At 46.3% G+C, this 288,358-nt stretch overlaps 4 protein-coding genes, 2 long non-coding RNA genes and 1 gene segment (V, D, J or C); 3 read left to right on the top strand and 4 right to left on the bottom strand.

Annotated features, from left to right (window-relative positions):
• Positions 1-1,598: 1,598 nt before the first annotated feature.
• On the top strand, positions 1,599-8,909 carry LOC138924614 (ral guanine nucleotide dissociation stimulator-like). 2 transcript variants are annotated; one of them, XM_070269696.1, is made up of 11 exons: positions 1,599-1,764; positions 2,165-2,275; positions 3,148-3,341; positions 3,937-4,095; positions 4,707-4,893; positions 5,040-5,344; positions 6,119-6,334; positions 6,698-6,801; positions 7,311-7,380; positions 8,137-8,214; positions 8,658-8,732. In XM_070269696.1, exons 1-4 carry the CDS (start codon positions 1,708-1,710, stop codon positions 4,046-4,048), a joined length of 474 nt encoding a protein of 157 aa, XP_070125797.1. In that variant the 5' UTR covers positions 1,599-1,707; the 3' UTR covers positions 4,049-4,095; positions 4,707-4,893; positions 5,040-5,344; positions 6,119-6,334; positions 6,698-6,801; positions 7,311-7,380; positions 8,137-8,214; positions 8,658-8,732. The 2 variants fall into 2 exon arrangements, with proteins under 2 accessions (XP_070125797.1, XP_070125796.1); XM_070269695.1 differs by having other exon boundaries at positions 5,040-8,909.
• LOC138924613 (ral guanine nucleotide dissociation stimulator-like) lies at positions 8,825-47,752 on the top strand. 9 transcript variants are annotated; one of them, XM_070269689.1, is made up of 18 exons: positions 8,825-8,909; positions 9,428-9,589; positions 33,900-34,542; positions 36,187-36,239; positions 38,209-38,399; positions 39,139-39,249; positions 40,108-40,301; positions 40,910-41,017; positions 41,682-41,872; positions 43,081-43,296; positions 43,642-43,745; positions 44,270-44,339; positions 45,119-45,187; positions 45,631-45,705; positions 46,291-46,323; positions 46,696-46,817; positions 47,023-47,114; positions 47,449-47,752. In XM_070269689.1, exons 9-18 carry the CDS (start codon positions 41,813-41,815, stop codon positions 47,532-47,534), a joined length of 927 nt encoding a protein of 308 aa, XP_070125790.1. In that variant the 5' UTR covers positions 8,825-8,909; positions 9,428-9,589; positions 33,900-34,542; positions 36,187-36,239; positions 38,209-38,399; positions 39,139-39,249; positions 40,108-40,301; positions 40,910-41,017; positions 41,682-41,812; the 3' UTR covers positions 47,535-47,752. The 9 variants fall into 9 exon arrangements, 6 of the variants coding, with proteins under 6 accessions (XP_070125790.1, XP_070125794.1, XP_070125791.1 ...); XM_070269693.1 differs by lacking the exon at positions 8,825-8,909 and having other exon boundaries at positions 9,481-9,589; positions 34,352-34,542; XM_070269690.1 differs by lacking the exons at positions 8,825-8,909; positions 9,428-9,589 and adding an exon at positions 31,441-31,655 and having other exon boundaries at positions 38,160-38,399.
• A 45,374-nt stretch (positions 47,753-93,126) lies between these two features.
• On the bottom strand, positions 93,127-101,306 carry LOC138924616 (myosin phosphatase Rho-interacting protein-like). The gene is made up of 5 exons (XM_070269699.1): positions 101,174-101,306; positions 100,644-100,749; positions 99,654-99,738; positions 96,057-96,145; positions 93,127-93,258 (listed from the first exon to the last, which is right to left on the bottom strand). The coding sequence occupies exons 1-5, from the start codon at positions 101,175-101,177 to the stop codon at positions 93,249-93,251; spliced, it is 294 nt and encodes a 97-aa protein (XP_070125800.1). The 5' UTR covers positions 101,178-101,306; the 3' UTR covers positions 93,127-93,248.
• Positions 101,264-186,621, bottom strand: LOC138924615 (rho GTPase-activating protein 20-like). Of its 2 annotated transcripts, XM_070269697.1 has the most exons (19): positions 186,378-186,621; positions 163,756-164,031; positions 138,188-138,806; positions 137,081-137,248; positions 130,322-130,471; positions 129,300-129,341; positions 128,579-128,663; positions 124,516-124,593; positions 122,202-122,268; positions 119,616-119,771; positions 116,719-116,888; positions 115,183-115,344; positions 112,305-112,414; positions 110,739-110,928; positions 109,064-109,529; positions 106,723-108,164; positions 104,893-105,097; positions 102,653-102,768; positions 101,264-101,788 (listed from the first exon to the last, which is right to left on the bottom strand). In XM_070269697.1, exons 3-16 carry the CDS (start codon positions 138,250-138,252, stop codon positions 108,016-108,018), a joined length of 2,058 nt encoding a protein of 685 aa, XP_070125798.1. In that variant the 5' UTR covers positions 138,253-138,806; positions 163,756-164,031; positions 186,378-186,621; the 3' UTR covers positions 101,264-101,788; positions 102,653-102,768; positions 104,893-105,097; positions 106,723-108,015. The 2 variants fall into 2 exon arrangements, with proteins under 2 accessions (XP_070125798.1, XP_070125799.1); XM_070269698.1 differs by lacking the exons at positions 128,579-128,663; positions 163,756-164,031; positions 186,378-186,621 and having other exon boundaries at positions 138,188-138,353.
• LOC138924540 (immunoglobulin lambda variable 1-40-like) lies at positions 159,077-164,194 on the bottom strand. The segment is given in 3 exon segments: positions 159,077-159,100; positions 163,700-164,031; positions 164,140-164,194. Coding segments are annotated over 3 exon segments (411 nt in total).
• A 5,165-nt stretch (positions 186,622-191,786) lies between the features above and the next one.
• Positions 191,787-196,721, top strand: LOC138924618 (uncharacterized). 4 transcript variants are annotated; one of them, XR_011439611.1, is made up of 4 exons: positions 191,787-191,963; positions 193,026-193,134; positions 194,124-194,344; positions 195,367-196,721. It is a non-coding gene; the product is annotated as an uncharacterized lncRNA (long non-coding RNA). The 4 variants fall into 4 exon arrangements; XR_011439610.1 differs by having other exon boundaries at positions 194,128-194,339; XR_011439612.1 differs by having other exon boundaries at positions 191,805-191,963; positions 194,128-194,344.
• Positions 196,722-216,504: 19,783 nt separating this feature from the next.
• On the bottom strand, positions 216,505-261,113 carry LOC138924617 (uncharacterized). 6 transcript variants are annotated; one of them, XR_011439603.1, is made up of 12 exons: positions 260,574-261,113; positions 240,581-241,167; positions 229,561-229,650; positions 225,484-226,576; positions 224,282-224,481; positions 223,849-223,929; positions 223,564-223,705; positions 223,087-223,172; positions 222,158-222,366; positions 220,203-221,442; positions 218,704-218,843; positions 216,505-216,722 (listed from the first exon to the last, which is right to left on the bottom strand). It is a non-coding gene; the product is annotated as an uncharacterized lncRNA (long non-coding RNA). The 6 variants fall into 6 exon arrangements; XR_011439605.1 differs by lacking the exons at positions 223,849-223,929; positions 260,574-261,113 and adding an exon at positions 260,025-260,297 and having other exon boundaries at positions 220,194-221,442; XR_011439604.1 differs by lacking the exons at positions 216,505-216,722; positions 260,574-261,113 and adding an exon at positions 259,172-259,305.
• Between the last annotated feature and the right edge of the window lie 27,245 nt (positions 261,114-288,358).

Raw genomic sequence — 288,358 nt, forward strand, 5'->3', positions numbered from 1 at the left:
TGTCTCTGTGAAGCAGGGGCTGCGGCTCTATTGCTGCTCGACTCATGGAAGGTTTGCTCCCAAGTTCACTCACATGCATGTTGACGGGGTTTGTTTGGACTGAAAGTCTGAGTTCCTGCCTGTCTGTTGGCCGATCATTCCCTCCATTCTCTCCTATGGAACATCTTCATAGGACAACTGAAAACATGCACACTTGCTCCCCCAGTTCCAGAGATATAAGAACTGGAGAGAGAGAAAGATGGAAACAGAAGGAGAGAAAGAGGGAGGGGACTAAAGCCAATGAGTAAGAAGGAAGGGCCAGGCTTTTTGTTCTTAACCCTGGGTTGCAGGCCATCCCATCACCTTGGCTGCATTCTATTCAGAAGGCAGTTCCTGACCACTTGTGGTTCCACAAGGATGTGCACAGCAGAAGGCAGTGAGCACCAGGAGCCATGGTGGAGGCTGCCCACCACATAGGCTGACACGAGGCACTTGGGTCTGATTCTAGGTCAAACAGGAGACCATGCAAGGTTTCATGCCAGTGAATGGAAATATCTGAATTTCCCCTAATTTCCACCTCTTAAAGGTGCAGAGCTGGAAATGAGGTGACATTTGCTGTGAGCAGAGTGAAAGATGAGAGGCATGCCTGCCTGTGTCTGGGAATAGTTTGAGTGTCAGGGAGAAGGCACCACTGGTGCAGAGACTCGCAGGAAGAAGTGAGTGTGACCAGAGAAGGGCAGAAAGGTGGGGGTGTGGCGAGAAGGAGCCTGAGAAGGGAGCAGAGGGCAGATGGGGGCATGGCAGGGACGGGTGGTGGGAACTGGTAGGCTGTGCTTTTTGCCATCGCTCTCTGATGACATTGCTCCAAGAGCTTGCGCCCCAAAAGTACAAATCCTTAACATCTCACAAATTCTGTGTGCCAGGAAGGGGGCACAGCTTGGCTGGGTGCTTCTGCCTCAACGTCTCTCTGAAGCAGGGGCTGAAAATCTGAGATCCTGCCTGTCTGTTGGCCAATCATTCCCTCTATGCAGACCTGGAAAAGAGGCCCAGAGGGGCAGTGACTTTCTCAAGGTCACACAGCTGGAACCCAGGCCTGTTTTGAGGGGTACTCCACACTACATCCCATCCCTTCTTGTCATTCTTTCATCTCTAAGTGTGTGCATCAGACACAGGCAAACCAGACCACAGGTGTTGTCGCTATTGTCTCTTCTACACCTGAGGACGTCCTGAGGGAGCTATTTCCGGCATCGTCCCCATCGTGCAGGTTGGGTGATTGAGGAGGCCCTGGGAGGCACAATGGCGTTTCCAGGACACAGAGCTTGTAGGAAAAAAGAGGTTGGAACTCAGCTGCATGTCCTCAAGCTGGAACCCTGGTTCCATCTCAAGGTCCTGTGTGGGGCACTGTGATGGGTATTTGTGTGCAGTCATGGAGATGACATTGGCAAGGAGGGTGAGCAGCCAAGATCCCAGAGGGGTTTTGGGTGGGTGTGATTGAAGAAGGGGCCAAGGTATGGGAACTCAGAGGAAGTGACCTCACTTCCTTGGAGACAGACCCCAACAGAACTTAGCACACTGGTCTCCAGGCGCCCACATTCTAGACATAGCATCCTATCGAGCTCACTTAAGTGGAGACGTTCAAGAGAACAGCATGTTTTCCTGTTGTCTCCCGAGTTGTGGAGGCTCTGGCTTCAGGAAAGCCAAGACAAAGAGCCCTTTCAGTCACTATAGATGCTGGCTTGCCCTCACCTGCACCGCGTCTGGTCATTTGTCAGGATGAGCTTTCAGGTAACACAGGGCCGGCCATCGGGGTTAGGTCAAAACTGGATGCCACCCCCACACCCCTTTGAGCCTACTTGTGTGTTGGAGGGGAGTGAGTGAGGGACGGCGGGGCTGAGTGGGGAGCACCCTGGGTAGGAGCTGTTTGCTCGGTGTTGGAAGCCTGGCAGTGTGTCATGTTCCCAGCCTAGGTGGTGGCTAGTAGGATGGGAGAGTGGGTGCTGGGAACCAAGCTCCTCTACCCATAGGTTAGTCCCGAGCCATCTGGGTGTCATCTCATTCCCTCCCTGGCTGGAGGTCTATGCAAATGCTGCTCGGTACCTGATCTGTGCTGGGGTTTACTCCTGTGGCCAAGTCGAGGCAGGCCCCTGAGACCTGCCGGCCCGCCTCTTGGGCACTGTATTTGCAGAGCTGCACGCAGGAGGTGGTCGAAGAGCTGGCAGATGGGTTCGGGTACTCCATTTCCCTGGACAGGGACCAGCTGCACCGCACCATCATCAATAACCAGGGCTGCTCCGAGGTGAGAGTGGGCACGGAGGGGTCTTCCCATCCAGGCCCCTAAGATGACCAGGGCAGGCCCAGAATCCAACCTCAAACTGCCGTTCTCCTGGGACCCTAACAGGGCTGTTCCCCATGAGTGTCCCACAGTCCCATTCCCAAAGGAATCTGGACTTCCGCTTCTCCCTACCAGCTGCATAGGAGGATAGGAAGGCACTCTTTGCATTTTCCTAGGAAGATTAGAGAAAACGTTGATGTCATTGTCGCTTCCCAATAGGCCCTGAGTATCTTTGAATTTTGCCTCTTTTGGAAAATGGAACCTCGATAATGAAGGTCTCCAAACTTCCTTTAATGTAAGAGAGATAACCATCAGCGTGTTTTGGAAGTCAAAGGGATTCTCAGAACTTGTCACTGCCCTGTACACTGTTTCCAGACCTGGGATGGGTGAGGTGGCCACCTAACATTTCCCTCCGGGTCAGGGTCCGATGAAGCCTCAGGCAGTTAGAGGGGATGTCCCTCAGCCCCCAGTTTGGGCGGTTCTCAGTTCTGACCCACAGGACCTAGAGAAGCCACTTGGCATGCCAAAGCCTCTGTTCTCCTCTCTAGAGAGGGCGTGTCTGTTGAGGATTCACTGGGCTGGCGCTCTTCACAGAAGGAGGTCTGTTGTCCCTCAGTGAGCAAATGGCCTTGAGGGAGCTCAATGTGGAATCCTTCGCCCGCCCAAAGTCCGATTGTACTTTGAAAGCCCAGAACCTTGCTGAGTGTGGGAGCCCCTGTCTCTCCTGTCGCACACGTCTGGGAGGGGCAAGGAGTTCCTGGGTCAGCTGCAGACCTTGATAATTCTGGTGGTTTGCAGTGGTGGCCCTGACCCTCTGTCCTCCTCATCCCACCCAGAGTGAAGATGAGTCCACTCTGTCTGTCACTGAGGCCTGCAGGATGCGGGCCCTCCAGGCAGGCATGATGCAGAGGCTCTCAGAGACTGTGCTGCCAGCCTTCCCCAGCAGAGTCCTCTGCAGTGTCATCACCTCCCTCTGCAGCTACTCAGGCTCCAGCACAGCCCACCAGGTGCTGGACCAGCTGTTTCCCAGGTGACTGTCCACCTCCTCCTCAGCACAGTGGTGACTCTGCCCACTGCCAGCTGTGTGTCTTGCCTTGGGAATGTCACCGCATCTCTCTGAGCCTGAGTTGGCTCCTCTGAAACGTGGGGTGGGAGAGGATGAACTTGCTAGGCTTCTCCCAGGGACGAATGGGCTCAGCCATCCAGGTGCTGCCCTGGTGCCCGGCTCTGCAGAAAGGGCCCTGGGTCATGCTGTGGTTGCTGGTGTTGATTATTTCTCTGCTCCCTATGAAAAGTAGTCTTCCTCTCCCTTCACTGGCTTGTGGCTTTTTGAGTTTGGAAAAACACCTGGAGAGCACCCTGTCAAGGAGTTTGAGATGCCATCCAGCTGGTCCTGGTGCTTGTCCTTGGTGTAGCCATTTAGGGATCTCTGGGGCCCCAGAGGGGCCCCAGGCCTACTCAGACACCTGGGGTGGATCTGGTTGGAGTTCATTTAACAATGTCTATGAAGGACATACTGTGTGCAGGGCATCTGGATACACTAAGTGTCACTCAATAAATGAAGCAGACAGCCTCCCTGGGCCTCCCCTCTAATCTGAGTCAGTCACACTTGACATCATTTCTAGGTCCCATCTACCCTCCATCCTGGGCGACGCCCTCATCTCCTTTGGGACACGTGGAGGCAGCTTGGCCCATTGTGTGCGGGATGCTGGAGGACAGCACCACCTCCCAAAGTGAGCGGTCTTTGAGTGCAGACGGAGGGCCTCCTGTCTCTAGCAAACAGGGTGAGGAAAGGATGGAGGCTGTGGCTGGCGCAGGCCTGGGAGAACTCTGCATCTCACCCATCTTGTGATTCCCATGGGAAGGCTGAGTTCTGGTGGCTTCCACTCCAGCAGGACTGGACTCAAAGACAGCTATCTATGTGTCCCAGGCCCCCTGAGAACCGGTTGGGAGGCTGGGCTGAGTTGCCTCCTAGAGACCCAATCCCAGCAGAGTCCCAGCTCCTTGTGTCTCCCTTTCTCCACATCCACCCCTTGTGAGCGCCACCAGCAGGTCCATAGTAGGAGGTGCGTGAGCAAGCTGCTCACAGATCTGCTGGAGTCTTCATTCCAGTGGCCCACATACATGGAGGGCTTGAGTGGGCTGTGTCCAGACCCTTGGGGAGGAGAGTGTCGGTGGGAACAAGAGACTCTCACAGACTCTGTGTTCAGCCTGCTGGGTGAGCAGGCCTGCCACTGCCAGGACAGCCAGCCAGGGCTCAGGGCTGGGATGGGCCCCTCCTCTGGAGGGGGAGGGTCTGGCACAGGGGCGGAGATGCTAACAAGAGTGCCTTGGGTGGGCAGTGTTTAAGGAAAGGCCGGACCACTGACTCTCTGGCCCATCTGCCTCCCCGCAGTGCTATTTCCTGCTGGGAACCTGGCTGGGCCAAGGGCAGGATTGCAGGGAGCCCCTGCGGTTTCCATGCTGGACCCTGCAGCTGGCCACTCTGCACGTCAGCTTTGATGGCTCACATGTGGAGGGCCATGCCTACCTTGTGCCAGGCCACCTGGAGCACCTCAAGGCCATTGAGGCTAAACAGAAAGGTGAGGGGACTGGAGTCTGGGAAGACTGTCTGTGTTGAGGTTCATGGGCTAGAGTTCCCTTAAAGGCAGTGGAGTCCTTCCTGTCTTTGGAAAGGCACAGAAACTGTCAGGTGTGTGGGTCAAACTTTCTCCTTATCCTGCTGCAGAGCCAGCTCCAAAGCTCCTGCCACATCCAGAGCCAGAGCCAGAGCCAGAACCAGCCCCTGGGCTAGAGCCATCTCCAGCTCCAGCCCCACCACCCGTGGCAGAGCTGGAGCCAGCATCACCTGCATCGGACCCTACAGGGCTGGAGGAAGGGGCACCATTAACTTCAGCCTCAGTGCCAGCTCCTGAACTAGAGTCCACTGGACCCTGGGCTGTAACCACTGAAAACCAGCTGAGGGAGGAGAAGTCAAACATCTTGGACTTCCCTCCCCGGCTGGTGGCAGAGCAGCTGACAAGCATGGAGGCCGTGAGCAGCGGGGCTTGCAGGGAAGGGGGGCCCTGCCTTTCTGTGCCATGAGCTGCCCCACACCTGCCATTCCCTGATCCAAAATATGATGATCTGGGTCCACATTCTTGCCCCTGCCCCTTACCAACACTGCGACTTGGGCACTTTCTTAACCCCAAGCGTTCGCTGTCCCCACGTGCACAGCAGAGCTGGACACTAAGGGCACCTGCTGCACGGGGTGGCTGTGCCGATGAACGAGGTGGAACAGAGAGGAAGTTGGGATGGGTCTGGCCCTTTGGTGCAGGAGGGAGCTCACTGAAGTGCTGCCAGGTCCTTGGGCCGATCACGCGTGTGCCCAGGGGGCCTTCAAATCCTCAGCACACATCAGGCATGTGATGTGTACTGACTCCAGCGGAGACAATCACATAAAGCCAATGCTTCTCCCTGCCTCGGGGGAATGTGCATGGGAATGGGGAGTGGGACCCGAGGGGGACTGCGATGGGTGGAAGATGTCCCTTGGGGTGGGCCGGTGAGGGCTGTGTTCCGGAGCTTGGAGGAAGTGAGATGGGGCTGGGAGCAAATGCCCTCCCTTCTGCACAGCACTGTGTCCCAGGTCATCGTGTGCTGACACCTTCAGTGGACACGGACAAAACCCAGGGAATCCCACACACCTCAGAGATCACATCCTCTGCTTCCTGAGCTCCCGCTCTGTCCTCAACCCGCCTGGGACTGTGGGGGACCATGGATGCCAAGCTGGGGTGAGGCAGTGCTGGCAACACTCTGAATCTTCCTCAGGAGCTCTTCAAGAATTTGATGCCTGCCCACTGCCTGGGCTCCATCTGGTCCCAGTGAGACAGCAGGGACCACAAGTACCTGGCACCCACCATCCGTGACACTGTGGCACACACGAACACCTTGGCCAACAGTGTCATCGCTACGTGCCTCGGGGCCCTGGGCATGACAGCGCAGGACAGGGCCAGGGTGGTGGAGCTGTGGATTCATGTGGCCGAGGTAAGTCATGGGAGGCCCATGGAGGCCCTGTCTGGAATCATGGGAATTGCCTCTTGTTTCTCAGCTGTCGATATTGAAGTCTGTGGTCTGAATCCCTGCACTGGTCCTAGACACTCCTGCCAGGGCCACACTGACCTTGACTTGAGGTCCTGGTGGTGGCAAGCTCACTTCCTTCCTGTGCTCCTTCCTTGTGTTCAGCTAAAAATCCTTGTGCCAGGCAGTGTTACTCCTCAGGTCCCAGGTGTGCCCTCCCTGGGTTTCCTGGGCATCTGTCTCCAGGAGAGGAGAAGTCCATGAGGGGACAGAATCCAGAGCTGGAGAGCTCCAGCCCCCACTCACAGCTCAATCTCTTCCCTTCCCAAGGGGTGCCTAGGCCTCAAAAATTTCTCATCGTTCCACATGATCCTTTCTGCTCTGCAGAGCCCTGCCATTAAGCGTCTCAAAGACACCTGGGGACAAGTATCCAGGTGGGTAGGCTGCTCTCCATCCAAGCACCACGAGGGGGAGGTGGACCTGGCAGCCGGCATTGGGTCGCCATGGCCCCCGCAGTCAGCTGAGATCACCTGGGAGACAGTGAATGCCTGGGACACCGACTGATCCAGTTCCTGGGTCTCTGAGCCTCTCAGGGCCCTTAGGCCAGCGGTTCTGCCCAGGAACTCATTTCCTTCAATATCAGATCCTGACTTGAGCCCAGTGGAGATTCTCAAGTGTTTCCTTTGCAGCAACAGAAATCTCCATCCAACTGAAACCAAGAGTGTTCAAAACAGATCTGTGTGGTAGATATGGGAATGGAGGCCCCAGGTGACAACAGGAGAGGCCCCTCCCCAGTCCCATGGAGACCTCTGGGCTCAGAGCAACCCAGTGAAATCCCTCATCCAGGCCCCAGGCTGTTTGGGTCTTCTGGGATCTAAAACAAATGGGATTTGCCCTTCAACCATCCCATAGTCTTTCTTTCTTTCTTTCCCCACTCCCCCAGGGAGAGATCCTACACCTTTAAGAAGTGGTGCAGGGGACAGCAGCATGTGAGCAAGAGACTGTTCCTGAAGGTAACCTGGGGCTGGAGATCTGGGAGGAGGGGTGCGCGAGGGCCCAGGAACATCCTGAGGGCATCCTAGGAAGTGAGGCTATGGTAAGGCCATCCTGGGGTTCAGAGACCTCTGTCGGTGGGGCAGGAAGGAGATGCCGCACGGCCACCACCAACACCCTCTGCCCTCTCCCTCCATGTCTCAGTTTGGCTATTGTTGGGACACACTCTGGGAGTGCAGAGGTCAGGACCGTGGTCAGTAGTGGGGCAGGGCGAGGGGTGAAGGCAGCGGGGACAGGGACTCTGGCTGGGGCGGAGAGTGGCCTCTCCTCAGTGGGTCCTTGAGCAAGTCTCTGCCCCTCTGTGGGCCTCGGTCTCCTCCTCTGGGAAATGGAGGGAGATGACGTGGTGCAGGCCTCACGTTGGGGTGATACCGTCCAAGGGATGACAGGAATGGGAGGAGATTTGTGCTGGCTCCTCCTCGAGAGCTGAGGGGAGAGCAGTGATGACAGTCAGATGACAGGAAGTCCTAGGAGAGCGCTGGAGGCAGGTGGAGTTCTCACTCTTTCCTGATGAGGAAAGAGGCTCAGGGAGGCCTGGGCAGGCCCAAGGTCACACAAGAGTGAGTCCTGGAGCCAGGACTGGTCTAGAATCAGAGCACTCTGGAGGTGGAAACAGCATAGGAAGCAGGGGACTGGAACCTAATGGCCAGGGTCTGAGGTCAGGGGCCTTGGGGGACATGTGGAAGGGAGAAGGACCTCTCTGACCCTGTCCTCAGCACTGACAGGAGGCGACCTCCGTGTTGGCCACTGCACAGAGGGCCCGCCATGGAGCCCAGGAGAGGCGGCGGCAGCAGGTGAGGGTGCCTGTGGTGGAGGTGCCCAGGAGTCAGAGGAGAGGTGGCTCCCCCTCCCAGCTGGAGGCCTCCCTCAGGAGAGGGGCCTTCCTCCTCCAGGGCATCTCCTATAGCCACAGATCCTGAAGTGCCTGCATTGACAGTGAGCAGGGGGAGTCCTGGAAGGGCTGGCAGCAGGACAGATTTGGGGTGGGGAGGGGCAGGGGCCACACCCCCTGGCGTTGACCAACAGCCAGCCCTGGGACATGACTGGTGGGGTTTGGTGCTCCTGGAGGGGAGGGCAGGAGGGGATTGTGGATGTTGGGGTGTCCCGAGGATCCTAGGCTGCTGTGTATGGGAGTGTGGGGTGGGCAGGTGGCTCAGGTGAGGGGTTTCAGAGGAGGGTTCATGGGGGTACCTGAGATTGGAAGCTCATCACCATGCCCATCCCAATGGCGGCACAGGGTGTCGTCCCCTCCCTGGTGACATTCTTCAGTTCCCTTGAGCTGCTGGATGCTACGATGGAGGATTATGTGGCGGTGAGTGAGCCCGGAGGTGGGTCTAGGGGCTCAGGCTCCTGAGGGTGGGGAGGAGAGAGTCCTGCCCTGAGCCCTGAGCTGTCTGCATTTGGCAAAGCTCCTCTCAGCAGTGCCTCCAGCATCCTGTGGCAGCCGAGGCATCAGGCCCAACACAGTGATGAGTGATGCAGGCTCCGTGTAAGTCACCGTCCATGTTCCCTGGGCTGTTGAGGCCCTGAGCTGCAGGAGGTTGTGTCTGAGCTGGACTCAGTCCCCCCTCTAGCCCTGCTGATGTGGAGAGAGAAGTTGGGCCCCTCTGAGTCAGGAAGCACATCAATTTCTGAGCTTTTCCTTCCTGCCTGAGGTCTCCATCTCCCTGTCTGTCATCAGAGAGGGTTGGGTCACGAGGTCGCTGGCGTTAGCTCCTCTGTGCCCCCCATCACAAAGCCCTGTTTCGTGCACACTTCCTGACTCCCTGGGATGTACCTGTCACCCCACTGCAGAGGTCCCCACCTCTCCAACAGTACCCCCCACAGTTCACCTGTTCCTCACACAGTCCCTGCCCCATAGAGGTGGACACACTCTCCTACCTGCAGAGGATCAAAGCACCCAGTCTATGCAGGCTGACAAGTAGCCTGAGGGCTTGCTCTTGTGTAGGGCAGTTCCCTAGGGCAGGCTGCCTGCCCTGGCTGATCTGGATTATTTCTGTGCTCTAGTTGGTTTGGCCGACCCCCTGGGCTGTCGGGCAGAGGAAGAACTTCAATGCTGTCTGCCAGCACCTGTCAGCATGCCTGTACTAGGTCACAAGAATGGCCACCACCAATGTCTGTCTCTGGAGACGTCTCACCTCTCACAGAGACACACCCAGAGCCTACCAGGTGAGTCTCTTTTCACCAAAGGACTGTGCAGCTTTCTTTTTGGTGACTTTAGGTTTCTCTCTGATATGGCTGAATTTGTGCCGGGCCCTTTAAGACCCGGTGTTTTCCTGCTTTCATCTGATAGCTTTTCTGGGGGTATTGCCCCATTGCAGTTAATAGGCAGCCGAGCCAAATAGTAGGGCACTCATCTCAGTTGTGCTGAGTCTGAAGCATGCTTATGGCAGTAACAGGCCCCTGCTCAGGTCCCCACTTCTCCAGGGAGGGCTGTGTACCTTAGGGTGGCTCCTGCCCTACTGGTTGTGAAGGTCTGTGGTTTGTGAAGGTGGCTTTTTCTCTCCAGAAGGAATTTCTGCCTCTTCCACCTCAGTCAGGACTGTCCCTTATTGTGGGGGTTCTTTTCATCCAGTTTCCAGTTTTCTCTCCAGGGTAATTTTTCCAAGAACAGTTGTAACCTAATTCTGTTTGTGGGAGGAGGTGAGTTCAGAGTCTGCCTATGCTGCCATCTTGATGAGATCCCTACTGCCTCATCTTGATTTACAAGCAAAACCTGGAAAACCTCCCCAAACAAGTGTTTTTTGGTTTCTGTAGGAATAGTACAGAAAATATTGGGGCCAGCCCAGTGGGGCTGGCAGTGAAGCTCACATGTTCTGCTTCTGCTGTCCAGGGTTTGCCAGTTTCAATCCCGGGTGCAGACCTACGCACTGCTTGTCAAGCCATTCTGTGGCAGGCGTCCCACACATAAAGTAGAGGAAGCTGGGCACAGATGTTAGCTCAGGGCCACTCTTCCTCAGCAAAAAGAGGAAGTTTGGTGGCAGAGGTTAGCTCAGGGCTAATCTTCCTCAAAAAAAAATATGAAGAAGAAAATATTAATGTTACCTTTGGTGCTGAAACTCAATTTTGTGGAGTAACATTCAACCTCAATGTGAATTTCGCCATGTTTTTTTGGCTTTTATGGCACTGAGAGCTGAAGCATCAGATCAGAAGGTAGGACTTAGAGGCTGTGGACTACGTTTCCCAAAGGGCAGGAGGCAGGGAGACTGGCCTCTTACTTTTCATGTAAAGAGACTCCATTTCCCATCAGGCAGCGGGTGGGAGGAGCATGGCTCCTGATTTTCCTTGGCTGGCAGTTGACCAGTACAGTCTCCACCTCCTGCTGGTTGATCCCGTTTGCCACGCCTCCCAGCTCGCCCTGCCTGCCCACGTGCAGTGCAGTGGCACGTGGCTGCCCCAGGTCCTCTGGCGCCCCAACTCCCTGCTGCCAACGCCTCCACTCTCGCCAGCCTCCCCACTCGCCCCGCCCTTCCAACCGCCCCTCCCCTCCAGCTCGCCCCACCCCCCGCTCGCCCCGCCCTTCCACTCGCCCCTCCCCTCCAGCTCGCCCCGCCCTCCCCTGGCTCCGCCTCCTCACTCACTCGCCCACCCGCTTGCCCCCCAACTCCTGCTCTTCCTGAGCCAATGGGGAGGCCGCAGACTTCCGGGTCAGGCGGGGCAATGCCGCCTCAGCGTGGAGTAGGCGAATGTGGCGGGAAGTTCCTGCTTGTGGCACAGCGATGCGCCTGAGGCCAGCGGTAGAGAGGGCGCGGCCATCCCCTCCAAAGCGGTCCCCCTGAGCCCAGTGTCCCGCGGGGCTGTCCCGGCCAGGCCTCGTCCCTCCTGGGCGGGGGCGGCCGGTCCAACGCGCTCCGCGTCGGGCGCTCGGCCGGCGGAGGACGGTTTGTGCCGCCCCGGCCCGCGAGGCCCCGGCCTCCGGGCGTCGCTTCCGCGGGGAGCCCGGGCGGGAGCGCTTTGACGGGGCTCCGCGGAGACGAGGAGGCCCTCGGAGGACGGCGGGCAGGGCCGCAGCGGGGCGGGAGGGCCGCTCCGAGGGGAGACGCGCCCTGAACCCGGGCACGTGGCACGGGACCCGGACAGCCTTCCGGGCGGCGGTGCGGCCCTGGCCCGCCGTGTCTGCTGAGGCCTGCGGGGCTCTGTCCTCGAGGGCCCGGGCGCGGGGCTCGCGGGCTGCACAGGGCTCCTCGGTCCCTCCGTCCCCTCCGTCCCCATTCCCCAGCGATGGAAGACAGTCCAGGCAGCTGTCTCAGGCTCAGAGAGGCTGCCTGCTGTGCACACCGCGTGTGTCTCCACTCCCCGCTCTCAGGGATGCGGGAGAGGGACAACCGGAGGGAGGGGGAGGAACAGCAGGCCTCGTCCTCGTCCGGAGGGAGGGGGGAGGCCACCCTTGGCTCCTGGGAGTCCGCCTGGTTCTCCACCTGCCTCCTCTGGACTCACCTGGTTTTGTCTCGCCTGGTGTGGACACCTCCTGTCTCTCCCCATCTCCCTTTCCTGGAACAACATGGACCTACCGGTTTGCTGTGGGAGTGCACTGGGTTTGGGGACTGTGGAAAAGCCTCCTGAGTTCTTGTTCTTCTTCCCTTTCTTACTGGGATTGCCTGTCTGTTGAGTCTGAAATTTGCAAGCATCAAAGAAAATGCAGGACAGTATGTATTTTTAAGAGTTCAAAGCAGGACATAGGCACCTTACTTTTTATGACATGCAGAGCAGGATTCTTTGGGAAAGAATTTGATCTACAATCGTAAAGCAATTTCAGAGGGAAGCAAGAGTGTTTCATAGAATCATTTTGTTCTGCGCCTGTTTATGCTGTCCCAACTGGCGTGTAGTGATTGGCATTAAACTTCTGAGTAGATAAGGTGATGTTCATTTGCTCCCTGTAGAAGGGAAGGTGGCTTAATGGCTTTCTCTGCTGAACGGGCCACAGATGGTGTTCTCTGTGCCTTGGGACAGTGCTGCTCAGATTCTGAGTTAACACAGCAACACAACCTCAATAACAGTAAACTGTGTTAAGCGTTGCTGTCATTTTAGCGCTAATATCTATATTAATAATCTACACGAATTTTTATAGTGTAACGACCTCCTGTTGTGTTCAGTGCTGCAAAAGTTGTTAAACCAATGAGATGATGCAGGGATGTGTCAAGCGTAGAACCTAGCAGATAGCAAGTGAGAAAGTGCCCAGGAGATGATCATACAGAAAGCTTGTGCTAAGTTGTCTAGCAAGATGCAGTGTGTATTTTAAAAGTCGCAGTAATGCTTTCAAAATGTTGGGAGTCCCTAAAATTAAATTCTTAAATAGGGCAGCTGTTTTTGTGTTTGAGAACTACTGTGAAATAATTACAATTATTATTATTATATGAATGTCCCCGATATCTGAAAAAGAAAAAATAAGATTTTTATGTTGACAACTATATATTTTTCCTTAAAGTCGTCTTTAACAAAGTATAATGTACTTTGAATAGAATTTTGACTTGAAAAATAAAGCTTCCTGGAAATGAAACAAAGCTTTTAAGTGGACCTTCTGTACAATGAAGAATGAGTCCTGGATTCCTGCCAAAGTGCCGGCGCTTCTGTCTCGATACCTGAGGCAGCAAACCTAACAAGAATAAATGCTGCCTCTGTGTGTGTGGAGGAGGCTCTCATGACATTGGTGTTGATGGGTTTTGAGAATGGGTTGGTACCTGTATAGGTCTGGAGAGTAGGTTTCAGACATGCCGGGTGAGGTTATTATTCCGCGTGAGCAGAAGTGGTCTGATTTGTGCCCCAGATGTCGGGGGCCTGCTCAATGTCGGGGACTGTGCTGGGAGCAGAGTCTGTTCTTGCTACTGTAGTGTTTTTTGGAAGCAAGTTGTCATGGTTTTAAACTAATAGACATCATTCTTTTTGACTGCAGTTATCTAGCATCCAGCACACAAGAGGTCAATAAATGTGTAGGGCATGTTTGAAGACAATATGGAATTTTTGGTAAGGATGCAAGATTAATTAGAAAGCTGATAGAATCCTGGCAAAGCATGTGGCTAGGTGGTGTAACATGATGTGTTTGTGCCCTAGGGTGTCTCTGGCCCTTTTGACCACAGTTCCTGGCAGGATGTTCCCACTTGCCATTATAAAGATGCAAAAAGGGCCATGTCCTTGGATTGTTCCCCTTGGCTCCTGAATGATAGTTAAGGACCTGACATTTGAAGGTTGCTGTTTTGCCCTCATTTGAGGCACTTTTCCAGTGATTCCTGCTCCATCTCTCCCAACGTTGAGTTAAATCTTTGCACTCCAACTCAACCACGTTCTCCTTACTGTTGTTGTTCTGGATGACATAAGGACAGCCCTTTGAAAAAGAAAAGCTCTCTAGAGAGCCTAGAGAGGTAGGAGGTGTGTGCTTTCCCCCAATAGGAATTAGATGTTTAATGTTCAATAAATACTAACGACAGGAAACTATTCTACTTTACATTAATCTTCTTCAGTAAATTTGTTAAGAATATTCTTAGCCACAGCATCTTTGTCATCTTGGAAACATCTATTGTGAATCATATTCTTGATTTCGTCTTCATGTAGGTACGTGGGCTTTGATGATTCTTTGCCAGAACTCCTGTCCTTCCCTGGCTCCCTGGCCCATAGCATGGGAATGAGTACGGCAGGGTCTGAAAATTAAGTTAGACATCGTTCGTGCTGGTAGATATTTAGGGTGAATATTAAACATGTACACACAGGAAAATGTTTATCAAAAAAGCCATATACATAAAGTGGGAGGATGTACTAGGTGGAATCATATAATTAAATGACAAGGTTCTTAGTTTGAGACTTCAGAATGTTCTGTTGTATACTTTTTAAGCAAATAGTAGACTTTGTTGGAAAGACACATTTGTCTTATGGAGCTCAGTATCTGGAACAAGATAGTTGGTCCTGCAAGGAGTTAAATGACAACTGGAAAGTCATTAGGATCCAGGGCAGCACCATCCCACACTTTTGGGGGCTTTCTCATACTTTCCTATGCATTTATGTCATTTTCTCTTTGCAAACTGTCTGTCTAGCTGCCATTGGCTTGTAGGGCGGATATTCTGCTCCGGACCTAGCTCCTTGTTTCAGAACCAAAAGAGACTCCATTCTCTATCTAACTGTGAACTGTATCTGAAATTTTCCACGAAGTCATAAAGTTAGAAGTCTTGTAGCTAAGGTCACTACAGCTTTGTTTCTGGTTAATTGCTGTTTCTCAAGGAACAGCTGAACAATTGCCACCGTTGGGTGATTCTGTATATGAATGTGTTGTGAGCACATTTCACAATACCAAGTGTTAGAAAGTGCCCTTAAACCTTTAGTATTCATAGGCTACGTCTGGGAGACCCAGAAACAGAAACTTTTATGGTTTCAACAGGCAGTGTTGCTGTTTTTGACTTCTCCTGGCAGTGTACTATGTAATGTGGCCACAGAGCTATCAACGTACAGATTATATCTAGTTATAAAATGTCATAAGAAAAAGGAACAAACTGTTGACATAGGCAATGATTTGGATGGAGCTTAAGGCATTGTACTGAGTGAAAAAAGCCAATCTGCAAAGGCTGTGTGATTGATTCGATGTACACAGCATTCTCAAAATGGCAACATTATAGAAATTGAGAAGAGATCCATTTTTCCACGGTCACAACTGGGGGTGGAGGGGGTGTGGCTCTAAAGGGGTTGCCTGAGGGAATTTCTCTGGGGTAATATAACAGTTCTGTGTCCTGATTGTTCTCATGGTTACAAGGATTTTTATGCATGAGAAAACATCATAGAACTCTACACACATCTAGGGAATTTCAGTCCAAACTGAAATTCTACTAAGTAGTTGAATGACTAATGCTGTATCCGTGTCTATTTCCTGGTTTAGATCACTGTGTTGTGCTTGTCCTTTGTATGGCTCTACCACATTTTATTGAACCATTCACCCATTGAAGGGCATGTGGGTTGTTTCTAGTTTTTGACTATTACAAATAAAGCTGCTCTGAATACTCATGTACAGCTTTTGCGTGAATCTATGTTTTCATTGTTTTAGTGTAAATGCCCAGGAGTGCAACTGTTGTTTTCTACATGGTTTTGGAAGAGTTGGACATCTGTAGGCAAAAGGAAAAGAAAAAAAGAAAACCAAGGTGTAAACCTCATGTCTTCTGCAAAAATTAATGTTAAATGGATTCATTGGATCATCTTTTTTGTCTTCATTCAAAACCAGTTGGCTTACACTGCAAACAGCAATCCAAAATGAAGATGGGAGGAAACGAGTGAGCATTTAGGTATGAAAATGAATGCAGACTTGGGAAGGTAGGACATGGCTCGAGTCTTGAAGAGAGCATGTGTGCATTTGAGAAGAAGGGGAAAACGTTCCAGAGAATAACATGAGACAAGACAGGTGGTAGAGAAGATAGGTCCGAACTGGCTGTTTCAGGGAGTCATGTGTGTGATGAGGAGGGGGGAAGGAAAGGAAGGATAAGTGGTTCATGAGGATAGAAAACTGCTGGCTAGGTTGTGGAATTGCTAATGAGTTTCAGTGGAAGTTCTTGAGCAGGAAAAAGCTATTGGAGAAATGGTCTTGAAGGAACGTTGTCTTAGGATCACGTATGGCAGCGATGGGTTGGTAGAAAGAACAAGGTATAACCTTGACCCTTATGTTGATTTAGCGCTTTGTGTTACAGCTGTCTTCCCAAAAGCTAAAAGAGTGGTGTCCCTTCAGGATCTGAAGTACCTGGGCTTTCCTAGAGGGATAATGGTAGATTTCAGATCTTTGTCATGACTTTGGTGATGGACACTGAGGACTCCGCTGGACTTTGAAGCTAGGAACACTGCTTTTAGTAAGTTGTACGTGTCAGAAGAAGAGTCCTTTGTTGGCTTATTGCTGATGTGGATGATGTTTCTTCTCTAAACTGTCTAAGAGGTAAGCAACTGAAATGAGAAGAACACACAGAGTTCATGAATTGGCCCAACGAGGAAAAGTTAACAGATCGCTTTTCTTTATTTTTATTTAATCATCATGTGCTGATACTTGTATGTGAAGAACTATACAGAGAATGGTGAGGAACAGGGTCCTTCCAAATCACTGAGGAGCCGACAGGGACACATGGCTCTAATTGCAGCATTCGGGGTTTTATTCTGAGGGAAGCATTTCCAGTCAGTGAGGACATCGTGTACTTCCTGCCAGTGATCCAGAAGATCTTCAAGGATAGAATAGGAACCTACAATAGTATACGAACACTTCGCTTATAGTCAGCGGGATGTGACAAGTGACAGCCCTCGAGCCCTAACTTCTTAATTTGTGACTAAATGTACTCAGTTCCTCTTTTCTTAGAGCCCACTTCATTTCTTGATTTCTTACTTGGAGAAAATTATGCTTTTTTCCAGTTCATCTGTGGGAATCCGATTTGGCTTCTGCTTTTTTTTGTGCATTTAGAAGTTGATCTTAGATATATTTTAGGCTTCTGTCCTTTTTTTAAGACCACTACGAAATATAATTTATTTAATGTCAGACAAACTACTACATATCAAAGCATTTCTGCTTCTTTATTTAGAACATGGAAAAGCATAACGTCTTGTTTTTCCAAAAAAAAAAAAACAATGATGACTTGCTGAGCAAAGGATTTTACTGCCTAAGAGATTCCCATGACGCGTGTTAATGAAAGACTGGTGGGGTGGAAACCTTTAGTGCAACCACTTCTTTGTCTTCAAAGTGCCTTTTCTGTTTGATTTGACTTCTTTGGGCTAATTCTTCCCTTTCAGTCTAGAAGTATTTTCCACTGAATGTGGAGATTGATCAAGAATACTTCACTTGTATTTGCTGCCATTCAGTATCATCACAGAATTTGTGGGGTTTTTATGTGCAGAAGAGCAAGCTCTTACAGTGCTATGCAACCTGCTCTGTTCATTTCAAACTATCATCGTTTGGCTACTGTGCCCTAGTGACTGCTTGACCAACGTGTAAGCAGGACCACGGCATCCTGACCAATGGGCGTCAGTGTAAGCAGCCTAGAAAGCATGGGTCAGCACTTACTGTCTTTGTGAAGGGCAGGATTCCCAGTCAGGGATGTCCAAAAGTCTGCCATACTGAACTTTCATGCTAAATGGATGCCATTATCTGGCTTAGCTTCTGACTGAGATTCCGTGAATATATGAATAGATGAATATTTTGTGTGGCTCTTATAGAAGAAGGCACTTGGGGACAATCCAGATACTGTTCTCTCCTTCATCACAGGATGGCTTCAAAGAATCCTTTCCCCTTTCTCCTGGCCAGCTAGGTTTGCAGTGAGCAAAAACCTGTTCAGACTTTGTGCCAACACTTCTGGAATATGTGACACTTCATTTGTTTTCTAGAGCACAGAAGTTTGAAAGTAATTTCCTGTTTGTGCTTTCGACAGTGACATATGTCAGTGGAGTCAGGTAGATCTGAGTTGCAGTATTGACTGCTCTGTGACATTAGGGCAATCTGATTTTACCACCCAATCGAGGTTCAATCCTACCTGTTTTATGGTAGGGTTGTCAGAATTGACTCTGAGATGTGTACATGAATCACTTGCTATAATGTGTGGCCCACAGTCCGTGTTCAACAAATGTTTGTCATCCTCACCACTTGAGCATCCCTTAAAGTGTTTTTCTCTGGAGAGTGATCTGAAACAAAAAACATTTTTCAACTCATTTCCCACTGATCTCAAAAGCCAGGTATTAGATGTCATCACACTGTCTGGTCTGGTCTACCATGCATGCCTCCAGTGACAGGAAACTCAGCAACTCTAGAACAGTGTTTTTCAACCATGGGAGTAATGACATTTGAGATAGGTCGTTCATTGTGGTGGAGGGTTGTTCTCTGAATTGAATGATGTTTAGCACCAAACTTGGCTAGGGGGACAAAATCATCCACAATTGAGAACCACTGCTCTAGAGACAGCATATCCTCTTTGTTTCTTTTTTTTAAAAATGAGGTCATCATGGGTTATAACATCGTGTAATTTCAAGTGTACATGATTGCTTCTCAGTTTCCCTGGAGACTTCATCGTGCTCGCCTGCAACAGTCTAATTTTTATCCATCACCATATATATGTGCCCCTTTACACCTTTTGCTCATCCCCTAACCCCATTCCCTTCTGGTACCCACTAATCTGTTCACTTTACCCATCTGTTTATCTTCCACATATGGATGAAACCTTGGGATATTTGTCTTTCTCTGTCTGTCTTATTTTCACTTAACGTCACACCCTCACACTCCATCCATATTGTTTAAAATGGGACAATTTTGTCTTTTTTAATGGCCGAGTAGTATTCTGTTTTATATATGTACCATATCTTCTTTAGCCATTCCTCAGTTGAAGCACAGTGGGTTGCTTCCACATATTGACTATTATGAAGAATGCTGCAATGAACACAGGGGTGTGTAAATCTCTTTGAGTTGTTGTTTTCCATTTCTTTGAATATGTACCCAGTAGTGGGATAGCTGGATCATATAGTATTTCAGATTTTAATTTTTCAAGAAATCTCCACCTGTTTTCTATTGTGGCTGCACCAGTTTACATTGCCACTGGCAGTCTAGTAGGGTTCCCTTTTCTCCACATCCTCTCCAACATTTGTTATTTTTTGTCTTCATCATTATAGCCACTCTGACAGGTGTCAGGAGATAGCTCATTGTATTTTTGACTTGCATTTCCCTCATAATTAGCAATGTCGTGCATCTTTTCATGTGCCTGCTGGCCTTCTGTATATCTTCCTTGGAAAAACGTCCTTTCATATCCTCTGCCCATTTTCCAATCTGGTTGTTTCTGTTTTGTCGTTGAGTTATTTTTATATTTTGGAAATTAACGCCTTGTCAGATATATGATTTTCAGATATTTTCTCCCAGTTGTTGGGCTGTTTTTTTGCGTTGTTCATGGTTTCCTTTGCCTTGCAGAAGATTTTTAGTTTGATGTAGTCCCACGTGTTTATTTGTTCGTTCTTTTCCCATGCCTGTGCTGGCATGGTATTCAAAAAGATGTTTCCCAGACCAATGTCAAACAGTGTACTGGCAATGTTTTCTTCTAGGAGTTTTATGATTTCAGGTCTTACCTTCAAGTGTTTAATCCATTTTGAGTTAATTTTTGTGTACAGTGTAAGGTAAGGGTCTATTTTCATTCTTTTGCTTGTGGGTGTCCAGTTTTGCCAACACTGTTTTTTGAAAAGACTTTCCTTTCTCCATTGTATGCTCTTGCCTCCTTTGTCAAAGATTAGCTGTCCACAGATGTGTGGTTTTATGCCTGGGCTTTCAGTTCTGTTCCATGGATTTGGGTGTCGGTTTTTGTGCCAGTACCATGCTGTTCTGATTCCTAGAGCTTTGTAGTATATTTTGAAGTCAGGGATTGTGAAGTCTCCAGCTTCGTTCTTTTTTCTCAGGATTGTTTCGTCTATTCTGGGTCTTTTGCTGCTCCATATATACTTAGGATTCTTTGTTCTATTTCTGTGAAGAATGTCACTGGGATTCTGATTGAGATTCCATTGAATCTGTAGATTGCTGTAGGTAATATGAATATTTTAACTTTTTATTGTTCCAATCCATGCACATGGAATATCTTTCCATTTCTTTATATCTTCTTCAGTCTCTTTGTGTAATATCTTATAGTTCTCAGTGTATAGGTCTTTCACCTCTTTGGTAAGATTTAGTCCTAGGTATTTAATTCTTTTGTTGCAATTGTAAATGAGATTCTATTCTTGACTTGTCTTTCTGCCAGTTTGTTTTTAGTGTATAGAAATGCAACTGATTTTTGTAAGTTGATCTTTTTACTGTGAAACTTTTCTGTAGTTGTGGATTCTTTCTAATAGTTTTCAGATGAATTCCTTAGGGTTTTCTATATGTAGAATCATGTCATCTGCAAACAGTGAGAGTTTCACTTCTTCCTTTCCAATTTGGATACATTTTACTTCTTTTTCTTGGAAAATTGCTGTAGTCAAAACCTCCACACCTATGTTGAATAGGAGTGGCAAAAGTGGGCATCCATATCTATGTAGAATACGAGTGGCAAGAGTGGGCACCCTTATCTTGTTCCTGTTCTTGGAGGGATGGCTTTCAGTTTTTCACCATTAAATATAATGTTGTCTGTGGGTGTTTTGGGACTTCGTACGATTCCAAGAATTTGCTATTTCTATTAGGTTATCCAATTTGGTGGCTGGCATATAGTTTTTCATAGAATTGTCATATAGTCCTTTGTATGTCTATGATATCCATTGAAATTTCTCCTCTTTCATTTCTAACTTTATTTAAGCCTTCTCTTTCTCTTAGTGTGTCTGGCTAAGGGTTTGTTCAATTTTGTTTCTCTTCTTCAAGAACTTGCGCTTAGTTTCATTGATCCTTTCTACTGAGTTTTTAGCCTGTTTTTCATTTATTTCTGCACAAATTTTCATTACTTCTCTCTTTCTGCTGACCTTGGGCTTTGTTTATTCTTCTTTTTCAAGTTCTGGTGGGTGTCATCTTGAGATTTTTCTTGTTTTTCTTGAGTTGGGCCTGTATTGCTATGAATTTCCCTGTTAGAACTACTTTTGCTGCTTTCCGTAAGAGTTGGGATGACGTGTTTTCCTGTGCATATTTATCCAGGTTTTAAAAATCCTTTCCTTTGGTTTATTTAGATCCAATTGTTCTTCACTAGCAAGTTGTTTAGTCTCCACATATTTGTGATTTTCCCAGCTTTTTGTCTTGCAGTTGATTTTTAGTTTCATAGCATTGTGGTCAGAAAAGTGGCTTTTTATTATTTCAGTCTTCTTAAATTTACGGAGGCTTGCCATTTCTCCCAGCATATACTCTATCTTTGAGAACATTCCATGTGCACTTGAGAAGAATGCGTATTCTGCTGTTTGGGGATGGGATGTTCTAGATATATCTATTAAGTCCATCTGCTCAAGTGGTTCACTTAAATTCACTATTTGCTTGTTGAGTTTCTGTGTGGATGATCTATCTCTTGATGTAAGTGGGGTATTGATGTCCCCTACTATGATTGTGTTGCTGTGAATTTCTCCCTTAAGGTCTGTTCATAGTAGCTTTATGTACATTGGAGCTCTTGCATTAGGTGTGTATGTATTCAGTAATAGTATCTCCTCTTGGCAGAAAATCCCTTTTATCATTGTCTCCTGCCCCTCTTTGTCTCTCCTTGTCTTTTTTATCTTGAAGTCTGCTTTGTCTGATATAAATATGGCAACAATTGCTTACTTTATTTGCCGTCATCTTGGAGTATCGTCTTCCATCCCTTCACACTAAGCATGTGTTTGTCTTTCAGCTGAGAAGTGTTTCCTGGAGGCAGCATATTGTTGGGTCTTCTTTTTGAATCCACCCAGCTACTCTGTGTCTTTTGATTGGAGAATTCCATCCATTTACATTTAGAGTTATTATTGATATTTTAGGGCATAATACTTCAATTTTATCTGTTGTTTTCCAGTTGTTCTATGTGTTCACTGTTTCCCTTCCCTTGTATGTCTGACTGCTACTTCACTTGGGAAGTTTTCTGTGGTGACTTTGTCAGTTTTCTTTTTATTTATGAATTATGGCTCTGCTCTGATTTTTTGTTTAGTGGTTACTGTTACATTTGTATAAAACATCTTGTAGGTGAGATAGTCCATTTTCTGACAGCCTCTTTTCTCCATTAGCCTAAGCTGTTTCCATCCCTTTCCTGCACCCTGTCCTGTTTTTCATACACTTTTGTTTATTAGTAAGTTCTTTCTTGCATTGAGTGGAAGTGTACTTTCTTATTTCTCCTACCCATCCTGTGTTTTGGAGACACATAGTACAGGCTGAATCCCAGTTCCAAGGGATATCCTTAGAAATATGCAAAGATGGTCATCAAGTCTTCTCAGTCTTTTTGAGTTGAAACACTTCCAGTTCGTCAGCCATCCCTTACAAAACATGACTTCATGTCAGGTCACCACATTGGTGGTTTCTTTGTTTTTAATTCATTTTTAAGCTGTAGAATTTGGAAGGAAATGCACTACTCTAGGCATGGCTTGATTAGCAAAAGACTCATGTCTCATATTAGAGCAATTTTCTTCTATTAGTTTAGGTAAGAGTATTCCCTTTCTTCTTGTGCATGCTGTATATGATTACAACTCTATCCTTTTGATGGGCACATCATACAGTGATGACCACATCATACACTGAGTTAAAGAAAAAAGAAAAGCACTAGATCTAACTATACATTCATCCAGTTTTTATGCATTAGTTTTGGGGCTAAGCCTGGGAATTTATGTTTATCCTGTTATATTTCTTTTGATTGGGTTTAAGTACAATCCTGATTTTGGTTGACTCTAAGGTTTCTAGCTTAAAAGAACAAGTAGGTGATTATGCCATCAGCTGAGATTGAAAATACAGGAGAAAGGAGTTTGTGTACATGCATGCGTGCGTGCATGAAAGGAGGACTGAGGATGGAAGCCTGAGGAATCCCAATATTAAGAGGCAGCTGGGAGAAGGAGTGATGTCAGCATCATGGTGGAGTGAGCTTGCTCAGGACTCTCTCCCCTCCAACATACAACAAAAAAGAGCAACCACAGTCCAATGAAAAACATCCTGATGGCACAGGAATCCTCAGAGACCGAGGGCAGTCAAATGAGGGAGGTCAGTGGTGTTGTACCCTTCCTCAGAGGAGCTGGAACAGGGTAAGAGAGAACTTCGCTCCCTCCCCTAATGTCTGGGATCGCTGCCATGGAAGGCTCCATGAGGGAAGGACTGGGGGAGGGGCTGTGCATCAGCAGGATCACTCAGGACTCCCTAGTGCCCTTGCAGCCCAGACAGAAGTCCTCTAACTGGGTGAAAGATTTCTCGTTCGGTGACCTCATTATGCCAAGACCCCAGGAGAACAGATAGATCTGATTGGGAAACCTGGGTCTGCATGCAAGAGTAGGTGCCCCCCGACCCCCAACTTGTGCTATGACATGCCATCTTGGCTGAAGGTTGAGGGCTCAGAATACATGGCTCTCAACCCCCATCTAGCGGTGACAGGCTGTAACTGCAACTAAATTATATCACAATGGGGAAGACCTGTCCATCTTCCAGCATCTGTCCATCTTCCAGCATCTGTCAAGTCATCAAATCTCCAGACCAGAGGGAAAACAAGCACCCAGAATTATGTCCTGATGACTCAGAAATAAGTAAACTAAATGACAATGAATTCAGAATAGCTATCATGTAAAAACCCAATGAGGTAAAGGAAAATATAGAGAAGCCAAAGAGTTCTGGAGTTACTTCACAAAAGAGATTGAAACTATAAAGAAGAATCACTCAGAAGTACTAAAGATGAGAAATACAACGGAAGAAATAAAACATAATATGGATTCCCTGAATGCCTGTGTGGACGCCATAGAGGAGAAAATCAGCGTAACTGAAGATAGGTTGAAGGGCTCCAGATAGAGGAAGACAGAGACCTAAGTCTAAAAAGGAATGAAGAAAACCTCCGAGAAATAACTGACTCAATGAGGAAATGCAATATAAGAATTATTGGCATCCCCAAGGGCGAAGAAAAGGAGAATGTAGCAGAAAGCATGCTCAAAGAAATAATAGCAGAGAACTTCCCAAATCTAGGAAATGAGAGAGAAATGTGTGTGGAGGAAGTTTCAGATCTCCTAGATTTGTCAATGTAAAAAGACCTAGTGCAAGGCATATAGTAGTAAAACTGGCAAAAGTGAGTGAGAAAGAAAGAATACTCAGTGCAGCAAGGCAGAATAAACTAACCTACAAAGGAACTCCTATCAGACTTTCAGCAGATTTCTCTCTCCACTCCAAACTACAACCAAAGAATTGGAAAAACTGAATTTCAACCAATAATCCTAATGACAAACAGAAAACTATAGCAACAATATGATGGAGGATGGAGAGGCTGGCACCATGCTCAGAGGACCTGGAACAGGGTAGGAGAGAACTTTGCTCCCTCCTCTAGAGACTAGGATCTCTGCTGCGGGTGAAGGAAGGAGTGGGAGAGGGGCTGCATGACCAGGGGATGAACCAGGACTACCGCCGCCGGTTCAGTGGAAACCCGCTGATGGGGGAAAGCTTCCGTGCATGGGGACCCCATGAAGGCAGGGCCCCGGGAGACCAGAGAATGAGAGCAGATGGGAAGCCAGATCGGCACATGAAAGAAAGTGCCCCTCCTCCCCGAACCCGTGCTGGGTGCTGCCATCTTGCCTGAAGGTGGAGAGCTCAGAACGCAGGACTTTCGACCACCGTCTAGTGGTGACAGGCTGTAAGTGCAACCGAATACTACCATCATGAGAAAAAACCAGTCCTCTATCATCCAGCAATTTATAAAAGCTCCAGACCAAAAGGAAAACAACAAAAACACAGAATTAAGTCCTGAGGACTTGGGAATACATTAACTAAGTGAAAATGAGTTCAGAGTAGCTATCATCAAAAAACTCAATGAGGTTGAGGGAAAAATAGAGAAACAAGTCAACAAGTTCTGGAGTTACTTCACAAAAGATATTGAAACTATAAAGAAGAATCAATCAGAAATACTAGACATGAAAAATACAATGGACCAGATAAAACAGTATACGGATTCTCTGAATGCCTGTGGAGACACCATAGAGGAGCAAATTAGCATGCTCAAAGATAGACAGGCTGAATGGCTCCAGACAGAGAAAGAACTAAGGATTTAAAAGAAGCAGGAAAATATCAGAGAAATAGCAGATTCAATGAGGATAACGAATTTAAGAATCATTGGAATTCCTGAGAACGTGGAAAAGGAAAATAGAGCAGAAAGTGTGCTTAATGAAATTATAGAATAGAACTTCCCAAATCTAGGGATTGAGGGAGAAATGTGTGTGGAGGAAGCTTTCAGATCTCCTAGATTTGCCAATGTAAAGAGACCTAGTGCACAGCATATAGTAGTAAAAATGGCAAACATGAAAGACAAAGAAAGAATACTCAGGGCAACAAGACAGAAGAAAATAACCTACAAAGGAACTCCTATCAGACTTTCAGCAGATTTCTCTACAGAAACCTTACAAGCTAGGAGAGAATGGAGCAATGTATTCAAAGCTTTAAGAGATCAAAATCTTCAGCAAAGAATACTCTATGCAGCAAGAATATCCTTCAGATATGAGGGAGAAATTAAATCTTTTCCAGACAAACCAAAGTTTAGGGAATTTGTAACCAAAAGTCCTCCACTACAAGAAATCCTCAAGAAGGCTCTCATACCTGAAAAAAGAAAAAGGGAGAAAGGGGTCACAAACCACAGAGTAGGGAGACAGATAGATAGAACCAAAATAGGATAGCAAATATTCAACTATAGCATTAGGATAAAGGTAAGGAAACAACCAAAGCAAAGACGATCTTATCACTCTAACTACAAATTCATAACACGAGTTGGAATAAGAGGTGAAAATAATAATTTAGGAGGGGAAGAGCAAAGGGACTAAATCAGTCTAGGCCAAGTAAGTAAGAGACCACCAGAGAATAGACTGTATTATACATGAGCTTCTAAATACAAATTTCAGGATAGCCACTAAAACAAACAGAACAGAGCCATAAAACGTAAATAAGGAAAAATCTAAGAAACCCAGCATAAGAAATTGCAGAAGTCAATTGGTAGGCTAAAACACACAGGACGAGAAACAAAGGTAATGCAGGGAAGCCAGATAATGAGTGAGAGAATGAGAGCATTAAGCCCGCATGCATCAATAATCACCCTCAATGTAACCGGATTGAACTCTCCAATAAAAAGATACAGAGTGGCAAGATGGATTAAAGAATAACCTCCAACAATTTGTTGCCTCCAGGAAACACACCTCATCCCCAAAGACAAACACAGGCTCAGAGTGAAGGGGTGGAAGACAATACTTCAAGCTAATAGCAAGCAAAAGAAAGCAGGTGTTGCAATACTTATATCAGGCAAAACGGATTTCAAAATAATGCAGGAAAAGAGAGACGCAGAGGGACAATATATAATGATCAAAGGGACACTTCATCAAGAAGAAATAACGCTTATAAATATCTATGCACCCAACACAGGAGCACCAAAGTTCATAAAGCAACTATTAACAAACCTAATAGGATATCAAAAATAACACAATAATAGTAGGGGACCTCAACACCCCACTCACAACCCTGGACAGATCATCCAGACAGAAAATCAACAAGGAAATGGTGGAATTAAACAAAAAGCTAAAACAGTTGGACTTAATAGACCTATATAGAACACTCCATCCAAAAACAGCAGAATATACATTCTTCTCAACTGCACACAGAACATTTTGAAGGATAGACTATATGCTGTGAAACAAGGCAAGCCTGTATAAATTTTAAAAAATTGAAACACTAAGAAGCAACTTCCCCAATAATAATGCTATAAGGCTAGAAATTAATTACAAGAAAAAAGCTGAGAAAGGCACAAGAATGTGGAGACTAAACAATACGCTACTGAACAAGCAATGGATCATTGAAGAAATTAAAGAAGAAATTAAAAAAATACCTGGAAACAAATGAAAATGATAACATGCCATACCAGCTCACATGGGATATACCAAAAGCTGTATTAACAGGAAAATTCATCACCATACAGGCACATCTTAACAAACAAGAAAAATCCCAAATAAGCAATCTTAAACTACACCTAACCGAATTAGAGAAAGAAGAACCAACAAAGCCCAAAGTCAGCAGGACAGAAATAATAAAAATCAGAGCAGAAATAAATGCTATTGAAATGAAAAAGGCAGTAGAAAGGATCAATGAAACAAAGAGCTTGTTCTTTGAGAAGATAAATAAAATTGGCAAACCCATAGCCAGACTTACAAAGAAAAAAAGGGAGAAAGCTCCAATAAACAAAATTAGAAATGAAAGAGGAGAAATAACAACAGACTCCGCAGAAGTACAATGGATTATAAGAGAATACTACAAAAAAGTATATGCCAACAAAATGGATAACCTAGAGAAAATGGATAAATTCTTGGACTCCTACAATATCCCAAAGCTCAGTCAAGAAGAAGCAGACAATTTGAACACAACAATCACTAGGAAAGAGATTGAAACAGCAATCAAAATCATCCCAAAGAATAAAACCCCAGGACCAGATGGCTTTCCTGGGGAATTCTACCAAACTTTCAGAGAGGATTTAATACTTATCCTTTTCAAGCTATTTCAAAGAGTTAGGGAGGATGGAACACTTCCTTACGCATTCCACAAGGCCAACCTCACACTGAAACCAAAGCCAGACAAGGACATCACGAAAAAAGAGAACTACAGGCCAATATCGCTGATGAACAAAGATGCAAAAATTCTCAACAAAATTTTGGCAAGCAGAATTTAGCAATTCATCAAAAGGATCATACATCATGAGCAAGTGGGATTCATACCAGGGACACAGGGATGGTTCAACATCTGCAAATCAATCAACGTCATACATCACATCAACAAACTGAGGAATAAAAACCACATGATCATCTCAATAGATGCAGAGAAAGCATTTGACAAGATCCAACAGCCACTTATGATAAAAACTCTGAACAAAATGGGCATAGAAGGGAATGACCTCGACATAATGAAGGCCATCTATGATAAACCTACAGCCAACATCATACTCAATGGGCAAAAACTGAACGCCATCCCCCTAAAATCAGGAATGTGACAAGGATGCCCTCTATCACCACTCTTATTTATCATAGTACTGGAGGTCCTGGCCAGAGCAATCAGGCAAGAAAATGGAATAAAAGGAATCCAAATAGGGAGGGAAGAAGTGAAAGTCTCGCTGTTTGCAGACGACATGATCTTATATATAGAAAACCCCAAAGAACCCATTGGAAAACTCTTAGAAGTAATGAACAACTACAGCAAAGTTGCTGCGTATAAAATCAATTTGCATAAATCAATAGCATTTCTATATTCTAATAATCAATTAATAGAAAAGGAACTCAAGAACACAATACCATCCACAATTGCTGCAAAAAGAATAAAATAGCTCAGAGTGAATTTAACCAAGGAAGTGAAAGACCTATACAATGAAAATTACAAGACCTTTCTGAGAGAATTGGATGATGACATAAGGAGGTGGAAAGACATTCCATGTACATGGATTGGAAGAATAAACATAGTTAAAATGTCTATTCTACCTAAAGCAATCTACAGATTCAACGCCATCCCAATCAGAATCTCAATGACATTCTTTACAGAAATAGGATGAAGAATCCTAAAATACACATGAGGCAACAAAAGACCCCAAGTTGCTAAAGCAATCCTGAGAAAAAAGTACAAAACGGGAGGCATCACAATCCCTGACTTCAAAACATGCTACAAAGCTACAGGAATCAAACCGGCATGGTACTGGTAGAAAAACAGGTGCACAGATTAATGGAACAGCATTGAAAGCCCAGAAATAAAACCACACATTTATGGACAGCTAATCTTTGACAAAGGAGCTGAGGGCATACAATGGAGAAAAGAAAGTCTTTTCAACAAATGGTGTTGGGTAAAATGGCAAGTCACATGTAAAAGAATAAAAATTGACCATTCTTTTTCATCATTCACAAAAATAAACTGTAAATGGATCAAAGACCCAAAGGTAAGACCTGAAGCCGTAAGACTTCTAGAACAAAATGTAGGCAGTACACTCTTTGATGTCAGTATTAAAAGGATCTTTTCGGACACCATGTCTTCTCGACAAGGGAAACTATAGAAAGAATAAAGAAATGGGACTTCATCAGACTAAAGAGCTTCTTCAAGGCAAGAGAAAACAGGATTGAAACAAAAAAACAAGCCACTAATTGGGAAAAAAATATTTGCAAGTCATATATCCAACAAATGATTAATCTCCATAATATATAAAGAACTCACACAACTCAACAACAACAAAAAAACCCAATCAAAAAATGGACTGGAGACATGAACAGACATTTCTCCAAGGAGATATACCGATGGCCAATAGGCACCATGAAAAGATGTTCATCATCACTGATCATCAGGGAAATGCAAATCAAAACTGCACTAAGATATCACGTTACACCCATTAGAATGGCAAAAATAACCAAAACAAAAAGTACCAAATGTTGGAGAGGTTGTGGAGAAAAAGGACCCCTCCTACACTGCTGGAGGGAATGCAAACTGGTGCAGCCACTATGGAAAACAGTATGGAGATTCCTCAAAAAATTAAAAATAGAAATACAATATGACCCAGCCATCCCACTACTGGGTATCTATTCAAAGAGCTTGAAGTCAGCAATTCCAAAAGTCCCATGCACCCCTATGTTCATTGCAGCATTATTTACAATAGCCAAGACGTGGAAGTAACCTAAGTGCCCATCAACTGATGATTGGATAAAGAAGATATGGTGTATATATATGTATGTATACACTCTATGTGTGTGTATATATATATGTGTGTGTGTGTGTGTTTGTATGTATGTATGTGTATATATATAGTGGAGTACTACTCAGCCTTAAGAAAGGATAAAGTTGTTCCATTCAAAACAGCGTGGATTGACCTTGAGGGAATTATGTTAAGTGAAATAAGCCAGATAGAGAAGGACAATCTCTGTATGACTCCACTCATATGAGGAATTTAAACGTGGACAAAGAGAACAGATTAGTGGCTACCAGGGGAAAGGGGGCTTGGGGGTACAAAGGGTAAAGGGGTGCACCTACAACATGACTGACAAACAATAATGTCTTGTGAAATTTCACAAGATTGTAAACTATCATAAACTCAATAAAAACTTAAAAAAAAAGCAGCTGGGAAAAAGGAGGCAATAGAAGACACCAAGAAGGGGTGAGCCATAGTTTATGGTGAAAAGGAGAGGAGTATCCTGGAAGCTGGACTGACTGTGTATTCAGGATTATGGTAGACACCTGAATACATAATGAGCAGGACATGGTCCCTGCCTCTGCTCCTGTTTTAATTTGCTCCATGGTTCAACTCTTCAGTTAATGGCACTACCTAGTCTATCATACCTGAAAACTTGGAGTCATCTTTTATTTGTCCTTCACACTCTCACATCTATTGGGTGAGCCACGTTTTACTGACAAAATATCGTTTTAAATTGTAGCATACTTAGTGGGAAAAGTACACGAGTCTTGAGTATCTACCTCAATGATTTTTTTTTTTTAGCAATCTAAACACACTATCATAACAACCCCCCAAATCAAGACATTCACTATTCTGGCTCTCCAGAAGCCTCTATCGTGACCCTTTGCAGAATTTGCTCCCACCCAAGGTAACCACTACTCTGACTTCTATCGCTTGTAGCTTAGTTTTGCCAGTTTTTGAGCTCAGGTAGATGGAATTATACTCTATGTACTCCTTTCTACCAGGCTCCTTTTATTAAACATCCTGTCTGAGATTCATTCATGTTGTTACAGGTAATTGGTTGGTTTTTATAAAGTTCTTTAGATCTGATTATTATTGCATAATGCATTAGTTTTGGTTATTGATAGCTGCGTAACATGCCGATCCAAACTTAGTGGAGTGAAACAACAACCATTGTATTAGTCGGATTCTGTGGGTTAGGAATTTGGTAGGGAGAAATTGCCCTGCTCTCTGATGGTTGGGGTCTAGAATCATTTAGAGGCTCTTTCACTCACATGGATGGTACCTTGGCTGGGATGTCTTGAAGACCAAAATCCTCTGGGATCGTTCACAAGGGCACCTACATTTCCTGTTTTGAAAAGTGGCAGTTTTATTTTTCCAATGGTATATCTAAAATACAATTTCAATGGAGATGGAAACTTCTACTTGAAAGTTGCTCTACTTCTTTTCCACTTTTGGGACCCAGGTGACCTGTTCAGATAGTGTTCACCTATTGCTGATACAAAGGCTGTACTGGGGCTGGTGATCATATATGACCAGAGGAAACTTAATGTCGGTATCCAGATGCAGAGATTCCTTTGAGGAAGGGAGGAGGTTTAGGAAATGCTTGGTGAGCACAGTCTGTCTGGTATTGGATAAAATCTCAAGAATTTGGGGATGAACTCCTGCCTCCTCATCTTGGCCCCTGGTCTTGAGATACCAAGTATAAATGGACATGGTGTGCGTCAGGGCTTGTGTTGGTGGTCTATTTTCTTCAGTGCATATGGTTCATCTTCTGTTTAGGAACGAAGTCTTATCACCTGATCGCCAGCATAGCAGTTGCAATGAAGGTGGCTGTGCCCTGGTTGCAGATTCTCCATGAGGAGATTCTCCATGAGGCCTTAGCTCTTCACAGCTTGTTGGCTGGCTTCACTGAGCAAGCTTCCTGAGAGTGGCATGTCCTTGGAAGTCACATCACACCACTTCCACAGAGCAACGCTTCTACTCTGTTGATTGAAGTAGGTTCACGCCTGCCTAGATTCAAGGGGAGGGAACCTGAACCTCACATATTCATGGGATGTGTCTCAAAGAATTTGTGGCCAATTTTTAAAACCACCATGAACTAGATAGCGGAATTGATTTATCCATTCTACTGTAGATGGATATTTGAGTACTTTCTACTTTGGAGGAATAAGGAGATTGATGCTCTAATCATTCTTGCTCCTTCCTCTTGGTTGAAATGTTTAGATTTCAGTTGAGGACACATCTAAGAGTAGAATTGCTGGTCATGTTGTATGTGTGTCTCCAGCTTTAACAGATAGATCCTGCCAAAAAGCTTTCCCAAGTGGCTGCATGAATTCCTACTCCTACCTGCAGTGTGTGAGCCTTCCAGTTGCTCTGCAGCCTCCCCTCCACTTGCTGCCCTCAGCTCAGCATTTCAAAACTGTTTTTAACCATTCTCTGGTTGTATAGAAGATCTCAGTGTGGTTGAATTGTCATTTCCCTTGTCCCTGCTGATTTTAGCACATTTGCATGTGCTTGTTGGCCGCTGGGACACTCTGTGTTGTGGAGTGCCTGTTGAAGTCTTTTGACCAGTTTTAAGCAATTGGTTTGTTTGGCTCCTTTCTTACTGTGATGCTGAAGATTTTCTGTATTCTGCATGAGAATCCTTTGTTGAATATTCGAATTGGAACAATCTCTTCGCATCCTGTGACTTGCCAATTCCCTCTTGTAATATGTCTCATGATGAACTGAAAGTCTAAATTTTAATGAATCCAAGTTTACCAATCTTTTCTTTTATGGAGAGTGTGTGTATGTGTGCATTTGTGTGTCTTCTTTAAGAAGTTTTTGCTACCCTGTCATCCTGAAGATGTTTTCTTATGTTGTCTTCTAGAAGTTTCATTATTTTACCTTTCTCCTTTAGGTCAAAGTGTCCAGGAATTGAGTTTTGTGTATTGTGAGGGTAGGGCTCAAGGTTTCTTTTACGTCCACATGCTCATCTCTACGAGTAATAACAGGCAGCATTGGGACAGGTGGACACAAGCCTGGGAGTTAGGGGTCCTGTATTCTCAGCCTTAACCTCCCTTTAAAACACCCTGTGAACTTGAGCAGGTGATTTTCCCAGTTCTCCCTCCTCTCAGGCTCCCTCCTTCCTACCTTTTTTCCTTCTATCCTTCCTTCCACACTCCCTCCCTCTATTCCTTCCTTCCTTCCATCTATCCATCCAAGCATCTGTCCAGATATCAATCTGTCCAACTGTCCTCCTGCCTGTTCACCTGTTTTTCCTTCTTCTCTCCTTCCATCCTCTTTCCTCCCATCTCTCCAACTTCTCTTCCTTGTGTGTATTCTTCCTGCTTTCCTTTTGACCCTCCATTTGTCCACTCATCCTCTGTCCATCCAGGTATCCCCTCTGTCTGTGCCTCTACCTCTCTCTTTGTTCCATCTCTCTCTTCAACCACACTCACTCTTTTGGGTTCATCTCCTTCATAAGCTTGCTCTTACCTCTACTCACACAATCCCTCCTTCTGTCACTCACATTTATGGCTCACCTGTGAATGGTTGTCCTGGGACAGCCACTACTGAGTGCAGATGAGCCTGTGGGGCTTCACCCACTGTATGGGGGCTCTATCCCACCCTAACAAGAGCCCTTTCCACAGCTCCTGAGCCAGGAAGCAAGTTCCTGCCTACTTCCTCATCACTTGAGCAACCAGAAGCCACCACAGACCTAGGGGACCCCTCTTCCTTCCCCAGAGTAGCTCTGCAGCCCCACACCTACACTGCCAAATTATCACTTGGGAGCTGGAAAGCCGAGGTGTGCAATTCTGGTTTTCGGGCAATCATGCCTATCACAAAGATTATACCAATAATCGAATCTGATGCAGCTCTCAGAGAGCCCCTGGTCTTATGAAATTCACATAACATTCTAATCGAAGGTGGGATGTTTTGAGGAGAAGCACTGGCATTATTTGGGTGGGAAGAGCTTTGTGGAGGAAGTTTTGCCCAGGTGGGGTCTTTAATAATGAGTAGGCATTATATAGGGAAATAGGGTGTGTTTTGAGGAGCAATCCTCAAGTGCAGTGGGTGTTACTGGCAGTGGAGGAAGGAAGACATGAGTGATATACTGGCTTCAACTTGGATGAGCACAGCGGTGGGTGGTGGTTCCACTGGGAGCAAAGGCAACAGATGATAATGAATTCAGGACTCTGATCTGGTCTCAGGCCAGCTGTCAGTGATGGCCATCTCTCCCCATCTCTTCTTGCAAGCTATGGTGCACGAGCTGAAGGCCCTCACACTGAAGTTCAGCATCTCCAACCTCCAATATTCAACAGACGTGAGCAAGGGCTCAGCGACATTTAACTCCACTGAGAGAGTCCTGCAACACTGGATGAGACCCTGGTGCCCGCAGCTCCTGGTGGGATGAGTCCCAGCCAGCCGCTCCCCACCTGCTGTCTCTCCAGCTCCTCCTCCTCCTGCCTCCTCCCCTGCTTGGATCCTTGTTCAAGAAGAGCAGCCTAGGCCCCTTGTCCTTGGGTTGCAGAGTGATCTCCCTCAGGGAAGTCCCTTTTCTGAGCATTGAGAGTCACAAACGCTTTCAGAGACCACCCCAGTTTTCACTCTTCCATCTGACTCCCAATTTGCTCCTCCCTCCCTCTGGCCCCCATTATCAGAGGATTCAGGACATCTCTCTAGAGTCCCCACATTCCTCTCTCCCCAGGCCTGCGGACGATGGGGCAGCCACCAGCATGGAAACTGTCTGCACCTACCACCCTGACCCCATGGCTCGTGATGGAGAGTATGACAGAGACACCAGGTGACAGCAGCATTCCTGGGAGCTTAACCAGCTGACTCACCGTGTCACCCCGAGGGGCCTCTACTCCCTGCTCAGGGACAGCCTTTTTGTCAGTGGTGAGTGTTCATGCTGAGCTGGATTGACAGTGATCGTTACTTATGCCTGTTCTGCTTTATTTCCTCTCTAACAAGTCAGCCCAGGTTCTGATTTGGGGGACACAGAAACTGAATATGTAGAAAATTTCAATTTGCAAATGAAGACTGTGCTGTAAATGGATTTTTAGATCCCAATCATAAAAAAAATTCAACTATCTCTATCATAATTTTTATATAGATTGCCTGGCCAGATGATAATATCTTGGTTGTAATGGGTTTAAATATACTATTAAAATTAGTTTCACATGTTTATTTTTACTTTCTGAAATGTGGCTACTAAAAGAAGTTTAAATTCCATAAGATAGAGTGTCAATTCTACTGTTGCACAACACTGTTCAAGCCATGAAAATAAAGCCCAGAGAAAGTGGTAAGGGACAATTTTTCCAAGGAAAGGAGTCAATCCAACCCACGCGGCAAGATGCAGAAAACAGTCTCATCACACACACACACACACACACACACACACACAGTCACAAAACAAAAGCAACATCATCATAGAGTTGCCCCACTACTTCTGAAGTAGCAAGAGATTGCACTCCTACATTGTCCTGAGTGGACGAACCTCAGGAAAGAAGCCAGAAGTCAAGAGAATTTACCAAACAAGAAGATATGAAACCAGAGAGTAAATGTCAGCATCTTATATGAGGTTCCCAGCGGTGGATTCTGTTAGTGATTCAATATGTTAGGGAGAATTTTGCTAGAAGGGTTGTAACAAAACTAATCTTTCCTTTCCTTTGTAGACATATACAAGTTATGTAAAGAATAATAGCTGTAGCCAACCAATGAAAAGATGATAGAACACGAATATCACTCTTCTAAATCACTCCTGGATTAGTCAGCCAGTCAGGGAACAGATGACAGTGGATTAAGTTGGAGCTTATTAGGCTGATTCTGACTTCATGACCATCCTATGAATTGTCTCCTGCCAGGACCTCTAAAACATGCTGCCCCTGCCACTCATTTGCCACCAAGGTCCACCAACCAGACCAGACCTTGCTGACCAATGCCCTGGCTGGGCCCCTTCTGAGCACAACTGGAAGACTCTCCCTAAGTCCCATTCTGTCACGGTGCTCTTCCACCTACAACCGGCCAGGGAGACATTCACTCCAAGGCTCACACTGTGTGTGCCCAGTTCTGGGGATGGCACTTCTCCCTCAAGTGAAGAAAAGGATCAGAGTGCAGAGCCTGTGGGCTGCAGCCATCAGGACAAGGCCTAAGGTTTGCTGCTAGAGAGAAGAGAACCTGTAGTGGGTGTGGGTGCCGGGGTGCAAGAAGCCCCATGATTTCTGGATAGAATCCCAGAATATGATGCAGGAGAGAGGAGGGATGCTTGGGTGTGATTCTGCTAGAGAATGTCCCTAAGGAGGCGGATGTGCCATTGGAAATGCCTTCAACAGTGTTGTTCATTCTTCGATTCATCCTGTCTCAGGGAGTTCTGTCTACATCCATCCAGGCACTAGTCTCCCTTCTGGAGTAAAAAGAGCATCAGAAGAATGTTTCCATTTCATTTATAATGGATAGGTACGGTGCTTGTAAGGTGCTAGGTGTTGCAAGCAGTTTTCAAACATTAACTCCTTTAATACTCTCCATGTCCTTACAAATTAGGTACACTTATCATTCTTGCCGACACCAGATGAGGAAACTGAGGCACTGATGAGGTGAGTAACTTGCCCGCTACCATATCTAGGAAGTGATTGAGCTGGAATTTGAACATAAGATATTGTCTTCATATTCTCTGCTCTTAAGCATGTTCTTTGCTCTCTAAGACTTCACACCATGAAGACGATGGCTCAGCATATCCATTTTCTTGTTACACCCCGTAGCCCCATTCTTTGATCTCTGTCTGAAAAAGATACTTTTTGCATCAAAACTGCTGCACATACACACCAAAATGACTTCTCCTCATGTCCCATGTCCTGGAAAATACATAGAGAACATTTCAAAGCCTTTCTTGCCCAGGCTGGGAGTGCTTCTGTGAAATCCCACTGTTCCTCGAAGAAGCCAATGGAAGGCTGGGAGCTGAGGCTCAGGGGAAAGGTGACCTCAGCCATTACCATGGAATTACAGAATGGATGGGAGGCCTCAGCAGGAACTGACTTCAGGATTGGTGGTGTTTGAAGCTGGGCGCTAATTTTCTGGCTGTGGGTGTAGGGGCTGGTGCCACATTCCAGGGAGAAGGGATGGCTCCCTGTGTTCTTAGAAGAAACCAGACCCAGGAAAGAGGTGAAATGACAGTTTCCATTCAGAATGGACTTGTGAGGGGAAACATTCAACCCAGAAGAGACAGTCATGTTCCTGAGGGCACCGGAAGAAGCTGCCTCTGCGTCTGCCAAGCAGAATGCCCTGCTTCATGGACTCACTTTATCCAAAAGAGACCAAGAAGAAGAAAATCATGAGATGACCGTGCAGATGTGAGATCTGTGACGTTGGAGACTGTGCCTGGGAGGCCCTGAAAGGCCTCAGAGGAGTAACATTTGCTGTGGGCAGAGTGACAGATGTGAGGCATGCCTGCCTGTGTCTGGGAACAGTTTGAGTGTCAGGGAGAAGCCACTGCTGGTGCAGAGACTCACAGGAAGAAAGGAGTCTGAGCAGAGAAGGTCAGAAAGGTGGCGGTGTGGCTGGAAGGATCCTGAGAAGAGAGAGGAGGGGAGATGGGGGTATGGCAGGGACGGGTGGCAGGACTGGCAGACTGCTTTTTCCTGTCACTCTCTGACGACGTTGCTCTAAGACCGTGCCCCTAGAAAGTACAAATCCTTAAGCTCTCACAAAGTGTGTGTGCCAGGAATGGGGCACGGCTTAGCTGGGTGCTTCTGCCTCAAGGTCTCTGTGAAGCTTGGGCTGCATCTCTATTGCGGCTCGACTCGGGGAGCATGTGCTCCCAAGTTCACTCACATGCATGTTGACAGGGTTTGTTTGGACGGAAAGCCTGAGTTCCTGCCTGTCTATTGGCCGATCATTTCCTCCATTCTCTCCTATGGAGCCTCTACATAGGGAAATTGAACACATGTGCACTTGCTCCCCCAGTTCCAGAGATATAAGAGGCAGAGAGAGAGAGAGAGATGGAAACAGGAGGAGGGAAAGAAGGAGGGGGCTAAAGACAATGAGTAAGAAGGAAGGGCCAGGCTTTTTGTTCTTAACCCTGGGTTGTGTACCATCCCAACACCTTGGCTGCATTCTATTCAGAAGTCACTTCCTAATGACTGTGCGGTTCCACAAGGATGTGCACAGCAGGAGACAGTGAGCACCGGGAGCCGTGGTGGAGGCTGCCCTCCACATAGGCCAACATGAGGCACTTGGTTCTGACTCTAAGGGAAACAGGAGACCGTGGAATCATTCATGCCAGTGACTGGCAATCTCTGAATTTCCTCTAATTTCAACCCATTAAAGCTGCAGATGTGTAAATGAGGCCCAGAGGGGCAGGGACTTGCTCAAGGTCCAAGTGCTGTGACACAGGCCTGTTTTAAGAGGTACTCCACACGATAGCCCACCCCTTCTTGTCATTCTTTCATCTCTAAGTGTGTGCATCAGACACAAGTGAAACCAGACACCAGGTGTTGTCACTACTGTCTCTTCTGCAGCTGAGGACATCCTGAGGGAGCTATTTCTGGCCTCGTCCCTATCGTGCAGGTTGAAGGATTGAGGAGGCCTTGCGAGGCACAATGGTGTTTCCAGGACACAGAGCTTCTAGGGAAAGAGAGGAGTGAACTCAGCTGAACTCAGCATCCTCAAGCTGGAAACCTGGTTCCATCTCAAGGTCCTGTGTGAGGCTCTGTGCTGGCTATTTGTGTACAGTTCTGGTGATGACATGGGCAAGGAGGGTGAGTAGCCAAGATCCCAGAGGGGTTTTGGGTTGGTGTGAGTGAAAGAAGAGGCCCGGGTAATGGAAGCTTGAGGAAGTGACCTCACTTCCTTGGTGACAGACCCTAACAGAACTTAGCACACTGGTCTCCAGGCACCCACATTCTAGACATAGCCTCCTATTGAGCTCACTTGAGTAGAGACACTCAAGAGAGCGGGATGCTCTGCTGTTGTCTCCCGACTTGTCGAGGCTGTGGCTTCAGGAAAGCCAAGAAACAGAGCCTTTTCAGTTGCTACACACATTGGCTTGGCCCTCACCTGCACCACCTCTGGCCATTTGGCAGGAGGATCCCTCAGGTAACACAGGGCAGGCCAACCGCCTTAGGCCACAATGGGATCCCAACCCCACACCCCTCTGAGCCTCCTTGTGTGTCCGGGGGGAGTGGAATGAGGGACGGCGGGGCTGAGGGGGCACTCATCCTAGGCAGGAGCCCTTTGCTGGGTGTTGGAAGCCTGGCAGTGCGTCGTGTTCCCAGCCTAGGTGTTGGCTAGCAGGATGGGAGAGTGGGTGCTGGGGACCAAGCTCCTCTACCCATAGGTTAGTCCCGAGCCATCCGGGTGTCATCTCATTCCCTCCCTGGCTGGAGTTCTACACAGACACTGCCGGGTACCTGATCCCTGCTGGGGTTTCCTCCTGTGGCCAAGTCGAGGCAGGTGCCTGAGACATCCCGGCCCGGCTCTCGGGCACTGTCTTTGCAGAGCTGCACGCAGGAGGTGGTCAAAGATCTGGCAAATGGCTTCGGGTACTCCATCTCCCTGGACAGGGGCCAACTGCACCACACCATCATCAATAACCAGGGCTGCTCTGAGGTGAGAGTGGGCACGGAGGGGTCTTCCCACCCAGGCCCCTGAGGTGACCAGGGTAGGCCCAGAATCCAGCCTCAAACTGCTCATCTCCTGGGAGCCTAACAGGGCTGTCCACCCTGAGTGTCCCACAGTCCCAAAGGAATCTGGACTTCTGCTCCTCCCCACCAGCTGCATAGGAGGATAGGAGGGCACTCTTTGCATTTTCCTAGGAAGATTAGAGAAAACGTTGTCACTTCCCACTAGGCCCTGAGTATCTTTGAATTTTGCCTTTTTTGGAACATGCAACCTCGATAACGAGGGTCTCCAAACTCCCTTTAATGTAAGAGAAATAACCATCAGCGTGTTTTGGAAGTCAAAGGGATTCTCCGAGTGTGTCACTGCCTTGTACACTGTTTCCAGACTGGGGCGGGGTGGGGTGGCCACATAACATTTCCCTCCAGGTTGGGGCCCAATGAAGCCTCAGGCAGTTAGAGGGGCTGGCCCTCAGCCCTCACTTTGGGGGGCTCTCAGTTCTGACCCACAGGATCTAGAGAAGCTACCTGGCATACCTAAGCCTCTGTTCTCCTCTCTAGAGTGGGGGTGTCTGTTGAGGATTCACTGGGCTGGTGCTCTTCACAGAGGGAGGTCTGTTGTCCCTCAGCAAGCAAATGGCCTCGAGGGAGATCAATGTGGAATCCTTCACATGCCCAAAGTCACATTGTACTGTGAGAACCCAGAACCTTGCTGAGTGTGGGAGCTCCTGTGTCTCCTGTCGCACATGTCTGGGAGGGGCTAGGAGTTCCTGGGTCAGCTTCAGACCTCGATAACGCTGGTGGTTCGCAGTGGTGACCCTGACTCTGTGTCCCTCCTCGTCCCACCCAGAGTGAAGATGAGTCCACTCTGTCTGTCACTGAGGCCTGCAGGATGCGTGCCCTCCAGGCAGGCATGATGCAGAGGCTCTCAGAGTCTGTGCTGCCAGCCTTCCCCAGCAGAGTCCTCTGCAGTGTCATCACCTCCCTCTGCAGCTACTCAGGCTCCAGCACTTCCCACCAGGTGCTGGACCAGCTGTTTCCCAGGTGACTGCCTGCCTCCTCCTCAGCACAGTGGTGACTCTGCCCACTGCCAGCTGTGTGTCTTGCCTTGGGAATGTCACCACATCTCTCTGAGCCTGAGTTGGCTCCTCTGAAATGTGGGGTGAGAGAGGATGAACTTGCTAGGCTTCTCCCAGGGATGAATGGGCTCAGCCATCCAGGTGCTTCCCTGGTGCCCGGCTCTGCAGAGAGGGTGGTGGGCCATGCTGTGGTTGCTGGTGGTGATTATTTCTCTGTCCCCCATGAAAAGTAGTCTTCACTTCACCTCTCCCTTCACTGGCTTGTGGCTTTTTGAGTTTGGAAAAGCACCTGGAGAGCACCCTGTCAAAGAGTTTGAGATGCCATCCAGCTGGTCCTGGTGCTTGTCCTTGGTGTAGCCACTTAGGGATCTCTAGGGTCACAGAGGGGCCACAGGCCCACTCAGACACCTGGGATGGTTCTGGTTGGAGGTCATTCAACAATGTCTATGAAAGACCTACTCTGAGCAGGACTTCTGGACACACTAAGTGTCACTCAGTGAATGAAGCAGACAGCCTCCCTGGTCCTCCCCTCTATTCTGAGAGTCAGACAGTCACACTTGACATCATTCACAGGTCCCATCTACCCTCCATCCCGGGCGATGTCCTCATCCCCTTTGGGACACATGGAGGCAGCTTGGCCCATTGCGTGCGGGATGCTGGAGGACAGGACCACCTCCCAAAGTGAGTGGTCTTTGGGTTGAGAAGAAGGGCCTCCTGTCTCTAGCAAACAGGTTGCGGGGCGAGGATGGAGGCTGTGGCCGTGTCAGGCCTGGGAGAACCCTGCATCTCACCCATCTTGTGATTCCCATGGGAGGGCTGAGTTCTGGTGGCTTCCACTCCAGCAGGACTGGACTCAAAGAGAGCTGTGCATGGGTCCCAGGCCACTTGAGAATTGGAAGGGAGGCTGGGCTGCGTTGTCCCCTAGAGACCCACTCCCACCAGAGTCCCAGCTCCTCCTGCCTCCCTTTCTCCACATCCACACCTTGTAAGCACCACCGCCAGGTCCATAGTAGGAGGTGTGTGAGCAAGCTGCTCCCAAATCTGCTGGAGTCTTCATTCCAGTGGCCCACATACATGGAGGGCTTGAGTGGGCTGTGTCCAGACCCTTGGGGAGGAGAGTGTCGGTGGGAACAAGAGACTCTCACAGACTCTGTGTTCAGCCTGCTGGATGAGCAGGACTGCCACAGCCAGGTCATGCAGCCAGGGCTCAGGGCTGGGTTGGGCCCCTCCTCTGGAGGGGGAGGGTCTGGCACAGGGGCGCAGATGCTAACAAGAGTGCCTTGGGAGGTCGGTGTTTAAGGAAAGGCCAGGCCACTGACTCTCTGGCCCATCTGCCTCCCCGCAGTGCTATCTGTTTCCTGCTGGGAACCTGGCTGGGCCAAGGGCAGGATTGCAGGGAGCCCCTGAGGTTTCCCTGTTGGACCCTGCAGCTGGCCACTCTGCACATCAGCTTTGGTGGCTCCCACGTGGAGGGCCATGCCTACCTTCTGCCAGGCCACCTGGAGCATCTCAAGGCCATTGAAGCCAAATGGAAAGGTGAGGGGACTGGAGTCTGGGAAGACTGTCTGTGTTGAGGTTCACGGGCTAGCGTTCCCTAAGAGGCAGTGGAGTCCTTTCTATCTTTGGAAAGGCACAGAAACTGTAAGGTGTGTGCGTGAAACTTTCTCTTTATCCTGCTCCAGAGCCAGCTCCAAAGCTCCTGCCACCTCCAGAGCCAGAGCCAGTGCCAGCCCCCGGGCTGGAGCCAGCTGCACCTCCAGTCTCACCACGTGTGGTAGAGCTGGAGCCAGCAGCCCCTGAGTCGGCCACTCCAGGACCAGAGCAAGGGCCACCAGTAAAGGCATCCCCAGAGCCCAGCTGCCCCTGGGCCGTGACCACCGAGGACCAGCTGTGGGAGGAGAAGCCGAACATCTTGGACTTCCCTCCCCAGCTGGTGGCAGAGCAGCTGACGAGGATGGCTGCAGTGAGCAGAGGAGCTCGCGGGGCAGGTGGCCCCTGCCTTCCCGGTGCCATGAGCCACCCCACACTTGCCATTCCCTGCTCGGGATTCCGATGATCTGGGTCCAAATCCCTGCTCCCTCCCTTATCAACACTGTGACCTGGGCAGATTTCTTTCTCCCCAAGCCTTCGCTGTCCCCTAGTGAACAGGGGACAGTAGAGACAGACACTCAGCACCTGCTGTATAGGGTGGCTGTGCCGATGAATGAGGTGGGAGAGAGTGGAAGGTGGGCAGAGTCTGGCCCTTTGGTGGGGGATGGGCACTCACTGAAGTGCTGCCAGGTCCTTGGGGGGATCCCCCATCTGCGCAGGTGTCCCAGACAGCCTCAGCACTTATCAGGAAGGTGATGTGTATTGACTCCAGTGGAGACAAACAAAGCTGGGGGTTGTCCCTGCCTCGTGGGGAATGTGCATGGGAATGGGGAGTGGGACCCGAGGGGCACTGAGATGGGTGGATGATGGCCCTTCTGGTGGGCATGTGTGGGTTGCCTTCTGGAGCTTGGAGGAAGTGAGACAGGGCTGGGAGCAAATGTCCCCTCCCTTCCCCACAGTCCTGAGTCCGGGGTCATCCTGGACTGGGTGCATTCAGTGGACACAGACAAAACCCAGAGACTCCCACAAACCTCAGGCCACATGCTCTGCTTCCTGAGCTCCAGTTCTGATCTCACCCTGCCTGGGCCTATGGGGGACTGTGGACGCTGAGCTGGGGTGCGGCAGGACCGGGTGACACTCCGCATCTTCTGCAGGAGCTGTTCAAGACGTTGGTGCCCGCCCACTGCCTCGGCTCCATCTGGTCTGACCGCGACAACAGGGAACGCGAGTCCCTGGCACCCACCGTCCGTGACACTGTGATGCACGAGAACACCGTGGCCAATTGCATCCTCGTCACCTGCCTTGGGGATGCGAGCATGACAGCGCAGGACAGGGCCAGGGTGGTTGAGCTGTGGATCAGGGTGGCTGAGGTAAGCCTTGGCACGCCCTGTCTGGATGCATGGGAATTGCCTCTTGTTTCTCAGCTCTCAGGATTGAAGTCTGGGGTCTTAGTCCCTGGACTGTCCCTTGACCCTCATGCCAGGGCCACGTTGACCTTGACTTGAGGTCCCAGTGGGGACAAGCTCACTTCCTCCCTTGTGCTGAGCTACAAATCCTTGTGCCTGGCAGTGTTACTCGTCGGGTGGCAGGTGTGCCCTCCCTGGCTTCCCTGGACATGTGTCTCCTCCAGGACAGGAGAAGTCCGTGAGGGGACAGAAACCAGAGGCAGCAGAGCTTCAGCTCCCCCTCACGGCTCCATCTCTTCGCTTCCCCAGGAGTGCCGATGCCTCGGGAACTTCTGTTCCCTCCACACAATCCTTTCTGCCCTGCAGAGCCCTGCCATTACCCGTCTCCAAGACACCTGGGGACAAGTTTCCAGGTGGGTAGTGGGTAGTCTGCTCTCCAGCCAAGCACCATGATGCTGAGGTGGCCCAGGCAACCTGATTTGGGCCGGCATGTCCCCCAAAGTCAGCTGAGACCACCTGGGAGACAGCGAACGCCGAGCACAGGGACTGACCTGGGTGCTGGGTCTCTGAGTCTCTCAGTGCCCTTAGGCCAGCAGTTCCATCCCAGGGATTCATTTCCTTCCAGACCAGATCCTGGCTTGAGCCCAGGTGGAGATTGTCAGGTGTTTCCTTTGCAGCAACAGAAGCCTCTATGCAGCTGAAACCAACACTGTTCCAAGGAGATCTGTTTGGGACATCTGAGAATGGAGGCCCCAAGGGACAAGAGGAGAGGTCCCTCCACAGTCCCATGGGGACCTTAGAGCTCAGAGCACCCCAGTGAAATCCCTCATCCAGGCCCCAGGCAGTTTGGATCTGCTGGGTTCTCAAACAAATGGGACTTGCCTTCAAGCATCCCACAGTTTTTCTTTCTTTCTTTCTTTCTTTCCCCACCCCGCAGGGAGAGTTCTCGAACCTGGAAGAAGTGGGTCAGGAGAGAGAAAGGCGTGAGCAGGGAGCTGCTAGTGCAGGTAACCTGGAGGCTGGAGATCTGGAAGGAGGCCAGAAGGAGAGGGGAGGGGAACATCCTGAGGGGATCCTAGGAGGTGAGGCTATGGCAAGGCTCGGCCCAGGCTGGGGGTCAGAGAGCCCTGTGAGGGTGGGGCAGACCGGGGCCACTAGGCCAGGTCCCCCAAGACACCCTGCCCTCCCCCTCCCTGTCTGTTCAGCTGGGGTCTGGACGCACCCCTGGAGTCCAGAGGTCGGGGCCTTGGTCAGATTTGGAGCCAGGGGTGGGGTGAAGGTAACGGGGACAGGGCCTGTAGCTGGCATGGGGAGCAGCCTCTCCCAGTGGGTCCTTGAGCCAGTCACTGCCCCTCTGGGGGCCTCCGTCTCCTCCTCTGGGAAGTGGAGGGAGATGATCAGCGGCGCAGGCCTCCCAGCGGGGTGCTACCATCCAAGGGAGGACAGGAACGGGAGGAGATTTGTGCCGGCTCCTCCTCGAGAGGTGAGGGGAGAGCAGTGATGACACGCAGATGACTCTGAGTCCTCAGGAGACTCCTGGAAGCAGGTGACATTCTCCTCACACTTTTCAGCTGAGGAAAGAGGGCCAGGGAGGCCTGGGCAGGCCCAAGGTCACACAGGACTGAGTCCTGGAGCTGGGACTGGTCTAGAATCAGAGCACCCTGCAGTTTGCAGCAGCAGAGGCAGCAGGCGACTGGAGCCGATGGCCAGGGTCTGAGATCAGGGGCCTTGGGGGGACATGTGGAGGGGAGTATGGGCACACTGACCCTGTCTTTGGCCCCAACAGGAGGCGACCTCCGTGTTAAAGACTGCAGAGAGGGACCGCCAGGGAGCCCAGGAGAGGCAGCGGCAGCAGGTGAGGGTGACTGTGGGGGAGGGTCGTAGGAGTCAGAGGAGAGGGGGCGCCTCCTCCCAGCTGGAGGCCTCCCTCGGAAGAGGGGCCTTCCTCCTCAGGCGAATCTGCTGTGGCTGCCAAGCATGACGGGCCTGCAGTGGCAGTGAGCAGGAGGAGGCCTGGAAGGGCTGGCAGCAGGGCAGATTTGGGGTGGGGAAGGGCAGGGGCCACTGCCCCTGGGAGGCGCCAACAGCCATCCCTGGGACTTGACTGATGGAGTTTGGTGTTCCTGGAGGGGAGCGGGGGAGGGAATTGTGTGTGTTGGGGTGTCCCGAGGATCCTAGGCTGCTCTGTGTGGGGGCGTGGGGTGGGCAGGAGGCTGGGCTGAAGGGTTTCAGGGGAAGGTTCATGGGGGCACCTGAGAGCGGGAGCTCATCACCATGCCCATCCTGATGGCGGCACAGGGTGTCGTCCCCTCCCTGGTGACGTTCTTCCGTTCCCTGGAGCTGCTGGACGGTACGATGGAGGATTATGTGGAGGTGAGTGAGCCCGGAGGTGGGTCCAGGGGCTCAGGCTCCTGAGGGTGGGGAGGAGAGAGTCCTGTCCTGAGCCCTGAGCTCTCTGCATTTGGCAAAGGTCCTCTCAGCAGGGCCTCCAGCCTCATATGGGAGTTGGGGTGCCAGGCCCATCTCCCCAGTGGGTGATGCAGGCTCTGCATAAGCCACCGTCCAGGTTCCCTGGGCTGCTGAGGCTCAGAGCTGCCTGACTGTGTGGCCGCAGGAGGTGGTGTCTGAGCTGGACTCAGCCTCTCCCTCTGGCCCTGCCAGTGAGGGAAGAGAAGTCGGGCCCCTCCCAGTCAGGAAGCACATCAGTGGCTGAGCTGTCCCTTCCTGCCTGAGGCCTGAGTCTCCCCACGTGTCATCAGAGAGGTTTGGGTTACAAGGTCTCTTGCCTCAGTTGCTCTGTGCCCCCTGCTCTGGAGCCCAGAGACTGGCCCAGGTCCAAGTCTGGGCTCTGGATGGGCCTGCCCACTGGCAGTAGTGCAGCATTTCAAGAGGTGTGGACGGGGGCTAGTGCTGGCCAAGGGGGCTGTTTCTGATGGACTGCGGCTGTCTGCTTTCCAGGGCAGTGTGCTCAACTGTCGGAAATGGAATGAAGTAAGCGGCTGTGGCCTCCCGGTGGGGAGGGTGGGGGTTGGAAATCAGAGACCCCCCCGCAGTGGGCAGGACCCCCTCTGGCCCAATCCCCAGGGTGGAACATTTATTTGCACAGTTCGATATACAGAGCTAGGGATCCTATGGCATTGGTGGGTGGGGGAAGGGCTGGCATCAAAGACTCCTTCCTGGAGGAGGAGCTATTTTGAGCCAAGTGTGAGAGCAGGCAAGTCCTGACTGGAATCACAGGGAGGGAGGGTTCCCAAGTGGGCAAAGGCCCCAGACTGGCCCCTTGCCCCCTTCCTCACCCCTCCACGAGCCCTGCAGGGTCCCCCACTCAGGCCCTGTAGGCATCCTGTGCTTGCTCTGTCCTAGCAATTCAAACTGATGGAGGAGATCGAGCTGCTCCAGGAGGCTGCAAATCTGTACACCGTGCAGCCCGACGAGCACTTTGGGGCCTGGTTCCAGGCCGTGGAGCCCCTGAGCAAGGAGGAGAGGTGAGTCGGGTCAGGAGTTGGGGGAGGGCAAGGCAGACTCTCTCTGCTGACCAGCTCCAGAACCCATGGCCATGGCTCCATGGTCAGCCTCAGATCTGGTTGCATGGCGACCCCTGGGGCCCTTCGACTCCAGCTGCTGGCAGGCTCCAGGATGCACATGTGATGTGTGGCTCCTGAGAGCTCCCAGCTCTGCTCTGTCCCGTAGCTACAGCCTGTCCTGCCAGCTGGAGTCCCGATACCACTGGGTCAGAAAGATTCGACTCTTCTTCAAACACAAGAAGAACCGCTCAGGGCAGAGTGAGTGTCTAGACCGGCAGTGGCTGAATCCACGGGCTCAGGAAACATTCAGGCTGAGTGTGGGCCTGGGGAGGCAGACAGCTGGCCCTGGGTTCCAGCTCCACTGCTGAGCAGTCCTGTCCTGGGCGGTTGCACTCACGTTCCTGGGATTGGTTTCCTCCTCTGTGAAATGGGTGACGCTAAATATCAGCCCCTGTGTCAGGGACAGATGGGGTGCTGTTGGCTGACTGAGCACTGAGCACAGGGCTGGAGCACAGAGAGCAGTGGGGGCCGGGATGGGGTGTGCACTGTGGTTCCAGGGCAGGCAACTCAGGAAATGCCTCTCTTTCTCCAGACACCAGACCCCCAACCAAGGGCCCAGTGGTGGTGGTCGATGACCCTCCTGAGACCAGCAGAGCTACAGCGGGGACACAGCATTGACACTCAGGGTGCACAGGGCCACCTCCCCTGATTCTGATGAGGAGAACTTTGTGATCCGTTTCTTGGGGTCCCCTGTTGGCCACGAGGGAAGGCACCAACCCCTCTTCTCCCTCCCCCCTTTTGCCCAGCACCTATTTCCCTATTTGGCAGGGCCATATTTTGTTGTCAATGGTAAATGCTCCGTTTGAGTATCATATTAAATTGTTGCTTCTTTCTAATCCTGGGAGTGGAGGTGTGAGTCTTTCGCTCGCAGCACTCATGGAAACCAGATCCAGAAACTCACATTCCTCCTCGAATTTAGAAATCTCCCAGAGTGAGCAGCTCAGTTTATGTGGAGAAGGGAGAAGTGCCAGTCCCCTCCCTGGCTACTGAAGGACATGCCCAAGTCCCCCTCCCGCCGAGGACAGGATCATTGCAGTGTGGTTCACCCTGTCCAGGAGCAGAGATGGCCCCTCCGACCTCTTGGGACTAAGCGGTTGGAGGCATTTTCTCAGCCAGAGCCACAAGCACTAAGCTGGGCGTGTCTGTCAAACTAGCACGTGCCTGTCCCTAGCACACTTCCTGCCCAGGACAGTGGCTGCCTTTCGACACTCTGCCGGAAGAGGGAACATTTTCCCGGTTTCTCTTGCACACAGATTAGGACCTTGTTTTCTGATTCAGTCTCCAGAATGGCTTCAGCTCTAAGTGGGGAAAATACCGTCAAAAGCTCAAAACGTGCACATAGAGAGGACGAGGCCAGAGGAAGGTCCTGTGGACATGGACCATGGGCAGGCAGGACTCTGCCTTCTCGGGCCCACTAGTGGCTCCCTGTTCACCTCTGACCTAGACTGGATCCCCCTGGGTTTCTGGTCCCTGACGCCGAATACCATTTCCTGCTTGTTGTCTATCCAAGGGGAAAGCTGTGGGATGCAGCTTTTAGGGCCTCAGCCAGGTCTCCCTCCAGAAACCTAGTGCTCCCAACAATCTGTTCCAGAAAATATCACCAGAGACAACACTTTCCAACTCATCTTATGAGGCCAGCAGTACCCTAAAAGCAAAACTAGAGTTTAAAAGTAGGGAAAACTTGAGAACAACAAGTCTCAGAAATGAGCAGTTACCGTTTTCTACGAAATATTAGAAAACTGAAGCCAACAATGTAAAACAATCATACACCAGGACAAAGAGGAAATTTTTTCAGGTATGCAAGGTTGTATCAGCATTCCAAAATTAAATCAATGTGATCCACCCTGTCATAGGCTAAAGGAGAAATTTATACATATATGTCAGTTGGTATGTGGGGGAAGTCATCAGATAGTACATATTAGATATGTCAGGTTCTTTCTCTATCAATTGCACCTCATTAAAGCTCTTACAAAAATGAACCTAGATATAGAATTTACACTTTCACAAACTTTTAGTAAATGGAACAGAGACCTAAATGTAATGCAAAACAATGCAACTTCTAAAAAGATTATGCAACAAACTCTAAGTGGACTCGAATCTGGAATTATGTTATTAAGATACAAACTGAAAATATAATCTATGAAAAAAAACTGATGTTAGACTTTATTTATTATTTTGGTAAGGAAGGTTGACCCTGAGCTAACATCTGTGCCGATTTTCCTCTATTTGGCCTGTGGGATGCTGTCACAGCATGGCTTGACAAGCTGTGTGTAGGTCTACACCCAGGATCCGAACCTGTGAACCCCAGGCTGCCGAAGTGGAGTGCGTGAACTTCACCACTGTGCCAGTGGGCCGGCCCCAAGTTAGACTTTATTAAATTAAAAACTCCTGCTTTGTGGAAGGCAAAATCGATGAGTCAAAAGACAAATTACAGACTGGCAGACGATATTCGCAAAACAGATATATGATAAAGAAACTATGTCCAAGATATATGTAAAGAATTCTTAAAAGTCAACCATAACAAAAAAATAAACAACCTTATTGAAAAATGGGCAAAAGACCTGAATATATCCCTCACCAAAGAAGACATACAGATGGCAAACGTGCCTGATGACAGATGACCACCCCCACAGGTCATTCGGGAATTTCATATAAAACCTTAATGAGATACTTCTACACACCTATTAGAACTGATAAATGCAGGAAACTGGAGCCCGGTTCCGGTGTATCTGACAGTTGGTTCCATGGTGTCTGGCAGGTGGTTCCTGTGTGTCTGGCATATGGTTCTGGTACATTCGAAAGGTGGTTCTGGCATGTCCAGCAGGTTGCAACAGTGTGTCTGGGACCTGATTCCATCCTGTCCGGTTGATGCTTTCAGAGTGTCCTGGCTTTGTTTCCGGCATGTCTTGCAATTAGTTCCCGCATGTCCGGTGGGTGATTCTGGCGTGTCTGGCAGATTTTCCAGCCTTTTCCAGAAATTGGTACTGGCGTATCCAGGACCTGGTTCTGGTGTATCCGGCAGGTGATTTTGGTGTGTCCGGCAGGTTGTTCTGGCGTGTTAGGATGGTGGTTCCAGCTTGTGTGGCAGGTGTTTGTGGCATGTCCAGCACCTGGTTCTGGCATATTTGTGAGGTGGTTTCAGTGTATCTGGTACTTGGTTCTGGGATATCCAACAGGTGGTTCCAAAGTGTGTGGCAGGTGGTTCCTGTGTGTCTGGCATGTGGTTCTGGTAGGTTCGGAAGATGGTTCCAGCCTGTCCGTTAGGTGCTTCCAGCATGTCTGGAAGTTGGTTCTGGCGTGTCAGACTCATGTTTCCAGTGTGTCCGGTGGGTGCTTACGGTGAGTCTGGTGGGTCATTATGGGATGTCTGTGTGGTGGTTCCAGAGTGTTCGGCGGGTGCTTTTGGCATGCCTGTCGGGTTTTTCCAGCATCTAAGGTGCCTGGTTCGAGCATATCCAGCAGGTGAGTTCTTTCTCAGCTTCCTAAAGAGCTGGAAGCAAGACAGTTTGTGGCTTGTCTCCCCTTGAGGGATGGAGGCAGTGCTTTGTGCCGTCCACCTCTCGAGCAATATAGGGCATGGTTGAGAGCAAATGGGCCTTTCTGACATAGGGTCTTTCTGACACTCTCTCCAAGAGTGCACAAGGGCGGTTGGTTAAAAGCCTCTTGTCTCTATCCTCCTAAGCTTGTGGAATCACAATCATATGGGCCTTGGCCCCATTGCTTAAGGGGAAGATGTAGCCATTACCCCTGAGCCGGGTTGGCAAGAGGGAAATGTGGCAGAAGCAGAAGTTCTAAAGTAGCGAGTTAAGGGCTGGGAGGAAATGGCATTCAACTGCCTGTGTATGAGAGGTTCCCAGTATGCTGTAAGAGCACTGTGGAAAGCGACTTCTTTCTCAGCTTCCTAAAGAGCTGGAAGCAAGATGGTTCGTGTCTTGTCTCCCCTTGAGGGATGGAGGCAGTGCTTTGTGCATTCCACCTCTAGAGCAATGTAGGGCACGGCTGAGAGCAAAGGGATTTTTCTTCCATAGGTGCTTTCTGACACTCTCTCCTCCAGTGCACAAGGGCGGTTGGTTAAAAGCCTATTGTCTCTCTCCTCCTAAGCATGTGGAAGCACAATCATTCGGGACTCAGCCTCTTTGCTTAAGGAGAAGATGTAGGCATTTTGTCTGAGCCGGGTTGGCAAGATGGAAATGCCCCAAAAGCAGAAGTTCTAAAGCAATGAGTTAAGGGCTCCAAATAAACAGCATTTCAGGTGCCTTTGTATGAGATGTTCAAGGTACACTATAAGAACAGTGTGGAAAGTGAGTTCTTTCTCAGCTTCCTAAAGAGCTGGAAGCAAGATGGATTATTGCTCATCTCCCCTTGAGGGTTGGAGGCAGTGTTTTGTGCCTTGCAGTTTTAGGGCAATGTAGGACTCTGCTGAGCAAACTTGGCCTTTCTTCCATAGCTGATTTCTGAACACTCTCTCCACCCATGCACAAGGGCGGCATGAGATGTTGCCAGTATGCTGTAAGAGCACTGTGGAAAGCGAGTTTTTTCTTAACTTCCAAAGAGTGGTTGGTTAAAATCCTATTGTCTCTCTCCTCCTAAGCATGTGGAAGGACAATCATTCATGCCTCAGCCGAATGATTTGGGCAGGTCTCGTGTGACCCACCTGCCTTAAATGCTGGAACCAACTGCTGGACACTTCAGAAGCATCATCTGGAAACAGTGGAACCACCCACCGCAGATGTGAGAATCAGGTCCAAAATGTGCCAGAGCACCTGCAGGACACACCAGAACCACCTGACTCAAACGCCAAAATCACCTGCCAGATACAAAAGAACCACTTGATGGACACTCCAGAATCACATGACGGGCATGAAAGAACCATCTCTCAGAGTGCCAGAACCATGTGCTGGAAACGCCGGAACCACATCACTGACAGACATGAACCATCTGCTGGACACGCCTGAACCATCTGCTTCACTCACCAGAACCACCTTCTGGACAAGCCAAAATCACCTGCTGGATACACTGGAACCAGGCCCCTTAGAAGCAGGAAAAAGCCAACAGACATGCCAGAAGCACCTGCCGCACACTCTGAAACCACGATACAGACATGCCTGAATGACCCACCATACACACCAGAAGCACCCACCAGACACGCCAGAACCACCTGGAACCACCCACCGGACACACTGGAACCATGACACTGACACGCCAGAACAACCTTGCAGACATGCCAGAAGCACCCAAAGGACATGCTGGAACCATCTTCCTAACATACCAGAACCACATGCCAGACACACAGGAACCACCTGCCAGACACTTTGCAACCACCTGTTGGATATGCCGAGACCACATGCCAGATACACTGAAACCACCTCCCGAATACACCAGAACCAGGTGCTGGCCATGCCACAAACACCTGCCAGACAAGCCAGAACCACCAGCCTAACACGCCAGCACAACCTGCCGGACATGCCAAAATCACCTGCCAGATAAACTGGAACCAGGTCCTGGATATGCCAGAACTAATTTCCAGAAAAGGCCAGAACAACCTGCCAGGCAGCCTGGAATCCCCTGCCAGGCATGCGGGAACCAACTGTCAAACACGCCGGAACCAACACCTGGACACACTGAACGCACCAACCGCACACGAAGGAATCAGGGTCCGGACACACGGTAGCCACCAGCCGGACATGCCAGAACCACCTTCAGAACATACTGGAACCATATGCCAGACACACAGGAACTACCTGCCAGACACCACGGAACCAATGGTCAGATACGATGGAACCAGGCACCCAGTACGCTGAAGCCACCTGCTGAACACACCCAAAAGCTGTGCTGGACATACCAGATCCATATGATGGATACACCAGAAACAGGTCCAGCACAGGCCAGAACCAGGTTCCAGAAACACCTGAAACAGCTGCCGGACACACCTGAACCAGCTGTTAGACCAGCCTGAACCACTAGATGGAGAATCCTGAACCACATGCCAGGCACACCGGAACCAGGTGCCCCACACGCCAGAACCACCTTCTGGACACGTCTGAACCACCTACAAGTCTTGTGAGAACCACCTGCCAGATACAGCAGATACAGGTGTCGCACACACCGAAACCTGGTGATGGACATGACTGACCACCTGCAAGACATGCCAGAACCAGGTGCCAGACACACTGGAACCACCTGCCAGACACCTCAAAATCCCCTGCTGGATATGACAGAACCTTGTGACACAAACGTCGGAATCATCTACCAGACATGCCAGGACCACCTCTTGGATATGCTGGAACCAGGTGCCTGATTCACTGAAAGTACCTGCCAGACACACCAGAACCAGGTGTCAGACACGCCTGGACAACCCACAGGACACGTCAAAATCACCTGCATGATACCCTGGAACCATGTGCTAGACATAACGGAACCACCTGCCAGATACACCAGAAACAGGTGCAGTACATGCCGGAACCAGGTGCCCCACACGACTGATTCACCTCCCGGACAAGACTCAACCATCTGCCGGACATGCCGAAACCACCTTCTGGGTGGGCTGGAACAATCTGTGTGCAAGCCTGAACCACCCGCCGCACAAGTGTGACCCATGTGCCTGACATGCTGTAACCAACTGTTGGACATGTTGGAACCATCATCTGGACACTCTGTGACCACTCACCACAGTCATGAGAATCAGGTCCAGAACGCGCCGGAAGCACCTGCAGGAGAGGCCAGAACCACCTGATCACACGCCGAAATCACCTGCTGAATATGCCAGAACCACTTGACGGACACTTGGGAATCACATGCAGGGCTTGCCAGAACCACCTCTCAGATATGCCAGAAACACGTGCCAGACATGATGGAACCACTTTCTGGACAGACCTGAACCACCTGCCGAACACACCAGAACCACCTGCTTGACTCACCAGAACCACCTGCGAGACATGCCAAAATCACCTGCCAGATACACTAGAACCAGGCCCCTTAGACGCTGGAAAAACCCGACAGCCATGCTGGAACCAGCCTCTGCACACTCTTTAACCACCACACAGACATGCCAGAACGACCTGCCAGACACACCAGAAGCACCCACCAGACACACCTGGAAACACCTGCCGGACACACCGGAAACATGACTCTGACACACCAGAACCAACTCCCACACATGCCAGAAGCACCTAACGGACACATCAGAACCATCTTCCAAACGTACCAGAACCACATGCCAGACACACAGGAACCACCTGCCAGACACTTCGCAAACACCTGTTGGATATGCTGAGACCACGTGCCAGATACACTGAAACCAATGGCGAATACGCCAGAACCAGGTGCCGGACATGCCACAAAAACCTGTCAGACAAGCCAGAACCACCATCCTAACATGCTGGAAAAACCTGCCAGACATAACAAAATCACCTGCCAGATACACCAGAACAAGCTCCTGGATACACCAGAACCAATTTCTGGAAAAGGCTGGAACAACCTACCAGACAGACTGGAATCCCCCACTGCACATGCAGGAACCGAATGCCAGACATGCCGGAATCAACACCTGGACACTGTGAGCGCACCAACCACACACAACTGAATCAGGTCCTGGACACACAGTAGCCACCTGCCAGACACGCTGGAACCACCTTCAGAACATACCGGAACCACATGCCAGAGACACAGGAAACACCTGTCAGACACCATGGAACCAACTGTCAGATACGGAACCAGGCGCCCGGTACGCTGAAGCCACCTGCTGAATACGCCAGAACCATGTGCCACACACGCAGGAACCATGTTATGGATACGCCAGGAACAGGTCCAGCACAGGCCAGATCCAGGTGCCGGACACGCCTGAAACAGCTGCCAGACACCCTTGAATCACCTTCTAGACCAGCCTGAACCACTTGACAGAAAATCCATAACCTGGTTCCGGTGTGCCCAGAATGTGGTTACGGTATCCGGTACCTGATTCTGCCATATGTGAGAGGTGATTCCGGCATGTCTGACAGTTGGTTCCGGGATGTCAGGCTCGTGCTTCCGCCGTGTTTCACGGGTGGATCAGTGCTGTCCAGCACGTGGATCAGTTGTGTCTGGTGGTGGGTTGCAGCATATCTAGGGGTCGTTGCAGTGTGTCCAGAAGGTCATTCTGTCGTGTCCAGCATGTGGTTCTGGCGAGTCAAGCAGGTGGTTCCAGCGTGTACTGCAGGTGGGTCAGGCATGTCTGTCAGCTGGTCGAGGTGCCTCTGCCAGATGGTCCAGGCATGGCTGTCCCCTGACCCAGGCATTTCTGAAATGTGGTTCTGACGTGTCCGAATGATGTTTGGGCATGTCCTGCATGTGATTCAGTCCTCTCAGGGAGGTGCTTTGGGGTTGTCTGGCAGGTGGTCCGGGTGTATCCAGGAAGTGGTTCGGCATAGCCGGCGTGTCCTTTGAGAATGTCTAGCCTGGGGTTCTGGCATATCCCACAGGTGGTTCCAGCGTGTCTTGCACCTGGATGTAGCGTGCTCGGCTTCCAGCATGTCCACCAGATGGTTCCAGCTCATCCTAAAGGTGGTTACGACGAGTTCATCAGGTGGTTCAGGCTTGTCCATCACTTGGCTCAGTCGTGTCCAGGACCTGGTTCCAGGATGTGCGACACCTCTTTCTGGTGTATCCAGTAGGTGGCTCCAGGGTGTCCTGCAGGTGGTTCAGTTTTGTCTGGCACCTCATTTCGGTGTGTGCGACACCTTTTTCTAGCACATCTGGCAGGTGATTCTGGCATGTCTGGCAGGTGGTACTTGCATGTCTGGCAAGTGTTTTGGGCATGTCCAGCAGGTTTTTCTGGCCTTAGGGCACCAGATTCCGCCGTGTCCGGCAACTGGTTCTGGCATATCCAACAGGTGTTTCCGGCATGTCTGGTAGGTGTTTGCGGTGTGTCTGGCAAGTGGTTCTGTTACATTGGTAAGGTGTTTCCGGCATGTCTGGTAGGTGTTTGCGGTGTGTCTGGCAAGTGGTTCTGTTACATTGGTAAGGTGTTTCCAGCATTTCCAGTGGGTGCCTCCAGGGTGTCCAGCAGTTGGTTCAGACGTGTGTGGCTGGTGCTTCTGGCGTGCCTGTGTGGTGGTTCTGAAGTGCCTGGCTGGTGCGTCTGGGGTGTCTGGCAGTTGATTCCCACGTGTCTGGCAGGTGATTCCAGCGTATCTGGCAGGTGGCTATGGTGTGTCCGGGACCTGATTTCGTCAAGTCAGGTGGTGGTTTAGCATGTCTGGGTGGGGGTTCTGGCATGTCCATCAGTTGATTTTGACATTGAAGTTGGTTCTGGTGTATTCAGGACCTGGTTATGGCATATCCAGCAGGTGATTTCAGCTTGTCCTGCCTGTTGTCTGGCGTGTCTGGTGGGTGGTTCTGGCATGCCCGGCAGGTGGTTGTGATGTGTTTGGCATCTGCTTCTGGCATATCCTGCATGTGGTTTTACAGTGTCCGGCACCTGGTTCTGCCATGTCCGACAGGTGGCTCCAGTGTGTCAGGCAGGTGTTTCTGGGATGTCAGGCAGGTGGTTCTGGTGTGTCCGGCTCGTGGTTCAGCTATGTTTGGCAGGTGGATCAGTGCTGTCCAGCAGGTGGATCAGTCATGTCCGGTGGTTGGTGGCAGCATATCCAGGGGTGGTTCCAGCATGTCAAGAAGGTGGTTCCGTTGTGTCCAGCAGGTGGTTCTGGCATTTCCAGAAAGTGGGTCCACTGTGTGCAATGGGTGATTCTGCCGGTTCCTGCACGTGATTCCAGCATCTCCAGGACCTGATTCTGGCATCTCCAGTGCATGGTTCCAGACTGTCTGGGTGGTGGTTTCGAGGTGCCCAGCTGTTGGTTCCAGCATGTCAGGCAGGTCGTTCAGGTTTTTCCAGTGGATTGTTTCAGTATTTCCAGCGGGTAGTTTAGGTGTGTCTGGCAGGTTGTTCAAGCATGTCTGTCAGCTGGTCCAGTTGCATCTGGCACTTGGTCCTGGCATGGCCGTCCCATGTTCCAGGCATTTCTGAAACGTGGTTTTGATGTGTCCGAAATGTGGTTTTGCCTGTCTGGCATCTGATACATTCCTCTTCAGGAGATGTTTTGGGGGTGTCCGGCAGGTGGTCTGGGTGTTTCCAGGAAGTGGTTTGGCATGTCTGGCATGTCCTTCAATTATGTCTTGCCTGTGTTTCTGGCGTGTCCAGCAGGTGGTTACAGTGTCTCTGGTACCTGGCTCCTACGAGCGCAGCAGGGGCTTCCGGCATGTCTAGCAGGTGGAGCCACCTGCTGGAAATGCCAGAAACAGGCACAGCCGGACACACCAGAACCACCTTAAGAATGTACCAGAACCACATGCGAGTCACACAGGAACTACCTGCCAGACACCATGGAAGCAACTGTCAAATATGCTGGAACCAGGGGCCCGGTACGCTGAAGCCACCTGCTGAATACACCAGAACCATGTGCCGGACACGCTGGATCCATGTGATGGGTACACCAGAAACAGGTCCAGCACAGTCCAGAACCAGGTGCCGGACACACCTGAACCACCTTCTAGACCAGCCTGAACCACGTGATGGACAATCTAGAACCACATGCCGGGCACACCAGAACAAGTTGTCCAACATGCCAGAACCACCTGCTCGACACTCCTGAACCACCACTCTGTCTTGTGAGAACCACCTGCTGGATACACCAGAAACAGGTGTTGCACATGCCAAAACGAGGTGCTGGACATGACTGAACCACCTGAAAGACATGCGAGAACCAGATGGCAGACATGCTGAAACCACCTGCAGGACACGTCAAAATCCCCTGCCAGATACAGGGAAACCATGTGCCGCACACGCCAGAATCACCTACCAGACATGCCAGGACCACCTGTTAGATATGCCAGAATCAGGTGCCTGATTCGTTGAAACTACCTGCCGGACATGCCAGAACCAGGTGTCAGACATGCCTGGACAACCCACATGACACGTTAAAATCACCTGCATGATACCCCGGAACCATGTGCCAGACATAATGGAACCACCAGCTGGACACACCAGAGCCACCTGCCGGATATGCCAGAAACAGGCACAGCACATGCAGGAACCAGGTGCCCCAGATGACTGATCCACCTGCCAGACAAGTCTGAACCATCTGCCGGACATGCTGAAACCACCTTCTGGATGTGCCTGAACCATCTGTGGCACACGCTGGAACCACCCACCGGACATGTGTGATGCACCTGCCTGACAAGCTGGAACCAGCTGTCAGACACATAAGGACCATCATCTGGGCACTCTAGAACCACCCACCACAGACATGAGAATCAAGTCCAGAATGCGCCAGAAGCAACTTCAAGACATGCCAGAACCTCCTGACTCATATGCCAAAATCACCTGCCAGATATGCCAGAACCACTTGACGGACACTCTGGAAGCACATGCCAGGCATGCCTGAACCACCTCTCAGATATGCCAGAGCCATGTGCTGGACATACCAAACCACCTCCCAGACACACCTGAACCACCTGCTGGACATGCCTGAACCACCTGCCAGATATGCTGGGACCAGACCCCTTAGACGCTGGAAAAGCTTGACAGACATGCTGGAACCACCCACCGGACACACCAGAACCACCTGGAACCACCCACCAGACACACTGGAACCATGACTCTGACATGCCAGAACCAGCTCCCGGACATGCCAGAAGCACCCAACAGACATGCCATAACCATCTTCCAAACCTACCAGAACCACATGCCAGACACACAGGAACCACCTGCCAGACACCAGGGAACCAACTGTCAGATATGCCAGAACCAGGCGCCTGGTACCCTAGAGCCACATGCCAAATATGCCAGAACCATGTGCCGGACACGCCGGAACCATGTCATGGATACACCAGAAACAGGTCCAGCACAGGTCAGAACCAGGTGCCGGACATGCCTGAAACAGCTGCTGGACACACAAGAACCACCTGCTAGACCAGCCTGAACCACTTGACGGACAATCCAGAACCACATGCCAGGAACAACAGAACCAGGTGCCCAACATGCCAGAACCACCTGCTGGACATGCCTGAACTACCTGCCTGTCTAGTGAGAATCACCTGCCAGATACACCAGAAACAGGTGTCGCACACACCAAAACCAGGTGCCGGACATGACTGAACCACCTGCAAGACACGCCAGAACCAGCTGCCGCACACACTGGAACCACCTGCCGGACAATTCGAAATCACCTGCCGGATATGCCGGAACCATGTGCTACACATGCCGGAATCACCTACCAGACACGCCGAGATCACCTTTTTACTATCCCGGAACCAGCTGCCTGATTCGCTGAAAGTACCTGCCAGACATACCAGAACCAGGTGTCCGATACGCCTGGAAAAACCACAGGACGGTGTAAGTCATCAGCATGATACCCTGTAACCATGTGCCAGACGTAAGGGAACCACCTGCCGTATATGCCAGAAACAGGCACAGCACACGCCGGAACCAGGTGCCCCACACGACTGATCCATCTGCCAGACGAGATTGAACCATCTGCCAGACACTCCGAAACCACCTTCTGGGTGTGCAGGAACCTGTGGCACACGCCGGAACCACCTGCTGAACTTGTGTGACCCCCCCCCCCACCTGAGATGCTGGAACCAACTGTCAGACACGTTGGAACCATCATCTGAATACTCAGGAACCACCCACCTCAGACGCGAGAATCAGGTCCAAAACTCACATGAAGCACCTGCAGGACACACCAGAACCACCTGCTTCACATGCCGAAATCACCTGCTGGATATGCCAGAACCACTTGACGGACACTCCGGAATCACATGCTGGGAATGACAGAACCACCTCTCAGATATGACAGCATCACGCGCCAGACATGCTGGAACCACCTCCCTGAAAGACATGAACCACCTGCTGGACACGCCTCAACCACCTGCTGAACATACTGGAACCACCTGCTTGACTGGCCAGAACCACCTGCCAGACACACCAAAATCACCTGCCAGATACCCTGGAACCAGGCCCATTATACACCAGAAAAAAGTGACAGACATACCAGAACCACTTGCTGGACACTCTGGAACCACCACACAGACACGCCAGAACAACCTGCCAGACACACTGGAAACACCCGCTGGACACGCCAGAATCACCTGGAACAACCAGCTGGAGACACTGGAACCATGACTCTGACACACCAGAACCAACTCCCGGAAATGCCAGAAGCACCAAAATCACACACCAGAACCATCTTCCAAACATACCAGAACCACATGCCAGACACTTCGGAACCACCTGTTGGATATGCCGCAACCACGTGCCAAATACCCTGAAACCATCTGCCGAATACACCATAACCAGGTGCCAGACAAGCCACAAACACCTGCCACACAAGCCGGAACCACTAGCCTAACACACTAGAACAACCTGCCGGACACTCCAAAATCAGCTGCCGGATACAGCAGAACCAGGTCCTGGATATGCCACAACCAATTTCCGGAAAAGGCTGGCATAACCTGCCAGACATATGTGGGAACCAACTACCAGACACGCCGGAACAAACACCTGGACACTCTGAAAGTACCAACAGCACACGACGGAATCAGGTCCCGGACACACGGTAGCCAGCTGCCGGACACGCGGGAACCACCTTCAGAACGTGCAGGAATCACCTTCAGGACATAGTGGAACCACATGCCAGACACACAGGAACCAACTGTCAGAAACACCAGAACCAGGTGCCCGGTACCCTTAAGCCACATGCTGAATATGCCAGATCCATGTGCCAGACACCCCAGAACCGTGTGATGGACACACCAGGAACAGGTCCAGCACAGGCCAGAACCAGGTGCCGGACACACCTGAAACACATGCCGGACACACTTGAACCACCTGCTAGAACAGCTTGAAACACTTGATGGACAATCTGGAACCACATGCCCTGCACACTGGAACCATGTGCCCGACACGCCAGAACCAACTGCTGGACATGCCTGAACCCCCTGCCATTCTAGTGAGAAGCACCTGATGGATACACCAGAAACAGTATTGCACACACCAAAACCAGGTGCCGGACACGACTGAATCACCTGCAAGACATGCCAGAACCAGGTGCTGGACACACTGGAACCACCTGCTGGACACTTTGAAATCCCCTGCTGGATACGCCAGAACCATGTGCTGCACACGCCAGAATCACCTACCAGACATACCGGGACCACCTAATGGATACGCCAGAACCAGGTGCCTGATTCCCTGAAACTACCTGCCTGACATGCCTGGACAACCCACAGGAAATGTCAAAATCACCTGGATGATACCCCGGAACCAGGTGCCAGACATAACTGAACCACATGCCTGACACGCCAGAGCCACCTGGCAGATACACCAGAAACAGGCGCAGCACACACCGGAACCAGGTGCCCCACACGACTGATCCACCTGCCATACAAGACTGAACCATCTGCCAGACATGCCGAAACCACCTTCCGGATGCGCCGGAACCGTCTGTGGCACACGCCGGAACCAGCCGCCGGACATGTGTGACCCACCTGCCTGACACGCTGGAACCAACTGGCGGACAAGTTGTAACCATCATCTGGACACTCTGGACCACCCAACGCAGATGCGAGAATCAGGTCTAGAAAGTGCCAGAAGCACCTGCAGGACACGCCAGAACCACCTGACTCACATGCCAAAATCACCTGCTGGATATGCCAGAGCCAATTGACGGACACTTTGGAATCACATGCTGGACACGCCAGAACCACCTCTCAGACATGCCAGAACCACCTGCCGGACAAGCCAGAAACACCTGCCTGACACGCTGGAGCAATCTGCTGGACGTGCCCAAATGACCTGCCACATATGCCAGAAGCAGGTCCTGTAAAAACCTGCCGGACACGCTGGACCCACCAGACGGACACGCTGAAACCACCAACCCAATATTGGCGGTCCCGCATCTGGTTCCACCATGTCTGGCAGGTGCTTGCGGCGTGCCAGGACCTTATTCTACTGTCTCCAGTGGGTGGTTCCAGAGTGTCCTTGTGGTGGTTCTGATGTGTCCGGCAATTGGTCCCAGCATGTCAGGCAGGTGGTTCAGGCGTTTCCAGGAGGTGCTTTGGGGTGTCTGGCAGGTGGTCCGGGTGTGCGTGGCACCTGGCTCCGGCGTGTTCAGCAGGTGGTTGGGTCATGTTCACCAGATGTTTCTGGTGCATCCTGAAGGTGGTTATGGAATATCCGGCAGGTGGTTCAATCATGTCCAGCAGCTGGTTCAGTCTTGCTCAGCAGGCGGTTCAGTCGTGTCCAGCACCTGCTTCTGGCATGTTCAACACCTGTTTCTGGCATATCCGGCAGGTGGTTCTGGCATGTCTGGTAGGTAGTTCAGTCATGTCCAGCAGGTGGTTCAGGCTTGTCTGTCACTTTGTTCGGTCATGTGCAGCACATGGTTCCAGTGTGTGCGACAACTGTTTCTGGCATATCAGTTAGATAGCTCCAGCATGTCCGGCAGGTGGTTCACTCATGTCCAGCACCTGGTTTCTGCATGTGAGACACATTTTCTAGCCTATCTGGCAGGTGATTCTGGTGTGTCCGGCAGGTGGTTCACACAAGTCTGGCAGGTGGTTCCGGCCTGTCCAGCAGGTGGTCTGGCCTTAGGGCACCAGGTTCCACTGTATCCAACACCTGGTTCTGGCATATTCGTCAGGTGGTTTCAGTGTATCCGGTACCTGGTTCAAGCTTATCCAACAGGTGGTTCTGGCGTGCCTGGCAGTTGGCTAATGTGTGTCTGGCATGTGATTCTGGTACGTTCGGAAGGTGGTTCCGTCATTTCCAGTGGGTGCTTCTTGCGTGCCCAGCAGTTGTTTCTGGCAAGTGTGATGGGTGGTTCTGGCATGTGTGTGTGGTGATTCTGACATTCCAGATCGACATTCCAGGCATGCTGGAACCAGATGCCTGACACACAACTACCACCTGCTGGACACACCTGAACCACCTCACATCCTAGTGTGACCACCTGCTGGACATGCTGGAGCCACATGCTGGATATGCCTGAAACAGTTTTTGCACATGCTGAACCCAGGTGCCGGACACGACTGAAGACCTGCCAGACACGATGGAGCCACCTGCCTTATACACCAGAAACATGTGTTGTGCATGCCAGAACCAGGTGCTGGACACTACTGAAACACATGCTGGAAAAGCGTGAACCCCCTGACAGCCTTGCATGAACCACCTGCCAGACACGCTGGGACCACCTGCCTGATATGCCAAATACAGGTGTCAGACATGCCAGAACCAGGTGTTGAGCACGACTGAGCCACCTGCCTGACCAGCCTGAACCACCTGGTGGGCACGACAGGACCAACTGCCTGATGTACCATAATCTAATTCAGCATGCACTGGAACCATCAGTTGGACATGCCGGAATCACCTGCACAGCACGCCAGAGCCAGGTACCGGACACTCCAGAACCACCTGCTGCACACACTGGAACCACAGGCCAGACATACTGGAACGACATGCCAGACATGCAGGAACCACATGCCAGACCAACCTGGACCACCTGCCTGACACCCGAATGCCCTGCCCAGAGAGGCCTGAATCACCTGCCAGACATGCCCAACGCACCTTTCGGACACATAAGAACCACGTTTCAGAAATATGTGGACCTCAGAAGGGCCATTCCTTGACCATGTGCTTGATGCACCTGGACCAGCTGACAGACATGCCTGAACAACCTGCCGGACATGCCAGAACTACCCACTGGACACACCGGAACCATCCAACAGAAACACGTGAACTGCCGGGGTCCAGCCCCAGCCGAACAGGGTCTCCTGAGGGATGGACGGCGTCGGCGAGGGAGCAGGCAGTGAGACAAGGAGTTTAGTGTCCAAGCCTAACTTTATTTTGTGTATGTATGATTTATATAGGGCTCAGGGTATGCAAGGATGATTTCATGAAACAGTCCCAGGACATATCTTTGGCTCATGTAAGCGGGTTTTTGCAAGGTAGACAATAGTCCTAAGAGTAATTGATTGTAAGGTAGACAATAGTCTTAAGAGCAATGGATTGTGTGCAGGCCCGAGGGGAGTCAAGCTTCTGTAATTCTGTACTTCAAGGAGGCTACCCCCAGCGGCCTCCTGACTCAATGGGCCGTGGCAACCACCGTCCTCCCAGAGAGATCTGTGGGGGCCACAGATTTCTTTGTTCCCTCTCCACTCCCATCGCTTCACCTGACCAAAGGACGGGTCAGAATGTTCTTTCCCTAGAAGATGTTTTTCCCCAGAACTTTCCCTAGAATATTGTATTGTATCATTCTCATTCCCAGGGCCAGGCTGAATTCCCCTGAAACACCACCAGGTGTAGAACAGAGTAAGCAGAAGCAGGAAAGTCAAAAGTACCAGGGAGACTTTTTGCAAGGGCAGCCTGGTAGATTCCCTTGAGGGTCGCCGTGAGTCCCCTCATCTCTCTCCTGGACCGTGTCACAAGGCAGAGGCTTAACTTGTAGGCTGATGGCTCCTGGCAGTGAACCATCTGCCTGACACGCTAGAACCAAATGCCAGACATGTCGGAACCACCACCCAGACACTCTGGAACCAGACATTGGAGACTCCAGAATCAGGTCTTGGACAGGCCGGAAGCACCTTCTGGACACTCTGGAATTACATACAGGAAGTGGAAAATCACCCACTGGACACAATGGAACCATCTTCTGGACACACCGGAACCAACGGACTGACAGGCTGGAACAACCCCCGGATATGCAGAAACCAACCGCCGGACACGACTGATCCACCTGCTGGATAGCACTGATCCACCCACCAAACACGGCTGAACCAGCAGCTGGACACACCGGAATCACCTGCCTGACACCCTGGATCCACCTGCCGGAATCTCTGGAACCACCTGTTGGATATGCCAGAACCAGGTGCCGGACACAGTAGATCCACCTGCCAGAAAAGCGAGAACCACCTGCCAGACATGCTGCAGCAGCCTGCTGGACACACTGAAATCACCGGCCAGATATGCCAGGACCAGGTCCCAGATATGCCATAACCAAATTCCGGACAGACTGGAAATACCTGCCAGAAATGCTGGAACCACCACCTGGACATGCCGAAACTACCAACCCATCCCGATGCAATCAGGTCTCGGACACGCTGTAGCCACTTGCCGGACATGCCAGAATCACCCACTGGAAATGTAGGAATCCACTGCCAGACACCCCAGAAGCAAACACCGGACACGTTGGAACCACACGTTGGATATGCCAGGCCCAGGTGCTGGAAACACCAGAACCACCTGCTGGACAAGCCTGAACAACCTGCCAGACTTGTGTGAATCACCTGCTGGTCATGCTGGTATCAAGTCTAGAATGCGCCAGAATCATCTTCCAGACAGGCCAGAAAAACCTGCCGGACATGCCAGAATCACCATCGGAAACATTGATACCACCAACCAGACATGACAGAATCAGCTCCTGGACACGCCAAATCACCCACCAGACATGCAGGAACTAACTGCCAGACACCCCGGAAGCACCCACCAGACACGTCAGAACCACCTTACAGACATACCGACAACTCATGCCAGACACACAGGAACCCCCTGCTGGACTCACTGGAACCACATGAATGACACATCAGTACCATTGGCCAGACATGCTGGAGCCACCTGCCAGACAAAACTGAACCACCTGCCAGACAAGACAGAACCACCTGCCAGATACGCCTGAAATATTTGACAGACACTCTGGAACTACATGCTGGGCACACCGGAACCACCAGTCAGATATGCCAGAACTGGGTGCTGGACACGCCAGAACCACCTTCTGGACAGGCCTGAACCACCTGTCAGAGAAGAATGAAGCACTTGCCCAATACGCCTGAATCACTTGGTGGACAGTCCAGAACCACCTGCCGGGCACGCCAGCACTATCTGCCAGATAAGCCAGAACCAGGTGCTGGACATGACTCAACCACCTGCCAGGCAACCTGAACCGCCTGCTGGAGAGACCTGAGCCATCTGCCGGACCCCCTACAACCACCATCCAAACGTGCTGGAACAATGTGGTGGACAAACTACAACCACCTGCCAGACACACAGGAACCAGTTCATGGGCATGCCAGAAACACCTGTTGAACAGGAAGTAAGAAGCCGACAGACAACCCTGATCCAGTCAACGGACACGCTGGAACCACAGGTCAGACAAAACAGAATCATGCTCCAGACATGACGGAACCATGTGACTGAAATGCCAGAACCACAAGCCGGACACGATGTAACCAAATTCTGGACACTCCAGAACAAATCATCATACATACCAGAACGAAATGCAGGACAACAGGGAATGACATTCCAGACACAGCAGAACCACCTGACTGACAGGCTGGAACCAACTTTTGGACACATCGGAACCATCATCTGGACACTCTGGAACCACCCACCACAGATGTGAGAATCAGGTCCAGAACGCGCCAGAAGCACCTGCAGGACATGCCAGAACCACCTGACTCACGCCGAAATCACCTGCCAGATATGCCAGAACCACTTGATGGACACTCTGGAATCACACGCAGGGCATGCTGGAACCACCTCTCACATATGCCAGAACCATGTGCCGGACACACCGGAACCACCTCCCGGACAGACCTGAACCACCTGCCGAACATGCCAAATCCACGTGCTTGACTCACTGGAACCACCTGCCGGACACGACAAAATCACCTGCCGGATACGCTGGAACCAGGCCCCTTAGACGCCAGAAAAACCTGACAGACACGTGGGAACCACCCGCTGGACACTCTCGAACCACCACACAGACATGCCTGAATGACACTCCAGACACACCTGAAGCACCCACTGGACACGCCAGATCCACCTGGAACCACCTGCTGGACACACTGGAGCCATGACTCTGACACTCCAGAACCAACTCCTGCACATGCCGGAAGCACCCAACGGACATGCTGGGACCATCTTCCTAACGTACCAGAACCACATGCCAGACACAAGGAACCACCTGCCAGACACTTCGGAACCACCTGTTGGATATGACGCAACAAGGTGCCAGATACACTGAAACCTCCTGCCGAAGATGCCAGAACCAGGTGCCGGACACCCCACAAACACCTGCCACACAAGCCGGAACCACCAGCCTAACATGTCGGAACAATCTGCCGCACACACCAAAATCACCTGCCAGATACACTGGAACCACGTCCTGGATATGCCAGAACTAATTTCCATAAAACGTGGGAAACACCTGCCGGACACGCCGGAATCACCCACCGGACATGTGGGAACCAACTGCCAGACACACCGGAACCAACACCCAGACACTCTGAAAGCACCAACCCGACACAATGGCATCGGGTCCCATACACACAGCAGCGACCTGCCGGACATGACGGTACCACCTTAAGAATGTACCAGAACCACCTGCCAGACACACAGGAACTACCTGCCAGATACCATGGAACCAACTGTCAGATACGCTGGAACCAGGCACCCGGTACGCTGAAGCCACCTGCCGAATATGCCAGAACCATGTGCCAGACATGATGGAACCATGTGAGGGATACACCAGTAACAGGTCCAGCACAGGCCAGAACCAAGTGGCGGACACGCATGAACCACCTGCTAAACCAGCCTGAACCACTTTACGGACAATCCAGAACCAGTTGCCCAACATGCCTGAACAACCTGCTGGACACTCTGGAACTACCCGCCGGACATACACCCAGCGTCCACCAGAAACGCCTGAACCACCTCCCAGACACTCTGGAACCAACCGCTGTAAAAGTTGGAACCACTACCTGGACAATCTGCAAACACCTGCCGGAGACACCAAAATCAGGTCCCGGCAGGTGGTCCAGGTGTGTCTGGCACCTGGTTCCGGCGTGTTCGGCAGATGGTTCCGGCATGTCCACCAGATGGTTCTGGCGCATTCTGAAGGTGGTTACGGAACATCAGGCAGTTGGTTCAATCATGTCCAGCAGCTGGTTCAGTCTTGTTTGGGAGGTGCTTCAGTCATGTCCAGCACCTGCTTCTGGTATGTGCAACACCTGTTTCTGGCATATCCAGCAGCTGGTTCAGTCGTGTCCGGCACCTTGTTTCTGTGTGTGCAACACCTGTTTCTGGCGTATCCAGCAGGTGGTTCTGGCATGTCTGGCAGGTGTTTCCCTCAAGCCTGGCTGGTGGTCCAGGCATGTCCATCAGGTGGTTCCGGTGTGTCAGGCACCTGGTTCCAGCACGTCTGGCATGTGGTTCTGGAATGTCCATAAAGTGGTCCTCGCTGGTCCAGCAGGTTGTCCAGGCTGGTATGGCAGCTGCTTCAGGCTTGTCCAGCACCTGGTTCTGGCCTTCCCTGGACTTGTTTCTGGCGTAACCAGCAGATGGTTCCAGCGCGTCCAAGAGGTGGCTTGGCTGTGTCCGGCAGATGGTTTCGGTGTATTCAGCAGGTGATTTGGACGTGGCCACCAGGTGTTTCCACCATGTCTGGCAACTGGTTCTGGCATATTCGGCAGGTGGTTTCAGGGTATCCGGTACCAGATTCTGCCATATGTGAGAGGTGATTCCGGCATGTCTGGCAGTTGGTTCTGGGGTGTCAGGCTGGTGATTCTGCCGTGTTTCACAGGTGGATCAGTGCTGTCCAGCAGGTGGATCAGTCATGTCGGGTGGTGGGTTGCAGCATATCCAGGGGTGGTTGCAGTGTGTCCAGAAGGTGGTTCTGTCGTATCGGGCAGGTGGTTCTGGTGAGTCAAGCAGGTGGTTCTGGCATGTACGGCCGGTGGGTCAGGCGTGTCTGTCAGCTGGTCAAGGTGCATCCAGCAGATGGTCCAGGCATGGCCATCCCGTGGTCCAGGCATTTCTGAAACGTGGTTCTGACGTGTCTGAATGATGGTTTGGGAGTGTCTGGCATGTGATTCAGTCCTCTCCGGGAGGTGCTTTGGGGTTGTCCAGCAGGTGGTCTGGGTGTATCCAGGAAGTGGTTTGGCATGGCCGGCATGTCCTTGGAGTATGTCTGGCCTGGGGTTCTGGCGTGTCCAGCAGGAGGTTCCAGTGTGTCTGGCACCTGCCTCCAGTGTGTTTGGCAGATGCTTCCAGCATGTCCACCAGATGGTTCTGGCGCATCCTAAAAGTGGTTACGATGAATTCATCAGGTGGTTCAGGCTTGTCTGTCACTTGGTTCAGTCGTGTCCAAGACCTGGTCCCAGCATGTGTGACACCTTTTTCTAGCGTATCTGGCAGGTGATTCCGGTATGTCCGGCTGGTGGTACACGCAAGTCTGGCAAGTGTTTCGGGCGTGTCCAGCAGGTGGTTCTGGCCTTAGGGCACCAGATTCCACCATGTCCGGCAACTGCTTCTGGCATATCCAATAGGTGGTTCCGGTGTGTCTGGCAGGTGTTTGTGGTATGTCTGGCAAGTGGTTCTTTTACATTAGTAAAGGGGTTCTAGCGTTTCCAGAGGGTGCTTCCAGGGTGTCCAGCAGTTGGTTCCAGCGTGTGTGGCTGGTGGTTCTGGCGTTTCTGTGTGGTGGTTCCAATGTGTCTGGTGGGTGCTTACGGGGTTTCCAGCAGTTGTTTCCCACATGTCCGTTGGGTGATTCCAGCGTGTCTGGCAGGTGGCTATGGCACGTCCGGGACCTGATTCCGTCATGTCGGGTGGTGGTTTAGGCATGTCTGTGTGGTGGTTCTGTCATGTCCGGCAGTTGATTTCGACATGTACGCCAGGTTTTTCCAGTCTGTGCAGAAGTTTCCTCTGGCGTATTCAGGACCTGGTTCTGGCGTATCCAGCAGGTGATTTCAGTGTGTCCAGCAGGTTGTTTCGGCATGTCTGGCAGGTGGTTCTGGCATGTGAAGCAGGTTGTTGTGGTGTGTTCGGCATCTGCTTCTGGCGTATCCCACAGGTGGTTTTACAGTGTCCGGCACCTGGTTCTGCCATATCCTACAGGGGGTTCCGGCATGTCAGGCAGGTGTTTCCTGGGTGTCAGGCAGGTGGTTCTGGTGTGTCCGGTTGGTGGTTGAGCCGTGTTTGCCAGGTGGATCAGTGCTGTCCGGCAAGTGGATCAGTCATGTCCAGTGGTTGGTTGCAGCATATCCAGGGGTGGTTCCAGCATGTCAAGAAAGTGGTTCCGTTGTGTCCAGCAGATGGTTCTGGCGTTTCCAGAAGGTGGTCCACCGTGTCCAGCAGCTGATTCTGCCAGTTCCTGCAGGTGGTACCAGCATGTCCAGGACCTGATTCTGGCATCTCCAGTGCATGGTTCCAGAGTGTCTGGGTGGTGGTTCCGACGTGCCCAGCAGTTGGTTCCAGCGTGTCAGGCAGGTAGTTCAGGTTTTTCTGGTGGATGGTACCAGTATGTCTGGTGGGTAGTTCCAGTGTGTCCGGCAGGTTGTTTAAGCATGTCTGTCAGGTGGTCCAGTTGCATCTGGCACTTGGTCCTGGCATGGCCATCCCGTGTTCCACACATTTCTGAAACATGGTTCTTATGTGTCCGAAATGTTGTTTGGGCATGTCCGGCATCTGATTCAGTCCTATTCAGGAGGTGCTTTGGGGGTGTCCGGCAGGTGGTCCAGGTGTTTCTGGCAAGTGGTTCGGCATGTCTGGTGTGTCCTTCAATTGTGTCTTGCCTGTGTTTCTGGCATGTCCAGTAGGCAGTTCCAGTGTGTCTAGCACCTGGTTCCAGCATGCTCAGCAGGTGCTTCCGGCATGTTTAGCAGATGGTTCCAGTGCATCCTGAAGTTGGTTACAGTGTGTCGAGCGGGTGGTTCAGGCTGTTCCGTCACTTGGTTCAGTCGTGTGCAGCACCTGCTTTCAGCATGTGTGACACCTGTTTCTGGCATATCCGTCAGATGGCTCCAGCGTGTCTGGCAGGTTGTTCACTCATGTCCGGTACCTGGTTTCGGCGTGTGTGACACCTTTTTCTAGCATATCTAGCAGGTGATTCCAGCATGTCCATCAGGTGGTTCGCACAAGTCGGGCAGGTGGTTCAGTTGTGTCCAGCAGGTGGCTCTGCACTTAGGGCACCAGGTTCCACCATGTCCAGCACCTGTTTCTGGCATATTCGGCAGGTGGTTTCAGTGTACCTGGCACCTGGTTCAGGCATATCCAACAGGTGGTTCTGGCATGTCTGGCATGTGGTGCAGGGGTATCTGGCATATGGTTCTGTTATGTTTGGAAGGTGGTTCTGGCGTGTCCGGTGGGTGCTTCTGGTGTGTCTGGCAGTTAGCTCTGGCATGTCTGGTGGGTGGTTCTGGCGTGTCTGAGTGGTGGTACCAGTGTGTCCGACGGGTGGTTCTGGCATGTCTGTTGGGTTGTTCTGGCATCTAGGGGCCTGGTTCCAGCATATCTGACAGATAATTTTGGCCTATCTGGCTGATGGTTCCAGCGAGTCAAGCAGGTGGTTGCGGTGTGCCCGGCAGGTCGTTCATGCGTGTCCAGCAGGTGGGTTCAGGCCTGTCCAGAAGGTGGTTTCAGCACTTCCAGCACCAGGTTCTGGCATATCTGACATGTGGTTCCTGCATTCCCGGCATGTGGTTCCACATTGTCCATCAAGTGGCTCATGCGTATCTGGCAGGTGGTTCAGCTTGTTTGGCAGGTGGTTCTGGCATGTCCTGCCAGTGGTACTGGCGTGTCACTCAGGTGGTTCCAGTGTGTCAGGCTTGGGGTTCCTGTGTGTCAGGCATGAGTTTCCGGTATTTTTGGAAGGTGGTTGTGATGCGTCAGGTGGGTGCTTCCAGGTTGTCCGGCTTTTGGTTCCTGCATGTCCGGAGGGTGATTCCAGTGTGTCCAGGACCTGATTCTGTATGTTGGGTAGTGGTTTTTGCATGTGTAGGTGGTGGTTCCGGAGTGTCCGGCAGGTGATTTCAGCATGTGCAGCAGGTTTTTCCAGACTCTGTGGAAGTTGCTTCTGGTGTATTCAGGACATGGTTCTGGCGTATCCGGCAGGTGATTTTGGTGTGTCTGGCAGGTTGTTCTGGCCTGTCTGGCAGGTGGTTCTGGCGTGTCTGGCACCTAGTTCTGCCATCTCTGGCAAGTGGTTTCAGGGTGTCTGGCCATGGTTCTGCCGTATCCGACAGGTTGTCCTGGTGTGTCTGGCAGGTGTTTGCGTGGTATCAGGCAGGTGACTATGGTGTGTTCAGGACCTGATTCCCTCATTTCAGGTGGTGGTTTTGGCATGTCTGGGAGGTGGTTCCTGTGTGTCTGGCTGGTGATTTAGGCATGTACCACAGGCTTTTCCGGCCTGTGTGGAAGTGTGTTCTGGTGTGTCAGGCAGCTTGTTCTGGCATGACCGGCATGTGGTTCTGGATGTCCGTAAAGTGGTTCAGGGTGGTCTAGCAGATGGTTCAGGCTAGTCCTGCAGCAGTTGCAGGCTTGCCCGGCACCGGGGTCCAGCCTGTGCTGGACCTGTTTCTGGCGTATCTGGCAGATGGTTTCGGCATGTCCGGCACAGGGTTTCAGCTTAACCGACAGCTGATTTGTACTTTTCAGGCAGGTGTATCTGCCATGTCCGGCACCTGGTTCTGGTGTATTTGGCAGGTGGTTTCAGTGTATTTGCCACCTGGTTCCCGCATATAGAACAGGTGGTTCTGGCATGTCTGGCAGGTGTCTGGCATGTGATTCCGGTATGTTCAGAAGGTGGCTCCGGCGTGTCCAGTGGGTGCTTCTGGAGTGTCCGACAGTTGATTCTGGGATGTCTGTTGGGTTGTTCCGGCATATAATGGCATGCTTCTGGTGTATCCAGGAAGGGATTTCGGTGTGTCTGGCAGGTTGTTCCGGCAAGTCAACAGACGGTTGCGCATGTCCAGCAGGTGGTTCAGGCCTGTCCAGAAGGTGGTTCAGGCCTGTCGTGAAGGTGGTTTTGGGGCGTCCGGCACCTGGTACTGGCATATCTGACATGTGGTTCTTGCATGCCCAGCATGTGGTTCCAGATTATCTGTCAAGTGATTCAGGAATATCTGGCAGGTGGTTCAGTCTTGTCTGGCAGGTAGTTCATCTTTGTCCGGCAGGTGGTTCTGGCATGCCCTGCCAGTAGTACTGGCGTGTCATTCAGGTGGTGCCAGCATGTCAGGCAGGGGGTTCCTGAGTGTCTGGCATGAGTTTCCGGTATGTCTGGAAGGTGGTTCCAACGTGTCAGGTGAGTGCTTCCAGGGTGTCCAGCAGTTGGTGCCCACATGTCTGGCATGTGATTCCGGTGTGCCCTGAATCTGGCTATGTCGTGTCCAGGACCTGATTCCATCATGTCAGATGGTGGTTTTGGCATGTTTGGGTGATGATTCCAGCATGTGTGGCAGGTGAATTCGGCATGTCTGGCAGGTTGTTTTGGCGTGTCTGGCAGGCGGTTCCAGATTGTTCGGCATGTGGTTCTGGTGTGTCCGGCACCTGGTTCTGGCATACCCAACAGGTGGTTTAGGCATGTCTGGCAGTTAGCTCTGGCATGTCTGGAGGGTGGTTCTTGTATGTCTGGCACCTGGTTCTGGCATATCTGGCAGGTGCATTCGCATTGTCTGGCACCTACTCCTGCTGTATCCGACCTGTGGTTCCAGCTTGTCAGGAAGGTGGTTCTGGGGTGTCAGGCAGGTGTTTCTGCTGTGTCCAGCTGCTGGTTCAGCCATGGTTGACAGGTGGATCAGTTCTGTCCAGCAGGTAGATCAGTCATCTCTGGCAGTTTGTTGCAGCATGTCCTAGGGTGGTTCCAGCATGTCCAAAATGTGATTCCATCGTGCCTGGCAGGTGGTTCCAGCGTGTCAGACAGGTTCTTCTGGCGTGTCAGGAAGGTGGTTCCATTGTGTTTGGTGGGTGATTCTGGCAGTTCATGCAGGTTGTCCCACCATGTCCGGCAGGTGCTTCCGGCGTGTTTGGGACCTGATTCTTGCTTCTCTGGGGTTGGTTCCAGAGTTTGCAGGTGGTGGCTTCCATGTTTCCAGCAGTTGGTTCCAGCGTGTCAGGCAGGTGGTTCAGGCGTTTCTGGTGGATGGTTGCGGTATGGCCAGAGGGTAGTTTGGCAAGTCTGGCAAGATGTTCAGGCCTGTTAGTCAGCTGGTCCAGGTGCACCTGGCACATGGCATGGCACATGGCATGGCCGACCTCTCCAGGCATTTCTGAAATACGGTTCTGATGTGCCCAAAAGATGGTTTGGGTGTGCCAGACATCTGATTTGCTCCTCTCTGGGAAGTGCTTTGGGGGTGTCCAGCAGGTGGTCTGGGTGTTTCCAGCAAGTGGTTTGGCATATCCAATGTATCATTTAATTATATCTGGCCTAGGGTTATGTGCCGTAACCACCCACAAGACATGTTGGAATCACCTGCTGGACATATTGGAACCACCTTGTGGAGATGCCAGACCCACCCCTGGATAAGCTGCAACCAACAGCCAGACTCGACTGACGGCTGGAACCAAGCTCCTTATACGCCAGGAAAACTGACCACATGTGCCGGAACCACCTGCAGGACACACTGGAGGCACTACAGAGACACACCAGAACCACGTAAAACACACGTCGCAATCAGGTAGGGGACATGGTACAACCTCCTGCTGAATGGTCCGGAACCACCTGCCAGAAATGCTGGAACCAGGTGTCCAACACGCCAGAACCACCTGCTGGACGTGCCTGAGCCACATGCCCGACTTGCAAGAACCACCTGCTGGGCACACTGGGACTACCTGAAGTATAATCCAGAAACAGGTATTGCACACGCCAAAAACAGGTGCAGGTAATGAATGAAAAACCTGCAAAACATGACAGAACCAGGTGCCAGATATGCTGGAAACACCTGCTGGACGCGTTGAAATCCCCTGCCAGATACACCGCAACCATGTGCCGCACACACCAGAATCACCTACCAGACATGCCAGGACCACCTGTTGGATACGCTGGAACCAGGTGCCTGATTCGCTAAAACTACCTCCTGGACATGCCAGAACCAGGTGTTGGACACGCTGGGACAACCCACAGGACGTGTCAAAATCACCTGCATGATACCCGGGAACCATGTGCCAGACATAATGGAACCACCTGCCAGACACGCCAGCGCCACCTGCCAGATACGCCAGAAACAGGCGCAGCACACGCCAGAACCAGGTGTCCCACATGACTGATCTAACTGCCAGACAAGACTGAAGCATCTGCCGGACATGCAGGAACCACCTTTAGAATGTACCAGAAACACATGCCAGACCCCATGGAACCAACTGTCAGATACGCCGGAACCAGGCACGTGGTACGCTGAAGCCACCTGCCAAATAAGCCAGAACCATGTGCCAGACATGCCAGAACCACTTCCTGGACAGACCTAAACCACCTGCTGTGCACGCCTGAACCACCTGCCGAACACGCCAGAACCACCTGCTTGACTCACCGGAACCACCTGCCAGACACGCCAAAATCACCTGCCGGATACACCAGAACCAGGTCCTGGATATGCCAGAACCAATTTCTGTCAAAGGCCAGAACAACCTGCCAGACACGCCAGAATCACCCACCGGACATGTGGGAACCAACTGCCAGACACGCCGGAACCAACACCAGGACACTCTGAAAGCACCAACTGGACACGCCGGAATCAGGTCCCGGATACACAGTAGCCACCAGCCAGACACGCAGGAACCACCTTAAGAATGTACTGGAAACACACACACAAGACACACGGGAACCAACTGCCAGACACCACGGAACCAACTGTCAGATACGCCAGAACCAGGCGCCCAGGATACTGAAGCCAACTGCTGAATATGCCAGAACCATGTGCTGGACACTCCTAAACCATGTGATGGATACACCAGAAACAGGTCTGGCACAGGCCAGAACCAGGTGCCGGACATGCCTGAAACAGCTGCCACACACACCTGAATCACCTGCTAGACCAGCCTGAACCACTTGATGGACAATCCGGAACCACATGCCAGGCACACTGGAACCAGGTGCCCGACATGCCAGGACCACCTGCTAGACCAGCCTGAACCACCTGCCAATCTTGTGAGAACCACCTCCTGGATACACCAGAAACAGGTGTCACACATGCCAAAACCAGGTCCTGGACACGACAGAGCACCGAAATCACCTGCCAGATACGCCAGAACCACTTCACAGATACTCTGAAATCACATGCCTGGCATGCCAGAACCACCTCTCAGATATGCCAGAACCACGTGCTGGACACGCCGGAACTACAGGTGATTTTGGCGTGTCCAGCAGGTTGTTCTGGCATGTTAGGCTGGTGGTTCTGGCTTGTCTGGCAGGTGTCTGTGGCGTGTCCGGCACCTGGTTCTGGTGTATTCAGCAGGTGGTTTCAGTGTATCTGGCACCTGATTCCGGCATATCCAACAGGTGGTTCTGACGTGTCTGGCAGGTGGTTCCTGTGTGTCTGGCATGTGGTTCTTCTACGTTTGGAAGATGGTTCCGGCGTGTCAGTTGGGTGCTTCCGGCATGTCCAGGAGTTGGTTCTGGAGTGCCATAGTCATGGTTCCACCGTGTCCAGAAGGTGGTTCCTGCATGTCAGTCAGGTGCTTCCAGTGTGTCCTGTGGGTACTTCTGGCATGTCCTGGCCCTGATTCTCGAGTCTCTGGTGGGTGGTTCCAGAGTGTCCCATTGGTGGTTCCAAGATTCCGGCAGTTCGTTCCATCGTGGCAGGCAGCTGGTTCACCCATGTCCAGTGGGCAGTTCTGGCATCTGCAACAGACAGTCTGGAAAGTGGTTTCGGCATGTCTGGCAGGTGGTGCAGGCCTCTCTGGCAGATGGTTCAGTCTTGTCCCTCAGGTGATTCAGTCGTGTGGGGCACCTGGTTCTGGCGTGTCTTGCAAGTGGTTTAATCATGTCTGGCACCTGGTTTTGGCATGTGCGACACCTGTTTCTGGCGTATCTGGCAGGTGGTTCTGGTGCATCTGTCAGGTGGTTCTTACAAGACTGGCTGGTGATTCAGGCGTGTCCAGCAGGTGGTTCTGGTGTGTTGGGCACCTGGTTCTGGTGTGCCCAGCATGTGGTTCCGGATTGTCCGTAAAGTGGTTTAGGCTGGTCTAGCAGGTGGTTCAGGTGTGTCCAGCAGGTGTTTCAGGCATGTCCTGCACCTGGTTCTGGCCTGTGCTGGACCTGTTTCTGGTGTATCCATCACATGCTTCTGGCATGTCCGGCACATGGTCCTGGTGTATTCAGCAGGTGGTTTCAGCGTATCAGGTGCCTGGTTCCAGCGTATCTGACAGTTGGTTCCATGGTGTCTGGCAGGTGGTTCCTGTGTGTCTGGCACGTGGTTCCAGTATTTTCTTAAGGTGGTTCCGGTGTGTCCTACAGGTGATTCCTACATGTCCTGCAGTTGGTTGTGCTGTGTCCCGGGCCTGACTCTGGTATGTCTGGTGGGTGGTTCCAGTGTGTCTGAGTTGTGGTTCAGGCTGCCCGTCGGGTCATTCCAGCTTGTCCTGCATGTGGTTCCTGCATATAAGTGGCCTGGTTCTGGAGTATCCGTCAGGTGATTTCAGCACATCCAGTAAGTTGTTCTGGCGAGTCAAGCACGTGGTTCTGGCATGTCTGGCAGGAGGTTCAGTCATGTCCGGTGGGTGATTCGGGCTGCTCCGGCAGGTTGTTCAGGCTTGTCCATCTGCCAGTTCTGGTGTTCCTGCCAGCTGGTTCTGCTGTAACTGGCAGGGGGTTGTGGTGTGTCCCGCAGGAGGTTCTGGCATGACTGGCGGGTGATTCTGGTGTCTCAGTCAGTTAGTTCCTGCATGTCAGTCAGGTGGTTCTGGCATGCCCAGAAGGTGATTCCATCATGTCCAGTGGGTAGTTCCGGTGTGTCCAATGAGTGGTTCCAGCATGTCCGGAAGGTGGTTCCATCATGTCTGGCAGGTGATTCTGGTGTGTCCCGTGGGTGATTCAGCTGCGTTTGGTGGGTGGATCAGTTGTGTCCAGCTGGTGGATCATTATGTCCTGCATGTGGTTACTGTGTGTCCAGGGCATGGTTCCTGCTTGTCAGAAAAGTGGTTCCATCATCTCAGGGAAGTGGTTCTCGCATGTCCATCAGGTGGTTCTGGCATGTCTGGCAGATTGTTCAGGCATGCCCATCAGGTGATGCAGGTGCTTCTGGCACCTGCTACAGGCGTGGCAGTCCCGTGGTCCAGGCATTTCTGAAACGTGTTTCTGACATGTCAGAATGGTGGTTTGGGTTTGTCTGGAGGCAGTTTGGAAGTGTTTAGTAGGTTCTTCAGGCATGTGTGGCAGGTGGTCCAGGTAGGTATGGCAGGTGGCTTGCTGGGTCTAGCATGACCTTCCTGCATATCTGGTCTGTGGTTCCAGCATGTCTGGCTGGTGGTTAAGGGTTGTCCAGCAGGTGGTTCCGGCATGTCCGGGTGGTGGTTCCCTCCAGTCCAGCGGTTGGTTCCGGCGAGTCCAGCACCTGGTTCTGGCATATCTGGCAGGTGGATCCTGCGTGCCAGGCAGGTGGTTCCAGATTGTCCCTCCAGCGGTTAAGGCATATCCGGCAGGAGGTTCCATCTTGTCTGGCTGGTGGTTCCAGAGTGTCCAGCATGTGGCTGGGGCAAGACGGGAAGGTGGTTCTGTCATGTCTGCTGGGCAGTTCTGGCATTTCCAGTGGATCATTTCACTATGTCCGGCAGATAGTTCAGGCGTGTCCAGCAGGTTGTTGAGGCATGTCCGTCAGGTAGGCCAGGTGCACCTGGCACGTGTTCCAGACATGGCCATCCCGTGGTCCAGGTGTTTCTGAAATGTGGTTCTGACATGTCCAAAAGGTGGTCTGGCTGTGTCCAGCAGGTGGTTTGGGAGTGTCCAGCACCTGGTTTTGGCATATTCAGAAGGTGGGTTTAGCATATTTGGTACCTGGTTTCAGCATGTCTGGCACCTGGTTCCGGTGTATCCAGCTTGTTGTTTCAGTGAACCAGGCACCTAGTTCCAGTGTATCCGACAGGTGGTTCCCATATGACTGGAATTTGGTTCCTGTGTGTCCGGCAGGTGGTTCCGGTGGGTCCTGCAGTTGGTTCTGGCATGTCTATCGGGTGGATGAAGTGTGTCTGCCTGGTGATTGAGGCATGTCCAGCAGGTGGTTCAGGCTGGTCTGACAGATTTTTCAGGCTTGAGTGGCAGCTGGTTCTGGCATTCCTGCCACCTCATTCTGGTGTAACCAGCAGGTGGTGCCAGCGTGTCCCTCAGGTGGTTCCAGCATGTCCGTTGGGTGATGCCTGCATGTCAGTAAGGTGGCTGCAATGTGTCAGGTGGTTCCGGCGTGTCTGGAAGGTGGTTCTGTCATGTCCGGTGGGTGGTTCTGGTGTGTCTGAGGAGTGGTTCTGGCATGTGCAGAATGTGGTTCTGTCATGTCCAGAAGGTGATGCTGTCATGTCTGGACTGTGGTTATGGCATGTCCGTTGGGTGGATCAGGGCTGTCTGTCAGCTTTTCCCTTCCTGTTCAGCAGGTGGTTCCGGCGTGCCCAGGACATGGTTCTGGCATGTCTGGCAGGTGGCTCAGACCTCTCCAGCAGGTGGTTCAAGTTGTCCGGCAGGTGGTTTAGTCGTGTCTGGCACCTGGTGCTGGCTTAGCTGGCAGGTGGTGCTGGCGTGCCTGGCAGGTGGTTCTGGACTGTCTCCCAAGGGATGCAGGTTATTGGGCCCCAGCCAGACACGATGGAGCCACCTTCTTGACATGCCAGAACCACCTTCTGAAAACGCTGGAACCACCCCCAGATATGCTGAAACCAACCACCAGACATGACTGATCCACCTGCTGGACAGCACTGATCCACCTGCCAAACACAGCTGAACCACCAGCCAGACACACCAGAACCACCTGCCTGAGACCCTGGAAACACCTGACAGTCACGCCGGAACCTCCTGTCAGATACAGCAGAACCAGGTGCTGGACACCATGAAACCACCCACCGGATACACAAGAACCAGGTGGTGGACATGCCAGAACCACCTGCCAGACAAGCCAGAACCACCTGCCAGACACACCAGAATAGCCTGCCAGACATGCCAAAATCAACTTCTGGATACCCCAAAACCAAGTCCTGAATACACCAGAACCAACTTCCACACAGGGTGGAAAAAACATGCTGAAATCACCTGCTGGACACGCCAGAACCACCACCCAAAGATGCCAAAGCCACCATCCGACATGACAGAATCAGGTCCTGGACACGCTGTACCCACCTGCTGCACACGCTGGAATCACTCACTGGACATGCGGGCACCAACTGCCAGCCACCCCAGAAGCACCCTCCTGACACATCAGAACCACCTTCCAGACACACTGGAAACTCATACCAGACACTCAGGAAACCCCTGCCAGACATGCTGGAACCACCTGAATGACACGCCAGTACCACTGGCAGGACATGCCGGAACCACAAGCCAGAGAAAGCTGAACAACCCGCCAGACAAGACTGAACCACCAGTCGGATATTACTGAACCACTTTACAGACATCTGGAACCACATGCCGGGCACGCTGGAACCACATGTCAGATATGCCAGAACCAGGTGCCAGACGTGCAGAAACCACCTTCAGGACAGACCTGAACCACCTTTTGCACATGCCTGAACAACCTACTGGGACACACCGCAATCATCTGCTTGACTCGCCGGAACAACCTGCTGGACACGCCAAAATCACCTGCCAGATACGCCGGAACCTGGCCTCTTTTACACCAGAACAACCCAACAGACATGCCAGATCTACCCACCGGACACACTGGAACCACCACTCAGACATCCAGAACCACCCTCCAGACATGCCGGAACCAACTGCCAGACACTCTGGATGCACCCACTGGACACCCCAGAACCACCTTACATACGTACCAGAATCACATGCCAGAAACACCTGAATCACCTGCCTGACACACCGGAACCACCTGTTGGATATGCCGGAACGAGGTGCCAAATACACTGAAACCACCTGCTGAAATCACCAGAATCAGGTGCCAGACATGGCAGAAACACGTGCCAGACACGTCCAAATCACCTGTCAGATACACCAAAACCATGTGCAGGACATGCCAGAACCACCTGCTGGATACACCAGAAACAGGTCCAGCACAGGCCAGAACCAGGTGCCAGACAAGCCTGCTGCTGCTGCATGACTAGCCTCAACCATCTGCTAGACCACCCTGAACCACTTTACGGACATTCTGGAACCACATGCTGGGCAAGGTGGAACCAGCTGCCTGACATGCCAGAGCCACCTGCTGGACACGCTTGAATCACCTGCCAGACTTGCATGAACCAACTGCTGGTCACACCAGAATCACCTGCCAGAAATGCCAGAAACAGGAGTCACACACGCTGGAACCAGGTGCTGGACACGACTGAACCAACTGCCGAACAAGCCTGAAGCACTTGCTGGACAGGACTGAAATACCTATTGGACATGCCGGAATGACCTTCAGGACACGCTGGGACCATGTGGTGGACATGCAGGAACCACCTACTGAAAAGCCAGGTGCTGGACACACTGGAATCGCCCACTGGACGTCCCAGAACCAAAGTCCAAACATTCTAGAAAGGCACACTGGACATGCCGGAATCAATGCTGGACACACCTGGACCGCCTGCCAGATACCACCAAAGCACCTCCTGGACAGTCCTGAATCAGATGCTGGACACACCCAAACCACCTTTTGGACACGTCAGAACCACGTTTCAGAAATGCCTGGACCACGGGATGGCCATGCCAGGACAATGTCCCAAATGCAACTGAACCTGCTGACAGACATGCCTGAACAACCTGCTGGACACACCTGAACTACCTGCTGGACATACCGGAACCATCCCCTGGAAACGCCTGAACCACCTGCCTGACATGCTGGAACCAACTGCTGGACACATCGGAACCACAACCCGGACACTCTGGAACCATGCACTGGAGACGCCAGAATCAGGTCTTGGACACGTTATAAGCCCCTGCCTGACATGCTGGAACTACCTGAATGACACGCCAGTACCCCTGGCAGGACATGCTGGAACCACCTGCCAGAAAAGACGGAAACACCTGCTGGATACGCCTGAAACACTTGATGGACAATCTGGAATCACATGCTGGGCACGCTGGAACGACATGTCAGATATGCCAGAACCAGGTGCTGGATGCGCTGAAACCACCTTCCGAACAGGCCTGAACCACCTATTGGACACACCTGAACCACCTGCCTGACACGCTGCAACCACCTACTTGACTCACTGGAACCACCTGCCAGACACGCCAAAATCACCTGCTGGACACGCAGGAACCACCACCCAAACATACCAAAACCACCACCCAACTTGATGGATTCAGATCCTGGACACGCCATAGCCACCTGCTGCATGTGGTGAAATCACCCTCTGGACATGTGGGAAGCAGCTGCCGGACACCCCAGAAGCACCCACCGGACACATCAGAACCAGCAAACAGACACAATGGAACCACCAGCCACACATGCTGGAACCAACTGCCAGACACACTGGAATCACCCACCAGACACGCCGGAAGCACCTTCCGAATGTAACAGAACCACTTCCCAGACACACCTGAACCACCTGCTAGACACACCGGAACCACCTGTTGGATATGCTGGAACCAGGGACCAGATACACTGAAACAACCTGCAGGATATGCCAGAACCAAGTGCTGGACACAGCGGAACCTGGTGCCCTAATGCCAGAACCGCCTGCTGGACACACCCAAAACACCTGCCAAACTAGCGTGAACCACCTGCTAGACATGCTGGAATCACCTGCCAGATACGCTAGAAAAAGTTGTTGCACACGCCATAACCAGGTGCAGGAGATGACTGAACCACCCACTGGACACGCTGGAGCCACCTGCCAGATATGCCAGAAACAGGTGACGCAAATGCTGGAACCAGGTGCTGGACACGACGGAACCAAGTGACGGACAAGCCTGAACCACCTGCTGGACACGCCATAACCACCTTCAGGATGCACCGGAACCATCTGGTGGACATGCCAGAACCACCTGCCAAGCATGCCGGAGCCAGGTGCCAGACACGCTGGATCTGCCTGCTATACAAACCAGAACCCCAGACCACACATACTCAAATGACGTGCCAGACATGCTGAACCACTGGCCGGAAACACCAGGACCACCTGTGGGACACCCCCAAAGAACCTCTTGGAGAGGACTGAATCAGATACCAGACACGCCCAAACCATCTTTCGGACATGTCAGAACCATGTTTCAGAAATGCCTGGACCACGGGACGGCCATGCCTGGACCATGTGCCAGATGCACCTGGACCAGCTGACAGACACGCCTGAACCACCTGCCAAACATGCCATAACCACCTGCTTGACTCACCAGAACCACCTGCCGAACACGACAGAACCACCTTCTGGACACGCCACAACCACCGCCAGATATGCTGCAACCCACTGCCAGAACGACTGATCCACCTGCTGGACAGCACTGATCCATCTGCAAAACATGGTGGAATCTCTGGTCTGACACCCCGGAACCACCTGCCAGACATGCTGGAACCAACTTTTGCATATGGGGGAACCAGGTGCCGGATACACTGAAACCACCTACCAAATGCGCCAGAACCAGTTGCCAGACATGGAGGAAACACCTGCCGGCCACTTCCAAATCACCTGCTGAGTACACCAAAACCATCTGCCAGACACACCGGAACCACCTCTTAGACACACCGGCACCATCTGCCAGATACACCAGAAACAGGTCCAGGACAGGCCAGAACCAGGTGCCAGACAAGCCTGAAGCAGCTGCCATACTAGTCTGAACCACTGCTGGACCAGCCAGGACCACATTACAGACATTCCCAAATCACATGCTGGGCATGCTGGAACCAGGTGCCCAACACGCCAGAACCACCTGCTGGACACGCCTGAACCAACTGCCAGACTTGAGTGAAAAACCTGCTGGACATGCCAGAAATACCTGCCTGATATGCCAGAAACAGGTGTCGCACGCACAGAAACAAGGTGCTGGACACAACTGAACCACCTGCCGGACTCACTGGAGCCACCTGCTGGATATGCTAGAAACAGCTTTCTCACATGCCAGAAGCAGGTGCTGGACACGACTGAACCACCTGCTGAACAAGACTGAACCACCTGCTGGACATGATTGAACCACCTGCCAGATATGCTATAACCACCTTCAGGATGAGCCAGAACCATCTGGTGGACTTGCCAGAACCACCTGCCAAACATGCCAGAACCAGGTGACGGACACGCCAGAACCACTGGCTGGACATGAGGAATTACAGGCCAGACATACTGGAAGGACACGCCGGACATGCTGGAACCACTTGCCAGACACACCCGGACCACTCACCAGACACCCCCAAAGCACCTCCCAGAAACGCCTGTACCACCTGCCTGAACCAACTGCTGGACACCACCACAAGGACACTCTGGAACCACCCACCGGAGATGGCAGAATCAGGTCCCAGCACACCAAAAGCACCTGCCAGACACGCTGGAACCACCTGCAGGAACTGCCAGAATCGGGTTGGTGGTTTCGGAGTGTGCAGGTGGTGGTTTCAGTGTGTCTGGCAGGTTTTTCCAGGACCTGGTTCTGGTGTATGAGGCAGGTGATTTCGGCGTGTCCGGCAGGTTGTTCCAGCATGTCAGGCAGGTGGTTCCGGCTTGTCCAGCAGGTGGGTCTCTCGTGTCTGGCACCTGGTTCTGGCATATCCGACAGGTGGTTTCATCATGTCCAGCACCTGGTTCCGCCGAATCTGACAAGTGGTTCTGGTGTGTCTGGAAGGTGGTTCCTTCGTATCCGGTGGGTGATTCCAGTGGTTCCAGAAGGTGGTTCCAGAGTGTCCGGCAGGTGCTTCCGGTGTGTCCAGGATCTGATTCTAGTGTCTCCAATGGGTGGTTGCAGATTGTCCGGGTGTTGTTTCCAACATTTCCGGCAGTTGGTTCCAACATATCAGGCAGGTGATTCAGGCGTTTCCAGTGGATGGTTCCGGTATGCCTGGCAGGTAGTTCCGGGGTGTCCAGCTGGTTGTTCAGGCATGTCTGTCAGCTGGTCCAGATGCATCCGGCACATGGTCCAGACATGGCCGTCCTGTGGTACAGGCATTTCTGAAACATGGTCCTGAAGTGTCCGAATGGTGGTTTGGGCATGTCCAGCAGCTGATTCAGGCCTCTCCAGGATGTGCTTTGGTGGTGTCCAGCAAGTGGTCCAGGTGTGTGCAGCAATTGGTTCCTGCATGTCCAGCATGTCCTTCCAGTATGTCTGGGCTGTGGTTCCGGGGTTTCCAGCAGGTGGTGCTGGCGTGTCTGGCACGTGGTTCTGGCATGTTAGTCAGGTGGTTCCGGCATGTTATTCAGGTGGTTCCAGCATGTCCACCAGATGGTTCTGGTGCATCCGGAAGGTGGTTGTGGTGTGTCCACCAGGTGGTTCAGGCGTGTCCAGTAGGTGGTTGAGGCCTGTACTGCAGGTGGTTCCAGCGTATCTGGCATGTGGTTCTGGAATGTCCGTCAAGTGGTTCAGGCATGTCCAGCAGGTGGCTCAGTCTTTTCTGGCAGGTGGTTCAGTTTTCTCTGGCAGGTGGTTATGGCATGTCTGGCCGATGGTACTGGCATGTCATTCAGGTGGTTCCGGCATGACAGGCAGGGGGTTCCTGTGTGTCTGGCATGAGTTTCTGGTATGTCAGGAAGGTGGTTCCGATGTGTCCGGTGGTTGATTCTAGCATGTCCAGCAGGTTGTTCTAGCATTTTATGGAAATTGGTTCTGGCATATCCAGGAACTCTTTCTGGCGTGTCCGGAAGGTGATTTCGGCATGTCCAGCAGTTTGTTCTGGCATGTTAGGCAGGTGGTTCCGGCTTGTCTGGCAGGTGTTTTTGTCGTGTCCGGCTCCTGGTTCTGACTTATTTGGCAGGTGGTTTCAGTGTATCCTGCACCTGGTTCTGGCATATCCAACAGGTGGTTCTGGTGTGTCCGGTATGTGGTTCTGGTACGTTTGGAAGATGGTTCTGGGGTGTCTGGTGGGTGCTTCTGCTGTGTCCGGAAGTTGGTTCGGTGTGTCTGGTTGGTGGTTCCAGCATGTCTGAGTAGTGGTTCCAGTGTGTCCAGTGGGTGGTTCCAGGTGGTTCCGGCGTGTCTGGGGTGTGTTTCTGGCGGGTCTGGTGGGTGGTTCTGATATATCTGTGTGGTGGTTCCACTGTTTCTGGTGGGTGATTCTGGCATGTCTGGCTGGTTGTTCCGGCATATAAGGGGCCTGGTTCTAGGGTATCTGGCAGGTGATTTCAGCATATCCGGCAGGTGGTTCAGGTATGTCTGGAAGGTGGTTCCGGCGTGTCCGGCACCTGGTTCTGGCATACCTGACAGGTGGTTCTGGCGTGCTCGGCATGTGTTTCTGGAGTGTCTGTCAAGTGGTTCAGGGGTATCTGTCAGGTGGTTCAGTCTTGTCTGGCAGGTGGTTCAGTTTGGTCTGGCACGTGGTTCCAGCATGTCCGGCCAGTGGTACCAGTGTGTCATTCAGGTGGTTCCAACATGTCAGGCAGGGGGTTCCTGTTGTCTGGCATGAGTTTCCAGTATGTCCAGAAGGTGGTTCTGACGTGTCCAGTGGGTGCTTCTGGGGTGTCCGGTAGTTGGTTCCCCCATGTCTGGCAGGTGATTCCAGTGTGTCCAGCAGCTGGCTACGACATGTCCAGGACCTGATCCAGTCAAATTGGGGTGGTGGTTTCGGCGTATCTGACTGGTAGTTCCGATGTGACCGGCAGGTTTTTCCGGCCTCTCTGGTTGTCGGTTCTGGTGTAACCGGGACCTGGTTCTGGCATATCCGGCAGGTGATTTTGGTGTGTCCAGCAGGCAGTTCTGGTGTGTCCAGCACCTGGCTCCGGCATGTTCGGCTGGTGCTTCTGGCGTGTCCACCAGATGGATCTGGTGTGTCCTGAAGTTGGTGATGGCGTGTCCTGCAAGTGGTTCAGTCACTTCCAGCAGGTGGTTGAGGCTTGTCCGGCAGGTGGTTCAGTCGTGTTCAGCACCTGGTTCCGGGGTGTGCAACACATGTTTTTAGCATATCCAGCAAGTGGCTCCAGCATGTCTGGCAGGTGGTTCAGTCATGTCCGGCACCTTGTTTCGGCATGTGTGACACCTGTTTCTGGTGTATCTGGCAGGTGGTTCCCACGTGTCGGGAAGGTGGTTCAGGCGTGTTCAGCAGGTGGTTCTTACGTGTTGGGCAGCTGGTTACAGCGTGCCTGGCATGTGGTTCCAGAATGTCCGTAAAGTGGTTCAGGATGGTCCAGCAGGTGGTTCAGGCTCATCCAGGAGGTGGTTCAGGCTAGTCCAGCAGCTGCTTTGGGCTTATCTGGCACCTGGTTCCACCCTAGCTGTACCTGTTTCTGGCTTATCTGGCAGATCGTTCTGGCGTGTCCGGGAGGTGCTTTTGGTGTGACCAGCACATGGTTTTGGCATATCTGACAGGTGATTTGGACATGTCTGGCAGTTGGTTCCGCCATGTCTGGCACCTGGTTCTGGGGCATTTGGCAGGTGGTTTCAGTGTATGCAGCACCTGGTTCCGGCATATCCAACAGGTGTCCAGCAGGTGGTTCCGGGGAGTCAAGCAGGTGGTTGAAGCATGTCAGTCAGGTGGTTCAGGCATGTCCAGCAGGTGGTTCAGGCCTGTCCTGAAGGTGGTTTCGGCACCTCCGGAACCTGCTTCTGGCATATCGGACATGTGGTTCCGGCATGCTTGGAATGCGGTTCTGGAGTGTCTGTCAAGTGGTTCAGGTGTATCCAGCAGGTGGTTCAGTCTTGTCTGGCAGGTGTTTCAGTTTTGTCTTGCAGCTGGTTTTGGCATGTCCGACCAGTGGTACTGACATGTCATTAAGGTGGTTCCAGCTTGTCAGGCAGGGGGTTCCAGTTGTCTGGCATGAGTTTCCAGTATGTCCAGAAGGTGGTTCTGACATGTGTGGTGGGTGCTTCCGGGGTGTCCAGCAGTTGGTTCCAGCATGTCCAGCAGTTGATTCCAGCGTGTCTGACATGTGGCTACAACATGTCCAGGACATGATCCCGTCATTTCACTTTCGTGGTTTTGGCCAGTCTGAGGGGTGGTTCCGGCGTGTCCGGCAGATTTTTCTGGCTTGCCTGGAAGTTGGTTCTGGCGTATCCGGGACCTGGTTCTGGCATATCTGGCAGGTGATTTCAGTGTGTCTGGCAGGCAGATATGGCGTGTCAAGCACCTGGCTCTGGCATGTTTGGCTGGTGCTTCCGGCATGTTCACTTGATGGTTCTGGCATTTCCTGAAGGTGATGACAGCGTGTCCGGCAAGTGGGTCCCTTGTGTCTAGCAGGTGGTTGAAGCTTGTCCAGCAGGTGGTTCAGGTGTGTCCAGCACCTGGTTCCAGCATGTGCAACAGCTGTTTTTGGCATATCCGGCAGGTGGCTCCAACGTGTCTGGCAGGTGGTTCAGTCATGTTGGGAACCTGGTTTCTGCATGTGCGACACCTGTGTCTGGTGTATCTGGCAGGTGGTTCTGGCATGTCCGGCACCTGGTTCTGGTGTATCCGGCAGGTGGTTTCACAGTGACCGGTTCAGGTGTGCTCAGCAGTTGGTTCTGGCGTGTCAGTCACTCGGTTTTAGCGTGCTGGGCATGTGGTTCTGGAATGTCCATAAAGTGATTCAGGCTGGTCCAGCAAGTGGTTCAGGCTAGTCTGGAAGGGGCTTCACGCTTGTCTGGCACCTGGTTCCGTCCTGTGGTTTTCCTGTTTCTGGAGTATCCAGCAGATGTGTCCACGAGGTGGTTCCGGCATGTGTGGCACATGGTTTTGGCGTATCTGACAGGTGATTTGGACGTGTCTGGCAGGTGTTTCCACCATGTCCGGGACCTGATTCTGGCATATTTGGCAGGTGGTTTCAGCGTATCCGGCAGATGTTTCTGGCATATCCAACAGGTGGTTCCGGTGTGTCTAGCAGCGGCCCAAGATGTGTACAGGATAGTGGCAAAGAGTGTGGGCTTTGACTTGGGTTTTAATCTCTACCCTGCCACTGTTTTAAATCCAAAGGTTGAAGGCCATATATGGCCTTGGGCAAGAGACGTAATCCTTCATAAACCTCAGTTTGATAACAGTCTCTTCTCCATGGAGTTTTAAGATAAATTATATTACAGTACCTGGCAAATAGTAGATTTTCAATAAATGGTACTTTAAAATACTAATAATGACAACAACAATAATAACAATATCCTTGGATCTACCATTAGAAATTATGAGCATTTTTAGTTAAAGTATTGAGACATCAAGAGCAAGAGGTATTGGTATAAAAAATTAGTAAGAATGACAAAATTTAACATTAGTTGGCCACAAGTATAAACTGTGGAGTCTTTCTAGAAAACAAATATAGAGATGTTTCCCAATCAGTCTTACATGTTTAGAGGATGAATAGGCTCTCACTTAATCAGGAACACTGTCAGCCATTGCTTTGGATCAGCATTTTCCCCCTTAAGTGTCCATTTGGAGACTTAAAGAAAGTAGAACTCACTCAAACTTTTCTTTTCTCATCCACTTATTGCTGCTTTCTTCCAGCAATAGTTAAAAGCTGTTGATGATTCTTCCCTCAGAAACTGTCTGAGAAAACATAGCAGAAATACAATAAATATGTTAATTGGCATTTTTATTATGTAGATGTTTTATATAAGGTGACAAATATTTTTCTTTTATGCTGCTTTAGAACTCATAAAATATGATTAAAAACACTGTTAAAAAATCTCTGTAAAATTTAAACACACATCTCCAAAATCATCTCTGAAAATGTATAAATACAGAGTTGACAGACTGCAATTATTTACAAGTCACACACACATATTGACAAAGCCTGGGAGGAGCTGGGTGATCTGACAAGATCGCGTGACCCTTTCTTGTGTTTTAATTTCCACCAGCATTGTAATAATGGTTTTTATACAAAAAAAATCGTTTAAAAATTCCTGCAAATAGCTCAATCTAATTATGTCCCTGATGATCTAATTAAATGTTAAATTTTCAGTTATTAAAAACCCACATCATTCTTTAAAAGAAAATGTTTTAATTAATTGCTGTATATGTTTTATGTTTTACATATGCTATATATTACAAATTAATCACTCTCTTCGTATTAGCTATTTAAGCTATTTCTAATTTTCCTATTATACATAATCCTTCAATTAACATCTTTTAAAAGGTCAACTTTTGTTCAAGCTTCTCTTTTATGTCTCAACATTAGATTTTTATTTCCTTGGTCTTTACAATGGAAGACAGGAATGGCACTCTTTTAAAAACTGAAAGAAGTAAAGATGCCTGTCAAACAATGCAAAATTTATACATTTCCACCCCTTTCTGTCCTTCCCCACCACTGCCATCTCCACATAAGTGTGATCCCTTTCAGTGTGTCCAAGTTTCTGATAATTTCTTAGGATACAATCTGAGACAGGGCAGTTACTGAGTAAATTAGAAATTATAGAAACATTAAAGGAAATTATTGGTGGCAAAATAGAAAAATTCAAATCCTATATATATGGAAATAAGAAACATTTACATCAAAGAAAACAAAGATAAAAAGAAAGTCAATGGAATGAGGTAATGCTTGCCATTAGTATGTCAGAGGGAAGTCTGGTATCTAAAATATAGAGAACTGCTGATAAATTTTTTTGGACAGTAACTAGGATCTAGTGGATGAATAAATATTGGCAGAGGAGAAAAACGAGAGCTGGAGGGAAAGGAACTTGCCCACCTTCTGAAGGAAAGTAGACTGTGAAGAGCGTGCTGAGTCTGTGTGCTTGATTGTGCCGTCTTGCACTCTCTCTTATTCAGGGTGATGAGTATTTTGTACACGAAGTTTAGATCTCATGAGTAAACATAAAGTGTGATGTGCACTGATAGAGAATAGATGCAGGAAATGGGATGGAATGGAGCAGGGTGCTGGAATATGTATATACAGTGTGATGTGCACTGATAGAGAATATATACGGGAAATGGGATGGAATGGAGCAGGGTGCTGGAATATGTATATACAGTGTGATGTGCACTGATAGAGAATATATACGGGAAATGGGATGGAATGGAGCAGGGTGCTGGAATATATCTTTAAAGTGGTTTTATTGTACCAGAGGACATGACTGTGTTTGCGACTCTGATAAAGAAATATTTTGAATGATTTCTTCTTTTGAAAGACAGCGTGCTCATTACCATTGCCTTGTCACTCTTGCTAATTTTTGTTAGTGTTTCCTTCTAGTCATTTCCCAAGTATTCCTGAGAAATGAAAAATCCACTTTGTGCCGGATTTTTTTTGCATCGCCTGCTGCATCTGACAGGCGAGCTCCGTGTGGAGATGGGGGCGAGGTGGGTGGGGTCGTGTGCAAACAGCAGGACGGGGGCCTCTCTGCAGGGTCGACAGCTGTCAATGCTGCCCAGGGACATGATGCCCCAGGGTCACATGGCCTGGGAATAAATACTGAGCCCCTGGAGAAAGGAAAATGGACAGGAAGTGGCTCAGGTTAATAGACCGACTTATAAAAATCAGATGCATCGAACGCCACAAGTGTCCACAGCTGCATAAATGGAGGAACAGCACACAGTCCGTTGTGGAGGGAATATTACGCAGCCATGAAAAGGAAGGAGATTTTTTTTGACATGGGCTCCTTTTCATGGCTGCATAATATTCCACTGCACAGATGGACCGTATTTTGCCCATTCGTTTTTGGTCTCATTTATTCCTCCTGCAAACAGCAGCTAGATCACTGTCCCAGGATGCAGGCATCTGTTTTTGTGCTTTCGGCACCGAGGATGGAGCGTCGGTTTTTGCACGGGGAACGAGACAAGCAAATGTGGGGACCGACTGGGCCCTTTTGATGGTGGTTTTGAGGTTGGGAGGCAATGCTGTCTGGGAGTCGGTTTGTGATGGGTGATTTGGGTCAGTCACGTCCTGCGCTTCTGAAGGACGGTGGTCGGACCTCAGAGGTGGAAGGAGGCAGTGCCCACCATGCCCTGTGACCTCCCCACCACCAGGCTCATCAAAGGGGGAAGCGGCCTCTGACTCAAGACCCGAGTCATCCTTTGAATCAGAGATCAGTTTTTTCTGAGGAAGAGTGGCCCTGAACTCACATCCATGCCCGTTTTCCTGCATTTTGCATGCAAGATGCTGCCTCACATGGTTTGATGAGCAGAAGAGGCTGGAGGGACCCGACCCCATGACCCTTCACCCCAACCAGCTCCGGGTCCCTCCCAGAGCACCCCCCGCCCCCGCCTGCCTGGGTCAGTGTGCAAATGAGCCTCACCTGCTGCGTGGCCCGTGAGGCCCTTTGATGTGTGGCGGACACCGCGGGACGCTGCCCGGGAAACGACTCAGGAAACGGCAGCCGGCTTAATTGAGGTGAACATGAAAGCCACTGCTGTGTTAATTGGGGCTGCTTGGCCCCCAACCGAGTCAGGACTCACATCTTTCACGCAGCAAGCTGGGCATTAATCACCCCCGGACACCGAGCGCTCGGCCGGGGAGCCCTGGGGGGGGCCGGGTGTCATCGGCCTGGATATAAAGGAATGGGGCGCGAGCCGAGGGCGTCTGCGTATCAGATGCCAGAGGGAAGATGGGGTTTAGGGGAATCATTAGTGGGGGGCAGTTGCCTCCGGTCCCCCCACCCAGGTCGTCGGCCTGCCCTGTCAGGGCTGCCTGGGCCGCTCAGGGGCTGGGAATCAGGCTGAGGGGTGGCCAAGTCTGCAAAGCGGGATTGGATGGGTGAGGCAGAGTGCAGGTCTGGAGAGTTCCAGGTGAAGGGCCGTTCAGGGGCTTGAACCCCAGGGATCCGTCCTACCCCATCCTGGAGCCCAGAGTCTGAGGTCAAGGGTTGCAGGGCTGTGCTCCCTCCGGAGGCTCCACGGGAGGGTCCCTCCGGCCTCTTCCAGTGTCTGGGGCTCCAGGGTCCCTGGGCTGGTGGCTGTCTCCCTCCCGTCTCTGCCTCCGTCCTCACGGGGCTGCTCCTCTGCATCTGTGTCTCCTCTTCTCATAAGGACCCCAGTCCCGTTGCATCAGGACCTCATTTCACCTCCTTAAAGAGCCATCTCCAAATCCTGACATGTGCCAAGGTCCTGTGGTCAGTGCTCCTGCCCTGTTCCAGCCTGCAGTGCCTGGTCCCCTGGGATTGGGAGGAGATGTCCTAGTTAGGTGTCTCAGGGGAGCTGATGAAAATTCATTTCAAGGGCATTGTGGTTTAGAGCGAGTCCCATGAGCAACAGACATTTTCAATATCTCATAGTAGCAATAACTTACTTTGGTTTACCACTTTCAAAGGGGAAATCTGCCTGTCTTTCTTCCTTTCCCCAGATATTATCCAGCTTTGTAATGCAAACAATGTCTCCCCTGTTGTTCTCACTGAAGCGCAGGTTACAGTGGAAGGCGACATCATGCCCTCTCTTGAAATCTCAAGCAAGCCTGTTTTAAACCAAAGACCAGAGTTAGTAAAATGATTCAAGCTGTGCATTTGTATCAAGTGAAGAACATGCAATTTTCTAAAGAGCAAATCATTGTATAAATACCTGACAATTTTCTAAACAGAAATCACACTGACGGTACACTGGGCCAAGGACTGGATGTAATACATGAGCATCTGACAGGAAGCAAGACAACGTGCTGAGTTTTTTGCCTCGTTGTCTTGGTCACGTCATTCTAGTCAGCTGTCATTCCCCCTTTACCACCTCTACCCATGAAAGGTCTTCAAGGTTTTCTCACAGAGGTTTTCGGGTCACTTTGAGGGCACTTTATGCTTACTTTGCAGAGAATAACGGTTACCTCCTTCCTGCCCTGCCAGCCTGCTTTTAATCCCATTAATTTTAATTAATGGCAAATAAGAGCTTTCAAATACTCGGCTTCCTCATAGTTAACCAAAAGCCAAGTCCTGACACAGCAAGAGCTAGACAACATCGTTAAAGTTCAGTATTCCGATGCTAAGTTGTAAAGTCGTGACAATAAATGTGGTAAACATTCCATGATGTCAAGTGGAACTAATGAAAGTGCTGCTTGGCTTTTTTTTTTTTATTCAAAGATTTTATTTTTTCCTTTTTCTCCCCAAAGCCCCCCGGTACATAGCTGTATACTCTTAGCCGTGGGTCCCTCCAGTTGTGGCATGTGGGACACTGCCCCAGCGTGGCTCGATGAGCAGTGCCATGTCCGCGCCCAGAACTCGCTCCAACGAAACACTGGGCCGCATGCAGCGGAGCGCCAGAACCTAACCCCTCGGCCACGGGGCCAACCCCACGAAAGTGCTGCTTGGCTTTTTGACCCCAGTTCCTGCACTTGGATGTCAAGGCAAACACAAGTCCTGGCTGTCGAATCACTAACTCTTTCCCTCAGTGTCTCAGCGAACCCCATAGAGCACTGACAGAATCAGCATGTGCTCTGGTTTTAAAGCAACGTCTGCACTCTAGACCTTTTAACAATGATTCTCTGTATGTTTTGATTCACCCAGTAATGAACACATACACCACACTGTGTCTTCCAATGATTAAATTCACAGGGAAAAGACCAAGATAGCCAATGGCAATAGAATTTGTATTTGACTGAAAATCCAATGCCTATATTTCCTCTGCAGTGAAAAGCAAGATACTGTCATCTCTACTGCCTTCAGTGTTCTTTTTTTCTTGTAATTCCTCACATAGAATTTGCAGGACCAAGCAATAATTTTTTCAGTTTAGACCACCTTAACCACTTCAACCAGAATTAGTTCTGAGTGGCCGCAGTGTCAGTCTGCACCTCTAGTGTTCCTGGAGCTAAAGTTTCCAGTGCAATAACCCTAAATAAAGCAAAGATATGTATATCAGTGTGGTCCTGCATGAGAGGGGTCGTACAGGGAGGAGAGCAGATATTAAAAAATCATGAGTGCTGTGTGCACAGGGTAAGGTGTGCTGGGTCCTACCTTATGTTGGGAGGAAAGATGGACGAGGACATAGGCAGAGGGTATATATGTTTTGTACTTTGCTGTGAGGCAAGCTTTATTGTGCAGGGAAGAACTGTGCCATCAGAAGCTGTACAGGCTGTGTGGAAGTAGCAGTTGGCTTAGGGTGGTGACCTTCATGCGGAACCAGAGGAAGCTGGCTGGAGGTTGGAGTGAGTGGGCCATTTGGATGTAAAGCGATCAGATCAGAGCTGAGTCTATCTCCTGCTAACAGAGGAGGTGGCTCCCTTTGACTCACCAGGAAAAAGGTGACAGACACTCATGGAGTCTGTTTGCAAATTATTGAATAAACCTGTGTGCACAGCTTGACTTTGTGCCTTTTGTGTCCTGGTCATAAGACCCAGAAACACAGATGAATTAATGGCTGCAGTAGCTTTAGTGGTACCACTGACCTCAGGGACGGGCGTACTGGACAGCTTCAGGATATCCTTAGCCTTCTTGTTTTACACGTAGGTATAACCAGTGGTGATCACCAGGCCCAGGCATCCCAGGGCAGCCATGGATCAGCACGGATTTACCAGTTAGCTCCAATCTTACCCCATCCTAGCTCACCTCAGTCAAACCAGTTCCAATGGCAAAGGTTGATTTATTTTGAGGAAGTCTTGTAACTTGAGGGATCTGTTCAAATCTTCTAAGTATATAGAGTCTGCTCAGAAAACTGGGGTTCTCCATCCTGCCACTTGTCAGCTGTAGACCAGGCTAACACCATAGGAATCTGTGACCCTGCTGTTGCCCCCACTATGAAGATAGAAATGGCAGCTGAGCTCGCAAGGTCCGAGACTGCACTGTGACCTGCACAACTGCGGGGAGGTTTGTACGCACATCAGGACAGAGTGGCATCACTTTCAAGCGCTCAGACCAACTCGGAACAATGTCCAGTGGGGTCTTTTTGTTTTCACACCTTGTTTTTGATGGGCATGTAGACATAATGTGCATGCTTGGTTTTTTACACAATGTATGGCTCAGAGGTGGAGAGACAGCCAGGCGTCACATTACAAAAGCTCCACGTTTCCTTGAGCTCTAAGGCTTTCACTGCCAGGAAACACCAACAGAATGGGTTTCCTGCTCTTCCTCTTTGTCCTCAGAAAGTAGGACTCTGTTTTATTCTTGATTCTTCTGGTTTAAGATTCAGTGAGGGAAACGTTGTCCCCGTATTGGGAATACATATTGATTTATAGGATAATCCCGTACTGTGGTATAGCCAAGATTCTAAATGTGTAGTTTTAAAAATTCTAAACCAATCAGCAAATACGACAGACTTGCTAATCTTGCTGTTCACCTGTTTGCATTGCACTTCACTGTGCCCAGAATTGTTATCAGCATGCAAGGTGTGACTCCTCCAGGCAAAGGCAGGTCACAAAGCACAGTCTGGGAATAAAAAAATATACATGTGGTAAATATTCCATTTGCACTTTTGGTATCCTCTTAATATGTTGCCTCTATGAATCATTACTGTGTTGTTTTGGTAGCAAATTTTCATTATTTAAAAAAAAATTTAATTTATGTTTTTATTTTTTATCATTTTAGTTGCAGTAACATTGGATTATAACATTATATAGCTTTCAGATGTACATCGTGATATATTTCAAATTCTGTGTAGACTGCATCATGTTCAACACACAAAAATGAATTATAGTCCACCCCCTCACATGTGAACCTAATCACCCCTTTTGCCCTGCTCCAGCCCCTATTCCCCTCTGGGAACCACCAATCCAATCTCTGTTGCTAGGTATTTGTTTGTCGTTATTTTTATCTTCTGAGTGAGATCATACGGTATTTGACTTTCTCCCTCCGACTAATTTCACTCAGCATAATACCCTCAAGGACCACCCATGTTGTCACAAATGGCCGGATTTCATCATTTCTTATGGCTGAGTAGTATTCCATTGTGTATACATACCACATCTTCTTTATCCATTTGTCCCTTGATGGGCACCTAGGTTGCTTCCATGTCTTGGCTATTGTGTATTATGCTGCAATGAACATAGCAGTGCATGTATCTTTATGCCGTTGTGCTTTCAAGTTCTTTGGATAAATACCCAGCAGTGGGATAGTTGGATCATATGGTAGATCTATGCTTAATTTTTGCAAGAGGCAGAGGAAATTCCAGGCCTCAAATGCAAGGGAAATGCATGCATTTCCCACACCAAGGGCCCCCCAACCTGTGCAGGGCTGGCTGCATCCCCAGATCCCTCCCCACGTTCCCTGCTTCTGGAGGACTCTTCCCAGAGAATGAGGGCCATGAACAGCAGCCAAAGCCTGATCAAGTCAGCGGGGACTGAAGGACAGTCTGGCAGCAGAAAAGCCATGCTGGCTTCCAGGAGAGGGGCTGGGTGGGTGATGGGAGGAAGCCTGGTCTCTAGGGAAAGTTGCTTCTCTTCTCCAAAGCAGGTATGTGGAAAGTAAGATGCCTCACAGGCCAGGCCAGGGCCACATGGCACTGCTACCGCTCCGCACACTGTCACCACTGTGGCGGGGAGGGATGCTGGAGCTCATGCCGACAGAGACCCTGAGTGCCTGTGCACAAGGAAGGAGTGGAGGCACCAGGTTTTCTATGTCCCTGTGTGGCCAGGACAGCGGCACTGCTCAGGGATGTCAACGCTATAATGAAGTCTGTGCTATTTATCTGGCTACTCAGAAAGGGTTTTCAAAGCAAGAGGAAAGAGGAAATAGGGTAGGAAGGCAGGCCCGGGCCAAGCAGCCTCCGTCACCTCCATGGAACCTCTCTGGAAGGGGTTTCATCGACAGCCTTTCTTTCTACTTCCTGGGCACAGAAACTGAGCAGGAACCCAATGAGAAGGAGGGTTCTGGCCTGGAATGGGGTGTATCAGCTCCCCATTGGTTTGATCTGAAACTCCCAGGCCATGGAGACAGAGGCCAGGTATGGGGTCTTGGGTTCTTGCCTTTACGGGGGCCCCAAAGGCTTTAGACTTCCCCCTCAGCTTCCTCTGGTGCACTAGAATGACTCTGGCATCAGGCTGAGGAAGGGAGGCTTTCTCAGAGATCAGCAGCTCTCCTCTGGAAAGGCCCCACCTCACCCCATGAGACTGACTCACAGCAGCGTGGCCCTGATGAAAGTTCACAGCTTCCAGAAACCAGCAGCCTCAAGGTGATGCTCTGAGGAGCAAGGGGCAAAGGAAAAGAGACTCTGCCTGGTTGGCTTCTGCTGGGGCTTGGGAGGGGTTGAGTGGAAGAGGCTGGGACCCCAGACCACCCGGGCTCTAACAGACCCTCAGGGAAGTGGGGGCTCTTCCCACCCTGTGATCACATGGCTCCTGCTACCAACAGAAAAGGTGAAGCTTGGCCAAGGCCAGCATTATTTGGGGGAGGGGACGTCACAGGGGAGGGAACGGCTAGGGAGCAGGAGCACCATCAAATTCCCTGGTCTGGGCCGAGCGTGTCTTCTGCACTTGCAGTTGCCTTATTTGGAGGCAGGAGGTCTGCTACGGCACTATTTCCAAGGTATTACTATGGAAACGCAGCGTAACCCTGAACGCTGTTATTCTGCCTGGGAGTTTTTTCTCTCAAACCAGCCAGCTTTGGGGGATTTGCATGTGTGTCTGCTGTTCCCCTGCAGGAAGCTGTTCAGTCTCCAGGAACAACTCCCATTTGATTTTGCCAGGGACACTACCTTCCAGAGGATGCTAGCCTAGGACTCCTTGGGGAGGGTAGACAGAGGGCAGACAATGACCATCAGCTGAGAGCAGGCCCAGAGCTGCACTCTACTAGTAGGAGGGTTTGTGCAGCAGCCCAGGGCAGGCAAATCCAGGGGAGACCCGGGGGGCATAGAGGAGAAGGGGGACCCAGTTCCACCCAGGCTGATCTCTGCCACTCAGTGAAGGAGAGAGCACCAGGAAGGACTGCTGAACCCTGGGGGTAGCCATGTTCTGCTATGCCTGGACCTCTGCCAGGCTCTGGGCCTTGCAAGATGCCCAAGGGACCCCCAATCTCCACTCTGCTCGTTCTCAGGGTTACTGCGAGGCTCGATCAGGCAAGAACACTTGGTAACAGTGAAGCCTGAGTGCAGAGGAAAGGAATAACATTTACTGAGCACCCACACTGGGCCCAAGACCTCCTTTCAAGCTCACAAATAATCCTATAACCGGATCAAAACAAGCCCATTTTGCAAATCAGTTCACTGAGGCTCAGAACCTTTCCTGGTGCCCTGAGCCCCTGGACACTGGCTGGGGAAGAGAAGGAAGAGGAGAGGGGTCTTTGGGGAAGGACTGGACCTGGTGGGACCACCCCAGCCACCTCCCACTCTGGTCACATGGGAGTCAGAGCAGGGGCACAAAAATCAAGACCAGCACCAATTTTTTCCATTTATGGTCAAGGCCCCAGAGCAAGAGTGGGGTCCCCGAATTGCCCTTCACTTGGCTCCCCTTTCTCAGCCTGCTCTCTGCAAGAGCATCTCTGTGTAGAAAGTGGAACCGAGCTGAGTCCTTCCTTGGACTGTGGCGCATGAGGAGTGTGTGCAGCCAGCAACCCCTCCTGGCATGCTCTTTGCCTCCCAGCAGCTGGAAGGACAGCCAGGAGAAGAGACACACGCTCTGCTACTGGTTCTCAGCACCTGCCCCCTGGCTGGAAGCCTCCTGGGGCAGCCCCAGACCACACAAGCAGGCCACCCTGTCCCTGTAGTGGGTCCTGCCCTGTGGCTTGAAGAGGAGCATGCAGATTGTAGCCCACAGACCACTGGAAGGATGGAGACAACGTGCAGGGCTGGTGACCACCTCAGCCCTGACCTGACTCCTTCCCTCACCCCTAATTTTAGGCTGGGTCCTGAAGCCCTTGAATCTTCTGGGGTACCCTCGCTTTGCCCCAGCTCCTCATCTCTGAAACCACAAAGTGGACACCAACTGGCAAACCCACTGCCTACCTGTGGCGTGGGTGGCTTGACTTTCTGCTTCTTCTTCTGGTTCTGTTTGTTGGTCCTGGGATAGAACATGAGCATCTCCAGCCACCTGGGGAGAGAAGAGAGGACCGAATCAGACCCCTGCTCTCAGGAACTAGGACCATTTCTTTTTGGGTGGTCCAGGCACCAGGCTCAACACTTCCGGACTGGAGGCACCCACCCAGTGGCCAGGCCTTTGGACACCCAAGCAGGGCAGAGCACTGCCCAGATTAGAGCCTGCCACTGCTGGGGCAGGAAGTGCCAGCAGCACAGCCTAGGACAAGCACTGTGCCAGGGTGGAAATGTTCACTCTCTTGATTGTGCTGATGTTTTCAAAGGGGTATAAATTGTCAAAAGGTATCAAATTATGCATTTCAAATATGGACCCTTTATTATATGTCCAGTCCGTATTAATTAGAAGAGCTATAAATAAAACAAATAAGGTGTTGGCTTGACTTCTGGCTTCTGGTCCATGATGTTAGGAGCCTGGAAGTCTCCACTCCATCCCCAAACACTAAACAGCTGAACAAACTGAAAAGGCTCCAGCTGTTCTTAGGTTCATAAGAGCAGTGAGGTCATAGGGCAAATTGCCGCCCCCAGATTGGGGAGACTCACAGGTGAACGCAGAGAATCACAACTGAGCCCCCGAGGGGACCAGTGCTGGGGCAGGGAAGCCTAACCTGTAATGGACAATCTGCAGGAGGCCCAGTGTGGACAAGTGTGGACCCTCAGAGAGTTAAAACTCCAGGAGGACCTGGTCACAGGGGCCCAAACTTTTGTGAGTTTTGCCTCCAGCAGCTGGACCTGCTTCTTACAGTGAATGTCTGAGAAAAAATATTGTGCTTCTCACAGAGGAAAGAAAAAATGAACAATTTTGAAATATGCTAGAGCATTCTGTTCTTAAAAAGTCTGCTCTAAGGAGAAACTATTTTACTAGAACCTGACGTGCTAAGGTTTGACCAGGGACACACCTACCTGTGGGGACTCCAGCCCACTTCAGCCATCCCGCCCTGCCTACGTGGAGGACGCAGAGCACACGTGACGTTCTCTAAGCACATGGATGTGATCTCTTCTGATGCCTCTGGGAAGGAATTGGGTCCAAAGTTACCAGAAATGAAAGGAGAACGAACATTTATTGAGTATCCACTAAACGTCAAGTAGTTTATTAAAATGTCACCCCATCAGATCCTCTCAACGCTGCATTTATAAACACTGTACATCTTTTTCAGAGAATACATTTAGTGAGATATTAATTCTTTCAACGTCAAACAATTCTAGTTTTCATTTCTTCGAAATTATCTAATTTTGAAGTTTGATATTTCATGTACTACTCCTTCAGTTATATACTCTAAGCATTTTGTGATCACCAGAAATTGCCCAGTTTTTTTTTTTTATTGTGGTAAGAACCCTTACCCTATGGTCGGCCCACTTAACCAAGTCATAAGTGCACACTGCAGTACCGGGAACTCTGGGCACAGAGCTGTGAGCAGCTCTCTAGAACTTACTCATCTTGCACGACTGAAACTTTGTGCCTGTCGGACAGCAGCTCCCTCTTTCCTCTTCCCCCAGCTCCTGGCAATCACCATTCTCCTCTGTTTCTGTGAGTTTGACATTTTTTTCTTCTTTTTTGGTTTGGGGGGGTATTTTTCCAGTTTTAATAGGGCATCACTGCCAAATAAACGTGTTATCTCTTTACAATGACATGATTTGATACATTGCAAAAGGATTCCCCTCATCAGGATAAATAATACATCCGTCACCACACAGGTTTCTCTTTTCTTCTCTTTCTTTTTCTTGGGAGCATATTTAAGTTCTCTCTTCGCAAATTTCAATGACACAATGCAGTGTTGTCAACTATAGTGAGTTGAACCGTTTCAGATAGCTCGCATAAGTGGAATCACACAATATTTGTCCTTCTGTGACTGGCTTATTTCACTCAGCACAATCCAGCGATCCCACTTTGGGGTATATATCCACCAGAATTGACATCAGAATCTCAAAGAGACATCTGCATTCTTGTGTTGACTGCAGCCTTGTTCACAAGAGCCAAGATATGGAAACAGCTTAGTGTCCATCGACAGATGAATAGATAACGATAATGCCAAGAAATATTACTCAGCCTGAAAAGAGAAGGGTATTTTGCATATGCAACAACATAAAGACATTTATTTGACAAGCGACTGCAGACTTCTGTTTGGGCCAAATGGTGTGAGCCCCATGCAGCCTCTCTCTCTCAGATGACAAATGAAACTCTGGCCAGAGAACAAATAATTGCCATCTGATTTTCTAAATTCAACAAGTGAACAACTCCCAGTAACTTGAATCCTGATACTGACCAGGTCTGAGACAGGTTCTGTTGGGGTTTTTACATAAAACAATATTTATATATTACCAATGCTTTAAAAATATACGCAAAATAAATTTGAAAATATGCACCAAAATACGGGCAGAGCTTAATAAATGGTTATAAGGCAGTCCCCCTATTGACCACCACCAAGGTCATTCCTGTCCTCTGTGACATTTGTTCAGTCTTAGTTGTACAGGAGACTGCAAATTAGTACTTCCTGTGTCCCTATGTTACTGTCTCTCTAGGCATTTCATTGTGTGGAGTTTGTCAATGTCTCTGGAATGAATCATGAGAAGAATATTATTTATTGTATTATGTAAAGAATGACACTGAAATGAGTCTGACCGAGTTGGTGTGAACGTTATGCAGCATTTTAAATGCCCTTTTCCCTCAGCAGTGTTATCTGGGGCAGAAGGAACGGGCAGAGCAGCTGAGGGGATTTGGAATTAGAGAGGAGCAGGAGGAAGACAAAACTTCTCCAGTAATCTTTGCAATTTAACCACCACATTGGCGTTCTCACAGCGTGAAATCAAATATGATTTTATGTTCATTCCAGGATTGCTAGCACATCGTTTCATAAAATGTGCAGGGTTATTGTTTCCTTTCCCGTCATCTGTATTTGAGAGCCCCAACTCACCTCAGACAAAGGTCCATACTGAATTATTCTGTGTCTTCTATTAAACAAAGGATTCTTTGATACAGTGCAGAAAAATATGTACTTTGATGAGCACGAAATTTGAAGAGAAGGAGCATCTAAAACAAGAGGAAAAGGAAGAATTAGAAAAAATAATTGAATTATCTGAAAAACACAAATAATATCAGGTTTCATAAGTCACTGTAAAATATAGAAATAAATGACTAATGACATACTACTTATAAATAGCTACTAAAATTAGGACATTTTTAGAGCTAACGCATTTATTATATATTCCATCACGAATAAGTTGGGAGGCCATAGTAATGAGCCAGGACCCCTGACCTCTGCAGGGAGCCCTCACCCAACCCCAGAAACTGTCTCAGACACTCTCAAGGCATCATGGGTCAGAATCATTCCTTCCTATAGGGAAGGTGTGGAGCCAGTGGTGAATGGAGGGATTGGGAAGCTGGATATGGGAGAAGAACCCGGGGCGCAGGGGCCCTTCACAGAGCAGGAAAGTGCAGGGAGGAGCTCCCCCTGGTGGCTGTTGGGTGATGCTGCTTGACCCAGGTCAGAGCTTTCCCTGGGCTGTGCTGTTTACATCTGAAGGACCACGCTCATGCACACTGCCCACCATGGGCTAGAGGATCAATGAGTCCTGTTTCAGCGGGTCCAGTAACTTCATTTTCCTCTCCCGCAGTGTGTCAAGTCTCCACCGCTAGAAGCTCACAAGCTCTCTCTGCGCTTGGGGCGTCTGGCATGTGGCTCAGTGCGTCTTCATATCTGCTGTCCCCCAATTCTGTGTTCACCATCGCCCAGAGATTCCAGTCATCTAGTCTCAGCCCAGATGCCCCCTGGGGTCAAGGTGAATGTTTCTGCATATAACACGGATGGTACTTGCACCTATGCTCTGCTCAAGTGATACCGTTCCTGATGGTTTGGGTTTCATTATTTTCCTAGAATCGGAAAATGAAATTGCCCTACATCCTCTCTTCTTTTTCTCTCTCTCTATATGTAACATATAATATACAACATATATAAGATGCAACATGTAACACATAATATGCAATATGTAGCATTTCATACATTATAATGCATTTTACATACGAAGTTCTCTCCATATAATACATTACATATATTTATGTTTTTATATGTAATTTTATAATATGCATATTAGTTTAAAATAAATATAAATTCCTTACTTTATATGACTGTTTGATGTAGCTAATATATTTTTAATCAAGTTCTGTAGTTTTACTCAGTGTGAGGGCTGATAGAACAGGAACGTTACTACAATGGAACCTCCTCCCTATTTTAGGGCTCTTCTCCCATTGCTGTACTAAAAACTCTCATAGCCTGTGACTGTAATGTACTGGGCCCTAATCAAGATTTTTTTAAGAGCTCCATGGAATTATTGAGTGTTAGGTGTCTAGGATCTGAATCCAAAAGAACAGATGTTTATCCAGAACTTTCCCAACCAAGGAACCACAGGGAAGAGCAGGAGACGTTGTGGATTGACCTGAGGGAGGTGAGCACTGAATGAGATGGCATTGAATGTGGAGATCGCTGTGGGTGGTATTGATGGATACCTGTGCAGTATTGTCATCCAGTCCGTGAACATGGCTGCCCTTTCACTTATTTAAATTCGTTTTTTTCAGTAATGTTTGTATTTTTCAGTTTACAGCCTTTTCTATTTTATTATTTTTGATGATTTTGGAAATGGAACTGCTTTCTTAATATCCTCTTAATCTTGTTCTTTGTTGTTAATTAGAAAACCAACTGATTTTTGTAGAGTATTACTACCCTTAAGTCCCGTAGGAGATACCAGATAGAACCCATTAGGGGTTATGATAGGAGTTGGTTTTCCTATCTTGAAACAGTAGGATAACAAGTATTGAGGCAGGTGGGAATATGAAAATGAAGCACTGCCATCCATGAGCAGTACAATGAGTAACCCTGGATCCATCCCTAAAGGCATTGAGGAAAAGTAGGGATTTTCCTGAAGGTTTAGTGGAGGCCAGAGAATGGCTATCACAAAGTACACCTGAGAGCAAAGCTTCTTCAAAATCCCCTTCGAGTAGCTCTGTCTTCCTAGATTTCCATTCCTTTTGGCAGCTGCCCCAACTCTCTCTTCTCCCTCTCTGCTCGTTTTCCCCAGTCAAGCTCATTTCTCTCTGCATCTTTCTTCTCCAAACCCCCTCAGCTTGCATATCCACCCAGTGATAAATACCATGCCCCACCTCGTGGTCATCCACTCCTCTGCAGCTTCTCAAGGTTGCCCCAGGACTCTGAAGCACCAGCATTCTTTCCATCTAGCGTCACTTTGGAACGTGGTTAGTGACGTAACTCATCGGTGAACAACATGGGCTCTAAATTCTGACTTCATCTTCGCAAACCGGGTGACCTCAAACAAACGATATCCTTCCTCTGGAGCTGTTTTCCAATCTATAAAATAAGGATAATATAAGTACGTGGCCAGCATGATTGCCGTGAGTATTAAATGCGATGATGCCTGCAAAATACCGGTCTGTAGTGACTGTGCAGTAACTGTTAGCCATCAGTACTATTATTCATCTGCTGGAAAATTCTATGAGGTCAGTAGGGCAGTGGTTCCTGTTTTGATATGAACAAAGCAAGGACCCCAGTGGTGAATTGATTTGCTCAAGGTTGTACAAGACAGGCAGCCAAGCCAGAGGTCAAATCCCATCCCTTGAGTCCAGAGCCTTTGGATTTCTGCCCAATTTCTTGAGGTCAAGACCTGACAAGCAAGTGCTGGTGAATGGGGTCCCCCACAGCTTGGATGCTGTTTAAGAATTCTGAGGAGAGGCGATACCCCTTCCTGGCTTCAGTTTTCAGTGCCAACATTAAATTATGATGATGTATGACATGAGATTGTGTCCCCTGCTGGCCCCTGAAAGTTGCATTTCTTCTGAGGGCGACTACAGAGGATCCATTTTGCTGTTCTCAGTAGGTCTGGAGTGACCTACTCTAGTCCCTCTGCTTGGAACACAAAGCTCATTGCCCTCATGAGCCATTTCTCACAGCAGCCACTCAGGGACTTCCTACATACTTCTAGTTTGCCTGGATGGTGCCCCCCGTTGGGGTGTCATCACTTCATTAAAATACAGAATTAAAGTTTGTCACTGGACACCCAGACAGCTGTCAGGATCCCCCCCTCCTCCTGCCAATGTCACACACTTTGTACTTCCCAGTATAGTGTGGTGTTTAGGGAATTCTGGAGTCAGACAGATATGAGTTCAAGGTCTAGGTGTGACACTAAATGTGGACTTGGTTCAATTTTTCAGCCTCTCTGAATCTCCATTTCTTCATCAGTAAAATGGGTATTTGGATAATGAAAAGCAGGCAGTTAATACTTCCTCGGACTCTGGTAGTTCATGAGACTGTGTCAGTGAGCTATGACTACACTAATGTCACATAACAGATAACCATAAACCTTAGGGGCACATGACAATCAGCAATCCACAGAAGAACAAATGTAAGTAGCCAACCCAAATGTGGACAGACTTCCCTGCATTAGTAAACAAAGCATGTCCAATTAAAGAAAACCCAAGATACCATTTTTCATCTATACTTAATGGGAACTCTTTAAAAGATAGACTTTACTTTTTAGAACAGTTTTGAGATTGATAGAAAATTTAAGAAAGACAGCACAGAGAGTTCCCATACACCTCTGTTCTGGTTTGCTATTACTAGCATCTTACCTCAATCGGGGATATTGGTTACAACAGATGAAATTATACAGGTTCATTGTTATTAACTAGATGTATGACTGTTGATGTTGACCTTGATCGCCTGGCTAAGGTAGTGCTTGTCCGTTTTCTCCACTGCAAAGTTACTGCCCCCTCTTTCCATACTGTGCACTTTAGGAAGGAATTCCATGCACAGGTCTCTCCCTGGTTGATGCCCCCTCAGCTCTCAGGATCAGGGCAGAAAAAGGAAGATGTGCACAGCTGACTCTCTCCCAGTTCAGGCCTCATCCTGATGCAGTACCACGTGACCTATATAGTGAGGGGTATGTCTTCAATAGCAAATATTTACTGAATACCTACCTGGTGTTGAGTCTGGTGGTTGGCAGTGGAATGCCAGGCTGTGCTAGACAGCCTCATCCCTGCTCAGGGAGCTTGCCCTGAAGTAGGAACATTAGGGTGGGAGGCAGACATGGGGCCATCCTTCCCCAACTTCACCACTGGAGACAGGGAGGCCAGAGAGGACACTGCTGCACTCATGGGTCTGTGATGGGATGAGCGTTGGTGGGATGATAGGAGAGCAGGGAATCAGAGGCAACACGAGAGCTGAGGGCACCTGGGAATGACGTGAAGAGTCCTCGGGTTTAGGCGGAGATGTAGAAAAGTCCATGAAATGATATAAACAGAGGAAGATGGAGATAAACAACATGACCTGGGAGAAGTGAACTACCAGGGAAATGAGATTAGAATTCAGGAATTACGAGACCCTGGCAGGGCAAGTGCCTTAGGAATCCCAGAAGATGTGCTTTGGTTTGTCAGGTGGAGGGGCTTGGTCATCGGTTGAATGTGATCTACTGAGGCTGCTGGAAAGGAAGACAGGGAGAGGCCACATGTCAGCAGGGTGAGAAGTGAAGGGTGGGAGAGAGAGTTGACAGAGGGAGGACAGATTCCCCTCCAGGAAACCTTGCATGGGAAGTGTAAGACGGAGGAGTCCAAATCTGGATGTCCTTCACTGTGTGTCGTAAAAATAGAATAATGTTAATTTGTAGATTTTTGTCACAGGAGAAGATAAATTCAAAGCTTATAGATTGATTACCCTTTAAAACATTAACTGTTTATGTCCAACAAAGAAAATTTGCTTCTTTGGCCCCAGCTTGGTGCCATAAAAGTACTATACTCAAAAACATTCTTTACCACCTTACTGGTCTCCTCAGTAAGATGAGTTGAATAGCATTTGGACTCAAGTTTAGACTCTAGTGTGTGAGATTCATGTGTTTAACTTTGTGAAAATTGGTCTCTTACAAGTTGGGAGCGTATTTCCTGAGATGTCTGAGAGGATCCTTCCATCTAATCTACTGACCCTGTGGTGACTGAGGACTGGAATCTTCAAGCTCAGGAATTACTGTTCTTGAGTCCTGAGGTGATTCCCAGGAGCTACGAAAACTTTCCTTTTCTGACCCTGTATTTTTCTAGAAATTCACCACCCCCACACACTTTTTTGTTACAAGGGGCTGAAAATGATTTCGGGGGCATTAGCTGACTGGTGTCTACGTGATGAGAACATAACGGAGGTAGTAGAATTTTGGAGAAAGCGTTCTTGGTGGGATATTACAGGAAGGAAAGGAAAGGAAAGTGTCGAGTATGATTATGGAGACTCTAATCTTCAGTGACTGAAAGCATTGCAGACAGGGAGCTGGGTGGACCCACGCCACGTGGGGCCTCGGCGTCATTCTGCAGTTGTGCCTTTTTGTAAGTCACTATCACTCTCACTGGCTTGGATTCAACAGGTTGCTTGGTTGACACTCCTGAAATGAAAAACCAACGATTGTCTTAGTATAAGCATATTCTCAGATACTAGACTCATCTCATTGCGATGAAATGGATTTTCCTAAAGACTTCCTCAGAGCATTGAGGTAAATGTCTGAAACCAAGAAATGTCAAAAATAGGAAGGGGCTCATGATACAGGCCCCCAGGTTCTGAATCTAAACTCTACCTTCTAGAATGGACTCCTGCCCGTTAGCTGTGATTAGCGAGGCGCCAATAATACCAGCTCTAGCATCAGGGGCACTTCTACTAGCCTTCTTAAATACTTTTTCACAAATTTATTTTACATCCATTATCTTACTTAATCTTTACAACACTCCTAAGATTTAAACATTATTACCCCCCACAGTTTAGAGATGAAGAAACTGAAAACGAGCTAGAATAATTGGACAAAGATCAAACAGCCAGGAAATGGTAGCACAGGAGTCTGCAGTACTCTGAAAGGTTGTCTGACATCAAGTCAGCTCCTTTTTTCTCAATGATGCTGCTCCTCTTAATCTGTTTCAACGAGCACTGGAATTCCTCGGTGCTTCAGGGACCACTGAGCAGCAGCGCCTCGGGGCCCTCACTCTGGTTTCAACCAGAGGACGTCTATTATACACATAATAGATTTGAAGTTTTGTTTGAAAATGTTCCCAGACACTCTATTATCCCATGATGTCTCCTAAAGCTGTTACGAGCTGCACCAGCAACTTCTTGAAGTCAGAGACCTCGACTTCTTCTTTCTTTGGTCTCACAACAGTGTGCAACCCTGCCTGACCTGTGAGCCAGCCTGTGGAAGGAGGAGCAGATGGGAATCACTGCCCTTGGGATGTGCTCTGGGATCCCCCGTCTAGGTATCTCCCATGACCCCTGGCGGCCTCGCTGCCTGTTTCTCACCGAAGTCAGTCGAAGGATCTGCAGCCTTCTTGCTGCCATCACAATGCATGGAGCTCTCCCCCAGGAGGGAAGCAATGTCTTCTCCGAAGTCAGTCGAAGGATCTGCAGCCTTCTCGCTGCCATCACAATGCATGGAGCTCTCCCCCAGGAGGGAAGCAATGTCTTCTCCGAGGTCAGTCGAAGGATCTGCAGCCTTCTCGCTGCCATCACAATGCATGGAGCTCTCCCCCAGGAGGGAAGCAATGTCTTCTCCGAGGTCAGTCGAAGGATCTGCAGCCTTCTCGCTGCCATCACAATGCATGGAGCTCTCCCCCAGGAGGGAAGCAATGTCTTCTCCGAGGTCAGTCGAAGGATCTGCAGCCTTCTCGCTGCCATCACAATGCATGGAGCTCTCCCCCAGGAGGGAAGCAATGTCTTCTCCAAAGATCTGGAGGCAATTCTCAATCAAAAATTGCACAAGAGAAATCTGCAACACAAAAGGGTAAAAACGGGGTGTTCTTTTTCATATGACATAGTTATAAATCACATTTCATACATGAATCTTGGCTCTAACAAAAATTGTGAAAGAATACTAAGAAAAATTCAGAGAACCAGTTTTCTCTAAGAACGAACTGTGATACTTTCGTGAGTACTTTGGGCACAGGTTTTAAAATACTTTTCATCAGTGGACTAAAGGCATAATTTGTGGTCTAGTTTAAAAGCTAACATTTTTATATCAATGGTTACATCTTGAAAACAAAGGCAATTTTCAAATGTAACCCACATAGGATGTTTGGGGGAAGATGTATAGTCTCTTATGAAATTTTATCTATTCATTTTCATTAAACATTTTTTCCAGTTTTGTTGAGATATAATAGACATATCGCATCTTAGGAAAATTTATAAAGCACCCAATAGACACGGATACGTGAAATTCATTTGTAAGTTTAGGTGCTGCTTAAACTTGGGCAGCAGAGATTTCTGTGGGTTTTTGTGAGGGAAGAAAGCAGCTGGAGAGACACCATTCAGTTTGTCTGGCTGCAGCCCCTCCTCTTGCATTGCCTGCCCCACCCTTACTTTCTGGGAAACTCTCTTGGGAAACAGCTATGATCTTCTTGGGCATGTTGTAGCTCTGATAGGGTGTTCTGGAATCTTTTACTAGTTTCCTCACCCTATAGCAGAGGCAAAATAGTAGCCAAGTATTTTTCTGAATGAGCCAAAGCTGGCAGAGGAAGGCCAAAGTGTGTGGAGCCATGGGTGCTCATATTGCCCAAGCTGCCTAGGATGTGCCAGTAATGACCAGAGGAGCTGGGTGTTGTTGGCATCGTGTGATGAAGAAACCATGGCTTGGAAACTTTGCCCAGGGTTACACATCCCTCAGTGATTAGGCTGAGAGTTGAACCTTGGCTTGTCACACTCCAAAGCCCAGGTTCTTTTCTGTCATATCGAGCCACTCCTCTCTCTGCTGTTCAGTCCGTCCAGAGTTTAGTCTCATGGACAGGAAGGGAGGAGAGACTCAACTGCTCACAGTTCCCCCTTAACAACCCTCCTTCCCATCCCCACAGAGGAGGATAAATGACTCTGCCACTCAACGGATACACTTTCAAAAACTGGTCTGTCAGAGTTAACACCGTCCATTTTGGGTTCCAAGTGGGGACTCTGACCCCTAGGGCACGCAAATGAGAGCTTTCATTACCTTTCTTGTGATGTCACTTTCTAATTCTGCGCTGCAGGCATTGGGCAAACAAAGAATGCTTGGGGCTATGCAGGTGGCTAAGTTGTAAGCTGTCATCTGATTGACGGACGAATGCTGCTGAATGTTGTGCAGCACTCCAAAAAGATAGCGCAGGAGCTCTGCATTGGCTCTGGGCAGCTCATCCAGAAGCCTAAAGACACAAAAATGGACCTTTAAAGACAGCACGTCATTTTGCTCAGGAAGTTGGAAATACAGAGAAAGGGAACAGAGGACTTCTTTGTAGAGCAGGCACAAAGCCCAGTGAACATGCACGAGAATGCAGAAATGGCCCTCCTAAACATGCTGCCTGAAATATTTTCCCTGAAACGCCTAGAACGTGTTCTCATTTGGGCACATCTTATTAACATCGAATTTAATGTAAATATATTTTAAAACTCTGAAACATTGCAGAAACTCTTCAATTAAAGTTCACAAAAGCTCATTGATTAAATTAAACAGCGATGAAATTTCAAAGGCTCCCTTTGTTTTGAAGGTAGCAATATAGGAACACTGTCTCAGGGTAAGATCCCAGCAAAGTTCCAGGCAAAAATGTTTCATTGAGTTCAGTTCCTGAACCAGATAAGAACTTCTCTGGCTAGTTAAGTGTTTGACAAAGGTAAGACCATATCCCTGGCAGATTGGTCCTTTAGCATCTCTCTTGGACCAAAGGATTTCATCTGCTCTCAGTTTCATATTGTCAAATAAAAATGGCAAGTAATAGGATATATTGGAATATATGAGGAAGCCATTTTGGTGTAAACCTAATTCGGACCTGACCTTGTCTTTCCAAAAGGGCCTGACCGAGGCCGTTGAGCATGCATTGTATATCTGCTTTAGAGATTCCCTATGGCAAGAGCAAAAGGCCCTTGAGATAAAGGTGCAACTTCCCTCCCCCTGCCAACGTTGGTGTCTCCTTAAGGATTAAGCATCTTTCCTTAGGCTAGAAACTGATTGCTGTGCTCACCTGTGACTGCTCAGCTTGAGACAATAGACTTGCCTCCTGCTGCGCCCTTGGAGATAACAGACCCACTACCTGCTGTGTCTATCAAGTGCTGTGCCGACAGGGCACTCTTGTGACTATTGTGGGAGGGACATTTCAATCATGTGAAACACCCTCTTTGAGGGTATATAACCACCTTATGTACCCCCACTACTTTGGAGTGCTCTGTTCCTTTGTGGAAAGACCTCCCGGGTTATAATCCTAAAATTTAAGCTCAGAATAAACTCACCCAAATTTTCATTTATTGATTGGTTATGGATTATTTTCGTCGACAACATATTCAGAAGGTATAAAATGGTCAAGGATTCCTTATTAACAAGACTAGGAGAAGAATAAGAACTCAATAAGAGCAGTAAGGCATGCCGCTGTTTTTGAACTGGCCTCCGTGGGAGTGGTCAAATCAAACTCTTTGGCATTGGTCATTATTTTAGTGGACAAAGCTGTAAAGTATAAGCTAATATTTTCCTAAGAGTATGTTGATTGTACTTTGGAGGTGTGCCCCAGTAGAGTAATCATGGCATCGTTACCTCTGAGTGGCAGCGATTTTCTCCTCCTCATTCTCTCCATCAGTTATACTGACCCATTTAGCATAGAGGTCAGATGTAAAGACGCTCCCTGGGATGTTTCGAAGAAAATCCTTACACACATCAAAAGAAGAGTATTATTCTTATGGCAAATACATATTGGACAAATTACAGGGAAAACATGGAGTTGAAAAGTTGAGTTTCTGTCCCCACTTCCTTCTCAGGCTCCCCACACTGTGACCCACGCAGCGCTCAGCTCCACCTCTCCACTGACTTGCACACCCTGAAGTGGGTGCTTGGACTTCTAAAACTTAGAAGCACCAAAGCAGAGTGGGCCACAGTGGGAGCGAAGAGAAAGCCCCCTTCTATCACCTGGAACTTCCTCTTGGTGTCCATTTTAGTAAACTAGTAGAAACTGACAAGGTCCGGTGAGACGTCATCCTCAATCCTGCTAGTTTCTTGAGAAGAAATACCCATCCCCGTTTGAGACACAGTGCTTGCTCTTAACTCAAGCAAGAGAAGTTCTGAAACAAACCAAACGCGCACACCCTCGTGCTCTCGCACACATATTAAGAGAGAACTGAGCCTTCTGACTTGAGGTATGTGTGCTCCTTGGGAGAACACTGCGTCACAATAGCCTCGTTCATCCTGGTTTTAACTGTATGAACGTTCGATCCTGCAGACTGGGAAGCAGCAGACATTGGAAATATATTAAAATCCCCAATGGGTAACAATGTGTTACCCCTTACAGTCTGTGAGTGGGACATACAGATCCTTCCAAAAGAAGAAACTTACTAAAAACTTAGATACATTGCAACTTCAGGACTCTGAGTATCAGGGCTACAGACGCACAAATGTCAGCTTCCTAAGTGGAGGCCTGGAACATCTGTCACTTTAGAGGGCTGAGGAACAAGTTTAACATCGTAGAATTGGGCCTATTAAAATTTACGAAGCTTTAATGTTTGTGCAAGACTGAGGGGAAGTTGTCACTTTGTCTTGCTAGCTTCCAAGCACACCTAGCTTCCATTGTTCTCACTCAGCAGCACATGCCTTCTCTTAGTGGTGGCTTGCTCGAGAAGTGCCTCAGGGCAACTATCCTAATTAGAATCTAATGATGGTTCACTCATGCTAATCCCTATTGAGCTGCTGTTAGTGCCAGGCACTATTGTGAGCACTGGGGACAGAGCAGAGAAGCCAATGGACAGAGTCCCAGTCCTCTCACTTTGACTATGTTGATTGGTGTGTGGTACCCATGGTATTGTAGCTAGTCATGGTAGTTAGTGCTTTTCACCGTGTTTCCTATGGAGTGCTTCCAATACATTTGGAGGGAGGAAGCAGTCCAACTCTGGCCGGCTCTTCGAGTCTGGGAGCGTGCAGGAGGGCCCTTGCCTCATGCGTACCACACTACATGCACTCGGAGCATGTGTCTCCTCTCTGTTTCCTGAACCCTGTTCTGTGGGAGCCCATTGGTGAGGCTGAGTGTGGTGAAGCCAGAACATGACCCGAGCAGAATATGCCAAGGGTATTCACTGCTGGACCTCTGTTTTTAGACAGCTCAATGGCAAACTCAATGTGGTCCTGATGATGTACTCATTTCTGGTTTAGGTCAACACCCCAGTTCATTGGGCATGGTATTATCAAAGCCAAGTTGCAAAGTCTGATTCCCCACCAAGATCAGTCAACTTTAGGAATGTCTAAGAACTATACCCACGAGTGGCCACCCCCTTGCTAGTCTGTACTTATAACAGAAAGATAGGCAAGACTCTGCTGATGGGCAACTCTAACTCTTGCTGGAAAATCAGTTCCAGGTGGGCACCTCACAGAAGGCAACACTCAACTTGCTATTTGTATGCCTAGAGTATATTTCTAATCATCCCAGTGTCACAGTGGTCGACTCTAAGCCACTTCTGAACTGTCCCTATTTATGACAGAGCTGAACAATCATGGGGAACAAGGAAAGACCAAATGGAATCTCGATTATAAGAGAATTTTAATAACCTATTGTAGTCATTTCTACTTATGACATTCCTCTTTACAGCTGTTAACAAATACCAAGATGGATTGAGTCAATTCTTTCCCTGTTCTATGATTCCCTTCATAGAAACATAACTGGATATTTGTGATTTAGCGGTATCATTTAAAAACCTTTTTTGTATAAATCTATTGAATTTTCAGAATTCCAAACAAATTTTCGTTGCTGCACCTACTTTAAAAGTCAGATTTATAAGAAGAAGCATGTGGTAGGAGCTTGTTACTGTGTGACCATAATCGTGGGTGGTGGGTTAAGCTTAACAAACATTAATAAAGGATGCCAAATTTGGTAAGGGTGAAAGAAGGCAAAAAATAGTGAAGTCACCCCTACACTACTTTTAAATTAAAAGAGGCAGGCGAAAGAAGGATGAGGAAGTGAACGGAGCTTTTGGTCACTCATTGAGCATTTTTTGATTCATTGAATGACAAATGTTGGCTTACTGACTACGGTCAACCTCTCTATCTATTTTCAAATGTTTCGTACTAATTTTCTTTTGTAAACTTTGCTTTCATTAGGACAATGGTGAAGAAGTCATCAAAAACAGGATGTTTGTTCTGGTAAACGTTCTGTATATCTAAGTGTGTGTTTAGAATTTTTATTATTATTATTCTGGGATAATGTTCAGGAATGAAGAAGGAGAAGGTAGTGTGTGGTGAAAAAGGAAAGTATATCTAACATTTGGGGCTTTTAACACCCAAACTAATGCCCTTAAATTTGGACTTCGTGAAGTGTTTTTCAGTTTCTCAATCTATTATGCCTATTATGGTTCCTGGGCAATCACGGTGAAGGAAATTGATCATGTACCTTCAGAGTTACGCTGTGTGTGGATAATGCTAGAAGTTTCCCTACCTTTAAGACACATGCGACCACAAGAACAGATTCACAGTTCAGGTTCACTTTGTCCCCAGCATTTAATGTCTCCTTTAGGGCTCTGCATAATTTCATATTGGCCGATTTTCTGAATATGCCCTCTGTGAGCGGCCCTTTTTGCTTAAGAAAGCAAAGCATATCCTATAGGGAAGAAGAGAAAGGAAAAATCAATGGCACCTTGTATCCAGGAGCCCAGAGCACCAGCTCCCCCCTTGTCTGAGCTGGGGTAAGCGAGGTGCAGTGCTGGAGGGGGGGGGCATGCAAGCAAACGTAGAATTTTTTTTCTCAGTGTCTCTATTTTCTACCCAACCATCCCTTCTACATTCATATGCTGAAACATTTCAAACAGTTGTTAAGTCAGATTTTCCTTTTCAGTGAACTGACACTTTTGAATCAAACTTCCCTGCTTCCAGGCCTTTGTGGAATCACCCGCTCCTACTCCACCAATCTTTCCTCATCGTGCCCTAATATAGCTGCTCTTCCCCAGCTATGGAAATCTTCGTGCCATACCCGTGTCCCATTGTTCGTTCCCCTTTAAGGGGCTGCATACCCCATTTCTACTTCCTGGATTGCTTTCCCTCCTTTCAAATCGGGCTCTCCAAACCCCTCTCCTCCTCCTCTAATTACATCCCCTTCTCATCACTCTTTCCTTTCCTTTTGCTGCATCTTCATGTCCTCTGCTTGTGGTGCAGAAAGGCTCTAGGTATTGGAGTCAGGTAATCCAAGGGACCCGAATCCTATGATGCTACATCTTGGCTGTGTGGCCTTGGGCACAGTGTACACTTTAGTGAGGTTACTTTTTTTCTCATTTGTGAAGTGGGAATGATGATAATCATAGCTACCCCCTAAATTTGCTGTGAAACTTGCAAGGACTGAGGTAGTAGGAGCATGGGACTGGCATGACACATTTCTTCATCGTTAGCCTAAAATTCCCTAGATCTGGTAGAGTGCTTGGAGAGATACTGGACACTCAATAAATGTTGAAACTGACAATTCCATACACCAACTTGAGTTAACACAGGCCAAATTCTGTGGCTGTCACTTGACACATTCTATTTGGATGAAAGGATCCACATATGCCAGAGGCTGAGTCTGTATGCTTCAGCACTGGAAATACAGGTCAAAATCACCTGAGAGATTCTGAGGAGTGAGATTGAGTAGACTCAGCTGAAGGAGGCTGAAGACTACTGTGGAGTTCAGAGAAGATGAGACAGGGTGGACTCTCAGAGACTCATCCACATAGAGCCCATTTGCATTGATCTGAGCAGGCATATGTGGGTCTTTGCTGAAACCTATGGAATGGACATGGGTATCTTTTCTTTGTCGTGTTTGCTTTATGACTCAGCAGTACCTAAATCAGATTTTATTCTTTGACATAATATTAGCAAAGCTTTTCCCCCAAAGCCAGCGGCTGTCTAAAGATTTCTCCATTTAGGGATAGATTTAAATGAGACACTTGACCTCTCAGAGTTCTCCCTCCTCAGGAAAGCCACAGAAGACCAAAATGAGACCCACCAGAAGAGAAGGGGGCAGGCTGTCGCGTTCACACACATCCCCGAGGCTGACGCCAAAGAGCTGCCCTGGCTTTGGGGATGGTGGCGTCACGTGCAGAAGGTCCTGGCAGGTGCTGGAGCCACGCCGGAGGGCCCAGTTGCCCATAAAATTAATTCTCACTGACTTCTGGCCTGAATCCAAAGAAGAAGTGAGATTATCAGTAGTAGTTAGTTTAATTTACTTACGGCACATTCATTGCGATGGCAAGAAGAAAGAGGAACTGAGTCAGCTTTTGCACAGAATTTCCCACGTTTGGAAATTGGCCAACTGCATCCTTGTGGTGTTAATCTGCTCTTCTTCCCCTCATCCTGCAAACCTAGAGGCTTGCTCAGACTCGGGGTCACTTCTTCCAGGGGAAATGCTTCCTAGGCAGTGCTCTCTCCTGCCTGTTGCATGAGACACTTCACTTGTACTTGTCCGTGTTTTCTGATGTTTAGTATGAACAGTGGATTCAGGTGACAGATCACATTTTGAAAGCTAACCAGGTTTGGTTTTCAAATCAAGCGGAGTTTGGCAATCATCTACTTTCATAGTAAGTCTCCTCCCATTCTTAGATTCCCTGTTTGCTTTCTGAACGCCCAACCATGGTCAACTTTCTTTCAGCAAAAGGATCTGCCTTTCAAGACACAACCTGCCTGAGCCCACTTCTCAGCGGGCCTCTGGCCTCTGCTCTGGGGTCCACAATGCTCAGGCAGCTCCATGATGACTATCAGCAGTCAGGGTCCTTGGGAAGTGGTCATTAAATGCTGGCTATGTGGTAAGATTCCAGGTGGCCGTGTTTCTTCGGACACCCCACAAAGCTACCCAGAGATGATTATTAACTACCCAACAGCCCCTGTCAAAAGAATGCTTTTCAAAGGAAAGGTGATCAGCAAGGAAAAGCTGAGTTCCAAGTTTCTACTGCTCAGCTATGAATGTTTACCTAAGAAGGTACCTTAACATTTGTTTAAATCACATGTTTATACCGAATACTAAAAATGTCAACAGAGGAGCCAAGTTGTAGAAGGATAAACAGTGAAGCAACATTTCACCAAGTAGCCTTCAACGTCCAACCACTCGGCCTTCCTGGGAAGGAGTGAGTGCATCTCCATGTCCACTCACGTGGATGCAGTGCTCCTGGGGCTGGACCAGAGAGAGCAGGATCTGAGAAACAGAAGGCTCCTGGTTCTGCCGCTTAGTCGGATAAGTTTACTGAAAACTCTTTGAGCTTTGGTTTGGTCAACTTTAATGTAAATGATGCTACCTACACCTCTTTGGACTAAATACTAGAAGGTCCCACTCAGCATAAGGCATGGCTCATAGCAGCCTTGATAAATCTCATCTCCCTCACTCAGAGGCCTAAGGAGGCCTAGACATCTGTCTCCTACCCCCAAAGCAGACCCCACCCCCATTCTCCATTTGATTTCACTGCCTCCAGAAGGTAGCAGTCATGAAGGAATGCCACCACTCCCCTAACTAAGGCTTCTTCCTGCCTGGCATTTGATACCCCTACCATTTTAAAAAGAGAGAAGAAAGCCAATACATTCTTAACTCCAGGAGAAGATTTCTATATGTCTGCATGTACAAATGTTTGTCTCAGATACACGTTAAAATGTAGGTTGAGTTGTTGTATGCAACCTGGTTTTCCTACTCTTAACCTGATTTTATTATTTCTAAAACTATCCAAATGTATTCCATTATTCAGCTTAAACAAGAATGCTCTGAAGAAGTGTGCTCTATCCCTTGATACAAAGCTACACATTCAGCTACTCTATGAGCATAGACAGAACGTATAGACAGTGAGCTAACATCTGTTGCCAATCTCCTTTCTGCTTGAGGAAGAGTGGCCCTGAGCTGACATCTGTGCCTATCTTCCTATATTTTGTATGTGGGTCGCCTCCACCACTTGGCTTGATAAGTGGTGTAGGTCAGCACCTGGTATCCAAACCCACAAACCCTGGGCCACCGAAGTGGAGCGCACTGAACTTAACCACTACACCACCGGGCTGGCCCCCAAAACCTAGCTAGTTTTAAACAGTCCTGGCAAGATTTAGTTTAGTGTTTCCTCATGCTCCAATTAGGGTGTGTGTATTAAAAAATAAATTTTTTGAAAGTTTATCCTTCTAGAATAACAATCATAATAAAAATACTTTGAAGTAGAAATTCTATTCTGGCTCAAATACTTCCCAAATAAATAAAATGTCTTCTTCAGAGAAAGAAATATCAATGGGAAAATATTGGAGTGGTAGGGGAAAAAATGACAAGAAGGAAGATAAAAAAGCCCTGACCGTAAACATTCAGTCTAGTTTTGGTCTCGCCCTGGGTCTGAAGCAGACGTGGAAAGCGAGCTTGCTGTGGGAACAGACTTGAGAGTCCAGTTCTCTCTGGAATCCCAAGGCCACTTCAGCCGAAGCCCAGAAGAGAGTCCAGTTCAATTCCATAACTCTTCGCTCCACTGGAGTTTTTGATTCCAGGTGTGTCTAAGACATGTGGTCATTTGGTCCCCTCCCGTGACAGACTGAGATACTGGACAAATCCCTGAGATCGGGAAGGCACGTTCTCGGGTTGTAGAAGCACATGCTCTGAGAAGACACATGGATGTGCAGACACAGAACTATATGGCAACAGTGCTCTGGGGATACAGAAAAGGGAGCAACTGTCTACCTAGAAGAATTAAAAAAGAAAAAACACCTTCCTAGAATTGAGCTGGGTCTTGATTTCAGACCTTTGGAGTTTCTCTAAGCTTGATTCTGGGCAGGTACTGGGTTCCTGTCCACACGGGCCCTCCACCCACACATGGAAAATCAGCTCCGTGTCACGCATTTGGGAAGTGGAGACATGAGCCAAGAGAAGGCGCTTGCTGGAGGGGAGGGGCTCACCTTTCCTCTGCTGGTTCCTGGCTGGGTGCCTTGGCTTCAGGATGAATTGGCCTTGCGTGTCTGGGGACTCCTGGAAGGTGGAGCCCTCTGGTCCCTGTGGCAGGAGCCCAGTGGCTGGACGATGGCTCATTTTAATTATGTAGGGATGCTCATGTCCTGTACAGAGAAAAATCTAACTATGCATCAGGATGATGGTGATGGATTAGGATCAAACCTCCTTACTGTGAGCGTGTGGGCCACACCAGTGTGTGCTGCCATTCTCCTGCAGCTTCTGGATGAAGAAGGCTGTGCTCCCGAGCGAGCGCCACGTGCACCCTCACGGGAGACACCTTGCAAAAAGCAGGTGCCCAAGCAAAAGAGTTTAAAATGGAAAGAGAAAAAGATTTTTAACCACGTTGCTTTCTTTGGAATGCATAGATCCGTAAGTGCATTGCACAATGTTGACTTTTGCTGTGTTTCCCTCCGAGAATATTTAATGCCTTCTAGTTTCTGCCTTGACACTAACTAGATCTGTACATCTGAGGCAAATTACTTGACCTCTCTGAGCCTGACATTCATCCTTTTAAATGCTTACCCTCACACAGACTTATAAGGATCAAGGAAAATATATTAGTAAACATTGGTGGTCAATGGTTTTTAAAGAATTGGACCATATATGTTCAGAATTGCTGTGATCACTGTTGTCTCACTCGTAATGTCATTTTAACACAGATTTTTTGTTTCCTTTTGTCAGTTCTAAAGACAAGGGCTCCTCAAGAGCAGCAGGGCTCTGTGCCTTCAGCTGCCCTCCCACGGCTGCCCACCCTCCCAGGGCCCTGCCAGGCAGCCATCAGAGGGAAGGCTGCATGGTGTTGGAAACCCAGAAGCAAAGTGCAAAACAGTGTTTACAGAGTGGAAAACTGCCCCCAACATCACCGGGAGTTGCCTGCCATGTGATTTGTTTTGCTCTTCCATGCTTTAAATTGCTTCCTCTCCATAGAGTTCTCTGTGGAGAATTGCACTTTTCCCCAACAGTGTGGTGTGGATTTCATTCTTGAAGAATACAGGCATGCCTAGTTTTATTGTGCTTCCCTTAATTGCATTTCACAGATACTGTGCTTTTTACAAATTGAGAACTTCCGGCAACCCTATGTCAAGCAAATCGATCAGCACCGTGTTTCCAATGGTGTTTGCTCGCTTTATGTCGCTGTGTCATATTTTGATAGTTCTTGCAATATTCCAGTCTTTTTCATGATTATTATAGTTGTTATGGTGATCTGTGATCAGTGTCTTTGATGGTACTATTGTAATTGTTTTGGGGCACTATGAACACTGCCCATCTAAGATGGAGACCTTAATGGATAAATGTGTGTGTGTTCTGACCTCTCCACTGACCTGACATTCCCCTCTCTCTCCATATCCTCAGGCCTCCCTGTTCCCTGAGACATGACAATATGGAAATTAGGCCAGCTAGTAACCCTACAATGGCCTCTAAGTGTTCAATGAGAGGAAGAGTCACACACCTCTCACCTTAAATGAAAAGTGAGAAATGATTAAGCTTCCTGAGGAAGCCATGTCGAAAGCCGAGGCGGCTGAGAGCTAGTCCTCTGGCACCAGAGAGTTAGCCAAGTCATGAACGCAAAAGAAAAGTTCTTGAAGGAAATTCAAAGTGCTCCTGCAGTGAACACATGAATGAGAAGAAAGCAAAACAGCCTTATTGCCAACAGGGAGACAGTGTTAGTGGTCTGGATAGAAGATCAAACCAGCCACAACACTCCCTTCAGCCCAAGCTCATCCAGAGCAAGGTCCTCACTCTCTTCAATTCCGTGAAGGCTGAGAAGACATCCTGCCAGGTCTGCGACAGAGCCTGTCCCTTCCCTTGTCTTAGTCCCTCTATTTTCCACACTGAACAAATTTGCTGATCCAAGAATTATTATTATTCTTTTAGCTCACTTGCTCTAATAACGATTTTAGGAGAGGTGTAATCGATTTATCAATAACCTCAAGAACAATGCTAGAAAACTCGGCCTGAGAAACAGCAAAGTACCGGTGGTTTAGTCAGTGAAGATGTGAGGAGTTAACTGCGATTATCTCATCTTTCTTATGATGCTGAGAAAAGTTTCAGACACAGAGCAAGTATTAAATAAATATTTGTACTTGGATTCAGAGGTATGGCTGGATTTTTTAAGATTCTCACAAAATAGAGGCTACTTAGTAGTTAGGAAATGGAACAGAGGAATTCAAGAGTGGAATATAAAAAAATAAATAGATGGGAAAAGAAATTCCGATCCAGGTTGCCATCATACCTGAGGAAGTAAGTATGTATAAGTTTTTCAAGACAGCTCTGCTTGTCAAGTAAAAAAGTAAAGAAGAAAAACTCACATTTCCCACAAACTAGACCATAAGCCGTGGAATGAAGAGATGTTATCAGTGCCTGGGATAGAGTAAGTGCTTAGTAATTATTTAATAAATGTAGGAAGGAATATTGCATAAGATTTTCACTTTTAAGGGTCTTGGAGCTTGAGACTGAGCAACCGTTCCTTTGAGACTTCAGAGTTGCAGTTTTCCACCCAATCAGCCCCCTCTGAGATGTTCCCAGACACTTACCAGTGAGTGGGCATGGGGCCTCTTTCTTGCCGGAACTGACCCACAGCTGGTAATCTTTCTCAGAGCCCTTGGAAACAAAAAGAACTATGTGTCACACAAAATCTTTCACAGCAGGTACCAGTTCCTTAGCATTTCTGCTTCCAAAAAGAAAAAATTGGGGCCAGTATAAATGCTATTTGGTCAATGGGGGTGGCTACAGTTTTTCGGAGTCAATGGCGCCGATTTCAGTAACCCCTTATTCCTCTCACAGCCTCCAATAGACCCTCCCTGATTCTTGTCCCTGTTGATGAAGGCCAAGGATCTATGGAACCACAATGCAGTCAGCCCCTCAATTTGGGCGTTGCCGATAGCAAAAGAAATCACAGTTATGCCCCCTTTATTAAGGAGGAAAAGTCTAATCTTGAGAGTCCTGCCTTCTGCTATCTCCAAACTCCTTGGAGAATGTTGGCTTTTGCCTTCAAATGTCCCTGCCCAGACAAGCATGCTGTCCAGAGAGCCACACGCCCTGCCATGACTGTTCCATGAAAGTAAAGCTTGAAAGGCCTCGATGGCTCAGCAACCCTGAGCTAAAGGAGGCGGAAGCCCAGGAGGCCTTGAGGAGAAGGCCCAGCGAAGTCAGCACACTGACTCTGGTGCAGACGTGGGAAAGAAGCCACAAGAACTGTAACCGAGAGAACAGGTCAGATGCAGAGCACAGCCACTCCCAGCAGAATCGTTGCCAGTAATGCTGTAAAGCCTACTCGGAACGAACAAGTCAAAATTATAAAGACAGCTGAATTATTTTAAAGAGGTCTCCAAGAGAGGATAAAGCAAAAGATGTTTGAAACGGAATTGTTGGTGATAGGTACCGTGCTTGCCCTTGACTCCCGATTAAAAATCAGTCTAGCCCTTCTGAAGGAGAGTCCCAGCTATGGCAGCCATCACACACACATACACAGGCACACACACGTGCCTGCACAGCTAAATCTGCTCAAAATTGTGTTGCAAATAGGAAATGAGAGCTAATAAAAACCTTTTCTTTTAAGGTAGGGATTGGAAACACTGTTGGAATCTCTTCAATCAGGCATACATATATAGCCAAATAGGCTCAACTCTTCGTTAGAATAGAAATTTTTTTGTCTAGTGAGATTGATCACTTTACGCTAAGGAAAATTAAAATCATGAAATAAAATGAGCTATATCATTAATCAATCTCCCTAACCTCATCCCTAAAAACACTCACTCTCTTCCAAGGTTTAATTGTTATTCAGAGTGTACATATCTTCTAGGTTAGAAATCAATGCAGAAGTGTGCTTTACTCATGCATATAAATTCCAATTCATTTAAAATGTATTATTATTAATTCTGTTTGTACAGAAATCATTGGCTCCTTATGGAAAATTCTGGTTGCGCTTAGCTTTTAAGTGGCTTTATTATACCTTTGGGTTAGGCAAATTTTAAATACAAGTCTTGTAATTACGCCCTGTCACTGTAGCAGGGCATTTTTACATTTCCAGAGAATTTTATTTGAGGAGCCGTGCTTTACAAGTGCTTCCTTGTTTTCTGTCCATCTGCATGTTACTCTCCCTCTCTTTTCCCTGACACAACCTCGTCCTCAAACATATGTATCTCTCACCAAAAAGAATTTCAACAGCTCACACCAGCTCCATCAAAGTATCAAAGAGCAGACACTTAAAAGCAGAACAGGATGAAAGTGATGTGGACACAAACGCCCCTGGATTCGTGGTCTCATTCAGAACTTGTCTCCTCCTTTACCAATTCACAAAGGGCATCAGCCAACTCATCCTCAGGGTCTGCATCAATGGGGTGGAGCCTGTAGCCAGATGGTCTTTATATCAAAGTTCACAAGAAAACATCTTATTTAGGGTTCATCATACTGAGATTGAGTCCTTGAATGACAACCAGGGCAAATGGCGATGGGAGGGGAGGAATCAGGAAAGATTATACAGAAGGAACAGTCCAGTGGAGGAGGAAATATTTAGAATCTTATGTGATTGTCCATGTATAAAATACATACAATAAAAATGCATGTTGCCATTAGCACTCTAAAATTATAGCCCAATTTCATTATGCTATTACTTTCCATTTGCACAAAATTTAAAATGGGAATACAAGAATAGCAACCATATATAGGTTAATAATATAGCTTTGCTGCCTTCAATTTCCAAATTTGAAGGGGGACAAAATATGACTTTGAAATCCATAATAATCAGTTGTCATGATGGGTGGTGCATTATGCAAACACACACACACACACACAAATCTCAAAAATTAAAGTTGGTTTTTAAGTAAAAATAGTTTGCAGGTAACTTACAGTTATTCCAAGCATTGGTAGTGACATGTTGATAATGTTATTCACTGTATCCGAATTGGTCACTGTTACAGTTACAGACTGTAAAAAATAAATGCGAAAAAATGCTATAATTTAAATTTGAAAAATTTAAATAATTTCTGTCAAATTACTATCCGTATTCTAAAGGCAAGCTTGTTTTCAGGTAGTGACACAGCACAGCACATGCAGAGCACGAACCCCTAAATACCATTTACTTTCATTCCTTTGTATAACATGAGGCTAGTAGGAAGCATTTCAGTAAATCAAACATTTCTCTGAAAGGATTTGTGGCACAAAAAACATAACAGCTTAAGCAAGAAGGAGAAAGACTGAGAATTCCGGGCAGGCCCGTGGGCTGGTCCTCAGCACCTTGAGGCTATTTCTGTAATGGAGGGGTGGTGGTTTAAAAAGGAGGAGCTGAACCCTTTCTCTTCCTGAGTTGTGCTTTTGTAATATGGCTTTATTTCTTTGCAATTACATACTTGGTGTTGGTAAAATCAGAAGAACTGGCTATAAAAGGCATTTTTAAAAGCTATTCTTTAGTGAGTACTTTCTTTGTGTCTGGCATGATGGTCACTAAGCTTTCATTGTCAAGATATGTTGAGACAATTAACTGAAACCAATGAGTCCAGGAAATTAGACTGAAAATTTGAGAAACTCAAGTTCCATTCCAAACTCTGCCAGTGACTAGGGTATTCACAATAGCTCCCTGCCACACCTCACAGTGAGAAACTGCTCCATTAAAATAGGAAGACAGTTTACAGAAAAGTACCCGAAAGCAATTAATAGGATTCTGAGACATCTATTGAACTCTGAACTCCAAAAGACATTTTAAAAGAAGAAAAACGGTAACCAAGAACACTGACTGTGCACATAGTTTTGGAGTATTATCAGGCAGGAAGGCCCCTGTCCTAAATCAACGGTGCTTAAAGAAGACAGACAGCATAAGGGGACACTCAGAGGCTTGAAGATGACATTAAAAACAAAGGGAATCCTTTCGTAATTCATTCCTTGTCCTTTCATTGTATTTTTCTTCGTATGAATTCAATTGCTTGATATGACAGATGGCCCTGAAACTTGCTTATAATGGGACTTCTATCAATGAAAGCATTCATTGATTTCCAACTACTTGTAGCCCTAAGGATTATGAGAAAGTGCTTCAGAACCCAGTGGTAGAGTTCCGAGAGCCCAGACGCAGGCATGCTGGGAGCTTCCTGTGCTGACGTGTCTGGGGGCATTCAAACATGGGGTTTCCCTCGGGACCTAACCAGAAGTAAGGGTGCTGCTGTTTTTAAGATGTCTGAAGTCCCTTCAATACAATCAAAAACTCTCCCATGAAAGATTTTTTAAAGTAAAAGAATCTCTTTTCAAATGCTAATCATCACTCCCTAATTTATCTGGTCTGTAAGATAACGGTTTTTCCTGGCATAAGGAACATATTATGTTCAAAATAGTCATTCCAGGGATGTGTGTATTTCTTCCTGCATGTTGTCTGTTCTCCAAAACAGATAAATTCCAGTAGACAGAGCTCTTTGCAAACAAACGCCTTAAAAAAAAATAAACTATTTCATCAAATAATTTGAAAAAAATGGAAATGTGATTTTTTTTCATAAGAACTAAAGTGTTACTTGATATATGAAGAACCAGGAAAATGTGATCAATTCTCAAGAGTTGAGGACAACCCTGAGATGATCTAAACGTTCAAATTATTAGCCAAAGACAGCTATTACAATTATGCTCAATTATAGAAATGAAAATATGGTCATAATAAACAAAAATATAGGAATCTCAGCATAGAAATTAAAAATATTGAAAAATAGAAATTTTTTATCTGAAATCTGAAAAAAAAAATTGAAACTACACAGGCTAAATTGCATAATGAAGATGACAAATGGAAGAGGAAATGATTTTGAAAGTAGAGAATACAAATTATCCAATGTGAAGAGTAAAGGGGAAAAAAGAAGATTGAAAAAATTAACAGAACCTGAGGGGCCTGTGGACAACATCAAAGTGTCTGATATACGTGTAACTAGAATCTCAGAAAGAAAGAAGAGAAAAAACGGGGAAGAAAAAAAAATGAGGAAATAATGACCAAAATTTCCCAAACTTTAGACATAATTTACATTCATAAAGACATAAATTTAAAAACTCAAGAAGTTTATAAAATGCCAAACAGGATTTTGTTTGGCAAAAAAACAGATTCAAGGAAAACCATGCTCTGATACTTACCCACACTGCTAAAAACCAAAAATCAGAAAAAATCTTGAAAGCAGCTGAAGAAAAATGACAGATCATATGCAGATGATTAATGTTTGAATGATCACAGACAACTCATCAGAAGCATAAAGACCAAAAGACAGTGGAACATCTTTAAAGCGCCGAAAGAAAAAAAATTGCAGGCAAAATTCTACATCCAGCAAACACATCTTTCAAGAGTGAAGGTGAAATAAAGACATTTTCAGATAAAAGAAACTAAGAAAATCTGTTGGCACCAGATCTGCATAACAAGAAATGCTAAGGAAAGTTTCTCCAGGATGAAATGAAATAGAATTAGAGGGAAATTTGGATCTTCAGGAATGAATGAAGAACATTAGAAATGTTTGTTTTGTGTAATGTTTATGCAATTAAAGTTCATTTTCAAAAATTTAAAGGTGATTTTCCATGAAAAATTCTGACTGCAACCCCTGCCCTAAGTGAAATGAGAGCAGGCTGTGTGCTTTCCTAGGGAACACTCCAGTCTTATCTCCTCAAGCAGAGCATCTCTCCGATACTCAGAAACAGATCAGAATATCTGCACGGCTTTCCTACTGGCCAGGAAATAACTGTCTTAAACTGCCTCTTTTTCCACCTTCACATACTACCGTGTGTGATCGAGAGCTCCCGTAACAGATAACAGAACAAAGTGATATGAAAAACACCCAGAATATTTGCTCCTCAGGGTCAATGTCTTGGCTCCTGCACTACAGTTTCAGAGATCAAATTCTATAGAAACAACTGAGGTGAATGGTTTTTTTCCCCAGTGGCATCAACAAAATAAGGTAGAAATATACTGATCTCTTAAAAGTCTCAAACTTTTCAGTTCAATTAGTGCTGACATTCCTCAGAATGAAAGACTTTTCAAAACTTCTCCGCATTTTTAATACCTGACCCTCCAGTAGATTCTCTCCTAGAAGAGGGACATTACTGAGGCCAGCCGGCAAAACGGGAACATGAATGGTAGCTTCAAGTATCACACCAATGTTCAATGTACTAAAGGCGATAACTGTATGGTGTTATAGAAGGGAATACCCCTATGCTTAGGACATACCCAAGTGTTTAAGGATAAAGGACCACGACGTATGTGTGACCCTCAAAAATAGGTATCTTCATACACAATATGGAGAAGGAGAGACAACAAAATAAATGATAAAGCAAATGGAGTACAATGTTAACCAAATAGGTGAATCTAGCTAAAGGGTATATGGGTGTTCTTTATACCTTTTGTATTTTTGCAACTTTTCTGTAACTTTACAATTATTCTAAATAAAACATCCTAGGAAGAAAAAAACTGTGGAAACAACCCAGGCCACTCTGCATGTAGCAACAATTGGAAAAAATGTTTCATTCTAATAAGAAATACCTGGTTGTGAAAATCACTTTATTACAACAAGCCACTATAATTACCATTAGCAGGATCCAGAGAAACATTAGGAACGTTTACCATGCAATATTCTTTTCATGCTTAAGCACTGAAGCCATCATAGATTCCTCTTGCTTCATATCACCTGGGATTCATGTTTTATGTCACAGTATGGATACGGGAAAATACAGTTTTCCACTTGGTACCTTCTAAATTCTCTCTTTCTCTTCCCCTCTCTTCCTTTCTCCCTCCCTCCCCCTCATCTCCCCTTCCTGGTTTTCTTTCCTTCTCTCTCCCTTTCTCTCTCTCTCTCTCTCTCTGTTTCTACCTCCATCTCTCTCTGTCTATGTCTATGCCTTTCTCTTTCATTCTGCCCAAATAAAGAACTTGGAATTTAATTTAATTTTTGCTCTTAAAAATACTCACACAGACACAGTTCTTAATGTCCTCAGTGATGATTTTGAGGGGAATGCTCTCTGGCTGGTCCTTCTCTTTGGCTAGATTGATGCACCTAATCACATTCAATAATAACCCAAAATAGAGTAGGATGCATTAGCTATTAGCTTCTTTTCAAATAATCTATACTGCTAATATTTTCAGTCTACTTGGTTATTTTTGAAAGCATATAAATAGACTCGGCAAAACCAAATTATGAGTTGGAAGAATATGCAAAAATACTTCGTGAAAGTAAGACATGACCCAGAAAATAATGGGTTGCCCCTGTCGTGTGAGATTTGGCAGTAGATCCAGTCCTCAGAGCTTTCCTGCCTGATTGGAGAGCCCAGCACCTTCCTGGGTTCAAGGGTAGGAAGTAGCAGCTGCTTTGAGAATCACTCAGTAGAGTAACCTGCACTTAGGGAAATTGAGCATGTGTTTTGAGAGTAACATTGGATCCAATCATTAGGTTGGAGAGAAGGGGAAGATGAGAGTGACAAGCAGAACTTCCTCAAAAATAAGCAAAACATGCATGTAAGTGAGAGGACATTTTTGCAGTAGCAGCCGGGTAAATCTAAACAAGGAGTTATTTGAGGATGCTCGGACAGCTTCTACTAGAGAGAGGGAGAATAGTTTGAGGGTGCTGCCATGAAGAGATCTGCAATCTTTTATTGTGGATCAAAGATTTAGAATATGTATACTGAAAAAATACCTTTGAAGGGAAGAGTGCCATTTTTCCTTTAGTTCTGAAGAACTGCAATTTAAAAAAAGGGAGAAAAATTAACTACATAAAATACTTATACTAAGATATTAGAACTGCCATTGCAGATGAAAATAGCAGCAGCCATTTATCACTGACGTGGATGTGCGTGTCAGTTGTGCTCTCCTCATCGTTGGGCATTTGATGGGCCCTGCTGTTTTCCAAGCAGTGTTACAGCGATGGGAAATAGATCGTAAAGTGGGAGAGCAGTTGGTGTGGAATCTAAACACATAATTGCAACTATGTGAGGCAAGCTATGTGATCACGGGCAAATCAATTAACCACTCTGAGTTTCAGTTTCCAGAACAGGAAAAGGGTTAATTATACCTCAGAGCGTTCCTGCAGCTGGCAGTGCTATTCAAATATAAAAAAGAACCCCTGTGAACCCAGAAGTGTAGACTCAGGATGTCCAGGGTCAGGGGGCCACATTCCCCATCCTCGTGCCAGTCTTAGAACATGCCTCGGAACACTAACTTGTACTCTTGGACCATACCTTTGTCTTGAATTGTCACCTCTCTATAGACACCAAATAAGACAATATGTACACAGCAATTCAGGCAACCCAGTATTTGATGACATGATTAATTTTATTTGTATAATTAAATACTATTTTTAAGGGAATGAATTTGAGAGTATAAAAGCAATTTTTCAAACTGACTTGGACTATTTAATACTACTTGCTCACGGAAGATATTCCAGTGATTTAAAAACACAGCTACTCACTGGGGATTAGGGGCAGGATGTTGAGAGGGGCCTTAAACCTTACTCCATGTACCCTGAACTTCCACCTCCCCAAGTAGCTCCTAGAGCCCATTTGAAAAAGCACTCATCCAAAAAGGAAAGGAAATTACTCCAATAGTTCCCATTTTTCATGATCAATTTGCACATAAAAACCTTTTGGGGGAAAGTACATACAAGTGTCATTATGAGAGGTAAGAAAAGGAGTCATTGAATACAAAAGCTGTAGGTCTTACCTGAAGGTGGCCACAAAGTTCACTGTGGGCCAGCCCAAGACAAAGGACCTCTTGGCAGAGGTGTCCACTTCTCCAAATTTGTCCAAACAGTTGGCAATCCATATGGTGTTCAGGGGTACTTTATTTTTTATTTTAAAGTGTTTTTTGTAACTAGAAAGATAACCAAACAAGACCTCTGTTAGTTTGTTTCTTAAATGTTATGGGAACAGCTGTGCTTATGGTAAGATGCCAATTCTCACTGCCCCAGGGTGCAACGTGCCTCCTTTAGCTCTGTGACCCTCTGTGCTCCGCACAGTCAGGGGTTGGATGGGTCTTTACAAAGTGTGTGCTGAGTGATGCCTGGGCCAGGAAGGCCCTGAAAACACAATGGCAGCAAATAGCAATTTTTCTGCATGTTGAGGATTGAGTACGGACCATACTCTACATTTTAGAGCTTTTTTAGAGAACCATTAATTCATTTATTATTCATTTATTATTGTTATATTTGTTATTATATTCACATATATCATTTTATTTACTTAATGATTTATTTCTATAATTAATTTATTTGTTCATGTCTTGCTTACTTTAAAAAGCCTTTGAGTAGCTGAACAAAGATACATGATACATGATTTATAAAGATAATTATACAACTTTTTTCTTGAGAATCAGACTAAAACAGCAATAAGCTTGGATCAGAGGGATTTAAAATACATTTTCAGCCTTAATTTTTTAAAAGATTTTCTAGCGTTTAAGCATAGGTTATTTTAAATTTCCTTTATTAAGATTTCATTCATACCATTTTCTATCAGGTTCCGGATCAAACTGAAAAACTGTTAGCGCGCGGACTGAGCTCAAAATTCAACCAATCAATCGATTGGTCCCACATCAGTGCCCAGGAGGTCTTACATGTGAGTCATGGAGATATTTCCCATTTATCTCTGAGGAATCGGAAGGTGATCGGCTTTGTCAGCAATGAAATGGTTTTCCGACAGTTTCTGCCTAATCTCCTTTGACCTCTGACATGGAAACCACTATATCTCTCGGTTAACTCACAAATTTAACACTCAGGTGAGCCTGAGATTTAGACGGTACAAGTCCTCTGAAGGATGCCTAGGGAACACGGGCACGCCACTTTGGAATTGCCTCCTATTCAGAACCACATGTGGAAACGCTAAAGCTAAAATGAGATCCAAGACACCTCAGGTTCAAAAACCCCTAAGACTCTGCTGACTCATGGAACAGTTAAAGCAAAAAGGCTTTGATGGGATTTATGAAACGAAAATAATTCTGCAGGAAGCCTACCTGAAGGATGACCTAGATTCAAACGTTAGGGTACAGTGGATGCAAATACGCCTTGTGACACAGGTGGCTTCTTAGACATTTATTTCACATTTTTACCCTATGTTGATGTATTTGAATATTTGTGTGAAACACAATCAATTCTCAGATAAAATAATTGTTCTAGATCGTAACTCTAAAAGCATTACGAAGCTAAAAATAGTCTACTGCCGATAGGAAAGAGAGACACATGTCTACTTGTTTTTACAGATTTTAAAAGTTTTGTCATGTAGATGTCCATGTGTGGAGACACCTAAGGTACTGTGTGGAAAATTCCAAATATGTGCACCTGAAAGAGTCGTTTCTTTAATTCTCTCCAAAGCTCCATGAAGTCCCAAGATTATCCACTTCCTTGAAACCAAACCACGGAGTTTCTGTTTGGTTTTCAGTCTCCTATAACATTTATTGAGCTCCCACCACATGCCAAGCACTATTCTACATATTTTACAAACATTGCTTCACTTAATCCTCAATCCACTATATCTATTAGCTCCGTTTTATAGATGAGGAAACTCACAGAGAAATTAAGAAAATTGCCAAAAGCAAGAGATGGGCTTTGAAGCCAGACAGCCTAAGTCATGAGCCTATGCTCACAACCACTCGGCCTCCATGAGTGCTGACCTGGACAGTTCCACGTAGTGCCCTCCTCATCGTTCCTACCTTCAGCCTCCTTTCTCCCCCCAGAGCCATCAGGCTTTCTGATGGCATTGTTCTCTCATTTGAGAGTGAGAGGATCAATCTCCTGACATTCTATCAACAAAGCTAAATGCTAGCCTCGAAATACTGAAAATGTATTACAACAAAGACTTGTACTACAGTGGATTCTCCTGAGATCTCACCGTGTTTCTCTGCGCTCAGTGACTGACTCTTCAGATTACATCAGTAGAAATGAGAAGTGATGAACCTTACAAAACATGGCTCAAAGGGAGCAGGAGGAAAAAGGCAGTTTTTATTTCTAACACGTGGGTCCTCACTATCCATCTGCTAAGATGATGGTATCCCTCTCGCTTTCTTCTACCTCAACTTGGACATGGGAGCGTGATCCCCGGTGAACTGTGGAAAGTCACAGATTCTAGGGAGATTCCCCTCATTCTAAGGCACAGGTGTTCCCTTAGATGCTGGGAGTAGGGGTCATGGTATCTTCTGCAAGAATCTTTGTAATGCCACTGATAATAAGCTAATAGTCATCTTCATCTTTTGACCTAAACAAAATTGGATTTCGTCGTTTCTATATTCTTTAATAACTAAATATGAGGACAGAGATGTCTGAGGGGGGTGTGAGCTAAGTAAGTACAGTCTCTTACTTTCTATACGTTCTCCATGGGCCTCTACGAGTATTAGTATCTTATGAAGTAGATGCTGTTTAAAAAAACAAGTCATAATTTCATTTGAAAAATAACCTCTTATTTAGCATTCTGATGAATATCAAAAATGTTAACAAAGTTCCCATCTGACTTTAATTCTTGAGAACCAAAGTTTCTAATGTAGTATGAAAAAAATGAAAAAAATATCCAAACAATTTCCACTGACTGTTATTAACATCCAGCACAACGGGAGAAATATAATTTCCTCATGAAGAAAGGACATATAAATCCCCTTTATTATTACACACAAACTAAAGTTCATTTAGTCTGACTAATATATACGCAGCAGTCAGTCAACTATTTACTCCCTTTGTGTTGGTTTCTGTAGCATCAACCTGGAGAAGAAAGAGTTTCCAACTGAAGCCTCAAGACACACTGAGGAAAAACGGAACCTAAGTCACTCCACCCCCTTCCCTGAGTAGAAAAAGCAGGCACTAAACTCAGGTGATTAACTTGAACAGATCGATCCAGGACATAACACAATCCTCCATCTGAGAGCGAGGCATGACAGAAAGGAAATAAGCGGCTTGTTGCGGGTGGCTATTTCATTGAAGTTGTTATTTCTTGGTAGGAAAAAAATAAATAAATTTTCTCATATGAACAGTAATCACGAATGTCCCCAAATGTTTACTATGGAAATGATCTAGTAGCCAGCTTTCTAAAAGCTGTGGTAAACTCTTGTACAAGGTGGCAGCATTGAGTACTGCTTGCTTCCTGCTATGGACTGAATTGTGTCCCCAACTCCCACCCCACTCCCCACCCTCCAATTCATACCTTGAAGCCCTAATAGCCAATATGTCAGTTTTGGGAGATAAAGCTTATAGGAGGTAATTAAGGTTAGATGAGGTCATAAGAGTGGGGTCCTAATCCAATAGGATTGGGAGGAAGAGAGAGAGCTCTTTCTCCACAGGCACACACTGAGAGGCATGCGAGCCCATGGGGAGAAGGCGGCCATCTGCAAGCCGGACGGGGAGCTCTCATGAGGACCCGACCCTGCTGACAGCCTCATCTCAGATTTCCAGTCTCCAGAACCATGACAAATTTCTGTAAATAAATAAATTTCTTTTCTGTGTGGTGAGGAAATGACTAACTCTCATCTGCTTGTTACCTGGTGAGAAATGGAACAGAATGCTCAGGGAGCTGAAAAACAAATGAGAAGTCTAGCTATCAAAAAAAAAAAATCAGAGGCCAAAATAAAGATAAGAAAATATACTTAAGATGAGTGAAATTGCTTCCAGGTGTAGCCTTGGAGATGGTGATGTCATAAAGAGGACAGAGAGAAAAAGACTCTGTCCAGGGCTTGGCATGAGGTCCACTTGAAGAGCTAATAATAAATAAATGAATCTCTGTAAATACATTTCTGTGGTTTAAGCCAAGCAGTCGATGATATTTGGTTTTGGTAGCCTGACCAGATGAAGACAGTTACCTTATCAAAAATCTCTGCTCTCTCTATATCAAGGTCTTCTGAAGCAAATCAAATGCCTTAGATCACCTACACTTTCCAACATTCCCAATGGATGTAGAAAGCATATAAAAGTAATCTTGCAGGAACTGAGTCTCATAAACAAGAATATTATTGAATAAATTGATAGAGATTGTGTCACATTATGAAACCCTTGAGCAGACACAGAGAGCTCTCTGAAAAGCAGTATGTGAAAGATGGTGGGCATCTTCTGTGATAATGGACCAACCAAAATAAAAATTCAGCTCTGAAATGGATGCAATTTGCTAGGAGAAAAGAACACTGTATCAATATAAAATGTTTTTGGCAGAGTACTGTAGGTTCTATCAGACCCATTCAGAGGTTAGCAGTATCTGAGACAAGTGGCTTCTGGTAGGAAAACAAAGGTCGCCTACTCTCCTAAATACTGTAATAATTACAAAGGTGAAAAGAAAAGTGAAGGAGAACGTATTCCCCTCACAAATTGAATGTGAGTGGTCTGCAAAGTCCTGACAAGCAGGAGATGAGTGTTGTGGTTGCTTGCTTTTGTGTGTCTCAGGTTGAGCACAGAGGAATACAACATGGTGTGACAGGAAGAGCATGGCCTTGGGATGAAGGCAGACCTCCAGTGCAGTCTCTCCCATCATTTTCCTGTGTATGACATTGGGCCAGTTCCTGAGCCTTCCTCAGTCTTTGTCTTCCTATCTGAAGCCTGGAGATGATGACAGTACCTGCCTTGGAGGGCTATTGGGGAAACTAAACAAGCCATCTGTGATGCTCCTCGTGTGGTCCCAAGAATGCATCCAAGAAATTTCAGTTTCCTATACTAACCTTGCTTAAATAAAGAGATTGGTAACTAGTCTACACTTTTTAAAATAATGCCTCATTCCCTCTATCAGGAGCAGAGTGCCTTGAATGGACCTCATGCCAAGCCCTGGACAGAATCTTTTTCTCTCTGTCCTCTTTATGACATCGTCATCTCCAAGCCTACATCTGGAGGCAATTTCACTCATCTTAAATATATTTTATCGTCTTTATTTTGGCCTCTGATTTTTTTTTTTTGATAGCTAGACTTCTCATTTGTTTCTCAGTTCCATTTCTCACCAGGATGTGAGGTAGCCATTTCCTCACCACAAAGGAAAGGTTGATTTCAAGGATGAGAGAGAAACTAGTTGATTGTGGTGTGTTCTGTGAAATCCAGACAAAAGAGAGAATAGAGGCAGCAGCACCACAGGTTGGGTAAGAGACTGTGTGCTGAAATTAACAGACCTAGTTTCAAACGTGGACTCCACTAATTGCTAAGGTGGTGACCTGGGGAAAGGCAGCAGACCTCCGGGCATCAAGGTCCTCCATAAGATAAGGAAAATGATCCCATCTCACTGGGTAGTTGCAAGGTTCAGACAAGATTCGGTACATAAAGTCCTCAGCATAATTCCTGACAGAAAAAACTTCTGATAAATCATGCTTCTTATTATTAACATCGCTCAGATTAAATATAGCATTTTGCAAAGTCGGTACTTGCGTGTCTTACCTATGACATGGCGTAACTAACTGAGAGCTAGCAGTGAGGGCAGCCAAGAAAAGAGTTTTCATTTTCTCTAGTAATGAAAAAGCTTCTTGATAGTTTGTTTGGTGAAATATTCTTTGTCTTTTATGGTGTTTCATAAATCATGAAAACAGAGATGAAGAAAGTAAACAGATGACCTTGCATCCACCTACCGTTAGACGTTAATTGAGCAATTACCATGTTTTAGGCTGGATATTGGTTACATTTGTGTCCAGGGTTGGGAAGAAAGTGCATCCATTTGGTTCTGTCTCCAACATATGTTCCAAATCTGTCTGCTGCCTCTTCTCACTGCCACTCCCAAGATGGAGTCCCTGTCATATTTCATCAGAACCACTGCCTCCCTAACTAGTCTCCCTGCGTCCACTCTTGCTTACCCACCAATCTGCTATCTAGCAATAGGCAGAACAATATGCTAAAAATATAAACCAGATATGGTCACTTGCTTAATTAAATATGCTTCAGCATAATATTTCAACCTTTTTTGTGGCCTGTGGAGACCCTGTGTGGCTGGACCCCTGACCACAGTATCTTACCTGATATTGTGCCCCACACTGAAGGCTCCAGTCACATCAGCCTTTCCTGAACCCCTCCCTCCAGAGGGCTGAGTTGCACCCACTGAGTCCTGCTGGTCCCTCACCCTAGAAGGCTCAGCCACCTAGTCTAGGAATGTGGCTGCTTCTCACCCCATAGGTTTGGTTTAAATGCTGCCACCTCGGAGAGACCTCCATAGACAGCCCCTCTCTAGGATGGTCCCATTTTCTTCTCCACATGGTACCCTCTTCTCTCTCTTATGAGAAGCACTAACTTCAATGTGTAATTTCCCTCCTCTTATTTTTATCATCCGTCCGGAAGCTCCAGGCAGGAGAGACCCTGCCTGTCACATTCTCAATTGTTTTCTCTACAGGGACACGGCACAGAACAAGACCTCTGTCGATACTTGTTGACTAAAGGGAGGATCAAAACATTTGCAAAAGCAAAAGAAGAAATCCACTTAACATTTTCCCACAGTAAGGGTTGGTGAAAATGCAATCTGATGGTAATCAGGAGAGCCTGTAGTGTACACGTACTTGGTGTTAGTTATCAGCAACAGATCGCTGAGCAAGAAGAGGTGTCGCTTCTGCCTCCTCCAGCCTCTTTTGAGTTCCACGGGGCCGTGGATCAGCAGAGTGCGACCGGCACTCTCAGATGATGTAGCATTTTCACTGTGGGTGTCCACCTCAACAGAAGAGCTTTCCCTGCAAAGCAACAAATACCACAGGACAACCAGTCACCCATCAAATACCTGATAGAGTTTTGTGCCAAAGGTCAAGGTTAACACGACACTAAAAATTAGCCTCGATCCCCAAAACAGAACTCTATAGCTCAAATTCAAGTCTCCAAATTACAGAAAGCTATTAAAAAAGATGAGGGCACACAGGGAGTTGAGGTAGATGGAGAATGGTTTCCAGGACATGCCCCAGAGCATGCCAACTCTTAGAGGTGGGGAGAAGGGGGCAGCAGCAAAGCAAAGATGGCCACGAGCTGTTGGGAAGGGGAGAACCAAGAGGCCAAAGGTTGAGAATATTACAAGAAGGTAAAAAAAAAAAAAAACCCAAAACCCAGGACAATTTGTGGCCTGAGACAGATAAAATAAAGTGACCTAGAGATTTGTGAAAAAGTAATTACAATTTAGTTTCATGTTAACATAAAAATTTAGATAACTGAAGATTCTGGAAAATTGACTCCAATCATAGCTAAATCAGTATTCAAGTTTTGGGGGGAAATTCTCAAAGATCAGCAAATAATACTGGAAACATCAATAAGTTTCTAAACACAACAGGGTCTTAGATATTATTTTGTTGAGCTATAACTAAGCTCTAAGCTATGACTCTTTGGTCATAAAAGGTAAAACAACTAAATTTCACAGGACACAAAAACTCTTTCATGAATAGGGAGATATTGTCATAGGTCTACAGAAAATTCTCCCTCATGGAGCCAAGAAAGAGTCTCCCTTGAGTATGTAAAGCCTGCTTTCTGTACTCAGCAGCACTGAACCTTGTGAACATGAGTAGCTTTTCGTGAAAGCAGTGCTGAAGGTAAGAATCGGTTCCCATGTTTTAGGAGAAACAAAACAGAACACTTCCTGTGACTGCTAGTCCCTTTGGACGATCAAGAGTAGTATATTCAAAGACTACCTGCGGAGGTGAAGCCTTGAACGACCGCCTGAAAGCTGAAAGCGCTTTTTGATTGACGAAAACATCCCGTTTTCTTCAATTCTTGGCACTGACTATCGAGCACGTCTACAGCACTTGGCAGAGCACTGTAAACTAGGCACTGAAGCCTGAGGATTCTGGAGTTGTCAAGGTCACCGGCCGTTATGACGTTAGGGTTCTAAGGCGCATGCCATAACTGACAAACTGACATATCTGTTTCCCTGGTTTTGCCTGCATCTTTTGAGTTTTTAAAACTAATCTATTTACTTTGAGATAATTGTAGATTCACAGGAAGTTGTAAGAAACAACCCAGAGAAATTACATCAACCTTTTACCTGGTTCCCCGAATGGTACTATCTCTCTAAACTATAGTACAATACCATAATTAAGATAGTAGCATTGATACAGTCAAGATACAGGACATTTATTCCCATCACCACAGGATCCTTTCTCTGCCCGGTCTCCATGATTTCTTCTGGTACCAGCATATCCAGTAATCGTCAACACTGAAGCGAGAGGTCAGGGTCCAGTAGAGTCTGGCTGTTTTTCCAGGAGATGCAGAGGGAGGGCAGCTGAGTCAGCACAGGCTGGGAGAGGGAACCTGCAGACACAGACAGGCATGGTTGCTGGGCAAGAATCATGGGAAATTTCTTAGAAGTCTAAGCAAGGGAGAAGTGATGTTGGGGGCTTCCCTCTGTCCCCAAAGCCTGTCCCCAACTGTGCAGTGAGAGAGGAGCGCAAGGAGGAGGGGAGACCAGGCCATGGTGCACACATCCCCATGGTCTCCACCCTGTGCCATAGTAGGGGCAGCCCATGAAAATGGGTTTCCATCCAGTGACTGCCCAGCCCCTCCCTGAGCCCTGGTGCTGGAGCTCAGCTCACACCACACACTGAGGAGGATGGAGGTTGGCCTCACCCCTTGGGAGAGCCCTGGGAGGAAGCACCTACCGAGACAACACAAATGTCCCTGCTCAGGGGACTCTGCCAGGCCAGAGAGGACAGAGCTGCTCAGCCTCCTTCAGTAAGCACAGGGTCCAGCCCCCAGGCCCAGGCTCCTTTGAGTGAATGGTCCTTCCTGAGCAGCTTTGTAGGGACCAAAGGGCTGTCCTGCACTGCCCCCTCCTGGTCACAGGACACACCCCTCACCAGGGCCAAAGCCCTGAGAGCACAGCTGGTTTCTGCAGCTCACCAGGTCACTGTCTCTATTCACACATCCATGGTCTGATCATCTGTTAATGGCATTCACATACATTGGAGGCAATGACTCTTGTATCACTCTCTCATAAGGCAGTGCACATGGAAGGTGGAAAAATGTACAGAAATTGGAATTTAAAGTGTTTTAACCATGAGACAAGATGTTGCAAACATCATATCCCTTCATTTTAATGTGGTTTAGGGAGCGCATCCATGTTCAGTGTTCCATCACTTGTGCATAAAGCAATGAATTCCAAATAATCTCACATAACCTTATCTGTGTTTTAAAGTCCAATTTTTAGGTAATCTATTGCCTGTACTAGTGAGAAATCAAAGAAGCACAATGAATCCTAATATTTGAGCTGTGCAGCTCCCATCACGCCATCTTGTATTAGAGTAAAGTCCAACCTGGCAGAGAAAGTCTTAGACCCTCATTTGTTGGCTTCTGTCATCCATCTCTCCCTGTTCAGAATCATCTCTTCTATGGACACACAGCTTACCAACCCCATCATCCTCTCTTCACAGGTTTTCCCACTAGGGTCCTTCATAGGATTTTGGGTTAAAAAATTGAGTATTAAAATTTCATTGATCTTGTGCTGGATCATGAGCTCTATATTTAACATCTTGTTAACAAATGTCTATCATTAGGGGCCGGCTTCATGGCCGAGTGGTTAAGTTCGCGTGCTCCGCTGCGGCGGCCCAGTGTTCGGATCCTGGGCGCGCACAGCTAGTCGGGCCACGTTGAGGCGACGTCTCACATCCCACAACTAAAAGGACCTGCAACTAAGATATACAACTGTGTTCAGGGGGGTTTGGGAAATAAGGCAGAAAAAAAAAAAAGATTGGCAACAGTTGTTAGCCCAGGTGCCAATCCTTAAAAAAAAAATGTCTATCATACATGTTCTTAAGTGGAATGTTATTTGACTTCTATCAAGTTCACCCACACTCTGCAGTTTATTTGCTCGTGGAGCTTGTCTCCTGTGCTCACAGTTTGTTCCCCCTTCCGCCTGCTCCCCATGGTTTTTTCCTCAGTCCCTGTAGGCCCAGCGCATCCTTCTCTTTCTCTGCGTGAAGCCGTGGAACCCAGTCCATCTCCCTGGTCACTGTCCCCAGGGTCAAGGGGGAGTTTCTCTTCTGTCCTATAGACAATGAGATCACCATTATTACTTAACCTCTACTCTTAATTCGACTCAGAACTCCAGGCTCAAGCTGTCCAGAAAGCAGAAATCATTATCTTTGCCTCAGATCTGCTCTTCAACAAGGTTTGAAATTCAGGAGAATTCTAATACTCTTTCAGCAAACACTGGCTGAGTTTGTCCTTTGTGCCACAGTTTTCTGGGCTCTGTAGATACAGCAGTGACATAAGAGGGGAAAACTATTCACATGGAAGTTAGATCCCAGCAGGAGAAAGAGGCAGTGCATAGACTCGCATAATTCCTCTGGGCATCTGGAGCCTGCTCCTGCTGGCTGAGAGCCCCTCATCTCCCTCAGGACGTGGACACTGAGATTCTCTGTGCTCTGTCCCCAGCCTCCCCTCAGCTGCACATGGCTCTGCCCCATTCCAGGTGCCACGTGCAGGAGCCCAGCCCTGCTCCCCCAGCCTTGCAGAGTCCCTCAGTGTGGCCTCATCCCACAGTTTGCCCACTGTATTCCATTCTTCACTCTGTATTTAGAGCGATATTTCAAGTGCATGTATCTGATAAAGGCACCTCCCTGCTTAAACGTTTCACACAATTTCTCTCACTGTCAAGATTATGTAAAGCTGTTGAGTGTCACATTCAAAGTCTCTGTATATGTGACCATCTTTATTTCTGACCTCTTGGCTCACCTCTCCCCTGGAGCCTATACAAAAGCACAAGTAGGGCCCCTTTGCTAAGAGGATGCTTAACCCTGAAACCCAGTGTCACCTTCTCCTTTTGGTACTTCTGGTCCTCCTTTCCCACCGCTGTCCCCTTCCATCAGGACCAGGCTCACACATCACCTGCTGGAGATACTGACCATGCTGAGATGAGCAAATACCTGTTTTTATTATAATAATTTACTAGGAAATTTCCACACTTACATCTGATCCCATTGTGCATATTCTCTTAGATAAAATTTAAGCATAGAAATACTGAACAAAGAATGCAGTTATGATTCTTATCATCATTTTGTTTTTCTGATTAGTTTACCCTGTTTACATTCCCTAAAGAAGTGGATGTATATTGTGTTATTACTTTTTATTTAAACATTTCATATTTCCAATTTGGTTGGTGGAGTATTATCCTTGGACTGAGTCAGACATCTAGGATAAAGGGTTGTAAGAAGAGATTTTATAGCATTTGAATTCCAGAACAACTTTAATATGACGATCTGTAAAAATGTGACCCATTAGAGAGCCTGGAGGACTATTCCTCATGATCATTTAATTTAAAAACTGTGACAGACAAGGACGTCCCTGCGTGTGGGGCAGCTCATAATCTAGAACGTCCTCTGCAGGACCAAGGATGCTGCTCTCATAGCAATTCTAACAGATCGCTTCTTCTGATGTGTGACGTTTGTTTTATCTCTGTTTTAAATAGAGAAATTCTAACATAAAGTGACTTAGAATAATGATTTTTGATGATTTATTTATTTTCCTGTCTTCCATCAGGGAATGGGACTTCCCTTTGATTCCAGTTTCCTGAGAGATTGTTTCAAAATCACAAACAAGTTCTGAAATTTTATCAAATTCTTTTCTGTTGAAATAGTCACTGGCTTTTCTTTAATGGATCACAAGCCTGTGGTCTGGAAATAGTGACCACTGACCACTGACTCGTCCCATATGAAAAACTCAATCTGATTTGAATCGTAGTCATCAATATAAAAGTTAAAATCATAAGAGTTCTAGAAAAAATACAGTAACATCTTCATGTCCTGGCAATAGACAAATTCATCGTAGGTTGAACACAAAAATTAATAACCATACGAGAACAAAATACATTACCTAAAATTTTTAAATATCACTTAACAGGTGAGTGACATCAGCAAGATGATGGAATAGGCGGTCCCCCACTCGTGTCCTCACTCAGCAACCATGATTTGGTGGCCATCAATGGAGAAAAGTGCCTTTGTGGGAGCTTCTGGATCCAGGTAGGAGACTGTGAAATCCTGGCAGAACCCAAGGCTGAGGAGTGGTGTTTGAGAAGGCAGGCCCATGCTCAGGGGGTCCTGACCACAGGCCCAGATCAGTGCCATACCCCTGTGAACATGGCACATCTTTTTTTTGTCTTCTTCTTGTCACCTGCACCATTTGTCAATGGACCCAGCAGGAGTCACTCCCGTCTGTGCCTCAGTTAGCAGGCCTGACAACCGTGTCCCTGGCTGTGAGCCCTGAAGCAGCCCGTGATCCAGTTCCAGCCCCTCTTATCCACAGTCCAGGAGCAGTCCTGCCCATCCAGGAACTGCACAAGACAAATGCTCATCAGTGCCCCTGGAGGCAGGCCTGCTGACCTCAGTCTGAATGGGAATCTTGAGGCAGCCCTGTGCCCTGGCTCCAGCCCTGTGCAGAGTGGTCTGTGGGCAGGAAATGGGCTGGGGACAGGCCCATTTAAGCCCCAGGAAGCAGGCCTTCAGACTAATACCAGCTGTGGACCATGAAGCAGACTTCTGTCTCAGCACAGCCCTTATCAGCTGTGACCCAGGGCCAACCCTGCCCAACAAGGAAACTGTCCAGTGCCCAGGGGGGAGCCACACCCATCCATCCACTATCTTCTCTTGATTTTGGGGTAAAGCATTGCCTAGATCCTCCTTCTCACTGCACTGAGGGGTTGTCTTTCTTGAAATGCATCCATCACACTTTGGTTTCTAGGAGAGTCTTCTTGATTTCTCCTACTAGACTCTGCTTGCCTGGGAAATGACGCCATCCTAACACCTGCTTCCAGGCACAGCCTTTCAGCCCCCACAGGGGATGACTGGGATCAGGATGTGTGGACCATCCTCCTGGACCCTGCCCAGTGGGAGAGCAGGCCCCCTCATATGAGGCCTGAGGTCCCATCTGGAGCCAAGTCTCAGCCTCTTCAGCCTGTCCTGTCTTGTTGGCCAATTTTCTTCCTCAAGAAAATAAGAAGAGAAGCCAAGTAGGCATTATCAATCTTTTTTGCATAAAATAAACCTCTGGAAGCATTTTAACATGACCCCATTACAGAATCCCGCTCCTGAAGTTCAGATTAATTAATCTGGTAGAAAGGGTCATTTTCTGGCTTTTGAAAAGTGGAAAGTTTCTAATATGGGGGCAGCATTGAGAAGGAGGGGGCTGAGTTCATCCTTAGTGTTCTGTTCCTCTAACAAGATGCTGAAATTGAACAGGCACAGGTGAAGTTTTCATCAAATGTAAGAGGAGAGTAAACTAGAGATGCGCAGGCCTGGCCTTCCTAATGAGTAGACACATTTGTCAGAGCTGATCATATCTCCTGAAAATGTGAGCTTCAAATAATCTTGTCTCAACTAGATGGAGCCATCATGTTGTCTCAATTGATTGAATCACCCCACACCCGCACTTTTCCCAAGAGCCCAGCCTCAGTTCCTCTTTTTCCCAACACCATCCTTCAATACTTCCTTCCTCCAAGACATGGGGAATCCGAACTTATTCCTCTATCCCACCTGCTCCACCGGTTAGCTAGACTCACAGTCTGACATTTGTGTCGTCCACAGTTCCTACCTAGTCCCTACCTACATCCAATCCTCCTCCTCCTTCATTTTCTATGCAGCACCTGGGCCTCATAAATAAATCACATACTGTTGATCCCCTGACAACCCCTCTAATGCTCCCATCTCCACCCCACCAAGCTCACCCCTCCTTACTCTCCCAAAACAGCTTTCCTGTACAGTATATTTTGCTTGTTTGTACTCTCTCTTCCCCTAGACAGTGTCACCACTCTGAGCATGTGAACCCTTCCTATCTTGTCCATCTACTATACTGAGCCCCTACACCCAAGTCTGACCCAAATTAGGTGTTCAGTAAATGGTGTGGATGCACATAATATGGAGAGTCAACTAGCCTGAGTCAAACAGAGCTGGACTTTGTTTCCCTGATTCTGCCCTGACTCCCTGATATGGACTGAACTATGTCCCTCAAAATCCTAGTTTGAGACCCTAACCCTGATGTGACTGTCCCTGGAGATAAGGCATTGAAGGAGGTAATTAAGGTAAATGAGGTCATGAAGGTGGTGCCCAAACAAGTGGGGCTGGTGTGTTTATAAGAAGAAGAAGAGAAACCAGGGATGAGCACACAGAGAAAGGTCCCTGTGAGGACACAGTGAGAAGGCAGCCACGCGCAAGCCAAGGAGAAACCAAACTGCCGTCACCTTGATCTTGGACTTCCAGCCTGCAGAAATGTGAGAAAACACATCTGTGGTTAATCCACCCCATCTGTGGTGTTATGTTATGGCAGGCCTGGCAGACTCACACACCCCTGGTGGACTCTGTCCCCAGGGCAGCCTGCCCCAGCATCCAGGAATGTCTGCTCGATTAGAGAAAAACAGACAATGGATTGAAACCAAGGACAAGCAGTGGTGGCAGTAATTGAAAGACACAGACTCTTTTCCTCTTATGTGATGTCTTCCTTGTTAGAGATTAAGCAGCGTGTCTCCAACACTCCAAATCTTTGCTTCAGAGGTCCTATTCCTGGTGGAATGGAAGTACTTTGATTTTTGCTACACTCTTCTCTTGGACCAATCCTTACCATTCACTGGTCTCCTCACTAATGTATGAGTTGAATAGAATATTTCACATGGCTTATTCTCTACTTGTATGAGTGAACCGTTCACTTTTCTGAGTCAGGCTAACTCTGATCCAAGCTCCAGGACACAGAAGAGGAACGTAACTGGGACAGAGCCCCTGAGACCTGGGCCCTGTGAGGGGGAGAATCTCAGAAATCAGCCCTCAGTGACCTGAGGAATCACTTGTTTGGGGGAACGTGACAGAAGGGCTCTGGACTGGAGTGTGTGTCTAGACATCCATGAGCTGGGCCTCTAGGACAGGTCCTCACCTGAGAGAGGAGGCACTTGCAGGGGAGGAGCCCGGTGATGGCAGGCAATGGCCACTAGAGTGGGTTCTTGAGATGTAATCGCCCTTCTCACTCCCTCTGGGAAGAGGACATCCTCATGAAGGAGTTTTGCCCCTTTCTCCCTCTCCAGAGAGTGTTGAATTTCAGCCTGGGGCCTCCCTGATTGGAGTTGGTGTCATTTCACCTGAGACTGACCCTTTGCAGAACATTAGAAAGACCAGGGCACCAGAAGCAGAGTCTTATAAGACAGGTGCCCCTGGCCTGTGTCCCCTGTCCAGCTCCTAGTGTGCACAGTAGTTGACCCAACATGAACTAATGACAAGGATGGAGAGCAGATGATGCACATGCTGGGACCACTGAGGGAAACCTTCTGTCCTTTCCTCTCCTCTCCGACCCCAAATCTCCCAGTCATGTGGTGAGCCTGTGATTTGCCCCAGATCCAGCTCCAGGGACAGGCCTTTCATTTTCCAAACCAATCAGACAATCCCCTCCCTGCTCACCATGATGGAGTCAGGGGAGACAGTATGAGGTATCTCTTCTGGTCCCGTCCTCATGAAGTCTGAGATTCCTGTTCCATGGATCAGGGAGGGCAATCTCTCTCATTCAGGAGAGTTTATTGTGTGGGTGTGATGCCTGGGACTGCAGGGACATTTTTGACCCATGTGGGATATCAGCCTAGGGACATGTGAGATCATGGACATTGGACAACTCAGATAAATCTCAGAGAAGGAGGGAAGTCCATTGAGATGACGCACTTGACAACTACAACCTTCCTGTCACCACTGAACAAGGCAGGAAGGCTTTTGTCTGTATTTCCATCACAAGGATGAGCTCAGGACCTCAACCCCCCACGTGTGTCCATAGACCATCATTCAGGAGGTATAGCTCACTCACATCTCACCCAGTCCCTGAGAACCAGCCTCCAAACCTCTTCCTAAATCCCCTTCCTTCCCTCCAAAAAACATGCGGCGTCTGACCGAGGGAGAAGTGGGCTGGGTGGAGGCCCTGAGGCTCTGGGACCCTGGCATGGAGGTCACTGGACATGGGTCACAGACTCAGGTGGTGGCTGTTTTCCTAGCTGCCATCACCCCATGGAACCTCCAGCAACTGGCCCACAGCGCCTCCTGCTGCCCCAGCCCTTATTCCTCTCGGCCTGACATGAGGGGTTAGGAGCCCTTCAGACAGAGATGCCCTGCCTCCACCCCTGGCTCAGCTTCTGCCTCTCACTCCCCACAGGAAGGGGCCACACCCAGGCCTTGCTCAGGCTGCAGCCTCTTGGTCACATTCAGCTCAGAATTCACTGCTGTGGCCTTCTCGCTGAGGACCATCCACATCTGTCTCCACTGTCCCCATACTGATTCCACTGCTGGTCTGAGGTGGGGTGTCATAACCCATCCCCAGCGCAGGGAATAAAAACACAAAGGCACCACAGATCTGACCCTGTGCACTCACAGTTTGGGACCCAAGAAATTTGGTCTCTGTCTCTCTTTCACTCTGCTTTCTCTCCAGCCTCTCCTTCCTGTCAAGCTGAGCCTCAGTCCTCGCTCTCTATGGGCAGAGGCTCCAGAACGACATAAGCAAGGAAGTGCTGAAGGGAGGACGTCATTGTCCCCACAGTGGGTGCTGCTCCAGTGCGGCCCCTCAGATATCAGAGGGAGGGATGGGTTAGCAGCAAATGTCAGTTAGTGGGCAGCACACGGGGTCACTGTGCCTGGTCCATGTCAGGCTCTGCAGTGGTGGCATGTCACGTGCACCGTGACCTCTGCTTACGCTAACCCACACTTTCTCAAGGGGAAACACGTATGAATAAGTCACAACATAAATAATAAAGGTGCCCATATAACCTGTCTACTCACTGCTGACATTTTTTACTCTGTTTTCATGTAAGGAAACATTCCACCATTTGTTCAATTTTTTATTTTATTACATGCTGAAATTTGTAATTGTTTTTCTACAGATATGGTCAAATTTTTAATTTTTTATACTGGAAACAGAATCATATACATTTTGAACTACATTTTAGATTACATACTTTTAACATGAGATACTATGTTTATTCATTGTGACTCAGATAATTTTTTCATTCATCCTAATTTTCAGTACAATCTCTAGACTTCTAGGTACATACTTATAGCTTTCATCATTAAAATCTAATTCTTCATATTTAAATGTTTTCTCTTTTTTTCTATTCTTGACTTGACACAAATCTCAGGGTAAACCTTTCAGAAGAGCTGTGTCAGCAGTCATCACGTGTGGTCCAATACCGAAATGGAACAATTCTAGTCTTCTCTGTTCTGGGATAATGCTTTTCTCTGGTTTAAAGATACACCATCCTTAAGCCATTGAGGAAGTAGTCCTTATTGCTTTATTTCTACATTTATTTTTACAAAGGCAGGCATGGAGATGAATTTAATTGTCATCTTCTTAAGCGTTTATTGAAAACGTCATCTGTGTTTTTCTACTTAAACCTTTGCAATGAGAAAGGAGCCAAAAAAGGATGGTTTTGAAACAAATCCACTCATTTCACTCTCATGATTGAGTCCCACTTCTGTCTCTCTTGGCTTATGGTAAACCTTTACATCCACTAATTCTGTGTTCGATTTCCAACACCAGCTGTGGAGTCTTCTTTTCCATTTCCAGAATCTTCCAGGGAACTGACAGACCTAAGGCCTGTGCCTTCATTGAGTGATAAATGATGAACAGTGGTCTCTTCTTTGCCTTGATAAACTCTCACCGATTTCTCCTGATCTGGCTAGAGAAACACACATTTGCAGTCTTGACACAGTCCTGAGGTCAGGGACACAAACTGTTCCGAGGATGTGGACACACAGGCGTCAAGGTACCCTCTTTCCCTCCTCCCAAGTGGGTCCTGTGACTCTCGGAGCAGCCTTGTCCCTGGGTTCCTGTTCATGCAGGAAGGTCAGTCCTCACAAGGGAGCCTGGGGTCTGAGGGCAGGGAGCCCCCAGGGAGCAAGATGCACAGAGCTGAGGGTCAGGCCCAGGGGATCAGGATGGAAGTGACTGCTCCTGGCCTCAAGAGGACAGGAAGAGGGCCACCATCCTGGGATTGGGTAAAACAGGAAAATAGAGGCATATTTTGGGTTTCTGACAAAGATCTGGGATTGGATTACATGGGTTCCTTGTGGTCAGATACTGGCAGGTTCTTAACTCGGCTGGACACATTGGCATCACCCTTCTGTTGACTCTTCCGTCAATTATCTAGAGAGAATTTGTGCCCTGAAAATAAAGCTTCTGTCTGTGCAGCAGTGATGAGGGTGAGAACAGGCTGTCAGGAATGGCGCAGCCATCCTCAGAGGCGCAGCTCCCACAAAGTCTCCAGACGTTCAGGGATGGCAGCAGATGAACGGCAGAGTCACCCGGATGTAGACTCAGATGAGGAAGTGACCAGAGAGTGACGGCCTCACAGGGGGAGGGGGAGGGGCTGCATCGTGATTCCTCACAGATCTGGACACTGTGTCAAGATCATCTCATGTCTGGTCCCAGTGGCCAACCCCGTCCTAGGACAGGATCTAAGAGACCCTCAGGAAGCTTTCCTGCCAGACCTGAAGCCAGAGGGTCTGTCTCAGATGCTGTGAGAAAAGAACACCTGGGTCCACGTTTCTAGGGCTTCTGCCTGGATGCTGTTGTCGCCAGGCCACACTGATCATCTCAAGGTGCTGCTTTCTCTGCTGTGGATGATCCTGTTCCTGAGACCTGACCCGACACCACAGATGGATGTGTGAGCACAGTTTGGAAGCAGGAGCCTGAAACACATAAAAGATGGAGAAGGGGAGGTTTGGGGTCCCTGCTCATGTTGTCCACAGCCTGACTCACTTGAGGATTCACAGCAGATGTTTGGGATTGCCAGAGAGGATGATAAGTGAGGGGGAAATTGCAAAGATAACCAAGTCACCCAGTATGGGAGCCACAAAACCTGAGCGTTGACTGAGAAGAAAGCTCTGGCTGTGGAGACTGTGAGGGGAGGAGCTCCCAACTCGTGTTTCATGTCTTCACTGATCAGGTGAGGAGACACTCTGCAAATTTAATAATAATGCTACAAAGTCAGCCCCTCGTTAGCACTGAAGGGGGGTTGACTCTTGCTGCCCAAGGAGTGTGACTCTCGGTCCCCAGCCCTCCCACACTGGAAGAGCACTTTGGCATCTGGGTTGTGCTGGTTAGTGATGCTAAGCTTCACCCTCGACTTGGAAACCAGAGCTGTTGGCCGAGGGCCATGTGGAGACCGAGAAGAGAACTGAGGTTGTGAGAGTGTGGCTGTTCCGATGGGTCTGGAGCTTTAACTGGATATCCCAGGGGCTGATGTGTCAAAACCACTCCGTTCTATCCAGCGCTTTTTTCCGGGGCAGCAGATCTTGGCTTTCCATCCGGGAATCCCAGTTCCCGCAGGAGGCCGGCTCAGCAGGGAGAGAAGCAGAGTCCTGTGCGCACAGGACAGGTCCACGCTGCAGGGAGCAGGGCAGCCCTGGGCAGTGTGCCTACACGTGTGTCAGGGAGCCATTAAAGGTGTGGTGTTCAAGGTCAGTGAGGAACAGGGGGACCCAAGGCATGGTGAGGACAACCTGAACCCTGCCCCTTAAGGCCCCAAAGCTAAGGCACAGCTACCTCACATCTCTATCCTCCTCCACACCCAGAGGGAAGGGAGGGGCCTGTGGAGGTTCATGTTACTTGTCAGCTTATGTATGCCATGATATTCAGTCAGGACCCAGATATTTGGTCGTACATTACTCTAAGAGTTTCTGTGAATGCATGTTTTCAATGAGATTAATAATTAAATCAGTAAACACTGATTGAAATTGATTACTATCCATAATGTGGGTGGGCCTCATCCAATCAGTTGAAGGACTTGATAGAGAGAAGACTGACCTCCCCTAGGAAGAGGGAATTCCGCCAGCTGACTGCCTTCAGAACCCAACTGTAACTTCTACTCTTCCTTCCCTGGGTCTCTAGCCTGCCAGCCTTCTTCACATTTTGGACTTGCCAGTCTCTATAATCATGTGAAACAATTTCTTAAAATAAATTTCCATAGATAGATACACACATACATACACACATAGGTAGATGGATAGACGATAGTCAGATACATACATAGATACATGGATAAAGAGAGAGAGAGACACATCCTACTGATTCTGTGCTCAGGAGAACCATAAGTCGTATACAGCCCTTCATCCAAATCTCTGCCTGCTCTTCGCTCGTTCTGGCCCTTTGCAGGGTCCTGTCCTATGGAACAATCTGTGATACGCGGTGGCACAAGGGCAGCCTGTGCTCTGGGCCCTACACAGACCTCAGGAGGTAGTGGTCACAGGGAAGCAGAGGTCCAGGAATATTCCTGGATGGTTGTGCACTGTACACAACCCCACGAGACCAGGCTGTCGGCGCCCCATTTGTTGAAGGACGGATTCACACTCTTTCTGCGACAGGCCAGGCAGCTATCGCCAGTAATCCATGATTTTGTGAGAAGGGCCTTTGGGTTTCCTGTCCAGGATTCATGGATGCATGTTCCACTTCTGAGCCTTGGAAATGATGTCAGGGACCCTGGGAGCACCTTCTTCTTTAGAGCCGCTGGGTCACAATCCTCATGCACAGGTGACAGATCAGAAGGTGCTCCTTGTGGTGAGGCGACAACAGGAAACCCATCACCCTCAGCGCACATGGTGGGTGCCAGCATGGGCTCAGGGCCCAGTGGCATCCAGCCCTGGCCTGCTGCACCCACCCTCTGCCCGTCAGCCCTCAGAGCAGGTTCCCCACCTGGCCTCTGACTCTTCTGGGACTAACGCTGCTCTCCTTGCCTCACCTTGATCATCAAAAACAACCTCTCTGTTCCTGGAGTTCAAAGACGATGCTCCACCCCTCCCTTCCCAGATGGATCGGCTCCCCAGGAGGGAGAGAAGGAGCATCCCAGGGCTGTGTGCCATTTATGTCTGCTCTTAGCATTTTCTTTCTTTGCTGAGATCTTCTCCCTCATGGTTCATCGTGATTACATTTTACCTGAAGACCTTGCAGCGAGTCTTTGGATCATTTCGGGAAGAACTGTTATCTTAGTGACAGTCAGTTTTTGACCCAGAAACTAGGAATATCTATTCATTCATTTATTTTTTAAATTTCTCTTGAAAGGTTTTGTAATTTTCAGTATACAAGATTTGCAATTTTTCTCAGATATATCCACGTTTCATTAAATATTAATAATGTTGTATGTTATTGTTTTTCTTTTAAAAATTGAAGGTTCATTACTGCTATATAGAATACAATTAATTTCTGCATCTTGGCATTTTATCACAAAATCCAAACTGAAACAGTCAGACCGGAAGCATATCGCAGTCACTCGACCCTGCGCTGGGCATGGGCAGACTCGATCTCTTTTGGCCTCCTCAAATGTCTCCACTGAGAGAATCTTCTCTCTCAACAAGTAATTTTTGTCTATGCAAACATGAGTTGGATAAGAATATATTAGCAATGATATTCTTCATGATATGAAGAAAAGGGTATGACTTTGTCAACTGTTCTGGTTCTAGGAAAATCAGGTCTTGTCTAAGATGTGACAGCAGAAGCCATCTCCTGAGCCACCAGAGGGGAGAGCGCACCAGGCCAGGAGAGTGGGGGTGCGGTGCGGTTTGTGTCTCACGTCCTCGGGGGTCTAGAGCACATGTGAGCATTAGTGATGCCGGGCCATGTGTTACAGTAATAGTGAGCCTTGTCCTCAGGTCGCAGCCCGGGGACAAGCAGAACACCAGAGTTAGTTGTGTCATCTTTGGATCCAGAGAAGTGGCTGGGGATCCTGGGCCCTGATGCTCATTTGAGTCTGTGTGGCAGAGCAAGAGATACCTGGGGGCTCCCTGGCTTTGGCTGGTCCAGAATATCCTGTATCCACCAACACTGATGTCACTGCTGGCAGTGCAGGTGAGTCTGGCATATGCTCCAGATGATGCAGAGGCAAGGTGGCTGAGTCAGCACTGGCCGGGAGAGGGAACCTGCAGACACAGACACCCGTGGATGATGAGGCAGAGACTAAGGTTAAGCAGCTAGAGGGTCTCAGCCACAGGGGGCTGACACAGGCTCAGGAGCTGACTCTGGACACTGCAGACTGTCCCTACCTGTGCAGGGAGAGAGAGGCATGAGGAGGAGAGGAGTCCCGGCCGTGGTGCACACAGCCTGCTGGGGCCCCAGATCAGGGCTGGGTGGCCCCCAAATCTTTGATCTTCTCCATTGACCTGAAAGAGAAGGGGCTGCTCACACAAAATTGTCCCCCCTAATGATGATCCCACTTTTATCCTGAGAACCAGCTGAGTCTGAGCTTGATTCCTTAGATGGAGGAGCTGATGGGTGAGTTCAGAGTTTGCCCCATCAGAGGGACCAGGAAGGAAGCAGCTGAGGGACCTTACGCAGACCTGTGAGCAGAGAGGACACAGCTACTGAGACCCCTCAGCAAACACAAGCACCAATGTCCCAGCCCTGGAGGATTTGAGGGATTACACAGCAGGGGGCACCCAAGGTGCAACCTTGGGGAAGACCCACAGCTCCCCCTGCTGCTCACTGTTCTAACTTCAGTCTCAGGTTGGAAATAATGTCAGGGACACTGGCTTGACAGCCTGGTCACTGTGGGTCCACAAACATCCATGCGCCACACCCCGTGCTCTGCCCCCACGTAAGTGATATTGATAAGCAACCTGTTTAACGGTGGGCTTCCTGGACTACTAGGAGGAAGAGATGTGGAAATCTGACCACAGGACAATGAGACTGAGTCTGCAGTGAGTGAGGAAGCAGAGGGCTCTGGGAGCAAAGACCCGAGCAGCTCCTTCCACAGGGGCCACATGAAGGAGCCACTGGAGCCCTGGGTCTGAATGGAGACCGGGGTTCTGCTGGTGGACAAACAAAGCAATAACTGTTCCTAGAAAATGTGCTTGATTCTTGGAAGATCGGCAGTGTTTGCAAATACTCAGGGACATTAAGTAGACTAGGTTGGTGGTTGGGTAGCAAACCATACAGGGGACCTTTGCAGTGGTCTACGGCACTGAAGCTGTGGCTCTGAGGAGAGCTGGAGCCCGATTCGAAAGAACTTTTTCTTTCACCAAGAAGGGATTGAGATGTATTTATGACAGCTTTAGTGAGGTTTAATTTTCAAATAATCAACCATTTTAAAGTGTGTAATTTGGCAAGCTCTCATGAATATATGAACACACTGGTGAATCCATCACCACCGTCAAGGCAATGACTGTATCTGTCATTATGTTGACATCACCAGTTTGAAACCACTCCATCCCGCCATCCCCTCCCCAATCCCTAGGTGATTGCTGATCTGCTTTTGTCTTTATAAATTAATGTCCATTGTGTAGAATTTTATATAATTCAAATCTTTGTTCTGGTTTCCCAGCTTTACTTGTCTGGCTTCCTTCATTGAGCATATGTATTTTGACACCCATCCCTGTTTTCACAGTTATCCACAGGCCATTCCTGGGTGCACAGTATGGATGGGCCGCAGTCTGCTTCTCCATCCGCCTGTTCATGAGCGTTTGGGTCTTTTACACTTTGGGCTATTTATACATAAAGCCGTTATTTATGTTAGAAGTAAATTTATTTCTTTGCATTTATTTAATATGTGAATTTCATATATTAAGTAGTTAAAATAAAATTTAATATGTAACTTTATGTTATAAATGAATAAACCTGCTGAGTATTTGTGTACAAGTCTTTGAATGAGTATGCACTTTACTTTTTCCTGGGTAAACAGAGCAGCTGGGTCTTAAGAAGCTATATATTTAACCCTTTTAGAAACTGCTCAACTGTTTTCCTAACTAGTTTGTCGATTCCGTGCTCCCACCAGCCGTGTGAGAGTAGCTTTGCCGCCTCCTCTCAGTATTGTACTTTTGTCCCTTCTCATGTAGGTTTAGTGGCATATAATTTTCATTTTAATTTGCATTTCCATAATATATAATGATGTTGAAAAATTTTTCATGAGCTTATTTGCTATCATGTATCATCTTTGGTGCAGTGTCTGTTGAAATATCTTTCCTAATTTTAAATTGAACTCTCCTGTAATTATTGAATGGAAAGAACTCTGCAACATATTATCCACACAAGTCCTTTATTAGGTAAGTGATTTGCATGCATATTCTCCCAGTCGATGGCTGTCTTGTCCTTCTATTAGCAGTGACTTTCAAAGTGCAGGGTATTTCGTTTTTGATGAATTCCAAATTATCAATTTGTTTTTTTGGTTTTTCTTTTTTTGGTTGGAGCTTCTGGTGTTGCAACTAAAAGGTCTTTTCCAGCGTGAGCATTCTTACATATTTCCCTTTATGACATTGTTTTCTTTCTTTCTTTTTTGTTTTGCTTAAATATATAAAACTGGAAAAGCTGAGTCAAACTAAATGTTTAGATTTCAATTTATCAGAAATTGGCAAAAGTTTTCAAAGCATCTCACATTCCAAATGAGTAATATAGGTGAGTTCCTCTGGCCCCACATCCCTGTCAACATTTGGTTTGTTAGACTTTCTCATTCCATCAGTTTCTGTAGGTGCATAGTTTCTTTTTCGTTTTTTTTTTTTTTTTTTTTTTTGAGGAAAATTGACCCTGAGCTAACATCTGCTGCCAATCCTCCTCTTGTTGCTGAGGAAGACTGGCCCTGAGCTAAGACCCGTGCCCATCTTTTGCTACTTTATATGTGGGACCCCTGCCACAGCATGGCTTGCTGAGAGGTGCCATGTCCACACCCAGGATCCAAATCAGTGAACCCAGGGACGTCAAATTGGAAGGTGCAAATTCAACCACTGCGCCACCAGGCTGGCCCCAAGTAGGTGCATAATTTCTGTAGGTGCATATTCCTTCCTCTCCATTAAGCCGAGGCAGCTCTGATTGTGCTAATTGGCTCACTATGGGCCACCTTTTGGTCCAGGTCTCATTATAGTTGGAATTTCCCTTTTGCTGATGACTTATAAGGCCAAGCACTTTCTAAAATTTTTTATTTATTTTCCTTTGTGAATTGTTTGTTCAGATCTTTTGCCCATTTTAATGGATTGTTTCTCTTTTCATGTGAAAATAGCGATTATTAATGTACTTTTGATGTAGCCATTTTGGTCACACATGTGTCATATGACACCTGGGCAGTTAGTGTGGAAGGTGAGGAGAAGTGGCCATGGTGGACACACCCAGGCCTGTTGAGGACTCACAGTGCAGACAGAGCTGTCCCAAGTCTGTGTGTCTTTTGTCACCCAAGCTCCAAGGGAACTAGGGCTCTCTCAGTCCCTTGGGCACCATCTGTCCCCAGGCCCCAGGGGCGGTAGGAAGTCACCCCCTGTGGGTCCCAGTGAGCACTGAGCCGGGCCGTGGATGAGCGAGGGGAGGAAAGGGCAGGCAGGATTCCGGCTGCACCGGCTGCCTCTGAGGCTGGAGTGCTTGCTTTTCAACAGGTCACAGAGTCCTGCCTTTCAGTCTCAGGGGTGTCAAGGTGGCCTTAATGCATCTTTCTCATTTCTCCCTCATTTTTCTGGATTAGCACCTCTTTTCCTCACTGTGATGGGGTCGGTCCCTCCTCCTTCTCTCTTACTCACCAAACCCACGTCCTGGACACCTGAGATAAAATGTCTCAAGATATAAGAAAGAGTCAAGTGCTTTTACTCCCACCATTCTTACTGTTCCTATGTCTCTCTGCCTCTGTCTCTTTCTCTCCTCCTTAAATTAGCATGTGCTTTTGAGTTTATTGCCAGAGTTCTAAAATCCTTGGTCCAGAAGATCAGTGAGATACCTCTAAGGTGGTCACTCCAATGAACTCCAGTGAGGCAGGAGTGAGGGGCGTCATCCTGGGGTTTCCGCCTGGAGAGGAGAGTATTCCTGCTCCCCTAGGGAATGACACCGCACGAGACAGCAGGGTGCACCAGGTTTGCTTTCTACATTTGCACCATTACTGCAGGACCAGGTCACTCTGTAGCAGCTTTCCAGCCGCCTGCTGCCTGGGGAGCTCATGGTAGGAAGCTATATGCCTTGCTCTTCCCTGGAGAAACAAGAAGAAAAAATCCAACACTTTTGATGGTCAGGACACCAGACACTCTTTCTGGGAGCCATGTGACAGTGTCGGTAGCAGGTCAGAAGAAACAGGATCATCCCACTTCCCCATTCATCTGGATCACTGTTGCTTCAACAAATGACACAGCAATGCAGTGAGATGCTCCACAGACTGGCTGGTGGGGATGGTTGAGTAGCAGTCAGCCCCAGAGCTGGAGCCCCAGAAATGATCAGGAATTCCATCCCCCTTGCTGTGGCTTCCTTCACTCTTCAGGCACGTCACATCCTGATGGGTCTTCCTAGGGTGCTGTTGACAGCATCCGATGTAGAAGGTGCTCTGCTCACTGCTCAGGGTGCAGCTGAGCATGGCCAAAGCTCCCAGGGAGGCAGACGCGGAGAGTAACTGAGTCACACAGGCTGACTGAGTCTGGAAACACAAACAGCCATTATGGTGGAGGGAGGGAAAGAGGGAGGGACATTTCTTCCATGTGGTTGGGAGGTAGTTTAGTGGGCTGGGGAATCAGGACCGTCCTGACCTGAGCAGTACAGGAGGAAGGGGAGGAGAGTGGAATCCAGGCCTTAGTGCAGACGCCCCGGAGCTCTGCTGAGATGGAAATGCTGCAGGTCTCTCTCATCCTCCTCAATCCCCAGAGAATAGAGCCCTTCATACAAATTTGCTCCTCTTCTCCTGGCCAACCAAACACCTCCTCGGTTCATGTTTGCCTCTCCCACCACACACACAATGTCCTGAGATCATTATTTCTGGGAGGGGTAGACCTGGGCTGAGACTGGGCTGAGAATCACCAGGAACGCCGAGACATCCAGCTCCTGGGCCCAGGGGGCAGTGAGCAGAGACCAGGGGACAGGTGTCTGGTTTCCCAGCTCTCAAAGATCCCTTGGCAGCAAGCCTACAGCGCCCCTGCTGCCCCAGGCCCAGGTCCATCATATCTGTGACCAGAGGACAGGTGACCCTGCCAGAGGCTCCTGCCTCCCCCACTGCTTTGATCACTGCCATTCCCTGAGGGCAGAGCGAGGCCCTCCTCAGGGGCAGCCTCCCACCTCATTTCAGTCTGTCGTTGTCTGCTTGGGCCTCCTCAGCAGGAATCAGAGACAGAATTCACCCCCTTTGCAAGGAGTCCTCAGGGGAAGGGGCCTCATATGCAAACCCTACATGAAGGAAAACATTCATTAGCTGAGAACAGGGACAGGTCAGCCATGAAGTCACTTCCCAGGCTGCTCAGGAATCCAGGTCCCTTTCCTCCTGCCTGACCCCTCACTAGATGCGCACAGAGGACACATGGGGGTGAGAGTTTCGAGGATGAAGGCGCACACTGGGTAGCTCCCTGGGGAATGAGGAGAAGCCCAGGGAGGAGAAGGGGAAGGGACTCCTGTGGCTGGAAGAGTCAGGAAACTCGACGGTCCTTAGGAACTAAGGGACTAGAGAGGTCGGGAGAGGAGAAGGGATGTGAGGAGCACTCCTGAGGAAAGATCTGGGAAAAAGTCCATGTCTTTTCTTCAGGAAGTCATCACAAATGACATTCTTTGAAGCATTTTCCTCAAACCTCTGAATCATTGTGAACAGAGCCTGGGCCCAGGGGAACGTGACATGTGTAGCTATTAGGATCAATCTTTCTTATTAGAGAGTTTTGAAAAGAATGTGGTTCATACTCAAGAACCAAAGCTCTGGGCAGGGGTGGGGAGGTTAAAAACGAGAACGATTTATATGCTTTTATCTGGCAAAATGTCCACTCTACATGATTTTGCCAGAAAGATCACCTCCAGCCAAAAATAAAACAAAAAAAACAAAAACTTTTACCAAAATAAAATAAAACAAAATAAGCAGATAATAAGATCAAATAATAAGATTTCTATAGCCAGAAAACTTTGAGAATTCTATGCACCAGACTCTTAGCTCACTTGAGTCTGGGGAGTTGTTAGGGGCAGAGAGCACATCCTGGCCGTCAGTTTGGTGCGCTCTCTGTGTGTTACAGTGGGGTTGCGTTATCTTGAGATATTAATACACCAAAATGTTTAAATGGATTAGTGAAAATCTAAAGTCATTATTTAATCAAGAGTAGTCAATGAATTTTCCTGGGGAAAAAAGCTCTATTTTAATTTTGCATTTACAATGATACCACCTCTTGAAATATTATTTTCTCTGTAAGTTTTGTTATTTTTAAACAATTTTGATTAAATCACACAACGGGGACTTTATGAAATTTTCTTCATTATTGAGCAGAAATTAATTTTTACAAAATATTTGCACCTTGAGTTTTTTTGGCACTGCTTCCTTTCTGATGATGCAGAAATGTTCATTGTGAATTTTATTTTGCTTTTCCTTCCACTTCAATAAACGAGGATTTGCAGGTCTGCCTAGTCTCTCACACACAGGATGAGGCTGCCTGTGTCCCCTCTCCCCATGGATGCTCTCTCCCTGGTGGGGCCCCCTCAGCTCTCAGGCTCAGGGCAGAGAGAGGAGCACGGGCACAGCTGACTCTCTCCCAGTTCAGGCCCCATCCTGATCCAGTACTACTCGGCCTGTGTAGTGAGGAGCATGTCTTCAATAGCAAATGTTTACTGAACACCGATCTGGTGTTGAGTCTGGGGGTTGGCAGTGGAATTCTAGGCTGTGCTAGACAGCCTCATCCCTGCTCATAGAGCTGAACCTGAAGAAGAAACACGATGGTGGGAGGCATACAGGGGGCCTCCCTTCCTCACTTTCACCACTGGAGGCAGGAGACCAGAGCAGACACTGCTGCACTCATGGGTCTGTGGGGGATTGAAGGTTTGTGGGATCACAGGGGAGCAGGGAGTCAGAGACAACACGAGAGCTGAGAGGACATGGGCAGGACTTGAAGATTCCCTGGGTTTAGGTGAAGATGTAGAGAAGTCCAAAAAGTGGATACAAACAGAGGAAGACAGAGATAAATAACATGACCCTGGAGATATGGGCTACTAGGAAAAATTGGATTAGTTAGCAGGACAAGTGCCTTAGGAATCCCAGATGTGGTTTGGTTTATCAGGTGAAGGGTCTTGCTCACTAGTTGAGCGTGACCTACTGGGAGTGCTGGAAAGGAAGACAGTGAGAGGCCATATGTCAGGAAGGTGAGAAGTGAAGAGTGGGTGAGAGAGTCAACAGAGAGAGGACAGATTCCCCTTTAGGAAAGATCGGACGGGAAGTGTAAGATGGAGGAATCTAAAGTCTAGCTGCCCTTCTCCATATGTTTCTTGTAAATGGAATCACGTTAATTTGTAGACTTTTACACAGAAGAGAAACCCAAAGCTCATAGATTTATTACCCTTGAAGACATTAACCAGTTTATTTCCAATGTAGAAAACTGGCTTCCTTGGCCCAGTCTTGGTAGAATAAATGTACTATATTTAGAAAATACTCTTTAAAATCTATTACTGTCTCACTAGTCTCCTCAATGAAATATAAGTTGAATAAATTTTTGACACGTGTTCTTACTCCATATGTTTAACTTTTGGAAAATTTTCCCTGACAATTTAGGTTACTTACTGAGATCTCTGAGAGGATCCTTCTATCTAATCTATTGACCCCGTGGTGACTGAGGACTGGAATCTTTAAGGTCAGGAATCGCTTCTCTCGAGTCCTGAAGTGATTCCCAGGAACAACTAAAACTTTGATTTTCTGATGCTATATTTTTCTAAAACTCCACCCCGACACACGTTTGTGACAATGGGCTGAAGATGCTTGGTTAGGGTCATTAGCTGACTGGTGGAAAGGAAATGAGAACATAAGAGAGATGGTAGAATTTGGGAAAAATCAATGAGTCTAGTCTGAGGACATTACATGATATGATTGGATAGACAAAGGACATTCCAGAAGGACCTTGACATGTAGAGTCCAGGTGGAGGAAAAACCAGGACAATTCAACTGCGGCTCTTAATAGTTTTCTCTATGTCCTCGATGGGCAGAGTCACAGCAGAGGTAGCGTCAGGCTGAGTGCTCTCATTCCCTTGGAACTTTACTCTGTGATGTGGACACTCCCAGAAATGACACAGTGGTGGCCAAAGGAGCAGTTGCTGTGGTTTGGGAGCAAAAGGAACTTCCATGTGGAGCATGTGGACAGAGGTATTGGTTCATGTGATGGTCCCTGAGTCTGGTCCACATTGGAGAGAGTGAAGGCGGGGAGAGGTGTCCGGTGAGCTTTGGAAGATGCCACCATGGAGGTTTCTTGAGCCTTCTTTACCTTCTTACTAAACCTGGGAAGAAGAGGTCATCAAGAGAAAGCTTTTTTTTTTCTTCTTTCTTCCTCTCATGAGACTACCTAAATTTCAGATCAACACGTTGTGGATGGGAATGAATCTGTCTTGTCCCGGAATTGATCTCTTGTAGGAATATCGGAAAGGCCAGGGAGCCAAGCTGTGGCTTTATGATATGGGAACAGTCTGGCCTGTGTCCCCTTCCCAGATCCGAGTGTCCACAGTACATGCCCCAACCTGAACTGACGATGAGGGTGCAGGGAAGAGTGAGGAAATGTTAGAGACCTATTTGGTAAAACTTCTATCATTTTCTTCTCCTATTTGGACTCCAAGTCTCCCAGACATGCAGTTGGCGTAGGACTGACCACACATGCTCCTGGATAGCCCTTGTGTTACCTAAACCAGTCAGACAATCCCCTCCCTGCTCACCATGGTGGAGCTGGGTGATGGTGTAAGTGAGCTCGTCCAGCCCTCCTGAAAGCTGATTTCCTGATCAGTGGAACAGGGAGGGCAAGTCTCTCTCCTTATGGACTGATTGTTGTGTGGACATGATGCCTGGGACTGCAGAGGCAAGTTTGGTCCATGTGGGAAAACAGCCTGGAGACGCTCTATATACTCATGGAGGATGTAGAGACAATCACAGAGAATCCAGCAGCGTTCATCAGCCCTGCTTACAGTTGGTCCTTGTGAAATTTTGCCATTTGTCTTCCTGATACCACAATCCAAACTTTGTAGCCCACCCTGAATTTCTGGTTCTAAACAGACCGAAGTATCCCTCTGTCCCTCCTTCCTCGGAGAGAATTCTCCAGACCAAAGACTGTTAAGCAGCCAGGTTGAAAGCCCCTGCAAGATGAGGTTCTCTCCTACGTGACGGGGGTCCCTGTGCCTGGCTCAGGGCCACTTTAAACTCACTTTAGCTCATATGTGTTTAACAATTGAAGGGACTGATTGAACTTCTGGAAAATCATATCTTCTGAATGAACGGATTAACCTAGTGATAGCATGACATACATATCTTAGAAAAATCCTCTCACTATTTTCAGTTGGTTCTAATGTAAAGCATTGCCTAAGTCCTGCCTCCCTCCTCATCCCTGCAGTGAAGGGCTGTCTTTCTTTAGGTGCATCCATCACATTTTGATTTCTAGTAGAGTTTTCTATATTTCTCCTACTAGACTGTGTTCATCCTGGGACCTAATGAGCCCATCCTAACACCTGCTTCCCAGCACATCCTTCCCCGTCCCCCAGGGGATGACTGGGATCAGGATGTGTGGACACGTCTGCCTTGACCCTGCCCAGTGGGAGAGCAGACCCCCTGCTCTGAGGCCTGGGGTTGCATCTGCAAATGAGTCGTCTCAGGGTCATCAGCCTGTCCATTCCTCTTGGCTCATTTTTCTCATCAATAGAATGGCAGATGTAGCCAATTAGGGGTTATCTATTCATGATACATAAAAGAACTTTCTGGAAGCATGTAAACACAAACCTATTACAGAATCCCACTTATTGAGTTTAAAATTAAGTAATCTGGTGGAAATTGTGGTTTTCATCTTTTCCAAAGTGGAAGATTTCTAATATGGGGGCAGCATTGCGAACGAGGGGACTGAGTTCATCCTTCACATTCTATTCCTCCAACAACATGAGAAAGTTTAACAGGCACAGGTGTAGTTTACATCAAATGTGAGATGAAAGTAAACCGGAGACGTGCATTCCTAGGACTTCTTGTGAACAGCCCCCATTTGTCAGGAGCTGATCATGTCTCCTGAAAATATAAGGTTTAAATAATCCTGTCATAAATATATGGGGTCATCATGTTGTCTCAAGTAATCGACTCACTTATGTCCCGCACTGTTCCCAAGAGCCCAGCCTCGGTTCCTCTCTTTCCCATTTTCATTCTTCAGTCCCTCCTACCTTCAAGACATGGGGACCCTGACCTTTCTTCTCCATCCCACCTGCTCCTCCCCTCCTCCAGGGCTCCTAGTCTGACATCGTATCATCCACACCCCCACCTGGTCCCTGCCTTCACTCTCCCCTCCTCCTAGTTCACCTTCTATGCAGCACCTGGATTAAATACACTTAAATCACATTCTGCTGTTTCCTTGTTCACCCCCCCTAATTCTCCCATCTCCACCAACCGCCACGCCTCTCCTCACTCTCCCAGGACATCTTTCTTTCAAAGCATGTTTTGTTTGTTTGTTCTCTCTCTTCCCCTGAGAGTGTCAGCTTCCTGAGCATGGGGACTTTCCCATATTTTCCACCTACTATCCTAAGCTCCTAACCAAAGTCTGACACATAATAGGTGTTCAATAAATTGTGTGGATGCACATCATCTGGACAGTCATCCTGAGTCAAACATAGCTGGACTCTGTGTCCTTGGTTCTTTTCTGACCCCTTGATATGGACTGAACTGTGTCCTTCAAAATCCTATGTTGAGACTCTATCCCCCAGTGTGACTGTCTTTGGGTATAAGGCATTAAAGGAGGTAATTAAGGTAAAAGAGTTCATGGGGGGGGGGGTTCTCCTAAGCAAGTAGGGCTGGTGTCTTTCTAAAAAGAGGAAGAGAAACCAGGGGTAAGTACACAGAGAAAAAGCCATGTGAGGAGACAGTAAGAATGTACACATCTGTGGGCCAAGGAGGGTGGCCTCAGGAAAAAACAAACCTGCCAGCACCTTGATCTTGGACTTCCAGCCCGCAGAACTGTGAGAAAATACCTTTCTTTGGGTTAAGCCAACTCATCTGTGTTTTTTCGCTGTGGCAGCCCTGCTGGACTAACACACTGCATGGATGCTGTGGCCAGCGCAGCCTGCCCCCACATCCAGGAATGTTTGCTCGATTTGAGAAAATCAATAATGTGTTCAAACCAGACACAGGCAGCGGGGGAAGAATGGGAGAGGACGAGGACACAGTCTCTAAACAAAGCACCCTGGATTGAGTCATAGAAAGTTTGGGGCCAAACAAACCAAGGAAGCAGCTGATGTGGCCGAGGAGTGGGGGCTGTGCAGGGAAGCCCCATGGTTGGGGGGGAAGCAGGTTTCTGTCTCACTTCCCCACAGGCCTGGAGCACTGTGTGAGCACTCAGGCTGTCATCATAGCACTCACAGTAATAATCAGCGTCGTCCTCAGACTTGAGCCCAGTGATGGTCAGGGTGGCCGAGTTGCCAGACTTGGAGCCAGAGAATCCTTCTGGGACCCCAGATGGCCGTTTGCTGTTATCATAGATGATGAGTTTGGGGGCCATTCCCGGGAGCTGTTGGTACCAGTGCACATCATAATCACCGATGTCGGAGCTGCTTCCAGTGCAGGAGATGGTGACCCTCTGGCCCAGGTTCCCAGACACTGAGGCCGGCTGAGTCAGCACAGACTGGGCCCAGGATCCTAGAAGAGGGAAAGACACAGAGATGGTGATGCTGGGGTCTAGAAACAAGATGAGAAAGCAGGGTGACATGTATCTTCCCAGGGTCCCTTGTCCCCATAACTAGTCACCTGTGCAGAGAACAATGAGGGTGAGGAGACGGGTCCAGGCCATGGTGGAGGTCATCACCGATTCCCACCGTCTGTGGCCCCACAGCTGAAGCAGAGCTTCTCCCAGATCTCTCCCTTCCCCTCTTCATACTCTAACAAAGGGAGGGCCCACACATGCAAATCAGACCCTCCCAGCTTTCTGATCTCTCACTGGGCCTTGGTTCAGGTCTCACTGCCTAACGATGGCCAGGGAGTGGGGAGTTCACAGCTGTGATCCCTGAACAGAGGGCACCAGGCAGTGCCAGGGGGCTGGTCCCAGCTGTGATCAGCCACAAAAACCTCAGGAACGAGCACTGAGCACCCCCTGGTGTCCAGGCCATGATTCATCAGGTGTGACACAGTGACTAAAGCCAATTAGAAACAGCTCTGGTCCCCACTGCTCTGTCCACTCTCCCCTTGCCTTAGGGTCAGGCCAGGTGGCCCCTCATGTTGCCTCCCCACCACCCAAAGGCAGTCTTTATGCTCTGCTCAGCCTCCTCAGGGGTGAGCATGTTCGTGTCGCCGTTGGCTGTTCAGCGGTCAGGACTGAGGTGGTGTCTCTTATCAAACTCCTCTTAGATCAGGATCAAGAACAGAGCAGTGACCGGCCCCATGGAGGGAGGTCCCCTTCTGTGCAGGACCCAGATTCTTTCCTCGTATGTGATCCCTCTCTTGTTAGAGATTAAGCAGTGCATCTCCAACACTCAAAAACTTTGCTCCAAAGCTTCTATTCCTGCTGAAATATAAGGACTTTGATTTTTGCTATGCTCTGTGACCAATACTTACCATTTACTGGTCTCCTCACTAATGTATGAGTTGAATAAAATATTTTACACTGGTTCATTCTATACTTGTATGAGAGTCAGGTGTTTGCCTTTTTGATTCAGGGTCACTCTGATCCCAACGCCCGAACATAGAAGTGGTAGGTGACTGGGATAGAGCACCTGTCACCTGGACCCCATGAGGTGGAGAATCTCAGCAATGACCCCTCACTGACCTCGTGGAGCATGTGCTTGGGGATGGGGGTAGAAGGGGCCAGGAATGGAGCATGCATCCAGAGACTCATGAGCTGACCCTCTGGGACTCGTCCTCACCTGAGGGACACGGTAGATGGTGGAGAGGAATGCATGTGATGATTGGCACCAGCTACTACTGTGGTTTCTTGAACCTTAATCATCCTCTCACTCCCTCTAGAGAGAGGATGTCCTCATGAGGGATTTTTGCTTCTTTCTACTTCTCCTGAGAATATTGAATTTCAGATTGATGCCTCACTGATGGAAGTGGGTGTGATTTTACCTGAGATCGATCCTTTGCAGACCATTAGAAAGGTCTGGGAGCCAGAAGCAGAGTTGTGTGAGACAGGAACCTGTGGCCTGTGTCCCCGGTTCAGCTCCCAGTATCCACAGTGCTAGGATCAACATGAACTAACGATGGCAATGGAGGACAGAGTGATGTGCCTGGTGGGGACCACTTAGGCAAACATTTTGCCTTTTCTTGTCCTCTCTAGACCCCTAATTTCCTAACCATGTGGTGAGCATGTGAAAAACCCCCACTGCAGCTCCAGAAATAGGCCTTTAATTTCCCAAACCGATCAGAAAATCCCCTCCTGGGATGCCATGACGGAATCAGGGGAAATGGTCTAAGTGCTCTGGTCTGGACCTCATGACAACCAGGATTCCTGTTCAATGGATCAGGGAGGGAAGTCTCTCTCATTCAACAGGATTTGTTGTGTGGATGCGATACCTAGGACTGCAGGGACATTTTTGATCCATGTGATAAATCAGCCTGTGGACACAAGAGATAATGGAGAGAGAACATCTCAAGTGAATCTCAGAGAAGAAGGAGTGAAGCTTATTGAGATTCCACACTTGACAACTAAAGAGAAAACTTTCCTGTGTCACCACTGAACACAGCAGGAAGGTTGTTGTCAACATTTCCATCACTGGGATGAGCTCAGGACCTCAACCCCACATCATTGTCCATGAACCTTCAGCCAGGAGGTACAGCTCACTCAGGTCCCATCCTCTTTCCAAGAACCAGACTCCAAACCTCTTCCCCACATCCCATTCTTTACCGCTTGCCTCCAAAAATCGCACAGTAGCTGATGATCTTTCTTCACCTCTCCTGATCTACTCTTCATCCAGGATGCCAGTCTAATCTTTGTAGCAAATCCACAACCCCCGAAAGGTCTCTGCCTTCACTCTCACCACCTACCCACTCATCTTCCTTGTAGCATCAGGACTTCATAAACTTAATCAGATTTCATATATTCCATGTCAAATCCTCTAATGGTTCCTATTCCCCATCTAGCCCAGCCAATTGTTGGTGTTTCCTAAATGGCGTGGACGGATGTACCTATGAACATTCGGCTACCCTGCATCAAACACAGCTAGACTATGTGTCTCTGGTTTTTCCCTGACCCATCGTGGACTCTGGCCTCATGGCAGCCTGACCTTGACATTGAGGAATATCTGATGAATGTGAGATGATCAGATAACTTGTTGCTGCCAAGGATGGGCTTTGGGAGCATAAACTGAGAAGATGGGGCTACAAGCTGTACACCATGTTCCCTAGACTGGGTATGAGAACCTAGTTTTAGGCCAAACAAACAAAGGTATCAAAAAGCCACACTTCAATGAGAAAACTCAATGCCCAAGTCTGCAAGAGCCAGTAGAGCATTCTCTGTGCCTGCTTTTCCCAGAACACTGCCCTCTCAGGACCTGTCCAACAGCACCTCTGCTGGTCTCAGATCCAGGGGCCAGTGCCTCTGACTCCACTCAACTCTCCTGGAGGATGTCCTGATTTTGCTCACAGATCATTGTGATGTCACTACCCAGAAGAGCAAAACAAGTAGGTCGTTTCATGGGATTTGAGTCTGAGACATTAATTGCCTGTAGATAACCAATGACCTCCGGATGGATAAATACGGGATGCATCGCACAGTCCTCATGGCGCCAGATATTTCAGGTTTACCCAACATTTTACTTTGCTTCTGCCATATGTCTGGAGCATCTTAAACCAAGTTCAAGGCCTAAGACTCTACAGTGTACTCTGTTGGTTCATACTGGTGAGAAATCTGTCTGGGATATCCTGACAGGCTGATTTCTGTTGTTGTTGTCACCGTTATTGTTGCTGTTGTTGTTGTGAGGGATTCCTGTTAGACCCCCCAACCCCACTGCACAAGTGCTGGTCATGCCTTCTCTAGTGGCCACTGGAACACGGTGCTGTTGGAGAAAGGCGCCCTCCCTCCTGCTGATCACTCTGGGCTCATTTGCCCTTAATGGCTGTTCTGGAGATTTATTCTTTCTTCTTTTGAATCTGTGATATATTTATGGTAGTTTTTCCCATTTTAGTCAAGTTTTGTCAATGTTTTTAGTCTGAAGATTGATAAGTAAACCATTACTATGTGCATCTCTCTTTTTTGAGGTCCGTCCTCCCTCCTTGACTTAGTGGCATCCAAGATGTGTTACACAACTCACACTGGGCCCTGACCAGGTTTACTTGGTAGCTGCTCCATATGCTGATGTGATTAATGAACACGGCTGTCTGTAAATTGTTTTGTAATATCAGGGCTCTCTGTGATAAGGAGGGTTGGGTCATAGGCTCTAGATCCCAATGACCTGAGATGCTTTCAAACATCTCCCCCTCCAAAATAAAATAAACACACAAAAAATCTGTAGCTGTAAAACCGGTAAGATTTGTGGGATTAAACTGGGGAAAGTGAGGAGGTGATGGGTGTGAGAACTCAGGGCATGATCAGCAAAGCCTGGGCCAGGCTCATGGGACATGTAGGGGACTGAGCAGAGGAGGACCTGGGTCTCCTGGCTCTCGCTGGCTGACTTCTCTTCTCCATGCATGCACGAGGCAGGGAGGTGCTTGTATAGGTTCTGGTGACAAAATGATTTGCTTGCATTGGAAAACCAGTAATAAAATGGGGTTTTTTTTTTGGTTTTTTTTTGCATCCATACAGGTGGACTGACTAAAAAGCATCAGACCCTCTGGTTTTAGTAGCACAAGTGACAGCAGAAGCCAAAACCTGGGCTGGTGTTGCCTCCAGGCAGGGACAGAGGAGAGTTAGGTCAGACTGGGGAGTGGATCTCACTCCCCACGGACTAGGATTGGCATCGAGGTTGCATGCAGCTGTTTGACAGTGACAATCAGCCTCATCCTCTGGCTGGAGCCTGCAGTAGTCAAGGAGGTTATCTTTACAGACCTGGATCTGGAGATTGGTCTGGAACCCCTGCTGTCCTAGGACACACACTTAGGAGCTCTTTCTGGGAATCCTTGATGCTGATTTCCATTGTAACCTATGTTTCTGTTGATTCCCTTAAAGGAGACGGTTTGGGTCCTTCTAAAGAGCTTCCTGGGTTGGATTGACTTCATGCACATATCGGGGAGTTTCTGCTCGCTCATATTCCACTGTCCTTCTCTTACACTTTGTCTAATTGGAAAGGTCCACTGAGATACAAGAGGAGAGAAGAACTCAAGTGTGTACCTGTAGGCTCCAGATCACACACCGGAGGGAGTCCCATGTGCCCTGAGGGGGATCGGCGGTAGGAAAGTCACAACTGTGGGACATACTTCACCCAGCTTCCATGCTGCAGGCTCACCATTTTAGTCTCCCCTTCTTGCTGACATCACAAGCGTATGTCCAGGCACCCAGCAAGTGTGTCAGGCCAGCTCTGTGCCTGGAATTCCTCCTGGGATGTTTCTCACAACATCTTACATCTTAATCTTTTGTGCTTGAACACAGTGAGCCTCAGCCAGATCTGAGCACAAGAGCCTGGGAGGGAGGGAAGGTCTCCGCTCTGACCCCTCACAGAGCAGAGTCCCTGCTGTGGAGGACTGTGTATCTGCTGGATGGACCCTGGGTTCCCACCAAGAAGAAATCTAGCAAAGGCTAATTTCCCATCTTTCAAGACAAACAGCCCAGCTACAAAGGCTCTCATTTTATCACACATGGGTCACCAGGCAAAGATTCAGTGTCATCATGAGATTTGTATTTTGTTTGGTTTAGTTTTCATTTTGGTGTTTGTTTACCTGAGATTGCAGGTATATTGACTGGAAAATTGGGAAGACAGCCGATGTGAACCAGAAACTACTTCCAGGCACAGCTACTGCATCTACAAGTTACTGTAAAATTGCAGAAGCGTCTATTCCAAGAGCCTGAGTGGGCTGAGGTATTTGTCCCAATTTCCCATCTGCCTGTGTCACTGTGAGAAGCCCTATTGTGCACAATCACACAGTAATAATCAGCCTCATCCTCTGGCTGCTGCCCAGAGATGAGCACAATCCTTGCGTTGGCCGAGGCATCTTTGGATCCAGAGAAGCAGCTGGGGACCTTGAGCCTGGTGCTTCTCTGAATCCGTGTGGTAGTAGAGGAGATGCTGGGAAGGGGACCATGCATTCTGCTGGTACCCACCCTGCTTTGAGTAAAAATCCTCCCTGAGCCGCTGTGTAGGGACCACAGGGCAGTCCCACATCACCCCCTGCTGGTCATATGTGGAAAAATGAAAAATGCCGAAAATGCAAGAGATAATGTCTGTGAAAAATAGGTAAAATACGTGCTTTTCTAGGAAGGATCAAAATTGGCTCTACTGGAAATAAAACAAGTAAGCTTACCTATTTTAATACAGAAATACAAAATGTTATGGACCCACTCCACAGAATGACTGAACAGACAGATATTCTCACATGGAAGCTCTAAAAACATCAGAGACCAGAGGGTTCCAATCTACTTGCTCTATTTTTAAATAACACTTAAAAGGATGGAAAACTTACCAGTTCTTTTAGAGATCAGTTATATCAGTTATAATGCATGTTACAGTTAAATTACAGAAAAATAAAAATGGCAAACGAACATTAGATATTACGCAAATGTTCTAAATAGAATATTAAGGAAGAGATCTCAATACTAGATTAATGAATTGATGAATTATTACCAAGTGGCATTGATTCCAATGATGCAAGTTGTATGCAATAGTAAGAAATATTTTAATATAACACACAATATAAATATATATATATAGATATGATCATACGGTCTCAAATGATACTGGGAGGGATTTTGACCAAATTTAGCATCAATTCCTAATAAAAGCCACATAAAACTAAAAGCCACAAACAGAAACATTTATAATACGGCCAGACACACTCTCTCACACACGTATAATGAAATCCTAGTGGCAGCATCTTAGTCAATGGAGTGGTAAAGGGCAGCATTTCCAAAAAGATCAGCAATAGGCAAAGGTGATTCCCTTTGCCCATGTACCTCCATTAATATTCCACAGTATTCTGCAAGCATGAGAAAATCCAATTAAAGTAATGATAGCAATGGTTTGGACATAGAATTCATGGGAACAAAGAAGTAGACATTCTTAATGATCCAAATGAACGTTGTGGCCTTAGATACTCTGGTCCCGGTGCAGAAGTGACAGCAGAGATCACCCCAGTGAGTGACTAGTCACTAACACTCACTAGTACTGGTAACAGATAGTGACAGAGGCATGTGAGTGGAACAGGGGGAGCAAAGGGGAGGTCTTGGTCCACCTGCCCAGCAGTGAAGAGCATCTTGTAAGATATTAGGCAGTCACCTGAGGTCTGGGGTAATCATCTGCATCCCACTCACACTGCATCCCAAGTAACATCAGTCATCACACTTATGGGGCTTCTGTCTCAGAGCCAGAATAAGCCACATGCAGACTTCCAGGGCAGAAAGTTTCTGCCCAAGTGACCAACACACTGAGACAGGCGTTGTGAGTCTGGTGTCACAGCACCTGCTCCATGTGGAACCAAGGAGAAGGCAGGTCCTGTGCCTAAGATCTTGTAAAGGTCCCCTACCAGAAGCTGGAAGAACAAGACTTCCGGATTTGGTTGAGGCACCACTGAGCTCTGTCTCCTGAGGGTCCACTGTGTGGACTCCGCCCACAAGCTGTGTCTTGTCTTCTGCACAGTCTTCCCAGGAGCCCACTTCCTCCGTGGAAGTGCATTTGGGCTCCTAATGGTCTGTCAGCCCCACCTTGTTCAAGACTCCCTGAGGAAAAAGGAGGCGATGACCTACATTTGAAGCCATCAATTAGGAAGCCAAAACCAGGAGCTCACAGGGTCATGGGAAGCCTCATGGGTGAAGGCAAGTCCCACATCAGTGAGGACACAGGTCGCCCAACTGCCCTGGAGCCCAATGAGTGGTTGAACATCTGTCTGACCCAACACCTGCCTCTCCTAAGTCTGAGGACACTCCATTGCTGCCCCTGCTGGTGACTGCCCATCCCACAGCTGCTGTGACATCCCTAAGCACACCACGCAGAGTGTTCGATTTTACAGCAGTCTTCCCCAACTTTACTCCCAAGAGAGTGGAATGAGAAAGGCCTTCTAGGATTACATGGGGACAGTGATGCTCTCACACCTGCACTTCTATTTTCATGAAAAACTATAATTATTTTCAAACTGTCAGTCTCTGTCCATTACACCCTAGAGCTCCAACCTTGCCTGCTGTGGCAGACACTGACCTCGGTGTGTGAGAGGACAGTGAAAGGGTGCAACAGGAACACACCTATGCTGACACGGCCCTGTGTGCATGTGGGTTGTGCACATGGCTCTGTGTTTTCTTGTGGGTTGTGCACATGGCTCTGTGTGCATGTGGGGTGTGCCCTGGGATATTGGGACAAAGGAGCCTGGACGAAGCTGTGATATGTAAGCTGGGATCTGTGGGATGAGTCAAGTGATCACCCTGGGAAAGACTGGAAGAGCCTTCGAATCAGAGGTCAGGTCATGTACCGAGGTCCGGAAAAGAGGGGAAGCTGGTTGCTGGTGACGCTGGTGGATGGCCTCTTGAGTTCGGAGAGATAGACCCTCTAAGCAGGCGAACCCAGCACCTCCAAATGGAATAGAAAAGAAAAATCTCGAAAAATTAATATTCTCTTACTTAAACCTTGAAATCCTTTATTATACATTTTTAAGGTGTATGAACGTGCATCTTCATATAGCCACAAATGCATTCACAATGATGTTGCCTATACATTTGTTAATCATGCAAATGAAGAAATTTTCACTTATTGTATTATTTTTAATACTCCTGAATAGGCCACACAATTGTCAGCTGGAACCCAGTCCCTGTCCTTTCCTTGGCAGTGAATGCTGCTCTGGGAGGTCCCCATGCGCTGGGTGAGCCTGGGGAGCTCAGGGTTTGCGTCTCCTTCCCCACTGGCCTGGGGCCCCGTGTGCGCACTGAGGCTGCTGTCCCACACAGAGCAGTAATAATCAGCCTCGTTCCAGGCTGGAGCCCAGAGATGCTCAGGGGGCCACACTGCCTCACCTGGAGCCAGAGAATCTCTTGGAGACCCCAGAGGCCCAGATGTTATTCCTGCTGGTCAGGAGTGTGGGAACATGGCCTTGGGGTCGCTGCTGCAGCCACGCTGCCCCCTCATGGCCGACATTTTTGCTCTTTCCAGTGCAGGTGAGTGTGGCCGTCTGTCCTGGGGACTTGGTCACTGAGGGCGGCTGAGTCAGCCCTGCATGGGCCACAGACACTGTAGGGCACAGAGAGGAGTGTGAGGGCAGGATCCCAGCTCACTGTGAAGGAGGGTGGGGGCGTGGGGGGCAGAGCTGGGAGTGGATCTCCATCCCGAGGGTAAGTCACTCTCACCTGTGTGGGGAGTGAGGAGGTGAGGAGGAGAGGAGCCCAGGGCACGGGAGAGACCCAGACTCTGAGCCCTAGAGCTGTGTTGTGGAGACGGAGCTGCCCTAAGTCTCTCTGAATCTCCTGAAACTTTCATCGGGGGTGGAGTGGATACACTCAAATCAGCCCTTGCTCTCTGTCTGCCCCTGGCCTCCCTGCCCTGGTCCTCACAGGGAGATGGAGGTAGAGGAGGGATGAGCTGACCCAGGGGGTGGAGGCCCTGGCTCTTGATGACCCTGGGTCCTGGAGGTCAGCACAGCCCAGTGAGCACACTGATGGCTGAACCCCTGGAGCCCTGGGTGGCTTCCCAACTGGGAGGGGCCATCTCGGGATTGTCCCACACTGTCCCACATGCCCTCAGACCCCACCCCACCCGGCCTCTCTGACACACCTGGGCCCTCCGGTTAGAGGAGGACTGTTGTCCCTATGCTCTTCATGAAGCTGCTCCTGGTGTCAGAGAGGGACCTGGGCAGCTGGGATTCTAGACACCGGGGGTGTGGGTTGAGGGATGTCCCCGTCACTACAAAGAGGCCACAGCAGCTTGCCTTTCAGCTGCATCAGCAGAGTATGCACAGAATTTTATTAGATCATCGATTATAAGTCCAAAAATGGAGAATATTTTCTCTTTCAGTTTTTCATGAGAATTAGACCCCAACAATTTAATACACTTATTTTCCTAACACTGTCATCACCAGGAGCTTGGGATCGTGTGAGATCCGTGTCGGCTCCAGCGCAGTCTCTAGGTCCTTCTTGTTTCTGACATGACTGGAGTCAGCCTCCCTCTGTCCCCATCACTGTCTCTCTGGAGAGACCGGGTGCCCTGGAAAAGGAGCTCCTGCCTGTGTGGACATGAGCAGGCAGAGGGTGCATCGATGGGAATGGCTCAGTCTACAGGGGATCAGAGGAACGGACATGCTCAGATTGACAGACCCATGTAGGGGGCTCAGACCCTCAGATGATGGTGACAGAGGTGACGTCAATCACAGAGGATGAAGGTGTGATCAGGGGCCCCAGGGGGGTGGTTTATGTCTCACTTCCTCGTGGGCACACAGCACTGAGTACACTGAGGTCTCTGTCATATGTGTGACAGTAACAATCACCTCGTCCTCAGGCTGGAGCCCACAGATGGTCAAAGAGACCACGTTGCCTGACTTGGAGACAGAGAATCATCTGGAATCTCAGGGCCTGGTACTTCCAAGAGTCAGAGTTTTGGTGCAGCACCACTGACAGCTGGAACCAACACACACTATGGGATCCAATGTTGCTGTTCCCGGAGCAGGAGATGGTGACCTCCTGGTCCAGGGTCCCTGACACCAAGGATGGCTGGGTCAGCAAAGACCGTGCCCAGGACCCTGAAATGAGGGACACAGAGTCACAGAGGTGGAGAGTCAGGGCCCTTCCCACACCCCAGGCTGGACACCAAGGGGAAGGAAACGTCCCTGTATCCTCCTAGGGACCCGACCTGACCCCAGAGTCCAGTCACCTGTGAGTGAGTGAGGAGGGTGAGGAGAGGGGTCTGGACCATGACGGAGACGCCCCAGAGCTCTCTCTCCCTCCCCCAGATGACACAGGGCTGCCCAATTATCTATCCCTCATCCCTTCCCTCACTCTGATGGAAGCAAGAGCCCTTCATCCAAATTGTTTCCCCTTCTCCTCCCCTCACCTCTCCCAGCCTGTCTGTGAACCAAGATTCAATCCCCTTTGCCTTGGAGTTTATCATTGGATGACATGGAACTGGTAACTTATGATATGGGCTCTTCTGGGACCTTGGGAGGAAGGATCTGCTGGGGCGCAGGGGTCACTGAGCAGAGGGCACCAGCTAAGCAGCCAGGTGCTTGGGTCACAGCTCTCTCTCATCACATGTGGTTCAGACACACGCCCACCGCGCCCCCTGCTGGCCATGGTGCGCTTTGCACCATGTCAGAATACACTGTCAGCATCCCAACTGCAGGAGGGCAGGGCCTCCCTAAGCATTGCCTTCTCCACAGTCCCCTCCTCACAAAGGGGTGGGACCCTCACCCAGGCCTTCACTGGGCTGCAACCTCCTCCCCATACTGACCCCTCAGTTTCATAGAGAGGCCTCCTCACATGGTGGGCTCACTGATGCCCCTTCAGTTGTTACACAGTGGAGCGCAGGGCCCTGAGAACTGGCCCCAGAGGGACAATTTGTGCTGCTTTCTCACAGCAGAAGGACAAAGGCCCTGAGACCAGCCACGTCTCACTGTTTGGGAAGGTGGAGGCACTCCCCCTCTCTCTGACCCCACTTTCCACTGAGGCAGGTGCAGGCCCCTGGACCCTCCCCCTTCATGCCTCTCATGTCCCCCCTGGTGGGGATGGGGGTCCATCAACAGGAACAAGGCAGGGAGGTATTGAGAAGAGGCTGTTCTTCATCCTCAGAGAGACAGAGTTCGGCTGCTCTGGGACCCACCTCTCAGCACAGCTGTCCAGGATGACGCTGGGGCTGCAGCCCTGGGACCTAAGGGGATAGGGCTCCACGAAGAGGGCAGCGTCCCCAGGGTGAAACTGAGACCCTTGTAGGAGGGAGAGACTGAGGAGTGAAGGGGGCTTAAGAGTTGAGACCCCAGGAGACAAGGAAAGCAGACTTTGAGTGACTGAGCCATGGCTGAGTGACAGGAGAAGGGAAGTTTCACACCATCCTCTGGCCCACAGGGACCCTCACATCAGAAGATGACAATGAGCACACATTAGAGCAGATGGAGCTGAGGTGATGGGCTATTTTGAGCAGGGGTCATGCTAGAGGTCCGGGGGACCTGCACAGCTGCCTCTATTTATCCCCACCAGGCACCTTCTTAAGGAAACATTCAGAAAGGTGTATTTTGCCTACTCTTTTCCTTTTATTTCTTTCTCTCTCCCTTCCAAACACACACACACACACACACACACACACACACAAATATAGGTAGAAATGTGTCATGAATCAGCCATGATGGGCATTCGTACTGAAGAATTTCATACCATGAAAGAGACCAACTTTGCTTTAAACTTGGCTACTCTCTCACTTTTTTCCTAAAATTTTTACCTGTTCTGTGTATTTTGTGTATCATCACTTCTCTTTCTATGTATAGTTTTCGTGAAAAAATAATAAACGTGTGTGATTGAGCATCAATTTATTAACTAGAACACAGCTTTAATCTTACTCTTTTTTGTAACTAAAATACTCCATTTACAAAATAATTATGTAATTTTTTACCCAACCTGTTCACTCTAACAGAACTGTACTAGTGAAAATATTGTGATATTTCTTTACTAATTTCTCAGTGAATAATTTAGCCTTTCACAGTGACAATGAACACAAATTTCTCAGTGAATTCATAGAGACAGGAAGTTCACTAAATACACAGTCTCCGTTGCATAGAGAGAAAAAGTAGGTAATATATAGAGATGACTAGAGAAGAATTTACATAATTTGATAACTCAGATAAATATGGCTTTTCAAATGGAATTTCCAATGATTCTATTTCCAAATGTGTGGAGGTATAATTAACAAGTAAATATTGTATTATATTTAAGGTGTGAAATGTGATTTAATACATATATACACACACATTTTCAAATGATTACCACAATAAGTTAATTAACACATCCATCACCTTTTTGTATTTGGTGAGAATACTTAAGATCTACTCTCTTAACAAGTTTAAAGTGTTCAACAATGTATTATTAACTATAGTCACCATGCTATATATTAGAGCCTCAGAAATTATTCATCTTTTTCTTTTTGAGGAAGATTATCCCTGAGCTAACATCTGCCGCCAATCCTCCTCTTTTTGCAGAGGAAGATTGGCCCTGAGCTAACATCCGTGCCCATCTTCCTCTACTTTATATGTAGAAGGCCTGCCATAGCACGGCTTGACAAGTGATGCGTAGGTCCGTGCCTGGGATCCGAAACAGCAAACCCTGGGACACTGAAGCGGAGTGCACGAACTTAAATGCTGTGCCACTGGGCCAGCCCCAGCAATTATTCATATTAATACTGAAAATGTATACCATTTGCTACTTTTCATTTAAATAGGAACAAATTTTATGTTCTTTGTCCTAGAAATGTCAGGTGACATCTCAGAAATGGTAGAAATGGGTGGGTTGGTATTTCAAATAAAAAAAAATGTACTGTATTTATTTCCATCACGTCAGCTTTTAGGCCTCTCACTCTGAAATTTTCACTCTCCACTATAGTTGAGGTGCAGGTCTATTTCCTACATATAGCTCGTTTCCAGAAACAGAGAACAATTATTGTGACACTCTATTCAATTTTTCAAACAAACTATTTACTCTTCAATGATGCACTACAAGATATAAAAACACACTTATATAGAGAACACCAGGTGGGCGCCACAGTGTGGGGCATACGTTCACTCTGAAAATCCTATGATGACCCATCTCAGTGGTTCTGCGCTGATGGACACCTTGTCCTCCATTTTGTCACTCTGTCAGTGCTGAGGTCAGATTTGATGGCAGGTGAACAGTTCTTAGCTTTATACCAAGAGTCCTCCAAGATGGGAAACAAGCACTGCTGCTCTAGAAGTATGTTCACAAGGATTCTGTGAATGTGGGGACAACAAATGGGCTGTCTAACTCTTCTCAGAATATTTGACACTACTTTTCATGTCCCCTTCTCCAATACATTATGCAGAGTTATAAATGCGTCTTATAATTTTCTTTTATTCCTCAGTTTATATTTTTGAAACTTCATTCAAATTGGTTGTGTTAAATTGTGTATCCATTTAGAAAAATGTACAATTTCCTAATTCCAATCTTGAACACTCTCCTCCAGAGAATATAAACAGTGAGAACACACCCAGCCCAAAATAACTGAATTCAACACACAGAGGAGCTGGAGCCAAGAATCAGGTGCTGTATTTCCTGGGGAAGAGTGACAGGCAGGGTTCCCACTGTAGGGGAGGATGACAATTCCTCTACCCTCTACGTCCTTCTGGTTAGTCTAAGAATTAAGTTGACATGAGACAGGATAACAGGAGAAAAATCAAAGTACAATAACATGTACACATGAAATAAACACAGGAAAACCGAGTAACTCACCAAAATGGCCAAAGCCAGCACCTTAAATACCATCTTCAATGAAATAAGATATAGATAAAGAAAACACAAACCAATAAACAAAACAACACAAAAATATCCTTAATAAATATTTACACAAAAGTCCAACCTCCCCCCAAAAAAACATACCAGCAAACCAAATTCAACTGTACCTTAAAAAATTTATACATTATGAACAAGTAAGATATTTGCTAGAATGCAAGGATGGTTTAACATATGAAAATCAATCAGTGTAATATAGTACATTAACAGTATGAAGGACAAAAAACACATGATCCTCTCAATTGATGTATAAGAAGCATTCAACAAGTTTCAACACTCTTTCATGATAAAAACAAGACCAAAAAATTCAACCAACTCAAAATAGAAGGGCCCTACCTCAAGATAATAAAGGTCATATATGGCAGAATCACAGCTAACATTGTACCAGATGATGAAAAGCTGAAAGTTTTTCCTCTAAGATCAGAAAGAACACAAGGATGCCCACTCTCACCACTTCTACTGACTATACCACTGGAAGTCCTGGCTAAAGCAATTAGGCAAGAAGAAGAAATAAAAGACATCCAAATCAGAAAGGAACAGTTAAAACTGTCTCTGCAGATGATCGGATATTATACATAGACAACTCTAAAGACTCCACAAAACCTGTTAGAATAAACAAACAAATTTAGAACATTTTCAGAATACAAAAACAAAATACAAAAGTCAGTTGTGCTTCCACACACTAACAACACACTACCTGCAGAAGAAATCTGGAAAACAATCCCATTTACAATGACATCAAAATGAATAAAACGCTTAGAAATAAATTTAACCAAGGAACTGAAACATCTGCACAGTGACAACTAAAGAACATTGATGAAATAAATTGAAAAAGACACAAATCAACAGAAAGATATCCAATGTCCATTGGAAAAATTAGTATTGGTACAACATCTATACTACCTAAGGTGTTATATAGACTCAGTGCAATTACTTTCAAAATCCAAATGCTATCTGATACAGAAAGAAAAATATTTGACCCTAAACTTTACATGGAACCACGAAATACCTCAAACAGAAAAAAACAATGTTGAGAAAGAACAAAGCTGGAGGTCTCATAATTCCTGATTTCAAGACATATTGCAAAGCTACAATAGTCAATGAAGTATTACACTGGAAGAAAGACAGACATCTATACAAATGAAACAGAATAGAGAGCCCAGAAATAAAGTCACACATAGATGGTCAACTGATCTTCAACAAGGTTGCCAAGAATACACAATGGAGAAACGATAGCTCTCCAAAAAAGGTTTGCAGAAAACTGAATATGCATATTCAAAAGAATAAAACTGAGGAGTCTGATCTAACACCAAACACAGAAATGATTTCCAAGTGGATTAGAATTAAACATAATAGTGGAGACTGTAAAAGTGTTAGAAGAAAACAGAATAAAAGGATAATGACATTGGTGTTGGCAATGATTTCTTGGGCATGACATCAAATCACAGGACACAAAAACAAAAATTAGAAAAGGGAGGTCACAATTATCTGAAAATATACACAACAAAGGAAACAGCAAGTGAAAAGACAACTTATAGAATGGGAAAAGAATATTTGTAAGCTATATATCTGATATGAGGTTATTATAAAAAATACATAAAAGAACACCTATGACATCACAGAAAAAGTCAAATAACCTGATTGAAAAATGGGTAAATGTTTGATGTAAAGTGATGCAGCCACTGTGGAAAATAGTACAGGGTTTCCTCAAAAACCAAAAGTACAACTACTATATGATGCCGCTCTCCCACTTCTGGGTACTTATCTAAAAAATTGAAATCAGGATCACAAAGAGAAAATTTCACTCCTGTGTTCATTGCAGCATTACGCACAATATTCATGAGGTAGAAACAATGTAAATGTCCTCTGACAAATGAAACAGTAAGGAAAAAATAATATATACATGCAATGGAATATAATTCAGTGAGGAACCAAAAAAACAAAAAGGAAATCCTGCCATATACTACAACATGAATGAACCTCAAGGGGAATTATGCTAAGTGAAATAAGCCAGACACAGAAGGACAAATACTGTAATACAGCACGGTTCCAGTTATACGAGATTTCTAAAATAGTCAAACTCATCCAAATGCTGCAGGAGCAGCAACGGTACTCATGTCTTAGCCCTTGCCCTTTCTCCAGCAGTGGCAAATGGCACCTGAGACCTGAGGCTTCAGGAGCCACAGCAGAACCCACGACCCAGCCCCCAGTGGTGGCACTCCTGACACACACTCTACCAGCAGCAGGGAATGTCTACAAGACCCTGGTCACCCAGCAGTGACAGTGACACCTGTGAACCTACTGCTCCTGGCAGCAATGCTGCCATAAAACCTGGGAGCAGCAGCACAAGTGAAGCACAGGGCAGCCTCACCCAAGCCCATGGAGAGCCAGTGGGAAAATATGACACTCAGGAGACTCCAAATGCAGAGGAAGAGTTTGCAGGCTGTCACCCTGATGGTGACACCTGAGAATGCAGGAACATCATAAACATCAAGGCACCAACAACCTTGGAATCACAAGCAGCACAGGGACGGTACTGACAATGTCTCTGCAGTGGCAGTGGATGGTGAAATGTGCAGGCTCTCAAAAACATGCAGAAGCAGCCTAGAATCAAAGTACCCAAAGTCTTACCCAAATAAGAAAGGTGTTTACTGCCACAAATGCACTGGCAGAGGATCAACTCATCAAGCACCATGAAGAACTACAGTAACAAGGCAGAACAAAAAGGAAATGAGAAGTCTCTAGAAATCAAACTGGAAGTCATGGATGACTGCCATCTGACTGACAGGGAACTCAAATAGCTGTCATGAAGACACTCAATGAGCTACAAGAAAACTCAGACAATTCAATGAGCTCAGAAATAAAATTAATGAAGAGAAGGAGTACATCATCAAAGAGACTCAAACTTTCAAGAAACAAACAAACAGAAATTCAGGAGAAGAACACGATAAATGAGATGAAAAATAAAGTAGAAAGCACTGGAAATACAGCAGCCCATATCAAAGAGAGAAGTAGCAAACTCAAAGATAGAGATGTAGAAATGACTCAAGTAGAAGAGGAGAGAGAACTAACATTTTTTAAAAAATAAAGAAATTCTATGAGGAATATATGAGTCAATTAGGAAAAGCAACATAAGTATAACAGGTATCCCAGAAGGAGAAGAGAATGAGAAAGGAGCAGAGAGCTTAGTCAAAGAAACAATAGCTGAGAATTTCCCAATCCTGAGGAAAGAACTGGATATACCAGTACATGAAAGAAATAGAACTCCTAATTATCTCAATGCAAAAAGACCTCTCCAAGGCATGTAACATTAAAACTGTCAAAAGTCAATGATGGGAAAGAATATTGAGGGTGGCCAGAGAGATGAAAATAATTTACAAAGGGAACCCCCATGAAGCTATCAACAAATTCTTCAGCAGAAACTCTACAGGCTAGGAGAGAGCGGAATGATATATTCAAAATATTGAAAGACAAACACTATAAGCCAAAAATACTCTATCCAGCAAAGTTCTCCTTCAGATATAAAGGAGAAACAAAGGCTTTCACAAACAAATCTGAGAGAGTTTATCACCAGTAGACCTCCCTTACAAGAAAAGTTCAAAGGAGCATCGTACCTGAAACTAAAAGGAAAAGGTTGACAAGATTTCAGCTTGGTGATAAAGACACAGACAGAATCAGAAAATTGCAACTCTATATCATACTAAGTAAACAGTTATACCATAAAGGCTAAATGGGAAAAAAACACATCAAAAATAACTATAACCACTTTAATATAACAAACTCACCACACATAAAGGATAATTTGTGACAATAAAAACATAGAACAGGATGAAGAAAAGGATAGTATCTTCATAGGCTAATGGAGATAAAGTGCTATCAGGAGAAAAAGGACCTCTCATCTAGGAGATCTTTTATACAAACCTTATGTTAACCACAAAACTGGAAAATCAGAGCAGAGTCATAAATCATAAATAAAAAGGAAAATGAGAAAAACATCACAAAAACCCAGCAGACTGAAACTGCAGACAGAATTACAAGGAAAAAGAAACAAGGAAACATAGAACAACCAGATAACAATAGATAAAATAGCAGTATTAAACCCTCGCATATCAATAATCACTCTAAATGGAAATAGATTGAATTCATCAATCAAAAGACACAGAGTGGCTGGATAGATTAAAAGACAAGACCCAATAATATGCTGCCTCCAAGAGAGCTAAGTCAGGTCTAAAGACACACAAAGGCTCAGAATGAATGGATGGAAGATAATACTCCAAGCAAATAGCAACTGAAAGACAGTAGGTGTCACCACACTTATATTAGACGAAATAGACTTCAAGCCAAAAAAGATAGCAAGAGACAAAGGTGAGCATTCGATAATGATAAAAGGGACATTCCACCCAGAAGACATGACATATTCATATGTATGCATCAAACATAGGAGCACCAAACGATATAAAGGAACTATTAGCAGAAGTAAAGAGAGAAATTGACAGCAACAGAATAATAGTAGGGAACTTTAACACCCTACTTACAATAATCGGTAGATCATCCAGACAGAAAGTCAACAAGGAAACATTGGCATTAAAGCAAACACTAGACCAGATGGACTTTCCCTCTCTCTATATATAATATTCTACTGTAAAGTACCAGCATAGATATTCTAAACATTCTTCTCAAGTGCACATGGAGCATTCTCAAAGATAGACCATATGTTGGAAAAAAAAATAAGCATCAATAAATTTAAGAAGACTGAAATCATATCAAGCATCTTTTCTGACCACAGTGCTGTGAAATTAGAAATCAACTAGGAGAAGAAAACTAGAAAACTCACAAATACATGGAGACTAAACTACATGCTACTGAACAACTATTGGATCAATGAAGAAATCAAAGGAGAAATCAAAAAAACACCCGGAGACAAATGAAATTGAAAACACAACATACGAAAACTTACAGGATGCAGTAAAAGCAGTATGGAGAAAAAACAGGAAAAATCTCAAATAAATAATCTAACTCTACCTAAAAGAAGTAGGAGAAAAAAGACAAATAAGCCCAAAGTCAGCAGAAGGAAGGGAATAATAAAAATCAGATCAGACATAAATGAAATATAGACTAAAAAAAGAAAAGAAAGGATCCACGAAAATAAGAGCTGCTTCTTCAAAAAGAAAAACAAAATTGACAAACCCTTAGCAAGACTCACAAATAAAAAAAGAATGTTCAAATAAAATGAGAAATGAAAGAAGAGAAATTACAACAGATACTACAGAAATAGAAAAGATTATTTGAAAATACTAAGAAAAGCCATATGCCAATATATTGAATAACCCAGAAGAATAAGATAAATTCTTAGAATCATATAACCTCCTGCAGCTGAATCACGAAGAAATAAAGAGCCTGAATAGATCAGTCACTAGTAAGAAAGCTAAAACAGTAAGACACACCTCCCAGAAAACTAAAGTCCAGGACCAAATGGCTTCTCTGGTGAATTCTACCAAACTTTCAAAGACTTAATATTTATCCTTATGAAATTCTTCCAAAAAGTTGAAGAGGATGGGACACTCCCTAACTCAGTTTATGAGGCCAACATTACCCTAAAACTAAAGCCAGATAAGGACAATGCGAAAAAGGAAAGTTACAGACTGATATTGCTGATGAACACAGACGCAAAAATCCCTAACAAAATATTAGCAAATCAAATACAACAATACATTAAAAGAATCGTACACCATGATGAACTGGGATTTATTCCAGGGATGCAGGGATGGTTCAACATCATCCACAAAACAATCAATGTGAGACACCACACTAACAAAATGAAGAATAAAAAACTCATGAACATCTCAATAGATGCAGAGAAAGCACTTGTCAAGATCCAATATCCAATTATGATAATGACTCTCAATAAAGTAGGAATAGAAGGAAAGTACCTGAATGTAAAAAAGGCCATATACCACAAACCCTCAGCCAACATCACACTCAATGGTGAAAAAGTGAAAGCTATTCCTCTAAAGACAGGAATGAGACAAGGATGTACACTCTCACCATTATATTCCACATAGTATTAGAAGTCCTAGCCAGAGAATTTAGGCAATAAAAAGAAATAAAAAGGATCTGAATTGGAAAGGAAGAAGTTAAACTGTCACTATTTTTGGATGGCATGATTTTCTATGTAGAAAACCCTAAAGAATTAACCAAAAACTACTAGAAATAATTAATGAATACAGTAAAGTTTCAGGGTACAAAATCAACATATGAAAATCAGTTATATTTCTATACACTAACAAGGAACTAGCAGAGAGAGAAATCAAAAATAAAAATCCATTTACAGTCTCAAAAAAGTGAATAAAATACCTACGAATAAATTTAACCAAGGAGGTCAAAGACCCATACACTGAAAAATATGACACTATTGAAAGAAATTGAAGAAAACATAAAGAAATGGAAAGCTATTCCACGTACATGTACTGGAAGAATAAACATAGTTCAAATGTCTTTATTACATAAAGCAATCTGCAGAATCAATGCACTGTGAATGAGAATCTCAACAACATTTTTCATGGAAATACAATGATGAATCCTAAAATTTATACGGAACAACACAAAACTCTGAATAGCCAAAGGAATCCTGAGAGAAAAGAACAAAGCTGGAGGTATCACACTTCCTGAATTCAAAATAGACTACAAAGCTACAGTAATCAAAACAGCTTGGTAGTGGCAGAAAAACAGACACTCAGATCAATGGAACAGAATTGAGAGCCCAGAAATAAACCACGCATCCATGGGCAGCTAATTTTCGACAAAGGAACCAAGAACATACAAGAGAGAAAGGAAAGTCTTCAAAAAATGGTGCTGTGAAAATTGGACAGTCACATGGAAAAGAATGAAAGTAGACCATTATCTTACAACATACACAAAAATTAACTCAAAATGGATTAAAGACTTGAATGTAAGATCTGAAATCATAAAAGTCCTAGAAGAAAACACAAGCAATATACTCTTAAATGTCAGCTTTAGTATCTTTTTGAATATCATGCACCCTTAGGCAAGAGTAACAAAAGGAAAAATAAACACATGGGACTACATCAAACTAAAAAGCTTCTGCATAGCAAAGGAAACCATCAACAAAATGCAAAGACAAACTAACTTAGGAGAAGATGTTTGCATTAATATTTGGATTAGTATCCAAAATACATAAAGAATTCATACAACTCAACATCAACAGTAAAACCCAATTAAATAATGGGCAGAAGATCTGAACAGACATTTTTCCAAAGAAGATATACAGATGAACAACAGGCACTTGAAAAGATGTTCATCACTAACGATTAGGGAAATGCAAATCAAAGCTACAGTGAGATACCCCCTCACACCCAATCAGAATGGCTATTCAAACAGACAAGAAATAGCAAGTGTGTTTTAGGATGTGGAGAAAGGAGAACCTCATATACTGCTGGTGGCATGTTAACTGTTGTAGCCACTTTGGAAAACAGGATGGAGATGCCTCAAAAACTAATACTTGAACTACCATATGAAAGAAAGAAAGATGGAATCCTTTCTCCCCCAATCCTAACTCCCTATGGCTTTTCATCCCAGATAGCCAATTTCTTTGCAAACTTATTAAGACTTAAAAGAAATTACACTGTTTAAATCTCCACGATAAACTTCCTGGGAGGCATAATGGATCTAGAAAGATCTCTGCCCCAAATGATCGCAGGAAAGCGGGAAGGAGCATTTTGAGGACAAGCTGGCACAAAAAGCACGGCTCTCCACTCCTAATCATCTGTTTTCATTATGGTAAAATATGTATAACCCAAAATTTACCGTTCCGACCGTCTTTAAGTTTGCACGCAGCGGCATTAAGTCCATCCGCAATGCTGTGCAGCCATGACCACTACCCTTTTCCAGAACATTCCCCATCTCATACAAACCCTGTTCCCATTGAACATGAACGCCCAGCCCCCTCTCTCAGGCCCTGGGACCCTCGGGTCCGCTCTCTGACCGTTGATCCGCCTGCTCCAGCTTCTCACGTCAGTGACATCCGCCCTTCAGTTCCACCCTCTCAACCACCACATCTATGGTTTGTAGTTTTCTCTCAAAACTGCCCCAAATGACACCGACAGGAAATGCAACAGCAAAACAGTGATTTTCCGTGATCGCTATCACATCAATCGACGATAAAGCCGTTGACAAACTACTTTCTGCAGTTTTTGAAATTTCAATATTACCCAAAAGACCTAAATGACGAGGCTGTTTAGAGTTGAAATCCTGCACAATTCGCCCAATTTTACCCTCGTGCTTCCCAAAGCCTCAAGTTAAATGAGCCAAACCCACTGACTCCGGGCTCAGGAGCCACTCGGACGCCCTGAGCCCCGCCCTGTGCCCCCTCGGCCGGACCTGGAGCCCTCGGTCCCTGAGGACAAACCTGCACATCCTCCTCAGGGGGCACGCGGGGCGGCCACACCTTCCAGTCAGTCAGCGCGTTCAGGACGAGGAGCGCGAGCGGAGTCTGGTCCCTGCTCAGCGCCCGTGACTGTCACCTGCCACACACGACCGGGGTCGGCGCCCTCACCGGGGTCCAGGCTCTGAGGGGCCGCTGCCGCCAACGTCCCCGCTGCCAAGTCCGCTGACGCCCAACTGCCGCCGCCGCCGCCGGCTCTGAAGGCCCTGGGGGAGGGGCTGGCCGCTGCGGCCCCGCCTCCAAGCGCCCACCACGCCCCCATGACACGCCCACCGCGGACTTCCGGCTGGCGGGGGAATCCGCTTCTCACCTCAGGGCCAGTTCCTTTAGCGCCCCCTGTGGTCGCGGTGAGTAATGCAGGAGGGCTGTGCAGGGCTGCGTGATGGACATCCAAAATGCCGCCAACCACGCCTACCGTGTGCTCTTGATCTGCGTCTATCCTTCTGCCAAAACCATTCAGCTCTGAACGCTCTAACTTTGACTTGTACAAGCTTGTGGCCTTATTTCTCCCACTTTATTCTCTTATTTAAGTGTTTTAGCTATGCGTGCTCCTTAGCTTTTCCATACACATTTTGGCATAATTTTTTCTGTATCTACAAAATGTCTTGTTGAGATTTTGATGGGAATTATATTAAATACATATATCAATTTAAAAGAAAATTGACTTCTTTACAATACTAAATTTTGCGACTCACGAATGTACTGCATCTCTCCATTTATTTAGATCGACTTTTTTTGATTAATTTCATCTGCATTTGAAAGTTCTCAGAATCCAAGATCTGTACAAGACTTCTACAGATTTTTTGTGTATTTCTTAGAATTACACTTAAGTTTTTCATCTTTGAAGAATAGTAACTGATTATATACTTTAAATTTCTGCCAATGCTGTCATTGCTAGTATACTGAAATACAAATGATTTTTGTATACTAATTTTGTGGCCTCCAAATTTGGTGAAGCCACTTATTACTGATAGATATTTTCATTTGTAGATTCCGTGGAAATTTCTATGGAAACAGTCATGTCCTTTGCAAAAAAGGCATGGTTGCATTTCTTCTTTTTCTATATGTATGCCTTTTCTTTCCTTGTCTCATTGCACTCACTGGAACTTCCAGTATGATATTAAATAAGAGTAGTGAGGATGGGCCTCCTTGCCTTGTTCTCAGTGATAGCAGGAAAGTGTTAAATATTTCCTTCTTAGGGATACTGATAGCTGTAGGTTTTTGTGGATCAATTTTATCAGGGTGAGGCTGTTCTTTATGCCTAACATACTGAGATTTTTTTTAATCATGTGTTAAATTTTGTCAAATTGTTTTATATATTGATTGATATAATCATGTGATTTTTCTTCTTTAATCTTTTCATATGGTTAATTACGTTGATTGATTTTTCATATTGAGCTAGGCATGCATCCCTGCATTAATACACCGTTGGACATGCTATATAATTCATTTTATATATTGCAAAATATAATTTGATAATATATTAGGGAATTTTATGTCTATAATTGTGAGGGATATCGGTCTATATATTTTTGTGCATTTTAAATTAATGTGTCTTCTATGTTGTTGGATTTAGTGTCTGTGAATGTTGCTTGGATCTTATCAGTTCATCACATTGAGTTCTCTTATATTCTTGCTGACTTTCTGTTGAGTTTTTTATCAGATGTTAAGAAGGCTTTATTGAAGTCATAAGGTGTATTTGTGGATCTACTTCTCCTTTCACTGATATCAGTTTTGCTTCACATATTTTGCATCTCCTTGCTGAGACTTTCAATTATTCCATTTATTTCAAGTTTATTCATATGTGTTAATTTATTTTGCTAATAGTTGCTTTTAATCATTGTCAGATAGGTAATTCTAACATTTTTGTCATGTCTGTGTTGGCATCTATTGTTTGTCTTTCTTCACTGTGTGATGTTTTCCTGATTCTTAGTATGAAGAATTATTTTCAATTGAAAGCTGAACATTTTGGGGATTGTATTATGAGACTTTGGGTAGTATTTAAACTTTTTGTCTTAGCTGGCTTTCTGTTACATCACTCCAGCAGGGGAGAAGAGGTGAGCAACACTTCATTCCTTCCAGGTGTGGGGAAATGTTCAGACTCACCATTGCAGGTGGAGATCTTTTCCCTGCTGGGAGGGGGTAGGAGTGCAGACTTCCCACCAAGCCTCCACAGATACTCCCTGGATGGGAGAGGTAGGAGTGTCTCCTTATTGATGCAAATATGCCTACACTGACTCCAGGAGGGCAGGCCAGCTCATTACCACATGGTAGTGATAAAGGTCCCCACTCTGCTCTTGGCCTGCTCTGTGTCTACCTCTGTGGGTATGTGGAGGAGCACCCACCCCTTCACTGCTGGGTGGAGAGTGGAAATCCAGCACCCATAAGCTCTCTACTGATGCCACAGGGAGAGGGCTGCGTTACCACCTGACATTCCTCCCATTGAAACCTGGGGTCTAGGTACCTCCCTCTACCCAGAGCTGACTCTAGTGCTCCTTGTCACTGACCAATATCTTGGAAATGACATTGTGTCATGCTTAAAGTTTTGTTTGAAATGACCATGAGACTCTGTCTGGTCACTCAGGTCACTCCCCTGTGGAACCCTCATCTGAATGCCCTAGGACTGCCCTGCTGCAAGGAAGCCCAGGTCACTTGGGGAGGTCTCACGTAGGTCCTCTAGCCAAATTCAGCATCAACTACACACATGGGAGTGAAGTCACCTCCCCTGGATTCCAACCCTTAGTTTTCCAGTCAGGCCCAGCCAGGAGGTCTTCTCTGCTGAGGCCCCAACATCATAGAGTAAAAAGAAGCCATCCCCACTATGTCTTGTCTGAATTCCTATCTTGTGTCCATGAACAAAATTAAGTGGTGTTTTTATGCCAATATTTTGGGGAAATTTAAAAATTTTATCCTTGTTGATTTGTTTTGTACAGTAATAGCAATAAGAATAATGCTCTCATAGAAAACTCAAAATGTACAAAAGTGTGTGTATTAAAATCTGAGTTTCCTCCTTCCTTCCTGACAGCCTTCCAGCTTCTGCCACTAGAAGAAACGGTTAAATTTCCAATTTACTTCTGGATTTATTAATTGAACAATCATTAGCACCGACTCTGTAACAGGCATTTTTCTAAGGACTTCACAACACTGCATTTTATAATGATTTCTTAGAGATGACACCAAATGCGCAGACAACAAAATATATTCGCAAACTGGATTCACGATGTTTTTGTAAAATGTGCATCAAAGACACTATCAACAGATTAAAAGGAAATCCACAAAATGTGAGAAAATATTTGCAAGTCATATACTTAATAAGGGATTATTATCCAGAAAATGTATGGAACCCTTAAAACTCAACAACAAAAAACACAGACAACCCAATTCAAAATTAGGCAAAGGATTTGAATACAAATTTCTCCAGTATAGATATTCAAATCACCACTCTCTTGCATGGATGGTTTAAAGAGCATTAGTGCTCATCAGGGGCGGCTCCTAATCATGCTCTGTCCACTGTTAGTTGGCCGGTCATAGACAACCACAAAGTAAAACAAACACATGGCATAGAAAAGGAAGATTGTGAGGAAAATGTATGATTGATAGTGGTTGTTTTAAAATGTGTGTATTTCAGTATTTTCTAGTCTTCAATAATTGATTATTTTTATAACAAAAGATTAGTGAATACATAAAATTAAATGTTATGTCTGATATTGAATCCAGTTCCGTAATAATAGTTTGTGAATAATCAAGGGCAAATTCCTAATCAGCACGTGATGAATGAAGTGGAAACGTATGTGGATCCTTGGAGACAGTCTTGGAAGACAATTCCGTTGGGCTTCAAAAAAGACAGAAAGGGACAGGACTCTGTCATGGATTCATAGCATGTATTTTAGTATTTACACGTTTGTAGATTGGTTATTTTGTGTTGCTTTAGTATGTCATCACCTAGAGTACCAAGGGCTCTATTCTCATTTCTTTCTTGTACCTCTCCTTGCCCTTTCTTCTTCCAACAAATAGATGGTACAACAGCGGCTCAATCCGTGCCTGTGAACCAACCACATCCATAAACACTGGTCCTTGGTCTATGTCAAGTTCCCTGAGTAATTGATGAGCAGCACCACCATTGAACTTAGTTATTCTGTGTCTTTCTTGCTCCCCAAAAAGATCTTGTGGAGAATGTTCATCAACCCAGGGCAGATGGGAGGTCCCATGCATTACCAAGCTAAGAGAGACTTTCTTTGCCTAAGGTAGAATTGTGATTTTCTTGGTTCCTTTCTTTTTCAATCAATTTCTGATATACACAACTAATCATATGCATTACACACTCCCTAATTTTGACTGCCTAAGAGTGTTTAGTCAAGGGGTTGAGGAGGAGGATCTTACAATTGACACCTGACTCAAGAATGGATGCAAAATTGGTGGGATCAGATTAAAACTGTACATTACTTAGCCTTTTCTACAGTAGAGATTTTTCCTCTTCAGATTAAGAATTTTGTAACTGTCAACCAAAATGGCCCTGACAGGTACATTCTCCAAGACGAACTCCTGCCTTTTCCACAGGTGTTGTCTCCTCTAGCTTTTGTGGGCCTTGACATGACCACACTTTCCTATCTCATTTTTCAGTCACCAAGGGAGCAAAAGATCTGTGCAAACAGTGCACAGAGTAATCTGTTTCTAAGACTGTTTACTTTTTTGTAATTGCAGGTGGCATCAAGAAAAAGACAAAATGGTATATATTGTAGACTCACTCTGATGAAAATGGTATATATTGTAGATTCACTGTCTGATGAAAAAATATAAGAATTGTGGCGCTTACATGCTGGCTTTTGTCTGGAGTGCCGCCCTGGCCCCAGCCACCTGTTGGGAATGATGCTCGCAGTTTTAGTCAAATAAGTTGATTTTCCAAGTAACAAAATTCCACCATGTTTCTACAATCCCTGGAGTATTCTTGTAGTGACAGAGGGATGGAGTGTCTGGGTGATCCTCTGTGACAGTCCTGGAGTGAGGGTCATAGGCTGTGGCTATGGAGGAGTTCCCAAGAGGAGATGGGACTTTCCTCTGCCACTGCAGGGTCTAGAGGAGGGTGAGGAGATTGTAGAGAGTTCATTGTAGAGATTTGTTGAGGAAGGAGCAAGCAGGGAAGGTGCACCCTCAGTGCTGGGGCAGCCACAGCTGATTCTCAGTCAGGCCTTTACACAGGCTGCACAGGGGCAGCTCAGGTTAATAGTCAGCGGGATATTGGGGTCACACACTTAATTCATTAATCCACCAAAGCAGCAGCTCAGACAGCCACTTTCCCAGTTAGTTTACGTTAACTGCTCATCCAGGGTTGGTCAGTTGACTGAAAGCTAGTTCTTGTCAGAACCGTCATGTGACAGTTGCGGTGGAATGTCTGGGCTTCTGAGGCAGAGAGCCAAACAGATACTGGTCACTCAGGGTGGTCCCCTAACCATCAGGAAGGCTCACCAGGAGGCAGGTGACAGTGTAAGCATGCTGGGGAAGGTTGAACACAAGTTTGAACATCCCTTTTCCTTCTGAGGGGCTTTAATCCAGGTAAATTGCTTCATATTTGGATAAGGGATTGAAATGTGGAGGCAAGAGGCCAGATCATGGATTTAGCCCCCACCAACTTTTCTTTTGGTTTGGATACATCATCCAGGGCATCAACTTTTTCCCCAAAGAAACCTGTCATTAAGTTGTTTTCAGGAAGAGAATGATGGAGGATCTTGATTCAGGCATCTGGGGTGTGATCTACTGGTCTCAGGTTTTCCGATTTCTGTACCCAGGGAACCAACTACATTCCTGCCTCAGATCGCTCATTCATCAGTGTTGTGACTCCGGACAGGTCACTTAACCTCTCTAAATTTAATTGCCTTCAACTGCAAGAGGTGTGCTATGTCCCCTGTTCTGCACCCCGCATAGGGTTACAATGGGGATCACAGGAGATGAAAACAGACATTCTCCATGAACTGTGGGCATCCTTCCCATGTAAAGGTTGGAGAATAAGCTTCCATCCTCCCCTGTTCTGTAGCCATCCCCTCTCTGTAGTCAACCACCAGCAACATGTAGCTTATTCTTCAGACATTTAATAACTGAAGTCTTATTGAGCATTTGTGATGAATCAGTACTTGGTCTTAAAGCTTTACTTGTTTGTAATAATGATAGTCCTATAATATAATAGTAATAAATGGGCCCTTCAAGTTTTCATATGACAGCGCAGAGAACTGAGACACAGAGCAGTTATGTAACTTTCCCAGGGTCATGTGACATCTAAGTGGGATTTGAACCCAGGTCATCAGGCACCTGCACCCATGCTCTCTGTCACTGTGCTCTGCTGCTTGTGTTGTCTCATCTAAATCAAAGTATTTTCCCACACAATCCAAGTGTTTTAAGTGAACACTAAACTGCGTTCTTTTCTGGAAGCACAACTTTAATGCAAGTAGTTCTGTTGGGCAGCCTGTGAATAATGGTATCAAAAGTTTGAACTGAGAATAACTTATTATTGACTTTCCTGTGGTCTTCTGCCAGCAGTATGTCAAAAGCTCTCTCTAGTGTGATTGCATATCCCAGGATCTAACCTTATGGATACAAAGAGAAAATTGTGCTTTGTTTAAGGAAAGATACAGCCCAATTCCAGCAGTGGGTAAGAACAGTGGGCATCTTGTCACATGCCAGGGTGCACCACACACAGGACTCCATTGAAGGTGCTGTGGAAATTCAATGTGTAAGTTAATTTAAGGATAATCATCATAATTTTTCCATGTCCCTTTTTCAAGACAATACTATAAAAATGCCAAGCCATGTCTGTCTTCATTTACATAGGAAAAGTTTAACTTACCAAGTCAATCAGTAGTGTTTCAACTACAGGAGTAAAGATGCATTTATTGTCAAAATTTGGCTCACATTTAACAATAAACCATGTGTCAAACTAATATTTATATATCAGCTGCTCACTTAGCATTAGCCAAAATAGATCTCTCATGGAAATACTGCTGCCATATTATTCTTTAATTAGTAGACTTTACTATTTAAAACAGTTCTATATTAATAACAAGAACAAAAATCTAGCAGATAATAAAGTTTTCATATCCTTCCGCCCACCTGCCAGTTCCTACTGTCATTAAAATCTTGCGTTAATGTGGAGCATGGAACAGTTAATGAACCAATATTTACACATTGCTGTTAACTCAATTCCTTAGTTTACATTAGGGTTTATTCTTTTGCTGTACATTTCTACATTCTACATTCAAATACATCCTGTCTTATGTCACCATTACACTGTCATGGAGGCTGATTTAACTATCCTAACAACACCCTGTGCTTCACCTATCTTCCATAATTGATTAGGACAAAGTATTAGCCAATAGTTGCAATGGAATGTTTTACCTAGAATTGAATCCAGTCACCTAAGAAAATATTGCATGTAATCAAATGAAAAATCATATAGAAAAGATGATAATTGCAGTGGTAAATATATGTACCTTTGGAGAGTGAAATTGTTTTGGGAGGTGACAAGAAGATAGCACCAGCTCCGCAGGATTTCACAATAGGTGAGAGGAGTAATGGAAATGTGTAACTGAATCATTGCATGTAGTTTAGGATCATTTGTGACTATTTCACATTGTGTTAGGCTGCTTTTTTTCTACAAAGCTAAATACTTTTTTTCTCATTTATTTTCTGCTGTTTTCATTTCTCTCTCCTTCTTCCACTAAGCAAGACTGGCCAATCTCAGTTCAGTCTATGCTTTTTAAAGAATCACATCCGTACACTCCAGCCACTTCTCTAAATAAAGCAAAGCTCCAAGAGTATTTCATGAGCAACACCACCGCTGAAGGACTGTTACTCTGAGTCCCCCTAGCACCCCAAGACAACAAGTTGGAGGAGCTTCCTACTGGCGGGGCAGACAAACAGGCTCCATGAAGTGCCAAAGTAAGGTTGTGTCTCATAGAAATATTGTCTTCTTGAATTTTTAAAACTTAGTTTCAAATTTGAAAATATGACAATATACATTAATTATGCTAGAATACATATCTTGGGAGAATAGAAGGGTAGAAGGTTATAAACTGAATATTTACATTCCCCCAAAAATCCATATGCCAAAGCCCTAAACTCGCATGTAAATGTATTAAGAGGTGAGTCTTTTGGAGGGAACCTTGGATGAGGTTATGAAGGTGGAGCCCTCATGGTGAGTTAGTATCCTCATAAGAAGAGCAAGAGAATAGACCTTCCCTTCTCCTTACCATGTGAGAAAACAGATGCAAGGGGGTGGTGTACAGGCCATGAAGAGGCCCTCACCACACACCGAGTGCACAGGCACCTTGTTCTTTCCCATCCTCCTCTCCAGAACTATGAAGAATAAATGTCTGTTATTTAAGCCACCCTGTCCATGGTGTTTTGTTACAGCAGTCTGAACTGACTAACACAAACTCTTACACACAGATGCAGGATTCAAGGGGGCATTTAAAAATGGCTGCATCACTGAACCATCCCTTATTGCCTCGTGGTTAACGTTCCCTGCCCACCTCTTCAGCAGCCTGGGTTCACTTCCTGGTCACGGAACCACACCACCTGTCTGCCAGTTGCCATGCTTTGAGGGCGGTTCACATAGAAGAACTGGAATGACTTGCAACTATGATATACAACTATGAACTGGGGCTTTGGGGAGGAAGGAAAAGAAATGGCAGAATCAAGTTATAAACTGTGTGGAAGGGGGACTTATCCTTAGTAGCAATTTCTCTTTGGATTAAGAATTTTGTAATTGTAGACCAAAATGGACTTGAGAATTACAGCCCATAGGAAAAGGTAGTATTTTTCCATATGTCCTGTATGCTTCTGGTGCCCATGGCTTGACTACTGCTTTCTCTCTGGTATTCTATACTCACTAAGAAGACACAAGATCTGATAAAACCTACACAGTATGATCTGACCCTCAGTGTTTTCTTTTCTGTGATTGTAGATGACTTCAATGACACGTGAAAATGGTCTGCATTCTGGAACACTTACATGCTGAGGAAAAAATCCAAATGAACAGAAAGGTGGGGCTTTCTTGCTGGCCTTAGTCTGGAGAGCCTCCATGATTCCAGCTTCCTGCTGGGAATGAGGATGGGGAGTGTGATGTAAGAACTGTTTTCCCAGGTAAAGAACTCTGGCAACATTCTGCAGTCCCTGGAAAAGCTGTGTTCCCTTCAGGGGTGTGGATTTGTGTGCAGGGGGCCTTAGGGGTGCCTGTGTGTGAGTCTGTGGGATGTTGTTGTGAATGTGTCGGGAGTGCATATGACAGAGAATGTCAGTTCTCCATAGATACGTCCTAGTTACACAGCACAATTGTAAGTGCCACCATCCTCAAAGAAAACCCCATAGCCACTCTATGCTTTACATACATTGACTTGCTCATCACTCACCACAGCCATATCTGTGGGTGTGTTTGCTGTTCCCACTCCTCAGAAAATGAGGTGCAGTGATGAGTGACCCAAGCTCTTGAGCTCCTGTGTGAAAGAGTCTAAGTGTGTATGCAGGGCTGTGGCCCCAGTGTTGAGGCTCTGAACTACTTTATAGCCTTCATTACTCCACAATTGGATCATTAGTCCCAGTGCAAGGGTGTCCCAGCATCCATCCATGTTCCTGAATCACCTGGGCATACAGAGGTCTCAATCACTGTCCTTCATTATAAGGTAGCCTCTGTGGTCACATCACACAGATCATATATTGGTGCACATTACCACAAATGTTGGCATAGTAATTAGCAGAAAAAGCATGGAGAAAGCCCACATGCTTCTGGTCAGCCACAGATTCTGAGAGATCCAGACACCGTGTAGAACAACCTCACCAACTTTTGATGGTGTGGGGTCATTCCTCAGCATCTAGGCCAGAATAGATAAGAATATAGGTGATATTTCAATGGTATTTGATAAGATTATAAAAATATGGCTAAGAAGTGTTCAAATTCTGTGAGCTATCACCCCTGGGAAGATTGTCACATAAGAATAACAGTACTACTTGGTTATTACCCTGGTGCCCGTCACTCATTGTAACTCTCTTGTATAGCTCGGTCAGAGAGCATCACTGCTCACCCCAGCCCTCCTCTCTGTAATGAACTTGCCCACTCCTGGCTGGCTAGTGTGAACCTGGCCGGCTGCTGACCAATGTACACACACATATAGTTAGAGAAGCAAGACTGGAAGTGAAAATATCACGTGCGTAATAATGTTTAGTTGAAATGGTAGGACATCCGTATTTTCCAAATTTCTAAAATTGATTATCTTTATGGCAAATATTTAGTGAATAAATAAAAGAAAAATTTTCCTGGAATTAGATCAGTCTCCCAGTGTAAGGTTGCTTTTCATCAATTGGAAAATCTCATACAACCGAGGGGAAATGCAGCATACATGGCTCCATGGAGGCTGAGATGGTTTGAAGGAAGTCAAGAAGCCAGTGGCAGTTAGCTGGATTTAAACATGGGAAAGAAGAGTGATGGGAATTCGTTTAATCATAGCGTGTATTTAATTCCATTTGTAAGTGGAACACTGCACGTTGGTTTAAGCTGTCTTTAGCTCCAAAGCTGAGGATTCTGTGTCTCATTCTTCTCCTTTTCCTCTTCTCTTCTATGCTTCTTCTGCCAAAGAGGATGACCTAGCAGCAGCTTATTCTATGCTTGTTAATCAACCACATCCATACACTCTAGTTCTGTATCCATATCAAGCAGGGGTCCCTGAGTAATTCCTGAGCAACACCACCAATGACTGACAGTTAATCTGTGTCCTCCTCACTCCCCATGAGGGCCTTTTGGAGGAGGTTTCTCATGAGAGAGTGGAGACCCCATGTAATGCCAAGATAAGGCTGCCCATCTTTGTCTGAAAGAGATATGGTGGTTTGTTAGTTTATTTCTCTTTCAATTGAACTCTTGTATGAATATCTGACAATGTACATGATAGAAGATACACACAGTTTCGTTGTTGGGGGTGAGTTGTCAACTGTGACTCTTTTATCAACTGATGCCTGATTCAAGAGGACATTCACAAATAAGAGCATCAGCTGACAAACAGTGTGGTAGGGACTTGTCCTCAGCACAAATTCTCTTCCTGGGATTAAGAAATTTGCAATTGAAAACCAATAAATGGTAAATTATCCTGGAGAAGCCCATGCTTTTTTCACTGGTGTGTTCCACACCTGCTTTGGGATCTTTGACTAATGATGATTTCCCATCAGTTTTCTAAAGTCACCAAGAGGACAATTCCCATTGAGTGGAATCCTGGCATTGACCAGATCAAAGAGAGAGTCCTGTTGGGGGTTTTTACATAAATTGATATTTATATATTGCAAGTACTTAAAAGTATTTTATATGAGGTAAAATAAATATATATAGAAGCACCAAAATATGAGAGAACTTAATAAATGATTATAAGGCAGTCACCTTAGTGACCACCACCAAGATCATTCCTTCTTCATCTAACGCTCAGTTAGTCTCAGCTGTACAAATCACTGCAAATTTACTACTGCATATGTCCTTGTGTTAATGTCCTTCTAGGCATTTCATCGTGTGAATTTTATCAATTCCTCTGGAAGGAATCGTGAGAATAATATTATTTATTGTATAACATAAAGTATGACTTTGGAAGGTTATTGTTTGGTAAAGTATAACTTCATGTTTTTATTCATGCATCATTATCACTTTTATTACATTTAATATGTAATAATTAATTTAAAAGAATATGCTTTACATTCTTTTTAACTGAACACCCCCCTGGTTTCTTGTACAAGGGATCCAACGTTTTGATCTTGCACTGAACCTACAGAGTTTCTATTCAGCTGTGCAGATGTTTAAAAACTCCCCAGCCCCCCCAGATGACAGCGCCAGTGAGGGGACATTCAGAAAGAGGGGCCAGGAGAGGAAGCTTGTGTCAGCCTCACAGAGGCCTCAGAGTGACCTCAGCAACTGAGAGGGGCCAACCCCTGCTGTGACCTGACCTTGTGAGGGGTTCCTGTGAGGCTAATTCTGCCAAGTGCTACATGGGCCTGTGAACAGTGGGCACGCCATGGCGGGGCCCATCCAGCAGTGGGAGGACCCCCTGCCTGCACCAACTTCCCTCATTGTAGTTGTGGAACTTAGGATGGAGGGCAGGGGAGAGGTGGCAACTGCAGAATGTGGCATTTAAACTTGAAATGCCTGTGGAATCGAGCATTTGTAGATTAATCTGACCAGATCTTTAAAAATCTATTTCAAGCATGGATAAAAGATTGAAATAAAAATTAAATGGTGCTCATTCAAGTTGAAGAAAGTAATAATTTTGCATACTTAGTTTTGTGGCATATGCAGTCCACACCTAATACACCAGTGTTTCTAGTTGCTCTCCTTGCCACCATGGGGTCCTGTGGGAGGCAGGGCATGCCAGGCCAGTGGGGTGCCAGGGGACATTTTTTAAATAATATTTTAATTAAAAAAAGTTGTATCGTCTAGAAGGATGTAAAATGAACATTTAACTCTCCTCTACCCTACAGATATCTATATCTTCTGTAAACATTTACTTGGGCACTATTCCATAAATTCTCAATGTACCTTCAGGAATTTCTCTATACGTTGTTAAGAAATAACCCCCCTCAGTATTTTATGATAGAGTTGTTCCCATGGCTCTGTTCACTTAGCAAGGCATCTTGCACAGTTTCCCAAGTTCCTGCATTTGGGAGATTCTCGCTGGGGTGTTTACTTTTCAGTTGAGCCACAACTGGAAAAAAAATCCAAATGCCCATCAACTGATGAAAAAAATAACAAGATGTGGTCCATTCATACAGTGAAAAACTACTCCTCAAAGGAGAGGAGCTAAATATTGATAAATGCTGCAACATGGGTGAATCTCAAAAACATGGTTTGCAAAATGCCAGACACAAAAAACTACACAATGATGATTCAGTTTATATTAAATATCCTTAAAAGTCAAATTTACAGGAACAGAAATGAGTTAGTGGTTGCCTGGACCTGGATGTGGGACATGAATTGACTGCAAACTGGTGCTGTCAAACTAGTTGGGCTGATGGAAATGTTCTAATATTGGATTATGGTGATATGTGATTTGTTAATCTATGAAAACTCAGCTAAAGTAAGTGAGATTTATATCATTAAAATATACCTCAGGAAATAACTAGCAATGTGTGCAGGGTTGGGAAGTATGTGAAATAAATTTGGCAAAACATTGATTGAGTTGAAGATGGGTGATGGGTATGTAGATTCATTACTCAATTTCTCCTATTTAGTGTATATTTGAAATTTCCCATAATAATAATAAAAAGGCTCCACTGAGTGTGGTGTAGGATGAAGGAAATGCTGGGGTGTTGTGAGCTCTGAGTTTGTCCCTTGGGAGGAAGCACCTGCTGTAACTCTAACTCAGGCCTCTGAGCTTGGGTGTAGGGTCCATTAAACCTGAATTTGCTGCAGGCCTTGCTCACCTGGAACAGACCGACAGCGCCCCCTGGTGACATCCTCGAGAGAATATTAACAAAGATGGGAATTATTCAGAACAAAAGGTCCTGTTTCTTTCAGTACGTAAATATTTTAAAAATATTTTCATTATTCAACTTTATTTGGCACATAACACCATATTCATTGCTTGTCTGTCTTTGCTAATCCTTGTCGGTACTTTTTTCTCCAGTTGTACTAAATATCCTCCCCAATACCTGAAATTCAATCTAAGTGTCACCTGTTCCTGAGCCCATCTAGGGAGGTATTTATTCATGTATTGCAATTTTAGTTCTGGAACTTCCCTTTGGTTTGTATTTATAACTTATGTTTAATTTCCAAGATTCTAGCCTTTTTCCTTTGTTTCTGCAGTGCCTATCATTGTCCCTCAAGGTGTTTTTTTTTTTTTTGAGGAAGATTAGCACTGAGCTAACTACTGCCAATCCTCCTCTTTTTGCCGAGGAAGAATGACCCTGAGCTAACATCCGTGCCCATCTTCCTTTACTTTATACGTGGGACGCCTAGCACAGCACGGCTTTTGCCAAGTGGTGCCATGTCCGCCCCCGGCATCCGAACCGGAACCCCGGGGCCGCCGAGAAGCAGAAGTGCACGCTTAACCACTCTGCCATCGGGCCGGACCCTGAGGAAGCGTTCTTAAGGGTACAGTGAGTCACCCCCTGGCCCCATCACACAATCGAGAACTGCCTTGATAACTGAGTGTGACAGGTGTGAGAAGAGCAGTTACAGGGGTCTGCATCCACCCAAAGGCAGTCACATGCTCTAGACTGTAATCCAAGGCTTCTTGGTTCCCAAGGGGCTGGAACCCTGGGTTCTGCTTGTCTGGAGTGGAAACTGTGCATTTCTACTCTGCTTGTGTGGGGTGCTGAGGCATGGGAGGTTGGGTCCTGGGGAGGGGAGGTGGCCAGCAGCAGGGGCAGACATCTCACCTGGGGCAGGAGTCAGGCCACCTCAGTACAGGCCAGCTCCTGGGGAATGACCATGAGTCTGACTGAGAGCCCAGGGATGAAGTCCCTCTTCATCCACTGCATGGAGTAGTCCGGCAGCCAGGCCAGGACGGGCAGCCTCCTCTCCACAGCCGCAGGGGGGCAGCAGCGGCCTATGGGGCCATGCAGGCACCTGAGGGCCTGGCCTGACCCAGCACCTTCACAGAAGGAGGCAGCCTGGGGTGGGCGTGTGGGGACACAGACCAGCAGTCAAGGTCAGGACTCCAGAGACCCCAGCAATAGGCAGGGGTCCAGGGCATCAGGAGAGGCACAATCTGTCTCCCCTCCAGGGGTCTGAGCCTCCCCAACTTGCTGGTCTGAGAGGAAGCCAACAAGCTGTGCAGAGGGACCTCAGCAAAGGTGGAGCACCCCCACGCCCTGCTCACCGCGCTCCCTGAATCCCCCTGCCCAAAGGCGAGGTGCCTGCTCTGCCTCCATCAACGTCCACCAGGAAAAATATGAGCAAAGTTCTCAGTGAGAAGCCTAAGCACAAATCTGACTCAAGATTTCTCCCTGGAGGATTAGTTTTTTGTTTTTCTTTCCTTCCCCAGGAATTTAACCAGGAGCAGTGTAGAGAGAAGCAAGGGCAGGGGGCACCCTCTTCTGGTTGGCAGGGTGGGGATGGGGGACTGGAGGCGGTGAGGGTCCTGAGATTTTCCAAGAGCCCACCATGGCAGCCTCCAGCCACAAAGGACACTGCAGCGCTGCACGAAGGGTGGTCACTCATCCTGAGGCCACCGAACCCCACCTGCGGCCCTAGAGGGGCCCCAGGGTTCTATTTGGTCCGGGAGAACTTTAGAGGCTCCTTGATTAATTCAGGTGCACAGCATCCTCTAGGATCCCAGCTCCCCGTATTTAGAGCTGGCCCAGGACCACCCCTCACCCCAGACCCCTGCGACACTGCTCTGGGCAGAATCCTGCTCCCAGCCCGCTGAAGGCGCTTGACCTGAAGGCTGGGTGTCAGCAAGGCTGAGGGCAGCGGGGACCTGCTGGAGACATGGCGGGTGGGGAATGGAGGTCCAAGCGGGTGGCGTCCGCCCCGTGGGATGCCACACCGCACCCCGCGTCCCGCGCTGCCTGCCCCCCACCCCTGGGCCCCGCACGCCGACCCCTGGGCACTCACCTGGCGCCGTCTCAGCTGAGAGCCTCCGGACACGACCACAGCGAGTCCTCAGGCGTCTGAGAATCAGAGGAGCGAGGCGCGAGGTCTAGACTGCGGCGCTCAGGGACGGGGCCTGCGGGGCACGTGACCGCGGGACGGGGCCGGGGCGGCCTGCCGGGCTCCGCCGCCTGTCCCATCCTGGGCTCCGCCGCCTGCCCTTGGCTCCGCCTGTCCTGGGCTCCGCCGTCTGTCCCGTCCTGGGCTCCGCCGTCTGCCCTGGGCTCCGCCTGTCCTGGGCTCCGCCGTCTGTCCCATCCTGGGCTTCGCCTTCGTTCCACCCCTGGGTTCCACCGCCTGCCCTTGGCTCCGCCTGTCCTGGGCTCCGCCGTCTGCCCTGGGCTCCGCCTGTCCTGGGCTCCGCCGTCTGTCCCATCCTGGGCTTCGCCTTCGTTCCACCCTTGGGCTCCGCCGTCTGTCCCATCCTGGGCTTCGCCTTCGTTCCACCCCTGGGTTCCACCGCCTGCACTTGGCTCCGCCTGTCCTGGGATCTCCTGCGCGCCCACAAACGTGCCGCTGAACCTCGGTGAGGGCGTCCTGCGGACCTGCTGCTGCCTTGGGCGCCGCCCTCCCTGGACGCCTGCTGTCGCCCCCGGAAGCCCCCACTCGCCCCTCCCCACCAGCGGTCAGCTCAGTGCTGACCCAGGAGGCCTTCAGCCCCCACTGCCCTTCCTCCCAGTCTCGCCTCTGCTGCCCCCAGATGCTTTCTGGCCGGCTCCTGGGAGAGGAGTGCAGGGGAAGGACATTCTCAAACCCTTTCTCCCTCATCATGGTTGGAAGGCTGGCCAAGGCCGCCGCAGGAGGGACATGTGATGGCTCCTGCCTCCTCAGTCAGCAGCATCTTGACTGGGTCTGGCTAGACCCTTCCACAGCACCTGCAGACTGTGATTGCTGGGTGACTATAACTCATGATTTATGAGGCCAGCCAGAAAGATTCAGTATAAGCACTCAGAAAATGCAATAAAACGTTTTGAATTTGTCCTGTCACTTACATTACATTGATTTACTTTCATTAGATATTTGTGAGAGGCAATTATGTTCTGGTTAAAATGGCCTTCGGCATCAACTACGGATTAGTCAAGACCTAGTTTTGTCACTACTGGTGGGATAACCCTGAGCACCTTGTTTCGTCTCTCTAGCCTAGATTTCCAGCTCAGTAAGTTGGAGGAAAAGGTAATTATTCTGACCACAAAGCTGGTAGTGAAGTTAGATGGTTAGACAGTCTGTCCGTTATTTAGGGCTGCTTTTTGCCCACAACAGGCCCTCAGTAAGGATTAGATGACATTTTCAGAGGAATTTATGAAAAATCAATCAATAAATTATAGTGGAAATCTGATTCAAGCTTCTACTTCTTCCTAACCACTGAGAAACTGGGAATCCCAAATGAAACCTTATTGATGTGTTTCCAGAATTTCCACTTCCCTCAAAAGTAAAATTCATGGTCCTTATGAAGCTGCCAGCCCTTCCAGCTCTAACGACCCCTCCGCTCCTCACACAGATCAGGGCTGGGCACCCGGGGCATTGAAGACACAGTGTGTGGAGGAGACAGTGCCTTTCCGTATCTCACAGATGGCGGGATCTGCTGACCTCCGTCTGTTTTTGCCCCCGACAGGATTCCTCTGGGAGACAGTGGGTGTGTGAGGCCTCATCAGTATCTGCACACACGCCCAAACTCCGCTCACCTCTCCTTTCAAAGAGGCTCCTTCAGTGCTGTCTCCACCGTGTCCAAGGCCCTGTGTGCAGCTGATAACAGGGAGCCCTGGTGTCTCCCTCAGCTTCCCCTCAGTCCACCCCTGACTCAGGCTGACGTGAGAGCTCAGTAGTGGTTCAGGGGACCTGGAGCTGGTGGCAGCACTGACCATTCTCGTTGCTGTTCTGTGCCCAGATCTGCATTTGCTGCTCTGGCTTCCTCATCCTGTGTCCTCTTCCTTACAGGTTGGGGTGGGCATGATGGCACCTGCCCAGGCAATGACAGTGGCACACAGAGCAATTCAGCAGCATGAGCATGATGCATAGCCTCTATCTGAAAGAGCCTGGTTTTCAATACAGTTTTGTTTGTTTGTTTTTCCAAATCTCAGACAAGATCTTTTTCAACTCCCCTCCAGTGATGGGTGAGTTTTGGGAATTGGGGTAAGATGAGTGAGACTCAGAACTTGCCCCCAGGGAGGGACCAGGGAGGAAGCAGCTGCTGGGTCCTTTCTCAGCCCTGTGAGGAGACTCCGCCCAGCCCAGACAGGACACAGCTGCAGGGTCCCCATCAGCACAGAAGGCACCAATGTCCCAGCCCTGGGAAGTTTGGGGGATTACACAGCGGGGCACCCACAGTGCAGACCCTGGGGAGAACCACAGCGCCCCCTTCTGCTCCCGAGTCAGACTTCAGCTCTGGTGGAGATAATGTCAGGGGCACTGGCCTGAGACCTGGTCACTGTCACCACAAACATCCATGGGCCATGCACCCTACTGTGAGCCAAGATACTGATATAAATTGACTGTTCAATTTCTCAGAAAGCAAAGCAAATACTTCCCCAAATTAGTAAATTATAAAAATCTACCATATAGTTTATATATCAAGGTTTTGATAAGTTTTAAATTACACTAATAAAAAGGTAAATGTCTGTCACAGTTAATTGAGTGATTCCCCAAATCACAGGAGGTGAAAAGTGTGAGAAATGGATATCAGGGGAGCATCAACTATCTCGCTGACATCCTTAAACCTGAACTTTCCCATATGCTTCTTTTCCTTCTTCATCTTCATTGTGTAATGACGATAAGCATCTGGCATATGGAGCAGAAGAACAATGTGCTATGGACCTAGCTTATGCATATTCATGAAGAAATGTTAAATATTAACTTGTTCTCCATCATCATTAGTGGATGAGAGTAGGCCTGTCAATGCTGTTTGAATAAAAAGAGTCTCAAAGCTCGTGGTGGCGTCTCCGAGTCTCACTGTCGGTTGATGTATTTTGGAGCTGAGCCTCCCCCCATCATCACAGGCAGAGAGGGAGAAAGGAATGAAAGTCTTGGAGGAGTCACCCTAGAGGGATGGACACAGCCTGGGAGAGGCTGGAGGAGGCACATGGAGATGAACCTTTGGATAGGAGGATGGGGCCATGGACCTCCCCCGATGGTGGTGTTACTGTCTCCACCCTCTCACTGGCTCTCCTGCCTCGAAGGGCTGAGCCATTCTGAGCACAGGAGGAGGTGTTGGTTGCACTTCCCCATGGGTTTACAGCACTGTGTCAGTGTAATACCCATATACAGAGCACAGGAATAGTCGGCCTCATCCTCAGGCTGGGCACCCGTGATGGTGAGGGTGACTTTGTTCCCAGAAATGGACCCAGAGAAGCGATCAGGGATCCCAGAAGGGGGGTTCTTTGTGTTGTAGATAACTGTGCGGGGAGCCTGGCCCAGGATTTGCTGGTACCTGAAAGGATAGTTACTGGAAAAGACGGACCCAGAGCTAAGGCCACAGGTGAGTGTCACCTTCCCTCCTGGAGACACTGAGAGTGATGGCTCCTGGACCACTACAGTCTGAGAATCCGCCCCTAAAACCACTGGGAGAGAGACAAGCGTTGTTATGAGAGACAAGGGTCAGCCTGAGACCAAGCTTTTATGTGTCCCCCAAGGATGCAATGTCCTTTCACCTTACCTGAGCTGTAAGCAAGGAGCCGGAGAAGAAGCACCGTCCAGGCCATGGTGGGGACACTCACAGGACGTCACCTCCTGTGCTCCTGGGCTGGAGTGTGGAGTGTGGTGTTGGTCCTGTGCCCAGAGAGATTCACAGGCCATGTTTCTTCATGCAAATTTGTTCCTGCTGTGTAATCGTGCATCTACACCTTCTTGAACATAAGCTCAGAACAATGTCTCCACGAGATGTAAAGAATGAAATATGAGACATGAATGGGTGTGTCAGAGCCAAGATCCAATGTGGCTCCTGGAGGCCCCAGGTGCAGGAAGTAAAACGTCAATGTGGACACTTGTTGCCAAAGTGTGAAAGACGCATTAGAGTATTTTCCTTGATGGCCCAGGGAAGAACCCTGTCCTCTCAGGAGCAGTCCAACAGCGTCCCCTGCTGGGCTCAGAGCCCATGTCCTATGACACCACCCAGCTGTCCTGGAAGGGGTTGCTGACTTTTGCAGATGGGTTTTTTATGATGTCACTGCCCAGGGCAGTAGATTGAGTAAGTCTTCTCTGTGACGTTTGGGGTTGAGACATTGATTTGTCCATGTCACTCATGTCTCCTTTGGTTCTCCTCAATGAGGGGGAGAACTCCTGGAAATCAGGAGTCCCACAAAGTTCTGAAATCAGGTGAAAGTGAGAAGTACAGCTTCTTTAAGTTTTCAGAGCTCAGAGAATTATCCACTAACCCCTGGCTGGTACCAGGAGACATACACAGGACTAGGGTGAGATCACCTGGTTCTTCCAGGTCATAAACGCTGTACTTCAGCGCTTCTCATCCACAAACAGCCCCTGTGGAGGCTATTTTCTTTCTGGAAACAAAGTAATTCTGTTTGCATTGAGAGCTAAGTATCTCCTACTTCCCATGGAACGGGAGCTTTTTGTGGCATTGGGGTTGTATTTAGCTCTGTAACAGTGATAATCAGCCTCGTTCTCAGGCTGGAGCCCAGAGGTGGCCAAAGAGGTCCTAGTAATAAATGTGGATCTCGAGAATCAGTCTGGAAACCCTGGAAGGTACCCACTGCTGTCCTAGGTCACACAAGTAGGAGCTCTGCATGAGAGTCATTGGTGCCATTGCCATGGTGACCCCCAATGTCTCTGCTGCTCCCTGTGCAGGAGAAGGTGACCTTGGATCTGGGCCCATCAGGAGCTTCACAGGAGGAGTCACACAAGCACACACTGGGGAGTCCCTGCGCGTGATGTTCACAGCCCCGCCCCACGCCCTGGGTTGTTGGAAAGCTCCAGTGAGGTATGAGAGGAGAGGTGGATACAAGTCATAGCTGTGGGCTCAGGGAAACCCAGTCATGGAAGGCTCCTTGGGTCCTGAGTGGTGTCAGCTGTAAGGTCTTATCCATGGACCTACTTCACCCAACTCCTCTGGAGCAGGCTCGGCATTTCCCAGCATTCTTTGAGCATCCCCCACCCTCTCATGACCCATAAAGAGGTTCCCTGGACACAAGTCCCAAACTGCCCCTTTGACTAATGCCCCTCTCCCTGACTTTACAACTGAAGGCTCCGGTGCCAAGTAAGGATTCCAGGCCAGCTCTGTGCCTGAAACTCCCCCCAAGCTCTTTCCTCACTCAGCACCTCACATTGCAGTGTGTCATCTCTGGGACACAGTGAGCCTCGCTGTCCCTGGGCACAGGAACCTGGGGGATGGGAAGGCTTCTGACCCCTCACAGAGCACAGTCCATTCTGTGTTGGTCTGTCCACCTGTCTTCAGGGTCCCTGGGCTCTGATGACGGTAAAAGCTAGGGAAGTCTCATTTTCCTTATTTCAAGAGAAAAAAAAAAATCTCTGGTTTTATTCCATATGAATAACCAGGCAACATTTCAGCGTCATCATGAATTTTTTCTTTTTCTTTTTATGTTTAGTTTTCCTGACACTTCAGAAACATGGAACGAAAAATTGGGAGTAGACGCTCTATGAAGCAGAAGCACTTCCGAATGTCATTTGTATATGTGCGAGTTACTTTAAAACTTAAAACCGTCATGGAACAAGACTCTGAGCAGGCCCAGGTTTTTGTCCCTAATTCCCCATCTCTGTGTGTCACTGTGAGAGACACTACTGTGCCAGATCTGATGGTAAGAGTCAGCCTCGTCCTCAGGCTGGAGCCCAGAGATAAGCAAAAAGCCTGCATTGGCCGAGGCATCTTTGGATCCAGACAAGCAACTGGGATCTGCTGATCCCAATCACATGCTTGAGTCTGAGTAGCAGCACAGACTGGGATAGCTGGCCACACTGACGCCCCTGCTCAGGGTGCAGGTGAGTCTGGCTGTTGTTCCTGGAGATGCAGAGAGGGAGGGCAGCTGGGTCAGCACAGGCTGGGAGAGGGAACCTGAAGACACAGACAAATATGGGTGCTGGGCAGGGACCAGGGTAAAGTTTCTCAGCATTCTAAGAAGGAACGGAGTGAAAATTGGGGATGTCTACTACTCGGAGTCCTGTCCGTACCTGTTCAGTGAGAGAGGACCACGAGGAGGAGAGGAGTCCAGGCCATGGTGCACACAGCCCCCTGGTCCCCACAGTGGGGCTAGGATGCCCCAGGCCTCCTTTTCTTCTCTACCCTCTGCCACAGGAGGGGCTGTCCATGCAAATGGGTTTCCATCCAGTGCAAGCCCAGCCCCTCCCTGAGCCCTGGTGCTGGAGCTCAGCTAACACCACACACTGAGGAGGATGGAGGCAGGCTTCACCCCTTAGGAGAGCCCTGGGAGGAAGCACCTGCTGAGGTAACATGAAGGTCCCTGCTCAGGGGACTCTGACAGGCCAGAGAGGGCACAGCTGCTGAGTCCCCATCAGTGAGCACAGGGCCCAGCTACCAGGTCCAGGTTCCTTTGAGTGAATGGTCCTCACTGAGCAGCTATGTAGGAACCACAAGGACTCCCACAGCTCCCCCTTCTGGTCTCAGGGCACACCGCTCACCATGCCCAAAAGCCCTGAGAGCCCAGCTGGTTTCTGCAGCTCACCAGGTCCCTGTCTCTGTTCACACACCCATGGTTAGATTCCTAGATACGGGTATTCTGACACATGTAGCATGATTACTGCAGTTTCTCAGTCCCAGAAGGAGTCCTGTTTGGACATGCTTGTATGTACATATATAACTATTTAGCGTTCATTCTAGAAAATGCCAGGTGGCCCAGATGTGCATCAGGTCAGGTGTCACAGATGAGGGGACAGTTACGCTGGTTTGAAGAGCGTGTAGGGACTGTTTAGGGAAATAACGTAGACGGGAGTTTTCCAGGGATAAAATCAGTGATCTATTCCAGCGAGGACAATTGAGCAATCATGCCAAAAGTCATGTAACACATTTAAAGTCTTGATAAAGATTAGATTTGATTCAGCGACTGGGAAAAAAGCATGGCCTTGTTAGGCTTCACCTTTACCAGTGAATATGGAATGTACTTCTTTATTCTATGAAGTGAGTTGTATTTTCTTAACTTTGTGTTCTTCTGCATATCTATGTCATATATTTCTTTTCAGGATTCTGCCTTAGATCTCATACAATTTGTTTATATCTTAAAGAAAACTTTCCTACCTATATTTCCTTACTCATCTTAGTTTGGTAGCAAGCTAAATGGGAGATTTTAAAGTTTTTGCCGATGTAGTGGATGGACAGTTAAATCCTATAACCATCACTTCTGCACTGTACCCCATAACCAGCGCTGCTGGATCTGTGCCCATGGTCCCCACATGTCTAGACTCACAGGGCCTCTTAGTAATGACCTGTGACCAGGACCTCTGCTCCCCTCAGACACTTTCTCCTTGAGGCCTTCAGAGGGACCCTTCCCACCCAGCTCAGGTGGATCAACCCCCTGCCTAACACCCTTCAGTAACTCCTCACTTCTGTTTGCATAAAACTCAACTCCTCAGCTCCCCTAAGGTGACTTCATGGTCTGGTCCCTGCCCCCTCCATGGGCCACCTCCCAGCCCCTCTCCTTATTCTCAGACCTCTAGCCTCCCTCACTTGCCTATAGTTTCAAAAGCGGGCATTCCTGTCCCTTTCATGGCTTCCAAGCCAACTTGTCTTCTGTCTATTGGGAATAGATGGGCTTAAACTTGAAATCATGGTGAAAACACACATTTTGCCAACTCTGAGTGTCTCTTAGCAGGACATACCCACAGTATCAGACAGGAGTAGAGAATTTAAAAACTATATTGTGGACAATTTTGAAGTTACACAAACTACAGAGAATGAGTCAAAGAACGACCTGCACCCGTCACCCAACCTCAAGTGTCATCAATAGGACTCAACTTCTTTAATCTCCCACCCTTCTTTATGCCTCATCCTAATACCTAAATATAAAAACAAATTCCAAACACCGTACCGCATCATCGGTCCATGCTTCATCATGCACATGCATTTTTACTGTCCCAAAACCCTTGTCCATTAAAGCAATGCGTCATGACTACTCTCACATAAATGTATTTGCATTGTCATCTCCTGAATGGTTAGCTTATTTGCTTGTTGTACTGACTGAGAAAGTGAAGGAAGAGCAAGGCATCCTGTGTTTTGGAGCCGTGAGGTTCATGGATGACACATTTGAGTAGAAGAAAGTCCAGACCAGCACGTCCATCCTCAGACAGTCTATTATGGGTCTCCATTCATACACTTCAAGAATCGTGTCTTTTTTGGACACTAAGATTTCAAACCCGTCATTCTTCTTTCATGAGTTTTCCCACCTGGTTCCACTGGCGGATTTGAGGCTAAGGTGTTGCATATTGAATTTCATTCAGCATATGGTGGATTTTGAACTGTGTATTTAGTATTGTGTGACAATCAATTGTCTCACAGGCTCTTAGTTCAGTGAAATGTGAGCAGACATTTAAACAACTAACGTGCTCCCGGCAGTTCCTCTCCTCCTGGAGGTTGTCTTCTATGCTCAGAATCGCTCCACCATCCACCTGCTGCTTCTGTCTGCTGTCTCGTACCCACACTAAGTGCAAACTCCAAGGGTATGTGACTCTGTCTGTTTTTATTAATCTTTGTATCCCATGCTTGAAAAATGCTCACTAAGAGAACAGATGAAGATGGATCTGTTACATTTTCATGTGCATTGTGTAAAGCTTTAAAATATTAATTGCACATCTATTCTGACTAAATGTGTGCTCCACACTCTGGTTGAGAGGAGATTCCGTGTGATTGGCTCACAGGTTCTCTGGCCTCATTTGAGTCTGTGCACCTGTTTTGTATAACAGATGGGAAAGTGGAAGCACAGAGAGGTGACACATCCAGGCTTCTGTCCAGTTGAATGTCAGGAACAGGTCTCAATGTCAAAGGCCTCCTAAGAGCTGAGAATATGTTCTTCCAACCCAGAGGATCCCAAACTGGGGTGATTTGGCCCCCCTCCCTAGGGCATTTTGGGGAATGTCTGGAGGTGTTTTTGTGTGTCATGACTTGGAGAGTAGGGTGCTGTTATCTGATGTGCGGACCCCAAAGAATGTTTTTAAACATCCTGCAATATGCAGAACAGCCCCAGCACAGGGAATGACCCAGCCACATTGTCAGTAGTGCCGCGGTTCAGAAACCCTGTTTGAACCAAATCACCTCCATGAAATGATTGCAAAGGAAGTAGGAAATCATCCATCAAGACATGGGGGGAAATTTTGGAAAAAAAAATAGATTCATAAACATGCAATCTCAACATGGATATTCCAGCAGGAGACAAGAAAGAACAACCATCTCTGCTGGGGACAGATTGAGGGCAGACCCAGCATGGGGAGGCCCTGGGGAACTTCCATCTCACTGCCCCACGGGTCTGGAGCACTGTGCGCTTATAGCTGCTGTCATCAGACTGACCGGAGTAGTCGGCATCATCCTCAGGCTGCAGCTCAGAGACGGTCAGGCAGGTGGCATTAGGGGAGCTGGCTATGGAGTCAGAAAACTGATCAGGAACCCTGGAGGGTCCTTTGTCACTCTTGTAGATTTCGCTGATGGGGGCACTGCTGGTAGCAGTGCACATATCTGCTCCCAATGTAGCCACTGCTGTGGGTGCAGGAGATGGTGGCCTCCTGCCCCGGAGACTCCAACACAGAGCTGGTCTGAGTCAGCACAACCTCAGCCCAAGATCTTGCAAAGAGGGAGCAACACAGAGATCAGTAAGGACAGGACAGACTCCGTTGCCAGGAAAGAGAAAGAGGTCATCATGCCAGGAGACGTCCAGGTGTCCTCCCAGAATTCCCTGGAGGCAGCCACCTGTGCAGTGAGCTATATGGGTGAGAGGAGCAGAGCCCAGGCCATGGTGGAGATGCACCCAGACTCTGCTTCCTGAGTTCCACCACCAGGCCTGAGCCCACCAACCCTTCTTGTATGTTACCTGTATTCTCAGGGTGGGAGGTCTCCACTCGAATCTTCCCGTTTCTGGAGGCTGTGGGTGCCCCTCCTTCAACGTTAGCCTGGCCTGCATCTACTAAAAGGAGAGTGTAGGACAGGAAAGGGCTTCTCTGCAAGGATTACACAGGAACACTTCCAAGACGCAGGGGAGAGAAGAGCTCAAAGCTGAGGACCTGGGGAGCACCAGCGCCCTCTGGTGGATGCAGGAGACTTGTGATCTGAGCTGGAGCAGGCGATCAGGGTTCCTGCCCTCTCCATCCCGGACCCCTCGCAGATCCAGCCACTTCTGATTGGCTTCTTTCACATAGAAACATGCATGTCAGTTTCCTCCATGCCTTTTGGGGGCCAAATGATATGTATTTTTATCCTTGAATCACGTTCCACTGTATAGATGCACCGGTGTTTCTTTATCCATTCACCTGTTGAAGGGCGTATTGGTTGCTTCCAAGTGTTGGCCATCATGAATAAAGCAGCTGGAAACACTTGTGAGCATATTGACGCCTCAGCTTGATCCTTCTGAGGCTTGCTGTAGACTGTAAGTGCTCTTCCACAACAGCATATTCTCGGAATCATTTAGCCCCTCTGCTGTATTTTTCTGTGAACTCGAGTAAGTGCCCCAAAGTGATGAACAAGGACCACAGCTGACTGCTTGAAATGTGTATAATTCACAGCCTGTGTGAGTCGTGGACACTGCTCATCCACCAGCTCCTGGTCACCCTGTGGACAGACCTTGTGTAGTTTCACACTATGCACATGGATTTTAGGGTTCAGCTAAGATGAGAGGAACCCCATGCTGATTTCTAGATGTTTTCTGTGAAGGGCGCTCCTCTCCAGAACTCATCCCCACAGCTCCCAAGAGCCTCGGATCCCTGAGCTCAGGTCTCCATCTGCTCCACTCGGTGAGAGGCTGTGCGCTGCCTCAGCTCCCCTCTCTGCTCCAGGGGCCAGGCTGTGCATCACACAAAAAAGATGGGCTGATGATACAACTTGTGCCATTTTTTTCCTCACAAAAATAATAATCTTGTTCTGCCTGCTGTCTAATGTTTGAAAGAACTTTTATACATGTATCAGTTTTTCCAGTTGTTTGCAATGGGCAGTTAAATCATTTTTCAGTTATTCCAACATGGTTGCAACTATTTGTGTTTTTAAAATTACATAAATGGTAGTTTCCAGAGATCTTATTCTGAATCTCACTTTTTTTATTAAGACATCTGTGTTTCCTGAAGATGCGTGGATCTGTTTGAGAACTGAGCTCACGATGTGACTGCTGCGTGGCACTTGGACAGCCCATCGTGAGCCCGCTGTGCATGCGCACAGGCCTCCTCCTCGGCAGGTAATTGAGTTCCATTGATTTCTGTGTGGTTGGTTGTTCTGTTTCATTTCTGCAACCACTGCATACTCTTTAAATTATCTGTGTGTTCAAATAGATCTCGATATCTAATCATTTATATCCCAATTCCTTTTCATTTGTTCACAAAATGCTCTAGGCTATTCTTGGACTTAACTTTTCCCACATAAATATTAGAAAAAATGTCATGTTTCCCGAATATTCTGACTGATACTACACATAATTATATTTATATATTAAATAAGCATACATTTCATATTTTTGATATTAATCATTCTCAGCAACGTCTATTTTTACATTTATTCAGGTCATGTTTGATCCCCCCGTTGGAATTTTTATCTTTTCCCAGAGTGTCCGTGTGCATTCTGTGTCAGATGGTTGCCTGCGGTCTCTGCGGTCCTTGTGGTTAATGAAGACGGCGCTGTGTGTGCAGGGAGAAGGGGCTGCACTCAAGCTCCACCCGAGCCTGGTTCCCAGCAGAGCGGCCTCTGCTGAGGTGTCAGAAGACACACGCTGGGCCTGGGGCTTTACTGAAGAGGTGACTGAGTGTGAGACATGCGCAGAAATGAGACTCTATAGACGGTCCTGGAAAAGAGTGTGAGCCCTGAGGCTACAGTGCCTGTCACAGGCAGATTCCACAGGACGTCCTGATCTTATGGTCCTCACGTGGGAAGGTGGCCTCATGCTGCTGGTTGCCTCTGAGAGGAATGTTGTTCCTGAAGAAAGATTTTCTGCTGAGTTGAGCTGAACAGGCTGAGTGTGTGATTTTGGCAACAGCTGAATCTAAAGTTTCTTAGTGTCAGTGATCTGTGGAAGAGCCTCAGAGCCTCTGCTGCTCATCACTTTTGAAAAACAACACAGCACATGAAAAGAGGCTCAACACCATGGGGCATAAGGGAAATACCCGTCAAAATGCACTGAGGTATCACTCCCCCCAGACTAGAAGGGCTATGATAACAATGAGAGACAATAACAATCGTTGGGGAAGATGTGTGGGAATCAGAACATGCAGATGGTGTTGGTGGAAATGTAAACCAGTGGGCCATATTGGAAAGATCTGACAGCTCCTCAGCACTGTAACGTAAAGCACCATACGTCTCAGCAATCCCGCTCCTGGGTGCTTCTCCGGCAAATGAAGACACATATTCATCAAAACCAAAGCAAACAGGACTTGTACCTGAACGTTGCTAGCAGCATCATGCATACTAGTGAAAGATGACAAACAACTCAAATGCCCATCAACAGGTGAATGCATAAACAAATGGTGGTTTGCTCACACAATGGAGTATTATTTGGCAATTAAAAATGGACTACTTTGCCATGCCACAGCATAGATGGACATCAAAACTCTTATGCAAATGAAATAAGTGAAATAAGGTGGTCACAAAGGGCCACGTATTTTCCTGGTTCCAGCTACATGAAATGTCCAGAATAGGGGAATGTGTGAAGACAGACAGTGGATGGGCGGTTCCCTAAGGTTGAGCAGATTCAGGAAGAGTGATGTCAAATGGGTGGGGACGTTCTCTGAGGGAGGATGGAGATGATCTATAAGTAGATTACAGTGACAGTTACACAGCCCTGTAAATATGCTGAGCACTATTGTAGACATTACACTGGGGAGCTTTATGACGTGCAGACTACATCTCAATAAAATTATAAACAATGTGAGAGGGAGCTTCTGCCACTGACTCTTTAAAGTTGGTCTGTGTTCAGAGTCAGACCCTCAGATGTTGACACTCTAGGATGGGCCACAGTCAACCCTGTTTGTAAGAGGCAGTGTGGAGGTGATCACAGGGAATGGGGCATGTTTTGGTCTCGGTTCCCCATGGGTCCGGAGCACTGTGTTATTGCTGATGCTATCGTCCCATGCTGAACAGTAATAATCAGCCTCATCCTCAGCCTGGAGCCCAGAGATGGTCAGATAGGCCATGTTGCCGGACTTGGAGCCAGAGAACCGAGCTGGGATCCCTGAGGGACGAGAACTTCTGAGCATCACAGTTTTGGGGGCACCGTGAGAAATTTGGTACCAGCCCACATCAAATATTCCAACGTTGTTGCTATTTCCAGCGCAGGAGAGGGTGACTTTCTGTCCCACAGACCCAGACACTGAGGCTTCCTGTGTCACCCAGACTGCGCCCAGGACCCTGGAACAGAGGAGGTAGAGACACGGAGAGTTGAGACTGGGGTTATTGCCCGCAGCATGTGCACAAAATTATGGTTAAAGAGCAGCCAAATTGTCCCCCATAACCACTTCTCCTGCTTTCCAAAGCCAGTCACCTGAGCAGTGAGTGAGGAGGGCGAGGAGGAGAGGGGTCCAGGCCACGGTGGAGACACCCAGGCTCTGCTTCGGAGCCTCAGGAGTGAGGGAACTGCAGAGTCCTCTTATCTCTCCCCTCAGGAGAGCAGAGAGGGCCCCTTCATGCAAACCACCCCCCTCCCCTGGAGTGCCTGGGCCCACATTTGGTGGAAGCTGAGTATGGGTGGGGCTGGGGAGCCTCTCCTAGGGCCCTGGGAGCTCCCAGCTGCTGGGCCCCAGTAAGCACAGAGCAGATGCACAAGGCAGGGCTCCAGGCTCTGGGTTCCCAGCTGAGATCACCCCACAGACCCTCCGGACAGGCCCACAGCTCCCCCTGCTGTCTCAGAGCCCAGATTCACCTGTGACTGGGATGGATACCCCAGGGCTGAGCAAGGAGAGAGAGAGACTCTGGACTCAGCCCTGCCTCGCACCCCACCCATCCCCACACAGGGGCCGGAGCTTCTCGTCCCCAGGGAGCTCCTTGCTGTGCTGCAGGTGTCACCGCATCTTTTCCTTACTTCAAAAATATGGCCTCTTCAGTATAAAGTCACTCCTCTGCCCCTTCCACCATTAGTTAGTTATGTGTTGGGGCCATGGGTGACTGACCCCTCAGAGAGACCGTGTCCTGCCGCCAGTGAGCAGAGGGCAGAGGGCAGAGGGCATTAACCCTCCTCCACACCCTCTCTGTGGGGGGCCTGAGGTGACCAGTTCCTCTCTCCCTCATCACAGGTCACTTCCAGCCACGGCAGGCCAGTCTCCATAACCTTCTTTACTTGTCCCCACCTTTACCCTCAGTGGGGCAGGGGTCCATTAATAACTACACACAAGGAATTCTTCCAGAAGAACCTTTATTATTTAGGAGAGAGACCTGCTTCTCCTGTTGCTCGTCCACCCTGGGGAAGATGATCAGGGACATCAGTCCCCCCAGGAAGCAGCCAGGAACCCACAGCCCTGAGGGTGGACAGCAGGGTGAATGGGTCTCCCACACACGATGCGGGCTGTGCATTAGGACAGGGCTGGACCTCCGGGGAAGTGCAGAGGGGCTGAACCTGCAAGCAAATGGGTGAGGAAGGTGGCACAGATGTCCCCAGATTTCTTGTCTAAATCCTCTACTTGCAGCCCATGCATCATTTCTTCCTACTCTACAGATCCTTCTGTGGCACTGCCATGTGTTAGATATTACCCTACATGCTTTATGAACATTAACAAAATTATTTCTCCCAGTGACCAGATCCACAAGTGTAGTTACAATGGCTTTAATAAACTTCAGTCGATTACATACATATATTTCTAGCCAAGCACTTGCTTCTTGACCTCAGTCCTCTACACTCTATTCCTGTAAGTACTGACTGTGTCCAACTGACTGAGTCACAGAAAACATCTGCTCAACTTCTCTACCTCTGAGTCAGACTAAAAGCCAAAGGATGCCCGTGGCCTTAACAGTGTTGTTTCACTGCTGTGGCACTCAAACCCGGGAGAGTGCTGAGACTTAGTAGTAGCCAGTCCAAAAGTAATTTTGAATGAAAACATAAATGAGTCAACAAAAAAGACAAAAATGCCTCTCCCCTCTCCCACACAGGGTGAAGCATGGATAGAGACACTGTGCCGGACCTGCTCTTTTATCTGTGCTCTCATCGACCGTCCACATCCCCAGCTGTGTACATGAGTCATCCTAGAGACATCCACGCACCTCTCTCACTCATCCCAGCAACCCCCCAGCCTGCGGATCCTTCAACACAAAGACCCCCAGGGGCAGGCCCCTAGCCGAGTGGTTAAGTTCGTGCCCACCGCTTCAGCAGCCCAGGGTTTCGTGGGTTCAGATCCTGAGCATGTACATGGTGCCGCTCATCAGGCAATGCTGAGGCAGCATCCTACATGGCACAACCAGAGGCACTCACAACTAGAATGTACAACTATGGACTGGGGGCACTTTGGTGAGAAGGAGAAAAAAAAAGACAATATTGGCAACAGATGTTAGCTCAGGCGCCAATCTTTAAAATAACAACTCTAAATTCTGATGAATCTTTTTTGCCGGTGGAGGCAGCCTCTCTAACCACTGTGGAAACAGCCTCGTGAGGAGTTCCCTGTGATCAGCTTGGGGAGCAGGAGAAGCCTCGGGCCAGATTTCCAGAGCACTCTGTGATACGCAGGTCCCACCCAAAGGTGCACAGCAGCAGCCCTGTGCCCCTTTCTGGGGCATCCACGAAGGTCAGTGATGGGGGGAAATCTTTCCAGTGAGCAGGACTTCCAGCAGCGCTCCTGGCTGCTCACTTTGCTTGGAATAAGAAACGTGATCCACGGGTGGGATCATGCACTGACACATGGGCTGTGGCCAACTGCTTGGCCTGATGGTCAGGTCCCTGGAAGCAATACCGTTGGAAAACTGCTGACCAAGAAAATGCAGACAGGTCTCTCTGAATGGGCAAAAAATGTGCAGAGATTTGTTTCACATGTGAATGCTCCCCAAAGGGTGACCTCGGCACAGGAGGATTTTAATCAAATGGATGGCCTGTTTGTGGATACCAATCAGCCTCTTCCCCAGCAGCCCTGGCATCACCCAATGAGCTATGAGCAAAGGGGTCCTGGTGGCAGGGATGGACGCGGTGCCAGGGATGGACATTTTGCATGGGCTCAGCATCATGGACTTCCACTCACAGAGACTGATTTGGCTCCGGCCACTGCTGGGCGCCCACTCTGATGACAGCGGAGACCCACACTGAGTGACTCACACAGCAAGCATTGCCACAGCCATCAGTCAGCTGCCTGGGGTCAGGGTGATGACACTGGACTGCATCCAACATGGAAGAGGCAGTGTGCTGTTCTACCCGAACAGACACTCACTGTGAATATGGACTTGCCTTCCCTGAACACAATGTTTCTGCCCAAACTACCGTTAGTGAGCTCAGAATCTCTTTCCCACAGTTATGGTTTCCACATAGCCTTGCTTCTGATCAAGGAACTCAGTTCATAGCAGATGATGTGAGACAATGGGCCCATGCTCATGGAATTCACTTGGCTTATCATTTTTACCTGTCCATTCACTTGTCCATTCACTTGTCCGTCCTGAAGCAGCTGGCTTGACAGAATGGTGCAGTGGCCTTTTAAATTCCCAGTACAGTGTTGGCGAGGGGACGATCCCTTGTAGGGCTGGGGCATGGCTTTTCAGGAGGCTTTAAATGCACTGAATTGTTAATCGATATGTGATGCTCTCTCTCCCACATCCAGCATTCAGGGTTCCAGGAATCAAGGAGTGGAAATGGCAATGACATAACTATTACTCCTAGTGACCCACTAGCCAAGTGTTTAACCTCTGTCCCCTTGATCTTATGTTCTGTTAGCCTAAAGCTCTTAGTTCCAAAGGGATATATGCTGCCACCAGGAGACACAACGACGATCTCATTGAACTGGAAGTTAAGACTGACAGCTAGGCACTTTGGGCTCCTCGTGCCTCTGAATCAACAGGATAAGAAGGAAATCACTGTGCTGGATGGGGTGACTTCTCCTGACTACCTTACCAAGGAGAAATTGGACCATTATTTCACAGTGGAGGTAAGGAAGAGGGTGTCTATAACACAGAAGACCCCTTAGGGTGTCTCCTACAACTACCATGCCCTGGGATTAATGTCACTGGAAAATGACAACAACTCAATTCAGGCAGGTCTACTGATTGTCCCTACCTTTCAGGAATGAAGGATTGGGCCATTGCAGTGACATCTAGGAGGTCACACTGTCTGACCTGGAGCCAGAAAATCTCTCAGAGACCCCTGACAGCCAGCTGTTACTCCTGTGGCTCAGGAGTCTGGGGACACGGCATGGGAGCTGCTGCAGCCATGCTGCCCCCTGTTGGCCAACACTGTTGCTGTTTCCCATGCAGGTGAGTGTGCCTGTCTGTCCCAGGGACTTGGTCCCTGAGGGTGGCTGAGTCAGTCCCATCTGGACCCAGAATCAATAGCGGGAGACACAGGGAGAACAGTGAGCTGAGTGAGTGAGGGGGAAGCAGAGGTGAGCTGAAGCTCCCCAGAGTCTTCCACTCAGGAGAGGCCCCCCGCACCTGTGCAAAGTGAGGAGGCAGATGGGGAAATGGGCCCAACGCACCCTGCAGGTGCTCAAGAGCTCCCCTCCCAAGACCCCTTCAGGGACACTGGGGTCCCCCATATCTCTTTCATTATCTACAAGACCCAACAGGGGAGCAGTTCCTACATTCAAATGTGTGCAGGTCCCTGACCCGCTGCAGCGCCCCTCAGCTCTAGGCAAAGTCTCTGTTGCCTGGAGGAAGAGGAGGAGGAAGAGAATTGCACCCTCCCAGGCCCCAGGTGGTGAGAGAACCTGGCCCTTCATGGCCCTGGGTCCCGGAGGTCCTGACCGCTGCAGTCTCATCACAGCACAGCTCAGTGAACTCACTGCTCACTTCCCTCTGGCCTGCGAGACTTTCCCAGGTGGCAGGGCCAGGCAGGCTCACCTCTGAGATAGCCCCACGGTGCCCCCTGCTGGCCACATGTCCTTGCAACCAGGCCACAGACCTGACACACCTGAGCGTCCTGCAGGTCTGCACTCGATGGTGCAGTTGCTTAGGGAAAATTCCTTGCAGGTATTCAAACAGTGACACCAAGAGTTACCATGTGACCCAGCAATTCCACTCCTGGGTACAGACCCAAAAGAAACGAAAGCAGGTGTCCACACAAAACCTTGTACGTGAATGCTCATAGCAGACAAATACATAATAGCCAAAAAGTAGACATAACCCAAATGTCCATCAGCTGAGGAATAAACAGACTGTGCTGCAGCTACACGATGGAATGCCATTCAGCATCGAAAAGAAATGGAGGGCTCACACATGTGGCAACACGGGTGGACCCTGAAGCCGTCATGCTGAGTGAAAGAAGCCAGACTCAAAAGGTCACGCATCGTATGATTCCATTTATAGGGAATGTTCAAAATAGGCCAATCCATAGAAACAGAATATGAATTTCTGTCTGCCTAGGCCTGAGGGTTTAGGGGAAACGGGACTGTCTCCTAACGAGCAGAGTGTTTCTTCTGGAGCAGTGATGGAAAGCTTCCAAAATCGATTGTGGTGACGTTGCACAATTCTGTGAGTATACTAAAAACACTGATTTACACACCTTACAGTGTGACTCGTATTACATGTGAACTATATCTCACTGACGCTGTAATGATGACGAAAGACTGCACGGTGCATCAGCAACACAGAAGACATCCCCCAGGAGGGAGGACAGAGTCTCGTTCACTCACTTTAAAGGGTCCCAACCAGGGCAATGAAAACGCAGAGGAATTCCAGTAGCGAATGTTCTAGGTACTAAGACAACCTGAAACATCCATGAGGATTTCTATGTTTTAAATTTTTTTTAAAAGGTACCTAAAGTTTAAAAAAGCATATTCACAAGTGTCAGAAATGAATCATCATAACCCAGGGGGAGGGGAACACAGGGAGCCATCAAACAGAAAAGAAGTGGAAGAGTTCGGATCACGTGGATGTGCACGCTGAACATGAAAGTGGACCCACGTTTATTACTGCTCCACCCCAAAGAGACGTCAAAGTCAAACAGCCCAATTAATGAGATCTCTTTCAAAAGCATCAGTTTATGAAAAAACAAAATATTAGGAAATATTTTGCAATCATGAATTGAATCTTCCAGATTCCAAGATTTATAACTAAAAACTCCTGAAGGTTCCATTTCATAGGCATTGGAGTGACTCTCCTCCTTGTGGTTTGAGTGGATTCCAGAAGTGGCAGATGCCTTCAGGATCAAACTGAAAAGAGTCCAAGAGTATGTGTAAAAGGCTGTTCTCGATGCTTAGTCTGACCCTAAACTCTATATAAGATCAGAGACGTGAACGAGGAGCAGCACAACCAGCAGGTAGAGTGACAAGGAACTGTGGAAAACTCAGCTCTGTGTGCCGGGATATTTCAGGGCACGTGTCTATTAAAATTCATCAGGCTTTAACGCACCTTTCACGGTTAAACAAAAGCAAATACAAAGACATCCTGGATTTGTCCAGGCGTGTGCCTGTTCCTGATACCAGCCTTTGGTGTCCCTTCAGTTCACATGACTATCCCCGACGACAGTATACACCCCTGTGCACAGACACCGCTCGCCAGGGCCAAGGTGACTGAGGCACTTGTGCCACGGAAGTCTGGGCTACTTAGCCAGGGGACACCTCCTACCTCCGCCTCCTCCACTTCTGTCCTGGGCAGTCAGGAGAACCCCACCCCACCCTAGGGGCTCTCAGATGGCTGTCATGACGTGGTCAAGGTTTTAATGACATTGTGGGTGTAGGGTTGCCAGGTAATGAATGCACAAAGAAGCTGCCCTCTACCCGTATTATGATCACATCAAGGAACATTACTGACACTAAAAAGGAAAGATATTGTTTCTAGAATAAAGGACAGACTATCCTAGGACAGACCATTTGCCAAGCTTCCCCTGATGTGTGTGTACATAATATATAAATCGCATTCACCCACCTTTTTAAGGGGTTTCCTCCTCTCTAAATGCAGATGATGATAAACCTCTGTCCCAGGGGTGTGATGAGAAACGAGCACAGGGAAAGTGTGGATCCAGCCCCAGCACAGAGTGAGAGGGAAGACGTGTCAGCTGCTGGATTCTCACACATGCCTCCTCCTGGTCTTGATCTGCTCACTGCCCACCATCAGGGAAGACTGCACAGGCCAGCCTGGAGAACCAGACCCAGGTGAGAACACCAGGTCACAAGAAAGAGGCCTGGCCCCGAGTCTGCCGCCAGGGGCCCCACAGCTTCATTTGTACAAGACAGTTCAGGTCCACTCTGCACACCCACCTGAGCGCTGACCTGCTTTATACCAAGCACAGCACTGGGGGCCACGGTCGGGAGCAAGACAGCTCCTGCCCCCCAGGATCATCGAACCCAGGGAAAGGAGAACCAATGACGGCCTCGGGGAACCCATGATCACTGATCTAGAGCTTCTCATGGAGGTTTAAACAGAAACATAAAGAAGCAAGCCATTTGAAACACAGTCGACAGAAATTGGAAAAAAAATGAAATCATCTAGCTAAATGAGCATGGAGGTATAATCCGCTTGTCAAAATCTAGGCAGGATGCTCACCAGCTGTGCAGGCTGCTGGCTGAGTGGGTAGTAGAGGCAGCGGAACAAACCACCCTGTGCGGGAACCAAGCTCACTGGTGGGAAATCTCCACCAAGAGTGGGGTTGTCATCACCACTCCCCCAAATTACCTGTTGCACAATCTGACCCTCACCCAACATCCCCCCTGAGGGTCATTTTCATTGATGGAGACTCACGCGAGCACCATGTGCTTCCAGCTCTGGAAAGCAAGGGGTCGACGGACCCACACATATCAGGACCTGGCCTTGGTCCTGCTACCCTGCAGGTGCCCCAGTGCCAACAGTGAGCCTACCTGGATCTGCCCGAAGTCCATGGTGATGGTAGCAGTAGAGGTGAAACTTTTAATGATGGCACAGGAGACGAAGTCCAGCAGGAACCCTGGCAGCCAAGAGGGAATACTGTGTTGGTCAGAGCTCTGCCTGGTCCCAGAGGACATGGGTGGACATGGCTGGGAAAGGCAGTGTGGATGGGACTGAGGCTGAGGACTGGAATGACATGCCCTGTGTGGGCTGGTTGGAGAGCAGGAAAGGGAGGTTGGGGTCTGAGGCTCTGGGAGCTTCTCCAAGTGTCCTGGCCTCTCAGCAGAATAGGGGAGGGCTGAGGGGTGAGGGTCCCCCTGCCCCTACTACACACACACAGGGGTAGCCCTTGGAATGCAAAGAAGGAAATGCTGAGGGCAGGGCCATCCCCAGGAGGCAGGGGCCCCACTACTCTGGGAAGAGCAGAACCACACCTCCCCCACCATGGACCGAAGGCCTGAGAGTCTTACCCAAGCACAGGGACTCCATGGCTAACTGCATGCAGCCCACAGGAAAGCCAGCAGCACAGCACAGGTGGGCTCAGGGTAACATGCCAGAAGGTGACCAGGAAGAACTACACGAAGCACCCATGAAGGCAGAGTAGAAGCCACACTGTTGGGGAGAGAGTGATGAGCACCCAGGAAGCACATGGCACACCCAGGGTGCCCCTGGTGTAGACATCTGAGCACAGGGGTCTGCGGTGTCCACTGTGTACTTTGGGCATACCAGCGCACACAGGCAGGGTAACCACTCACCCTCGATCATCCATGAGTGTGACCTGCTGTGATGAGGGGACCTCTTTTCTACCTGCACCCAAGTGGGGCCACAGGTGCCACCTGCGGGAGCACAAAGACCTGCGTGTTTCTGTGTGAGTCTGTGAGCCTGAGAAATAATGCTTAAAGCTACAGTGAGTCATCCTGCTGGCCCCATCACACAACCCAGAACTGCCCTGATACCTGTGTGTGACAAGTGTGACAAGAGAAGTTATAAAAGCGTGCGTCTCCCCAAAGGCAGTCACATGCTCTAGACTGTAAACCAAGGCTTCTTGGTTCCCATGGGGCTGGAGCCCTGGGTGCCCCGCTGTCTGGAGGGGATACTGTGCATTTCTACTCTGCTTCTGGGCAGGCGATGAGGCCAAGTGTGGGGTCAGGGAGGGGATGTGGCCAGCAGCAGGGGCAGACATCTCACCTGGGGCAGGAGTCAGGCCACCTCAGCACAGGCCAGCGTGTGGGGAATGACCTTGAGCCCCACTGAAAGTCCAGTGATGAAGTCCATCTTCAGAGTCCAACAGCCAGGGCAGGATGGGCAGCCTCCTCTGCACGGCCGCAGGGGGGCAGCAGTGGTCTTGCAGGGCCATGCTGGAGCCTGAGGGCCTGGCCTCACTCAGCCTGGGGTGGAGCAGGGGCAACACAGACCAGCAGTCAGGGTCCCGGCCTCAGAGGACCCAGCAATAGGGCGGGGGTCCAGCGCATCAGGAGAGGCACAATCTGTCTCCCCTCCAGGGGGTCTGAGCCTGATGGCCTACATCCCACCCCCTTGCTGGTCTGAGACAGGAAGCCAGAAACCTGTGCAGAGGGGGCGTCCACCAAAGATGGAGTGTCCCCACACCCCTGCCCCAAATCCCAGAACCCCACTTGCCCAAACCCTAGCTGGTAAACAGTTTCTCAATAAGAAGCCTAAACACTCAGTTTTTCCTCCAAGGAAAATCTACTTGCTTCTTTTTATTTCCTCCCCAGGGAATTTAAGGAGGCACAGTGCAGAGAGAAGCAGCGTCCAGGGGGCTCCCTCCTCTGGCTGGTGTGGGTGGGAGGACTGGAGGCCCTGAGGGCCCGAGGCTTTGCAAAGGCCAGCCATGGAGACTTCCACCCACTAAGGGGACTGCAGCGCTGGAAGGGGTGTCTTCCATTGAGGCCTTGCCTTACCCCCGCCCCCACCTGTGGCATTGGCATCCTAGGGGACCCCAGGGGTTCTAGTTGGTTCTGGGAAGTTCAAGGCCCCTTGATTAACTCAGAGTGCACAGCATCCGTAGGATCCTGGCACCACCTGCACAGAGTTGGCCCCAGACTGCCCCTCATCCCTGCCCCTGCGAGGCTGCTCTGGGCACAACGTGGCCCCCACCCCGAAGCCACTTACGGCGAAACCTGGGGTCTAAGGGTGGGACACCACGCTGCCTAAGAGTCTATGGCCTGCGGGCTCCACCAAGGTCGAGGGAGGCGGGAACCTGGGTTGGGACGCAGTGGGTGGGGAGCGGGGTCCACGTGGAAGGCGCCCGCATCCTCGGCCCCTGCGCCGGGCCCCGCATCGGCCTCCCCCCGCGGCCCCGCTTTTCTCCCGGGAGCTCGCCTACCCTTCCCTGGGCCCAACGCCACCCACTGCCGCCGCGGACTCACCAGGAACCGCAGCAGCTGGGGGTCTCCTGAGATCACCGCATCAGGGTCCACGGGAGGCGCAGTGGTTGAGCGAGGGGCAGTGGTTGAGCGAGGGGCGGGGCCAGGGCGCCTGGGGGCGGGGCCTGACGCGCACGTGTACTCGGGCGGGGCCAGAGCCACGGGTGCGGGCCTGCCCTGCGAGGCGCTGCCGGACCCTGAGCTCTGCCGTGCGCATCGGGCGCCTAGCCGGAAAGTGCTGCTGGTCCTCGGTGAGTGCGTCCCCCGCAGGCCCGCTGACGTCCTGAGCGCTGCCTTCCACCGCCGCCTGTTGTTCCGCCAGAAGTGGCCACTCGTCCCTTTACACCAGCGGTTAGCGCTGACCCGAGCGTGCCCTGCAGCCCCACTGCCATTCCCTCCCCATCTCCCCTCTCTGCTTCCCGGACTTCGTGGTCGGCTCCTTGGAGAGGGAGGCAGGGGCGGCCTCGCCCACCGCGGGGTGTGCAGTGGTGGGCACCATCATTCAGCCCCCAACTGCTGCCCTCCGCTCTGACCCTGCTCTCCCACAAGTGCCCAGAGCAACCAGAGCTAACCCTGCGGGCCCCCAGCTCAGAAGGCTGGGCGGCTTTCCACAACTCAGGGACCCACAGATCCTGAAGGAGATGCCATAGGAGGGGCTGGTGCCCCAGTCCCCAGAGACCAGCCGGGGTGCCCTGGGTCTCTCATCTGCTCCCCAGCCCTTTTTTCAGACTCCGGAGCGCTGTACTTCAGCTCTCCTTCTCCTGGATGAAAGGTGCAGCCCCTGACGACGCATCCCCTGGCAGAAACCCCTGGGAGGTTTCCAGAACCCTGCCGTTCAGGAGATTGGCTGCTGATGGGGATGTTTCCAGGGGCAGCAGGGCCCCAAGTGGTGGTGGTAGCAGAGGCGGCGGCAGGTTCAGCCTTAGGAGAAAGGAGGGCCACTGCACGGGGGTGTGCCAGGACCCGCGGTTGCAGGCTGGCTGGTCTGTCTGTCCCAGGAGCCTGTCCCCGTGGCATCTGCACAAATACAATTGTCCAGCCTGAATGCAAGGACACGAACTGCGGTACTCAGGCAGCAAACTCAATCAAGAAATTCCTGCAAAATAAAAGTGGATACTGGGCATTGCAATAAATCATATCGGAGAGAATTGAAGAGTGTTAGAATTATTCAAAAGATTTAATATCTCTGGTTTCACAACTGCTGCAATGTTGCAAAGTAAATATCCACAAACAGAAATAGTAAAGAAAATTAAAAGATCATTGCAGTCAGCAGAAAACACTTTTTTCACATGAACCTTCAGAAGAACCACGTGTTAATAAGAAACACAAGTAGAAAATTAATATTCCATGTAACCAAAGACACAATGGTAGATGAATAAAAAGGCATTTTGAATTATATGCAAATGCAGAGCACACTTTCAGCTATTTATACACCCTCCATAAGTTATGGGAAATGTCAGAGGAAACATTGAAATGCCAAAGTATAAATTTACATTTAAAATTAAATTCAGATGGCATGAAATTGATTTGTTTGAAGGGTTAAATCTTCTTAGAAAAATTTTTCCACAAGGATCATCAGCTCTAGGTGTAATAAAATTTGTATTTTGAAATAATTTATCAGAAATCTCTCCAATGTTGTCATAGCCTATAAAACACTCTTCACGGCTCCACGAGTGTTTACCCCAACACAGACTCTTCTCCTCAGCATAAGTAAACGTGTTCTGCAATCTTGCATCTGCCAAAAATAACAGACACCGCTTTCAACTGTATCAATTTAAAATAAAAGTTACTAACTTTATATATTTTCATGACATAAACGAATTTGCATAAGTGAGACAAAAAATCTTATGATCTGTTTAAACATAATATTGAGAAAGTGTCATGTACTGTATATGTTATATAAAGTAAGACTGATAAGATTGCCTTGTAATGTGTAAATTTATGTTATTCATGTCTTTTTCAGTCCTGTTATGTTTTATAAGTAATAAGATATTTTAAAGGAAAATGCTTCCTATTTTGGTACCTTTAACTGCGTATTTCCCCCTGCTTCCTGCATAAGGGGTTCTGAATGTTCATTTTTCAATGGGCCCCACAAAATATGCAGTCAGCCCTACAGCTGTGTGAAAGGTTTCCAGCCCCCCTGCATGACAGCTCTAGTGAGGGGACAAGGCATGTAGCCAGCAGAGGGTCCAGCTACACACAATGACACAGGTTGAGACTGTTCACACTATTTAGAAGGACTTTAATCAGAGTAGGATTCAAACTGAGTCTCTTGGCCAGTACAAAGTTGTGTTTTGGGCCATGATTTTAAAGCATATATACTAACTAAAAGCTGAACATTGTCTTCTTAAGAGCACAGAATCATAGTCCTTGGTTTACAACTAGGGCTGCCTGATAAAATAGAAGACCTCTAAGCAAACTTAATTTCAGATGAACAACAAATAATTTTTTAGTATAACTAGGTCCTAAATGTTACATGGGATGTATTTTTTATTTCCTATATCTGGCAACCCAATTAATAGCACTATCATCATTAGTCCATACATTGCCTTAATTAACTTAATAATTAATCTGATATTCATGTTTTAGGTGCAGGAATTTTTAGTAACTATCCTCTTAAACCTTGTGGCAACTCTAAGGCACTGAGAACTTATTTTAGATACTCAGAAGTGACTGATTCTCGATCCTGTTAATCAAATTGTGATTGACCCAGGGTATCAGCATCAACCTCGTGCTTGTTAGAAAAGAATCTCATGTCCCACCTAGACCTACTGAATTCAGAATCTGCATTTTAACAAAATCCCTATGTGATTCACATACACATTAATATTTTAGGAGCACTGATTTAGAAAGCTGTGTTTTAGGAAAATTCCCAGGGCATATGCAGGGTGGATTGAAGGGGAACTGACTGCAAGTATAGAAACCCCTTACAAGAATATTTTAAAAGTTCAGGCATTGCTTCAAGATCTGAATTCTGGTGCAGACGGCAGGAATGAAAAGAAAGAAACTGAAATGAGAAACACTCTAATGGAAAAAAATCAATGGGACTTGGTAACAGACCAGATGGAGGAGAGAAAGGAAAGATGTCAGAATCCGAATGTAAATCAAGTAGAAGCATCAAAGTGTTTCTAGTCTTCTTGGCAGGGGTTCTCACCCTTAGCTGCACTGTGATCACCATGAGCTTTAAAATACTCACGCCTGGGTCCCAACCCCAGAGACTCTGATTTAAGGTGAAGCCTGGGCATTAGAATTTCAGACTACTTCCCATGTGATTCTACTGTGCAGCCAAGGTAAAGAAACACCAATATGGGCTCTTTCAATCTATTTGTTTTCACTTAGAGTAGTGATTTTCAACCCTTGCTACAGTTTACTTGGGGAGCTTTAAAAATATATCAGTATCCAGACGTTGCCCTTAGAGATTATGATTTAATTGGTAATATTTTAGAAGTTCTTCAGTCAATTGTAATGTGCAGCCAGGGTTGAGAACACTCAATTGAAAAATTCAGTTTAATTGGTAATTTATTAACCATTTTTTTAAAATAAGTATAAATGAAGAGGAAATCAGTGCTAACAGACTCCAAACCTTCTAGTTAGGTGAAATATAAACCAACCTATTTTCCTTTGCTTGTTATAACTTCACAATGAAATTTACTTGGAATTAGCTACAATTTCCATTTTTTCAAAACTTAATTTTGGATCCAAAAAGAATCGGCTTATGACCATTGCAATTAGATAACCATTTATGAAATGAGCATTATTCAGACACTTATAATATGAAATAAATTGATTCCAACTGCAGCCACAATTATATATCTTAGGATAGAATAAGGTCCTGGGGGAGAAGGACAGGAAGGAAGCAAAATGTCTGAAGTTTATTCCTGAGTCAAAGTAAAGTCTCCTTCAGGACTGAACCCTGTAACTAAGGTCCAAATAAAAAATATCGAGCAGAACATTTAAGCACTTCATAGTTAACTTAATCACTATGGGATTATTTCATAAATGTGCAAAGTAAAGTAAAAATTTTTTTCAAAAAGAGAAATGTTTCCAAATAACCTTTTATAAAATGGAAAATTGGCTTACCTCTTCCCTATGATTCTTTATTGGCATACAAAGAATACTTTGTGTCTTGTAGCCTGTAATTTGGTCCACTTCTGCATTGAATCGAGGATCCTAGTAGGGAAAAAGAAATTCAATTTAATGACTGACCTGTTCAAAGATTGATTTGATTTTTCCCATTTATAAGATTAGAGAAATCTAACCTTTGACTTACCTTGTTGCTCTGAATGACAATTTTATCATTGTAAAAGGCACTGCTGAATGTAAGTACGTATCATCTTTGACAAAGATAAATTTAAGTGTTTTTTAGCAGCTAGTGTTTATGAGAACCAAAAAAATACAGACTCAAACATATAAAGGAAATATAAACAAAGAAATAAACTCAAAGAAATTAAGGAAATTCAAAATATTAACCAATTTGGATAGCCTTACTTAGATTCAGGAAGACTGGCAACTCTCCTCCCCGTAACACAATTTGCCTGTTCCCATCTCGCTACCTGATTCTTCCGTGCCATCCAACAGGAAAGCATCTCTGCTCTGAAACTTTTCCTATAAAACGAACCACCTCCAAAACAAACTTCCAGTATTGACTTTACTCCCTTGTAATGGTCATTTATATAATTCCTCAGTATTCTGTTCTATCTCAGGTGTTCACAAGAATTTATATCTTTTTTCTTTTTTCTTTTTGTATATGTAAAAAAGCTGCATGGCCTCAATCAGACTGTAAACAACTCAATCTTTTGAATCTCTTTCCCCTTTTATAAAGTATATCATGCACATCCAGTAATTGCAAAGGACTCTGACACGTGTAAAAATTCTAAATGTGAGCTAAAGAAAGGTACAGGCTATTTTCTCTTAAACTCCAGATTGGGAAGACTGAAGTTACTTAGGCTGTACACTCTGTGAGGGGCTTTTTTTGGGCTCATCACTGTATTCCCAATGTTAGCACAGGAACTCAACAGCATTTGGTAAATAAATGAAAGAATTCATCAACAAGTGATATCATAGTTATCAACTGTGATCATTTTTAGTTTATTATAGTTTAAATTAAATCTTGTAGGTAGGGGAAAACATACTAAAGGAAATGGACAGATAACCACTATATGAGGAAAGATTAGAATGGAAAAAACAAACCAGAACATAAACATTTGAATGAGTGTTGTTCCTTCAAAGCAACAGCCTTGGGAAGTTACATGTTTAACCTAATGACAGCATCACTGCTCTCAAAACTCTGCTGTAGGAATTCCCTTCAGAGAATATGGAATCACTACACTGGAAAATCCTCATCTTTGAAGGTCATTTCTATTTTTTTTTTTTAAATTAGTCTAAAGTCATGCAAAGCCAAAGCTGTGAATGAAGTAAATGACTATACTAGATTCCATCAATTGGGGTCAGAAATGAGGCCAATTTTCCCCTGAGAGGGCCAAACCCGACATTAAGGACAACTGCAAAAGAAAAATTATAAAATGGTGGAAAATCCGTTTAAATATTTTATATTATAAATAAACGCTACCGCATTTTTGCTTTTTCTGCAAACATACTCCAAGTTATATTGAGACACAGAGAAAACCTGGGCTGAATGTTTCTAAGAAATAGTTCCTAAATAACATCCTTTAGTATGCAAAGTATCAAAAGCAATTCTGATATTGATGAATTAAAGAAGTAGAAATTTATTAACTTATACAGTAAATTATTCTACAAGCTAATAATCAAAATATGAATAAAAATGCACCTTCAGCAATTATTTTGTTAATGAATATTTGAATTACAAGACCAATTTATGAAGACGATTAAACCCAACTATCTAATCACAGCAATAGAGTTTGACAGACTGAAATTAGCAGGACTATCACAACATTTTTGTGCATAGTAGAAGTTTAATATCAACAGCAGCCTGGATTGCACTCTTCATTGAAGGAGGCGGGAGTAACATATGCTTCAAATTCACTTTAGGTGAATTTTGGCATCTCAAAATATTTTCCTTTAACAATGCACTCACTGCAGAGGCAATACGCAGAGAGAAGTTCTAACCCCATTAGGTCCAAGAAACACCTTAAAAAAAATGGAGCACTACTGTTATTGTGATTATTCCTTTTATTGTTTATGAGAACATGTCAGTGTAAAAAAAACACAGGCCTTGGATCTCCACTTGCCATGATAAAGCAACTGGTACCAGACTTGCCCTACTGCTTTACTAGACAGTGGAGAGCGGAAATGCACGATTGCCATGCAACACTCCAGCTTTCTTCCTGGAGGCATTTTCGTGCTGGGGAGAATGCAGGCAGCATCCAAGTGGAACAACAGTTCCAAATGGAAGTGAAAGAAATTCGAGACTTCTAAAGGGGCTGGAATTTGAAAGGCAAAGTACCTGATAAGAGAGGCTGTCTTGGGGGGTTGGGGAAAGGGGTTTAAAGGAGGAGTGGCAGAAGACTGAGCAGCTACTCACTTCAGACACGTACAGAGCAAGACTCTGCCCTTGCAAAAATGACCTGTTGAAGTCTGAAATCAGAACGGGGACACCAGTTTGGGAAATGTTTAGAGACACTGGACTTCCAGTCTAGCCAGAGGAGAGATCTTACTAAGCACCTCAGGCATTCAGTTGAGACACAGAACCATATCCTAGATTCAGGGGGCACTCCCTAAGATTAAATTCAAAAGTAAAATACATCCACCCTAACAAATAATAATACCAAGGCCAACAAGACCAAAGATCTCTCAACTGCAAGAACAAATGTCAGCCTTATTTTAAAGGAAGACGAAATGATCCAAAAGCCCTGCAATGAAACATCCACAATGTCCAGTATGAAATCAAAAATCAAGACACATGAAGAAACAGGAAATTGCAACCCATAATGAAGAGAAAAACTAGTCAATAAAAATGGACCCCAAGATGATTCAGATGTTGGAATTAACAGACAAAGATTTTAAAGCAGCTACTATAAATGTATTTAAGGACTTAGAAGAAAATATGGTAATAATGAACTGATAAGGAATCTCAGCAAAGAAAGAAAAAACTATAAAGAAAAATAAAGCCACATGGAAATTCTAGAATTGAAAAGTATAATGTCTAAAATGAAAAGTCCATTGAAGGGTCTGTGAACCTGACCATAGATCAACAGAAAGTATCTAATCAGAAGAACTCAGAGGGGAAAAAGAAAAAACCTATAAAAAGTTAACAGAGCCTCAGTGTTTTCTGGGACAATATCAAGTGATCTAACATATACGTAATTGAAGTCCCGAAAAGAAGAAAGAGAATGGAGCAGAAAATATTTAAAATTAAATATTTTATTTAAATAAATACAATTAAAAATAAAATATTTAAAATTAAACCAAAAATTTCTCAAAGTTGTTGAAAACCTTAAACTTATACACATGGTGTGAAAATGAAATACAGCACCACAGGAGGTGCAAACACAAAGTATAGCTGACTTCTCATGAGAAAAATGAAGACAGGAAAAATGTGGGAAAACTCTTTTAAAGTGTTGAAAGAAACTACTATTAACTAATATCTTTTAAGAATACAAGCAAAATAAAGGCATTTTCAGATAAACTAAAAATGAGAGAATTTGTCAGCATCAGACCCACACTACACAAAGTGCTAATGGAAGTTCTTCAGCCTAAAGGGAAAGATACTGGAACCTGCAGAATGGAGTGAAGAGGTTAGAACTTGGCTTGAGCATATGCTTAAAGAGTAAGGAAGCCTGGTTCTTCACTTTTGGAGAAGGGAACACCTAACAGAGAAAAGAAGCAGAAAAAAAAAATGTACCTTGAGATGTGGATTGAAATTGGAGGTATCAGTAAGAATTCATTGTTTTTAATATAATAAGTAGATAGGTACAGAAATAAATAAAATATAGTATGTGTGTATATTTGTTTATTTTTTTCCTAGCTCTGTCTGCTAACATATTAGCAATGAGCACATATCAGAAGCAATGAGCTCACCTAGTGGCCAGACCTTGGTTTCTAAATACCATCCTTTCCTTGGAAGCAAGGCTCCTTGGAAAAAGGAAACATTCTAGGGCTAGGGCAGGGAAAGTCCAAGATAGCCTGGAACATCTTGTTAAGCCAGTAAGAACTTTCAGCCCTACCGGAAAGCAAGAAAATTGTAGTGATGGGGGCATATCAAAAATACATGGGAGTCTGCAAATCTGATATAATTTCAGAAGCCAAATAAATAAAGATAATAACAGATCATAACTCATAAACAAAATGAAAATCCATGAGTCCTCAGTGATATACATGAATGAATGAATGAATAAAAAAGACAAAACTCTTCCTCACATTAGAATGCCAACTAATAAATATAGAAGGTATGATGGCGTTAGAAAATCACTGGATGCCAAAACTGGTAAATGTAGGTTGATGAGGGATAGGATATTTACATAATATCAAAGTATCTCCCCATAAGATACTTCTAATTTGTTGTTTTTAGTGCCAGCAAGTCTCTCCAACTCCTAGTCACCCTGTGTACAGCAGAGCGGAACCCTGCTGGGTCTTTTTGCTCCATCCTCTCACCTACCAGCACTGTATCAAACAATGCTGCACTGCTATTCACAGGGTTTTCGTGGCCATTTTTGTGGAAATGGGTGGCCAGGTCCTTCTTCCTAGTCTGTGTTAGTCTGGAAGCTCCAGTGAAACCTGTCCACCATGGGTGACTGCTGGTATTTGAAATACCAGTGGCATAGCTTTCAGCATCCCAGCAACACGCAGCCGCCACAGTATGACGATCGACAGACGGGTGGTATGGTTCCCTGACCAGGAAACGAACCTGGGCTACAGCGGTGAGAATGCTAAATTTTAACCACTAGACCACCAGGGCTGGCTACTTATTATTTACAATGAGAAATTGTACCCTTATAGTGGAGAAACCCGGTGGACACCACTGTAACCAAGTTATCAAATTTAACACCATCAGTACTGGGATAAACTAATATCACATGCTTCCTGATAACATACACTGAGGAGGTCTGTGGTATGATAAAAAATATATTTGGTCTTTATCCCTGGTTCCTGGCACAGAGCTTCTAAAACCCTTAAAATTTCCTGAGTTGATAGGAGAATATTTTGATATTCCTAACAAGCCCCTTTCAAGCACAACTTAGTTCATGCGAATGAGATGATTCATGGGTAATTGAGCCCCAGATAGCTTCAAGATGGGGGCTGGCTGCCAGAAAAACCAACCAATTGACTGGAGGGTTAGAACTCTCAGACCCACCCCCGACCTCCAGAGAGGGAAGTGGGCACTGGCGACCAGGTTGGTGAAGATATCTATGTGCTGGGATGACGCCCCCCCACAAAGGGCATGTAAGTTCTGTGTCCCCCACATCCCATTCCTCACCCTATGCATCTCTTCCATTTGGCTGTTCCCAAAGTGTTTCCTTTATAATAAAACTGTAATTGTAAATATAGCACTCTCTTGAATTCTGTGAGTGATTCTAGCAAATAACTGAACTTGAGGGGGGAATGCCTGAATTTTCAATCAGCTGGGCATAAGTGCAGGTAGCCTGGGGACTCCATTTGTGGCTGGTGTCTGAAGTGGGGGCAATCTTGTGGGACTGAGTCCTTAGCCCGTGGGGTCTGCGCTGATTCCAGGTAGTTACAGTCAGAACTGAACTGGATTGTAGGACCCCCAGCTGGTGTAAGAGGAAAGAATTGACTGTTGTTTGGAAAACCAAACAAGGTCTCAACATCAACACCTGTGGTATTCCTGCCCAAAGTGCCTAACTTGAATCTATTCAGGAAAGACAGTCTACTAAATAACTGGGCTGTATTCTTCCAAAATATATGTCAAGAAAAATAAACACTAACAAACTATTCTGGATTTAAAGGAGACTAAAGAGACATGACAGGTATGTACAATATATAATCCTGGGTTAGATCCTTGATCAGAGGGAAAAAATAACTATAAAGGACATTTATGGGACGATTGACAAAACCTGACTATGCATTGTTAGATAATAGTATTGTATCATAAAATTTCCTGATTTTGATAAATGTGTTACAATAGCGTAAAAGAATATTCTTGTTAGAAAACATACTCTGAAATCTTTAGTGAAAACGTCTCCAACTTAGATGGTTGAGAAAAAAATAATATGCATTATTACTTATATGCAATATATATAGAAAAAGAAAATGATAAAGCAAATGGGGCAAAACATAAACAACTAGAGAATCTGGGTGAAGGGTACACAGAAGTGTCTTATACAGTCTTGCAACTCTTCTGTAAGTTCGAAATTATATAAAAATAAAAAAACAAAAAAAGGAAACAACAGAGTAGACTTGCCAAATTATACACCGGTTTTCTTCCAGAGTGGCATTTTTAAGACATTGCCCCAAGATTATTAGAACTTTGAACAAAGACAAATATTGCAGCTCCCAAACTGTGTTCCCTGGGGCACAATTATGCCATGACAGATTAGTAGATTTATCAAAATTAAAAGTTGCTAGTGTTATTTCTTTCTTCTAAAATTCAATTTGCAAATAATTTTACTCATCAGAAATTCATTTGAGAGAGCTCATATTTCTTTAGAAAAATATCTTGATAAATCCTTGGAGTAGAGGTGAGACCCACAGGGTGAGAGATGGGGAAGATTCATTTATCTGGAGAAAGAATGACAAGGGAGGAATGATGGAAGGATGGAAGGAATTAGCAGCTACGTGGTGAAGGCCACACAAGTGGAATGTGACCCTTACCTAAGACCCTCCAAGTTTTCTTGCAGAAATCATGGCATACATGGAGTGGTTGTCCTATGGAAACAGGAGAAGTGTCCAAGTTTTGTACTCCAGTTGACTTGGGAGAACGAGGGGTGTTTTGACAATGTAAATCCTTTGACATAGGAAATCTTAGCTAGGCTTAAGGTCACGGAATTAGGGGTTCAAGGCAATCTGTGATGGTTAATTTTCTATGTCAACTTGACTAGGCTAAGGGATGCACAATTCACTAGTGAAGCATTAGTTCTGGGTATGTCTGTGAGGATGTCTCCTCAAGAGATTAGCATTTCAATCAGCAGACTGAGTAAAGAAGATCTTCACCAATGTGAGCAGGCATCATCCAATCTGTTGAGGGCCTTAACAGAACAAAAAGGCAGAGGAAGGGCAAATTCGCTCTTTCTGTTTGAGCTAAGACATCCATCTTCTGCTGCCCACCTGCCTTCTATCGGAGCTCCTGGCTCTTGGGCCTTCGGATTCAAACCTAGACCAGACTTACACCAGTGGCCCCTCGATTCTCAGGCCTTCATACTCTGAATTACACCACCAGCTTTCCTGGTTCTCCAGCTTGCAGACAGCAGGAAGATCATGGAAGTTCTACCTAATTCCAACTGAGCTAATTCCTATAATAATCTCCTCTAATATATCTATATATATCCTGTTGGTTCTGTTTCTCTGAAGAACCCTTATACACAATCCAATCTAGATATTGGATGATATCTAGTTTTCATATACAGTCCTGCACCGCATAACAACATTTCAGTTAACAACAGACCACATATACGACAGCGGTCCCATAAGATTAGTACCACATGGCCTAGGTGTGTAATCTAAACCATCTAGGTTTGTGTAAGTGTACTCTATGATGTTCATGTAACAGAATCGCCTAGTGATGCATTTCTCAAAACGTATCCCTGTGGTTAAGCAACCCATGACTGTACAAAGAAAACACCAAAACACATTTATATAGTTGTTCTGATTATTATGTGTCAATATCTTATTATTCATAAATGCTGTGCCACATTCAAGAAAGCTGCATAAATGATGGGCTGATGCAGGAGGAGATGGTGTGACTGAACATCAATATATAGGCAGCATTTACCAACTAACCCTATCATTGGTATTTGTGGTCTAATTGAGAATTACTGGTCTAAGTTGGGGAGCTTGTCTTAGATTTTAAATATATGAATGTGTAATTTTACTAGTAATAAAATGGTTGAATCCTCAAATTTAGGTCATTCTGTTACAAAGTTTTAAAGAGTGAATCAAATGTTGACCCCTTCTTACAATTAATTTGTCTGAGACTATTTTTTAATTCTTAGCTTCAGTCTGAGTACTACTATATTTCATGGCTACCTCATGGTCTTCTGCTACATTACAACTTTTAAAGTGTTCTGTGGTCAAATAAGCTTAAGAAATACTGTTGTACAGTGTCATTTTTACAGATGCATTTTTAAAGAGGGAGGACTCAGAAAACATTAGAATGTATTTTCTTTTTTTTTTTTTTTTAAAGATTTTATTTTTTTCTTTTTCTCCCCAAAGCCCTCCGGTACATAGTTGTGTATTCTTCGTTGTGGGTTCTTCTAGTTGTGGCATGTGGGACGCTGCCTCAGCGTGGTCTGATGAGCAGTGCCATGTCCGCGCCCAGGATTCGAACCAACGAAACACTGGGCCGCCTGCAGCGGAGCGCGCAAACTTAACCACTCGGCCACGGGGCCAGCCCCTAGAATGTATTTTCATACTCTGACTACTTTCACAAAGGCCATGAGACAGTATTTTGATTATTCAAATTATGGGTGGGGCTGAGAAATGAATTACTCATTAGCCACCGACTTCCACTGTTAATACCAATGTAAATTACATGTCACAGATCAACTCCACAGCTTCTATTGAAATTCCTAGGACACAAACAACTTCTGCAAGGCCACTAGAAACACAGATCAGGGTGCCGAGAGTGAAGTGGCAACATGAGGAACCCACATGCTAAGAGGCTTCACTCTGGGAGCGTCACAGATCAAGGGCATGGGGCCTCTTTTAGACAGCAGTACAAGAATTAAATCATTACGGGGCTGGCCCCGTGGCCGAGTGGTTAAGTTTGCGCGCTCCGCTGCAGGCGGCCCAGTGTTTCGTTGTTTCAAATCCTGGGCGCGGACATGGCACTGCTCATCAAACCACGCTGAGGCAGCGTCCCATATGCCACAACTAGAAGGACCCACAACGAAGAATATACAACTATGTACTGGGGGGCTTTGGGGAGAAAAAGGAAAAAATAAAATCTTTTAAAAAAAAAAAGAATTAAATCATTACTAACTGCAAAACAAAAATTACATTGTCAAAACTTTAAAGATGGTAAGCAGATGAAACAAAATGCTTATAAGGGAAAAAATTCTCTGGGCTGAAGAAACATAAGCACGCGGACAGATGAAAACTTTCTCAGCAAAACTGAAGCATATTTATGGTCCTACTGTACTTGAGACTATAGTGCCCTTGAAAAGCGGAAACACAGCTGTCACCTAAGACAGGAAGGGAATTCCGCAAATCTGGCAGCAGTCCTTCAGCTGTGTCCTTAATACCCCCCTCTTGGAGTCAGCTACCGTGTGACGTTACTACAGAGCTCAAAGAGGACATGGAGAGAGCTCCATGAAGAATCCGAATTGAAGAAACTGCTTGTACAGAATGGATTCTGAAAAATATCTCAGGATTTAACCTTTCTGAGCTACGACATCTCTCCCCAAATCCCTGCCCTCAGTGTTCCTTACCAGTTACCATCATTTATTTACCCAACTTGAAACCTGAGTCACCTGTGACTCCTCTCTTCCTCCTCACTTCCATCTCCCATTAGCTCTCAAGTCCAGCAGATTCTGCTTCTTCATCTGAAGTCCATTCCCTCCTTTTGATCTTTAAGGCCAATGCCCTGGTTCAGGTCCTCACTTCTTCACACTATTACAATAATCTATCCTCCCAGCTTCCAGTATTTTTCCCTCTAATTCATTTTATGACCACTGTAAAATTCATCTTTCTAAAGCACAGTCAGAATCATACTAGTCCACTTTTCAAACCATCTTCAATTATTCCCCATGGCCCCGGACCACATACATACTCCTCAACCTGGTGAATTCAAGACCCCAGCAATCTCTGGGCTCTGCTCCAACAGCTTCTTAATGTCTCTACTGACTATACCCCTACATTTCCATACAAGTGCCATGCGATCCAACTTCCCTGTCTCTTCTTCCAGCTTCTCTTTACATCTGGATCTCACCGTGCACGCAACTCAATCTATTCAAATCTTATCTATTTTCCAGGATCCGTTATCAGCATTACTTCCTCAAAGAAACCTTTCTCCATTTCCCCAACTCAATGTCATCTCCTGCTTCCATGAACCTACCACATTTTCCTTGGCATCTATTATGCTCTGCTTTCTATTCTACTTATCTATCTTATCTACTATAAGTTTCACTGAATCAATACTTATTAAGACTCAACCATGCACCAGGCACTGTATTAGGCACCAGTGATACAGGGGTGAACAAAACAGCAGTGACCTCTCAAATTACATATAAGAATGTCGAGCTGGGATTATCCCGGAACCTTTATGGTGTACTATGTGGTAGGTAGCTAGAATAATTGTTCTTTCAAATTGCTAGAAAGTATTTCATAAATATATCAAGTGTCATTCAATTAAGATGCTTTGTTTAAAACCCATAATTCTATCAATAAAAAGGATTATTTTAAATAGAAAGTTTGAAGAATCGTATAGTATAATCTTTAGGTCCTTAATTAAAGACTTATACATAACTATAGCACAATGTACAGCAACTATACATAACATACAACTACACGGAAGAAAGGATGGAAAGACAGAAAATCAAACTTTTTTGGTGTCAATGAGACTTTGAATGAGTGGATATGATTGAATGAATGAATGAATGAATTTTGAAAAGCCTATGAGTTTGGTTTCTTGACAGTTTTTGGACCTATCATGTTGGAATCTCAGTAAAATCCTCAGACATGGAAATAACAGATAGGAAAATGTATAGTGATGAGAGAATATAACTATGAGATGAGCTATGTTAAATTATCATTAAGGAGAAAAACAAGATAAGATTTTTCTCAGGTTCATATCCTTGACTCAACCACCAGTAAAAAAGATTTAAAAGATGGGAAAGTTACTACCATACATTCTAGTTTTAACTAAGTACACAAATTACTACCTCTCAGTTATCTTATTGCATACATCTCAGTTTTTAATAACACCCCCATTCACAGTAGTTGTCCAATGCCTACCCATGTTCCCCTCCCCAGCCCATCTCCAGGGTTCCAAAGGCTCCCTATTTACCTCATAAGCATCTTTGATGTTCAAAGGCTTACCAAGCGCTGCCACATGACCCACAATGCCTTTGTTCCATTCTAAGTGGATACAGTTATTGGAAGCTTCTTCCAGTGTTGAACCTTCTGCAACATCAAAGAGGTGGCTGATAAGAAACTTGTCGTTGGAGCTGTCCTCACAGACGAGGAACAGGGAATAGTGGTCAGCGGCAATGAGTCCATGGATGTGCAAGAAAATTTTGTGACACAAGGCTGTGACATCCAAAAGACTAGAAACATCTTTCACTAATTCCAAGTCTTGTGCACTGGTCCCCTTCATCATTATCAAACCTTGGAGGGGTTAGAGGCATCTGTTCCTTCTTTTCTGAGTCAGAGAGGAAGCTCACAGTTCCCTCAGAATCCTTGACAACAATGGGTCTAAGAGGCCGGTCAAATTCGGAGGCAGAGATTTTCCTGGTTTGTGTCCCAGGGGCGCTGCTATCTGCATGGGAAGTCTGCTGCAAGGGGGAAGAGCAGGATTCCGGGTGGCCTCTGGCACCTTCCTTGCAGACAGGGATGGTGTGAACTCTGTCAGCAAACCATGAATTGACCATCTCTCTGCAGAACAGAACACGTGACACATTAAATATTTCAGATGGAAAGGCGCTGCCTCTGACAGCTGCTAAAAATTCCTTCACGGTAAGCTGGTCAGATCATAATTCGATTTGTCATAGAAAATATAAACAAGATGGTTTGGTTAAGAAAGTTTTATTTTGAAAAACTGTAAGGGACGATTGCTTCAATGAATAATTTTAATAAAGTATGACTCCCATATATACATATTTTCAGATACCTGATTTACAACACATCAAGCATCAAGTCTGCTTTTCTCAAAACCAGTTTATATTAAAGTAAAAGACACTAAATTTGACAATAGTCTTAAGAAAACATAAATAGGGAAATTAATCTGCTGTTTAAAACATACAACTTGTTCTGAAGTTAAATATTTGAAAGTTAAAGATAAATATTTATCTAAATTTGGCTAGCAATATGCTTGATTTTAGTTTTATCTATATTGCTATATATAGATTAGATTTAGAAGGGGAAATGGGAAATGCAAACAATTTTATCTGATAGAAAGACTAGACTTCTGTAAATATCCTAATAATGATGAATGGTAAAAATGATTTATTCTAGATTACCTACTCCTGGTATAAAGGAAGAAAGTTAAAAAGTAGGCAATACCTAATTTTAAAAATTCAATCCAAGAAAACTTAAATTATTTATGTTTTTAATGTACCCTCCTGTGGAAGAAACCTATTTGAGCTAAAGCCTTCACAGTGGGTGATTTTTTTAAACAAACATACCAGATCATACACATCCAAATGATTATTCATTTCAAATAATTCCCCTTGGAAAGCCATAGTCTTATACCGATTGATACTACCATTACTTTAGACATTTTTGGAACTCTTCTTTTGAAACTAACTTCTAAGAAAATTTGTAAGCCAAATAAGATTAGTTTTATCTAAAAGTTAGATCTTGGTTTTCACTAAGCCGTCCTCTCAAAAAACAAAGACCCAAAAAAACCTAGACTAACAGCTAACTTACTATCTAGCTCATGCACAAGACTTGACTTTCCCCAAAACTCAAATTTACCTTCAAAAGATAAAAACTTGCTACTGCTGAGAATACTTAAAAGAATGTGCCCATAATAAGAACAACGCAATCTCTACCCTACAATAACATAGGGATTATTTTCACCAAATGGCAAGACAAAAAAAGCTTGCCAATGCCCAGGGTATTTCCTGTAGTACTATTTGTTTTAGCGAAGGTGAGAAGAAACCTAATAACACCAATGGGAGGCTAGCTAAACGCATTTATCCTATGGACCACTAGGCAGACAGTGAAAGATGGTCATATGCACTGATACAAATAATCTCCAGATTTATTAAGTGAAAAAAGAAGAAAGCTGAGGGGAAAAGAAGAGGTTGTCTTATTTCTGAGTTTCCACTAAGTCTTTCATTTATGGGATGCTCCCTTAATTATTTTACTTTGAACAACACTGTATTGTTTGGTAAATATATATTATTCTGAAATGGTGCCAGTCTAGAATGAAATGGGCAAAAAAATAACACAGATATTATCCGGATGCCCTCATAATTTCAAGCATTGGATGCAGTTATAAAACCCCTTTAAAGCTCTCTTTTAAAAGTAACACAGTAGACAGGTCCATAGCACAGATCACAAGTATATACCCACCGCACAGAGTTTCTAAAAAATAACTGTCCTAATGCTTTATGAAGACATGCTGTGACTTAGGACAAACTTTCCAGTGACAGCAACATACACTGATTCAAATAATGCTGTATCTTAAAAACAGAGAGAAATGAGGGGGAGGTACTCTGGGAAATGCTTATATGGCAGCCGCAGTGCCAAAGGCAATTGATGTCACAAACACATGTGAAGCTGTCAAAAATGTATAGGAAGCTTTTAAATAAAATTGTTTTGTAAAATGTAAGATAGGAAAACAGCAGTACGTGTAAATTCATGGAACTTACGAGATTTTTAAATATGTACATGTAACTTAAATTGCGAAATCAATATGAAAATAGGTATTTTAACTATTTCAGCTACAAACCCAAAACGTTGCCCTAACTTATTTCTTATCTTCTCATTGGAAAATGGTGATCAACCTTTTTATTTTTTAATCAAACCACATACGTAACAACTCCATGTGGATATCTAAGCAGACAGGTGAAAACGGGGGAAACAATTCCTAATGCCCCTCCCAACGTCATCTTGCTCCCACCTCACTCCCAGCCAGTCTCCCTCACAGTAAGAAATAGCACCATCACCTCCCAGTCACTCAAACCAGACACCTAGGAATTACTCTCAATCTCCATTTCCTTCCATTCTCACGTCCAATCCAAGTTGCATCTACTTGACTCACAAAACCTTCTATCCCAACCTGTTCATTTCTATCTCCTGTCCTACCGCTCTGGTCCAAGCCCCACCATATCCTACCTGGACTATGGCCACAGCCCTAACTGCTCTCTCTCATATCATACATGCCCCTTTCAATCCATTCTCCAGACAGCAGCCAGAGTAATCTTTTAACAGAGTAAACCTTAAGAGCTTAACTACCCAACTTGGCTCGTCCATGAACTGAGAATAAAACCCAAACTCTTTGAAACCCCCACCGCGGCTGCTCTCGCCCATGCTGGCCTCCTTGGTGCTCCTCAAGCACACTAGCTCCAACTGCCCCCAGTCTGGAATGCTCTCCCCTCCCCTGCGCCGGCTGATCACAGCCTCCTCATCTCATTATTAGATACTTTTCTTGTTTATTCATCTGCTGGTTTGCCTGTCTTTCCTGACCAGATGTAAATTTTCATCAGAGCTACTTGTCTCCCTTGTTCACTACTGCATTCCCTGTCACATAGAAAATGCCTGTTACACAGTATGTCCTCAGTAAATATTTCTTGAGTGAAGTGAGTGAATAAATAAATGAAGCCTCCTAAATTAACTGCATCAAAAGGGACAACAGTCTTTTGAATATCTGAATGCTAGTATATTCGTTACAGAAAATCAACATTGTGTTTTAGCTATTAACCATCTCTCTGACGTTAAGCATCGTAACTGATCATGGCTAATTTATCCTCATATACGCTGCAGTGCCGACTACATGTCTCAGAGCCAGTGTTCAAAAATTCATCATGGGGCCGGTCCCGTGGCCGAGTGGTTAAGTTCATGCACTCCGCTGCTGCGGCCCAGGGTTCAGATCCTGGTGGCAGGCATGGCACTGCTCGTTAGGTCACGTTGAGGCGGTGTCCCACATGCCACAACTAGAAGGACCCACAACTAAGATATACAACTATGTACTATGTACGGGGGGAGGGTTGGGGAGATAAAGCAGGAAAAGAAAAGATTGGCAACAGCTGTTAGCCCAGGTGCCAATCTTTTAAAAAAATTCTTCACGTGTTGTCTATTACTATAGTTAATTGTCTCACAAGTGATTTACCTCTAGATATTTTCTTGGAGACATGAACTCAGTATTAAATGACACAGGTAAATGGATCTAGTATATTCAGTCATTCAATCAACAATTCTTATTAACTACCAGTCCTGGAGGGAAGGAGTTTCTCATGACCACATTGTTGATTATCTGAGCCCCTGAGGTTATATGCTTGAGTGTGAAAACACATGTTATCAAAACCATCACTTATGAATCAACCACAGATCAAATTAAATCGTCCCTCACACCTCCCTCGTCAGGCCTCCCAGAAGTGTTGCAGTGCATGACCTACGTGGCTGGATGAAGTGGGTCCCTCCTCTTAAGACTAACTTCTATCCTCTTCCGATGAGTTTTTAATACTTCAGTCTCTATACAAGTACAAATCACCTGCAAACTGAAATTGAAATTCCTATACAAGATACAGAATTTCCAGAAGTAGACAAAAGTGATGCTGGAGAAGCATTCTAATATTACACAGAGCCACTGACGAACAAGAGCTATGCCCAATTAAAGACCAGCTAACAACTGAAGAAAGAATCAACCAGGATAATGAGATAACAGATACTTGAAAAGAGAATTCTGTTCAAATAATTACATTCTAGACTAAGAAAGGCCCTTGGAAAAACTGATGAAGTTTTCAAATATTAATTCAAAAAAACTATTTTTTTGGGGAAAAAAATCTCTTTATGATCCTGCTGCAAAAGTCAAACATGAGGTACACATGTATTTATATGATAAACATGTGCCATGGTTTATGGTATAGTTTTGTCAGAAAATCAATTGTTTATTGTAAAAATTAGCAAGGAGTTTTCATTATAATCTCAATTTTATGAAATCTAAAATAAGATAAATTTACTTTCATAATCTACGGTTCCATTTTTCAAGATAAAGTTCCAATTAAAACATTTTCACTGCTATTTTAATTGAATTCACTTTTAAGCGTCCTTTTTGTCTAGAATGAATTATTCTCATGAGGTAAAGATCGCTGAGCAGGGCTGGGCACCAGGGAAATGGTAATGAGCAACCTCAGATAAATTATTAACTGACCTCTCCTCCCCAAACTGAAGTTTATTTTGTGTTCAGAGGTTAATTTATATATATATTGGATCTTGCTGTCATATCAAATTAAATGTAAATGCACACAAACGAATAAAGATGGAAAAGGTGACTGTAAACATGTCAAATATAAGGGTAAAAAGTACTAGATGGGACTCAAGAAAGCTGCGTGGTGATTCTGACCGGGCAAATCACTCCTATGACCTTGCATACGATCTCTGTTTTCCCTTCTTGCTCTTCCTTGATTGTATGGGACTTTGAAAACTATTTACATTAGTGATACTGAGGGTAAAAAAGCACCTTTTATTTAAACCTAGTGAGACAGGCATTAACAATCCTGCTTTGTCAATGATGAAGCTAAATTAAATGGTTGAACCAAACATACTCTGCTATTTGGTAGCAAAACCAGGTCTCCTGTTCCAAGTCTTACAGCCTGGAAGAATACAAAAGTTCGGGAACCTCAGTGCTTGTCATGAAGAAGGCCTCCATAACCTCCCGCTGCATCAGAAAGGGTCAAAGTCAAATTCAGGCACACGAGGCCAGGGAGAGTAAGATCACTTCCAATAACAGTCTCTAACTTCTTTCCATCCAGACCACAAAAGGATGGCACACTCAACCACGGAGGTAAGAACTCTGCCTCAGAGGACTCAAGAGAACAAAGATTCTTAAGGTTAGTGTCCTTAAAAATCCTGCCTGAATCCCACGTCTGTATTTCTCTGAAAACAGGTCACATTTAAGAAATCTAAGACAAGGCACTAAACAGAATGTATTATAAATGTGTTCGAGACAAGAGTCATTCTTAGGGTTGCTTGATTTAGCAAGTAAAAATACAGGACATTCAGTTAAAATTGAGTTTCATATAAACAATGAATAATTTTTTAGTATAAGTAGTATCTGAAATTCAAATTTAACTGGGTGTCCTGTACTTTAGCCGGCCACTCTAGTCATTCTATCTTCTGTTTTTCCCAACTGGAATTGTTGGCAGAAAGACCACAAAGAAACGGTAAGGTCTATGCAGCATACTAATGAGTTCCAGGCTATCAAATCTCTAATACTAATTTTATCATCAAAAGAGCACAAAGGATCCTGTACACAACACTGTGCTCCTGTGTATGGATAAAGGAACCTTTTGAAAGCTCCTGGATTAATAATTTGTGGCATAAAATTCCTCCTTAAATCAAGCTTTCTCCTGTTACTCTCAAAACCATACTATATAATATATTTAATTGAGAAAAAACAAACTGCAGTCGACATATAAAAGACAGATTGACTAACTGCTAAAAATTTGGGGGACGACAAAGCATTAAGAAGCTGTGTTTTTTACCCATGAATCCTAAATTCTAATCTAGTCTTAGCATTTGCTACTAACAGGATGTGTAACCAGTGGCAGACTTCTCTTTCTGCATTTCAATTTCATCCTCTATAAACAGGGCAAATACCACCTATTCTGACTTCTTTTCGAAGTGCAAGGTGCTGACTTCAGCAGGGTATGAAGTCAAGAATACCAAACTGGCGGTCAGCAGATAATTCCAGTTCCAGCTACAAGACGACACATATGTGAGGGTGAACTAGTTACAATTTCTCTGGAGTTCAGGTTCTCCAGGTGTAAAAATGGGCAGCTGTATTAACAGGCCATGAAGACCCCACAACGGCTTATGGTATCAAAGGCCAGGCGGGCATCATTAGGTCAATCAACTTCCTTAGCCTCTTTTTGTCCCTTGGCTTCCTCATTTTTACATAGCCTTACTCCTTCACTCACCGCACAGGGCTGACATACGAGTCAGATAGGAAACGCGTGTGGAAGCATTTCAAAATCTCTCCCACGTATTTAACGTTTTGCTGTCTCACATGCTTTAGTACTCATCCCAATGGAGATGTAGGGCTGGGGTAAGGAGCAACGGCTATTTCCTCATAAAATTCTGCCAAGAGAACCAGGGAAAAGACAAGGGAAAAAAGGTGGTGTTCCTGGGTACAGGCCCACAGGCTGAGGGGGCTTCATGGGGTCTGGAAACAGGCTGACTACATGCACCCTGAGGACTCGAAGTCCTTGGCCAAATCAGATACTTCAGAATGCCATTCTTTATAGATTCTCCCTAAGTTTTACCCCAAAAAAGAAGAGTTACATCCTAACTCTACATAAGTTACACCCTAGCCATCCGAGCAAAAAGAACGAAGGGGACATCTGTTCCACAAAGGTATTTTACCCTTTGCTACCAGCACTAGTTAACTCAGAGACTTGACTTCCATGTGCAAGCCTGTCCTTGCTCACTGCCCTGCAAACCTGGGAGCACTCACAAGCAGAGCGGTCGTCTTGAAGTCTTTGAGTTGATTTAACGTTTACAAGGCTCTTAATGAAAGACAACAGGCCCTAGACACTGGAAACAAAGCCATGCCCAAGGGAGACGCGATGAAAACTGATGCCAAGGCTTTATAATCAATGACGAGATCCTCATGCTTAACATCCCATCCAAACCATTCCCTGTCCCCTCACCGCATGTTTCATTATCCTCCAGTCATTTATTTCCATCCTCATCTTATTACACACAAAAGTTCTTACCTCATAAATGAGTTGTATTATACACCAATTTTAAGTGGGTAAATTAGATTTAGTTTTGTTTTAGACTTTTTCCAATATGTCTTAAAATAACTGAAGAAATCTCAGAGGGGACCAAAAATCAATGTTGGGAGTTATTCTGCTCAGGTAACACAAATGCAAATCCTATCTGTGGCTTCAAACCTGTATTCTGCATACCACAGACACTGCGCAGGATCGCTGAACAACCCTTTCCCACACTGAGCAAGTCAAGAACCCAAAACACTGATAGGAATTAGACAGTAGGAAATAAAACCAATGGAAGCTGCCAAAAACTTGCTATAAGTTGTCAAAAATGTAACTTGAATTTTAAATCTCAAATCTCTTTTGAACAATGAATGCAATCAATCCCCGTTTATTGTCCTAATATTCTATTTCAGAGAAGACTTTTGCAGCTCAAACTGCTCCTCCAATGACAATTTGATATAAAAATCAGTGTCATGAAGAATAACGCTCAACACATTTTGATTTCATGAGGCTTCTTTACAGCACTAACAGCACTGCGCCCTTCAAGACGGTGTTACAACGTGGGTGGAGTGCCCTGCAAAACTAAATTGAGTTCACACACTCACAAGGCCAGGCAGCCGGGGTCTAGCAGTGGCTGCAGGCAAAAGCTGAACTTGACATTTCCAGGGCCGGACATTTTGCTATGTCTTTACTAACACACAGAGGGATGAATACATTCATTCTTGAATGATAAAAAACATCAAAGGAATTCTAGGGGGGTAGGAAGCTTAGAAGGTGAACTGTCCTTTTTTTACAATGGTTGTAACACAAGGCTTATTTCATCAAAATTACACACATGGCAGAGAGAAAGCGCTATATATTCCATTCTACACTTCCTATGTGCTCATATGTTTCAGGTAGATGAAAAGTGTATCATAGACTCAATTAAGTTATTGATTAAATTTCATGGTGCCAAGCGAGTAATACCTTTTTTAGGGATATAAATAAGTTTTGTATATTGGGTACACTTGATCTCATACTTTCTAAAAATTTTATAGATCAGTAACATTCAGTTAAAAAATGAAAATATGGCACATCCTGTTAAGAATCAAAACTTTCCCCCTTTCCCAATTTCTCATTTTCACTCAAGATTATTATAAACCTATCACAGGAAAGAAAACTATAATTTATTTTGTGTTCTGGAAATTTACTACTAATCTAGACAAGCCACAGCTTCCTCCAAATGCCTACTATCTAGAAGTATTAAATAGGATATGCAAAACTTATCAACAGGAAGGAGGGACCCAAGCTCTTGCATGGCATTTCAAATATGATTAGCAAAAGGGACACACACACACACACACTATTGCCTGTGTCCATAAGGGCTCCATGCAGCAATAACTTTACTTTCTACTAAAGCTGAACCGCTTACTCATCTTACAAAAGAAATCTTCAAAAAGACAGAAATGTCTAAAAATTCATATTCAATATTCCAGATGTCTTGAAAGGGAAAAATAATTAAAATATGCTGCCTAGGTTTTATAGAATATTTCTTGGCATCTAGAAAAGTAAGGAAAAAGAAAAACTTACAACGTAAAGTAAAATTGTGATATAAACACAATAACTCTCATGAGTTAAAAATCTAATTAGGGACCACGCCATGGCCGAGTGGTTAAGTTCACGCACTCCGCTTCGGCGGCCCAGGGTTTCAAGGGTTCGGATCCTGGACATGGACATGGCACCGCTCATCAAGCCATGCTGAGGCGGCATCCCACATGGCACAACCAGAGGCACTCACAACTAGAATATACAACTAGGTACTGGGGGGCTTTGGTGGGGAGAAGAAAAAAAAAAAGAAGATTGGCAACAAATGCTAGCTCAGGTGTCAATCTTAAAAAAAAATTGTAAAAAAAATGTAATTAGATTTTAGATGAAACCTACTTGTAGAGCAACTAGTTTAATGTATTTTGTACTCTTGCCTAAAATAATGTATCAAAGGATAAAAATTATTTTGAAAATATACTGTACTTAGGGTATTTCATGTTCTAATACTAAAAATATAATTGTAATGGCCTAGTACCTAAACTGTCAGCCACTGTATTTTAAAAAGTCATTTGAGAGTTCCTACTTTTTATACTCTCAAATTATATATGGAAACTAAACCCACTTGGGCAAGGTCTCTAGGCACATCATTTAGTAAGATGCTTGCACAGTAAGAGGCCCTAGGAGAAACTTCCACCTCTTCCTGAGTGAGAGTCACATGACATTAACTCTAGGAGCCTTGCTTTGCTTCCAGGAATACGGACAGTGAATTCCAGCAGAGCATGGTGCTTAAGGTCCCAGGTGGCAAAGACTTAGCCTTCAATCCCAGAACTACTACTATCTAAGAGTGAGACCTTAGATACATTAATTACTCTCTCTCTAAAATGGAGATAATGGCAATAACCCTCATAGGGTTCTTAAGAAAAAGGAAATGATGCCCATAAAATGATAGCATGGAGTCTGGGACACAATGTTTTTAAAGATTTTATTTTTCCTTTTTCTCCCCAAACACCCCCGGTACATAGTTGTATATTTTTAGTTGTGGGTCCTTCTAGTTGTGGCATGTGGGATGCCACCTCAGCATGACTTGAGGAGTGGTGCCATGTCCATGCCCAGCATCCGAACCAACAAAACCCTGGGCCACTGAAGCAGAGTGCACAAACTTAACCACTCGGCCACGGGGCCAGCCCCCTGGGACACAATGTTTAACACATGATAGCTACTGTTTTTAAGTTAACCAATTAAATGGAGTATACTTTCAAAAGTGATTTATTTTGATTTTTTTTGCTTGAGGAAGATTAGCCCTGATCTAACATCCATGCCAGTCTTCCTCTATTTTATATATGGGATGCCGCCACAGCATGGCTGATGAGTGGTGCAGGTCCACGCCCAGGATCCCAACCCAGGAACCCTGGCCGCTGAAGCAGAGTGCATCAAACTTAACCACTAAACCATGTGGCCAGCCTCAAAAGTGAATTTTTTTTGTAAAAATAAAAATAATTTATTCGATGGGCTTCTATAGAATAACTAGATGTTAGCCAATTGTGGCTCCTAGTTTAAAAGCACTAATTTCTCTACAGAAACACTCATAAGAAAAAGTTGTTTTAACGTTAGCATTTTCGCAAATTAGTACTGAAAAAACATAGAGTCCCTAGACCAATGACTACACTTACATATGACATGATGTTCTGAGTAACACAGAAAGATTAAGAGCTGAACATTTAGTTGAGAAAAATAATTGCAAGAACGTAACTTGTTTTTCCATTACTACTTAGAAATTAATTTTTAAAAAAAAAATAAGTTATAGGTTTGGGGGATGATTTTTTTCCAAAATATCAAAGATAAAATAAAACCCTTTGACTGAGAAAATATACAACTAATTACTATGATGAAAACCATAGCAGTATTTCATAATAACTGTCATTCTAAGTTGGAGAATGTTTTTAACACATGATAAAACAATGCTTTAACACTCTGCGACAGCAGATTTGGGGATTAAAGTTGATCTGTTTTAGCTCCTACCCAAGGGGGCTCACTTGGGGAAATTCTGTAAGCAGGCTGATGCATGGGCCTCAAGGATGGCCATATAGCAGGTCCCTTGAGCAGTAACATTTGGGGAGACTTGTGGGGTGCCTTGAACAAAACAAGAGCAAAAAGTTGCACGCCCTCAATGATCCACAAAACACGAGTTCTCGTGTTTTTAAATCTACTATTAAAACATCATCCCTTTTTCTTTCTCTCCAGTGCTTTCTTCATCAGTCATGTGAATTAATCACTACAGCCAGAATTACAAAGAGTGTACTAATTTCCTGTCTGGAAAGGGATAGTTGATAACTCATATGGAAATCTACTAAAATTATCTGTAGGAAAAACATAAAAATAACTCACATTATAATGTTAGAAATTTTTCTGCTCTTGGATCCTAATTCTATACAGTTTTAGTTACATAGTTGGCATAATTTGAACTGGATCCACAACAGGTATTTGGAAAATACTTAAAGGAGGAAACTATTCAATCTGAGAAGTCGACACTCTGCTCTCCTGGTGAGAATCCAGAATGCTTAGAGCTGGATGAGATTTTTAAGCTCACTGATTAATCTGTCTGCCTTGATTCTCATTTCCTCTCATCTCCCATTGTAAAGTGGAGGTTTATTAACTTGCGGCAGTCACAAAGCTGGGGACAAACTCAGGAAGTCTGGTCTCCCATTCCAGTCACCTTTCCAGGACCTTACACAATCCACAAAGGTTCTGTTCAAACCATCAATAAAAATTCATCTAAAGAATGAGAAGGACACTTAAAGTCTATAAAACCCCTGTTCTGATCTTCTAATTCCCATTTACCAGAATAAGGGAATGACCATCACAGTTGGTGATTATATTTAAGGCATTGATGATTCTCAAGGTAAAATAGTAAACAACTGAAAATCACTCTAAAAAAGGTAAGGAAATAGGCGTTATTTCCTTTAAATTTCTCAAGAACTCTATGAAGTGAATGCTCTTATTTCCATTCAACAGAGAAAGCAAATAAAGTACCTAAGGGCATACTCTCAGAAAGAGGTAGTTCTGGGGGTGAAGTCTGAGTCTGTCCTACGTGGGGCCCTGGCCCACCATAAACAGGAATAAATCTTAAAGGGTTCTGTACAGTGGCTCCCAACTCAGTCATGGTGCCAGCCCTTAGGGCGCATTGTGACCATGGCATCACAATGATGGGGGTGCTCCTGGCATTTAGTGTCTGGGGCCCAGAGACGTTAAACAGCCTGCAATGCGCTGAACAGTCTCTCACAACAAAAAAAAGTGTCTTATTAGTTAGAAAGCTTTTGGTCCACCAAGATGCCAATAGCATGCCCTTTGGGAAGCATCGGTTTAGATGAATAAAAGATTAACATACTATAACAGTATTAAATGAAACAGGAGATTTGGGGCACCTCCAAGTGATATCCTCATATGGTTTTACATTCAAATTTGACCGAGAGTTGGAAGAGACCCGTTTTATAATTCTCCGCGCATTCATAATCACGTGTATGAAAAATGTTCCTTTAAGGAAAACCTACTTACATCTGAATGGAAAAACATCGTAACTGAAACCTATGCTGTGAATGTGTAAACTGACTTGCTTTGCAGCTTAGATATGGGAGAGACTGGTCTATTGGCGTTTCTCAATCTGAGGTCTGAGAAGTCCTGAGAATCCAAAACAAGTATGTTTTGAAGATCTGTACTTTTTCTGTGAAAATGTTTTTAATTTTGTGTTTTCACACTGATGACAAGTAAAACCAAAAAAAGGCAAAGAAGTATACTTTAAATTAGTGGGATGACCACCTTATTACCAAGTACTGTCCTACAATTTTAGCAGTCAGGTTTATATTTGTGTTTACAATCACAGTGCAGCCGAGTGGTTGTAGGATAAAGAGAAAATAAAAGATGTAAATATAATATGCAAATATGCTTTCAAACCAAGTAAAACCCAAACGCTGGTATGCTGTGCCATAGGAATAAAGTTTCATGACTGTTCACACAGAGACCCAGTGGGAGCAGTGAAGGATGCCTTCTAAGGCAGCCACAGCAAAGGCGAGCTGACCTCACCAGACCCTCCAACGGGCAGTCAGGGCCACGTTCACTTTGCAAGGGTGAGTTAACGAATGCTGTCAATTTGCATTTGGCTGGAGTTTTATCATTTTATTCATAATTAAATTATAAATTTATTTTGGTATTACAGTTGCATAAACGCTGTAACTGTGATTAAATTATATCTACTCTTAAGAATTCCATATTTAACTAATATTAAAATAAAAGGACGTCCACATCCAAAAGATGGATGGATGGATGGATGGATGGATGGATGGATGGATGGATAGACTGAAGGAAAGACAGATAGACTAGCTAGATATACAGACAGACAGATAGAATTTGACAAGATTATTTGATCAGCTGAATTTCAGAGCCAAACCAATCCCCAGGTATCTGGAACTTCTGGGTGTGCCCTCATCACTTTCTTTTGGGAATTCCCTCTCCCCCAATGACATATCCAACTATGGGTTACCTGCCCCAACAAAGTAATCAGATAGCCCTATTCTTCTGGACACCGTGATTGGTACAGAGAAGGCATGGTACCCAAACATGGCCAGAGTAATTTTGAGAGGACTGATATAGATGAGAAGGTACTTCTCTAGAATCAGAAGTTTAAGACCCACATAAATCTGCCAAGAAAAACTTTTCTAGCACAGGAAGAAAGTATGCAGGAGAATAAACACAGCATAGGGGCAAAAAAGATGGATGGATGGATGGATGGATGGACGGACGGATGGATGGATGGATACATGGACTGAAAGAAGGAAAGATAGATTAGCTAGATACACAGACAGACAGACAGAATTTGACAAGATTATTTGATCAGCTGAATTTCAGAGCCAAACCAATCCCCAGGCACTTCAATTATGTGAGTTAATTTCATATGAGTTTAAGTTGGGTTTCTGTCACTTGTGACCAAAAGCTTTCTAACTAATATCCTAGAGCTCAATAAGAAGATGTGTCTTTAACAGGGGAACATTACTTAATTTTGAGAAACACTGGATTACATGATTCTCTCTAACTTGAAAGTTCAAAGATTCTGTATGTGTGTTTTAATTATTTCACCAGCTTAAAAGGTCAGGATCTTTTCTCTTCTTATGACCTCAGCATAGGTATTCAACAGAGAGGAAATGATGATTCTTATTTTTTGTAGTTATCACTAGAAGTATAATATCAGGCGAGGATCTTTTCTCCCCCAAGTTTAAATATAATAAAATTATTCAGAGAAGATAATTTGCAAAAAGTTAATCTTACTTTACAAGTCAGAATTAAGGGAAAAATCTCAAAGAATGCAGACGCTAACAATGGCACAAGAACACTGTAAAAGCATGTTTCCTGCAAACTACAAACCAGAAGACCGAGGGAAAGATACATAGATCTCTTTAAAGGCTTTTGAAAAGCTTTTTAGAATGATTATCTAAATGATTCTGATGAACTTAACTCTGAGATCGCTTTACCTGTCTTAAACATTTGGTTGGCAATAAGTATAAACTCCTACCAATTAGAGAAAATGAATAAAGCACTTACATTGTGAAATATATATATATAATTCAAAATAAAATGAGACTACTGAGTCAGTAAATAAGATTACAGAGTTAAATATCAAACAGATGACTCATGTGGAAAGACTTTCTTCGATTTTTTACTCCTAGGTATGTAGCTCACGGGCACTCTTCACTGAGAACCTGACATAACAGATATTGCCAAGGCCACGTCAATCCGCCGTAACACTGACCCACTGAGTGTCCATCTGTCCAGTTAAACTAATTTCACAGGAAGTCCTGCAAGTCAGCAGCTAGTCTGCATCCTAAACTCAGAAATCAGTCATCGTTCAACCCTCCACTATCAACCAACTCAGGGATTTATTTAATCGCCCTGCAGTCTTTACGAAAGGCTTTTATCCCAGGAAGAGGTTTTTATCCTTCAATCAGCTCTGAGAACAGAGAACAAATCTAACTCGATACAACATAATAAATTTATACGGTTTAATAAATTATTAGTTGAAAAATGTTTGGGGATAAACTAATAAATACTGAGCAGTTCCGATTAGCCTTTTCAATTATGAAAGAAATCTTTCCCAAGAATTATTAAAAGGCACTGGGAAGTTCAAACAAAGTTCTAAGTGAATTTGTGTTTTCAAATCCAGAGGAAGGGGAGCATCTCAGTAAGGCATGTTCTCTGTCATCAGATGAAAGGTGAAGACGAAAACTTTATCCATACAACTTGAAAGCAGTTTCAAATATTTTAAAAGAAAATGATATCAGAGACCAGAGTCAAATCATCTATTTAGGTGGAATTACTTAAAAAGGAAATTTTGTTACACGACATAATCAAAATGCTAAAAAGTGCTCATCTTGAGGTGCTGAAGACATGACCTTGTGAAAATACTGGCAGTTTCTAGAGACCTTCTGATCACAAACTGAAAAAAAAAAGCTACTGAATAGTACTACAGGCCTATTTAGATGATGTCATACTAAGCACACAGATATCTCCATCTATGACTAATGGCGACTGCATTAATTCTACCACATTTTAGGAATCATGATCTTGTATTTCAAGATCTGAATGGATCTGCATTTGAAACCTGGAGAACACTAGAGCTAGAAGGGCAATGAGAAATATCCTTTCAGGGGCTCCTACGGATTCTTCCAGAAAGGAAGAATTCAATCCACATGAGGACTTTTAGGTCACTAACAACTGCTTAGAGCTGGCTGTATGGACCCCTGGTTATACACAATAAAAGCAAAAAAGGCCGTAATTGCACCATCAGAAAAATATTATAAATAACATTGAAGTCAGATTGAGTCCATGCCCACAGAGTTTTATCTTTAATACTAGTGACTGCTTAACAAACCATTTGTCTGAAAATTGTGAAAAGTTTCTATCCCTATGTAGTTATAGAAAGAGTCACTTTTAAGAGCACATAGCAATGTTTATTTTATATTCATCATCTGATTTTAATAAAAATATCTTGCAAACAACGATGTTTCAGCTGTTAGAGATGAGAAAAAAATTACCAAAAAGAAAGGATCACAAACACAGGACCTGGAAGGTCAACTAATTCAGCACAGCCCTGCAGGGTCGAATGAAAAGTCTACAACAGAAAACTACACGGGGTGTGAAGGTTCTGGGCTCTGATCCAAACAGTCATAAAAACTTGTCCTCACTTAATATTTCCTATTTCCAGTATATACCAAATATTCTCAAGCTTTTGCCTAGTACAAAACAAAGCAATAAAAAGTCAATTATATTACCCCTACCACACTAAATGACCTAAAATATCACCCACTACCACAGAGCTGATTAGTAACTAATGAAAGGTAACATTATTTTAATATGCTGTCAAGAATAACAACAGCTGTTAAGCGGTGTTAGCAGGGGAAGGCTGTGCTGTGAATGCATGAGCCTTAAGAGCCCTTAATTAAGACAGGATCTCTGGCCTGGAGGACTGCAAAGTTGTCTACAATAGTGAGGGTGGAAGTTTTCCACATATTGCGGTTACTAGTTTCAAATGCATTTTTATGCCAGTAGATTATGACTTGTTCAACTGACTCTCTCAAATTCATATAAACAGGCTGTGATTATGCAAAAGCGTATATTCTAGGCTCCAAGCTACAGATTTTAATGGGGTGCTTAGCTCCAGAGCTGAAGATAGTTACAAGAAACAGTGTAACAGAGCAGCACAACTGCATTCAAGGTCAACCAGAATTCACAGGTGTTTAAATGAGAATTTAGGAATGCCAGGAACTCCATTCTGTTCAATGACTGCTACTGAGTGCAGCTCATTCATGTCTGGGGACAGGATAGAGAAGCATGCATGCATGAATGTCAAAGGACAACAATTAAATCAAATAACTAGAAATAGTTCCATCAACACGCCTGTTTACAGGCACAGATGGCCAATCTAAGTGAATCCAAATGTATTTCAAATCCTAAAACATGCCAAATGCCTCTACAGAACTATCCTGTTTCATGGGTTCCTGAATCACATACGGTATTCATTTACACTTACAAAGTGTAATAAAAGGGAAAAAAGCAAAGCAATGTGAGCTTCTAGTTAAAAAATAAAATCTTAGCTGTAAAGTTAAAATGTCTGCGATAAGTTTGTACCAAAACCATGTGAATCTTACTGGATTTAGCTGTTTGGCATTTTTATAATCAACTAACGTCCAAACTCTCAGTCTCAAGTCTCCAGTTAATGCCACCAAATTTCAGCCCAAACTGGAATATTGTTTTGTGAAGAACCTCTGGGTACACACAAGCTCTCAGATTATATTCTTTACACTGACAACTTTCAGCACTTTGCAACTCCTAAAATGAGGGCCTGTACTACTCAAATATTGGACACTTTCGCTTTCCAACTTATACGCAACATAAACTCTTCTCTTAAGACCATATGTACACACATATATATCATAGAAAGGGTTCAGCCTGTTGTCAACATCAACTATAATATAAAAACCTTAACTGAAAAACAGTATATAGTCTCAGACGATCTAAATTTTACACAGAGCAGTATAATTTTGAGAATTAGGGTTTTAATCCTATACTACTTGGGAGAAGTAATGCGAAAAGAAATGTAACTTAACTCTTTTCATTTATTTTCCAATAATATGTTACTTTCAATGTTTTGGCAGGCTTTGAAAGTGAAGTGTATGACTAGTTAAAAACTACCACAAACAATCCCAAATTTATGCCATTGGGGGAGGGGGGTGAAGGACATTTATGCTGATTTATAAAACGACTTTTTCTTTCAACTGTTAATAATCAGCCTAAAGAACACCTCCAGTGAACAGCCACACACGCTGAAAAACTCAGCCCGGTTCTCTGCCCACTCCCCGTTCTGTGCGCTAGGATTCACGGGGGGCAGAAGGTGGAAACGTAGGGGGAAAGGAAAGTGAGGACAGATGGCCTTGGGGTAGCAGGTGACATCTGAACACTGTCAACCGACAGCAATCAATAACTCCAGACCTGGATGGCCTTAGTGCCTCGCCCCAAACTCACAGAAAAGTGCCCTTTGAGAAGAAACCACTTTCCTTTCCGGGTTTACTCTGGTCGCTCCAGATTTAGGATTTTGAAGGAAGAAAGAGAAAGAGGGAAAGAGGATTTAAAACGAAGGTGGAGTAATTAAACAAAACATAAGATTTGTCCCAAAGCCATCGCCTCTGTCCAAAAACCCCGAAAGTGATCAAATCGACAACTCGTTAGGAGAAAGGGTTAAAAAGAGCCACATCTAACACCCCAAAGTAATACATCCCCAAGAGACTAAAGGAAGACAAAAATGTCTTACAATCTATATTCAATGAAACATCGCCCCACCGGTGTGACCCGGCGCCACCACCCAGCACCCGGCCCCCGCCGCACCCCAGGGGAAAGTGGGACAGGGGGGATGCTGAAGGAAGTACCTTGTTTTGTCTCCAAAGGGCAACATAGCAAACGCGGGAATTTCGAGGTGCAGATCCTGCGGCCCCGGCGGACCCTGGACTCCAGGAGGCGCCGGGGGTCCACGACGCGCCCAGGTGAGACCCAGATTCGAAGCCAGGTCCCCTACCGCCCCCGCCGCCGCGCCGCCGCCCCGCGCTGCGCCGCCTGGCGGGGAGCGCCCCGCAGAGCCGAGGCCGCGCGCCGGCAGGTGGGAGCCCAGCGCCCAGTCCCGGCCGGCTCCTCCACCATCACCGCCCCTTGCGCGCCTCGCGGGCGGCCGGGCCGGCCAGCGCGGGCTGCCCGATGGCCGCTGCCCAGAGCCGGCGGGGCGCGGTTCGGGACCCTTCTGCAAAGGCGTGGGTCCTCGAGTGGGACCGAGTCCGCGCGCAGCAGCCTCGCCCGCGCCCCGGCTTCGCACCGACTCCTCGGGCTTCGGAGGACCCGCCCGCCGCGCGCTCTCCGCTCCACCCTCCTCGTCCCTCGGCTTCAGCCTCAGTTCCTCCCCAACTCTCAGGCAAGCGTTTCCCACGCGCGCCCCGACTGCCCGCTGCGCCGCCGCCTCCCAAAGGACAGGCTCCCTCCCCGCCCTCCGCCGCGGCCGCCCGGCGCTTGGCTCCTGACCAGGAGGAGCCGGCCTCATAGGGTCGGCTGGGGCCGCGCGAGACCCGCCAGCCCCCCGGGGTCCGCTGCCCGCCGCTCTCCCCCGCGCCCTTTGTGTGCGCGCCGCGATCCCCTCCGCGGAGCCCTTTTGGCGGCGCCGCCTTGGGCGCAAGAGCGAGTGAAAGGAGGCGCGCGGGACAATCGGGGGACTGGAAGGGGGCAAAAGGCACTCACTCTGGGAAGGTTCAGGCATGTTGCTGCCTTTGGACTTCCTCGTGGTCTCGCCCCTTCCCCGGCTTCCCCGCCCCGCCAGGGCGGGGGAGAAGCGGAGCCGCTGGGACCGAGTTGGAAATGGTGCTTGCGGAGCTGCAGGGAAGGGGCTCAAAAACTGTTTTGGTTTCGCTAAGGATATTTAGGGGAACCAGGAGGCTAGAGAAGGGCTGGAGGAAGGCCCGGGAGCACGGCTGTATGAAAATAATCTTGCTCCCAGGGAATACCAGGGCGATCACGGTTGGGGGCGGGCGCGGGGGCGGAACGTACATTTTTGTATTTGAACTTTGTGAGCAAGTTGGATCGAATCCGACGCTTGGGTTTTTTGACTGTACTCGCCTTAAAGTCGAGGTCTCTACACCAAGTAGGACCAAGGACCTACTTCAAAAGCGAAGGGCCTGGGAACGGAGGGGGTTTAATGGTGAACGAAGGGGAAAATTCAAAAGAGGGGAGAGATCAGCCCCAGGTCACGCTCCGCGCCCCGGTCGCGTCTTCCCTGGATGCTCTTCTTACCTGGTGGCTTTCCTAACAAAGTAAGAGGAGGTAAAGTCCCAGTGATCGTCCAGCCAGGCTTCCACTGTGTCCTGCTCCCGCTGCGGCGGCGGCGGCGCAGAGCCGAGGCCGGCCCGCTCCATGATGGGCGCAGCGCGTCTCTGCGGCTCGCGGGCGCTGCTCGGCCGCCCCAGCAGGGGTTCCTCCCTCGGAGGAGCAGGCTGCTGCCGCGAGACGCTCCCTCTCCGCCTTGCTCCAATCTGGCCGGCTTTCGGGGAAGCGGCTCCGGCACCGGGCCAGCCTTCTGCCGCGCCCCGCGTCTCCCAGTCCTCACGGCTCCCAGGTGTGCCGGGCGGGGCCCTGCGCCGCAGCCTCGCGCCCTCCTTGGGGTCCGGCCGAGCCTGGCTCTCGCAGGCTCTCGAGTACCCAGATTGCGAGGCGGCTGCGGCGGCGACTGGCAAGCTCTCCGGAAGCTAAGTGGTCACGGCTAGAAGGAGGCCACGCGGCCGCTGGGATGCGCTGTGTGCCATGCCGGCTCCCGGGGAGCGCGCAAAGGTGACTGTAGTGTGTTCTCGGAGTGGCCTACTCCAGGAAAGGGAAGGTCGCGATGTGGAGACCCATCCCGAGCCCAGAAAGCGGGAGCTCGGGGAAGTTTCGCCCGAACGTGAGAGGTGGTGCTACCTTGGGCGCTTTTCCTTGGGCCTGGGAGAACAATGACTGTCCCGTCTCGCTTTCCTCCAGCCTAGCGCTCCGGTCTGCGGAGAGTGGGGACCGATCTCCCTCGGAGCCCAGCCAGTGCGGTGGCTCAAATCGCCCAGCCACCGACCATGGCCGGGTAAGGAGAGGGGCGTGTGCCGCCAAGACAGATGTCCGGGTCTGGGTGGGTAACTTCCAGCAAAGCCATTCCCGTACTTCATGTTAATAAGAACAACAATAATCATTATAAGCTAAGTGCCTTTGCATCAGACAACCCCTTTTCGTGACTAGAAAAAGATTTTCCGGAAAAAGAAAAAGGTAAACTGAAATAATCAGGGATGGTTTGTGAGTGAAGTCAGAAAACAAGGACATCTCTCTACAATTAGGGTAACTTGAGAGCACCGGTGCTAAGCCGGTACAGAGCAGAGCAGCCAGTTTCCCACTTGACATTAATTCGTCATTTATATTTAACTGGAATTAACATGGACACACACACACTCTGGAAAAAGAATCCCTATAAAAGGGATTAGCCTTCCTTCTCTGTTTTGTCCCATCCCTGTCATGTTTTACAAGAAGAAATTGGTGTCTTCCTCTGCTTTGTCCTCACCCCCATCTCCCTGTCCTGCATTTGCAATTTTAGTATGGTATTTCGCAATGACCTAAATTTTGGGGCAGAATTAAATCTGGCGTTGTGTGTTTCACAACGTGTGAACGACCCCATTAGCAGCGATATACCAAAAGTGATTGAACTGACATACTTTTACAAACTCCTTTCAAAACATTCTTGGCAAGAACGTAAGACATTACTCACTACATAGAAACACATAATTAAATTGATAATATGAGAAGGTTAAAAAAGGTCTTCCATTTCTCCAGTGCAATGGTGTATCTTTCCCACATTAAAGAATTGTCCTTTTGTAACTTCAGTTTCTCGAAAACTTGACTGTGGTACGCAAGTAACCACAAGCCAATAAAAAGTAAGCAAAGCAGTAGTGTGTGAAGTAGTGCGTGATAAATTGTGTCCGATTTTAAAATGAGAGTTCTCTCTTCATGTGTTACTGTGATACTGGTGACAGTGCTCTTGAAGTAGAGACTTTCTCCTCACTGCTCAGTGTTTCCCTGTGGAAATCCATGTGTTTCTTCGAACAGGAAGTCAATTATAATTTAAAACTCCACTTACCTACTAAAGATGGAGTCAATTTTTGGCTTGAATTATTTGCTTTGGTTGGCTGCCTTGATTAAATAAACAGACTCTATCCAAGTGTCCTTTTTTCTCTCCTAACCTTAAAGGGTTAAATTATCAGAAATTAGGAAGGTTTCTAAAAAACTCACTGCAAGAAAAGCAATCCATGGATTTTCCCATCGGTGAGTCTCAATTCCCTGTGGTGTAGATGGTGGATTGGGGGTTCCCGCTTAAGTCTTTTACCTGAGGTGAGCATAATACAAGGGATATGCTCTAGAATGCTCTAGAAAGTTCAGGAAAAAATTGTAACAATACCTCTTGTAATTTTAAAGTACTTAAAGGTAAGTGTATTTTGAACAGACCTCACCCTGGCCTCTTGTTTTTTAGCTCCATTTTATTCTATCCCAATTTGCTCAATTATTTTATGTTTTTAACTTATTGGTATGGATTGCTCTAAGCATCTCAAATTTTGTTTTAAAATGAGTTGAAGAATGAGTAAATAATAAACATTACCAGGAAATAACTTGGAAAATGCTGTTAATGCCATTTACAACAAACAAATGTGACTTGACAGAAAGCCCTCCAATGCATTCCCATTGTACTAGAATAAAACCCAAACTCTGTAACATGGCTTACGAAGTTCTACGTGAGTGACTTTTACCTACCTCTACTGTTAAAGGCTTTGGTCACACAACCAGAGTAAACAAACAAAATGATGGATGATCAAGTTCCTTTTCCAAAAAAGAGAACACAAATTGTAAGAGTCATGACATCTTTCTTGCCTTGCCTTGTTATTTTTCCAAATGCCACACGATATCTTCTGCTCCCTTGCAGCAATCCTGTGTATTCTAGGCTCGATAAAATTGAGTAAATATATTTGCACATATAACGGTATCTAGGTTTCTCACTGTTGAAGGAGTAAGACTCGAAGGTGCATTGTGGTGTTGAAATGGAATTGGAGGTTAAAAATAAAATGTATGTGTGTATGTGTGTCTGTCTGTGGGGAAATCCCACATAACAAGGAAACGCAGGCAGCTTCTAAGAGCTGTGGGCAGCCTCCAGTTGACAGCCTACAAGGAGCTCTGGCCAGCAAGAAAATGAATCCCTCAGTCTTCTAACTAGAAGTAGGTAAAATCTGCCAACAACCTGAGTGAGCTCCGATATTTCCCCAGTTAAACCTCAGACGAGACCACAATCCCAGCCCATACATGGATTGCAGCCTTGTGAGATGCTAAGCAGAAGTCATCTTCATAATTATCTTAATAATATTGAGTCCTACAATCCATGAACATAGTATGTTTATTCATTTATTCCGGTCTTTTAAAATTTCTCCCAGCAATGTCTCGTAGTTTTTAATGTATATGTGTTGCATATATTTTGTTAAATTTATATATGTATGTATCTATCTATATATCTATCCATCTATCTAGCTATCTATATTCCAGCTGTGTCACTGAGAGGTACTAGAAGCAATGATCTTCTAGTAGCAATGAGTACCCTTAGTACCCAGATTTTGGTTTCTAAACACCATTCTCCACTTTAAAAGAAACTAAGAGCCTTTGGAGAAAATATTCCACATCTAGGACAGGGAAAGTGCAAGTGCCCAGAAATTTTGTTTTGCCAGAAAATAAAAAAGGCTTAAAAATGACGGCAATTATGTATCAGAAGGACAGAAGATATAACAGAAGGGGGTTTCCAATGGACAGATTTGGAGCACTTGGAATATCAAAATATATAGTAGTAGTAACAAATTATAAACCATTGACTAAAGAAACTGTGATTCTATACTGATATGAATAAATAACTAGATAAGTAAATAAATAGGAGAGAAGAGAATGTCCCTTACAGTAGAATGCCAAGTAATAAACATAAAAGGAATCATATAGTTAGAAAATCATTAACAGTTGCTGAAACTAATAGGCGAAAGTTTGGTGATGACTGCGATATTTACATCATCTTAAGGTATCTCCTCACAAGTTACATATTAGTTACCATGGAAAATAGTATCTGTACAATGAAGAGACCTTGTGGATACCTCTCTAACCAAGTGATCATTTAGATATCGCTTTATTGGAGAAACCAACCATATATACCTTTTAATAGGATATACTGAGAAGGCCTCAACATCACTTCTGTGTTAGTCCTGCCAAAAATCTGAATCTAATCATGAGGATTAGATTGAGGAATTTCCACATAAACACACCCATTTTGAAGGACTTTCTACAAAATAACTGGCCTGTATGCTTCAAAGATTCCCAGGTTGAGAAAGATGAAGACCAAAGAGGTGTCTATTAGTTATTTATTGCTATGTAACAATATTACCACAGTTTTAGTGGCTTAAAGCAACATACCTACATCATCTTCTAGTTTCTGTGAATAAGAAGTCAAGACTCAGCTGAACCAGCTCTTCTGCTCAGGGGGTTTCATGAGGCCATCAAGGTGTCAGTCAGAGCTGCAGTCTCGTCTGAGTTCACCTGGAGAAAGATCCAAGTTCACTCAGGCTGTTGACAGAATTCAGTTCCTTGCGATTGTAGAACTGAGGGATTCTTTTCCTTGCTGGCTTCTAGCTGGCTTCCAGCCCTCTCTGATTCTAGAAGCCACCTTTACTTCCTTGCCACATGGAATTCCCCAACATGGCTGCTTTGTTCCTCAAAGCCAGCAAGAGAGAGACTCCAGCAAGATAGGCACTGTAATCCTATGTAACATAATCATGCAATCACATACACATAATCACATACACCCTATCACCTTCACCTTATTGTGTTTGTTGGAAACAAGTCAAATCCTGCCCTCACACAAGAGGAGGGGATCACACCAGGATGTGAACACCAGGAGGTGGGGATGGTGGAGGCCAGCACAGCAATCCGTCTGGAATAACACTGTGATAAAGCATGGTGACTGGGTCATAGTGTCTGTTCAGCAGATCTTTGTTGGGCCAATTTAAGAAATGTGGGCTTTCTCTTAGAGTCCTTGGGCAGTATTTCTATATACATATTGTATGTAAATGATATCAGCAATTAATCTTTGATAAGAATAAATAATTCTTTACTTCTTTTAGTGGTCTTTGGAAGTCTTATCACACTTAATAAGATCACCTTTTACTCTTAGCAGCACTAGGCTTGTGTGAAACAGCAGATTTCTGAGGATAGTGTTGGAGTACATGTTTCAAGTTGTTGCAAAGTACAGATCAGCCTAGTACTTGAAATCCATGAATTTAAATCAGATCATAATTCTCAATCTCAAAGACAGAGCCAACTCATGAAAAATAAAACTGTGTTATAGTGCAATGATTCCAATCAGTACACAATATTTTCTTTCCCAAATCAAACATGAGGTTTTCTACCCAAGTCTCTTGTAGCAGCCAAGAATTTAGTTTGATACACAAAGGCTGATCCATGTAAAAAGACATTATGCAGAGGATGGTGTGCAGCTGTTCTTCGTATCAATGAAGGTCACACAGAGAGGAAATGGCCTTACATTAAAACAGGAGGGATTTGGGACAGATACTAAACACACTTTCCTGACAGAGGGATGTAGTACAGATGGATTCATGATGAAAAACCAACTGTGGAATTTTTCCCTAGAGGTTCTCACAAATGAGGTGGACACCCATCTGTTGATGATGCTTTGAGGTCCCTTCTAAGAAGCAGATCACTGCAGGAGCTCCTGAGGTTCCCCTCTGCCCTTTCACCTGCATATGGAGAGTGTGTTAAACAGACGAATTATGTTGTTTTCATTGATAAATAATATGAACCACTCGTAGAAACATAAAATCACATAAAACGCTCATACCCAGAACAAATCTATACACTTCCCATCCACTTTCCTGTTAAAGAAGAGATTCCTTTCTCTAGAGAAAATATCCTGCAGTAGTCAGAATGACTAAAAATAAAATAATGAGTTTAGAGAGAGAGCGGCGAGTGAAACGCTGTGAAGCCAACTGCATCCAGGTGTGACACACTTAACTAAAAGCCAGTTTAAAAGTAGGTCATTGAAAATAGACTCTTTAAAGGCTGAAGGAACAAAAATGTGTGTTTTCAAAAGAAAATGAAGAGAAAAGAGATTTATTGATCTTGATTGCTAGTCTAGAGAATCACTTGTCTTTCCTATTTTAATAGATAAAAATTCTTTACTTGATGCTCAGAGTCTCATTTTAAAAATCTCAGATGGCTGCATAGACACCGTTGTGAAGCCTGCCTCCTCCCAAATTTGTAAGAAAAAGTAGGATTTAATTATCATGCCAGAGAAAAAGAAAGAACCTCATGACTGGAGAGAATTTTCATCTTTTAGGAGTAGCCTTTGGAGAAACTTCTTTGAATCAATTCTTTTAAAACAAAAATCAACATTTTACAATTTAATAAAATCAATGAAAACTCACGCAAGATTCCAAAATTAGGAATACTATAAAATGTGCAAAATTTTTCACTCAAGTTTGATACATGACTTGAAAATACATTTTTGAATAAACAAAGGCTGTATGGCGATATAGATTAAGCTAGAAGTTCATTCTTTATAGATGCGGTCATAGTGACTCAATTTCCCTACTCCTTTCTTATAGGAAAATTAACAATATAGTGAAAGGGAATAACTTGCAGTCATACTAATCTATAAGTTCCAGGATAAAATTTCCAGCTGTGCTTACATAAAATGTTGTCTTTAAGTGATAGCACTTCCAAGAAGAGTAATCAGTAAATCAATAGAAAGAAGGAACTACCTCCTCACAACAGGCCCCAATTCCTTCAGTTCACTTATTTTCATTCTTCTCTGTGAGCTCACTGAGCTGGTGCATAAATTAGAAGCATTGCACAAACTATTCCAGCATGAGAGTAAGGCCTGCAAAATCTCTTTCATATTAGGGCTGGGAATCTGAAAAACGTTTTAATAATGTCTTAAAACTCCCCAATTGATCAATGCCAGTGATTTTCTCTTTGCAATAGTTGCCTTGGAAGGCCATCTATTTTGATCCACTGTGTTGCCATTGCTGAAAACATCTCGGGAAATTCCTCTTTGGAACACTTTCAGAGTCTGCATTAGTCTTTTTGCATCTCTTCGTTACTGACAATATTTTGGTTTACTTTATGCTGAGAGTGAATTTGTTTCTTTATATATTTTAAACAGCCAAAAGTCACTCTACCTATGGACTGGTGGGAAATACAATTTTTTTTTTCTGTAAAATGAGAAATGGTTATAAAGTCATGGGACTGATTTTTGTTCTCTAGATTGGAAGTTTATATTCTCCTTTTGATATGCTGGCATTGTGTCCATGGGCAATTTAGTCAACTGCTCAATGCTTCAGTTTCCTTCTTTGTAACAGGAGTAAACAACAGCCCACATAGACTTGTTGTGACTATTAAGTGACATCATAAATGTACAGTAGTAATTAGAGTGCCCAGCACACAGTTAGAGCTCAATAATTCTTGCTCAGAGAATAACTACATGAAGGGACTTCCAGCCTCCTCCTTCCTATCAAACTCCTTTCTCCATCTATTCAAATCCAGCGCATCATCCAAAACTGACTCCGAATCCAGTCTCTGAAGTCACCTCTTTGGTGTAACTAATTCATTTTGCAATTCTCTCTTTCCAACCCATCTTGGAGTCTTGAAGATTGGTCTTTCATCATGACTCTTAAATCCATCCCCTTTTCTCTATCCTACTTCTTGTCTTCAACCTGTGAATCCATGCACTCTCCATGTCGCAGGCAGAGTGCTCTCTAAAGCGTAAGCCTGGTGGAGTCGCTTTCCTCCTGAAACACTTTAGTGCCTCCCCATTGTCCTCTGGTAAAGGACAATCTTCTCAGTAGAACTATAAGGCCATTTGCCCTCTGAACCCGGTTTACTGCGGAGGCATCAGTGCCACAATTCCATAAATGTAGCATGTTCTCGCTTTCCCAGGACTTTGCATGTGGCTAAAATATGCTCTCGTACTCTGGCTTCAGGCTAACTCCTACTGTTTCCTCTGGGTTTAATTTAGAGTTCAGATGCTCCCTGAAGCACACACTCCCAGGCCCACTTTGGGCCCCACCTCCCACACAAGTCTCATTTAGGTATCTCTCTTAAGTAATCTTACAGCACCCGCTCACTCATTGCACCTTATTGTAAAGCTCTATTTATTTGAAATTTATTTCCACATCGGAACATGAGCTTCTGGAGGGAAGGCACTGCGTCATGTTCATGCTGGTCCTAGTTGAGCCCCCCAGGACCTGGTGTTCATATATGTACCCCTAGAAACATAAAAGGGATCAGTAATCATTTATTACATGAATGAATGAACAAATAATGTTTCTGACACCTTATTTACTATTCTTGTGACTCATTAACAATTTTTATTGCTATTAGGATTATTTTTTAAATCTTGAAAATCCTTGGAAAAACCAATACCTTCTCCCAAATAGATGCATAGCTAATCCTCTCTCTTAATGTGGGTCTCTGCTCACCATCCATCTCAGAGAAGTTTCCTCAGATCACATAAGGAAATAAGACACACAATCACCCCACTGCCAAACACAGCTGTGTTTTTCCTGATAGCATTTATCTGTTCTGGAAATTATAGTCTATATTTATCATTTGTTTGTTTATTCCTGATCTCTGTAATCGCCGTAAGACTGAGTTTGTTTGATTTTTTACCAGTGGGTTCTCAGCTCCTACAATATTGCCTGGCACAGAGTGGATGCTTAATGTTAGTAAGGTATTGAATTCCAGATTATAAATTCCCTGAGAACAGTAAAATGCATATGCTGCACATCCTCTAACCTGAAATGTTAGAGTATATAATTGATAGGTATATATACATATATTAGTTGAAGTTGCCTTCAAAAAGCTGGTATCTACCTTTGTATCTTTTCAGAGAGGTTAATATTATGGATGAGTAACAGGGAGCCTCTTCAGACAGACAATCCTTGTGGGTAGGCATTGGGGGGGGAATTAAAAATTAAGTGAGCATCTCCAACCTGTGGAAAAGGAGGCAAAAAGTTTCTTTGAATCAGATCTTTGTTCTGCTAAGAATCACTTGAAGTTTTGCCCTTATCTAAGTTTTGCCTACATTTATGTAAATGTAGGATAGGAAGGTTTCTCCTGTCTGAAGTGGAAGGAAGATCTTGAAACAAAAGGCTGCCGTTCTCTAAGACCCGTGAGCAAAGGAAGCCCCTGAGATAGAGTTAGATTAATTTGTACAAGAAGCTTCGAACTTCTGGAGGAGAGAAACTCAAACATGTGACTTTGTTCCCTGTGATTTGGCACGGGGGGGATGGGGGATCTGTCAAGTTGAATCAGGGTGTCCCTGACCTAGGCTCAGAGGCAGAGATGAGCAAGGGCTCCCCCAGGAAAACTCATCTGCAGAAAGGGTGGAGGTGGATTTACCCCAAAGCTAAGGAAGCTTTTAGGGTCCTTCACTCACAGGGCCCCTTCTTCAGTCTCTGAGTGGGTCCCTAGCAATGTGTCCACATGGTTGTGTGTGTTTAACTGCTGCCTGATGAAGACAGCTGACTCTCGCCAGCCCAACCTTCCCATCTTGGACTTCTTCAGTAGCATCACTGGAGTGGCTGCAGCCATTTTGGGATCCAGCTAAGGGGAGGTTGATGTAGAGATATGTTTAATTTAGTTTAGTTTAAAGGTGACATCTTTAACTGATTCAAAGTCAATTCTTTTTATTGTTAAGTTTTTGCTAGCTGCCCTAGTGCAGGAATGACTAACAAGAATATTCCTACCACCCACTCTTCAGAATCCCCTGGTCCCAGGACAAAAAGGGCCAGATTTCCTGTGGTGCCCTGTATCACCTGTCACTAGACGTATGTGGACTATTCCAGAGAAACAAGCTCTTTCTATTTGGGGAACCTGGAAAACTATGATGAGACTTAGTTTAAAATGAGACTACAAGATGTTTCAAAGTCACTGATTTGATGGTTAGCAAAAGATTCTGGAAGAAGTGGAATCTAAATGCCACTTTACCAGTCTTTGCTGAAGAAGGTAACTGTTTGACTCCTAAGACAAAGCAAAGAGAAGAAGATGTAGAGTGTGATTTTTGAGGCTTTTGCCTGAGACTCTACCACTCCCTGCCCTCCACCAAAAAACTTGTCTGGAAAACTGAACCTCACGATGGAAGAGGACCCAGTGTCCAACGATGCTAGTAGGTCAAGCGCACTTCCTCCCAAGCCTCAGCACGCTGGCACGCACAGACTGACACGGTGCTCGCTGCTCTAGTGTAGGAATCACCTGTAAGAATATTCCATAGGCAGATTCCAACTGGAAGTAAGGTTATTTTTCCTGTAGGTGGAGAAATTGAGGTACCAGAAATGGAGAGTGTGCTTTGAGGATGAAACTCTATCCCAAATGAAAACTCTATATGAACACTGATTAAGACAGTAAGAGTAAAAGGGACCATAATGGGAAATACAAGTGTAGGTAATGGAGGGCTTATATGGCTCTCTCCTCATGGTCATCCTTATGTTCTTAAGAACACACCCCTGTATAACTCTGGCACAGTGCTTGAAAGACCTAAGACAAGCATTTGAGGATTAGGAGAGCCATTGGATGTGCTGGACATCTTCCGTTTGTCCCTCCATGTCCTACTGTGTTCCCCAGAGGGCTGACCTGTAAGGACCGCCTCATTAAGCTCCTTTGCCCTCTGGCTACTGGTTGCCTTGATAGGGAGCATCAGTATGAGATGGGGGGCAGGAGGAGAATGAGCTCAAAATCTTTGTTGACCTGATATGGTGGACTAAACATGGTGGGAAATTCTCTGCTATTTCTCCCAGTGAAAGATGGAGCCTAATTCCTCCCTCTCGATTAATCTGGACTGGCCTAAGTGGCTTGCTTGAATGACTGAATGCAGAGGGAGTGCCATTTTTGGACTTCTGAGGCAAAGTCATCACAAGAAGCCTTGCAGCCCCATCTACCCAAGTCTCTTGGAGCGCTCACTCTTGGAGCTCTGAGCTGTCATGTAAGAAGTTTGATTACCCTGTGACTGCCCTGCTGGAGGAAGCTACAGGGAAAGACTCCGTGGAAAGAGAGCAATGCTGGTCCCCCCTCAGCTATTCCGGCCTTCCCGGGCAGATATGTGAGTGAAGACACCATCTTGGAGGACATTCCAACCCCAGCAGATATATCATGGAGAAGAACCAAGAAACACAGCCAACAGCAGAACTGAGGCCCCAGGTATATGACCCCCATTGAGCTGTCCCAGGCATCTCCAGCTGTTCAAACCAGCCCAGCTGAGGCTTGAGGCATTGTGAAGCAAAAATGATCCATTTCCTCTGTGTCCTGCCAGAATTCCTAGCCCACAAAATTGTGAGCATAATACATAATTATTGTTTTACCCTAGTTGGTTTGAGGGTGGTTCATTACACAGCAACCAATAACTAAGCACCTGGTAACCTCCCACTGGGTCATCCCTGGTGGGCTATGTGCCTCTGCCAAAGTCTCTTCAAGACAGCCTTCTCCACAGAGCTCTTCTTGCCATCCAGCTTGTGGGAGGTGATGGCTCCCTGCCATTACTAGCTGTACTATCCTTTGTTTTTGGCTTTCTTAAATCTTATCCACCTTTTAAAAATAGTTCCCTAATTAAACTCTCTTGAATTACCCAGTTTGAGAGTATCATCTGTTTCCTATTGGAATCTTGGCTCATCTACCAGACGTGATACACATCTCAAGACTTATTAAAGAGCAGAGGAGAAAGCTACAGTCTATGTAAGGAAGTTCAAAATTATGCTTCAGAAAGCCACAGAAAAATTTGCACTAGCTAAACAGTATGTCTGTGTACTTATATCAAGGACTTACATCGGGTAATTAGCATCTTACCCTTATTGAAATACTTTCGAAAAGACTAGGTTTTTAAGATTTTCCTTTAAGATTTTCTGGATTCAGTGAATCTTACCCATTTTGCTTTGTTTGGGAGGAAAATGGTCATTTTCTGGGACACTGCACTATTTTGTTTAACTAACAGTTATGTGACACTTTCTATCTTCCAGGCACTCTTCTAAGACCTTTGCAAATAATAACCCATTTAATTCTCCTAATAACCTTATCAGCCATGTGCTATTATTATTTTACACATGAAAACATGGGGGCGTGTAAAGATCACATAGCTGGCCCGAGGGCTCACAGCTAGTAAGTGGCCGAGCTGGTGCTCGAAGCCACACGGTAGATGTAGAGTGTGCACCCTTTACCACTGTGTTGTGCCGTTAAATCTTGCAGGAAAGATTTAGAAAACCAGAGAAATGAGTCGTGCTGCTCTGCTGTATGGTTAGCCTCAGTGAGGGCAGAGCTGATGGAGAGTGAGAAAGAGAGAGAGGTTGGATGCTCCTCACAGGGCAGACACTAGAGAGGACAAGTGCAGTAGTTATCTGTTGCTGTGTTACAAATTGCTTCAAAATGCAGTGGCTGAAAGCAACAGTAAGTTTTTATGTCTCCTGGTTTCTGTGGATGGGGAATTCACATGGGCTACAGCAGGCCCTCCAATCCTATATGTCCCGAGTCTCAGGTGGAGGATGAGGAGGCTTGGGGTTGGAATCATCTGAAGACTCCTTCCCTCCTGGGCGGGTCTAGCTGGATGTGCAGCCTGCAATACCCCTCACAACCCTCCACCCTCTCTCTGGTTCCGGGGGTGCTTAGAGGAGATGCCACCCACAAAATGAAATGTGTGGGAGTTATTATTTTGGAGAACCTGGGTTAGGTGATTATTTAAATGTTTTCGTCAGGATTTCTGAAGAAAATACAGAGTAAGTTCAAACTAGGTAAAAGGATTATTTTTAAAAGCATGGGGAGAGTTTAAGAAAAACCAAAAATAAGCGATTATGTAGAACTCCAGAAGTAGCAAGGAGAGAGCCGTTACCTGTCCCAGGACTGATTGGACCCTGAGGCTATTTGAAGAGAATGTCTGTGGCCTTTAGGGAGGGAGGCAGATAACCAAGGATGAGCTGGGGGAGTAGGAGGAGGGTGACTAAACCCTCTCACCTCATTGTCCTCCTGCCCTCTGATCCCCATGTCTAACGCCCCTGAAGGCCATATGGCCAGACCAGTCTCCCAGGATCTGGAGTAGGGTGATGGTGAGATGGTGGAGAATGGGTCTGGACAGGCAAACAGAAGGTACCCAACACACCAAGATATCACCAGGGTCCGGGTGGGGGAGGGAGGAGTATGTTTTGGTGAGTCACCAGTTGTCCCTTATAGAGCTTCAGGTGAATGCTGCTGGAGTCTGTGAGGCCTCCATTAACAGACTTTCTATTTTGTTTTATCTTATGAAATTACCATTTTTGTAGGTTAAAAAAACTGGAAAAGTAGGCAATTGCGTGTAGTTCAACTTAATATTCTGGGTACTTTCCAATAAAGCTGGTATTAGATAACTGTTCATATCAGATGACTAAAAATGTGGCTCCTCATTGTTTTATTGTTGAGTATTTTCTGTATTAGCATTGCCTAAAATACTTAAGTGGAATGGGTATTCTAATTGGCCCACAGTAAACATTTTTTCGTTGTTCAGGGATGAGGCAAGACAAAAACCTAAAGTCAGCAACACTTTTGGGGTCAGCATGTTGCTCACTACAGCTCGTGGCAGTGTGAACCTGGCGCCCCACTGAAATAGGTGAACCTACCTAGCAGTTAGCCTTTCGAAGGTGGACAGCCTTGAACCCAAGCAGAGAACTGTAAGGGGTGGCCCTGAGGCAGGGTTTCAGGGAGGCCCAGCAGGAAAGAGAGAAAGAGGAGACTCAGGATAGACCATAGGAAGGGGAAGTTGTGAATTCCATGTTCAAATCATGCCTTTGACCATCTTGTCCTCTAATCACATATTATTTAGTAACCTATTGGATAAAGACATCCTGGGCTTTTGAGTTTTTTTTCTCACTCTGCCATGCAGCTAGGAAGGTGTGAGGCAGAGGCTGGTTAATGTGGATTTTAAGGGAATGTTCACTGAGGCATATATTTAAAAATCCTTGGGGCTGGCCTCGTGGCGCAGCAGTTAAGTTCACATGTTCTGCTTCAGTGCTCCAGGGTTCACCGGTTCAGATCCCAGCACGGATCTATGCACCACTTGGCAAACGCCATGCTGTGGTAGGTGTCCCAAATATAAAGTAGAGGAAGATGGACATGGATGTTAGCTCAGGGCCAGTCTTCCTCAGCAAAAAGAGGAGGATTGGCAGTAGTTAGCTCAGGGCTAATCTTCCTCAAAAAAAAAAAAAAAATCCTGTTACCGTCCACTAAGCACAGGGTGGAAACAGAATGTGCCCCTGAAGCAGATTTCTGTTGTCTAAGCAATGGCTTGATTGGTATGGTATAATGAGTCCCCAAAGATGTGCATGTCCTAATCCCCAGGACCTGTTAAAATGTTACCTGACATGGTAAAAGGGACTTTGCAGATATAATTAAATTAAGCATTTTGAGATAGGGACATCATCCTGGATTATCCAAGTGGTTCCAATGTAATCATGAGGGTCCTATTAAGAAGGAGGTAGGAGTGTTAAAGTTAGGAGAAGATGACGTAAAAATGGAAGTACAGATTGGAGTGATGTGGCCACCAACCAAGGGATGCTGGCATCCTCTAGAAGATGGAAGAGGTAAGGAAGGGATTCTCTTCCAAAAGGAACTAGCTCTGCAGAAACATTCATTTTGTTCCTGTAAGATTTTATTCAGACCTCTGATCTCCAGAACCATAAAAGAATAAATTTGTATTGTTTTAAACCAAATTTGTGATAACTTATAACAGCAGCCATAGGAAACTAATAATTGTGGTTTCCCTAGTTATGTGAGTATAGAGTGAGGAGGTATGCATGAGGATAGAGTCCTTTCGACACTCACTCCATGTTGTTACTCCTTACAAACCCAGATGTGAAATTTGCATGAAGAGGATAGCAGACTCAGAAAGACTGGGACCAAGACACATACCCCAAAATTTGGAGTTAGAGTGAGCTGTCAGGGTAGACTCAGAGGGTTCCCATCAAGACACAGTAGCAGAGAGGGCCAATGGGATGCCTGGGGATACAGTGTCCTTAGAAAAGGGAGCAGGTCTTGGCCGATCCAGGCTCGACATAAGATCCCAAGTGTTGTTGGGGGGACGACTGATCTGACACAGCTGATGATGTATGTTACAAGACCCTCAGGACCCAGCTGCCTAGAGATGGTGTTTTTGGGGAATAATGGCTAAGCAAGACATTGTAGACAAATAATGAGAGCTCTACTCCAGGAATCCAAGCAGGAGGCGTCCCTGAAGCCAGAGAATGGGCTTGGACCAGCTCAGCAAGGGTTAACAAGGACCTGAGGAACTCTGGGGACCAGGTTTCCACAGTGGCACTGTGTGGCAGTGAGAAACACCGGTAGCAGTGGGCCGACTGGACTTCAGTCATCTCTCCACTCAGCCTCTCAGCAAGGATTGACCGAACTGGCACTGAGTGATCCCTGGAGGTTGCTGGTAAATGGTGATGGGGTGGGGTGGGAGGTGGGGAAGTGGAGGTAGTCACAGGGGTGGGGAGTGGGAGGAGAGGATAAGGTGGAGTTTAAGGTTTACTGGGCTGCCTGCTTGTAGGTGTTGTTTTGACTGACGGGGTTAATTGGAACAAAATAAGAGATACGTGTAGCTGATTTTTTTCCTCCGGGTTTATGGAGCAGAACATACTAGACACACATGTTTGTGTTCTGTTAGAAAAATTTTAAAAAATTTTTGGTTTCCTCTTTATAGATTTTTGGGAATCTGAACTTAAACTGTACTAATTTCTTTTTCTTTTTTTTTGAGGAAGATTAGCCCTGAGCTAACTACTGCCAGTCCTCCTCTTTTTTTGCTGAGGAAGCCTGGCCCTGAGCTAACATCCATACCCATCTTCCTCTACTTTATATGTGGGACATCTACCACAGCATGGTGTGCCAAGCGGTGCCAGGTCTGCATCTGGGATCCAAACCAGCGAACCCTGGGCTGCCGAGAAGCAGAACGTGTGAACTTAACCACTGTGCCACCCAGCCAGACACTGTACTAATTTCTATATTTTTTACTTTTGTCCTTCATTAAACAAACAATCTTGTAGAGGCTGGCTCAGTGGCCAAGTGGTTAAGTTCGCGCGCTCCGCTGCGGTGGCCCAGGGTTCGGATCCTGGGCGCAGACATGGCACCGCTCCTCAGGCCACGTTGAGGCGGCGTCCCACATCCCACAACTAGAAGGACTTGCAACTAAGATATACAACTGTGTACTGGGGGTTTGGGAAGATAAAGCAGAAAAAAAAAAAGAAGATTGGCAGGAGTTGTTAGCTCAGGTGCCAATCTTTGAAAAAAAAAAAATCTTGTAATACTGCAAAATTACAGGATTTGCATGTACATGCCTCACGTCCTTTGAATGTTAGCTTCTCTAATTGGGAGACCCCATCAACAGACATTTTCCAGAAGTTGCTTAACCTTTACAGAGAGCCTGCTTTATGAGAGACATTGCTCTACAATTTTACCTAGCTCATCTCACTGGGATCTTCCCGCAATTCGGTGAGGTATCTTATAAAGGAGGAAATAGCTTCATAGGCTCAGGAGTTTCTTGTAGGTGGTTATAATAGATGGATCTCTAACCATATGATTGATTTTATAAGCATCAGTTAAGATCACACTTAAATCAAGTGTCCAGTGAAGCATGAATGTTAGTAGGATGTTTGAATACGTCTAGCAACTAAACTGAGATTTAACATAAATATAAAAGTAATATAACACTTTGCATATCTCTTATTTCTTACAATTAATCACTTCAAAGAAATCCTATTGTCAGATAGCCCAGCATATCCTCCTTAAACTCTACCTCCTCCACTGATTACGTGAACTCTACACATGCCAATAATGTGTGAAAGATGTGTGAAGGAGTGCTTAGCACCGTACTGTGAATACAGGAAGTCCTTGTTAAAGTTTGGTTAAAAAAAAGAAAAGGTAAAGTCTGGTTGCATAAAAAGTTAGCAAAAACATCGTCTGAAATGCACAGTAATGAATAGGGGAGGCAAAAAGGAAAAAATGTTGGATATTATTTCTAAAGTTACAGCCTGATTTAAAAAATAGCAGCTACAGAATGACTCGCCTGGTATATGACTCCTTTTTTGCAAAAAGTCGAAAACACACTATGAATTTGAAAGACAGGATTGCAAAAAGTCTCCTGACTCTCTATACTTCTAAAGCTACAAAATAAAAATTCTTTACATATAGAAGAGCATTGCTCTCTCAATGTTTTTATTTACCTTTGATTTTTGGAGGGCTTTATTTAATATATGATCGCCAATCACCATTTGAAATAAACATTTCTTTTTTGTTTTCAAACTTTTTTTTTATTGCTTTTTCACCCCAGATTTCCCCAGCACATAGTTGTATATCCTAGTTGTGGGTCCTTCTGGTTGTGGCATGTGGGATGCCACCTCAGCATGGCCTGATGAGCTGTGCTATGTCCACGCCCAGGATCCAAACTGGCAAAACCCTGGACCGCCGGAGGGGAGCGCGAGAACTTAACCACTCGGCCATCGGCCCAGCCCCTGAACTAGACATTTCTGCTGTCCACAAGCATTCGCTTCTCCGTTCCTTTGCAGACTTTATTCAAGTGTCTTCCCCTTCCTCACACCTCGAATGGACCTCAGGAGAAGCAGACCTCACTACCTGCTCCACGGGTGACTCTGGTGCATCCAAGGCTAACTCCATCCCTAATGCAAGTGACGGGAGAGGACATGTGACCAAAATAATGTGAGGAGAGGTTTCCAAGGGGCATCTGAGAACGACTCATCATCCCAGTGAGAGATCCTCAGAGTAACCCTCTCTCCAGACGTTGCATGATTGTTCTGCAACTACTTTGCTATTACCCTGAAGATGAAGGTTCTATTTAGAGTGGGGCAAAGAACTCTAGCAGGTGACAGGACTGTCACCTCTAAGGCCCCTCCTCCTTCTCTTCTAATTAATTGAGCCAAAAAATATCTGATTGTTTAAGCTAGTTTGAGTTGGGTTTTCTGCCATTTGCAGCTGAAAATATTCTAACCTATACACTACAAGATTTTATTGTGTAAATATAATTCTGGTGTAGAGTCAATAAAACGAATTAAAAAGACAGTCCTGCTCATGGTATCAAAATGATGAGACTCATGCAAACCCAGAAGTCTGTACTTAGGGGCCTGCCAAGCCAAATAAACACCCGGTACAGATTACTTTAGCTAAAAATCTTGCCAATTCAAGAATGCCCGTTCATCTGAAGTCATCAAGTTTCAGTTTCTGAACATTGTACATTGCATATTTTGTGAAATTACACATTTCCAGGGATAGCAAGAAGCCCAAGTGATAATTTACCTGGAAAGGACAGTGAAGAGGGAAGAGGGGTATATAATTTGTGTATGAACTGCTGTAGAACATTTGCCTGTTTTTAGCACCACATGAAATGATTAGAATTTAAAAAAATAAGATTTAAAAAATCCACCAAATTAAGAAAAGGCCATGAATTACTTTTTAGGCACATTTAAAGAGAATCACTCGAATTGGAGCCATTAAAATGTATTACAAGTTGTAAGGATACTTCTCACCTTAAAAAGAACATTTGATCAATGAGTAGATGGTATCAGTATACGCAATTTTTAGAAAGCATTCTGAATTTAAATGATCACAGAACTATCAATATGGGGTTTCAAATTGAACTATCTCAAGCAATTAACCTAAAATAATGTATCCATTTTGTTTAGAGCCCCAGCAGGGAAGAACAATTAACAACTTATGAATTACCATTTGTCTTAAACTCCAGAAGTATGCTCGTGACTTGAATAAATATGCTCTTGAGTATAAAATAGGACCCAAATTTACTTTAAAAATTGAAATGGTTTTATTTGTTAAGTGATTTTTATGGTCTATAATCAAATGATTAACTGTCAAAAAAAACCCATTTACTTTTTATGTAAAGAAAGATTATTTCTTAAGTTTGCTTATTTTTCTTCCCAACTAACATTTATGGCACACATTACTTTACGTAGGAGTAAAGGGGTAAAAAGCTGATCCAGCTCTCAAGTAAGGTAGTGTATTGATTTTTGGAGTCCGAGAGAGATTTCTACTTTGTATTTTGCATTTACTTTGTATTTATGTATTTTGCAAAAAACATAATTCTATTTTTTTAATTGAGTAAGTTGCAGGATATCTGTTCTGTTGGTCAGAGCTTGTTCATATCTAATCACTGTATTGTCCCCAGCTGATCTGAGAGTAACTATTTTCCAGTTCGTTCTCGGACTGATAGCTTATGATGTTAAATATTTACTACTTCATGTGAAATGGCTGCAATCTTTAAACCAAATTAATAATTATTTATTAAATATCACCATGTGCAAAGTGCCGTATTTAAATATTATTATTTTCCTTGCTGGACATAAAAATCCAGGTTGTTTAAGTCATATCGCCACCTCATAAGGTGGACACAGTTTCCCCACTGCCTTATTTACAGTAGAGAAAACCTCATCACAAACTAAAGAAACTCGAGTTGCAATACAAGTTAGTGAAAACATGAGTAGTGATAACCATATCCAACATTCACTTAGTGAATTTAGGAGATAAAATGTTTCCTAATGCTTTTTAAAATCTCTATCACCTTACCTGCCCAAGCCTTTTTCCAGTGTCTTATAAAAATGTGACTCTAGTCAGATACATTTATCCCTTATATTATTTTTTCTACAAAAGTGAGTTGATTTAGAGCTTATACTTTTTTGTGTGTGTGTGCTTTGCTTTAGGACCCAAACAGGCAGTGTTCTAGAAGGGGAGGTAACTCATGTATGAAAGGATAATTCAACCATTCCTAGGATCCAGAAAGCTCCTCAATGTTTCTTCAAGCTTTGTTCATCCATTCGTGTATTCATTGAGAAATGATTTTTGAGTTCCTCCTGTGTAAAATAAATTGCAATTATTTAAAAGTGTTTCGTGAAAATATACTATGACCAGGAAGACAGCTATTAGGCCATTTATTTTCTATTTTGCCGGGAATCGTACCCTCTGAGCTCGTTGGATTTGGACATGAATTTCTAAAGTGAATATTGCTCTTGGTGGCTTCCTGCTTAATGTCAGGCTAGTCAAGTGACCCTAGAAATCGTCCAGTTTTCTTAAAGCTTCCTTTACATGGACTCCAATGTAATTGCTTTCACGTTATTTGATATGTAAAAACCAACTACCTCCTATATTCAAACTTTTATAGCATTTTATTCTTACACTTCCTAAGAGACAAATTACTTTACGAAAATAATAGCATTATTTTTAAGTAATGATACTGTGTCCCATTTAGGCCAACATTTAGCATATGTCCCATTAATTTTTAGATAGAAATTAAATTAACTATCCTGGCTTCCTCGTTCTTGGGCAATTACTTATTACTTTTCTTTTTTTCTTATCTGCAAAATTAAATTCCATCAATTCTATCAATGTTCCTGCATCCGGAGCCACATCTTCTGCTTTCCTGCTGGAGCCTGCCTCCCACCTGTCCACTTGTGTACCAGGTCCTCTTCCTCCTTAACTTCTATGAGGCTCTGTTGACCCCTTCTCTCTTCTGCATCGTCCTTTCTTTCTGCACTAAATTATTCCCATCAACATGAAAACATGTGGAATATCTTCCATCTTATTAAAAACAAGCCCTCTCTTGACTCCACATCCCACTCTAGCTCTGCCCCTTTTATGGTGGAGCTCCATACCTGTTTCTCTTCTCTTCACTTCCTCATTCTCTGCCTGGATCCTTTACTGGAACTCACTTACTTTGCCCCTCCACAGCACTTGCTCCTGAACCCATTGTATCCAGGCTTTCTCCCATTTCCACTTCACAGAAGAGCGCTTATTAAGGTCACAAACGACTTCACATTGCCATATCCAGGGTAAGATTCTCAGTCCTCATCTAACTTGCCTCAATCAGCAGCATTTGGTGCAGGTGACCATCCCTTCTCCATGTTCCTCACTTGGTTTCCAAGACAACACTCTGATCTCTCTTTCCCCCCATCCCACTGGCTGCCTGTCTCTCTGGTGGCTGAGTCTGCCTCCTCTTCCTGACTGGGACTCAGTCTTCAGCTCCCTTTTCTCTTCATACTCATTTCCTCAGCCATCTCGCCTCTGAGCTGAAAAATTCCAAAATTATATGCCCAGCCAATGAAGAACAAGGCTGACTTTTATTTCTCATTGTGATACATAGACAGCTAGAGAAGAAGATTCTGTGGCATCCCTCTTTCTTGATTCCATTTTCGTCTCCTCATCCTACTTGCTATCCTAGGGACCAAATGTGTTCACTTGTCTGTTTCTTTGACGAACACTCGTTGAGCGATATGTGCCAGGCTCTATGCTGTCATATCCATAATCTAGGATTCTAATGGCTTCTGGTCTTTGCTCTCTTTTCTTTTTTCTATCAGTTCTTCTTGCTCAATCTTATCCATTCCCATTACTTCAGGTATGTTCTAATGACTCCTCAAACATACATCTCGAGCTCAGACTTTCTCTCCCAAGCTGCAAACTCAGAATCCTACTGACTAGATTTCTATACCTGCAATGAACACTTCAAATTCAACATTACGATTTAAATACAATTTTGTTAGAAATTCAACCAACACAAACACACCTTGACGCACTTCCTGCCTAAGTCAGAGATGAGTCATTCTCAGTTCCTCCTCTTCCCTCAGCTCACGGTGCCTTTCCAAGGAGCTCTCCAACTGCCCACCTGATCTCTATTCCTACTAATCTTGCTTCGTCATTGCCTTGCCTTAATCATTTATTCTCTATGCATCTCTTGGCCTCCAGCCTTGTATTCCTGCGATCCTTGCCCCACAAAGCTGCCAGCATGATCTACCTAAATTGAAATCTGAATAGTTCACTTCCTCAAATAATATCTTTGATGGCTCTCCATCTCCTATGAAACAAAGCTCACAGTTTTATTCTTTGTAAAAACAAAACCTTTTGAGCCTCATCAGCTCTTCTGAAAAGACTCAAAAGTTCTGTCCCAATGGAATGACTGGCAGATCTGAGAAGCTGACATGCTGTTTCAGACCTCTTGGTGTGTGCGTGTTTCCATGCCCTGTGCGTCTGGTGAATATGCACTCATCCTTCAAGACTCAGATCAATTTATACTTTCTCCGAAGCTCCTTGATGCCACCCGAAATTAGACCTTCTCTCCTCTGTGTTATACCTTGTATAGATCTCTTTATTTTTTCTATGTATTTTGTGTAATTTAATTGTCTGTGTGTGTGTCTACTTTACTGCAGACTATGCAGGCAGAGAACAAGTATTATTAATCTTATTTCAGTCTTTTTACCTTTGTTTCATCTTTTCTAAAGAAGAGGGAACAGTTGATGTGCACTATGGTTTAAGTGAATTTTTTTAACTGCATAAGTTTAGATAAAAAGACATTTTTTTCCTAAAACATAATAGCTATTTTCCTAATATTAGTTAGAGTATGATTCATTAGTTTTCAGTATATTGACAGAGTTATGCAATCATCACCACTATATGTTTCCAGAACATTTCTTTTTATTTTTTTTAAAGAAGATTAGCCCTGAGCTAACATCAGCTGCCAATCCTCCTCTTTTTGCTGAGGAAGACTGGCCCTGAGCTAACATCTGTGCCCACCTCCCTCTACTTTTATATGTGGGACGCCTATCACAGCATGGCTTGCCAAGTCGTGCCATGTCTACACCCAGGATCCGAACCAGCGAACCCCGGGCCGCTGAAGCAGAACGTGTGCACTTAACCACTGCACCACCGGGCCGGCCCCTCCAGAACATTTCTAATTCTAAAACATTTTCATTACCCCCAAAAGAAACTCTGACCTCATTAGCTGTCACTCTCCATCCTCATCCCCTCTCTACGCCAACTAATCTACTTTCTACCTCTATAGGTTTGCCTATTCTGGGCAATTTAATATAAATGAAATTACATAACATATGGCCTTTCACGTGTGGCTTCTTTCACTTAGCATAATATTTTCAAGGTTCTTCCATGTTGTAGCTTCTATCATTCCTTTTTATGAGTAAATAATATTCCATTGTATGGATATACTGTATTTTGTTTATTCATTCTTCAATTGATGGACATTCGGGTTTTTCCACTTTTGGGCTATTATGAATAATGCTTCTATCATTCATGTACAAGGTTTTGTGTGGACGTATATTCTCAATTCTCAGGTATATATAAGGAGTGGAATTGCTGAATCACATGATAGCTCTGTTTAACTTTGTAAGGAACTGCCAAATTGCCTTCCAAAGTGATTGCACAATTTTGCATTCCCACAATCTATGTAAGAGGGTTCTCGTTTCTCTATGTCCTTGTCAGCACTTGTTACTCTCCATCTTTCTGATTATAGCCTTCCTGGTGGATATCAAGTGGTATCTCATTGTGATTATACATGGTTTGATATCATCCTCCCATTAAAGGGTTATAAAGAGTTCCATTCTATGTAAAATCAGTAAACAAATCTTTTGTTTTATATTACTTGGAAATAAATGAGAGACAAGCCTCTCAGAAGACACAATAGTTCTTTTTTCTTATACAAACATCTTTACTGTTTCACAGGACTTAGTATATTTTAAATTATTTCTTATTATTCCTAAGATTCTGCCAAGATTCTCTCCTGTTTCCCAGTTTGTTGGGGAATATAAGGCCCTCAAATGCAACACTCTTTATTAAGATTTGATGTATGTTAATTTTGAGGGGAAAATACTTTCTCACTCGGATTGTCCTATCTATCTTACATGTAAGCATTGTGTGACGGTATAGGGCTAAGGTTAGGGACATCATGTTTAATTTGTCAGCCCTTGTGATTCTTTAGACTTTTTTAAATTATTTTTTCTTAGCCAGTCTTTCCTGGTTACTAGCTATTACCTTGTTTTTGTCTGCATTTAACCCACCCAACTTAGTATTATTTGAAAACTTTAATAAACATACTGTGGATTCCTTCCTGCTGCCCAGTATTGTATTCAGCATAGATGGTAGGTTTTAGACATTGGATGATATACTTGAACATGTGGCAGGTAGAGTGACATTTGGTGTAGTGGCTGTTTGTACCTTTATGCACACATTCCATTGGATGACGAGTCTTTCCAATGAGGTGACTGTGACCGTGGCCAGCACTCTAGTCTCTAGTTGAAGAGAGGATTATTCTAGTTTACACAAAACCTGGTGACAATGATTTGCCCAGATGGATTTCCCAAGCTAATCAGATATGGCCGGATGCTACAGGCCATTTTCTGCAGTGTTCGGGCTTTTGAGAGACTTCCGTTGACATGTCCAAATAGACTTTGATGGGGCAGTTGCTCTGTTTTTTCGAGGCTTATGTAAATATTCATCCAGTGATCTCATGTTCATACACTTTAAGCATTTCTCATTTCGTTTGGAGGCTTTTAGTTTAGTCATTGACTAAATCCTTCATTCATTCATTCATTCACAATTTATTCACCCAGGATCCATAGTGGTGTGCCTGTGACTTTCATCATTATAATTATTATTAAACCCCATCTCCTCAAAGACCTCTCTGACTTTCCTTCAAATTACCATGTGTTTCTGTAGTTGTGTATAACCGAATCTACCCATTCCCTACACCCTTACCTTAGCTAGCCCAGCTTAAATATTATAACTCTCACCCTCATGCAAGCGCATAGCTGAACACTCAGCTTAACTAGTGTTTCTCCACCCTTGCAAATATGCACAAGTAAACATTAATCACTGTATAATTCATCTTACCAATCATACACAATTGTTTAATTCTGTCCCAGAAGCCAAAAGTAATAAGCATTCATATTTCTATCTCTTAATATACAGTGAGTAAAAAAGGAAGGAAAGCAAATTATGTATTCAGAAGAATAATTCACACACCGCGATAAATGCTGGAAGTTACGTTAGCTTGAATGTGTCTCTTCTGTGAGGAGTTGTCAGGGCTCAGTTTAACCCACTAATGCATTTTGATTATAAAACACTTTATTTTGTGTCTTGGAATTTCCTTGTTACACCGACTTTTCCTGAGAAGAGGGTTAACATTCTTAATTGATTGTCAACTTAAGACTGATCCTGGCAAGCAACTAACTTCCTCAGTTCATGTATATCTTTCTCATGAGTCAAATTTATTGTTTTTGTTATTTCTATCTCTAACAAAATTGCATTTAATTTGTGCCAGTGGCAGTGCTGATAATGGGCCATAAAAAATTGTTCTCTCTCCCTGCTCCCCCAAGGATATTTTGCTTATCCAACTAAAAATGTGAGGCAAATTATCTTCCCTCAAATATAGGAAGAAGAGGAATGGACAAAGCTACATGCTTTAGCGACTGGAATCAAAAGAGGTGATGTCCACCTCATAACCGTTTATCGTACAGTTTATATCACGAGGGAATTTGTCACTGCTGCCATTAGCATGTACATCCATAAAGTCAGGGACTTACAGCTGTGTCTGTAAATGGAAGCTCGTCCCCAGAGCTCCCACAGGAAACTCATCATTTGTTTCAGTTTGCATGTGCAATCAATCACGTGCTCACAGCCCGTGAACTGGAGCAGAGTGTAGCACTGGGCTTGGGTGACATGGCTTTATGGTTCCAGATGTTCTCTGAACTTTCAAAACTGCTTTGTACTAAAAGATCCACTGAACACACACTTTTAGAAAACTGCTTCTTTCAGTGCCAGCTGTATTCACTTTCTCTAAAGAAGAAGAGGCATCTTGACCCCCAAATAATGAATTCAATGAGTTCCACAGATCCTATTCTATATCTTACACCATCATATTCCTTTCAACAACTTTAGAAGTCAAGGACTTAAAGTTCCTCTCTCCCATCTTGCCGGCTTCATTGGTCAAATTCTTATTATTAGAATGATTTTAGAATCTTGATTTTAGTAGCAAGACTCTGTAGAACCAAGACTGGATGTCGCAGACTGCGTGCATGGCTGTGATCTTGGTCGAGTCACAGAGCCGTGTAAAGCCTCGGTTTCTGACATGTAACATGGAAAATAAACTAGGAGAGCCTTCTTACCTGAGCAGGGTTGATACTGGAAGAACCCCCCCCCCCAAAATGAATCCACTTCAAATGTCATACATTTTATAGCAAATTGTAAGAAGTTTACAAATTCATCTTTAAAGATTCAAGCTGGGGCCAGCCTGGTATCACAGAGGTTAACTTCACACATTCTGCTTTGGCGGCCCCAGGTTCCCCGGTTCGGATCCCAGGTGCAGACATGGCACTGCTTGGCAAGCCATGCTGTGGTAGGCGTCCCACGTATAAAGTAGAGGAAGATGGGCATGGATGTTAGCTCAAGGCCTATCTTCCTCAGCTAAAAGAGGAGGATTGGCAGCAGATGTTAGCTCAGGGCTAATCTTCCTCAAAAAAAAAAAAAATTCAAGCTAAAGTATGTGAAACTGAATTCTTTTTCTTTTCTTTCTTTCTTTCTTTTTTTTTTCTTTGGTGAGGAAGATTGGCCCTGAGCTAACATCTGCTGCCAATCTGCTTTTTTTGCTTGTGGGACACCACCACAGCATGGCTTGATCAGTGATGTGTAGGTCTGCACCCAGGATCCAAGCCCGGGAACCCTGGGGCACCAAAGCAAAGTATTTGAACTTAAGCACTATGCCACCAGGCTGGCCCTGAAGCTGAATTCATTTTAATTCATAATTAACATTGCAAAGATACACTAATTCTTAGCATAAATAGAGAATGAATCAGGTATTAACTTTTGGCATAATTTTGGGGGGATAAAATTATATCATAGCATGATAGACAGTCTTCACTTCAGATCTGGCTTTGAGAGCAGGATCAGAATCTTTTGATATTTAAGTCATTCATATGATATAAAGAACATAACCCATCAACAGTTTGCTGATTTTTCTTTTTCAGTTGTTAACTATTCTAAATTCTGCCAGATCCTTATTTAGTAATGTTTTGCCTGTGATTTGAGCAGTGTTCCAACATATTTTTCACCAACTTCATGAAATCGGCATCTGCTCCAGAATCTACAATTGCACTTTGCTGTTGATTTTCACTGTGTTGCTGGATGTTTGATACGATGAACAGGACACTGAGGGACACAAGCTTTGGCTCTTGTCCTTGGATGCTGGCATTAAATGGAAGTCATGTTTGTTTGAGTGGGAATTCATTCTATAAGTGGTCAAATTTATTAATGAATATTTTGTGACTTTTACTTTCCTCTTAACCACTGGGACTCAGTAAATGAATACTAATATGAGGTCTCCCTAAATCATCTAATGATATTAATGAGAAAACTAAATGTGGGACTGTATCTAAGACACTTAGCATAGTCCTAGCACATATTAATCAAACCATATATATTAGTAGTTTTTACCACTATCATTATTTTATAAACATTCTCTAACAAAGTTAGTTAACCCTAAACAGTAAGTTTTGGGGGTACTCACTTAACAGAATGGCCTTAACCATCTAGCAATTCGCAGACTTTTGGGTTCACAGACCACTTCAGCAATCCCGCCCTCTCGTATCATTATTAAACTCACCGGAGCTTACTTCTACAAACCAACTGACAAAAAATACTTTTTTTAGAGACTCTGTGGCCCAAGCCATTCATGCTGTTTTTCTCTTCAAAGGGAGAAAATTCTATGGAATTTTCTTCAATGGAAGGTACAGATAGAGGGTTTGGAACTCCAAGTCAGAGGTTGAAAAGAAAAATGGTTTTTGGCTGAATCAATGACCGAATGAGAGATCAGCGTGGGATGTCAGCTGCAGTTTCTTTTAAAGCCTTTGCCTCCTTCCTGTCCCCCATTTTCTTCTTCCTTCCTTTTGCCTGCAGTCCTCTTTGAGCTAAGATAGAAATCAAAAGGAAAAGTAAGCTACAATCATCATGATTTTCATTTGAGACTGTGGAGAAAAGAGCCAAAAAATGAGGTTAAGTGGAAAGATAAATAACCCTGGCTGAAAGGACGCCATGCCCACTTCCCCAGCCACACAGGCAGAATGACCTTCTAACAAAGAAGTTGACCTTCAGAGAGGATGGTTGCCATTTCTTCA

This window comes from Equus caballus, chromosome 6 (assembly GCF_041296265.1).
Source record: "Equus caballus isolate H_3958 breed thoroughbred chromosome 6, TB-T2T, whole genome shotgun sequence".
In the NCBI taxonomy this organism is placed as follows: domain Eukaryota; kingdom Metazoa; phylum Chordata; class Mammalia; order Perissodactyla; family Equidae; genus Equus; species Equus caballus.

What these genes read in the sequence shown, in the direction of transcription:
- LOC138924614 (XM_070269695.1), top strand. Translation starts at nt 1,708, where the DNA reads ATGCTGGCTTGCCCTCACCTGCACCGCGTCTGGTCATTTGTCAGGATG. An exon ending in TTGTCAGGATGAGCTTTCAG is followed by an intron (nt 1,765 to 2,164) that starts GTAACACAGGGC and finishes CTGTATTTGCAG; the next exon opens with AGCTGCACGCAGGAGGTGGT. An exon ending in CTGGACCAGCTGTTTCCCAG is followed by an intron (nt 3,342 to 3,936) that starts GTGACTGTCCAC and finishes CATCATTTCTAG; the next exon opens with GTCCCATCTACCCTCCATCC.
- LOC138924613 (XM_070269689.1), top strand. Translation starts at nt 41,813, where the DNA reads ATGCCTACCTTCTGCCAGGCCACCTGGAGCATCTCAAGGCCATTGAAG. An exon ending in ACCTGGGGACAAGTTTCCAG is followed by an intron (nt 43,746 to 44,269) that starts GTGGGTAGTGGG and finishes CCCACCCCGCAG; the next exon opens with GGAGAGTTCTCGAACCTGGA. An exon ending in GCAGGGAGCTGCTAGTGCAG is followed by an intron (nt 44,340 to 45,118) that starts GTAACCTGGAGG and finishes TGGCCCCAACAG; the next exon opens with GAGGCGACCTCCGTGTTAAA.
- LOC138924616 (XM_070269699.1), bottom strand. An exon ending in GTGGGCTGGAGTCCCCACAG is followed by an intron (nt 99,739 to 100,643) that starts GTAGGTGTGTCC and finishes TTCTCTCCCCAG; the next exon opens with GTGGCTGGAGATGCTCATGT. An exon ending in TCAAGCCACCCACGCCACAG is followed by an intron (nt 96,146 to 99,653) that starts GTAGGCAGTGGG and finishes TTTTATTCCCAG; the next exon opens with ACTGTGCTTTGTGACCTGCC.
- LOC138924615 (XM_070269697.1), bottom strand. Translation starts at nt 138,252, where the DNA reads ATGTTTTCGTCAATCAAAAAGCGCTTTCAGCTTTCAGGCGGTCGTTCA. An exon ending in GCCTGCCCCCTTCTCTTCTG is followed by an intron (nt 115,345 to 116,718) that starts GTGGGTCTCATT and finishes TCTTCCCTATAG; the next exon opens with GATATGCTTTGCTTTCTTAA. An exon ending in AAAATCGCTGCCACTCAGAG is followed by an intron (nt 110,929 to 112,304) that starts GTAACGATGCCA and finishes TTGTGTCTTTAG; the next exon opens with GCTTCTGGATGAGCTGCCCA.